Source organism: Equus przewalskii, chromosome 4 (genome assembly GCF_037783145.1).
Source record: "Equus przewalskii isolate Varuska chromosome 4, EquPr2, whole genome shotgun sequence".
In the NCBI taxonomy this organism is placed as follows: Eukaryota; Metazoa; Chordata; class Mammalia; order Perissodactyla; family Equidae; genus Equus; species Equus przewalskii.
Window position 1 is genome coordinate 20356446 of NC_091834.1, and position 266507 is coordinate 20622952.

Consider the following 266507-nt stretch of genomic DNA (forward strand, 5'->3'; position numbering starts at 1 on the left):
AGAGAGCAGCATGGAGAACTCCACAGGAAAAGTCAGCAGGAGCATGGGAACTGGTCTTTCTAGCAGACTGCTGCTGCTTCAAGCCTGGGGCAGGGCAGGTACAAAGAGCAGAGTGGGCATGAGGCTGGTTCGGGGCAGTTATCAAAGGACTGGGCACGAGATAGGGAGCACAGAATGGTGGAGACCAGAGGTATTTGTCACAGGCTAGATGAAGGAAGAGCTCTCTGTGTTCTGCCTGGGGGGCAGGGATAGGCAGGGGGTGGTGGTGGGGACCCAGGATTCACAGTTATCACTGGAACCCGAGACAAGTTGAGTGATGTCAAGGAGACTCTAAATCTCTACATGAGCCATGGGAGGGAAGAAAGGAGAGCAAGGAAGGGCAAACCAGCCCTACTATGGTGCCTTCTAACATGCTCCACACGTGGAGTCTTACATAAGCTGAGACTAAAGAAGCAATTGTCTTAAGATACGGGAATGGCACCATACAGGCAACAGCATTTGTGAAGGCACTGAGGTTAGAAAGACCCTTGCATATTCCAGGTCCTGAAAGAGGGCCAACTCCCAAGGACCATACAAAGCAGGGGGTCTTTCAAGCCATGTTACATAGTTTGTATCCCCTCCAACTAGATTGGAAGGCATCGAAGTGTTTCTAGAAAACAGTGATGTTAGCTTACTTCATTTTATTTAGGATCACTCTGGCTCTCGTATGGAAAATGGATCCAAGAGTGACAAGAGTAAAAGTGTCTCCACTCTCCTGGTTTGGAGGATAGAGCAGAAATGCAAGGAACGTGGAGGGAGTCTGAGAGGGGCTGGCAGAGGGAAGGGAGTCGAGGTGAGGAAGAGTGGTAGGATGCCGGATATGTGCATGTGCATGTGTGCCTGCACGTGTGTGCATGTGTGGGTGTCAGGAGGTTGCCAGGAAGAGAAGGAGTTGAGGAGACAGGATGACTTCACAGACACAAAATCCATGAACCAACAGTGATTGTTGTCACGGACTGAGAAGTCAGGGCGGACCAGATTGGGGTAGGGGGAGAGGAAGGAGACCAAGAATTCAGTTAGGGAATTAAATTTTAGATGTTCATGTGTAACCTGGTGGAGATTTCATGTACTTTTCAATGTGTGAGTTTGGAGGTCAGAAAAGAGGTCAGGACAGGAAATAAGTTGGGTTGAAAATGTTTAGATGATATTTGAAGCAATAGGACTGGATGAAATCATCCAGAGAGAGATCAGAGCATACAATTTTAAAATTTACAAAAAGAAAGAGACCTGGTAACATCATTTTGACCAAGAATTTCTCTCCTGATAGATGAATCTACAAAGGAATTTAAGTGATTAGTGGGAGATTCTTGTTGCCATGGGACCAGTCCGCCATCTTAGTTAGATGACCTCAGGGTACCCACTTTCCTGCTGGAATGTACCTGCCAACAACCCCTGGCTGGCTCTTTTATGCTTCCATGCTAGCAGACTCTTCCTTTGATTGGTACCTTTCTTCAGATGGATGTTTCAGTGTTACCAGTCAGCAGAATGTTCCGTGTTTTAAAGGCATTCTTTCCATCTCAATGCACACATACGCATGGCCCTCTCTAGGATGCATAAGGCATGTTAGTTGTCAGTAAAAAAACTGTGTAAGGAGTGTTTCCAAAACTAATGTATGTTCCTTGAGAAAATATGAAAAAAACTTCTGAACAGCAAAAATCAAAACTTTCATTCGTAATCCTACCTCTAAGAGAGAGCTGCTGTAAGCATTTGTTGTATGGCTTTTACTTTTTCAAATATGTTAACAACCTGGAGATAAAACTGTATATCCTACTTGCAACCTGCTTTTTCTCACTGAATAAGATATCATAACCATATGTCATCACATGAATAGATTTTCCCCAGTTTGTCTGTACTGCCTGTTTCTTGATGTTCAGAGCTTTCCCTCTTGGGGTGAACAATCTATCAATCCCAAGTCTGTGCTTCCGGAGTCTTCGGTGTCAGGTTTGGGAAGTGCTCTTCGGCTCAGAGTATGTACATACTTATCCCTATCTCCTCGTAGTATTTTTATGCTTTTGGATTTTTACTTTTAGATCTTTATTCCACCTGGAATTTATTTGGAACTAAGGCATAGGATAGAGTTCTAATTGCCCCCCAATGCAGTAAGCCAATTCTTCCAACATTACTTTTGTAAAAATGTCCTCCTCTCATATTCCTGTTGCTCCAGCTTGTTGCGCTGGTTCTGCTGAATTGTCGGTTTATTCCTATGCCAGTGCTACAGTATTTAAACTTTACCACTCTATAAAGCATTTGGATACTGGGAAGGGCAAGAGTTCGCTTATCAGGTTTATTTAAATCATCCTTGCTGTTTTCATATATTTCTCTTTCAAGAGGAGCTTTAAATTCATTTGTTCCTACATTCAACAGTTCTATTGATATTCCGTAGGACATGCATTAATGCACAGTTAAGTTGTGAACTGACCACTCAGAAAGCGAGTCGTCCCATCCAGAACACTGTTGTCTAACTCCAATTATGTCCCTGTCTTGGTTTGGGTTCCCTCACAAGCTGATGCTGAGACAAAGATTCAAGTGCAAGTAGTTTATTTTGTTAGTGACCCCAGAAAACCCCAGTAGGGGTGGGGGGAAGTGAGACAGAGAAGGGGAGAAGTCAGCACAGGGCACGTTTTCAAGCCAGTTACCCGTGGGAACTTGGAGCTGAATGTTGCTGCAGGACTTTGGGAGCTGATAAAGAACATCCACCTGGTGGGGGTATTAATTCTCCTGAACACCCCTCACACCGGCAGAGCAAGCTCTGGTGACCAAGGACAGCCCAGGGCAGAGTTCCAGGAATGGCAGCTGTGTGCTCAGGAGTGGTGAATCATGACAGCATTTGCTGCAGAGCCTTAACAAAGCACTGCAACTCAGGTCTGCTTTGGAGGTGTGTTGCTATAAGAACACAAATCCTAGGTACTTTTCACTACACCACGTGAACTCAAGCTGCCCAACAGAACACATTTTCAATTTAATGAAGCCTGGAGTTAAAGCACTCCTTCAGGGTTGTTATTTGTAGACGCCCAGCCCTCACTGGTGGAGGGGGATCTGGGAACCTCCCGTAAGTAGATTCAGGTAAGCAGTCCCTGAGCCATGGGGCTTGGGAGGCCTTTCCCTCTTGGTGACTTCATGTCCATCTTCACTGAGCAATTCCCTGCAGAGTCTCAAAGCCACATCATCTGGTTGGGAGACTCGTGTACAGACTTCAACATCCCTATTTTGTTGAGACTTGAGACTTTTCATCGTCCAAACTGAGGCCCAAGTAAGAAATCCTGAGGAGAGGGTGCACCAGCTCCACCTTCTAAACCTTCTGTGTCCTTGAAGGTCAACGGTACATACATGAGATGAGATCTATGGGGTACCTTAAAAACATAGCATGTTTCCCTGATTTGTTAAACCAAAAACTACATCAAAGAAAGCTGTCCATCGAAGGAAGGGGCAGCTGGCAAGGGAGTGTCAAATGGCCAGCCTGGGTGTGTGTTGGCAGAGTGCACACCTGCTGGGAGGGAAGTGGGTGCCCTGACACTGCAGCGGGAGGGTCTGGTCCAGTGGGCTATGTGGCACTGTTGTCATCAAGAGCTGCCTGCAGCTGGACATCAGCCTCTGAGATCATCCAGCCAAGGCCATAGGCTGGGCCCCTCTCAACAAGAACCTTCCGCTCCTTTAAATTCATGCACAGTATTTGTTCACAGCAACCATGATGCCCCCAAAATTTTAACTCCTGCTTCCAAATGGAACCAAGCATGAATCTCCATTTAAGCAGCTCTGTAAGATTTTTGTGACACACAACTTGCTGCCACTCTAGCACGAGTGGCTTGAGACATGACTGTTGAACTTCAAGCCCAGAAGTGTATGAGCTACAGAGACACTCGTTGGCAGCTTCTGCCTCCTGATGAGGCTGAGCAGAGAACCACACCAGTCCCGGTGGACAGTTTCCTGGGGAGATGTGCTATCTCATCCCTATTATTTGGTCTTTTGAGTTAAGATTGTAATTGCCCAGATCCCAGGTGACCCCTAATGGGAGAAGTCACACTGCTGGGACCAATGCCTGGGATGCCACCTGACTCCCTGAGGGTACCAATTGTTCAGGTTGTAGTGCATTTCAGGTGCTTGCCTCCAAATCTTTCCTTGAATTCTCTCTGAATTGGTATGAAGCGAAGGTGACTTATAAGAAATCAGATATATGGAGGGTTTCCTGAAGCACGTGTAATCCACAAGTCCTCTCCAGGTCTGATGTTGACCTTTGAGGTCGAGTTCAGCCACAGGTCAGACCAGTGCCTGCCTGGGGCAGTGCTGGGACTGTGCTGTGATTGGCCATTGCAGCCCTGAGTCTACCTGGAGGGTAGCTTAAGAGTGGCTTATAAGACTGGTTGTTTCACGATGTCACTGAGGAGGGGACCCACAGTGGCCTCTGTACAAAGTCCCAAGAGGAACATTTCACACGAGTCTCAGAGCTGGGAGGTGCGTTTTTCTGGCATGACTGGCTTGTTTTCCCTGTGACTCTTGTAACCAGTCGGGTTCTGTCCTCGTTTTGGCCATTTGAAGCTCAGGTCATTTTGCAGCCCACAGCTCCAGGCCCGTGGGACAGTATTCTCTTCATTTCTTAGAAGTACTCAGCCCTTGGCTTTATTATTGTCTTACTCTTATTTCTGATTTGCTCCACATCCCTCAATTATATACTTTATTCTTCTATATTACATGTTTTGGTAGCTACCTTGACCTTTTCCTCGAATAAGTGAAGTTTAGAATACTGTTGGGAGGAACACGGCTCTGTTAAGTCAAGATGCAGGGTGAAAATGAAGGGAACCTTTAGCATCCAGATATGCTGGATTAAAGGATATTAAAAACAAAAGGCAGTGAGAACATGAACCACTTTCTAAGGAGTTTGTTGGTGAAGGACAGAGACATGCTCTTAAATGGAACAGCACTAAGAAGGACAGGAGTTTGCTCAGGGAAGGAAAGACAGTTGGCTTGGGTTTGGTGCAGGTCAGGACCTACAGCCCAGCTGGAACAAGGCCAATCACTGGTCCCCTCCAGCTGCATGTCTTTTCACATTTCATGTCTTTCTTACAGGTGTGGGGTTTATGTGGCTTAGAGTGAGGCTTGGGTGTTAGAGGTTTCTCAACCTCAACACTATTGACATTTGGGGCTGGATAACTCTAGATAACTCTTTCCTGCGGGGAGCTGTCCTGTGCACTGTAAGATGTTCAATAGCATCCTGGAATACAGTAGTTCCCAGCTGTGACGCCCAAGAATGTCTCAGACATTGCCACACGTTTCCTGGAAGGCAAAATCGCCCCTGGTTGAACATCACTGATCCAGTGCGACCTTGTTATGCCCCAGAGCAGACGAGGGCAGATGAAGGCAGCCCATACTGCAGCTGATGGTGTCCTGGAAGAGGAAGGACCACTCTACAGTCTCTTCCATAGGAGCAGAAGGGGCTACTTCTCATTATGTTGGAATTGCCTGTAACTGGTCATAGGAGCTTGCGTGTTCCGGGAGAACTGAAAGTGCAGACGTGACTGAGAGGGACATTCAAGTGAGCCCAGTGGGCATGGCTCCTTGGGAGAGGAGGAGATGGGACTCAGTGCTGAGATTATCTGAGCAAGGTGGGGCCCTGGAGATTCTGGTGAAGTCAGGGATGAAAAGCGATGAGCCACACTGTGATGTCCACACTGGCTGAATCCACAGAGGAGAAATGTCAGGGGAATCTAGTCTTCCTGGAGAAGCCACTTTGCTTAAGAGCTGGTGAGAAAATCAATTCCATGCTTTTCGCAGAGCACAAGGTTTTTAATTTTAATGAAGTCCAGTTTATCAATTTTTTCTTTCATGAATCATGCCTTTGGTATTGTAGCTAAAAAGTCATTGCCAAATTCCGTATTTGTTTAGGTTTTCTTCTGTGTTATCTTTTAGGAGTTTCATAGTTTTGTATTTTACATTCAGGTCTACAATCCATTTTGAGTTAATTTTTGTGATGGGTGTAAGGTCTGTGTCTAGATCCATTTTTTGCATGTGGATGTCAAGTTGTTCCCACACCATTTGTTGAGGAGACTATGTTGGTTCCATTGAATTGCCTTTGCTCCTTTGTCAGCGATCAGTTGACTGTATTTATGGGGGTCTACTTCTGGGCTCTCTATTCTGTTCCATTGACCTATTTTTCTATTCCTCTGTCAATACCACACTGTCTTGATTCTTGTAGCTTTCTAATAGGTCTTGAAGTCAGGTGTCAGCCCTCCAACTTGGGTCTTCTCTTCAGTGATTTGCAAATCACTGGCGTCTGCCTCTTTTTGGGTCATGAAATCAGTTTTGGAGGTCTCATGACTAGCATTTTAAAAAATGAAATAGAACAGAAAAGAATAAAGAAAAAAAGAGGGGTATGGAACCTACTAAGGGAAATAATATTTGCTGAAACTTTTGTCTCAATTATGTATGTGTATATGTGCCCTAGGTCACAATATAAAATGCATTTCTTACTGTAGGTTGTAATCAAAGACTTCGAAAGCCACTGTGGATACTCTCTTTCTGAAGAAATAAAGTAGGTCAAGATTTGTAACATCTGGAAGTGAGGATTAAGCAATGATTACAAAAGGATAGAGAAGGCAATTTTTATTTGCCACCAGCTACTCCTATGTTCATTTTTTAATTCAAAAACATGATATTGATATGTTCCTTAGCTACTTGTCATTTTCTTTTGTGAATTTCTTTCTTCCATTTTCTCTCTTATTTCTAGCTCGGGAGTGACAAGCACTCAGCCTGGGAGGGGTACAGGCCTGGTGTGCCAGCCAGTCCTGAGGGCAGCACTGGACTCCTGCATGGGGACCATTCACCCAGCGCTTTCTTCAGCTGACTCTGATACCTGACCAAAGACAAAATGATCTGCTTATCGACTTTTAAATTAATTATAATGAAGCTAATGCATGACAGTGGGATTTCACACGTATTATCTGTTTGGGCCTCCCCCAGGAGATGCACAGAGTTAGTGTGAGTGGCCTCATTTTGTAATGAGGAGAGGAGTGGATAGTGGCAGACAGAGAGGAGGGTGCCCTGCTGGGGTGCTCAGGTTGGCAAGAGGGAGAGGTGGCAGCTCACAGCCTCTGTGGGAAGCCCCTTCTTTGCCCAGTTACCTGGCCGTAGATTCAGCATAATGGAATGAAGGCCACTGCCGGGCTCGGTGCATGACTCGGTGCAGATCCCACTGCAGAGAGTGAACAGAGGGCCTAGAAGGAACCCCAGTCAGAGAGTCAGGAGTTGCGGGTCCAGACCTGGCTGTACCACGACCCGGCTGTATACACTGAACAACCCCAACTGAATGGCTCCCTTCACCCTGGTGAGCAGGGAGGTGTGTCCGGCAGGGGACCCAGCAGGGGCTGCACTGCCTGCCCCCTAGGCATGTCTGTCCACTGCTCCACGGGGACAAACAGAGCCTATCAGTAGGCAGCATGAGGCCAGAGGCTGCTGTGTCCTGTCAGGGCCAGAGCCCCACAGCATTTCCAGTTGTACTGGCCCTCTGCTCACTGGGGTGCCCATGGGCAGCTTCAAGCATTTTTAAACTTAATCCTCAGCCTTTCCCAGCACAGCTTACCAATACCAACCACTACATCTAGATGCTAAAAAGTCCCTGATGGCTTGGATGGGATGAAAATACAGCAGATGCATGGAGCTCATGGCAAACTGGAGGTTATTTTATCCACCTGTGGTGGTCTATGAGCAAACACTTTTATTGCCAAGTCAAAGATTTTGATTCTCTAGGCTTAAGAGGAGCCTGGAGATGTGTAGGTGCAAAGCCCCACAGGTGACTCTGATGGATGGGAGGGTTGAAAGCCATTGCTGTGAGCCAGATGCATCCTTCCACAGATGTGTTAAATGAGTCCCTAAGTCGTGCTGCTAAGCCAAGGCAGAAGGAGGCACGAGCCTGTTTCTCTGGACACCCTCTAAAACTCTCCTTCCCAGTGGGAGCTGCACTCAATCACGTGGTGGCCTGGTACAAAGGCACTTTTCTGTCCCCAACTAACCTACTGAGTCAGAATCTCTGGGGGTAGGTCCAGGATATACCCGGACTGCATCATCGTAAATGTACCCATTCTAGAGAGGAAGTGTCAGAAAGCAGGCTTGGGATAGCCCTTGGAGTCTCCCCTTCCAGCAGCACCCAGCTGTAAGCTCAGCACTGAGGTAGAAAGTCATCCACATGCAGAATGACCCTGGAAAACACCTCAGTCCTCTCAGAAGGCACAGAGCAGGGCAGGCAGATTTTACGGAAAATTGAAATAGTGCAATAACAAAATAGTAATACCATTTCACATTTTGTAAAAAACAAAAAAATAATGCACATCCCCTCCCTCCAATTAAAAAATATGCCGAGAATTTTTCATACTCTTGGAAGGTGTTGGTTGAGTGAAGCCTAAACTGTGCTCTCATCGCAGTGGCCCACCTTATTCGTAAACAGAAACACTGGCACTCTTTGTCAGGGTAGGTTGTGAATTATGTAAAGGTGTCAAGAATGATCCCAGTTTTCAATGTAACTGCTCTGGACATAACTCTCTCTCAATAAGTCCTGTGCGGCCAGTTCTGACTCCTGCAGGGAAAGAGGCCGCTCTTTCTTTAGATGTGCACCAATGAGGTTTCTGCTTTCATTTAGAGTCTTTGGGCAAAAACACACACTTTATATTTACACACTAAAACTACACTCGATCCAGGGAGATGCCCACAGTAATGGGACTAATTTGGGCAATAGAAAATGTACATTTCCTAACTCTGGCTCACGCCAGGAAATCTGCTCATTAAGTAGGGTGATATCAAATCAGGAAGCATTGTTTTTCTCGGGGGATTGTGGAGGGGGGGCGGCTAAGCAGACATAGCTGAGTTTTCTGTTTTGGATTTGTGTTTTTTTGAGGAAGATTGGCCCTGAGCTAACATCTGCTGCCTATCTTCCTTTTTGCTGAGGAAGACTGGCCCTGAGCTAACATCTGTGCCCATCTTCCTCTACTTTATATGTGGGACGCTTACCCCAGCATGGCTTGTCAAATGGTGCCATGTCTGCACCCGGGATCTGAACTGGTGATCCCCGGGCTGCCAAAGCAGAACGAGTGTGCTTAACTGCTGCGCCACGGGGCCGGCCCCCATAGCTGAGTTTTGTAGATGATATATGTATATGACATGAAACCACTGCCATGCAGTTATAATCAGAAAGCCAGGTGGACCCAAGCAGAACGAAGATAGTGGATCTGGTCAGTGTTCAGCAAACACGAGGTTACATCTTCCCTGTGGGTGAGGCAGAGGTGTGTCTTAAGTGGCGAGGCCCTTAACCTTGGATCTGGAGCTGAGCTTTGCCAAATAAGAACATCAACACAGGGAGACTGATTCTCAAGTGCATCCCTTCTCGTTCTAACTGTTCCTTACCGCTTCTGTAATTTAGGCTCTGGTCATCAGTCACCCAGACTAGCCTCTCCAACAAAACTTTCTGCAATGATGGAAATGCTCTCTATCTTACGGTAGCCGCTAGCCTCACGTGGCTACTGAGCACTCAAAATGTGGCTAGGGCAACCCAGGAACTGCAATTTTCATTTTATTTTATTCTTATTAATTAAAACAAATTTAAATAGTCACATGTGCCTAGTTGTATCGCATTAGATAGCACACACCTAGCCAAGGTGACACTCTCTCTCCACCTGTGCTCACACTCACCTTCACATTTGTAAGGGAGGAAGACATTTCGTCTACCCGCTGTGGGTTCTTCTGGCTGGAGAATGAATTAAATTCACATGAGACAGAATAACAGGATAAAATTAAACAAAGCTTTATAACATGTACACATGGGAGAGGCTCAGGCAAGCAAAGCAACTCGCCAAAATGGCTGAAGACACCACCTTAAATATCACCCTCAGCTAAAGACAAAGGAGGACGTTGGGGGTGGAGGGAGTCAGTTACAGGAGGTTACCAGATTATGCAGATTTAAGTCCTTGCCTTCCACACTGATTTATCAAGAATTTCTGGAGATAAGGTCACCCCCCCTCTTCTTCCTGGTACAGAGAGGGAGACATCTTTACAGATGGAGATTTCCTTTACCATGTAAATGTCTCTTAACAAAGGGTAAGTAAATTCCACTTTTTAAAGTCTCTTTCCTGTCTGCAGTTTTCAAAAGTAACCAGCCCAAAATAATCCTCATGCCAAAGAGACATTTCTTGGGGTGGCCAATTCCAGTCCCCCACACATTCATTCTTCACACATGAGTCTCCCAGCTGGACTCCGTGCTTCCTTGAGCATTCTGTGCTACAGCTCTGAGATAGCTCTGCATGTGTGCATGTTTGAGTATATAGTTACAACAGAGGTTTTATTTTCCAAGAGAATTGGTCATGACTTTTATTTCAAATAACAAAACCCCACAATTAGACAAAATGACACTGTATTAATTTTCAATAGAACAACCAAGGGAAAAAACGTTCTATTGCTAATTAGTATGATATCATTTTAAGGGATTTGTCTGGAAGGTATGTGAAAGATACATGTGAACATGGGTGTGACCAAAGGCAGGGAGAGAAATTGGTTAGATTATCAGTCTTAATGGATTATGTTGTCAAGGTCTTGGAATTCATATACACAACTCTTTGTAATAGGGTTTATTTATTAACTTATCCTGCTAGCATCAAACACAACCCCTGTCCTCTTCCTCACACAAACTTCCCATGAATGGCTGGTCCAAGGAAAACTCACCTTCTTCAAAGAACCAGGACTGATCTTCTATGAAGAAACCCCAGGAGGGAATGGTAGGAAAAAGCAAATGGTAATGAGCACTCACTGGGAAAATATTGCCATATAATAGATTAAAACTGCAACCAAACATAATATCATGAACTTAAAAAAAAAATCAAGCAATCACTTCATAAAAGCTCAAAACAGAGATGCAAGAGCTCACGGAATATATGAGAGGAAAGCCGGCATGGCTGTGAAGAGAAATGGAAGAGAAAGACAAAGCCTTCCCAGTAGTGGAGTCCACATTGGAAGCAGTGTCACAGGGGGAATGATCCTACAGAAATACCGTGAGTGACATGGAGGATGGACTGAGACAGCAATACCAAACCAAATTGCAATCACAGTTAGAAGGGTGTGAGAGAGAGCAAAGGTTATAAAAGGCAGATAAGAGGGATCCAACACACACCTAACTGCTGTTTTAAAAAATAGACCTGCAATAACAGAACAAAAAATATATTTAGATGTAATCCAGAAACATTTCAGAAATCAAACGACTGATATGTCTACAGATTGAAAGTGTACACTGTGTCCCAGGGAAGTGGGTGTCAATCACCAATATGCACAGACCCCTACCTATTCTTGCTGTTCCCAGGAAGGGTCATTAGTGTCCCACCAGGTGTGCCATGTATCCTGGAGAGCCCTCTGCTGGCCATGCTGAGATCTGCAGTCATAGTGTCCTCTGTCAGCATTTCCTGCCCCTGCTGGGTCTTCACCAGCCACACAAGGAGCGGCCCCTCTTGTGTACTGTGGGATGGCAGATGAAGCCTAACTCTGCGAAGGATGGATTTTCATGTCTGTTTCGAGTGCTTCTTGTTAATGTATAACTTCCAGGATGAGAAGGGGCAATACTGAGTTTACCATACTAAAACTCAAGGTTGTAGGATATTTTACTTTTTATATTTAACAAGCTAATGTTTTTATCATAAAAAAACCCTACTTATAATTTTAAAAATTGCTCAAAATATGTTTTAAAAACCAATAAGAAGTGTGATCTAAGCAGCGAGATCAAGTTTAAAGTCGTGCTATGAGCGCTTCTTTTAATTCCATCAGTTTGTCTGTGGGACTGCTTGCATCATCTTCTTTGGAGGGACCACCAAGTCTGCATTTGAGAGCCTGGCCCAGTGCTTCCTCCCCCACCCTGGGCTCTGGAAGGATGGGAAGGCAGGCTCGTCCTTGTCACAGTGCCTCTCCACACTGCACTCTCCACCAGTACACACCTTCCCCACAGCCACCTCGCATGGCACTGCACCTGTGCAGCCTGCTGTCCAGTCTTCCACTCTGCACCCCTCCACATGCCCCCCAACACCACACTTGCTCCTCCTCTCCCATGCCCACAGCCCTTGCCACACACCCCCTACACATATTCACACACCAGCCCCACAGTAACCACGCACACTTCTCGTGAGGAGGAGAGCATGCTGAATTCTTATTATTGTTCTTCCTCTAAGGGTGGCCGGCCTTAGAGGGGCAAGCTACCAGAAATCGAGGACTCAGATTCTGAAAACCAGTGACAGGGGAGTTCAAAATGCTACAGATGTGCTTCTGCGGGTGGCCAAGGCTGGCTTGTGACAATATACCCATATTGTCTGCCTGGTCGGGGGCGGGAGATGGTGAGTCGGGCCCAGGTACAGGGAGGTGGTACATCAGGGTCTCCAGCCGGGAGCCTGGGGAAGCAGACACAGGACATCCATTTTCTCAATCGTTCTGCCAATTTGTCTGATTAGAAAACCCAGGTTCTCATCACTTTGATTGTCCTCGTGCGGTAGAATAAATGCCATTGGACTTGTCAAATGTGAAGTTATGAGTTTCTGAAGGTGTTGGCTAAACCAGAGTGGAGACCTGCTACCTTTGAAGCATTCAGAGGTCTGGGATTCTTGCGGTGGAGGCGCGGAGAGATGAGGCCGGCTGCGACTGTGCCGGCACCAACACGGAGCCTGAATGTGAGCACCAGGTTCCTGCACCTGCCCCGCCAGACTGCAGGACTGAAATGAGCCCAGCGTTTCATCAGGGCCAAGCAAGCTTGCACATCACACATCAATTCCTTCTTAATTAGTTTTTAGCCAGTGCAAAAAACCTCACTGTTAATATTCTAAATCATTTCCAAAGGTTTGTAGTGGCTGACCAACCAGAGTATTTTGAAATATAGAAACAGACATTACAAGCAACAGAAAATGAAGAACACTGTATTAATGTTTATTTCTAATTACAAGAAACAGAACATCAGTCCCTTATTTGTACAAAAATACCTGAAAGTTTACAATTAGGTTCACGAGCCAAAGAGTTATGTACAGAAAGGAGCAAAGCACGTGGCATAAAGGTTTTGTCTTTTCAGTTAATACCTTCTGCATTCCCTGAAAATGTCTACACACCAGACCCCTCATGGTCTCTGCAGCTTGCACCGTGACATCACAATCTGCGAGGAGCAAGTCCCGCCCCCGGAAAGGTGCACCCATTGGTCAAACCGTCAGGTAGTAAGTGCAGAAAAGAGAAGACAAAACATCTAGGCCGAGGCACATATTTCTTCAAGGTTTAGCAAACAAAAAAACGTTCTGGAACTGTAACACCTAAGATAACAGAGCTCACTTATTCAACTCTAATACCAGGAGCGTTTGGCGTTTTCCTTTTCAACTTAGTCCGGGTTGCTACACAAAGTTTTTATTTTAGAAAAGAAAACCACAAGCAGAGATAGAAAATCAACAGGCTCCAAAACGACCCTGAGCTGTCCCGTTTACATTCATGTCATTTAAATACAAAAATAAAAGTCAAATGTCCTTCAGCCCTTGGCTGGCTGGGCTGGGCGCCCGTGGCCTCCAGGGACTGGCTGTTTTCAGGTGGAGCTGCCAGCCCCAAATGAGGGCAGTTTACACTCTCCAATGATTCACCGCGGCTGAAGGTGCAAACACTACGTCACACCGGGTACATACACACCTGTCAGTCAAGCTTCTGTTCTCCTCTTAAATAAAATGCGTCTCTATAAATATGAAATCCTGCAGATACGAGCTGTCTATCAGAGAGGGGCGTGAGGGTCTCGTCTCACTGGTGGAGACTGGTCTATGTAAACAGAAACAAGAAATGGTAGAGGTTTTTCGTTTTTGTTCTTTAAGGTTTTCCTTCCAATCGTGAAGGGGAAGAAGGTGTGACAGTGTAGCTAGCATGCTGCCAGGTACGCCCTTGAGGATTACCTAATTGTCGCTGGTTTGAAAGATTAACTGGCTACAAAGGAGAACGCAATCAAGCATTTATAACTAAAAACATGATTTACTAAAATTCTTCACTTGTATAAGTAGATATCTCATGGAAAACAACTTGAGTGTGGCCTATTAACTACCATACAGTGTTTCCTGTGCCCTAGACTGAGAGCGCACATGCGTCACCGAAGCCCGTTGTGTGTGACCTAAACTACGGTGTGTTCCTCGGGAGCACGGCGGCGGGACGGAGTCGAGGCAGTCCAGTGGCCAGCACACATTCAGAGGGGCCGGTCAAGTGTGTACCTGGGATCTTGGAAAAGGAAATCGTTTTCACACAGTAGTCTGTATGCCCGTCAGGGGAGCCCTTTCTGCTTTGCAGAGATCAAAGATAAGGACGCAGCTGCTCTCACACTAGATAGCTCAGCCAAGGGGACAAGGCGGAGGGGAGGAACAACTCGAAACCCGGCCTGACTCAGCTCCCGGAGCGGGAAGCAGTGTCGTGTTGATAACACTCTTCAACGTCCACAACTGCCGTGAGGTACTTCTGACCACAGGCCAGCAGAGGAGCCACAGCTGCTCTGCACTCGCTGGCTTATGGGGGTTTTCAGCAGGACACAGGTCATCAAGCAGACCTTTAAATGCCAGGCTGTGGCTGTGCCCTTTTCAAAGGTTCTGTCTTTATCACCATGGAAACCCACAGCCACCAGAGGAAGCCAAGCAGGTGCCATTTTCTTTATAGATCCTTTAATCCCCTGAGGGAGAACAGCCATGAAAAGACTCACACCACTGCAGAGGGGTAAGGCAGTGATCGTTCTAGAACAGGCTGAAAGCACCCTAGGCGGGCAATGCAGCATGGCAGCCACTGCTGGCAGCTGATGGGCACCGGGTGTGTCTTAGGAAGGCTGGCCTGCATCGGACTAGAGGTGCGGTCACTCAGCCCTGCCATGTTGTGGAACAGTGAGTTTTCCAAAGAAATCAAGTCTCCTGAACTGTGGAGGACGGGCCGCAATAATAACAAGAGTACGGGACATCTGTGCATAGAGAAGTGATTGACAGACCATGGTTGCCTGACTGGGTCCACAAAAACATGCCAAATGCCTGCCACAGGTGACACCTTTTATTTAAAAAAAGCTCTTCAAGTATACTGGGAGGGGCTGGGGTGGTTTGTTATTTGGGAGCTGAATCCACCTATGGTAACCTGCAGAAGGTGGGGACCACCTTCTGGAAACATTTGGGGGCCCATAGTCAGTCTCTGAAGTCTGCCCATTGGAAACTGTCTTTGCGTCTTGTATGCACTGAAAAGCCACATCCCCTCCTACCAGAGGCTGAATATAACATTGAAAACAAAGAAGGAGTGCAAAAAAGTGATCAATACAAAAAAGTAAACATATCAGTTTTAATTGTCAAGATTATTCCAGGGCAAGAGTTCATTTCCAATTACTTCTCTCCGGCTCTTGTTCCTACGTGGCCCAGCCAAGCTGCTCATTCCAGTTTATTCTCAAATTCGCGCTTGCTCTCTCACGCCCTCCCTGATTTGGCCAGCGCAGAGGGAGGTGATCCTGCTGGATCCGCAGCAGCAAATCATCGTTAGGTCCAGCGAACTAGTCCACGTCGGTCGGCTGCAGCGACCTAACCGGTCTCACTCGGAGTCCCAAGGTGCAGGACAGCTGCGTGGTCTTCATGCACAGCCCTCGTCATTCCAGTGTCAGCTTCCTCTAGTCTTCAGCCAAGAGTAAATCTGAGGTCATAAGGCCACTCGGATGCAGTGGTGCTTGAGTTTGCAAGGCAGGACTCCTTTGTTTAGCTGGTAAAAGTCCACAAGCTGGATCAGGTCAGAAAATTTGGTGTTCCCGTCATCAAGGCTGAAGAACATCTGTCCATCATCCTCGCACTAGAGAGACACAAGAACACTTGCCAAGTTAGAGGCCACACCTAAGGGAACAAAACATGGCTCACAGTCAGCATTAGCTCTGCCAGCATGTGGTCTGGTTCCTAAGGGACACACATGGAGTCAGTGAGGTGAGTTAGAAAATGTCAGGGTGAGAAGCCGGGGAGCGAGGTATTTGTGCTGGCTGCTACCAAGTTGCTGAGGTCTACTGGGCACAGCGGTTCCCGTTCCTGAAGTGTTTGTGGGGAAGAGCTCTAAGCTCCTCTAGCTTGCCCCACTTATGAGGCCAGTTAACCTCACAAGTTGACCAGCTAACCTGTGAGTATCCACTCCAGCATGGGCCAGCACATCCCGTGAAAGAGGACAGAGCCCTGGGTCTTCACAGATGGACCTCAGGCAACCTCCTTCAGCCCCGTGATGTTCCCTCTGCTCCATTATGAAGCAAATGTTGGACTACTGTAAGGGATTAATAAGATCGTGTAGGAAAAGCAACTTTCCCAGGTCCTGGAATACTTGGTAGCTATTTTTATTAAAATAGAGGAACTCTACACTATCTCCCAGAAAGAACTATATTCCTAACATCAATTTTAACTCAGTGAATTTTAAGTTCAAAGACTGAATTCTCTCTAGATGGGGAAGTCACTGCACTGTTCACATGGAGGCAGTTAGCTTTAAACCTTTGTCTATTAAACTTAGAGGCACTTCTTAACTCCAGAAACATTGCTGGACTACCAGCACATTCTGTGTTTTCAAGCACAGAGCTGCAATCTTGTTGCAATCTTGTTGCTGTAAGTCTCAACTTACTGTCCCTCTGATACTTCTAGGATTTGGGTTATTTGAGAGAATGGCATTACATAGTCTGCCTGCCATAAAGTATTTTTTCATTTTTTTTGGTGAGGAAGATTGTCCCTGAGCTAACATCTGTGCTAATCTTCCACTATTTTGTATGTGGGACACCACCACAGCATGGATTGTTGAATGGAGTGTAGGTCCACGCCTGGGATCCAAACCCGCGAACCCTGGGCCGCCAAAACAGAGTGCGCAAACTTAATCACTACATCTCCAGGCCAGCCCCATAATTTTTCATTTTACTTTTAGTTTTAAGCTAAGAGAATAATATCTGTGTCCATAATAAAATGCAGGGAAAATGAAAAGGACTGTGGATGAAGCACGTTCCCTCAGATAACACTTCCTAGGTTTACACGTTTTGTGGCCTCTGGGAAGACTGGGCTCAAGTCCAGACTCTGTCCCTCTCTCCTAGCGTGGTCCAGGGCAAGCACTGAGAGCTGTCGGACTCGTGATTTTCTCACTTACAACTGAGGGCATGAGAACACCACAGGAAGTGACCATGCAGCAGAAAGAGCCTAGCAGATTGCTTCTGCTTGGTTCACTAAAGCTAACCAACACTACCCTTGTCCTTCTCCAGTTCAGGCTTCCTGTCACGGCACGATTGTTGAGACAGCTCGTCTAAAGTCCTGGGCTCAAGCAAGCTTGAAAAACGCCAGGTTGAATTACGTGAAATAGGTGCATTCAGTTACGTCAAGCCTTCTCAGAGCTTTGCTTTGTTAATGGACAGACTCTCTGAGAGGAAAATAGCTCATCACCCTCTCTTGGCGGAATACTTCCTGGGTTTGGGGTCCACAGGAAACATTGCATGAAAGTCATGATTACCCGCAATTCACCAAATCCTCAGGTAAAACATTTGATATTAGTTTTGTATATCTTATCCCCAAGTAATGAATTTGCTAAGGTGTGGACAACCATCTCCCACATAATACCCAAATCATGAACTAGAATCTGACCTTCAGCACACCAAAGAGAGAGTTGTTACACTTGACAAATCTGACAATAATTTGCAAAAAAAAAAAAAAAAAAAAAGTGATGCTGACTAACATATTTGATAATGATGTTTTTGGAATTGTTCAGAGGTAGAATCTGTTTTCTGATCCAAGGACTAAGTGGAAGGAGCAATGCAACTTCTCTTTGGGGGACCACCTGACCTTGAGTCAGATTTCTACAGCCTTCTTGAGTCACTCTGGTACCTACTAGCATAAGACAATTCCTTAGCTTCAAGTGGCCAGCGGTCAAACCTGCTGTACAGCGCCTGCCTTCCTGACCGTGGGCGCTCCCAGCACTGAGCTCCCGACTCACAGGGCCGCTCCACACTTAGCCATCCTCTCACCCTGCTCCTCCCATCCAGCACTGTTTCAGCTGTAACTCTGAGCTGTCCAGGCATGTGGGCGGGCCTCAGCACATGCCAAGACTTTCAATATTATTTCTAGGGAAATATTGTTCCCAATTCCAAAGGACAAACCTCTCAAGAAACCTTGAAAGGATCTCACTCGTGAGCTTGGAACTGTCTGACATTTAATGATCTAAAGTTTTGTTTGTTTATAACATGAAAATTGCATTAAGAATGGAACCAGAAAACAAAAACTAAGGACTAATATGACAATATCAATACTTACAGGTAAGATCTGGAAATTTTTAATTTTCTGGTGATGACACAGTGTAAGTACAAATGCCTTTGGATTACTCTGGCTGTCACGGAGCAGAAAAAGCCTGGGAATGGAAGATAATCAGTTGATTATTAATTTGAAAAATCTACACTTAATATATGTACATCTGTGCACATGCACACACACACACCTTTCCCTGCTCATCTGCTAAGACAGGCGTGAAGCCAGGAAGCTTCTGGATGCTTCAGCATCCGAGTGGCCTGACTGGCAACAGCATACTCTGCACCCAGACTGTGGTTTCTGAATTACCTCTCCACTGAACGGAACCAGGGCTTCCTGGGTATATGGCCGACTCTAGGATAAGGTAGGGAAGACACAAGATGAAGATGGAACATTTCGTGCCAGAAAGGAAGGAACTATTCAAAGAACGATGATCCAGGAGGTAGTAAGGCCAAATCTGGGCATCAAAGTAAGTAACAGAAGTAAGGGATTATAGCCCAAAGAATAAAATGGGAATCCATGAGTCTATATGATATTGTAAATAAATGAGCAAACAAAGTAATAGGAGAGAAGAAAAAGCTCTTCCTTAGAGCAGAAGCCCAGCAAGATAAAGAAGGAATGACAGGTTAGAGAACTACCATTTGGCAATTACCACAGATAACCAATGATTAAAGAGAAGAGCTCAGTGAATGCTAAACTTGGCAGATGACAGTTTGATGAGAAACAAAACATTGTTATAGTCTCAAAGCATCTGCCCCCTAATACTTATTTATCACAAAGGAAAAATAGTAAGTTCACAGTAGAGAAACCTGGTTGATACCATCTTCATCGCACATTCCAGTACCACCACCAGGAATGAGATAGTTGGACCTGAGTGCCTCCTGACGGGACGCACTGAAATGACACCACACCACTTCTGGTGCCCCTGCCCCAAATGCATGACCTGACCCAAATCACGAGGAGAGAGATTGGCCCAAACTGAGGCATGCTCTGCAACAACCGGCTTCTGCTCATAACAAGTGTCGATGAAAGACGGAGGAGGACCAAGGGGACACGCTGGCTTGGGAGGCGATTTAGGATCAAGAAGTGTTTTCTTTTTGCTATAAAGGATGTAATTAGGACGACTGGTAAAATGTGAACAGTGTGTACATTAAATAATAGAACTGCATCAATGTTAACCTCCTAATTTTTGCAACAGCACGATGTAAGAGAAGTCCTTGTTTTTAGAAATTTTATACTAAAACAATGAGGATTAAAGGGATATCATGCCACAACTTACTCCTAAGTGGTTCAGACAAAAACACGGGGGGGGGGGGGGGGGGGGGGAGTGGGACTAGGGAGGGAGACAGAGAGGGGAGAGAGAGAGAGAGCGAGGGGATAGAGAGGGAAAGGCAGGGCAAGAGAGGGAATACGCTAAAGCAAACGTGCTACAATGTCGACAACCAGAGGATCTGAGTAAAATGTATACAGGAGCTCACTATACAATTCTGGCAACTTTTCTACAGTTTGAAATTATTTCAAAATACAAAATTAAAAAAAATTAGAATAGCACAAAGAAGCATAAATCTTTGCTTTCCCATGAACAAACCTAGAATGAGCTGGTAAGATAGACAGTTGTGCATTACAAGAGAAGAGAAAAAAGTCTCCACGCCCTAATCCAAGTGACAAAGAAGAAAAGGCCTGAGAGGAAACATTGAAAGGTACCAGAGACCAAACTGCAGGATCAGCTGAATCATCAGTTTCTAGACTGTCACGTGAAGATGGAAAGCACTTAAACGAGACTGGAAAATTCTGTTTTTTAAAAGGGTAAAAAAGTTTTATTTTACTACAGGACTTCTCAGAGCCTTTAAAATGCTAATATTCACAGTGAATGTTACTAAAGGACTTTTCAGACTTTAAAATGAATATTCATCCTGGCTCCCTAAGGAGCTCAAGCAGGACAATTTTCCAATGTTACCTGACTAAAAATCCCTTTATTACAGCCTTCCGCAGGACACAGATTCTTCAGAATCCACTTTGGAGACACCAAGTGGAATGGAATTGCACAGTTTGGCTGGGCTGAACTGGAGGGGACAATGCTAAGAATCTGGACTCTGAGGAATGTGCTCCATGGCACAGAGTGAGAGGGCGAGGTCTAGCTCCTCTCCTGGGCAGAGCTGCACCAGGTTCTTCCACCTCAAAGGTGTGTTTTCTTTTCTCAGCGTCATGATTACCAGCAGAAACCCAGGAGTCTGCAGGTCCCTAGGTCATCCCGGAGGAAAGCTGAGGCTGCCCCTTTCTCATCTGTTACCTTAGTTAGCTCCCTGCGTTTCCTTCTGCAGAGAGGAAGCTGCCGCTGAACCGGGTCTGGGCCCACTCGCCCCTGAGCAGCCGAAGGAGCAGACACAACATGCTGCCCTGTCTGCCTCGCAGTTTAGGGGCACAACCTGGGGAAATCCTGAGGCTACCCCACAGGATGGGTTTTACAGTTGTGCCTAAGGGCTGTGTAACTGAAACGATTCCTAACAGGGAGGACCCTCGCAGGGTGAAAAGGGTATGGCGCAGGAGTCAGCAACACTCCTGGATTCGCCACTTGTTAGCTTCAGGATCCAGGGGAATGTGCCTTCTCAGCCTTAGTGTCATCATCTGTAAAAGGGAGTAACGCCTCTCCTACAGGGTCATCTAGAAGATTGTGGCTGTTGTGCAATATAGCACACAATCCATGGTGGCTTGAGACAACAATGCTAATAACCAGCAAATCGCAGAGATGCACTGATTTCTGAGAGGGACAACTGAAGGCACAAGGCTCAAAGAAGACAAAGCATGCCAAGGGATGCCACTCAGATTAAGAAATCATGAGCGTAACACAGGAAGCAAAGGGTGAGGCCAGGTGAGTCCCCACCTTCATTAAGAACTGGAGGCAGGCACGGGGGAGCCCTCCCGACCATGGTCACCGTGCACTCATGAGAGAACGAAGAGCTGTGTGTGCCAGGGGCTGACAGTGATCAGAGTGCCGCACAGCTCAGATCACCAAGCAAGCCATTGCATACATATTAACCCATTGAGTCCTCACAGCCACCCTGTTTTTGTCCTCATTTCATGGTGAGGGAAGCAGGGCATAGGGAAGTTAAGAAAATTCCCTGAGGTCACACAGCCAGCAGAAGCCCCAGAGGAAGCCTGGGTACAGCAGGACAACAGGACCCCTGGTGAAACCTGAGGAAGTGGGCAGATGATTCCTCCCCAGCTGGGGATTCCTCCCTGTTGTGGCTCTTACAAAGGTGTATGTTAGCCTTGGGTCAGGTCCCCTCTCTCTGCCCTGGGGAAAGGGACAGCTGCAAAGAACTCGAGTCTGACAAAGGAGTTTCTGAAGCCATGGAGTGCAGACAGAGGGACCAGCACTCACAGACAGCACAGAGGTGGAGGCTGGGGACAGCAGAGGGGCTGGTGGCGCTAGACCCCAGTGTGATTCTGGTAGGGGCAGCAGAGGGAGAGATAGAGCCGTAAATGCCACAGGTAAGGAGATGAGCCACTGGGGGGCTTGAGCAGAGGGGACAACAGAACTAGATTTGTCCTTTGAAAAGATCCTTCTCCAGGCTCCGGGATGGGCTGGGGCGGCAAGAGGAGAAGGAAGCAGGCAGTGAGTTCAGTGCTCACAGGAATCCCTGCAGGGCTGCGGGGGTGTGAACGCACACACGCACGTGCACGTGAACACACACACAAATGCACGTGCACACGCATGGTCACCTGCGTGGGGGGCCGCCTGGAGACAGCGGGATTCAAGGACATCTCCCAGGTTATTCCAGGCTGATGTCTCGTTCTGGCCCTTCTCTTTCTATCTCCAGATATAATTTGAGGCTAAAGCCCTAGGAATCCTGTTCTCTAACAGCTGTCATTCTGGCACTGCCTTTCAAAGTTGTTTCCTCTTGTTGGACTCTTGCAATTGGCTTCCCTTCACTACTTCTGCAGGGGTCAGTAAAGGTTAGGAATTGATCATTTAGTTCACTTTCTTTTCCAAACACATTTCCTCCCCAAATGCAGGAATTAATGGGAGAGGTGGTGTCATTGTGATGACACCTGAATCAGTCCGCTGCTCCTCATCCTTGTTTGTGCCAGGGTTCCAGCAGCCTCACGGCAGAATTGAAAATTAGAACCTTAGAGAAGACTAAAACCCAGAGAGACTCCTGCTTATCAACAAGGCAAATGCCGCTAGGAGGGCTTCCCAGGGGAGGAGAGGTGGTAAAGGTGATGCTCATACGCCTCACCAGGTCTGAAATGATGTGAAAGTCGCCAGCTGGGACTCTGCTCTTGGAAAAGTTGAAAGACAAACATGGTTTAAAACCAGAAAGAAGCCGACACACAATCCAGTGGGTGGAGAGTGCTAACCCCTCCACCCGGGGTCCCCTGACCGGAGGGGCAGCCCCTCTTAATGAAAGTGGGCCACAGGGCCTGATCTCAGACTCACGGGGGAAGCTTCTTAAAAACACACACGTCCCCCCACTCCCTCTCTGCGGTTCTGTCAGCGGCGCAGAGATGCAGGTGCCATCGTCACTGCCCTGGCCTTGGCAGCACACCAGTGGCCACAGCACTTCCTGGGGAACCTTCATGCTCCGGCAGTATGATGTCAAGTGAACCCACTCGGCTTCCTCAGAACAGATCCCACGTACGATATGGTTAAAGGTGACACCACTGGAACATTCCAGGCACACTTTTGATGTGGCTCAGGGCTGTAAATGGGTACAGAGCCTGCTCTAGAAGTCCCAGGAACACACACATAGCTAAACGCAAACAGGGGCAGTGACAGAGGAACTTCAGGTGTCACTCTTCTCTCTCCTTACACAGGCCAGAAACTTTATAGGAGAAACATAGTTTTTTTTTTTTTTTTTAATAATTAGGAGGAGTCATTTCTAATGCTTTAAGAGGGACTATTCTGTTATACAGGTGACATCTCAGATAGGCAGTTTTGGAACAATTGTAAGGCACATGAGAAAAAAATAGAATAAGATCCATTCTTTACACAGTACACCAGGATAAATAAATTCCAAATGCATCTGAGATCTAAACCAACAAACAAAAAAGGAAGAAAAGAAGAAAGAAAGGGAAACAGAAAGAAAGAAAGGGAGAAAGAAAAGAAGCAATACAAGTTCTAGCAGATAACAGGGATGGGAAAAACTTATACGACTATGGCTCAAAACTCTAGAAGGATATGAGACGGAAATGACAAATGTGACCATATGAAATTTTAAAAAAAGGTATCATCAAAAAAAACTAAAACAAACCAACCCATAAGCAAAGTCAAAGGGACAAATGACAAACTGGGGAAAAAAAATGTTTGCAGAAAACAGATTTAGAACATTGGGCAAAGATATAAAAGCTCATATTTGTAAAAAAAAAAAAAAAAAAACGCAATTAGCCCTTAAACATATGGACAAGGCTCAGCCTTCTTCATGAGAGATGCAAACTACAACTTCCCTCTCTGCTTGAAGAGGCTGTGGGAAACTGTCATTCTCAGAAATTTCTGGGGGTATCACCATGTGGTGTGCACACACTGCCAGGGGGATCTGGCAACATTTTACCATGTTACATAAGACTTCATGCTTCCCCTCAACACTCCCACTGCTAAGAACTGCCCAACAAAGGGACACCAGCAAAACCACGAAATGATGGAGCGCTGGATATGATAACATAGGTCTGAAAACCATGAACACGAAAGGAGGCCAGCCTCACGCAGCCTTTGGAGCAATCTTCAGGACACAGCTGAGGGCAGGGCACACAGCATTTACAGCAGAGGACCATCGCTTACAGAGGGGCAGACAATGAAAACAGAGATGTTTTGCCTACAGTTAAAAAAAACCACAACAGAGGACAAACAAACACTGATAAAAATGGTGACTGATTTTGGGGGTGGCGGCAGTGTGGCGTCACCAGGGAATGTGCCTCGTTTCCCAGTCTTGACTTTGCAGCCATGGAAATGTTTTAGGTAACTTACAAAGCAGCATTAAACTGAAGAGAAAACGAATCACTTCCACTTGCAAAAATCAGAAAGGATCTGAAACATCTGAACCCGACCATGAGCCAGTTCGGTAGAAGAACCACAGAAAATTGCTCTGGGTTGGTATTTTAACATGACCTGACTGGAATATTCCTTAAGGGTTAAAAGCACTACAAAGGAATGGGAGCTCAGTAGTCTTACTGAAATAATATCAGTATTAATATTTCCAAGATGTTATATGGAATAAAGGAAATAGGATAGAGTGGGGTGAAACAAAGTTAAGTTAATGTCATGAATAAGATTTTCAGGGTAAGAGAAGAGAGAGACAAAAATCTAAGAAGTAAAAACCCTGTACTCCTCAATTTGAATTGGCAATATCAACGTGAACCTATAATTTATTTTTCGGTTTAAACAAGCACGTCCTAACTCTGTCCACGGAAAAGACCTACAGATTATGGTCTCCAGAAACCATTTTCCATTAGGAAGAATCCGAGTTCCTAAGAGGAGCATATCCCACGAGCCTAACACATTTTGTCACACCTGAAATGAGTTAGTGCTGCGTCAAAGAACTCAGGAACCAACTTGAAACAGGTCCCGTTGCCCAAAGAGAGGGGATATTGATCATCAAGAATAACAATGTTGACTGAAATAAATCAAACACATAAGAATCTCATCACGATAGTTTAACAAAACAAAACAAAAACCCCTCATCTCTCATTACTGGAAGATGGTAGAACATCAAGTCATTATTCTGAAAACTGACAAATGAAAGGGAAAAACTCAAGCATTTAGCTACCTTCTCCAGGAAACCAAATATATGACAAGGGTGACAAATAAATGGCAAGTAATAGGATGTACTGGAGTATATGAGGAAGCCATTTGGTGTAAACCTATTTGGCCTGTCTCTGTTTTTCCAAAAGGGGCTGACATGACCGTTGAGCATGCATTGTATATCTGCTTTAAGCATTTGCTATGTCCCAAAGACAAGAACAAATAGCCTTAAGATAAAGGTGCAACTTCCCCGACATTGACATTTCCTTAAGGATAAGCACCTCTCCCTAGACTGGGAAGTGATCGCTGCACTCACCCTGTGACTATCCAGCTTGAGACAGCAGACCTACTACCTGGAGTGTCCATCAATCACTGTGCCAACAGGGCAATCTTGTGACTATTGTAAAAGGGACATTTCAATCATATGTGAAACATGTTCTTTGAGGGTATATAACCACTCTGTACACTCCAGTTCTTTGGTGCCCTTCCTTCCTTGGGGAAGGAGGGTCCTGGGCCATATGGTTCTCACATTTGGCTCAGAATAAACTCACCCCAATTTTCACTTATAAATTGGTTATGGATTATTTGTGTCGACATTTCTTGGTGCAGTCATGGCAGGATTTCAGAGAAACCCACCGGAGACTATCTGGAATCTACACTGAACTGGCATTCGGTACCAGTAGAGGCCCACTGAGTCCCCCCAGATCACTGCATTCTTTCAGGTGACCTTGGTGAGTTCTCCTGAAACCTGGACCTCCTTATTTTAAGTCAATGGTCCAAGAGTTGATATGAGCTGTTGCAAACCTTAAGGCTAGGTGTCTTAAGGTGGTACCAGCACATACCCTAGGTAAGAGGAACCTAACAGGAATTCCTAGGCCAGAGGAGCCTAGGGGAAACTTTGGAGCGAATGGGGCAGGCTGATCTTTTAAATTTTGAATTAAATTGGAAAGAAGTGTGTTTATAAAGTTTGAACAAACAGCTCGATAGAGAAATGAGGGACTGAATGTGTTCAGCTCCAAAGAAAGGGGATACTGATCCTCCTGGCCAGAAAGGTATTCTCAGGTGACTGAGGACCTCAGCAGGAGCGTTGGAGGATCAAATGCCTTGTGACGTGTAGCAGTCTCATAGGGAACTCCACTCCACTCATGTTAATTAATTATGGCTCATCCAGGTGATACTAGCACTGATATTGATTTCCTTACATTAAACCCAGCATATATAGAGTTAAAACCAAAGCACTCATTCCCTGCTTACTCCCTGGCTTCCTGGCTCCAGAATCCACTATTTGCCATGGAGACAAACAGCCAAGGACAGCCAGCTGGATTCGTTATCTCCTCCTCCTCCTTCCTACAAGCAGCCTCCCCAGGCTGGTGGGAAAGCTCTGACCGGCAAGGCCATATGCTCTCCCTCCCCTAGATAAAACTCCAAATAAAAACCCTTACTTTTAGGTTTTTGGGTTGTTTGGGATTTCAGTGTTAGCTGCCCTTTCTCCTTGCTCAGTGCTGTGCAATAATAAAACTCCTACTTTCTTCCACTACACCTAGTGTCAGAGATTGGCTTACTGTGCAGTGGGTGAGTGAAGTCACTTCAGGTTCCATATCATGCGAAGTGCAAAGGGCTGGTCACCTGTGCTCCAAGCCCCCATGGTGGTTTTAGACTGCCAGAGGGAGAAACTGAGGCATGTAAGACACTGTTACAACCTTTCTCCAGGGAGTAACACTCAACCAGCAGTCCATTTTTTGACTCATTACACTGTCCTTAGAAGTTGTTCAGACTTTACAGCAAACAACATTAAAAGAAAAGTGGGAAATCAGTTCCTGAATGGGCAGCCTCCTCTGAACTCCAGTTGGCTTCATGCTGTGACTGCAATTGCTTAACAAAGGGGGATATTTCCAACCCAGATTCTTAAGACCAAAAGAAAGAAAGAAGAAAAACTGGGAAAACAAGTTTTTGCCACCATGGTCTGCTGTGAGAACACCCTAGCCCAGAAATCTAAGGAACATCTTTGTTATATCTGTCTGTTGTTTATGTGTGTGTCTATGTATGTCATAAATGTGTAGTATTTTCCCTCCGGATGGTATGATTTCTAAAGAGCTCTATTCAATTCCCTTAAAGTAAGTGCTTACAAAATTTTTTTTTAAATGCAGCTAACCCAAACATCTTTCAAGTTAACGTGGGATGAAATAATCTTTGGTAAATAAAAGTTTGTTTAAGTTTGTTGGTTTGATTAAAACAGGCATGTCCTTAGAGCTATCAGCATTGGATATGAAACAGACATGTGGCCTTTATTCTATGTTTACTGGTCAAATAAGCTGACGTTGTCTCTTACAAAACTGGTTAACAAAAATAATAACTTAAAATGATGGCTAATTTTGTCTAATGTCTCATCAAGTCATGTAGGCAATCTAAATGATTATTGGGAACAAAAACCTAAATAGATGTGAAAAAGGTAACTGTTGGGTGAACTTTTAACAATAATTATGTGTTATGGTGTATGTACTTAAAATAGCTTCTGAAATCTCTTTGGTAACTTGAAACTTTGAAGTTTTGCTAGTTTAATTTAAATGCTAAAAATTCATTAAATATCTAGATCATCTCTAAATAAGATAAAGTGTTGGACATTAATTATTAATGTAAGTTCACCTACTATTGGCTTCTTATTACAGGAAAAACTAAAAGTTGCTTAAGTGTACTAGTAAACATGTCTTGCATGTTATTAAAAGATTGTACTATAAAGTAACATGTTTCTAAAAATCATGAAAAGTGTTTACAAATTTGCCAAGCCACAAAGTGCTAAAGAAAGTTTATAATTACTTACTCTTAATTTTCACTAAAACTGAAGGTTTCTAAGGGTTAAAGAATTCTAATACATGATTAAAGCTACTAGAAATTAATAAGGAAAACATATTTGTATTCAAGGAAAGGTGTAAGTTTTCAGTAAAGAAGGTAAAAAGAATGGAATTTATTTTTTTTAAGATTGGCACCTGAGCTAACAACTGTGGCCAATCTTTTTTTTTTTTCCCTGCTTTATCTCCCCAAATCTCCCCTGGTACATAGTTGTATATCTTAGTTGCAGGTCCTTCTAGTTGTGGCATGTAGAATCAAAATATTTTTGTTTGTTTGGTTAAGAAAGATAAATTTGTCCTAAAGTACTGGGGGGAAAAAGAAAGACATGAGACAAATTCTGAGAGTAAGGGGAAGTGACAGAAGGTTGGTGAAAGTAAAACCCTGCAGAGTTTTGTAAATGGTCAAGTTGGCTAAGATTAAAATAAATTACGTAGATAAGGTTTAATATAAAAAGTAAGCTTGTTCAAAAATTAGAATTTGGCTTTCTCTCTTAAAAGGATAATTTTCTTAAACTCTTATCTGCTCTTGATAAAGAGGCTATAAAAGGTTTTTCTTTTGAGTAAGTTTACCCAAAGGACAGAAGATCTGTGTTTTGTTGAGATAATTTCCTATGTTCAAAAGGGATGAGGTCTCTTTATCAAGGATTTTGACTGTTTCTGTTGTCACCTTGGTTAAATGTTATCACAAAGCATTGTTTCAGTGACCCTTGTTTCATGATGACAACATCAGCAACCCCTGGATCTTGTTTAAATAAACGTTTTAAAATCTTTTGATATTTTTGACAAGCTCCCCAATAATCCATATCCTAAATGAAGTCTTTATTTGATATTCTTTGAGAATTTTCGGAGGGCCCCTGGGACTTGTCAAAGAAATTTGTGCTCTCTTCCTATAAAAGGGAGATATTAATTAGCTTGTTTGGTATGCTAAATTGCATGGGAAGCATCATCAAGTAAATGATGACAAACCCTCTCAGGTTATATTGTGTAGGTAAATATTATTCACTATTTTAGTCCTGCTACCTTGCTTCCAACATCACAAGTGGAGAAGAGCATGACTGCATTCTATTATGTAATTTGGGTTAGAGATGGGTCTTACTTAAAAGATAAGCAAGGATGTTATCAAGCTGGATATGCTGTCCAGCCTCAAGAATGCCTGCTACTTTCTATTAACTCTGCTAACCCACTAAAAAAATTTCCTTCTATAGGCTCAAGAAACCACCATGGAAGGAAAAAAAAATACATATATATATACATATACACACACATAAAGGTGGCAACAAAAGGGAAAAATAATACTTTTAGAAACTCTCTCCCACAGTGGCTCATATAGCCTATACTTCTTCTGTTATATGCCCAAGGTATAATCCACAGAAACCATTTCATGAGTCATAAGGCCACTTTCCCCTTCCTAAGGGACCCTTTGAGGTATGGCAATTGGACTTTGTCCAAATGCCACCATCCCAAGGATAAATATATCTTGTAATGATTTGTATGTTCTCACATTGTGTTGAGGCTTTTCCTTGCAGAAGAGCAACGGCTTTAGGTAAATTATTATTGAAAAGGATAATTCCTGTTTGCAGAATTCCTACAGAGTTAGATAGTGACTGGGGAACTCATTTCACCACACAAATAATTAAATCTATTTGTAGTATTTAGCCAATAATGCAGCATTTCCACTGTGCTTACCATTCCCAGTCCTCAGGATTGATGGAAAGAACTAATTGCCCAATCAAAACTTAATTGGCAAAGCTTTCAGAAGCATTTACTCCAATGGCCAAAAGCTCTTCTGTTAGTGCTCCTTAATCTTAGATCTACACTTTTGGTAAACATTGGCTGTGTCCTTTTGAAACAATAGGACAGCCTACGCAATTAGATGAGGAAATACGTGAACCAACTTTGCTTAAGGGATATGTTACATTATTGTCAGGGTCTTATTGAGATGCTTAAAAGAAATGAAAGATTGGTAGCTGATTCTTTCACAGAGAACCCCTAGACCTTAAGGATCATGGATGATAACCAGGAGAATTTATTTATCAGAAGAGACATCAAATAAAAGACTCTGCAGCCCTGTTGAAAGGGACCACACCAGGATGAGAAGAAGATGGCATCTATTGAAGACAGCTGTTCAAAGACTCCAGACCAGGCCTGTATTCCCAACGTTGTATCTCCTCCTTTAAACCTTTGTTATGCTTAAACTGTACACCGATTTTATAATTGTTCCACTTAAGGTTTTGGAATACTATCATACTTAAAGAAAGTGATTGACTTGGAACAGGCTGGTTTTGAAGGCTAGGCATTTATTGGATGGCTCTTAATGGAACTCAGTGATTATGTGGAACAAACCTCTGGTCTTGGCTACTACCTGGATGGCTAAAACACTGCACCCTGGGTTTCCTGTGGAAGCAGGGAACGATTCACACTGAGTTAACATCTGTTGCCAATCTCTCTCTCTCTTTAAGGTTCATTCAGTATTCCACTGGTATGGCCACCAAGCGGCTATATTTTCTCCTTCTTTGGGGCTAAAAGATGTCATTATGATATATGGAAGCCCTGAATAAATTTATTCAACAAGCCCTTAGTAATAGTCAAGCAGGAATAGCCTTATTAAATACTGAAATGTCCTTAATGAGAAAGGCTGTCTTCGAAAACAGAATGGCCTGAAATATTCTTACAGCATCCCAAGGTGGTACAAGTGCAATTATTCAGACTGAATGCTGTGTTTTTATACCTGACTAGTCTTCCAACGTGTCATCTTTGCTAAAGTACATGAAGAAACAGGTGAATGACTTAAGTGATCCTACACCCAGTTTGATTTGTTTGGTTGGCTCCCTTCCAGTATTGGTTCCATTTTTCGATCTGGATTGCAATTCCTATTTCTATTACTTCTTGGAATTCTTGTAATAGTCATAATATTCAAACTAATTGCTGTTATCTTACTCTGTTTTGTAAGACCGGCATACAAGGTGGAATAACAGTTGTCCAGTGACTTGATGGTCAATTGATCTTATAACCCTGGACAAATTTCCTTTTCTGAAAAGGAATAGGACTAAGAACTCATTTCAAACTAATGTTTTTAAATATGTTGAATTGTTATTGTTACTGTACTTGTTCTATAATTGTGAACAATGTAAATGTGAAGAGTCATAGAAAAGCACATATACATTTGTGCAACAATCTAAAATTAATTGAAAATTATATAACCTATAAAATGCTTCCTCTGTTAACATACACACCTCTATGCTTGTCCACTATATCTGACTATTTCCCCCTAACATAGAAAACTGGGAAAATAAATGAGACAAAAGCATGGCACTGAGGGACATAATGGATTCAGAGCAGGCAGCAACCACCCTGGCACCGAGGTACAATATTTTGATTATCGATGCTTTATATCAAAAGATTATAGATCAAAAGGGGGGACATGACAAATAAATGGCAAGTAATAGGATGTACTGGAGTATATGAGGAAGCCATTTGGTGTAAACCTACTTTGGCCTGACTTTGTTTTTCCAAAAGGGCCTGACGTGGCTGTTGAGCATGCATTGTATATTTGCTTTAAGCATTTGCTATGTCCCACAGGCAAGAACAAATGGCCTTAAGATAAAGGCACAACTTCCCCCACATTGGCATTTCCTTAAGGATAAGCATCTTTCCCTAGGTTAGGAACTGATTGCTGTACTCACCTGTGACCACCCAGCTCGACACAACAGACCTGCTACCCTGCTGTATCCACTGAGACAGCAGACCTACTACCTGCTGTGTCTATCAACTGCTTTCACTAAGACAGAAGACCTACTACCTGCTGTGTCCACCAATTGCTGTGCCAACAGAGCAGTCTCATGACTATTGGAGAAGGGATGTTTCAACCATAGGCGAAACATGCTCTTTGAGGGCATATAACCACTCTGTACACCCCACTTCTTTGGTGCCCTTCCTTCCTTGGGGAAGGAGCACCGTGGGCTATATGGTCCTCACATTTGCCTCAGAATGAACTCACCCCAATTTTCATTTATAGGTTGCTTATGGATTATTTGTGTTGACAAGGGAAAGAATTTCAGCTAAGGAATGACGAAAGAATAATAGAATTCAAAAATGATGATTTTGTACCCTAGTGAAATTGTGACCATGGTCCAGTATTGGCTGATCAAACCACTTGGTGAGCAGGGAAGGGAACCTGATCAGGCAGGTCATGCTGACGACACCTGAATCCCCAACTCAACCCAAAGATCACCAAGTAGGACAACCGCACCCTACATGTTTCTCAACTTGAGGCGGAAGAAAACACAGCACCCCCCTGAAGCGCTCTCCCAGAAGAAATGAATCTGAGTCTAACGGAGCCCAACTGCCCCTTCACAGGAAATGAGGGAGACAGGGGAACATATTAAAAGAAACCACAAGTATACAACTACCAAATGACCCACTTCTCCAACAAATGAAAGACATGAAAAAAAAAATAGAAGAATGGAGTGGTGGGGGAGACTATTATTATATTTAAGGAGACTTAAGAGACATATCAACCAAATGCTATTTGCGGATCCTGATTTAAACCAACTAAATTTAAAAGACTTTTTTGGGTGACAATTGAGGAAATTTGAACACGGATTGGATTTTAGATAATATTAAGGAATTCTTGTTTATCTTGCTAAGTGTAATAATGATACTGTATTTACATCAAAGGAAAAGGGTGCTTATCTTTTAGAGATATGCACTGAAATATATTTATTGGGAAAACTTAGGATGCCTGGGATTTCCTTTAAAATATTCCAGAAGAAGAAAGAGGAAGGAAAATGTAAAAAGGAAGAAGGAAGATGATGAAGATGAAGACAAAGAGGAGAGGAAGGAAGAATAATGTGGGGAGAGGGGAGACAAAATAAGGTCAGCAAATTGTTGCAGGTGGGCAAGGAGTAAGTGGGGGTTCATCATCCTCTTCTCTCTTAGGTGAATTTGGAAATTTTCATAATAAAACTTTTTCAAGCTGAAGGACAAAAGGATTGTTCTTTGAGTTTAGCAGCTTCTAAGAACCTGTTTTTCCAGCAGACCCTGTGAGGGATAGCTGACAAAGAAACTAATTCTTCTGAGAGAGGGAGACCAGAGAGCCTCTCTTCTTGGGAGCAAGGAGAAGCCTGAGGCTGAGCTCTGCTGTGAGGGACACTGCAGTGACCCCTCATCAATCAGACATCTCTCCCTGCATCCACACCCTGGGGCAGTCCCTTCCCATAGTGATATGAGCTGAGCCAGGCTGCAGGATATGCTTTGGCCCATGGAACGGCAGCAAATGTGATGCAAAGAGAGCCCTGAGGAATGCTTGGGCACTGCGGTTTGATGTCTCCTGTTCCTGGGAACCCTGTGAGGGCCACATATGAACCAGCCCAGGCTAGCCTGCTGGGAACCTGTGCCCAGTCACCCTGTCACCACAGCCAACAGCCAGCACAGGCCTCCAGACCCATGAATGAAGCCACCCCAGCGCCAGTAGAGCTGGCCCAGGTGAGAAGAGCCACTCAACCAACTCTGATTGAGAGAAGTGATAGAGCTTTGTTGTTTTAAGCCACTAAATTGTTTATTGCTTATTCTCATCAAAAGCTAACTGACAGCATGTATAAATCGAAAGGTGGGGGCAAAAATATTTTTTTTCCACTTGCCCAATGCCTTATTAATTAAAAATAACTATCTTGTGTTCTTCATCTGGTTTGAATCTCAACAAAGAGGTGGAGGATGGTTACAGCCGGAGTATGGACGAGGCAGACTGCAATCCCTCTCCTGCCACTTACCAGATGTGCAAGCCCTACACAACACTAACACCTCTGCACACATTTTTGCCTCTTTAAAATGAGGATACAACTACTGCCTATTATGCCTGATGCTCTGAGGAACTGAACAGAATACACGCCTAGCAAAATGAAACCTCAGCAGATGCCAGCTCTTATCAGTGGTGGCTCCTTACCCATCAACCAGCCCTTGCTGCTTAATGATCCTGTGCGACTCCTCCCTGGAGATCCTGCCGTGAAACCAGTGCTGCGTCCTATGAATCACTGCGGGATGGAAGAGAGAAGGAAGGTAGGGTCTCGACCCCTCTGCAGAATGGCTTCCCTGACAGCACCGCTACTTGCGATCAGTGCCGGGCCCCGATCCCGTGGCCACACCTCTCGTGGGGTGCTCTGGACCCAGACAGCTTTGTGAAGCTCGGGGAGGGGTGGGAGCTGTTTTATTTTCTTTACATACAAAAATACCAGGCCAATATGCTGTGTTTACCTGTACTTAGGGTAGAAGGGTGGAGGGGACTTTGGCTACCTAGGATATTCATCCGCGTGCTTCGCTTCTGCAAAAGAAATCCCCATGTTAGCGCTAAGATAGCAGACTGACATAACCAACAAGCCACCCGGTACACACACCTCAGGGCAGGAAGCCTGGCCAGATGACAGGGCCCTGGACTGTGGAGTGAAAGCCACCTGAACCCATATGACCATGGACAACAAAGAGCAATGCGTCACGGTTGTTAAAAACAGAAACAGAAGCCTCCGGGTATATTCCTAATGGTCCCAGTATTGAAGCAGACTCTTGTTTCTTACACAGAGGACATACAGTGAAATTCCTGATACATCTTAGGAGAAAAGCGTGAGCTTCCCCACTGAACTCAGGCAGTTCTGCAAACACTGGTCACAGGATCCCTGTGCTTTGGGGACAGCGTCCTTTTCCAGACACTGTGATGCTAAAGTCTGGGGAAGCCTTTCTGTGCTAGAGCTGCAGGCTCATGATTTATATACTGTCTTTACATTTCAGGAAAATCTGAAAGTTGGGTGACGTTTTTCCATCTAGAGATTAGGAACTTAACCGAAGAGATGTCCAAGGCCAGGAAGCTGACTAGAGGTGAGGCAGAGGCGTGGGCTCCATGCTCCTCACAGATGGCCACTGATGACTCATCAGCAGGAAGAGTTCTGCGTGTGAGCCCATAGGTCAGGGAGGCAGTGGGGGTGGCAGGTGTGGGAACGTGGAGGGGCCCAGAAGTGCCAATTGCTTCCCGCAGCTTAGAACTCAGATGCCACCCTCCCCTCCCCAACATCTCACCCCCTTGCCAGCACCCACAGAACCATTCTCCTGGGATGCCACCCCGAGGGAACCTGTCCTGCTGGGACTGGGCCATGGCCTTACCCTCCAGGCGTGGCCTTCTTCCAGGGCTGCGCTCTGGGCTTCCGCTGGATTCTCGATCACTCTTCCTGTTTGCCCAGAAAAATCCATTGCCACGAGGGAGTTCTCAGAGACACTGCGCTAGAGAGGAAAGGCCACAAGTTCTTAAAATATAGGGAAATGAGCTATAGCAGCACATGGGAATCTTGGCATGAAATAATTGAAAAGACAGCAGGAAAAGGTGATAGGAATGCCCCTCATGCGAGCTCCCAGCTCTCTAAGGTTCAGGTTGAAAATTCAGTGGCCAAAGGCCCTAGAGCTGGAAACGGCTTTGGTTTCTCTTAAGAAGAAAAAGAAATGTTCCAACCCTCTCGCAGCATTCAAAGGCTGCTGTGTGGCCACTGGTGCCAAAAGGATTTGGCCCGTGTGGTCCTTCACAGGCTCCCTGTCCTTCACTAAAGCACATGGGAGAAATGGAAACCTCACAGGTGAGCCCAGTCCTCATCAGCAACCCAGGCCTTCCCTCAGTATGTTAGTTCAGGGAACACACACACTCTTTCCGTGGCATAATCTGACATCTCCAAGACACGCACGTAGAAGGATCTTTAAGATAATATTTTGAGAGGATGAAGTCTTTCTGTACCTTTGGGATGTAAAGTATGTCCTCAGAACACAAAACGACGTTATAATTTCTAAATCCTCACTAGCAAATGACTCAAGCATAATGGTCAACAGCACCATAGAACCCACAGCTGAAAGGAACAAAAGCCACAGGTAGGAAAGGCTCCTCAGTAGAGCTGAATGTTGCTGTTAACAGTTTTTGACCCTTAAACAGAGCCATCTACCTGAACAACCTTGAGAGGAGATGCAGGCATGGGGAGAAGGATGGCAGAGGAATCTGCGCCCAGCAGGGACACTGCTGAGATGACAAAATCCACCCCCCAGGACATGGAATGCTATGGGACATACTGGCTTCTCTGAAACTCAGGCTCATCTGGAGCTTCTCCTGGCAGCCTCATCTGAAATGAGACATCCACAGCACATGCAGACACAGCACCTGAAAAGGAACTTGACTTCTGAAGATCACAGCTGTACTTACCACTGGAGTCGAGAACGGGGAGAGCAAGGCTTTCCTCTGCTGAGGGATTCTGTAGTTCTGGTAAAGGAGCATTCCATACTGAAGGGGAAAGGCCAGAGTTAGTCACTGGGGCTAGATGAGCCCCCAAAGCCCCAGAACATGCAAACCCATGGCAGAGAAGGGCAATGCTCAGTACGGAACAATGAACAATACCCTGCTTACAGCCTCTGTGAACCGAGCACAGACATCCAATACAGCAACCCCTCTCAGTCCCGCCAGGACTGTCACTCCATGGAAAGTACCACTGACTGGTTTGGGGATGATGGGTGGGCAGGGAATAAGCAGGGCAGTAACAGTGTAATAAGGATGAGATCGAGAACAACAATTAACCTTATTGAATGGGGCTATGTGCCAAGTACTGTTTTAAGTGCTTTTTGTTATTATTTTCTTTAGTCCTCTCCATTTTATGAAATATGTACTTTATCCTCATTTTACAAATAACAGAACTGAACACAGAGAAGGGAAGCAAGTTGCTTAAGATCATGGTAAAGTAAGGATTCAGGCTTTGAATGTACACAGCCTTTTCCAAAACAGTGCTCTTCCTAACCAACCAGGCTCACTCCCTAATCAGCTCAGCACTTCATGCTTTATTTACCCTGGAAAGAAGCAGTAAGAGCTCTGCAAAGTCATGCACACTTCCCACATCCCAACCTACACTCCCTAATTAACCATTCAAACCACCGGGAAGAAAAAAGGTCAGGAAGAGAAAACAAGGTTCTCCAGTGGATTGCATCTTCCTCGTCACTCTCCTTCATGGGATGTAAGCTCATCTCTAGCCCTAGGCCTTAGATTATGTACTCATTTCTAAAATAAAAATATTTAGAACACGTTGAAATGGTCTAACATAGGTAAACTGCACTCCCATGAGAGGAGAAGAGTGAAAATGGGTCAGAAGAAATATTTGAAGAGATAATGGGCAAGAATTTTCCAAAACTGATAAAAAGACGTCAAGATACAGAATCCAGAAGCTGGATAAAAAATAGAAGCCCATATCTAGGCACATGATGGAAAGATTGCTGAAAAACAGAGACAAAGAGAAAATGTTAAAGGCAACCAGAGAAAGATGCACGTGCCTTTCACAGAAGTAATGGGAGGACTAACAGCTGACGTCTTCACATAAATGATGAGAGTTAGAGGACAATGGGATGGGTGGAATGCCCAAGAAAATAACTGCTAACCTAGGATTCCCAAATCAGTGAAAATTTCCTTCAATAAGGAAAACAAAATAGGAATATGCCAAACAAAATTTCAGAGAGATATCACTGCCAGCAGGCCCATACTAAAAGAACTCCAAAGTGCAATTCTTCTGGTCCCAGAGAGAAGAATGCAAATTCAGGAAGGATTAAAGTGCAGAGATGTAGGTAATTAAAATAAAAATGAAGCATCTAAAACAACAACATTATCATGTCATAAGTGGCTTAAAATGTAGAGAGAATTAAAATACATGACAAGATACTTCAAAAGTGGGGAGGGGGTAAATGGAATTAAAGGCTCCTTATGTTGGCCTCGGCTTGACCTATGGGGTGTGTGGAAAGTAGCTGTGTCTATGTTGCTGACCCCAATAAAAACCCTAGACAACAAGGAACAGGTAAGCTTCTCCGGTTGGCAACACTCTGTGCTTGTCGCCATACATGGCTGCTGGGAGAAGCCAGCACTGTCCACATGGTTCCACTGGGAGAGGACACCTGGAAGCCCATGCCTGGAGCTCTCTGGGACCATCTCCTAGGTGTCTTGAACTGATGCTGATTTTAACCTGCATCCTTCCACTGTAAGACACTGTAAGCACAAGTCTAAAAGCCTTGAAGAGTTCTGAGTCCTTCTAGTGAACGTGAGGCTGGTCTTGGGGCCCTCCTGAACTACCTGTGTATGGATATATATCTTCCCTTCTCCTTTTCTTTCTTTGGCCTTAATTTGATAATTTTGTTTATAACGTCTTGAAGGGATACAAAGATCATTGATTTTAAGTCTTACGTTTTTCAAATTATATTTAAGACCAAAAATTTGCCTCGTCAACTCCACTTTGATTACAGTTTGTCACATTTTTATAATTATTCAATTAAAAATATTTTTAAAATTTCTTCTGTATATCATTCTTGACCTATGTGTTGTTTAATCAGTTTGTCTTTTAAGTGGGTATACAATTATGCTTTATTTGCATTGTAAGTATTATTTTTACTTTATTAATCTACATTATTATCTGCAGGTCTATGACTATGAATTCATGTTTTTTTCCCAATTACAAATACTAGAACCTTCAGAGTGGTAGGTTTATTTGTATAAGCTCTTTCTAGTGTTTAGATATTAACCTTTTGATTACCAGCTATAGTATAAATTATCTTGTCCTTTATTTTCTTTTTTATTTTTGTGTAGTGGATTTTAAAGAAATGTTTATATAGTCTAAATCAATCTTTTTCCTTTATAATTTCTTCTATTGCTTCAAAAGAAGGAAAATATGACCAGAGAAATATTTTCCTGTTCTTTTGCACTATATGTTTCTCGTTTCTTATTCATATCTAATTGAATGTGACAGTGCCAAACAATAAAGAAAGAAGGTGACAGCTGCTGTCATGCTTCTGTTTGCACAGAGACCGCAGATATGTCTCCATATTAGGTAGACAGGCACTTCCTGTCTGTGCAGAGGGCATCCTCGCCATGTTAAGACATACCCTCCCCACACATTGTGTTAACATAATAAACAACATCAGAAATAACAAAATGCCAATTCCTTTATCTTGGAATTTAATTAAACATTTAATCTTTATACTAAGTGAGATGGAATGTAAGTTTATTTCTTTGTGCAAAGATAGCACAAGGGTTTAGGGTTACGGTCAAAAAATGATTCATATTGTTGGGCTCAGCTCCAGGGATACAAAATGAATTTAAGACCTACTTTCCACCTTCAGGGGCTATAATTTTGTAGTAGACACACAGATCAGAGGCAATATTATCTGGGTATTAATGGAGAGGGAACCCTAACCATCCACATGGTGAGGGGTAAGTCTCCATTTATGAGGCCACGTCTGACCAGGTTCTTGAAGGACAGCACAGCCCCAGAAGACTGAAGGGGACCAAACCTCAGTGTACCATGTTATTCCAGGTTCTGTTACAGCTTACACAGCACAGAGCCTAAATATTTCTGGAAACTTAGAGAAATGCATTTTTAAAAAAATGTTCAATTTCTCCTTCTAGGTTTTTCAGTCAATTTTAAGGTTTTTCTATTTTTGCAAAGAATGTCCATTTCATCTTGATTTTAAAGTACAATAGTAGGTAGATATGCACAGTATGTCCTCACTTTTCCCATTTTTAAAACTACTGGTTTTTTGTGCCTTCCTTCACATCTACTCTCAATATATTTTAACCCCCCCTTGTTTCTATCTGCTAGCACAAAAAGAAAAGGGTCCGTTTCTGTAGTTCCTACAGGGGTGGCTGAGAGGCCTGCTCACACACAAGAGGGCACAGCAGGGTGGGTGGGGGCAGGAGGGCACCAGGCAGGGCTAGGCTTTCAAACTGCTTCCGAGGGGAGAGGCGCTTCGAAGATGCTGCAAGTGGCAGGCTGTGTCTGAACGGACATTTAAACTGTACACGTGTGGAAGTGATTGCACTGTTGGCCACATATTTCTGGCTCTTCACTTCCAGTCAAGTGGCAGGCTTACACTTCCCAGGCCCCTGTGGTTGGGTGGGACTGGGTGACCAGTTTGGACCAACGACTGTGGGTGGAAGTGACATGCGTCATTTAACTGGGAGTGGGAGATCCTCCAGCTCTCTCTTCCCTCCCATCATGCGGGAGACTGCAACGTTCAAGATGGCGCTGCTCCATCCACTGGGTTCGAGCAGGAGCAGGAGCGAGTCTTTATCGTTACAGCTACTGAGACTGGGGATTCGCTGCCACTTAAGAATAATCTGATATACCATATAATCCATTCAGTCTTTTTATCTATTTCACATATTGGGGAATTATTAAAGATTATGCCTGAGGGGGGAAAAGAGTTCTGCTACAAAAAAATACAATTTCAGAACCACTAGACTTGAGAGATCATCTCACAGGGAAGACAGTGAAAGGAAATCAGTGATTTTCATTCTTTTCGATTTCATAAAGCAATCAAATTTTGGGGGGGAAAAATATCTGTGACTGCCTTAAGCCTTGGCAACTCATTTGCCAAACAAGACAATACACATGTAAACCAAAAATTAGCCACGAACCTACCACTTAATCTCAACAACACTTTATAAAATAAAGGCTATTTTGACATTAATGAAGTAGGGAGGACAGTCTCAGATTAAAGGATATGTCCTTTGCCATAAGCACAGTTAGCTTGTGGAAAGCTTACTACACCATCCTTATTGGTTTCACTTTGCCGTGGAATAGACGAAACCTCTCCACAGATTCTCACTTGTCAGAGGATTGGCTTTGGGAAATCAGGGGTCTAAATTTTGGCATCCACCTGGTGCGACCTTGGGAGTGAGCATGCAGACAGGCGGGCTCCACTGGAAGGGCAGCGCTGGAACACACTGCCATTCCCCGAGCCCCTCCTGTGATTCCTAAGGAGCCCAGCTCAGGAACACGGAATCTTGACTGGTCCCGTCTCACGGAGCTCCCTCTCCTCCTGGACTGTATACTGTGCTCTGTGAAGGCCTCCGGTCCCCTCCCCTCCCCAGGGTTCTCATGAGGATTCAACAAGGTGACACATGAAGCTCCCGGAAGGGTGCTTGGGGTCTGGCGAACACGCAAAAAACATCACCAGCGTTGGGATACTTCGCTTCTGGTCTGCACAGCTTCCAGCCCTCCTAGAAGACTTTGTTCCCTGCGTACAGTGCGCTTTGAACCCTCCCTTCGCTCTTCCACACTCACCAGTGTTTGTGTGGAGGGAGGAGGCCCCGTGTTTTTCTTCACGCTGCCATCCTGTAGAGCATCTACTTTAACTGCCTTTTCAGTGTCAGGTCATTTAAAACCAAAGCAACCGCTCGTTATAGAATTCTGCACTGATGAAGCAAGACCTCCCTCTTGGGGAAGAAGTTCAAGAAACTTCTGGAAGATGGGTGGCAGAGGAGGAGATGATAGATAACTGTACCAAAGTTTTAGTATTCCTTGCACAGACCCCAAAGTATCTATGAAATTATTTAGAAAGCAGTGTAAAAGGAAGGAATGAGGGGCAAAAGCAGATATTATCTGTGGACTTTATCCCCTAGAAGTATCTGTAAAGACAAGAACAGTTAGGCTAGGTTTCTCCTACATAGGCTCAAACTATAATTTTTTTTAAAGAAAGTGTACCTGTGTTGATATAAAATAAGGTTTTCCTCTCAAAAAAAGCCCTGGGATTTTAATACAACCCAAATAGCTATTTCAATACTATCTAGTCCTGGATGGAGTCAGGAACACTGGGGAGGCAAAGCTTTATGCTTCAGGGCTCTGGGGTCTCCAGGTTGATGTCAGTTGTAAACCAAGGCATCCTACATGCGTTGTCCACTTCCTCCATGTGAGGACACGGCACATCTGATCCACTTTTAGGGGGCAAGGGAGTCTGAGGGCTGGAGCTGGAAGGGACCCCTCATCACTTACTACTGACAAGATCTTCAAGTCAACCACGAAAAGGCGCAACGCATCATTTCCTTGGACCGTGTTGGTGAGACATCCCCTTGGAGGCCCGAGAATGAGACCCTGCGAGGCGATCCTGCAGATTCTGTGGTCCAAAGGCCCCATCTGCTGACTCTACCAACCCCAGGCAGTCTCACGTTGACTCCAGTGGTGCCCATGACATCAGGCAGGCAAGAGGGAGGAGCAGCTTCAAAAAAGAAAGGTCGAAGCCAGACACAGGAGTTTGGGTCAGTTCCACTTTCCTTCAATTCAGATTTTCTGAGCATCTCCAAAGTTCTGAGCGCTAAGCAGTCACTGTCCTCAAAGAGGATTTTGTGGGGAGCCAGGCAAGATGCCCAGGCACAGAGCAAGCACAGGTAGGGCAGATGGATGGATCCGGAGGGATGGTCAGGTCCTCTACAGCCTGCTGACCCGCCACAGCCCACCTTGGTTCCTGTCTCCCTGTCAAGGAGACAAGACTGATGATGGACACGAGTCAATGCTCACATCCAAGAAGCTTGCGAAACTTGCAGGGCCAAGGAAACAGGAAGCATTTTAGAAGGTCTCCCTACTGCTTCAAACAGCACAAGTCCCTGGCACAAAATACACCCCATTCTGAAGGCAACACGTAGGCACAGGAGAGGGACCATCAGCATAGAACCTGGTGTTCTGATTATGCTTTCCACCTCTCTAAGCAAGACAATTTGAGGCAGGGCAGGGAGGGTGGAGATGATGTAACATGGGGAGAAATTCTCACATCCTTACATCAGATGCTGTTTTGTGAGCCTGCTCAGTGGTGGCAAGAGACCTCAGAGCAGCATACCTAGCTAGGACAGAAAGCCATAACTCAACTTCTGCTTCACTTGAGATGGCTCAAGGGCCTGTCACTGCCACATTGCAGTGGATATTAGGTCCAGGCCTCCATCCTCCTATAGGAACGGCACCTGAGGACGTGGAATCCGTGGCTCACTGGATGCAAAGTGCTACCTGCAAAGTGGCCGGGACGACAGGACCACATTCAGAACTGAATGGATTTTTGACTTCCTGGTGTCTCTCAAGGAGGGAAGTAAAGCGTGGTGGTTAGGAAGGTAACCCAAAATTTTCGGGGTTCTAATGCTGGCTCTGTCACATACCAGCAGCCACAACTGGAGCATGACTGGATGAGCTTCAGGTTTGTCATCTGTACAATGAGGATGATGATAAAACATATGTCACAGAGTTGTTGTGAAGAGTAAACGAGGTCCTATGTGTGAAGTGATGAAGAGTGCTTGGCCTATAGCAAATGCTCAAAAATGTTCATAGTATTACATTAACATATTGTGTAGCGCATTATTGTTAGCACTAATAACAAAGTCAATTACTAAAATCACTATCAGTTCTGCCCACTTCTTTTCCTGTGACTCGTTATGCTATGATGGCTCCAAAGGAGAGACATCTGCTTTTTCTTACTCCTGAAACAGAGGTTAAGAAGTTGCTAACTGGATATATTGTGTATTGCCCCAAGTAATAACATGTATAGCTTCATAGTGTATGATATCACTTTCCTTTTTCACTTACGTTTTTGATTTTTCCAAAACAGATTCTACATTCACTATCAAAAAAAGTCACAGATACCTAAAACTTTAAAGGTTTCCCTCCTACTGCTGCCCCCATTTGCACAGCTGCATCCCCTCTCCCCATAAGTGACCTCTTTATTTTCTCCTGCAGTCTTACAGAAGGCTGACATGGACACCAGCAAACGCACATTGAGATTTCCATTCCCTCTCTAAACGTAGCATACTCTCTATTAGTGCTCTGCACTTCGCTTTTTCATTGTTAACAATATATCGTAGAAATTTTTCCACAATGCAACCCGAAGAGCTAACTTGTTCTTTTGATAGCTGCAGAGTATTCCTCTGCATGGATACCCTGTAACTCATTTAACCAGTCTCCTATTGATGACGCTTAAATTTAAAACTGGCTTGTAAAGGAGGAGTCTATGATACATAGTATCTTATACCAACACTAACATTTCCTCTTCTGTTATGAAATAGCAACATTTTAATTTTAATCCCTTTTTGTTTTATCAGTGGCAAAAATAAAACAAAATTAGGTTCTGGGACAGAGAGATATACGGCATGCCCAGCATCTCCAGGGAGGGTTCGGAGCTGAGCCTCCTCTTCTGCCCGTCTGGTTCTTTGGATGGCTCCACCCAGAGTCTCAGACCAGTGGAAAACGTCAATGATGGCTGGGGGTTTTTGTAAAGACATCTCAGACCATTGCATGTGTTGGCCACAGGTGACAAAACAAACTTCTCCAGACACCCCAACTTTAGCCAAGTTCGTTTAGGTCAACTAACCTGCAACTCGTGTGGACTTTATATACATAGGAAATCCCAGACAAGTGGCATATGTATGTGAGCAAAGAGCATTTCCTGGGAAATCAAAAGTGAGATGTGCTCTACTGTTATAAGCTTAGCTTTTACTCAAGAGCCGTATGAAATCACTTGGCAATTACTATGAAATTCTTGTCAGGGGCATTATCCCATATGAGGTTCTGTGCAATAACTTTCTTTTAGAACTTATTGTCAGGAGGCACTATTTCCTTTGAGATGCTACGGCGAGCTGTACAATTCGTCACGTTTCCGTCATGGCCCTGGCTTTTCAGGAAGCCAGAAGTCTGATGCTCAGCCATGAGAATAATTAACCCTCCTGATGAACTATTTGCTCTCTCCTGCCTCCCTAGTTTTGACCTTTCAATTCTTATTCCTTTAATCCAGTGGTTTCAACCAAGGGCAGTTCCCGGCCCCTCACAGACCAGAGGACAGTTGGTAATGTCTAAAGACATTTTTGGTTGTCTCAGCTGGTTGGGGGTTGGGGGTGCTAATTGGCATCTAGTGGGAGAGACCAGGGATGCTGCTAAGCATCCCACAATGCTCAGGATAGCCCTCTGCCTGCCCCAAAATGTCAACAGTGCCGAGGTTGGAAACCAGCTCTGCCCTTTCGAAGGTTATGCCTCTGTGAGAAGCTCTTGACACCCCAATTGGAAAGGTGTGTGACTGCACTCAATTAACAGAACACTGTGAGAGAACAGAGGAAGAGTGATGGGCATCTTCCAGGAAGAGATGTGTGTGGCCGCATGCTGTGAGGCGCGGGGTACCTTGAGAAGCCTGAAGGCCGTCATCCAGCAGGTCCTGCTCTGCTCATCTTCGGCACACAGCAGCCGTAGCTCTTTAGTTTCATTCCGGACTCTGTTTGGCTAAAGAACGTAAAAGAAGACCCTGTGAGTGTTACACAGCGAATCCGAAACACATGTTCCTCACGTGAAGGAGGGGCTGAATTTACACACCACCTGATCAGCTGGGTGTCATCAGAGAGGGGCACGGGCAGACATCTACAACCCGTGGCATCAGGCATCTTTCCTCTACCCACCACGGACCAGCCTTGGTTGGTTACAATTACTTGTTACTTAGCAGGATGATCAGCCATCTTTGGACAGGGGAGCTCACAGGAGACAAACAAGAAAGCAAACTATTGCAGGATGAGGTGGACAATGCAACAGGGACAGTGAGGGGATGTTTAACTCTTTGAGGGGGATGCTGGGTTCGATGGGAGGAAAGCCTGCTCCTGAGTTCACCCAGAAGACAAGATCTTCACTTTCGCCTACCAGGAAGGGTGCGGAGGCAGCTGGAGGAAGGGCCCCTGCAGGGGTTCACCAGCGAGGGGAAAAGCCCGGAGCAGCTCAGGGATCCTGGAGTGTCTGGGTGGCCCCAAGGACGGGCCCCGAGGAAGACACAGAGAGTGAGGGGTCAATGTTGCCCTGGAGAAGGGGACTGAAGTAGGGCAAGCAGCCTGAGGCAGGTAGGGGTCACCGTCATGGCTCCTGCCGCGGTAGATAGTAGGTGCTCCCAGGGTTCATTTGGTGATGGAGGAACACTGCTGCAGGCATAAGCTTATCTGGGTCTCCATGTGAACCCTCTGACCCAGATACAAGGGACACTGACCCTGTGCTCTGCTTTGGGAATCTGGAGGGTGAAGTGAGGGACAGGAGTGGCCACCCCTGCATGTGGCTGATGTTGCAGGAGAAACAGAGACCTCTGGTCTGTGGAGAGAAAGGGCACAGCTGGTGTGGGCTGGCGGGAAGGCAGAGGCACTGGCCGCCTGGACCCTCACAGCTCCTGCTCCCAGCTCCAGCCCCTCCGGAGGCTGCATTCCCACAGCAGCTTCCTGTGCACCTCGGGCCTTATGCTGGTTTGGAGTAGGGTCCTATTACTTGCAACCAAAGAAGCTTCAGCACATGAAGTATAAGACAGTATTTTAGGATAGAATGTGCCACCTGCTCCCCATCCCCTCCTTGGGATGGGGTCAAGCTCTGGCTTACAGGGTTGCCCAGTGGGTGACTCCAGGCACAGTTACTCAACTGGCTACTAGACATGAGCAATGGGGCTGGTTCAAGTCCCACCCCATGATGGAGGTAAAACCTTTAGCAGAGAATCTTGTGCACAGTGAGTATTCAGTAAATATTATCTACAGTTCCAAGGACCAACATCACCACGTCCTCCACAGGGGAGAAGAGCGGGCCCTGCCCATAGGGGTGTGTGTGTATGTGCAAGCGCGTGTACATGTAGGCATACATGTGCACGTGGTCATGTGCATGTATGTGTGTATATCTTTGTATTCACATAAGTGTGTGTGTGTAAATGTGCAGATATGTGTAGGTGTTTGTATTCACATGGATGTGTACATGTGTGTGCAGGTGTGACAGTATGTGTAAGCCTGTGCCCTCAGACACATGTGCACAGAGGAAGGGCAGTGCTATGGTCAATCCTCTCCTACTATCCCGGTGGAAGCCCACACAGAAGGTGTCTGCTCACTCAGCACCCTGGAGGGCCCCAGGTAACTGCCTGGGGGTCACTAGGCCACTGAGCCCATTGATGGGCATTGTCCATCTTATACTCTGCTTTTCCCTGAGTTTCTGAGCTACTCAAGGACCTACACATCATACGCACACATGAAATATTTTTACATAAATGAATAAATCCAGTGTGAAATTGCGTTTCTGTTTAAAAAAAAAAAGCAATAACCAAGAAAGGAGTTGACAGAATTCTGAAGTTTCCAGTGGCACACTGACACGAGCTGCCTCTGGGCGGCCTGGAGGTGGACTACCTTTATGCAGAAGCCGTAGTCCGTGGGGGCGCTGTACTGCTTCTTGCCGGCAATCAGGGAGAAGACGCTGCTGTCCTCCAGGTCAGCGAGCAGCTGCAGGTGTCTGGGCTCCTGTGAAAGGGTTGGTCAGATTTACGTCGGGAGAGAACTTCTCGAGTACAACAAAGAGCAAGTGTTTTCATCTCCTCATCAACAGAGGGCAGTCTGTGCATGCTTTTAATGCATCTCCCCTCTGACATTCTACAGGTTATAACCATTGTATAAATAAGTGCTAAGTTAAAAACAAATTCACCCAGTTCCTGCGAAAAAACCCCACCTCTCAATTCTCAGACATAAGACTGTTAGAATGCATTTGATACTCTGCCAAACCAAAGCCCCATCACCAAATATTCAATGTGAAAACCAGGAGAAACTCTGAAACCCAAAGGTCAAAGTCAAGAGCACACTCTCAGATGCAGGACTCATACCACCTTGCTGTGCTGCGTGCTGAGTCCACTCGTGCCTGCAATTTTCCCATCGACAGCTTGTCCCATCCCTCTCCTCCTTCACTCCCCAACCCAGTTTTGTGTCCTGCTCCAGGCTACACATGTCCCTGGGTTCTGCATGCATGAGGATGGTGAATGAGCCATAAACTAGAGCTGCGAAGTCGGGGCATTACTGTTCCCACCCTGCATCAGATGTAAGATGCTCCATCAGCAGAGGGAAGGGGCTCAGCTGCCCATGCCCCTTCTCTCCAGCTTACGCCCCTGGCAGCTGCTGACTTCCCAAAGCAGCGCTAAGCCAGCCTGATGCTCAGCACCCTCACCTGGGGTCCCACCAGCTCCCCACGCTTCCTTCCTGGCAGGAACAGAAGAGACCACAGCTCTTACATGGTAAACATGCAGCCATGGTCTGCTGGGCACGCTCCTACTGCAGGGCATACTGGGACATTATAAGAAAAGGGTAGGGAATACTGTGCAAAGACACCAAAGGAGACCCCTGGCAAGGTAAGTCCACAATGCCCCAACCCTCTTTGGAGGCCTGCAGCTGTTTTCCATCTCTCACGTCCTCTTCCCACCAGGGATACATGTAAAACTGCAATTTATTACATAAAACATCTACGACGACATGTGTTAGATTGGCATTATGGTGGCACTATAGTCTATCAAATATCCTGACGGCTAGCGTAGATGCCAACTTCCAAATTACAGAAACTAAGCCAGCATTTTTCAAGGGACTTGGGCAGCCAAGAGGTTCTGCTCCCACCCCACAGAGGGGGCCCGGGCTGGAAAGCCTAGGGGTGCAGGAGGGCTGCAGCCTGGAGGCCCCAAGGTCTGTTAACACCTGCTTTCTGAGGTAGACCAGTAGGCCAGTAACTCTGAGCTTAGCTGTTACACAATTAGCTTAATAAGTTATCATGAGCCTGCAGGAGCCTAAGGTCCATTTTAAAATGCAACCCATGTTCACTCTGCACACTCCCAGCCTGGTGTGACTGGTGACTTTAAAACTCACCTTGGAAACTCCCTTTGTGGAGCAATAAAGGCCTGATCTCCGCAAACACACATACAGCTTTTTCCACGATTTCCTTCCCAGCTCTTTCACGTGCAAAAACCCTTGAATTTCAGGACAACTACTGGAGTTTAAAAAATTCTGTTGAAGAGCAAATTTCAAAAGTCAGACAATGCTGACATAAAATAATTAAAGCAAATATGGTATTAGCATCACTGGCATTTTGATATTTTCTGAATTATTAAAATACTCTTTTTTTGGTCAAACAGAGTTTTCAAGTGATATCTTTCCTTTCAGAAGTCTTAAAAATCCCATTAAATTGGTGTTGTCTAGAACATAATTAGTATTTAAACACACACAAGCAAATGGACCTTTCTAACATTGGCAAAAAATACAAAGTCACATTTCCTTACAAGACAGTAGATTTAAGGATCCTGACCTTTATTCTAGTTTTCCATAAAAGACATAATCTCAGTATTAGAGTTGGGGCCAGAGGAAGTGCCAGTAGCAATGGCTTAGGAGCCCTGTGGACTGAGAGCAGGCATGTCACTGAGGTTTTCACCACCTGCCCCTCCAAATAAAACGCATGTAAACCGTGTCTGTCTGCACCTGATTTCTCCTGGAACACCTCGGGGCCAGCACACTGTCCCAGCTCTTCCCACAGGCAGCATGATTTTCTATGGGAAAGAGAGGCCGAGAGCCAGGTCTGGGAGCAAGGCTGGGAGGATGACATTGGACTAGACAGAGAGGGGACACGGCTCCTCCCACAGGTGGGATGAGCCAGTTGGACAGAGTCCTGATGCACCTGGGCCAGTCCGGCTGGAGTCTCAAGAGATCATCGAGCACCCTCAGTAACACACAAGCTGTCTCAAACCAGGCAACTGAAAAAGCCATCATGCCATCACTGTGCACAGGCCATGGCAACTAAATGTTGACAGTTCCTGCCAGAACAGGCAAGCGGTGTGGTCAAGACGGGTTCAGAAGGGACCACCAGAACAGAACTCGCGCTAAAGCTCTCATCTTTCAGGAGGCACAGACAGACTTGGGGATCAACAAAGCAGAAAGAGGGGCTACGGCAGAACCTTACAGAAACCAAATTTTAGCAGCTGCTCCTATACTTGACACCACCTGGAGAGTGGTGGTTGCCTTAGCGAATGGTTTATTCTTTCACTAAACCCGTTGCAAATAGACACAGTTTTAGGGGCACAGCAGTAATATTCCCTTTTCTGTTCCCGATTTCCCTGGAAGAGCATGAGTCAGCAGTAAGCACAGAGAGACCTCTAGTGGCTCCCTCCACAGGAAGGGGTGTGGGGAAAGGCCAAGTTTTCTTAGAACAGACTTCAGAAAGCAGAGGCACAATTAAGACAGGTGTCCTCATTTTTAACGTGTAGTAAGTTACTTTTAAAAGGATTTTATGGCAACCTGATCACTGTTCACTATGAAGTGGACTCAGTCTTTCTGGAGAGATTTCCAAGAAGCCAGGCAGTGGCCTGTCCTGGGATGTGCACTCCAAGATGGGCGGGAGGCTGCTGGAGAACACGTGGCCTGCAGCTGCTCCATCCTGCCCTTCTGGCCATGCACAACGATCCCGTCGCTGCTACGCAGAGTAAGTTTATCTTGTTTAAAAGTGCTTGTTTCACTCTGAAGGAGCCTGGTTACATACAGATTGCCCAAGTAAACATTTATTTCTGGTTATTCTAAACCCCATTAGGATCCAAGGCTAGTATGTGATTAGGAACGCAGTCACTTTGAGTTTTACAAGGCTGCCCTTACAGCCTGAAAGGACATCCACCCAGAAACTCCAGCAGAAGTCTGTTCTTGGCCAGTACCTGCAAAAGCTGGGTTTGACTGCCGTTGGACTGCTGGCACCAAGTAACCATCTGTTCTGGGAAGAAATTCTAAGGAAATGGAAAAGCAAATACGTTAAAGGTCAGATTAAAAGTGGGGAAAAGCACACTTATAGGTATGCCAGTACTAAAAACATTCCTACAGGTATGATTATGTATATTTGCATTTAAGATGAGGGTCCTTTTAATTTCCTTACCGCACAGTGGAAACACCTACTTCAAAAGGATGTATTATTTCCTTAAACGCTGAATTCAAGTTTGGAGCATCTATTATGTTTAATACGAAATCATGTCTCAAAGTATGCAACAAGGCAGAGGGCCACCACACAGCAGTGACTTAGTGACACAAGTGTGGCATGAGATAAAGAACAGTGGAAACTAAAAGATGAGGCAGAGACATGTGAAAAAGCCTTTTCTTGTGCATTACCCAAGAATAGTTATCAAATTTCTTACTTTAAAATAAAACAAATACAGCAGCTAAACTATCAGAGCCAGAATTTGACACTGGGTCTTCTCCCCATGTCGCTGCGGCTCTGCCTCAGGATTCGGGATAGCCTCACGTGCTACGGCTGGTAAGAGGCTCCCTATCCTGATACGTCATAAGACAAGTGCCTCCCTCCCAAAAAAGGAGAGAAAAATCAAGGAGACTACTCAATACGCCTGGATATTGACTTCTTTTTCTTCCACAAATAATCACAAAATACTATTTGCTATTTACAGAGAATAATGAGTTTTATTCTACTATTTGACCAATTTGTTCCAATTTAACTGAGAACTTTCAAAATAACTTAGAAAGCCTGCCCCTCCTCTCTTGCAACGTAGACACTGACCCCCTTTCCCACTGTTAATATGGGGAGAAGGCTGTGGTTCCAGTTGTCCAGTACAAGGGCATCTACATAAGCATCAGAGATTGAGTTTTGAGCAAGACTGCTTAAATAGCAGCTCAGATTCTCAATCCATCTGCGAACCCCTGCATCTCAGTCAGTTATTTTATAATCTGCTATTATTAAACCCAAGTATAAACTGCAAGATTTCAAGAGTTCCAAACCCCAAACCCAAAGAAATAAGACTCACCATAGGATTTTTAAAAAACTCATATTTTGCATAATTCTTCCTGAATAAAAATTTACTTTCACTTGCCATGGTGCTCTCCACTTGAACCACCAGCTCATGGTCTTCCAAGCACCTTTCTGCAGAAGAAAAGCACGAGATGAAATCATGTGAGAGATGAAGTAGGCAGAACCTTCAAGGCAGCTTTACAACCAACTATAAAATCTGGCTGACTTTCTGTTCTTTAAACATTGTGAGCAAAGATGAGGTCAAGAACTAAACTGAATTTAAATCTCTCTTTAATGCATTTCCAAATGCATCAGAGGTCTTAAGAAACGTAGTCTGAGGAATTCAGGTCAGTCCTTACTTTTATATACGTCTTCTCAATCTGGCATCGACAAAATGTTAAGGAGAGAGTCCATAAAGACTCCAAGCAAATGATTTTACCCTAAATTAAGCAATTTCAACTCTTGTAAAGAACATGGACTACAACAACGGGTAAAACATCCAAAGACAAAGAACTGGGGGGGCAGGGGGCACTGAGCATGGAGGACTGAGTGGGGGGACGGGGGAGGCAGAAGCAGAAAGGAAGAGATGCTTTTGACTTCACAGAACTCAGCCGCCTGAAATGGTGCCAGGAATGAGAAACGGGAAGGGCATGCTAGGATCACACAGCTGTAGGAACAACTCATCTTTAATGCAGAAGTTCCACTACCCACACTCTAGAGTTGTTCTCATCCGCTGGATGTCAGGGTAGGGAAGAAAAGACATATACAGCACTCACTCGTGTGTGCTCACACACACACACACATACACTCCAGCGCATCTGAATTAGCAGCGTTATCTCCCTAAAAAGGCATTTCCCTCACTGTTTGAACACTCTGGTTTCACGTGGAGCACAAAGAACTGCTCTGCTCCGGTGGTGCTGACACCTCTCCCACGGGTCTCCTCAAAGACTGCTCTGACTGGGGGGCCACTGGGAACTACCCATACTAAATAATGGAATAAACAATACCAGCAAATGTATGGCAGCTTCAACATGTGACCTGACGCCAAAATGGTAGAGGAAGAGATACTACAAAATTGGCACAAAAGGGGGAAGTTGGTCCTTCAAAGCCTCTACCTCCTTTCACGCTGCTAGAGCTGCATCCTTAGAAAAGCCTCATCTCAAGGAAGAGGTGAAGTTTAGAGTGAATGCGTTTCTAAGTCAAAGCCATCTCAGAACGTGGAAGAAGATTATCTGTCTGCAGAGGACGACGGTCTCCAGGACGCTCGTCTGAGACGGGCCACGCTGGCATGCAGAAGCACATTCAGCCTTGGTTGTGATACCACAAGGAAAGGATAAAATTGGTAAAAATATATTTAAAGCCCAAATTTGCCAAGGAAAGGAACTTCCTCCCCATGACTGCCAGAAAGGTCATGGTACCACAGGGAGGGCCACTGGCATCACCCTTGAACTACGAACAGGTCCACTCGTCTCTGGCGGCAGAGAGAATTTGCTGGCAACACATGAACCAAAACACTGCCCTACGTTTCCTCATGACAGAAAAGAAGAGCCATGCACAGCTTGAGCATATGATTACAACTGTTACGTGTGCTTTCAAAAAAGAGGTTGGCTTAATGTCATTCATTTAAAATGGATTTTCCAGGTGGAAAACAGATCAGTGACTTCCATTAAGATTTTTATTCAGAGAAAATATTTCTGTAAGTTATAGGGAAAAAAACAAGAATGCATAACCTGCTGATGGTTGGTGTATAGAAATAAAATTTTTTACCAGGTGAAATAAGGAGAAATAAAAAATTGGGGATGAAGCTACGTAAGATAGATGTTGAGCTCCGAAGAAAAAGGCATTTTGTCTCCAAGAGTCCTGAGGAGAGACCCACAGGACCGAGGGGAATCACCAGCTCTAAGGGGGCACAGGGCCAAGGCACACGCAGGCGCCTGTCCTCCCGGACAACCTCTTTCTGCCTCCCTGGGTCCCGCCCTGGCAAGATCCTAGGAAGACCATGCAGCAGCGTAAATAGGCTATGAAGTGTCCTGGGTGGTCAGACCCCAGGGCAGAGGGGGAGCAGGGAATCCATGTGTCTGGAAGGACCCCTACAGGCGAGAACAAGCGCTGCTGCCCCAATTCCCTGTTCTGTACCCACAGCCAGGCAAGGGACAGCAGACAGCAGTGGGGTCAGGAAGACAGATCCCAGAGATTCAAGAGCTGTCTTGTCTCAGTCTGCCACTGAATGTCCAGAGCACCAGTTGTCACAGCTGTCAAAAAGTGACCCTAGAAACATCAGTTCAAAGCCCTTTTTTCCAGTTCTAATTTTCTCTATGATTCTAAATACACGTATTTTCAAATGACCTTAATAATTCTATTAAACGATCACATTGCCATCTATAAACTTCCTATTATTACAACGCCCTGAAGTAAAACTGGAACATTACAATTCGTCAGGATGTTCCAAAAGGACTTTTCTACAAATGAGTCAGACATCCCTCCAAGGATAGTCCTACTTTTCAAATTTCTGAAACAAAGTCCAGCATCTACTCCACCACCCTATGCCACAGGAAAAATATTTAAAAATCAGACAACTCAAAAAAGCAAATCTTACTTCTATGCCTTAAAATGTGCAGTAGACACACGACTCCTAAGCAGAAACCTGAGCCGCCCAGGAGGGCATCAGCGTCCCAGCGCACTGCTCCCCATTTCCACGCCCACACAAAGCCCCGTGCAGTCACCCAGCACAGCCTATCTTTTGCAGAGAACAGAGCTGGCTGTCAATGAGCACTTCACAGCTGCCCAGGGCTTTGCCAGACTGTGAGAAATTGTGAACAGGGTCATCGGCGAGATAACAAGCCCACAGAAAACATGCCTGATGTCTAGATATGCCTGCCTGATAAGCGGCCCTCCTTCTATTTCTATATTTCACTGAGGAAAGGATGTCATTTTGGTGCCTCTCAGACGCAATGACAAGAAGACAGAGACGGAGGAGAACCAGCTGTGAAGGCCCCTCTGAGCACCAAGCACAGACGAGGTGCTGCTGCTGCTCTTTCAACACCCATCTCCACGCCCAGATGTCAGCGTCCGAGGGGTCAAGGCCGAGTCCTCAAAGGGTGACTGTCACACCTTTCTCACCTGACCAGGAACAAACACAAAACTGAAAACAACCCAAGAAAGAGCTTGTGCTTTCTCTTAAGATGTTTCTACCTAATTCACATGACAATGGAACGCTCCAAATCCTCGAAGTTCACAGGACCTGGCTGAGCTCCTCACTTCACTGTGCTCCAGGACCACGCTGCAGACTCTCCTGGCCACCCGTCCCGATGCCTGCGCTCACTCAGGCCTGGGTGTGGGAGCCCCGGGCGCCAGGAGCCCCCATGCTCCACGGATGGAGTTTATCTGTAGTGGCATTTTCAAGTTCATGGGGGTACCAGGAAGCTGTTTTGCGTGCCAAAGTCTGTTTTTCGAAATTCCTTTAAAAAGTGGTTTGTTTACTTGATAGAGCTGCAGGCTGGCTGTGTCACATCCCTCCGTCCTCTACGCGTGACGGGTCCTGGCTGAGGTGAGCCTTGGAGACCTGCAGCTCACTCGCGTGCGTGGGGAAGACAGAATGGCAACAGCTTCCAAAGCCACTGCCCCTCTCCGGCCCCAGGGCTGGACTTGGCGGCTGTGGAGTGGCCTTGGTCAGAGACAGTGTTCCCATGGCTAAAAGCTCTTCACAAATACTAAAACCAAAACATGCCCAACAAGCAGGCCTTGCGGGGCGTGCTGACATAAGAAGAGATTACCAAAGGGACAGATAGCACCCTGGAGGGGGCCCTGGAAATCACAAAACAGAGAATACGCTCACCTACGGTCACTAAGGGCTTTGCCTCCCAAGGCCAGGGATTGGCCCCAACTTTTAAAACTATCTCAAGTGGTAAACGACTTCAAGAGTTGACACTGGGGATGAGGAAGGGTCATTTGCCCTGGCTCTGGCAACAAGCGCGGTTCAGAGAGGGCAGGGAATGTCCCACCAGTCAGAGATGGTGTCCCTCAGAATGCCAGCAGGTTGCCACTGTTCCTGTTCCTCTGTGACTATGATGTTCCTGCCAACGACGGGGCTTGGCACCCTCGTGGGGCTGCTGGAAGCTGTGGAAACTCACACACATGCAGGGTCTCTTAGTGAAAAGGAAACCACCTCGTAATGGCTATCTTGAGACTGTCTCATCTTTTTAAAATCATCACTCATTTCTGCGGGTGGGAAAGGTTTAATGTTGTTAAGGATCTAATATTTTCGCTGCATAGATCAGTATAGTAATTGTGCTCTGAAATCCTCAATTTCTGAGGCTACTCATAGACTAAAAATGCCCTTGGAATTAGCTCACTTATGGCCTCCGTTATTGGGGGCTGGGGTGACCATCTCCCTTAAGAGCTGCCTTATGGATCTGCAAGCAATGCCTACCTTTTGCCAAAGCCACGACCCTTGTGTTTGTGCAGGTGCCCATCATATACCATATGATACTCCAACATATACCATAAGAGAAAATGCCTTCCTAAAAGGGGCTATCAGTGATGGGGACGTGGGGCTAGATGGTTCTGCCCTGAGACCAGGGGGCGCTGACTGTGTGTGCCAGGGGAACAAGGAATAGAGCAGAACATTATCCAGCAAGGAATTCTGCAAAAGGCCAATATACTCACACTCATTCTCAGGGATTGAATGCTGAAACACCAAGGGCTTCTCTGAAAGGCAGCCGCCCCCACAGTGCCCACCTCACAGGTGGTGTGGAACAGGGTCCTGTATCTTCCCTTTTCACACTACTGGGTGTCTGACAACTGGATGCTGGTGAATAGTGGGAAGACTAGGACTTTCACCTAAACAGAAACTTAACCCATTAAAAAAAAATTAACTGATAGGCTTGTATCACAAACAGAAGGACAGGCAGAGAAGATACAGTGACAGGACTGCAAGAGGCTCCTTGAGAGCAGTGGAAGGTTTCAGTGGGCGCTGACCTTACAGGACGGCCTCGCATGGCGGTTGCTAACCTCGTAAGTCCTTTACAGAACCCAGGCATCAGCAAACGTATTCACTTGCTGCTAACGAGAAAGGAGCTGGGGGGAGAAGGGACTCAGGGAGAGTCTTCGACGGGGACTCCATGCATTTGTGATTAACTGCATTAATTCCTCTCTGTCAAACAGGGTCCAAGATTTGATCTAAATGCTTTTTCTTTTTTTTGTCATTTCACTTTCTCCCTTCCTTTTTTCCCCCTCTTTTTACTTGATTTCATAACAAAGTACTATCCCCTTTACAGTATGTTAAGTGCATCTGAGAATAAGAGAAGGAATAAAGAATATAAATATTACATCCCTAAGAACATTGTGTGTACATGTGCATTTCTTTTCCAACTCCCTCAGAATAAACTGTTTCTCATGTGGTCGATCATTTCCAAAGTTTTAACATATATAATTTCTTTATCTACTGTACGATGTTCTAGAAGCAGGCACTACCACAAGAAACACTGGAATTGAAATTTCTCAGTCATTAGATGTTAAATTTTTTCTGTGTATCTGTCCCCATTTTATATTTCTCTCAGTCTGTATAATTATATTCACGTATTATAATATTTGCAGAGGTCCTTTCACAGTTCCTTTCAAATTAAGAGACTATTCAGACCTTTGAAAGGACTTTCCACAATATTCGTGTTCAACTATGCAGACATGTTTTTAAAGTTAATTCTATATATGTGTGTGTGTATGTCTACGTATGTATATATATGTGTGTATACATATAGGTGTACATATGTGCATGTGTGTGTATATATACATACTTGCAGGCTTCCAACTATTGTTTAATTTCCAAGTTACTCATGTGTCAACAGATGCTTTTGGTGGCCCTATCAGACCACCGTAGGATCCATTCATGGATGTCCCAAACTGGAGCTAGACAGTCAGTCTCTGTGGAAGAATAGTGTCACCAGTCGCTATGCTGTGGCACCACTGAACGCACCTGGCAGCAGAAGGCTACTAGTGACAATGGAGAAAGCGTATGGTGACACACAAGCACTCTGGAGATTGACATAGATGAGAAAGAAATCGGAAAGTCTTCTTAATGCTTACTCTAAAACTCACGCCATATGTCTGACGGTACGGGGGAGCTAGCACACAGTGACCAAGTGCTGCCCACCCAGATTTACACTGCGTCACTTAGGCTTATATTGTACAACAGCAGCTGAAAGAATGCTATTTAGTTAAGTGAATATTCCAGACCTAGAGGTTTAAATTTGATTTATTAATCTTTCAAAAAGATTCATGAGAAAAATTTAGAACCATGGGAAAAAGGTTACAATCTGTGTAGTTTTTCTCTCCTTCACAACATGGAAGAGATAGCTGTTGATTTAGAGAAAATTCTTGTTTTAAATATGTACCTAGGATTTTGAAAGCATCATACTTTATTCAAAAGAATTTAAACAAAAGTCTGAAAAGCTTCTTTACCTGAAATAGACCACCTGAGCAAAAATCCAAGAGAAAACAAAACCTCAACAAGTTCTGTAAATAGTACATATTTCAAAATATCCTCTTGTCCTCTACACACAACCCACATGCACGCACACACACGCTTTCTGGGGAAGCATTACAAACCAGCTGAGATACACTGTAAGACTCCAACTTAGATGGAATTGCTTAACAGTGCGCTGTGATTCCCAGTGGGCCTCCCTGTGGCCTCACACAGACCGGCAGCATGGCTCCCCTACTCCTGTCAGGTGGATGAGCTCCTCTCTGCAGAATGATGCCAGAATCATGCAAGGGGCAGGCTCCCCCCACCCCCAACAACAGGTGTGCAGCAAGCCCCACACGCTTCTCGCAGTCAGGTTCTCCAGCTAAATCAATCCCAGGGAGAACGAGAACCTTCTCACTGTGTCTGAGCCCTTGGGAAGGTACTGTTCAACCACCAAAGAGCAAGATTCTGAAAGCACCAGAGTAGACAGGGCTGGAAGGGAGGGAGGTGAAACTTGAGGAGAAAGAGAAGAGGCAGGAGCATGGAGGACAACACAGAGACTGCCTACTATTCTGGCAGGGGACACTGTGGTGACACATTTGGCAGCCGTGGTCTTCATCTGATTGTACACTGAGCACCTCCAGGTGCTGTTCCCTACCTAATCCCAGGTGCGGGTGGTGTTCCACTAGCGTCCAGCTGTTGTCATCCACACAGTGACTTCTGTAAACCAGCAACTGGCACAGGTCCCTGGCTGTCATGTCTGCTAGAATCTCCACCACTTTGCTCGTCCCATCTTCACTAAAGACTTTAACATCCTGTAACACATAAAGGTAACACTTACAGATGAACAACTTTGGGTTTTAAAGAAATAAAAACTGAAACAAAATAAAAGAGCAAAAGTAAAGACAACAGCGCTCCAACACATGGATAACTTTTCTTCCAGCAGCAGGTAACTGCCAGCAGCAGGTATGCAGGACGAGTACTGTCGACTTTCGCTCCGTCTTGCCCTCTCCCACCTCGGATGGGGCTGAGCATGTAGTTACAACATGACGTTCTTAAAATGCCCAGGACACCTCAGGGGACGCAGAGCACAGCCAAATCAGAGTGTACGAGCTGCTTCTCAACAACCTGTCTTAGGAAGCGACAGAATTCATTTAAACTACTGCTGGTGGTCTTGGGTTTGGACATTTTGGTTGAATCAACTGTGAAAACAAAGGAAGCAACAGAAATCCTAACTTTTGGTGACTCCACCTGCTCTCCATTCCTAGGATCCAGGGCGCAGTGGCCAGCACCCACTGCCTCCTCACACCCCACTCATCTCACGTTCATTTAGGCTTAGGAAGAAGCTGAGAGAATTTAATATGAATAGGCTGAAATTTAAAATATTAAAAAGAAGAGCATAGTAAGAACTCAGTCACAAAATTCTTTGGCCCCTTCCCCCGACAAAATCACAAGCAAGCTTCATTTTCCTGGGACTGATCAAAGTCATGACAAATGAATAGCCCCTGGGCAAAGGGACAACCCAGCAGAAATCCAGAAGATCATCAGTGGAGCCTGCCCCTCTGCCTAGCTACAGAACCAAGAGGGATGCTACCTTTGGAAAGAACGCATGATGCTTTAAAAAAAATCTTACCTCCACAGCGTGGAAAAAGCAGTCAGAAGAACAAGATGGCATTTTAAATCAAGATTGTCTCTTGAAAGGGAGTTAGTTCCTGGCCTCTCCCTACCGTCCCTGGTAGGCTGGGCACCCCTCCGGGAGCTGGCCCACCAATGGCTGGCTGTGGGACGGAGGAGCCCTGGCGGGCAGGCTGTCTCCAGGCAGGCAGGGAAGCTGCTCGCAGGCTGCCTTAGGCTCGTCCTCTAGGTAGTGGATCAAGCCATGCTGGGCAGACCAATCAGGTCCCTCCCTGAGCCTGATGCAATCGCTCCCCCTCAGGCTCCACACTTGAGAAGTGTGCGAGCCCTGCGAGGTGGAGGTGATGACAACATGACAACAGCAACACAAACTCAGATCAATACGCCAGAAAAATCTCTGCTAATTTTTTCCCGTGGTGGTGAAATAACAAGCAGGACACCCAGAGCCTGAGCACATGTGTTCTCTGAATTCAGGCCTGTCTGCCAAATCTCTTGAAAATCTCTGTCCCTGCACCTCATGCTGTCAGTTGCAACTTCGGAGCCGGAGCTCCCTGTGGCCTGTGAGTGTCAGCTGGTCATATAAACTGGCTCCAGCTCTCCAGCTCTCTCTCAGTCCCCTTTCTGGTGTTTTTGACCAAGTGCTCACTTTGTCTGAACATCTATTTCCACTGAGAGGAATCTGGCAGGAGAAGGCGAGTTGCCAGCATGAAGTCCCAGAGGGATGGCACCATCCCGTAAGGACCATCCCCAACCCTCCCCCAGCTCCTGGTCAGCAAGGAGTTAAAGCTCACCCAAGCCCTGAGCTCTGAGTTCAGAGGCTTGGCCGACAGCAGCTGGAGGCTACACAGCTCTCCAGGTAGGCGGGGTCACCACCCCTGCCTGCTGCCTCTCAGCCAGCACCCCCCAGAGAAACCATGCAAGGACCAGGACAGGGTTAGGACTTAGGGACCTGCTTTCAACTCACTTCACTTTTAAACAAATCCACCCATCTATTTTCTGAAATTTATGTTTCACTCAGCGAAAGTTATACTCCTACAAAATAAATTAAATATTCAAATAGAGCCAACACGACTGAATCTATAAAACGAAATTTAATCTAAACAAAATATGCCTCTGGTCTATAGGTAAAAACTTTTAAAAAAATGTGTTAACATAAAAGAAAAACAAATTTAGAAAACGCAAGTGAATTCATATAATTCCTTATACATCTGCTAATTATATTATCAACCACGTCTTCTATACATAGAAGCATAGTTGCTTTCAACTACCAAAATCAGCATGTTCCTAATTTTCCTTCTTTCCTAAGTTTTTAAATAAGGTTATCTGTGATTACAATGAACATTATCCTCTCTAGGAAATTTAAATTATGTTGAAGTGTAAATACACTCTTCAAGTGCATTTATCACTTTTCCTGCCCCAAATCAGCTGTGGCACCAGCGTTTAATCTTCTTTCCAGCCCCACTGCATTTTTCTTCATACTCTCTCCTCACCTCTCTGTGGCTCCACAGCCATGCCCCCAAGGGCCTATATATATAGTCTGAGTATTAAAAGCTAAGATTTATGGTCTTTGTCATATGGCCACGTCCACTGCTTTCCGATTACCAGAGACTGCCAGGCTGGCGGGACCTGCTGGCAGCCAAGTGGGCAGGGAAGCTGGGACTCTGCTGCAGGCCGTGGCGGGCACAGACACAAAGGGAAGCATGCTCTAGTGACAGGACCTCGAATCCCACACAGCTGCCCACCTGGCCCCTGACCCACACTCTCCAGCTACCTCCCCAAACTCACTGGGCCTGCTGACCACAGATGAAACAAACCCCCAAGACAGAAAACCAAGAAAGCCACTGCCTAGCACTCTCAAATTGGGTACATGTTTGGAGTTACAGATGAGAGTATTTCTAATGAATATTTAAGGCAAAAGGAAAAGCCTACTGGAACAGCCAGCTAGCTACCTGTCACCATGCTTTTAAAGCCAGAAGTTCTGGAAGGAGCATTTTGCACCACAGCAACTGCCCCTTGAGTCACCACGTGCGCAGAGCTTGGGGCTCATTCTGGAAGCAAAGAACGGTTTCCATCTCAGCCTTCAGCGCAACAGGCCTGAGCCAAGGGTTGCTGGGGAGCAGCCTGCGGCCCCCAGGTAGATGCTTGAGCGTCTTGCACTGGGCGGGACGCAACAGGTCCTCTTGCACAGGCCAAGGCCTCTGTCTCACCGCAACTCACGGTTGGGCAGGAAGATCTCTACTCAGGCTCGTATTTCTCCAGGGTATAACTTATCCAGGGAGCCCACAGATCTGGGTAATGCCAGGATGGGGGAGAACTCAGAAGGCAGACCCTAGTGCCAGCAGGGCTCAGCCACTTCCTGGCTCTGTGACTTCAGGCAGGTTATTAACTATCTGAGACTCACTTTTCCCTTCTGTGCCATGGGTGTTGCTCTGAGAGGGAGTAATGTGAGCACAGAGCTCTGCATGTGGAAGTTAAAGCATCATTTATGACCTCCCTTGCCATAGGGTGGGGGTTCTGCTTAGGTGCTCTAGAATCAGACTGGCCTGCAATCTGGCTTCATCACTAGCTAGCTGTGGGAACGTGGCTGAGTGACCCAGCCTCGCTGTAAGTCAGTTTCCTCCTCTGTAAAACGAGGGTCTGTAAGTAGCACTGCCTCACAGTGTGGGCCTGGCATGAGCTAACGAGAGCCTCTCTTGAAAAACTCTCAGCCCCCTGTGCCTGCCCCCTGGCGTGTGCTCAGATGCAACTTGGAGCTGGGAAGACGGCAGGCTCCTGCTGAAGGCCAGCATACACCAGGGAAGGGGGCGGCCTGGGACCCTGACGGCCACTTACAACTCAGCTTTGCAATTCTGAGAAAGCAAACGTCATGACCAGTAAGATGCAGCGGGAACAGTTCAGTTGGAAAAGCCAATCCTTGAATCCTCAATATCCTTTTCTCCAATGCAAACTAAGTAGCTAACTGCTTTAAAAAATAAAACACTAATATTAAAAAGAGCATAATCATGTCAACAGCACAAGGCTTTTTCTTTTCACAGTTGGTGGGGGAGGAGTGCTTTGCCAAGTTACCCAGCCCCCTAACTGGCAAGGCACCACAGCTGGTTATAAAAGTCCTGATGTGCTAACAGAATGTTCCATCCTCCCAAGGCTCTGCTGTCGCTTCTTATACATTCATTCTACAGAGTGAGAAGCAAGAGCTTAAATCTTTCCAAACCTAAAGGAAGGTCATTAAGAATAATTAGGGTTGAAGTTACATCATCTCCATGACCCCAAACTGCACTCTGGGGAGCCTGGCTTTTTGTCTCGGTGTCCCCAGCAGGTAGACAGTGGGGGTCACATCCTTGCTGTCAGTCTCACTTCTGCTTTGTGCCCTGGACACACTTGCTGGCTCACTTGCAGGCTCAGGGAATCTCATACTGAATTCAGAAGACCTCTTGACTTTGGCCAAGATCATCTTGTAAAAATAGAAAATGAGGCACTCTTCACTCTCTGCCTCCCCAGAGCTGTCAGGAGTGTAGGACGTGCCTGGGTGCACCCGGCCTCCAGGTGCGAGGACTGAGCAGAGCAGAGGAGGCCCCGCAAACCCTTGCACAGAAACCGAGAGAGCTGGGAGGGTCTGAGCCTGGAGCTCTCGGGCCAGCTTTGTCTTAGTTCTTCATCTTCCTCCAACTTACTTGTTAGTTCAAAGCTCTACTAGGTCTGTTGAAATGCATTTTTCAAAATGAGGACGTAAGCTGGAATTTTCAGAAAATCCTGAAGCTTTTTGTAAATACTCGGAGGTAAACACTTAAGAGAAGCCAGGTGGTAATCCAAGGGCCAAAAGGGGGCATCCATCAGTGGAAGGTCAAGATCAAAAGGGAGAAAAGATGGCTGAGGACAGGAGGTGGGACGTGCTGATGGAATCTTGTTCTGGCTGGGGCCATGAGGAAGGAAAGCAGGAAAGTCAGCAGCACTCAGGCAGGCAGAGGGTGCTACCTATGAGAGCCACAGTGGCCACGTCAGGGCCCAATGTTAACTCCCTCTGAGGCAGACGCTGCTGTCCTCTGACCAGATGAGCAATGGAAGTCCCAGGAAGGCAGAATAGCTTGCCAGAATCAAGGAGATGGAGGCTGCTGGGGTCAGGATTTGAATCCAGGGCAGCAGGCTGCTTGCCTTTCTTCTCCGTCAGCAAGATGCTTCTAGGCACTAGAGAAACCTCCCTGCCAGGTGGGGTCCAGGCTTCCCAGGAGCTACATGACAAGGCTTTTGATTCTGGGGTTTAGTTTAGTTTAGTTTAGTTTGAAGCCCTAAACTGGGCAGGCCTAGGAAGTTTGGAGGAAATGAAATTTACTTCAGACCAGGGCGGAAGCAGGGTTAGGCTAGGTCAGTTTTAGTCAAAAAGAATGTAAGTCTACGATTTTTCTCAGTTCTGCTCTAAATTAATAGTGTTACTTGGAGATAATCAGGAATGACAACTGAGACTGCAACACTTAATTATATGGCTCTATTCACCATAATCGGAACATACATCATGATCCTGGTCAATTACACTGACTCAGACTTACTTAAAAAAATCTTCATTATAATCTTTTGATTTCAAAGTTTTCAGTGAGAATTAAAAATATTTTAAGTCATTGCAAATCCTTTCTAAAGGAGTTAAAGTTCCAAAAATAATTTGCGAAATAGTTCTTGAAGGTCAACCATGGTTTTCAGAATTCTGAAAGACTTCGCTCATGGGGCGGTTCTCACAGGCTAACTAGGCAGGCGACGAGGTTCAAAGCAGCATGCCTCTGTTTTATACCAGACAGACAGACTGACTTAGAAGAATTAATTGTAATTTGCTCATCTGCCTTTTTTTAACTTTTCTAGAATGAATATGCATAGCCTGTTATTTTGACAATAGCAACTTTTGCAAAGTGATATCTTTTTATAGAAAATAAAAATAAGCGTCATTTCAAAAAGATTTCCTTTGGTGACTGAAGATGAGCAAAGAGAAGAAATCATGTTATGAAAGGCTGTGGGCAGCCGCTGCCCGCCCAGGTGCCCTGCTCGGGCACTACCCTGAGAAAGGCCTGATGTGGCCTGAAGGTCCTCAGAGTCCCTCCCAAAAACAGTGCAGGGTCTCCTGGGAGTTGCTGTTCTTGGGGGCTCAGATTCCAGAAGGGGCCCAGTTACTCTGCTTTACAGTTAATTAGAAACATTTGTTTTCAGACTTGACTTCTTATTCAGTACATATTTGGGGGGAAACTGATATTCAAAAGGCAGCTTGGCTCTAAATGCTGGAGATCTACAGATGACTCATGTGCAGTTATTTAAATTTCCATTTTAATCATCTGTGGTCACAACAGTGGCAGGTCCAGGCACTGAAGGACGTGCTGGCGGAATGACCATGTCCTCGTGGGTAACCCCTACAGTCGTGACATCCCAGAGGGGGCTTGTGGTATATTCTGTGGCCAATGTGGGACCACGTCAGCTTTTCTGCAAGGCAGAACATTTTAGCACTGCACGGCATGCCTCCTTCCAGAAGGTGTCGAACTTCAAAAGAACATGTAACTCATGACTGCATTCTATGTCGAGTTAGAATTTATGTATTTTCCCGTGAGTCACACATTGCCCCAAAACTGGACCAGAAAGAGAATTTTCATCCTACTTATTCTCAAGTCTACGGGGACAGTCAGCATTCTGTTTTTTTCTCCAGCTTATTCGGTGTCTAGATAATCTAACATTTTCCCTTTTCTTCTGCTGTCTCACTAACTATATCTATGGACACCAAGGAGTATGGGCAGAAGTTTTCCTAAGTCAGAATTAACTTTTGGACTTTTGCTTCCTACTGCCTATTCTTCTATGTATTCCACTGAGCTTAATTATTTTTTTCTGTAGATGGACAGAAAGTATGTGCGTGGTATGGGCAGGGCAGGGCCTCTGGAGTCTTCCATTCTCAGCTTTGCCAGATCCCAACTCTACAGTGCCGAGGGAAGGTGCTCCCAGTTCTCTGGGCATCAGTTTCCTCGTAAGCGACACTGGCATGACACCATCTAGTCTGCAAGGCTACTCACGTGGGCCCCTGACCAGGTCCCTGCCAATCAAGAGGGCCCATCATTGTTGTCATGGGAACGTCTGTTTGCCTTTCTTCCTCTTGGAGCTCCTGGAAAGCAGGGTCACACTTCGTTCATTATTCTTGGTTCTACCCTGCTCACCTGGTCATCTGCTTGGTGAATGAACCCTGGGGACAAGTTGCTTGCACCACTTTTGCTACACTTTTTTGTCCTAGTCAAAAAAAATTTGGCTGCGAGCTCCATTAGAAACCATAGCTGCTTCTACTCTGCAGCAATGTCCTCCTGGTGACTCTGCAGAACTTCCTTCAGCCCTACATCAAGAGCGTGCTGTCTGCAAAGCTCCCCTCTAGTTTTCAGGACCAGGTTTTAGGAGCTGAGGCTGTTGGGAGCATGCAGAGGGTATGCAAGTCTCTGGGCAGAGTGCCTCGAAATGCGACAGACGTCCTGTCTGCCCGTCGCCAGCGTAACAAGGGCATAGTCATGAGAACTGTGAAGGGTGGTTAATTTACAACATGAAAGGAAAAGGACTTTATTCAAGGTGGAGTCAGCTTGGGGGCCATTGCTCTTTTCTGTGTGTAAGGACAATGTCGGCAGCTCCCAGGATGTCCGAAGTTGTGAGCAGGCAGGAGGACCACGTAAAGTGGAAATTCCTGACATACATATATGCACACATATACACAAACAGATACATATACACACATACATATACACATGCATACCTACGCACACAAACACATACAGACACATATATTAGTTTTTTATTATAAAAATAAGTTTTCATTGTAACGTATTTGGAAAATACAATAAGGGACAAGGGAAAAAAACCTGATAGTCACCGACCATTCCCGGATTCACTTTTAAAACTCTAGACTATGCCCTTCCAGTATTCTTTTGCACATCTATTTATAAATAGACATACTGACATAACTGGGATCATACGGCACAGACAGTTTTGCAATCAGGCTTGTGTAGCTTCACGTTACACCACAAACATCTCCCAGGTCATTGTTTCTTTGATGTTTTAATGACTTCAAGGTATTTCTTCACACAGTTGTATCAAACACGATGTATTTCCCAATGCCGTCCATTCCAGTGCATTCTAGTTTTTCATTCTTATCAACAGTGCTGCTTGTCATATCTTTGTACATGAGTCTTACTGTGTGTGTTTAATAATTTTCTTAGGATAATGTCTACATCAAATTTTATTAAAATATGACTCTAATAAGGGGAACATTTCCAACAGAGATGACTGCCTGACCAAGTTTTTGGTAGAATACTATTTCTTAAAATTGAATTTGTTAAGGAACAGAATGGAACTGCTGGCATGTCCATTTAGCATCTCTGAATTCCTTACTTAACATTAATAAAGCACACTCTCTGTGCAGTTCCCATTCCTCTGAATATACAAGCTTCCCCCCCCGTCCACCCCTAAAATTATCTAAAAGCCTCAATTATAGAGAGAATTTCTGATTCAACAGTGAGAGCATGGACTTAGAACCTGCCAGTCCTAGAGTCAAACTCCTGCTAACTGCTTGCAGCGTGAGCCCCCCCCTTCTGACTCCTGACATCCTCAATGCCAAAATGGGGCGACTGTCACATAGGCTTACATTGGGTGTCACATAGGATACGGCACAGAAGTCCCTATTGCAGAGTAAACACTCAATAAGAAATCATTCCAGACAGACTCATTTGACTTGTCTTCTCCTTCTTGGGGGGCATTACGTACCTAACAGGCAAGACTCAACATGAGCTCCAGGATCCAGACCCCCCGCAGTGTCAACTCAGGAAGAGTGTGTGCCTGGGCAGAAAGAGCTCATCCTGAAGTTCTGCTCCATAGACGTCTAAGGGGCTTTAAACTGTCTCAGCTTTAAATACTTGAAAACCCAGCAATTAGGACTTTGTTTTGTATTCAAAGAAGCTAAAGCCTATAGTGAGCAAGGCAGTGATGGTTCCTGAGGAGAGGAAGAGGCTCGCATCGTGCCCCCGTCCATCGTGGCTCTACAGAGCTCTCCGTCTCAGAGCAGAGGTTGACCAGATGACTCCAAAGGCTTCCTAATTCGGGGTCGTTAACAGTTCTGCTGGGGGCAGCTGCCGCTTTTGGTGGCAGGTCCCCCTGCAACATGAATAACGGGGTGAAGCCTGCAGCGCATGCCCAGCTGAGCCTTTCCATTGTGATCAGAGCTACAGTGGGAGCGCACCCCTGCACCCAAGCCCTTCCTGGAGCAGCACGTGTGTCCGTGGAACTCACTGCACTAGAGCTGCAAACGTGCAGCTTGAATGCAAATCCCATTTCAGCAGTGAATTTTTTAAATGATATTAAGGAATTAGGTGTAATATGGCATTATGGTTCTGGTAAAAAAAATCTATGAACTTTTACAGAAGCAGACTAAAATACTTACAAATAAATGATATTGTTACACGGGACTCTTGTCAAAACAATACACACACGGGAAGTCAATGGGTTGTGGCTGGGGTAAGACATGTTGTGGGCTGATGGCTGTGGGGCTGGGTGAGGGGCACCTGGGGTTCATCACTGACTCTGTCTTCATAGAGAAAGACCTAAACATTCCTTGGGTCCCTTTATCCTTGTGTTGCTAGAAGAAATAAAGCATATTATAAGACTTTTCTTGCCTAATCTATTTGAGGAAGTGAACCGACTTTTCTCTTACAGATCATAAAATTCAGTGAAGAAAGCAATACTTTTTCACTGGTTCCCAATGGGGACTTGAGGAAGGTGGATTTTGCCCCCTAAGGGACATCTGACAATGTCTGAGACATTTTTGGTTGTCACAACTGGGGTGTATATAGGGGTAGAGCCCACTACTGGCTTCTTGTGGATAGAGGCCAGAGATGCTGCTAAACATCCTACAGTGCACAGGACAGGCCCTGCAACAAGGGTTTATCTAGTCCCAAGTATCAATAACGCTGACTGCTTGCAGAGGATGGGAAACCTCATGCTAGGAAGCAAGGAAGCATGTTGATGGGGACATGTCCAAGGAAAAAGGAACCAGCCTGAAAGGGGCTTCTACCAGCCCCACTGGGACAATATGAGCATCAAAACAAACAAGGATTGTAGGAACTATAAGGCATGGAATAAAATAATAATTAATGTGTCCTTACTGACAAATAAAAAAACACGTCCATGAACAGCAGAATGCCAATTAATAAGTGCACGATGATGGAGCTAGAAAAACCAGACAGGCATCATCCATACACCACAAAACCAGTCAGTGAAAGACTGATGTAGACAAGCATATTGACACAGTCTCAACTTACCTTTCTTCAAATTACTTCCTAATTACAAAGGGAAAAATAGTCCCTTTACATGAAGAAATTGAGTAGACAACAACATCTTAACCCAGCAAGAAATATCAACATCGGCAATAACTGGACAACCAATGTCATGAGCTTCCTGAAGTGAAGCCCAGAAGACACGGCCTCCCTTCCTGCGATCTTCCCACCACGTCCAACCTGATGGGACCCCGAGGAGACTCCCCACAAACCTAACTGGGTCCTTCAACAAGTGTCTACATCACGAGAGGCGTGGAAAGGCCAAGGAGTGTTCCACATTAAAGGAGATGAGAGAGACCGTGGAACTAGCACAGACGGTGGTCCCGAACCAGTCCATGAACCAGAAAGAGAGAACGCCAGAAAGGACCCCACAAGGACAATGAGGGGATCTGAACAAGGTCTGTCGACTGGATACTTGCACTTTGTTAATGTTAACTATCCTGGTTTCGGTAATTGTACTGTGCTCTGCTCCCTGTTTTTAGGAAATAGACACTGAGGTATTTAGGAGGTAAAGAAAGGACTTGATGTTCACAAATTAGTCTCAGATGGTTCGGAGAAAAGAGCAGCAATATATGTGTGTATCTAAATATATATCTATGTGAATACAAATCTCTCTCTGTACATATATGCAGGGGCAGTGAAAATGATTTAAAATGTGACAAAATGTTAACAATTAGGGAACCAGGGTAAAGGATCTACATGAGTTCTTTGTATTATTACTGCACCTTCTGTACAGGTTTGAAATTATTTGAAAATTAATAGTTTAAAAACTCACTTTGTGTGAAAATAACAGAATGTGGGCCCCTCCTTTCGTTCAGCATTTCACTGTGTCTTATCACACTGTCAAACCTCACCCACAGGACAGAACTCATGAAAATGACAGCGAGAGGGGCTTGTTTGGTTGCCAGCTTTTCCAGGAGCGCCTCTATCCCTTTTCCATTAAACCTCTGCCTTCACTGCCCAAGATATTTAAGATCCAAAATACACAGGTGCTGGGTGCTTCAGTCCCAGCTGGGGCTGAGCAGAATATCCTAAGAGAGAGGGTGGTGCTCTGTTAGGTCAGCCCCTGGAAACAGGCCCTGTACAGGTGTGCTCCTGCACCTGCCCCAGGAGGTCCCACAAAGCTGACCAGCTCAGGGGCCCGCGTCCTGCACCCTTTGCTCGGTGGTTACACGATGAGATTTGGAGATGGGGAAGTGACTTGGCGCCTCCCCTCACTGCCTTCTCCTTCCCTCTTGTATCTGAAGGTCACCCCGTCAAAAGCAGTTCCCCCTAAACAATCTGAACCTCATCGACTAAAATGGGTCTACCTTCATTCAATGTATTGTCTTTCTCAGGACAATTTATACTTCATGTCTTATCTCAAAGTGTGCAATTTATTCATTGTTATCTGGCGAGCAAAAGTAAGCAGCGCAGGTCTTACTGTTATTTTGGGGCAGGGGAGCTTCCAGCAGCCTCTGTAAGGCAAGCTGTGCCCCCAGAGCAGCAGCACTACGTCAGAAGAGCACATCGTCAGCCACTACTCAGACCCCTGGGCCCCCGCCCACCCAGCCTGCAGAGCTGTCCTGTCTGCTGAAGTGCCAACATTACACGGGTGGGATGGGAGATGGGGGCACACAGCTGCAGGGAAAGAACCAAAGAAACCTGGGAAGATAACAGACAGTGGTTGGGGCAGGGAAGAAGCAGAGCCTTCACCCAGGTGAAGGCAGCCTGGCAGGTTTACTACAAGTTTAGAAAAAGAGAAATTTGAGGAGCTGAGAGAAAGTCCTGCACAGCTAGGAGATCAAAAAAAGGACTACTATTTCAGAACTTTCTCTGGGCCTGGGCAACGCAAAAAGTGAGAGCTGTCATCAAAATTGCACAGATGGGGCTGTTGCTTAGGGCTACATTTTTATTCACTTATAATAGTCAAGAATATGTATCTATAGATATAAAGTTCACCCACAAAATCCCAATTCATCTCCAAAATACATCTACTAAGAATATGGTTTTTACTAAGAATCTTGAAACTATCCATAACACCTTATTTTCTGGATTGTCAGCTTACACACCATTAAAGTGAGATGACACAATTACAAACATACAGATAACTGTCAAGAGTTAGTCACAGTAATTATTGCGACTTCTTTAAAAAGCAGAGCGTATTTACTGGCACCACTTTGCCTCCCAGGCTGCTGCTCTTTCAGAATTAAAAATCAGGCAAAAGTCCCTAGCTGAGACGACAGACAGAGGTTCAGCCTGCCCTATGGTTACGCCTGTTGGACAAGCAGGGCTTCTCAGTTCTGCTCACGTTAGACCAGGGATCGGCAGGAAAAGACATGTCAAAATCCCGCAGTCGGCACAACTGCCCTAAAACCAGGAAAACAAAAGCTTCTACTACTAAACACAAGCTCAGAAGGTCCAACACCAAAAAGAGTAAGTACCTGAAAGGGACAGTGCACACCTTACCCCACCCTCCCGTCGCTGGGGTCTCGGACTCAGAGGTTTCCAGGGCGGATGAGCAAGCGAGGCCCTGCAGCAGACCTCTCTTCAGGTCTGTCCTTTTGCTCCCAGACAGCTCAGTAAACATCTTCTAGAGTTTCTTGAAGCTACAGAAACAGCCAATCAAAACGATGGATTGCCTGGGAGTCTGCCTTCATCACTGGGGAAAGTGACTTCACACTGCCACTCAGGGGCCAGCGGTACCAGACACCCATCCCAGATTATTCTGCACCTTAAACAGGAGAAGGGCTAGGCCCTGGTGCCTTTGCGTTTTATTATAAGGGAACCACAGCCCTTTGACAATGGTCATAAAAAAATTTTCATATACATGTACATATAATCATAAACACATAAGTCTTTTGATCCAGCAATTACACTGCTCAGAGTTTATCTGTCTACCTATCACCTATCTGTCTCACTGTCTATCTACCCATCTATACCTACCCACCTTCCCGCCCATTAAATGACCAAAGATCTATGTACAAGAATGTTCGTTTCAGCTCCATTTACAATAAGAACTGCAAACAATGGAACTGTTCATGGAAAGGGGATTTGATGAAATAAATTATGGCTCCTCCGTGCAATGGAACACCGTGAAGCTCTTGGGGGAAATGAGATAATGCACATGAATTCTGAGATGACACAGACAAGACACTGCCCACTGCTCGCCTCTGGAGAATGAGCCAAGAGCTGGGAACAGAGGAGGAAAGGAATTGGACTTTCCGTTGTATAACTTTTTGCACTGCTGAAGTTTCACTTTTTGCTTTTACTACGAGCATTTATTACTTCTATAATTTTTAAAAATTAGAGGATTTTTTTTTTCTTTTTGATTTCCTGGCTGGGCATAGATGATTTGGTAATAAGTCATGACCAACTTAGTCCCAACTCTTAACTCTGCTTTCAGTCTTGAGAGTTTGGCAACTGTTTTGCTTGACTGACGAACTGGCTTCTTCAGAGAGAGAGGGATGAGGGTGCCAGGAAGACAGGTCAACATGCCACCTGAGGGCAAAGATGAGCCTTGAATGCACTCACTTTAGCGAAGGACTTTTTCTCCCAGGGAGGGGACGGCTCTCAGATCAACTAGAATAAAGATTCAAAGGCCAATCCTGGGTCTTGAGCATGGAGAGCTGCCATGGGCACCGTTTCCACCCAGCCAGGCCAGTGGGGAGAGCAGAATGCTGCTCTAGATCCAGGGTCCTCAGCTCCTTCACTTGTCCAGGCCACAAGTCAGCAACCTTGGGCATGTATGAATGGGTCGAAATAAAGTTCCACGAGTTAAAAAGGTGCAGAATGGGTAAAGCGTAAGAAGAAATATGGCTACTAATGTAAAAGAGCCCATTTAGGCATGAAAAGCACAAGGTTCTCTCTCCCGGTACCAGGAGGAATCCCAAGAGCCTGAGCAAAGCAAACAAAAATTCACTGAAGACCTATCAGCTTCTAGACGGAAATCTTGGTTATAGAGATGTGACACAACCCAATCACAACCTTCTGTAGCCTGGAAAGCAGAGGAGTGCTAGAGAATTACACGCAGGATTTCCATGAGTAACGAAAAAAAAAGATTTGTTTGGCAGTAGTGATCAAACTTAATATGAAACATTAAACCTAACAGATAGTCTACAATTTTTAAAAATATTTTAAGGTTTGAATTAGACTGGCTGAAACTTGTCCAGATATTTCAGGTCCACCTGCATTGGGGGGGGGGGGCGGGGATGGTGGTCTTGGATCATTGTCATTCATTCAGCAGATGTTGCCAGGGCACGTTCTCTGTGCCAGGCACCCAGGTGCTGGGCTACAGCTCCTAGAATAAATCCCAATCTCACAACTTCACTAGAGTGGGGGAGACAAACAACAAGCAAAGAAGCACAACCTAGAGAGTCAGACGCTGGAAGGAGAAAGGAACAGCTCATTGGGGGTTGGAAGGGGGTCCTCGCAGGTGGCCGGGGGACTTTAACTTTGACCCTGAAAGATGAAGTCATTGCACAAAGGAGACCAGAGGCTGACAGACCATTTTAAGGGTTGCTCTGGGGCTATGCAGGAACACACACTGTATAGGGGCAGAAGTTGGGAGACCTGCTGAATTACGGGATTTATGTAATAATGCAGAGAAGGAAGAAGGTCAGACCCAGGTCCCAGCAGCGGAGCCACGAGAGGTTGTCCAACTCAGGGCAGAGTTGCCAATGTGGTGTGGAAGTGACAGGAAGAGGGGTGAGGAAGGAATTCGGGATTTGGACTGGGCAGCTGGGGTCTGAGCTGACTGACACTCACTGAGGGACTTGATGGAAGGAACAGGCTCTGAGGGAGGATCAGAAGCTGAGTTTGGACATGTTGAGTTTGAAATACCTTTTAGACCTTCACACGGAAAAGACAAGTCAGTGACTGAAAGCATGAGTCTGGGGCTTGGGGAAGAGGTTGAACGAGAATATAAACCTGGGGTTTTCAGCATATGGATGGGGTGGAGAGCTGAGAGTGGGTGTGACCACCAGGGAGCAACTGCAGAGAAGAGAATATGCAGAGCTTCTCTCAGCAGTGGAGAAGTTCCAGTATTGATGTGAAAGTATGAGTCACGAGCACAGAGATGGCATCTAGTGTCAGGGGTCCAGATGAAGCCACTTACGGAGAGCGCATTGCTAGAAAGTGGAGGAGGCCAAGACAGAGCTGTGGAGTCCTGCAAATGCCAGTGGTCTGGGGGAGAGAGGGGCTAAGAAGCAGAGAGATGAGGAGAGGAAAACGGGGCATGGAAGCTTGGAGAAGCAAGTAGTTCAGGAAGCAAGATTATGCCTAATGCTGCTGAGATATCATGAAGATGCCACCAAAAACTGACCACTGGCTTTGACCAGAGATATGTCACAAGTCTCCTTGATAAGATTCATTTCAGGCAATTAGTGGAACCAAAAGCCCAAGTAGGAAGTGCTGAGGGGAGACCAGGAAGTGAAAAGCAGAGACAGGGATTCAAACAGCTGGCCCGGGGAGTGGGGAGTTCTGCCAGAAAAGCAGCAGACAAATGGAGCAGCAGCTGGAGAGAAATGCAGGCGGGGGAGGTTTCACTAGATGAGATATGTTAAGGTTTATTTGGACATTGATGTGAATGATCTAGGAACGAAGATGAAACTGATAATGGAAGAAAGAAAGGGGGTGACTGCAGGAGCAGTATCCTTGAGAAGCTAAAGGGGCTTGCCATGAAAGGAGGGGGTGGCCTTAGAAAGAAGCAGGGGCACATCTGCTGAATGGCCAAGAAGGTAGGCAGGTGGGTGAAAGAAATAGGTGGAGAGATGAGCTGGTCCTCTTTGTTAACAGCCCCTCTCTAATAAATCCAAGGCCAGGTTACCAGGTGAGAAGTTAGAAGAGGGAATAAAAGGTGTGAAAAGTTGCTTTTTTCTTGGGAGTAGTGAGTGAATTGGGAGTGGAGAAAATCTCTGGAGGAAAAGAGATCAAGGGATAGAGAGAGGTGATTTACCTTTTTATTATTGATTCATAACAACTCTTTATTTAGGATATTGCAAATGTATTACAAATATTCTTTCTCAGCTTGTCAACAGCTTAACATTTAATTTATGACACTGATAGATTTAACTATAAAGAAAATTAATCTTCCACTCTGTGATTTCATCTATTCACTTTAGTAGTTAAGACATCATTCCCCAGCTCAAGGATCAATTAATTATTCCACTGTATATTTTTCTACTTCTCTTAATGTATGATATTGTTATTAACAGCTTAATCCACCTAGAATTTACTTCGGGGTGTGTATATTATTTTGCCAAGGCTGCTATAACAAACTGCCACAAACCAGGTCACTTAAGCAACAGAAATTTATTTTCTTGCAGTTCTGGACACTGGAAGTCCAAGATCTAAGTGTCAGCAGGTTGGTTCCTTCCGAGGGCTGCGAAGAGTCTGTTCTATGCCTCTCTCGTAGTTTCTGGTGGTGTGCTGGCAATCTTCGGCATTTTCTCTGCCTTCATCTTCACATGCTGTTCCTGCTCTGTGTGTCCGTGCCCAGCTTTTCCCCTTCTATAAGGACAGCAGCCATAGTAGATTACCCACCTATTCCAGCATGACCTCATCTTAACTACCGGCATCTGTAATACCTCCACTTCCAAAAAGTGCAATTCTGAGGTTCTGGGGGGTTTAGGATTTCAACATATGAATTGGGGGGGGGGGGGGGGACAATTCAATCCATAACAGCATGCAATAAAGTATAAGATCCTAATTCAACTCTTCATTCAAATAGTTTATAACTGTCACAGCACAATGAATTCAATAATGATGCTATCTTCATAATATTCTAATCTTTGTGCTATTAGGGTCTCTCTCTGGGTAAATATTTCAGAGCACAGAACTATCACTCCATTCTTAACCCAGAACCACAGGCTTTCATGACAGTAGCTTTATAGCATCAAAACCACCTTTTTGAAGACGGTCTGGTCACCACTAAAGACCACGGGTCCTCTCAGGCTGTCTTTCCTCTGACCACTTTATCTCAGCTATCTATGTGCTGTCTCTGCTTGGAAGGGCCCCCACCTATTTTGGAAGTTTTAGGCGGGAGTTTGGATTTCAAATTTTGGAAAATCTAGGTGAACATAATGTGCACTCCTAGGCGCAAATCAGGGTTCTGGCTGAATTGGTGGCTAATACAATATAAAACTAAATTAAAACAAACACTCCATCTATAAAAGTAAGTAAAACAGCATCTATAATAAAGAGAAGACATGAGCTTACCAGTGGCTAGTTCCACAGACACCCTATAAGAACCTGAGACCTGCCCCGCTGGGCAGCAAGTCACTACGTTCCCACCTGGGCCACGGTTACAGCAGGAGAGTGTCCGGTTCTTCTCGTCTCTGTGACACAAAAATAGTCCACCTACTGTAACAAGTTCAAGTTCTCTTTAGAAGCCCCCGCCCTGTTATCAGGGCAATTCCACATTACTCCAAAGTGGATGGATCGGAATAAGAGACAAGGGCCTTCAGGGAATGAGTCACAAACCCAGCTGCTCCACCTACAAGACCACCACCCTGGGGGCGTGAGAGAAAATCAGCCTCACCTGAGCTCCAGAGAAAACCACATTCACACATGTGCGTCTAGAGACCCTACAATCCCACAGCAGGAGGAGGTACATTCTGACACTTCTACTGCTTATTACCAAGCAAACCCACCTAAAATAACTGGAAATCATCATAGCATGACAGCATCAAAACTGACACCAAACAGTCCTTGTTCAGACTCTGCAGATTTGTCTATCAAAATGTTTTTTCTTACCCATCCCCTTCATTTTCTGTGCTTCATACTTTGGCTTCTTGAAGCAGACTCAGTTCATGACTCAGAATTATCAGTACTCAGAGTTCCTCTAGATTCTCAAAGGACCCAGTATTCTTGGGATTCCTCCCTTCAATAGCACAATTTGAAGTTTCATAATTTCACACTTCTAAAGCTATTCACTAGTCATGCTCCTGGTATAGACTAGTCTTAATGGAATAAAGCTAAGATTTTTTTTCCCTCTCATGTAACTGCTTATGAAAGAGTGAAGCAATTGCTAAGCACATATCCTCCCTCAAATTCTGCCCCAGCAGCTCCTGAGAGCTCCTCCCAGGACTTCTCCACAGCGGCATCCTCTAGTCAATGGCAGCGGGCAGGAGCCGCCCTGGATGGGCCCCCCTCCTCTCTGGCCTTCCAGCATTGCCAGCCCTGAGCCCTGGACACCAGTGCGTGTTCCTGGCGGGAGGAGGTACAGGGAGAGGCGGCCAGAGCAGGAACACAGAGCCCACACTGACCTCTGCAAAGGAAGCTCACCTCTGATCCTGCTCCAAGAGCAGTGTGTAAGGGCCAGGGGGACACTGAGGAACCGCCTACAGCCTCCAAATGCAAGTCCCCTTACAACCTGCTTGTTGCAGGAGCCCCCGGCCCCACCGCCTCCCATCAGCTGCAGCTGAGACAGCCAAGAAGCGGTGGAGACTTGGGAGAAATTTCAGATGTGATATTTTCATTTCATAGAAAAAGACACCCACTCCACACAGCTCTGGCCTGCACAGCTGCCCATGTTTCGGGCCACAGGCCCCTCAGTAGGAGGGCAATCCCGGGCTCTCTGAAGTCCATGGGCTCCTCCTCCCAGAAAACCCTGGACCATACAGCTGCCGACCAACCCGGGAAATGACTTAAGTTTAGTCCTACACACTTTACCACTGTTTACAGAGCCCACTTATCAAAACCCCCACGTGAATGTGCTAAAACTCTACCCAAAAAAATCACACAGATGAAAAAGGGGCCTCTAAACGTTAGGTTTAGAGAGGCAAAAATTTAATTACAACAAGATCTTCCTCCTGTGAGTTCTTGAACCATAAGTGGTACAGATTCTAATATAAACCCAGCCAACAGCATAATTATGGGGCTGGCACTGCCTTTGAGAAAATGTGGTATTTGTTTCTTCACATTTTATCTCCTCGGGAACCTTTCATAGTTTGAGGCTCAAAGACTAAAGCCTCAGGAAGTTCTTTCCCTTGGATGAAGTTTATATGCATTGAAACTGAGCACCCAAGAGACAAATCCACTTAGCACATTATGTTATGCCAACATAATTATGGATGTTCCGTTTCTTTTGAAAAGGAAAAAAAAGAGAGGCAGCATGTTCTCAACTTCTCCTCCAAGAAGTGTGGGAATGCGTGGAGGAGTGCATCTTCCTGGGATGGCAGCTGGGGGGAGGGTGCGCCTTTGCCAGCAGCACCAGATCAAGAGTGTGCCCTGTTGCATAGAACCAGAAACCGGTCAGTTGATGGCAACAAATGTACTTCTGCCATCAGGTGGCTGCTGTGAACCCTCAGAGTCTCTGACCAAGGGTCGGCTGGACTAGGGTACGCGTGCAATTCTTCCCCAGAGTTGTGGGTTAAGAGGTGCGTTTCTGGGAATTACGGAGAATTAACATGGCAGGCTCATGTCACGTGTTCTCTAGGATGTTTCTCTACTTGGAGAAAAGCACACTGAAAGATCTGTGCATGTAAGAGGCACATTTTGGGTTTAAAACAGGGCTTTTCTCTTTTCAGCATTTTATATCGAGATAATTTCAGGCTTACAGAAAATCTGTAAAAAATGGTCCGATTTTCCATAGGTTCCCCAAATATTAACTGTTACCCATTTGCTTTATCATATTCTCATTCTCTTTCCTATTTGTCTACGACAGTGAGCTGCACACAGCTGGCCCCTTGACCCCAAGATAGCTCAGTGTATATTTCCTAAAAACAACAACATTCTTACATAACCACAGCACAAGGATTGAAATCAGGAAATTATGTCGACACACTACCATTGGCTGATTTATAGACCTCGTTCAAATTTAGCCAACGTCCAATTATTGTTCTTTTTAGAAAAGGCAAAACAAATTTTGAGGTGTTCAGGATCCAGTCCAGGACCACAAGCTTCAGTTGTCACGTCTCTTCAGTCTCTGTCATCCGCACAGCTCCTCAGGTTTGGTGGTTGTTGTTGCTGTGGCGTGGTTTTGTTTTCTGGGGTCTTCTAAGACCTCAACACCTTTGACAAGTCCCAGCCATTTTGAGGAATGTCTCTCAACCCTGGTTCATGTCTTTGGCACCACAGAAGAGATGCTATGCCTTTCTCAGGGTGTCCCATCGGGAGGCATAGGGAGATGGTCTGGCCCCTTCCTGGTGACGTCAGCTAGGACCACTTGGTTAAGGTGGCACCTGCCAGGTTTCTCCACCTACATAAGTTACCATCTTCCCCTTACTCTTCAAGGGGGCTCCTGTCTCCTTGTGGCATGCCCCCTTCATGCTTTCAGCACTTCCCGGGCGGCTCTGCCTCCTTTTAGTGGAGAATGGAATTTAGAAACCGTGTTCTGAGCACTAGTTTGAATATATTTTTAAAGAAGAAGGAAAAACAGAATCACAAGCTGTCATAGGGACCACAAAAACTATGGGAGAGCAATAAGTCACTAAATGCAGTCAATTTTGCTCAAACTCACCCAGTTCTCTTCCAGTTCAACTCTGCTGAGTCCACATCCTAACTGGCCCCCCGCCACCTCCCGTCCAGCCCATCCTTCCCACTGCAAACCAGAAGGAAGCTGCTCAAAACATATACGCGAGTAAGGCCATGAGATGGACAGAGGACAGCGGTGACTTTATTTCCTTGCTCTGATCTGGGGGAAGTCAGATCTGTGCAGGGGCACAAGGTGGGCAGCACTAAGTGTATGTCCTTGTGCCTGCAGGTGTGGGATGTGGAGAAGTGGTCTCGAGGCCCTACTAGCTGTTGTCACTCAGATGCTCTCTCCTGGGTGATCCTCCCAGACTGGAGAACATGTTGGGGAGGCTGGGCTGCAGAGCTGAAAAAGACGGAGTGCAGAAGACATGCACTCCGATCGGGGCCCTGCCTGGAAAGCCTGAGCAGGGGCAGAGTTGTGAGGTCAGGGTGGGTAACACTTGACCCACTCTCCACGCCTTATTCTTCACCCTCCTCAGGGTACACCACAGAGATGGCTGAGCTCTACGTGGGGGGACCTGACGTCCAAATGGAATCAGAGTCTTTTCCTGCTCCATTCTGTGGCCACTGCAAAGCAACGCAAGCTTAACTTCTTACGCCATCACCATACACCCAGAAACAGCCGGAGTACAGCCAGAAGACGTGCTAAGGCTGATGCACAGTTTTGAAAACCCAAGAGGCTGCATGTCCAACCCCACTAAGACAGGAGAGGAACAAATGAGTCCTCTGTGTCACCATCACAAACCCTGCAAATATCACCTGACCCTCGGGCATGGAGAGCCACCCCAGCTGGGGAGAGGAGCTTTCCAAAGCCACCCTGTGCTGCCATGGGGCCTCTGAGCCATTCTCTCACCAGGGAGAACATGGTGTGGGGCCGGGCTCAGATGCCTGGAAACTCACTCCACCCTGAACGTGGTAATCAAAATAAACAGGCCCTGACAAACCGACATAGCAACATGTCCACATCCAGAGCTATAAAATTCTCACGACCTCTGACTAGGAATCTGGCTTCTGGGATCTACCCAAGGGAAAGAACTAAAAATGTGACAAAAACTATATCACAGTTGCTCAAGGAAGCGTTATCTACAGCACAGACAACTGGAAAACCATGCAAATATCCAGCCAGCACAGTATCCAAGTGTGGCCCAAATAAATACTCATCCATATTGTTATCTGCTAGTAAGAGTAGTCTTCATGAAGACCACGTAAGAAACACAGAAAGCATCTGTGGAATATTAAACAAATGAAAACATATATAAAATTCCATCTACTTTCACTGAAACCAGATAAAATACAGAGAGATGAGAACTGACAAAACCACGGGCAAATGGACATAGTTGGCTTTGTCTGTTAACATTGCTAAAACATCGTTTGTGCGAGGTTCAATGGTCAGAGTCCAAGGTGGGCATCCCAAAATTCCAAGGCTCACTAAAAAAAAACGTGTTGCTGCTTCCTCGAGTATTGGTGCTGTCCCCACCACTGAGGGCAGGACTGTCACTTCCTCCTTTCCCCTCCTGGGCTCCGTGGGGAGCCGGGGCGGCAAGAAAAGAGACACTTTTCACGAACAGCAGCAAAAGAAGGTGGTTCATGTGACACTTCCATCTCTTTCCGTTCAGGGTTTTCCTGATCTAAACGCACCTGAAGGCTCCAGCATTCTATACATGGGATGAGAGACTGCTGCTTTGATTTAAGAGAATCTCTGTTGTGGGATTACAATGGGGAGACTGTTTTTGGGTCAGGTAAAAAATAAATCATGTTAGTCAACAGCTTTTGGTTCTCTACTGGGGACCAAAAATAAATTTACCAGCACAGGGTGTGCACTTAGAACCTTTCTGAAGGGGGTCAACGTCTGTGTCCCTTTCCTAGAAATGCTGAGACTCGGCTTCAGAGCAGCGAGCAGAGTGGATGCGGGGGAGGATGTTTACTGGATTCTCTCTTCCGGAGGCACTCCACATGCCCTCACTTGGTTTCCTCCAGTGACTTACTTTCTTTTTTTTTACATTTTTACTACTCAAATCTCTTTGCCTTTATGCTGGTTAAGAGACTGAGGTGAGAGCCCAAGAAAAGAAGAATAGAAATGATATGGAGGGAAAAAGAAGGTCAGACCCCAGACTCCTGCCCTGCTGGACAGGAAGGTGTGCAACGGGCTGCAATGCTGGGGAGGCCCAGCTGTGAGCGGGTGCAGAGACCGGCCAACAGGAAACAGCCGGCTCAGGCAACGTGCTTTTAAGATTATGGTTAGCGTCCTCCACGACAGTGAAAACACTTGGACCTAGCGCTCGAGAAGCGTGGCAGCAAAGTTTGCCACAGCATGGAACCCCATCAACCAAGAGCCAAACGCCTGACAGACATTTCTCAACCTTGTAATTTCATAAAACACCTTATCTTAAACTGCATGGAAACGACACATTTAGACTGCAGAATGGAACGAGAGTCCCCCATGACTCTACGCTGTTCTCAGGCATAACCAAAGCACAGATGTTCATGTTCCATAGAGGTGACAGCTTCTTCGCCATTGGAGGAATTGTGGTTTGAAACAGCAACACAAAGAAAAACGAGGGGGGCGTTTAATCACGTGCAATTACGACAGAAGCTGACACATAGGGTAACTGGGGAAGAAGTGCACCTTCCAGTTAATTACCTTTTCCTAATGAAATTGCAAGTCAAAGCAACAGCAAGAATTAGCAGACTAGTTTGCCAAGGAAAAGTATTTCCTGTTCTAGCAAACCAGGCAGCCCTCTCTGAAGCCATCTGCAACACAGGCAACTGACAGCTGTTTGCACGGCCCTGGCCTTGGAGTCCACAGCGAGACCCAGGCATATACGTTTGCACACAGGCAAGACACACAGATTTTGGGCAAAAGTGGGGTGATTCTTCCTATGAAAGATGTAGGTAATTTAAGTGCTCACTTTTCCAATGCTCCCGACAGCTACAGATATCAAGAGATACTCAATGCTGTAATAAAAGATCAGTTTGGGGCCTCCTAAATTTAAAGAATTTACATTTAAAAAGCTATTTATAGTCCAGAGAAACACTAGCGGTTGGGATTTCTCATGAGATTCTGGAGATTATTCCCCATCTCATATTTAGCTAAACAAGTGGCCTGCTCCTGTCAGGGCCACCCAGTTCCACCGAGTCCCTGATTCAGATGCAAACACAGCAGCAGGAAGACACAGCCACGTCGGCGCTTTGGAATTATTCCTAGGCTGAGAGCTTCAGAGGGCTCCGAGCCCCCTTGGTTTTAGCAATATTCTCAGAGAAGTCTGAAAAGGGATGGTGGTTATCATTTTAAAAGTTACGTTGGACAGTTCAGCACCCTTTCCCAAAGCAGCTTCTGTGGGAAGTATGTAGGCGCTATGTAGAAAGCGGTTCTGGGGTCAGAACCTCTGGGAAGCTCTAGGCTAACTCCAGTCACAGAGGTTTTCTTCCCTGTAGGATTGTTCAAATTCTCCAAAACTCAGTATGAAATGTGAATTTCCAAGAAGGTGACAGGAGATGCAAATGGCCCCAAACTTCCTGGACCTGTATGTTTTTTCTCACAACAATTCAGGTAACTGGGAATCCAGAAAGCACAGGGCAAGAAACACAGCTGCAGAACGTTCCTGTCAACTCAGCAATGTGCAAGGAAGCCAGTAAAGCTGGCCACTGCTCAGTTACTAACAGCTTGGATGCAGGGGCCCAGCCATGCCGCCCCCAGAAAGGAATACCACCCAGCAACTGTGTTATTCAGACCTAGGCTGATGGGCAAGGATGCAGCCGTGGCAGCCATGGAAACTTGCGTACATGGGACTGCTCACAGGCTCCTCTGGGTTGCTGTTCCTGTACAAATGTCCAAGGCTGAGCTAACCTCTGTGCAATAACGTGTTTGTCAACACATCTCTCCCTACTACACCATGATTCCCCGAGGGCTTCCTGCCTCAGAGCCTGCCCATGCAGCACCTCCCAGGACCAACGTGACGAAGTCAAGTAGAGCATTCCAGGTCACAAGACCTTCTGTGGTAGCAGCACACAACAGCAGAAAGAATGGGCAGCGACGGGATCTACCTTGTTTGTAGGATTTCCTTGCTTGGCTTGGTTGAGTTCACACGTCCCCTCATAAAAAATAGTCTTCAGTAAATGTTCATTTTGGTTTATTGAGATGTTACTTCTGTTGGTTCAGAGCACTGCTGCGGCATATCTGGAAGACGATGGACTTGAAGCTCAGGTGCCGAGTCTAAACCCCACTTTTTGGATGTGACCTGTCACACCTGCTCCATGAGAACCTTAGTAACACCTGCCTTCTGGAAAGGAGGAACCTGAGGGTTTTAGAGAAGCACAGGGAGGAGCTGGGACTGTGGGTGCAGTGCCGAGGGCTCGCCCCACACCTGCCCAGCAGCAGAAAAGAAGAGGCAGAGCTACTTGGCACGGCGTCCAGACATGGCCAAGCAACATCAAAAATTCGTCTTTGTTGGGGGCCGACCCAGTGGCACAGCAGTTAAATTCGCGTGTTCTGCTTCGGCAGCCCAGGGTTTGCTGGTTTGGATCCTGGGTGCACTGCTCAGCAAGCCACGCTGTGGCAGGCATCCCACATATAAAGTAGAGGAAGATGGGCACAGATATTAGCTCAGGGCCAGTCTTCCTCAGCAAAAAGAGGAGGATTGGTAGCAGATGTTAGCTCAGGGCTAATCTTCCTCAAAAAAAAAAAAAAATCGGTCTTTGTTGAACGAACTTCGTCACAGAGATGGTAACTAAACGTTCCGTTTGCACAGTACTGTAATTTTAAAAACCAACAAAGATGGCTTATATTCCTCCTCTAGAAAATGTTGCAGAGAAGCTACATGACTGATGGGCTGTCAGTGGCCAAAGAAAAAAGGCAGGAATTAAGAATGACCCCCCCAGCCTCCAAATTCCAGAAGAGGGGGGACAAAGAGGAGAGGGCAGGGCCGCAGTGGGAAGACAGTGGGTTAGCCTGGATTGTGGAGAGGACAGCAGACAGAAATCTGAGCAGGAGCTGCAGACAGGCATCCTGGCAGAGAGCTGCCTGTGGGGCCACTTGTACATGGACGGTAGCCAGGCGGCGGATGAGTGTCCTCACGGTATGGAAGGCAGCGTGGGGCACAGAGAGATACTGCTGCACAGAGGGCTGGGTGAAGTGGGTGACAAGGGTGACAGAGGAGGCCCCTGGAGGGGCCACAGCAGCAGTGCTTATAGGTGGGCTGAGTCCTGCCCAGGGCTGATGGACTCCAGTTCCATTGGGAGGTGGAGCCCTGGGGGGTGGTGAGGAAGCGGCAGCTGTCCCTTCACCACTCAAGAGAAAGGAGGCAGTGAGAGGAAGGAAAGAAAGATGCCCGTGTGAGGGATGATGAGGAAAGAGGACTTTATCCTCTAAGGCGCTGGGCATGTGCTAATCTGCATCTAGGCAGGCCCTTGCATTGGTAAAGCCATGAGTGACCCTGAGGGAACATCAGCGTTTTCTCTGTCCTGCTGGGAGCACTGCTCTCCCGGCTCCTGTCCTGACATGGCCCAACTGCCTGAGTGTCCACAACGTAGGCAGGGCAGACACAGTTCACCCAGCTCAGTGCCCTTCGGGGTCGCCCAGCACGTGGGTTAAGTGCAATGAGGCTCAGGTTCTAATGTGTTCGATGCCTGAAGGCACCACAAAAGGTGATGTGGGTACATTTTGAAGGAGCTGAGAATGAGAGGGGCTGTGAAGGTGTGCAATACGGCCTTCCAGGTGCAGATTGACGAGAAGACGCCACTGCGGCTCCAGGATGGATGCCTGACGATGCCCCGGGCCACACAGGGTGAAGCAGAAGACGGCATCATCTCCACACAGGCACATGCTGTGAGACGAACGTCACTTGGCGAGCAGGGCTAGTTTTTCTTGCCAAAGATGGTCTAATGTTGAGGCATATTTATCAAATCGTAGTCAAAGTCTCATCAGATCCAATCTTGATCTTTAGTAAATGTATGTGCAAAACCCTATACAAGGGTTTTTAATTTTTAATTAGTTTTTAATTAATTTAATTGCCTATACAAGGCAATCAATCCAGTTCCAGAAAAATCAATATTTAAAAGTAAGCAAAGGGAGAAGAGATGATTGGAAGTACGACAACATTTATGCCCCAAATAATGAAGTTAAAATATGTGATTAATTGTGTTTGAATAACAAATGGAAAAACTTGCTGTAACAAGTCATTATGCAGCTACATGAAAATCTTTATGGACTGAAAGAAAGCCCAGCCTGACAAAGCTGTCCTGAAGTATTCACGGGGCCTGTAAAGCTTATCTTCAATTCATAAATAAACATTTTTCTATTAGTATCACTGTCCTTTTCTTTAACCAGCACTTCTCTGTCACTTTCCTGCTCCCCTGGCCTCCTCTCTCTCTCCCTCCCTCTCTCACCACCCCCCCAGCATCTCTGCACATCTGCTTTCCCAGTCAGCTTTCTCTGTTTATTCATGGTTTCTGCTTCTTCCAAGAGTGCATCTGTTCTTGCCGTCATGTACCATGACCCAACTCACTAGGTCCTGCTGGGTCAGTGCACACCGCACACTACACTCTTTCTACCACTTAACATTTCTGGGCCCCTGGCTCACCAACCAACCAGTATATGGAACCATTGTTTCAGGGTGAGTGCACAAGTCTGGCCTAACCAGCCACAGTTGTGGAGATGGATGCAAGTTCCATGATACGGAAGGAGGTTGCCCTCGGCTGCAGCCTCCTTGCCTCTAGACTTCTCATTATGCAAAAGTGAATTTCCTTACAACTGAAGCCAATGGGCCTTTTGTCTCTTGCAGCCAAAGGCATCCTGATAGAGCCTATGACTCACAAAGCCCAACTACCCTGGGAGATACCCACAAACCTGAAATCTTGGCAACTGGCAGTGCTGTTTCAATGGTGGCAGAGTTGCAAAGTCTGGCCCGCCCTGTCACTTCCCATCACTTTCCTGTCGGTCACTGGGGGCCCTTCTGATGGCCATAGTGCCAGCCCTTCTCCATCTGAGACTGAGTCCCTGGCTGTCCCAGGCACAGTTCAGCACCCCCGGGCTGGTACCCTGGAAGACGAGGGGCAGCTACCCATTGGAGAATCGGGCCTCTTTCTTAGGGAGGCCCATCTCTCTGAGGGCTGTTACTGATGAAGTGGGAGCCAAGAAAGGTTCCTGCTTAAATGGAATAAGAGCTGCCCAACCCCTCTGACCTCCACAGAATGAAGGGCTATCCAGAAGCGTGTACTGAGCTCCTTGCACTTATATAAAAGCAGCTTTTTTAACAGCAAATGCATCTGTGCTGCATTTGGGAGAGGTTCTTCAGCCCATGCAGGAGGCCCCACAGGGTCAGGGTGTCTCCTCAAAGCCCAGTGAGGTACAACGTCAAGGCACTGTGCAGGGTGGGGAACATGTGGGCTCCAACTCATCCAGACCAAGCTCCCTTCCTGCCTCGGCCTCTGGACAAAGCACTGCAGCTGCTGGTCCTCAGCTTCCCCATATGGAAACAGTCTCTTCCCTGCAGTGTGTAGAACCGCTGTAAAAATTACATGCGTAGTAACCACCATGAGATAGATACTAAAAAAACGAGAAATACCAGGATCTTCCTGATGCAATTCCTTAAGACTTGCATGTGACCACAGGTCCAGTATTACCTGATTCACTTGCAGCCTTTTCTTTGTCCATCCTAGAGAATAGAGAAGTTATTCCTTATGCTTTCTGGTGAACCTCCTAGAGACAAATGGGTTAGACCCTCCAAGGATTCTAATCCAGCCATTACCACTCACAGGTTGCCTCCATCATCTACATTCACTCCTCATTAAATTTTCAGTTGTCCATTTACATAAACTCCTTCTTTGAAAGGCTACTCTGCTTCTGCTCTGAGAGTGAGGATGAAAGAGAAGACGGGCATCTGTCCTCGGGAGTAATGGGGGAGCCACATCCAGCAGAGCCCCACAGGGGTGGCTGGGATGCCAGCAGGGACGTCTTGGGCAGCCCACTCTCCAAACCTGCATGGTCTCTGGTCAGCCCCTGGACCCAGGAGATCAGGAGACACCCTTGCCCACAAATGTTGCTGAGGAGTAGCCCTGTGAGCCCCCAACAACCTTCACCCATTCTCCACCATCTTCTTTACCTCTCCCAACATCTGGTGTCTCCACTTGGGATGAGCTCCACATGTTGAGGGTCCTTCTCAGAAGGACAGCAGTGTCTGAGACAGAACAGAATAAAGCAGCTGACTCCTAGAGAATCCACTTCTGTTAGAGCAGAGTGGTCAAATGTGCTTTTCTGGAAAGGTCGCCTCGAACTTTGGACTCAAGCAGGATTTTCATCGACATGGTCCTTCTCTTTCCATGAGCACCAGACAGCCACTGCCCACCCTTTCTGTGACACCTTCCCAGCTGCATGTGCAGAGCGTCATTTTTAAACCCTGTTTAATGTAATATCTTCTAGATTTGGACTGTCATTCTAGCTTGCTGAATGCTTTTTGGGTATCAGTTCCTGTAATTCATCACTGAGTGCCCACTACACCAAGGTGCTGGGAGACTAAGAAAACACATGACATGGCTCGCCACGCACGGGCCCACCGGAGACCGGCTGATGTGCCTGCAGTACGACACCTGTCTGGTTCAGCCTGTGTGGTAGTTTTAGAAAACTGAAACATGTGCAGTATTGGGAGAGTTCAGTTTTTAAAAGCATGAGTCGTGATTTCTCTTGAATCATCCAAAGATTTGGCAACACTCGGCCCAGGTTCCTGTGGCCAGGTGCAGCTGGGCTGGGCGGACGCTGGCCCACCCCTCCCACAGCGGGTGCCTGGGCACTGACACCAGGCCTTCCCGGGCAGTGATGCTTCCTGCCCACTTCTGAGGCGCCTGAGCTGAGTCTCGGCTAAAATGGGAGTTGGCAAGGCTGAGTGCACTAGCCCTAGCAGTACCTTTGGGAAGAGCCTGAATAGGTTAGATGTCCCCAAACATGTGCAGCTTCCCAATTGGAGCAGCGCTGCTCTCACCTGGGACCTCAGGAGGAAAGCAGTGCATGCACCAATCTGCTCTCTCCTACGATGTGAAAGGGGTGCAACAGAGGGAGACAGTGGCTAGGGGTTGAAGCCACGACAGGCAGGGCTGACTTATCTGCCAGGGTTCCCTGAAGAGAGGGTAGGGGACAGGTGTTACCTGAGACGGTGGCCAGGCCCAAAGCTCTCCCCAGGCTCCCCTCCAGCCCCTGTACCCCTCCCCCATGCCCACGTGCTGCACATTCAGGCCAGCTCCAGGCACACTGGATGGTCACATCCTCAATTATGAAGGCCTGGCCAGAAAGACGAGGGGCCTGGCCCAGGCCACAACTCCATCAGGCCAAGAGAACAATGAGCCACTCTCTGGTTCTCGAACTCTGGCTGAAGCTCCAGGGGACACCCCTGGGGCTGCTGCAGGTCAGAGGGAAGGTACTGCATCCCTCTCTTGTAGCCTTGTCACTGGCACTGGGCCAGGCACACAGTAGGTGCTCAGAGTTGCTATCAGATAAATGCATGTCATGCCAAACTCCAGGGAGGCACACAAGAGTCATGAGTCTATAGGTCTGGCACAGACTCAGCAAGACAGGAAGAAGGACCAAGGTCCCTCAGGGCCACTGAGGGCCCAGAGCAAAGGGAACCTTGCCACAGAAGCCCGATGGCATTGACTAGACTGTAGGCGGCGACTGAGGCATGGAGCTCAGTCTCATGGCTCAGAAATCTTTGCTATAGCAATCATCCTTGTCCACGTGACAGGCTGTCTTTACAAATGAGTCACAAAGCAGTGAAAAATGCCTTGTTGATTTTTACCACAAAAATTCACTTTCTTGATACTAATTTAATTTCTCTACCCTCTAGGGGAAAGAATGCTATCAGTCAGAAAGAAGTTCTCAGGCATCTGCATTTCTGGTTAATAAGTGATGAGATGTGATTAAACAACTTAAATCATTAGACAAATTAAATGTTGTTAAATAAATGAGGGAATGCTGTTCCTCACAGAAGCTGTACCTTCAGATAAGACCCACTAATCTGTTTTTAATAACCCAGGAAGAGGCTGCAGTCGCTAGCAGACATGACTTAAAATTGTATTGTCAACTGTGTCTAGACTCGTACGCGCAAAGCGATGTTTCCTCTGTTGTGAACTGTGCACATGTTGTTATTTTGCTGCACCCTTCACGAACGAACAGGTCTGTGTGCACGCTCTTACTTTACTGAGAAGCCATGCAGTACAACCTAAGGAAAAATGCAAATTGATTGGCTCTGGTTTAAAATAGAGCAAACAAACCAAATGTTATTGTTTTAAAATTCATATAATAAAATAAGCAGAAAACCCAAGGAGGCTGAGTCTAAGACAGATGACCTTAAAACTCTCACAAGATTATTGACCACCCACAACTGCAGGAGGACTCATGCAGGAGATGCAGACATCACTGTCACTGGGATTCGCAGGTGTGCTGAGATCATAGGCTCTGGACGCGTGTGACGCGTCCAGTGACTTCCCATAAGGGTCGCATCCACCAAGCCACTGACTCAACGGTGTGTTGGGCAATTTTCCTCGGCGGTTTAAGGTGCCCCTTGCTGGAGAACCAGGAGGCTTATATGAAACTCAGCTACTTGCCATAGTAGCCGGCCCGGCCACCACAGCCTGTACCACAGGCTGGGTGGCTCAGACAGCAGACGTTTACTTCTCATGGTTCTGGAAGCTGGCAGTCTGAGACCAGGGAGCCAGCAGGATCGGGTTCTGGCGAGGACACTTCCTGGCTCCTCCACCACCGCCTTCTCACTGTGTCCTCATGTAGAGAGCAGCTCTGCTCTGCTAGCTCTCGGAAGGGCACTCGTTCCACCATGGGGGCCCACCCTATGACCACATCTAAAGCTAGCCACCTCCTCAAGGTCACACTCCTCACACCATCACAGCAGGGTTAGGGCTGCAACATGGTAATTCTCAGGGCACACCAACATGCAGCCCATATCATCGTCCCCACCACACAGGTGCAGGCAAGGAAGTGGCCCCAGGGAGGCCACAAACCTGGGGTGAGGTTGGTGTGGGGGAACTGCCAGAGCCAGCTCAGTGGTGTCTGTATCTTCTGGATTCGTCATGTGGAGGACATGGAGTGGCTTCTGAAGATTTCCTGATCCTTCTAGAAAGAATAATGACTTCTTTTGCTTTGTCACTGTTACCTCTTTAATGACCAATTACTCCATCTGCCTTCATCTGAGATGGCTTGTTCCTCTCTGTCACTGTCACATTAAGGTCCTTGTGAGCAGGGCCCATGCTCTAGCCAATGTTCAGCTTCAGGGTCTGGCAGAGGGCCTGGCACAGAGTAGACTCCAAGGTGACAGGAGGGAGTGCTGCCAGAGTGGTGGGGCTGAGGGCTCTCCTCCTATGATAGCCCCTTGCCCAATTCTCCCTCTCCCCCTCCAGTTAATCAAGTCCGGGGGCCACCAGCCCTTGCAAGGTGCCCAGCCTGCAGCCTGCAGGTCTACACAGGAGCTGTGTCAGGGCTGGGGCAGAACTAGACTCCTCTGTGAACCCCCCGGCCCTCAGCTGTCTGTCCCAGGCTCCATGCTGTGGTGGTGCAGGTTGGCTTTGGGTCCCACCTGCAGTCACAGGGGCTATCCCTGGCAGGTGATGTCATCCACAGGATTGGCAGTGCCAAGGTGAGCAGGATGGCCTGTGGGGCTGCACCGAGCCCATGTCCCGGCAGTTGCCCTCTGAGAGGGGTCTACGGACACCACACCTGACCACTCCTGCCCCACTGAACAGCCACCAAGGCGTTACTGAACAAGGAAACCCACAGAGAGGTGGCAGAGAGTCTCCTAACTTGTCTGACAGGGGATTTTAGAACACTTTAGCCAGAGTGCCTCGGGCAAGAACCGTTTCTCCTTTAACATGGCTATTCAGATCTCTCTTCACTTCTTCCACCTCTTGTGACTAGTGATCGAAAGAGGTTTCTGATGGCCTCACTGTCCCCAGTGTCCTTCTAAACAGGCATTACACTATCTTCTTTTCCCTCGTTGACCCCGTTCTTCGCAGTGGATGAGATGGTGTTATGTGGGCCTCATACATGGAGCGCCCATCATCTATTTTTATACGTCAGAACTCTTGATGCTGATCCAGTTGTCTCCCTTGGACTTGATATGAAAGGAGAAACAACACCAGATTTCTCTTTCCCTCAGGCAAGTAGCAAAGAAAGGACCCAACCAAACTCCTTTGCCTGTTAGCAGCAGCTCCCATCATGGTCCGAGACTGCGAGACGGGGAAGCCTCTTGAGGCTGCCTGGCGACCCCCACCAGCAGCGCCAACGAAACATGCTTTTCACAAGATCAAAAGTCAGAACCTAGTGCCAACAGAGAAACGTCCCTGTAAGCTAGTTACACACAACCAACACCAACTGTCTACAAGTGGTGCCAAGTGTGAAGCATCCGTCCTGTGCCTGCTGGTCCCCATGGGCTGCAGGAATCTGAGCGACAGAAACGCGACACCAATGCAATGTTCTCATGGGGAACTAATCGGATCCCAAGAAAAACAGCAGGCAAAATTCCTGGGTTTCCTGATTTTGCTTACAGAGGTGGAGAGCCCATGGGGGTGGAGGCCCGTCTTTGTGCCAACCACGGCGAGAGCCAGATAATATTTTCATGGTCTTATTTTAGGATGGGTAACGTTGTAAACAACCTCAGTGACCAATCCACAGACAGCTTGTCTAGACCTTTATTTGTAGCAGAAGGTCACCAGGGAGGCAGACATCCCAGATGTACTTCAGGCATGTGACAAAGTGCCTCAGCCCAGCCAGTGCTGGCTCCCAGACAGGGACACTTACCTCACCTTCTAAGTGTTGATGGTAGGACAACGCAGCCTGCTCTGGAGGCCTGAGGTCAGCATGGGAGAAGTACCTGAGAGCTGGTGAGCGGTAAGTTGGAAGAAATGTGTCCCTGCTAAGAGTGCAGACCCTGTGTAGTGTGGGACGATGGACGTGCAGAGAAAGGGTTTGGTGGCATATCATGCTTTGAGGACAGCGAAGGCGGGAAAGTGCGGAGAGTGTAGGAGAAGAGAGTGATTCTAGCAGAAAAGGCAAAGAAACTTCTGAAATATACTTGTTTAAAAACAAGGAACGTCAAGGTCCCAGGAGCCACTTAGTTTAGTGGCTAAAATCGGAGGCTCCAGATCCCATATCAAATCCCCCTCCAGCTCTACCACTCAGACTGGGTCACTCCCAGGTCTACCACTCACACTGGGTCACTCCCGGCTCCACTGCTCACACTGGGTCACTCCCAGCTCTACTGCTCACACTGGGTCACACCAGGCTCTACCACTCACACTAGGTCACACCAGGCTCCACTGCTCACACTGGGTCACTCCCAGCTCTACCACTCACACTGGGTCACAGCAGGCTCTACAACTCACACTGGGTCACACCAGGCTCCACCACTCACACTGGGTCACACCACGCTCCACTGATCACACTGGGTCACACCCAGTGCCATCACTCACACTGGGTCCCAGTTTCCCAACTGTAGAACAGAGATAACATTCATACCTAATTCAGGTTTGTTCTGAGGAATAAATGAACATATAAATAAACAAATAAATAAACATATAAACCAGTGAGACCACGCCTGGCACTCTGAGATCACTCAGTGAATGCTGGAGGTTGCTGTCATCCTGTTATTATCATTATACTCTTCTCATCACGCCCCACACCACAGCAGCACTGGTCTCCCTCCTGGGCCTGCAACCCACCCTGGTCCAGGCCCTCCCAACCAGGAGGGAGGCAGCAGCCAGTCCATTTCTCTGACAAGTTGATTACCAGTGATTTGACCATGGGCAAGTCACTGAAACTCTCTGTACCTCAGTTTCCTCCTTTGGGGACAGTGGCTGTATAACATACACCTCATGGTCCCACTTCAAGGTAGAAACTACTAGTTTGAACAGGTGACTGTCCCCTTCTAGGTCAAGTGAAAATTCTTCCACCTTGAGCACATCACACTCAAAGTCAGGAATGTAACAGGGAAACTCTTCAATTATGCTGGACTGAAGGTCAGGTGCCTGAGAAAGCTCAGCGTTTAACACCTCTGTTATACAGAATTATTGGGTAATGACGATGATACAGTGATAAAATTTTGTCAGAGAACTAAAACTCATCTTTAAGCATTAAGTTATTATTTTTCCCCCATTTTTATGAGACTCTTTCTTAAACACAGGTACATCCCTGACTTAATAAATGAAATTTGGGGCCAGTAAATTAAAAAGCTTCACAAAACAAGTACAGTAGCAAGAGGAAAAGAACTAAGAGAAAAGATCCCACAATTTCCCTCCCTTCTCCCCAAAGCAACGAGCCAGCTCAATGGTGCCCACCCCACAGCCAAGCAGCCTGGCTTTCAAACCAGGGGAACGCTCACCTGCTTTGCAGTGGCCTGGCTCGGAGGTAAGGAGCCCGGCGTGAGCACAGGGGGGCTCCCTGGGCCGCAGAGCTCGGGGAAAGGGTTGGGGATGGCCGGCAGAGACGAGGTTCTAAACTGCTGGTCCTCCTCCTGTAAGCGCCTGGGAGAGAAGAGACAACCAATCGCTCATTAAAAGCTGTCACCCCCCAACACGATCCATCAATCCCACTGCTAAGATGTACCCAAAAGAACTGGAAGAGGGACTCAAATAGATACCTGTACACCTGTATCGTGTTCACAGAAGGACTATTCATAATAGTCAAAAGGCAGAAGCAAACCAGGATCCATCAATGCATGAATGGATAGACAAAATGTGGTCTATCCATACAGAGGATATTACTCAGCCTTAACAAGGAAGGGAATTTGACACATGCTACAAAAGGGATGAACCTTGAGGACATTATGCTGAGTAAAATAAGCCAGTCACAAAAAGACAGATACTGTATGATTCCATTTCTATGAGGTCCCTAGAGTCCTCAAACTCAGAGATAGAAAGTAGAACAGAGGATGCCAGGGGCGGGAGGAGAGAGGAACAAGGAGTTATTGTTTGATGGGTATAGAGTTTTAGTTTTGCAAGATGAAAGTTCTGGAGACTGCTTGTACAACAATGTGAATATCCATAACACTATGGCAACTATACATTCAAAAATGGTTGAGATGGTAAACTTGATGTTATGTGTACTTTACTACAACTGAATTTTTATTTAAAAGTGCCAGTCTCAGACTCAAAGAGTACAGATTCCCTCACTCATTAAACAGTGGGGGGCGAGAAGCCAGTGGGTGTGCTCACATAGGAAACGATGCTCAGCGCATGACGTGTACTTATTTGCATTTTCTCCAAATACCTTCTCAGTTCAATAAATACCTGATGGGGAAGAGGTTTGTAAGAGCATTTTCACGAGAACAACTATTTTTCAATGACCTTAAAATGAACACTTCTTCAACCACATGAAAATACTAGAAGAGGCTTCGTGTGCCCTCATCTGAATTCTGGAATGAATGCTAATTTACACAAAAGGTTGTTGATCCTGAATTAATTGGAAATCAATACTTCAGGTAGCCATCCTCCCTGGAGCACAAAGCCTGTGCTCAGGTCACCTCATACATGCCCTGCTGCACCCCACTCATGCCACGGGGAGCCACTTCTGCATCTGCACCACATTGTTCTCTGGCATCTCTCCAGGGCTGCCTCCTCCCAAGAATGCAAACCTCACTTGACAGACAATTAAGCAAACACACACAGGATGGCGAATCAGATGCAATTATGAAAACAGCAGAAAAATCAAGTTCAAAGTCAAAGCAAAAACAGTGCAAAGTGCACTAAGTTTCCTTTCCCCAGGGTCCTGCTGGCAGCTTCCTGTCCACATGTTAAGGGCTTTCCTGAGAGCGGAGCCCCCTCCGTCCATCCCAGGGCGATGCTGCCCACCTGCAGGAGAGAAGCAAGCCCCCAGCTGAGCTGCAGTTTGGTCCCTGACTTTGCTCAGCATCCCAGTCCTGCTCCTTGTTACACACACCTCATAAACTCCTCATGTAGGCTGTGTCTTCAAATAATTTTTTAGCTAATTTTACAATTTGACTACATTAAAGATCCATTAGCTTTCTTGGGGGGTTTGCCACTAGAGAAACGGATGCTGTGACCTTTTACTTGTTCTCTTTTTACCAACTTAGCCTGATTCTGAGAGGCTGGTCCAGCCATTACAGGTGGACCAGGAAGTGATTCACTGATTGACATACTCCCATGGCATGAAGGAGCTCAGCACTCCGAATAGGGAAAGCCCTCCTATCGTCGCTTGACAACATGCCAGAAAGTTTATTTTTACTGTTAACATAATAGCTTCTTCCCATAACAGATTCTGCCTTGGCAAAGTGTCCAACTGATACGTCTGTCCCTTGTCCTACAGAGGAAGAGAGGAGATGCAGCCATATCCACTTTCAGTATTTTCCGGCCCACGACCTCTAACCAGTGACCAACCCCAAGAACGAGAGTTTTATTTTGTTTTGACTTAGAGTACAAGCTGCTGATGGTCTGGCATTCCAGTTGTTCACAAAAGCGTCTCTCTTTAGTAGGTTGTTTTGAACATTTTTAAAAGTCTTGTGTTTTTTAGGGCAGTGAAAATCCTCTGTATGATGTTATAATGACGGATTTGTGTCATTATAGATTTGTCCAAACCCACAGAACGTACAACATCAAGAATGAAGTGTAATGGAAACCATGGACTGTGGGTGATTAGGACGTGTTCATGTAGGTTCATCAGTTGTAGCAAATGTGCCTCCTTGGTGGGGGAGGCTGACAGTGGGGGAGGCTATGCATGTGTTGGAAGGGCAGGGGATATGGGAAATCTCTGTGTCTTCCTCTTAATTTTGCTATGAACCTAAAACTGCTCTTAAAAACAAAATCTCTAATAAAAAAAGTTATGCTAAGTGAAAGAGGCCAGACACATAAGGCCACATAACGTACGATTTCATTTATACGAAACGTCCAGAATAGGTAAATTCACAGCTCCGTGATGCAGATTGGTGGCCGCCTGGAGCTGTGTGGGGATGGGGGTGGGGAGACACTGCTTCATGGGTAGGGAGTCTCCTTTGGAGCGATGCTCTGAAACTAGAAAGAGGTAGGGCTGCAGAACACTGGGAGTGCACAAAATGCCCCTGAATGTTGACTTTAAAGCGGTTAATTTTATGTCGTAAGAGTTTCATTTCAATAAATTATTTTTAAAAATTAAAAAAAAAGAGTCCTGTGTTGACTTTATGGGCGTTCATAAATATTACCTAAAGTAAAACTAAGTGACATTACACAAAGCTGAAAAAAATCCCCTTTCAAGAGGCTGACAGCCAAAAGATACATCCCACTGACGTGGAGAGGGGAGCTAAGATGTAGGGATGTTTGAGTCAGGGATGGGGACAAGATGGGCAGGGCCATGCTCCTCCGTCTGTCCAGGTCAGAACAAGCCTACTGCCCTTCTGCTTTACCACAGTCCGCTCCTCCTTCAAGATCTGACAGCTCAACTGTGGCCTTGTCCGAGAAGTTTCTCTACCTTCTCCTCCTCTGCTCTGCACCTGCCTCCATCTGACACTCTCTGGGGAGCCTGCCACGGTGCAGACCCTGACCCGTGGGCCTCATACCCAGCACAGTGCTCACTGCATTTGGAGCCCCTCAGGGCCCCTCAGCCTGGGCTTGCATCCGGGCACCCCATTCGCCAGGTGTAGGCCAAGTCACTTCCTCTGGTGCCTCACTTTCCTCACCTGGGCACTGAGAGTCACCACACCACCCGCCTCGTGGGGATGTAATGACCACTAAACCAGCTAATAAATGAATATTCAACAGAGCCTTACACACAGGAAGTGCTCAGCAGTTGGCTTCACTTACATAATAAACCTTTGGCATCCCACATTGGTCGCCCATTTTTTTCTAAATGCATCTGAAGGTAAGAAACGATACTACTTATGTGAGAGAACATCAGTGAGAAGAGGCTGGGCCTGAGAAACAGTGTCTGCTCTCTGGCAGGGAGAGTGCCTGCTGCCCTAGGGAGCAGGCCTGCTCCATCTATTCCCCGGGACTCAGTACAGGCAGCTGTCAGAGCACAGGACCAAGTTCATCCAGAACTCTATGCTCAAGGGTCCTGGGCAACTAATTGGCAAGGAGCCATGCCTTTTGCAACATCATTCTCCATCTGGGCCCAGCTTTGGGTACTGTCCCTGTGTGGGCTGCAACCCTGTCTTCCCAGGGCCCTCCCCAAGGCCACCACGGATGGGTGACTGACAGACCCTGGACCCAAGGAAGCTCACAGGGGAGATGAGTCTCTCCCTCCAGACCAAACTCATGAGGACCTAAGAATATGGAGCTGACGCTCCAGAGAGCAGAGGGAGACAAACGCTGGGAGGATGGATGTGACCAAAGGCAGGAAGCCCGAGAGGCAGCCGACTATATGGCACCCAAGCCTCTGCACTCCACCTGCAGACAGCTCTGCCTTTACTCTCAGACAAAGAGTCAGAGGGTCAGAGCCAGAGGGTCATCTGCAGAAGAGCCAGCACATCAGACCAGAAAGAGCCTCACAGAAGTTTCCAGAAGCAGAAATGAACCCCTCACCCCCACCTCCCCACCCCATGAAAGGAAACGAGATCCCTGGAAGATGCAGTGCTGAGGAAGGAGAAGCCACCAGAACCCTCAGTCTGACCAAGGCTCAAAACACAGTGCAGCACACACCCTCCCACCAGGAAGCCCCGGGAGGCAGGCAGATCTCAATCCCTTACCCATCCTCATCCCTCCATCCTCACCTGAAAACTCGCCAGAGGCAACACTGACCCGGGAGGGGGCCACCCAGTTTCTCAGCAGCTGCCCTGTTTCTCACCTGGATTTCATGAGCTACACTCAGAAGGTCCACAATGCCCTTAACACCCCACGCCCCTTCACAACAACCGTTCTGCTAACTTCTCTGGCCACCCACCTCCCAGGCACTCAAGACAGAGTTGAGGCTCCCTAACACTGTGTCCCCTTACTTCCCTCCATAATTCAGTGCTGATAAACCCAGTCCCTCCCTCCTTTATCCCGGGTGAGGACACCACCATCTCCAGGCAGTACCTGAAACAGCTTCCAAGTCAGCCGTGCTCCATCCTACTGCCCTCTGACCCCAGGCTGCCAGAATTATGTGCCAAAACCCAAATCCAATCTCCTCACTGCTCCTGTTCAAATCCCCTTCCTGTCTCTCCCCTTGGAACAGCTCACAAAGACCCTCTGGATGTGGCCCCCACCTGTTGGGATTATCTCTTTCTTTAAACCGCTCTGTGGAGGTATGACTGACACATAAAAATCTGTGCATATTTAATCTCTCCAACTGGATGAGTTTAGAGATAAGTATACACGAGACCCATCACCACAGTCTGGCCATAACATATCCACCACCCGCAAACTGAACTCCTACCTTCTTTATTTATTAACATTGTGATGATAGTGATCAGAACACAACATGAGCTCCACCCTCTTAGCAAACGTTTCAGTGTCTAATACAGTATTGTCAAGTGAGGGCTCGAGCTGCACAGCAGGTCCCCAGGACTCATTCACCTCGTGTAAGTGAAACTTCGTACGCTTCGGCCAGTATCTGCCCATCTCCCTCTCCCAGGCCCCCGCAACTACCATTCTACTCTCTACTGTTATGAGTTTGACTGTGACTCCTCAGAGAAGCAGAATCATGTAGTATTTGTCCTCCTGTGACAGGCTTATTTCTTTAGCATACTATCCATGTTGTCCATCAGCAACGAATGGAGAAAGAAAATGTGGTATATACATAGAATGGAATTTTATTCAGCCGTAAAAAGGAAGGAAATCCTGCCACTTGGGACAACAGGGATCGTCTCTGCTGCTCATGAAATCCCTTCCCCCATCCCTCAGCTCCTACTCACCCCACAACACCCAATTCAGAGATCTGCCACTTGCAAGGAACATTCTCTCCTCCCCGGAAGTCCCTTCCTCCAGCCCCAGTATTTCCACAGAGGTTGTGCCTTGTCTGCTTAATCCCCTGGGGAATGTGATCAAGTGTCTGATGTTGCACATTTCTGACAGGCCCTCTGGGACACCGCTGATCCTGATCCCCAGACCCCACCCTGGGCAGCGGGGCTTTGGAGCCCTCAACTGGCTGTGCAGCCATTCTTTCCAGAGGATTCTCCTCTGATGGTTTTCCTGCACATCCCTCCACCTGGCATGACATTGAGCACAGAGCGGCTGCTCAGTAAAAGTTATCTCAACTGAACCAGGTACCAAGTCCAACCCAGTGCTGCCGTGCTAGACAGAAAGGAGTGCATCGGCCGAGCAGAGAGCAGTGTCGCGTCCCCGCAACAGCACCCGCGCACTCTCGGAGGCTCAGCCCCCGCGGCCACGGGTCCCACCTGACAGCGAGGATGTGCACAGGCTGGGAGCGCTGCACCTTCTGCCGTGGGGACACCTGTGGCTGGAGGGACCTTGTTCCTGAGGGTGTTGGCTGGCTGCGGGCGTGCTGGCCGTTCTCAAGGAGGGGTACGGTCTCCGACTGCATGCTACAGGCCGAGTACAAACTCTCCAAGGACGCGTTCATGTCGTTCACCAGGGCTTCCAGGTCCACGTCATCCTCTGGGCATTAAAAGGCAAAAGTGAAAAAGAACCTTTAGCAGCAGCAAGGGGTCACAGCCAAATGTGTATCTTAGGGGGCAGGTTCCAAAATTCACAACTTTTAAAAATATCATTTGAGGGCAGAGGAGCATAACTGAGATAAGCATAAATTTCTGTAAGGAACGAGATGTATTATATTTATTGATATTCCAGAGGTAATTCAATAACTGTAGAACAAATGCATTTCTACCTGCCTGCACAGGGAACATCTTTTGGAGCATCTGCTCAGCTCACAGACCCATCAGGATGGGTGGGCCACAAGTGGCCATGGTCGCATAGCATGACCCACTGCCTCGGCCTCAGCTGGCCGGATCACAGGTGGACATCAAGCCCTAAGGAGGCCAATCAAGACTCTCCCTTCCCTGAAAGTCTAGAAGAGACAAGAACAGAAGAGCACTCAACAAAGACACCAGCCCTGGCCCACTAAGGCCACCAAATGGGCTGGCGAGTGGCCAAAGCCATGGCAGACAGGCTCACTGTGTGGCTGCTGATGAAACATGTACCTGCGAATCTCCAGGTGCCCCTCCTCTGCCCTCCACTGGCCGGAGAGCCAGAGAAGGTCTGTCTTCACAGAAGGCCTGGGGCAGACACAGAGAGAGAAGCAAAGATGGCACTGAGAATGCCAGAGCAAATGCCAGAAAGAGATGCACATGCAGAGATTCTGATGAGTAACTTTATATGTCAAGTTGACTAGGACATTGGTACCCCAATATTTGGTCAAACATGATTCTAAAGGATGCTCTGAAGGTATTTTTCAGATGAGACTAATATTTACATCAGTAGAGTCTGTGTAAAGCCTCTATAATGTGGGTGGGCCTCATCTAATCAGTTGACGGCCTTAAGAGTAAAAGACTGATGTCCCCAAAGGAAGAGGAAATTTTGCCTTCAGACTTGAATTGCAACTCTTCCCTGCTGGCCCATCCTGCAAATTTTGGACTTGCACCTCCACAGTCATGTGGGCCAATTCCTTAAATCAATCTCCCCCATACATATGTATATATAAATGTACACCCCATCTGGAGAACCCTTGCTAACATACAACAAGGGATGTAACCCAGCACACTCAGAAATGTGGGAGGGAGCCTGGGGACACGGGCCGGGCTCTGGGCAGTGTGCACAACTCAGCTTCCATCCTTTCCTTTCCGAGGCCTGGCTGCATTCCTGCCTGGAGCTCTGTAAAGCAGTCCTATATCCCCCTAACAACTGTGCTTAAGCTCGTTGGACTTAGTTTCTCTCATTTGTAACCTAATAATTCTAATAACCCTGACTCCTTTTGTCTGCGCTTTCAGATCTGTCACTTCTTAACAACACGGCAAATACAACTGAGGTGGACTCTAATGCAGCATATTGCAAGTCACATAATCCAGTCTCATTTGTTCCCAAACAGCTCCATGTGACACCCACTGAACAAACAAGGGGCTTAGGCCCAGAGCAGCAAGACCCTCACCCACCAAAGGTGACTAGCCCCTAACTGGCAGGAAGGGAGAGCGGAGCGGGCGGGTGCTGAGAAATGGCTGGCCTGGCCCTGCTCTGAGGGCTTGGTGCCCAGGCCAGGGGCCTGCGTCCTGTTGCTCGGTTTCTCCAACGCCAGCACGGCTTAAGAGGGGCACCCACCCCGCAGGGTGGGGGTGAGGAGTGCGCCAGTTACTATCTGCTCTGTAGCAGAGCCTTGCGCACGGTAAACACTCAGGAAATGTCATTTATTAGCTCTATTTCACTTATTCCTTACAAAACAATAGAAAGTGGTGATGATTAACCTGGCTTAACAGCTGAGGAAATAGGCTGAGAGGAATTAAGCAACTTGCCCCAAATCACGCGAGCGCTAGGTAGTGAACCTTGAATTTGAAAACAAGTTTTGCGGCTACACTCTGACCTCATCAGGTGCATGATCAATAAATGAGCTCACAGATCTTTCCGGAACATTTGGCCCTCCCTGCCTCTCCTCTCCCCACAAAAGTCCCAGATGCCTCTGCTTCAGCTTCCCTGTCTCATCGGGCGAAAGGGCACAAGACAGAACAAAACAGAACGACGACAACAAAACCTGCCTGAAGAAAGCATAGAAGCTGAAGGGAGGGGTTGCAGGGCGGCCCCGTGGTCAGAACCAGGGGAAGATTTAGGCAGAAGCTGAAGGCCACAGACCACCCCCCGCCCCCGGCTTCTGTACCCTCCAGGCAATAGTACCTGGAAGACAGGGTCTGAGGAAGGCCTGGGAGAGAGACACCACATGTGGTAGGCTTTAAACGAATCACGCGCAGAGCCCTGAGGAGGATGGACAGACAGACAGATGTGAGGAGAAAAGACATAGCGGAGATGAGACATGGAGGCCCGCCCAGGGCAGTCACTGCTGGAACCCGGAACAGAGGCCACCGGCAAGAGCTGGCTGAGGTGGCGTGGACAGGAGCTGGGGAATAACCAGGCTAGAGTCAGGGCGGAGCGGGGCATGGAAATGGACCCCAAATCCGGACGGGGGAAGTCAGTGTGAGCAGGGCCCTGCATTTCTAGGGCCTGTGCGGAAGGATGAAAGATGCTGCTATAACTCAGGTTATGAGGAGTCAAATATTAATCCTGTGGGCAGATATTAAAAGGACAAAAGTGCTGAATCAATAATTAATAATTACCATGTAATCAATAATTAATATATCACAAGGAAGAACACCAGAGTCAGCAGGCAGAACTCCTGCTGAGTCTGAGGGGAAGAGTGGGCTGATAGAAAGTCAGGGGCCCTGGGGGATGCAGGGCGGCAGACGCCCACGGACCCTGTCCGACAGGGCACTGTGGTCTTAAACAGTCCTCATCCGTAAACTGAGGACCCACACTCAGCAACCATAAAAACCGGGGGTGATGGCTGCCCAGAAAGAACCAGCACTAAACAAGAGACTTCAGCGGTACATTTATTGAGACCTTGGGGGTTCATCTTATGAGAAGAAGCATAAAGTTATAGAGGAGTTTACAAATCTAGGGCTTCAGGAAAGTTCTAGAATGTATCCATCCTAACTGCCACTCATCGCCTATACTCCTATTTAGCTCATACGTAATAGCGCCTTAATTTAAGCCCTGTAAAACAATTAAGTAGTATATATGCCGACCTAACTCACCCCATTAACCACTCAATATTTCCATCTTAATGGACCATTTAAGAATCAACACAGGGTGAAAACTAAAGTTCCGTGGAATTATCAAATCAGCCTTCGATGATGCACATGTTGGCATGGACGTCACGGCCGGGCGGCTCAGGAGCACTCCACAGGTCCACTGGGTGTCACACAGCTGTGATTCACACTTGTTCATAACAGGAGAAAACCCAGCAGAACACGAAGACCAATGCTTTCACCACTTTCACCCTCCTTCCCAAACGGGAAGAGAGTTCTCGCTCTCTGACAGATTTCTTCCAAGAAAATAAGAAGCCTGGATTCCCTCAGGTGGATCTTCATCTGAGTTATGTTTTCCCTGAGCATTTCTGAAAGCACTTGGCTGGGACGCCATGTAGGGCAGCCCATGGGTTCTCTGTCCTGTTCTTCTGCTCCTTCTCTCTGCCACCCTGGTCATTCCTGGGTCACCCCTCTCTGCAGCCAGGCCACTAAGCTTTGGGGAATGCAAAGTAATTGTGAAATTATTCAAAGTAAATATAAATTGGATGCCAAAATATAAACACAACACAAGCCTCAAAATGCTTTAATTCTCTTCTGAGGTGGGTTATTTACAACTACTTTCTACTTTAATACACTTTATTGTGAGTCTATTAAACAAAGCCAGGTTAATCTGATAACAGTCACTTGGTAGGTCATGATTTTCATGAACCGAGTCCAACCATTATATCAGCATGTTTCAAACTTGCATAGTTTCCATAGCCCTTAGAGCAAAAATCAAACTTTTTAAAGAATCTAAAATATGTTACTCTAGGACAAACATTAAAATTTCCTGTGGGGTCAATTAGCATTTTATCTGTTTAGATAATAGTCACTTATGGTGATCACTTTCCTTAGGACTTTGTCACATTCTAATGAGGACTAATCATTGAATCTTCCAAAAAGCGGTTTTAAGAGATTGATTCTAAAGAAGACACTTCTCCATATCTACACCAAGTTTTTTTAATTACTACACTGAATTACTGAAGTGGCATTCCATCCTTGCAAATATCCCATAGGGCCCACATTCCGTGAGCGAGTCCATCGTGCAGGACTCCCATTCCTGTGCGTGTGGCCGGCCGCGTGAATCCACGTCCTCAGTAACCACCCAAGTGTGAAAGCCTTTCTGAAGGGTCAGTCACATAAAGGGAAGAATCACATAAACAGGGCACTAACAAAGCAGCTCTCCTGGAAACAAATGTAGTGTCTATTCAATGCTAACTTGATGCAAAATATTTTCCATGAGACTGCACGCCCCTCTGGCAGGAATACTGGAAGGGGAAGGGAAAACGATCTTACACATACAATTTCACTTCACACAGATTTATAAGGATGTATTTACTGCACAAAAATAGATCAGACAACGTGGTTGTAAATCAAGTTATTAATAGTTATTCTCCTTCCTTAAATAACCCCAACCCAAAACGGGGCATTGACTTGCGTCCCAAGTATCAGCTCACTCATTTGATCTCCAACTCACATGAGCATCTAGCCTCACTGTCATTAGCAAACTGAGGCTCGTTTACTTCTAAAGTGGATATAAATTCAGTGAAACAAATTTGTGTTTGGATTAATAAACTATTCTGGGTGAATGTCCTCCACAAACCACGCCAGGAGGAGGCGGGACGTGGGCCAGCAGACAGGGGTCAGCAGGAGATTTACAGGGAGGGTTTAACCTGCGGCCCGGCCTGGCCTCCCTCCCTGCACCCTGCTTAGTTTATAGCACCATCTAGTGTCTTCTTTAATTAGATATTAAAGATGACACTGGATCTGCTTTACTAAATTATTTGGCACCTTAAAGAAATGCTATTTGCACTATGTGTTAAAGACACATGGTTACCGTCCTTTCTTCACAGACCCAGGTCAGCACCCATTAACAATTCCTCCCATTTTGATATATAAGGCACACTCTTAAGTAAGGGATGGCTGTGAGACAGGGTGGGGCAGACTTGCATACAATGCTAAAACCCTAGAGGGTGATAAATTAAGTATGAGCAGTATCTCGGTTCCTGAGAAGAAAAAAATAGATGGTACTGGTGAAGTCGTGATAGAATAAGTAATAGGTATTTTGGTCTTCCTCGATGGTTCCTGGCACGCAACTCCTAAGATCCTTGCAATTTCCTAAGTGATAAGAGTGATAGGAGCATCAGTGTTATAATATCTGGTCTTTTTTTGTTCCTGAGATATTGCCAGGACTATTATAAAACTGAAGGGAGCATCTTTTTTAATTCACAACAAGCCCCTTTCAACCACTCCTGAGTTTATGTCAATGAGGTGATTTTTGGAAAGTCCCCCAGATAAGCACAAGATGGGGGCTGGCTACCAGGGGAACCAACAATGTGATTAGAGGGTTGGGACTTTCGGCTGCGCTTCTAGACCCTTGGAGATGGGAAAGGGGCTGGAGGCTGACTTAATCACCAGTAATTTGATCAATTATGTCTACATAATGCAGTGTCTATAAAAAACTCTAACCCACAGGGTTTGGAGATCTTGTGGGTTGGTGAACACAAGGTGCTGGGAGGATGGCATGCCCAGCATGAAGCCCCAAGCTCCTTCCCCACACCTTGCTCTATCATCTCTTCCATCGGGCTGCTCCTCAGTTGCATCCTTTAAAATACACTGGTAATCCAGTTAGTAAACTGTTTTCCTGAGTTCTGTGGGCTGCTCTAGCAAATAATCGAACCAAGTACTGTCAGAATTTAACTGAATTGTAGGACACCCAGCTGGTGTCAGAGAACTGCCAACTGTGGGAAAAACCCCCACACATCTGGAGTACAGAAGTATTCAGTGAGAGTAGAGAAGAAAAAAGGAGCATTCTTTACAGTACCATATCTGAAAAGAACCGAACACACATGCAAAGGCCAAGGTTCTTGCACATTTCTATCTGGATAAGAACTAAAGATCCAACCTGCAAAATGCTTTAAACCTAAACCATGTTCACTTGACAAGCTATTTTTGTTGGCCTCTAAGCAATGAAAATCTTGTGCAGATATAACCTAACACTCTACTGAAATATATTTTTTGCACACCAATTAATCTTCTATTCTCATGGAATTAATTTTTAGTATGTAGAGTTGTTTGGACACAGAATAAAACAATGAGGTATTGTACTGCTGGAGTATCCCTTTCTATTCTTATTCATGATATTTAAAGATATTCCGCAAATATAAAATGAAGTCATTGAACCACAACTCCAAATACAAATGCAACTTCAAATCATGTTATTTAAAAAAATACATAGAATCAATGCCTTATTGCAGCGGTTACTACAGGCAGGCAGGATTTGAGACAGGAAATAAAAACCCTAGAATTATCTACCCAGCATATGCATGTAAATATCTGTAGCATCGGAGCCACATATTCACAACTCCTAACTTTTCAGTGTTTACAAGAGAAACTTATCTTCCCAAACTTGGTCAAAAATGGCAACTTCTCCTCTCCACCCAACTCCCACAGATAATGTAATTTGCCATTTTCAGTGCCTATTAATTGAGAAAATACATATCAATGAACTGGTTAATTTAACAATCCATAAGAATCTGCGGCGGGGGGGGGGGGTTTATTACAACTGTAATACATTTGAAAGAGTCCTCTCTACATTTTGGGGAGGTTGCTGGGCTCCATCAGTGGTCGGTTACGAAGTGGATTCCAGAGACCCTTCCCCGCCCCAGGACCCACAGGCCACGTGGATGGAATCATAATCCAAAGCATGTTCAGGGCCAGCAGGTGACATGAAACTGGAAAAAATACACACACATGCTGGGTACAATACACTTAGACAACGTTAAAACTGCAACGATCCTCTCAGGTTGCTGAGGCCAGGCAGACTGGTTCTTTGCTTTGTTTTTACGGATGATATCTTCATTATTCTTCTTGGAATGCCTGTCCGTTTCCTCATCCACATGCAGGACTGTGCACTTAGGAAGGCTGCATACATATCCAGTCATATTTCCAGATCCTTGATAGCTCTGGCATTTTCTTCTGTTGTCTTGTTACTTCATCTGGACCCCCTTCAAAAGCATCCCATAGCAAGTTATAGATCCAGGATCCTACCAGACAGCTCTGTAAATAATAGGAAATATGTAGACCACTGATTCTCTGCTTTGATGAAATCTGTCACCTGCTCTCCTTAAAGCTATACTTAAATATTCACATTCTGTCTAAATAAAGCGCTACCCTTATGATTAAGTAGCTACAGCAACTACTTAGATTAAGAACAATCAAGAAGCAACTTAGAATCAAATCCTTATCTATGGCCACACAGATGAGAAGCAGGCAGGCACTGTTTATGAGTCAGTGACCGTGCAGGGGGCTGGGGAGAGAACGACGAAGAGATGCAGCCCCTCCTTGAGAAGCCTCAGGCTCCTCTACCCCAGTGACTGCGGGACTTGCAGAGGTCCCTGGGCTCCACCCCTGCCCTGGTCTGACTTTGGACATGTTGCTCCACATATTCAGGCCTCCTTTTGGTCCGATTTGAGAGGAGAAGCTGTCCGAGGATCCCTGGATGCTGACCGACCTGGGGCTGCCCAGATCCCTTCTCTGTTAACAACGGATGGAGAAAATCAATTCTTTCAGGAAAAAAAGGCTAATATCATATCTCCCTTGTGGAAGGAGAGAGGATTTTTACAATTCCAAAACCCTGAAACCAGAAACTACTCAGTTCCTGAATGAACCCCAGGCTTACTAGCCCTTCTCGTCCGTTTGCCCACAGAGCCTGCCACAAAGTATTAAAAAGACAGTCTGGGCAGCAGAAACTATCCAAGTTCACAGGGCTCTTTCAAAACTTGAAAGCAAACATTGGGCATACATTATGCAGGTTCCCATTTGCATTTTTAATGTTCCACAGCACACTGCACCCTTTCCTCCCAAGTACACGAGGGAACTTCCCCACGAAATCATTCTGCACTGGCCCTCCTGCTTTTGTGCTTGGCAGATGGGAGCACAGCCCTGAGGTGAGGGGAGCAAAGGAGTGTCAGCAAAGATGCTCAATGATCTACAAAACCTGCCAGCAGCCTGGGTCACCCAGCAAGAGGGCCATGTAGAAACAACTTCTTCTTCTATACCATAAAAAGATTAAGAACTCAAAGGAGGCTTAGAAATTAAGAGGCGTAAATTTTGCATTTCACAGTTAGGCAAAGCGAGGCCCAAAGAAGTAGTCATTCAACACGCCACAGTGACACGGTGGCCTCACCAAGGGCTTGACATTCAAGGTGTGTGTCCAAATGCAACGTGATCACCACTAGTAGCTACAATTACCACATGCTTATACGTGCCCCTATATTTTACATCATTGATTTAATCCTCAAAATAATGATAGGTATTATTATACCTATTTAGCAGTGAGACAAATAATCTGATGTTCAATGGGGTCAAGGTCCCAAAGCCAAAGACAACAAAGCTGGGATTAGAACTCTGATCTCTTTTCTTTCAAAGAGGTCAAGATGCTTATTGCAACGATGGTGTACTCAGCCACGCCTCCTGCGACAGCAGAGTCATGCTCCTGGAATTCAAATCCACGAAAAGCCACACTGGGATGATGTGAAAGCAGGACTCCAAGCTGAGGGCCTGGAACCTGAGCACAGCTCCTCGGGCCTCCTGGGCCACCCAGCTCTGTACCCTCTGCCCACCCTGCAGGTCTTACCGGAATATCACTTATTCTTAAAATTCAGGATTTTCAGAACATCTATAAACGTGGACTGATATCCTGACAGTGTACTTTATTTGGTATTAATGTGAAAAATGGAAACCCAGTGAGAACAACAGCAAATCAAATTAACCTAGGGGCCTGTAAATTTTATCAGACCAACACAGTTCATGACAGAAGAAGTCCTTCCAGCCCAAAGGCTCACTACCTAAGTGGTGGTTCCCTTTGAAGCCACTGCTATGAAATGACATGTCCAAAAAGGTAGAAACAAAGTAGAATACAGCTTGATTTTTAATCATGTAAAAAACTTCACTGGAAACAGAAACAGCATGAAAATAAAAAGCGAAAGTGGGAACTGTCCCTCTCTTAGAGTGATCCTGAGCCTATGCATGGTCATCGTCTTTTAAATAGTGTTACGACTCCTTTTTACACACTTAACCAAGAACACCAAATATGATACAGTTGTGCATTACTTAACGATGGGGATATGTTCTGAGAAGTGCATCATTAGGTGACTTTGTTATTGTGCAAACATCAGAGAGTGTACTTACACACACCCAGACGGTATAGCCTATACGTGCCCAGGCTATGTGGTACTGATCTTACGGGAGCACTGTGGTATATGCACTCCGTCACTGACCGAAACATCATTACGGGGCATGTGGCTGTGTTTTGTCTCCGACCCCAGCTGAGGGGACATAAATGACTTAAGTCTCACCTAGATTCCAGAGCCTGAGGGAAATGTCAGCAAAGACTTCAGATCTAGTGATCTACCCAAAGAGATACGACATGCACCTAACACATACTGGACACCATGCATAACCAGTATGATTCTCACTAGACACTGGGCAGAGTGGCCAATGGTCCCTGCAAACATCATTCTAAATAGCCAATCAGTTGAGGCATTTCTGGGGTGAGCTGCCACCCCTTCTCAAGAGCCCTTGCATTCTCTGATGCCTTTTAGGCCCCTTCTCCATACTTCAGCCCCAAGTGCAGCCAGTGCTGGAGTTGGGAGGGGCAGGAAGCTCCAGGCTGGGCGGGGGCGGGGTGACTCCAGCTGAAGAAAAGCAGAGCCTCCTTCCAGAGAGTGGCCAAGAGGCTGTTGTGGGGCCATCTGGCACATTCTGGACCCATCATCCAGGGAGCTAGGAGACCCCTCAGCCCAAGACCGACACGCCCAGTGTCTGAAATTTTACCAGCCTGGCATTTCCAAACTTGTAAAATTAAACAAACTCAATGGCATCATTTAAGGCAGCGGATTTTAAACATTTTGGTGTCATGGTCCTCTTTTATAATCTGGTTTTCTCCTTTATCCCAGTTCAAATGCTGCAAATTTTCTACAGTGAATATGCATCACTTTAAATCAGAAAAGGATGTTTACACTTGAAAATATGTCTGAATCTGAGGAAGAGTGGCCAAAAGAACCAGACTTCAGGATAGAAAATGGTTTTTGTTCGTTAGCAGCTGTCATGCAGTTCTGGCCCCATCATAAATCAGCTACACTTCAGTGCTCAACTTAAAGCACTGCAACAGAAACCTTTGGTTTATTATATTCAACTATTAAATCTCTTCAATAATTAGACCAAAGAATTTAAGACTCAATCTGTTTTTTTCTTTCTTTGATCCATTTTTAAAATGTAAAATTAGGTATATACCTCCTCAAAAATTAAAAGCCAGGACTCAGCAAGATATCTGTACACCATGTTTAAAGCAGCATTATTCACAATAGCCAAGGAGTGAAAGCAACTCAAGGGTCTCTCGATGGAGGAAGGGATGAGCAAAATGTGGTGCAGCCATACAATGGAGTATTATTCATTTTTTAAAAAGGAAGGAAATTCTGACACTTGCTACAGCGTGCATGAATTTTGAAGACATTATGCTAAGTGAAATAAGCCAGACACAAAAAGATAAATACTATATCAGTCCACTTACATGAGGTATCTAGAGCAGTCAAATTCATAGAGACAGAAGGTCAAATGGTGGTTGCCAGGGACTAGGGAGACACAGAATGGGAATAATTGTTGAATGGGTTCAGAGTTTCAGTTTTGAAAGTGACAAGAGTTCTGTATATGGATAGTGGTGATGATTGCACAACAATGTGAATGTATTTAATATCACAGAACCGTATACTTAAAAATGGTTAAGATGATAAATTTTGTTAGGTGCCTTTTACCACAATTGAAAATAATAATAATAGTAAAAGTGGTTAAAAGTTAGAATGTTTAATAATCTCAAATATGGTCAATTAAGAACTTTGTCTGGCAACTTTACTTGGGCACTTTTCAGGGACCCTCTACCCTAAACCTGCCTGAACAGAACCAACGCCACACGCTTGGACTTCACAGATGAGGCTTCCTGGGCTGCCCTGCCTAACCACTCCCGCCCTACTTGCTCACTGGCCTCAAGCATCGCCCCTCTGGTGGACAGATGCTCATCACCCCCTCCCTCCCTGATTCTGCATGCCCTCAGTCCTCACCGCCCCCCGGCTCCTCCTCTTCCACTGATCCAGCACACCTGCTCAGATGTGGCTTCCTCCACTACCAGAGCTGAAGAAATGGTGTGGACATCGCTCGTGTTGGCCAGCACAGGGGTGGGCTCCTGGGGGCCAGTGCAGGTATGACCAGAACATGGCCCAGGGTGACCAGTGGGGACAAAGGTTCAGTTGTGGAGAAGAGTCAAGGGTCACATCGAGAAGAAAACTATTAATCTGAGTGAGTGCAAGGACCTAGTGAGGAGGCAAAACAAGATGTGGGAAGACCCCAGGCCGTGGAAGCCGAGGGTGATATGGGGCCTCTGGGGCTGGCTTCTCAGGTGACTTATCAGGTAACACCAGACAGCCTGGCTTGTGAAGCTCCAAGACCAGGTTGCTCATGTCCTAAGTTGCACTAAACATGGATTCCTCTTCCTAAAAACATTAGTTTTCAATACAAACGTGCATGCTTCACCACCAATCCTCTGAACCATGGCAGGTAGGTGTTCAAACCTACCTGTTTTCATCTTATGAACTTCATCCTAGGATAAGGTATTCATTTTATGATGGCTCTTGCAAAGCTCAACCACCAGTGGAGGCTCTATGAACACAAACTATAGAAAAACAGTAAGTCTGTGTCCTCGCACACCCAGCGGTGCCAATGGTGCTTCACCCACTGCCCCAGAGCAGCTAGTGGCCAAGGCTAGAAGTGGTCGAGAATGCTGGCTGCAGCTACTTTTAGGGCAGGAGGCTTGGCACGTTTCCTCGTCCTGCCAAGTCCCTCCTTACTGCCGGGGCTGTGTGACAGCCCAGGAAACTGCAACACTCAGAGGGAAGGAGATGTCACAAAGTCCAGGGCAGATCTCAGGTCTCCAGGGCAGATGCAAATAATCTAGTGGCAAGACAACTTTACCTCTACCACCAAAACAAACAAGCAAAAAAACCGTAAAATAATGATTAATCACTCTGGACTTTGATTCCAGCGAGACTTACTTTTTTAATCTACATTTTGAAGAATTGTAGAATAATTCTATTCAAAAAAAAAAAAAAGAAGAAAGCTTTCACTCGTTTCACTCAGTGATTTCATTCACTGAAATTCAATAACTGGCATCTGAAGTTCAGTGAAGATCACCTAGAAAAGAGTGAAATTGTCCTTCTTAGATTTCATCCTGCCACATTGTTGCAAGGAAGCACCTGGACATGACATAAATCTCTTTCGTGTCTTTTAAGATAGTTGTATTCTGCACTGTGGAGCATACACAACATAGGAAAGGAATTTTCCATTACCAAAAAGTTACAGCCTGTCGGGCAAGGACCAAGGACCCAAGCCACAAACTATATTAAAAAGTACAAATTCAGCTGTGCAGTCTCTATTTGTACTATCAGAAGACAATTCGAGGGGAAAAAAGAACAGAAACAGACTCACAAAATATCACTGAAAGGGGGCAAAAAATGAACTGAATCCTTCTCAAGTCTTCCTTAGCAATTTAGTGTTTCTTCTTAACCTTCTGATTTTGATTCCTAATTCTTCTATTACATCATAAATCAGGCAGAAGTCTGGGTGCAAGAAACTATGTAAATAACTTGTCATTCTGGAAGGTTCTCATTTTCTATCAACTTTAAAAATATGAGTCCAAGAACGCTGGAATTGAAGAGGGAAAATTCAGGCCACAGTCCAAAAGTTTGTCACTCACTAGCACTGTGCTCTCAAAAGGGCAATTTTTTAAAGGTAAATTAGACACCGGGGAGTCTTTATTATCCCATTCAATATTAAGACTCTATGATTCCATGAATTTAACTCCATAAACTTAAAATACATTCATGTGGCCAATATTTTCCGTCATTCAACAAATATTTACTGATCACCAATGTATCTGACAGTGTTCCAGGTTCTGGAAATACAGATGTTAACAAAACAGACAAGAATCTCACCACCTAAATGTAATGAAGGGCTAGGCAACAGCTCTGGAAAAGGATGACCGTGCTAGATACAAAGTAGCAAGGAGGGATATGAAACTTCTTATACTACCTCCGGAAAAGTTACTCCCTCTAGGAAGAAGCTAAAACCTGCTCCAGTTTAGTGGCAACTCCTGGAGGTCAGTGGGTAGAGACAACCTAAAGAAAGAGCGGGCTCCTCAGGAAAGGGGCCACCTCAAGCCATCAGGAGGGACCCCCACACTGGCACCTGGTGAGAGAGGTTAGGGAGAAGCAGGGAGTAAAAGGCAGCACAGAGTCCAGTTTGTGTCCTCAGATGAAAAGGACCTGGGCAGAGTTAATGAAGTACCCAAACCAGCAAGTACGTAGGGGCCAGAAACTCTCTGAGGATAGTTATGCTCATTACTTGGCAGAAGAGAAGAATTTTAAAACGAGGTCTCTGTTTACAGGCAAGACAGTCAAGCAGAGGGCAAGCAGCTCTAAGAAGAGCCCAAGTTCCGAGGCATCAGGATGGGAAAGTCATTCCAGGAGAAGGACCAGGCCATTCCAAGAAATGGCACATCTCCCAGAACTGAAATGCCCAGGAGAGAGGAGCTGGCTTTCCAGGATGTGGATGGGGCAGGCGGGGCAGCATTATCTAGATCTGTCCCCCTCGAACCTGTCTGATGGGCAGGTCACCTGGGAGCCTCTGTTTGTGAAAACAGGTTCCTGGGACTCATTTGGATTCATTCTGAATCCAAATCTTTGGAGTTGGGTCAGGGAACGAGCAGAATTCCTAACTGAGATTATTCTTCTTATGATCATTACTTTTCAGTTCAGAGAAATAACAGCACACGTATACATGGCACCTCCTGAATACTACCCCAGAAAAAGGGATGCTCACAGAACAGTGTCTCTCAGAATCCAGGTCTGGATGGACACAAATTCTGGGGGAGCACACGTCCACAGGCTGGACTCACAAGACGGGGAGGAGGCACATTTTGGTTTTTATTCTCTTTCTATATATAACATCACAATTATTAACGATGATGATAAACAATAACTACCATTTCTTGAGCACCTACTAAGTGCCAGGTCAGGCACATCTCATAGCTCAAGCGGTTTCTAATATTCCTACCAAACCAGCCAACTAGGCATACTGTTACAGACTTCAGATGAAGAAACTGAGGCACCAAGCCACTCAGCTACCAAGATATAGAGTAGGGAGTAAAATCCAGGTCTGTCCACCCCCACGCCTGACAGGTTGCTTCCTTCTTACATTGTAATTTTAACTTTCTCTAGTTTTTTTCTCACTAAACTTGAGTTTCTAGAACTGCATGTTCTTTCACCTTTGCCTCATCACCTAATTTCACGCCTGGCACTCAGGAGATGCTCAGCAAATGTTAGCTGAATATGTGGAAAATGGAGTCACCAGCTACCATCAATCAAGCTGTAGAATTTTCCAGAAAGTCAGACAGCCAGGCAGAGTTCCCAAACTCTCTGGAGGCTGCTGAGTCTCCTATCCTTTAGTTCCCTGGAAAAAGGCCCACCAGGCAGTTTACACACAGGTCACCAGGTGAATAAATGCCAGACTGTCTAATTCCAACAAGGGATGGCACATGTCCAGGAAGGAGGACAGTTCTAGGCACAGGGATCTCTCTCCATGAAGCAGTAACTAGCAGGCTAGACCTCTGCCTGTGTGAGCCCACCTGGCCATGTCAGGCCTATCTGGTTGTCCCTGAGGTTGCAGGAACGATAGAACAATCCAACTCAGTCTCTACCCAGGGAGTGCAGCCGATGCCATGCTCCCCTTGGGCTCTCGCTGCCATGGCAGTCTCTCTCCCTTTGCATGCACTGTCTTCCCTGGCATGGCACAGCCTTGCACTTCTCCACTCAACCACGGATGCAGCTAAATCTCCTGAGAAAAGACAGTGCTTCAGACATCACTACCTTTTCCCTCGCTCCTTCTTCATCGTGACCATGAAATGAAAAATCTGTCCTTCTAGGTAACAGCAGCTTCGCTCGATGTAAGATCAATGCCCCTTTAAACCGGTGCCTTTACCACTGAGTTCCGCCAGTGGAGACCATATTAGAACAGGAGGAGCTGGCACTTGGTGGGATGCTGGGCACTGCAGTGGGAAGGATTCCATTTCCATCGGAAGGAGAGAAGAAGGGTATGTTTCACAAGTCCTGTACTCACTGCTCCTGTCTCCAAGGAGCACAGACACTTAGCACTCGACAAAACCTAATTCAGGACTTCGTTTAACAAGCGTTCCTTGTCTGCTATGTCCAATGCACTGCATGCCTGTCAGGAGTAATTCAGAGAGCGGAAGGGAGAGGGCAGCAGCGCAAGAACATTTACTTTGGCATCTCACAGAATCCTGCACCACACCCAGGAGCTAAATGCTATCACGCCCATTTCACAGACTGGAAAACCAAGGTCAGAGAGCTTAAAATACACACCCAATGTCACACAGCTATTAGTGGAGCTTTGATTCCTGCCCTGGTGTGGCTAAAACTCCAACATTCTTTTAGTTTTCCCCAAGTACTAAAAAGAAAAACATGATCCCTGGTTTCAAGAAACCTATAAATAAATTGGAAAGAGAGACACATACCTGGCATACTATGAAACAAAGCAAAGCATGCTATGTTTGGGGGAGAAGGAAAAAGCCACAGGAGAAGACCCAAGAGGAAGCACCTTATTTAATGGGCAGGGGGCAAGAGAGAGGAGCTTCCAGGAAGCTGGCCATGGCATCTGAGTCAAGACTGAGAGGAGGAGAATGTAAACACACTGAAGCAGTTAAAATACCACTGTTGGGGGTACCCAGAGACAAAGGTAGGGAAGGACAAAATTAAATAGCAGTTTCCATAAAAACAAGTAGATTCTGCAGCTGGTGCCCAGGTGACACGTATGTAGGTGTAATGGGAGAAGACGCTGGAAGGCAGAGTGAGGCCTCACCATGCGGGCCTGGAAGCACACCATGCACTTCATCCTGTACCAACAGAAGGACTCAGAAGTGTCTGAGAAGGAAAGTGGTGTGTCCAGAACTGTGTTTTAAGAAAAAAACTCTGCGACCACAAAGCATGGCGAGAAGGGGCAATTGGTGGGAAAATATAAGGGAACAGATGTCACTGAGAGTTACCCCATTTGCTCCAAGGTAGGTAGAAACCATCCCATATGATGCAGAATTCCAGGGTCTTTGCGTCAGTAGCTGGGGCTTACTACGCCAAACCTCCCCAAACGAAAGCATTCGCCACGCAAAGGTGTTCACAGCTGTTTGACGCACAAGTAGACTAATGGCCCACTGGGATTATTTTTCAATACATCTGAAACATACTCAGAGAGATGGAAAGGTCAACAATCTGTGCCACCATCTCCTCTAGAACCTGCCCGCCCCCCGCCCCCCCAAAATAGTCAGGACTATTATAAAGTCTTTCCTGGTCAGAACTAAATTCAGAGTTGAGCAGGTGTCGGTTACCAGCCCTGGTATGTCCTGAGGGAAAGAGCAGAGGGCGGTGGAAGGACCAGGCGGGCCCCTGGCTCCAATGCTGGGCACTCAGTTATTTAAGTCGACTGAACCGTCTGCTCCTCCGAGGATCGCTGACAGGATAACTGGACGTGCGCACAGTGCCCGCCCACAGGTAAGAAACTAAGATTTCTGAGAACTGACTTGGAGATGGGATTAATCTACCGTAGGCTATAATAATATTAGCTGTGTTAACGAAAGTGATACTAGTAACCTTGTTAAATTACTTCTGAAAGCAGCAGAACATTCTGTCCTGAAGGATGCAGGGTTACTTTTCCTTACAGAAAATCTCTAGCTTCAGATCTTTAGAATTTAAAATTATAGAGTTTAAAACTGGAGTTTAAAATTACATAATAAAAGTAACTTATTCCAAACAATATTTACCTTAAATGGTTAATTGTGGTTTAAAAAATAGGTTAATCTAGATCAAGTGTAATATAATGGAAAAAACATGTCAGATTTTTAGGAGATAGTATATTCTGGTTTTCTACCTAAGGGAAATCTAAAGATATTCTTACATCACTGATCTTAACAGTGAAAGAATTATATGTAAGTTGTACCCTGCCACTTCTGAAAGGAATTTATACTTCCTTGGATGAAAAGGTCCAGATGTTATATGACCAATAAATTAAAAATGACTCACTTCTGTGTCCCCAGTTCTGTTGTGGCCTAGCCAAGCAACAGATATTTGTTGAATGAATGAATGAACACGTGAATGAAAGAAACAGGCAAACTACAGAGCAAGAGGATGAAAAGCCAACACACCAGAAAAACAGGAGCGTGAGGATAAAGCCCTCTATTGAATGGCGAGCATCCTGACAGCTCAAGGAAACATGAAACATTAATGGAGTCCAATTATCTGCTGAAAGGAAACAGACAAGAATGGCGTGAGCTGTCAGAGCATCAGGGAAGCGAAGGCCCAGAAGAGCTGAGACTTGAGAAATCACAAAGGATGACAATGGGTGTCTCAGTTCTGCTCCAAATGAGAACCAGGAAGGGCGAGGTCTGCTGCTCGCCTAACACTGGGACAGACAAAGAGAGAGCGGGGGTCTCAATGCCTGTTTTGTTCCCATCTTCCTCATGGAGACAAATGATCTTCCAAGTGGAAAGGACGGAATGAGCACAGTGGAAAGAAAAGCGTGGTCCGGGACAGAGGAGGCAACTACGGGGATGTGATCTGCTTGGCTGCTTTCAAGGACAAGGAAAATTTGGTCCCTATGGCTGACGTCTCAGTTTGAACAAGTGAAAAATGTGAGGCATCAAAAACAAAAAAGATATGAGTGGCCTCTGAGAAGGGTGGAGGGCTAATCCAGAGGCAGAACAGCACAGTGGCGAGAAGCAAGATGCCATAGCCCACAGTCACAGGTTCCAACTCAGCTCTGTCGCTCATTTGGGGTGTGATCTGGGCAATTTTTCTAACCTTGGTGCCTCAGTTTCCTCCACTATAAATATGGGATAATAACAGCCCTCAACCCATAGGACGCTTAGGTGGGTTCAATTGGTTAAAATATAAAGCACAAGTTCTTAATGGGTTAAGAACCTGTTTTTCTAACAGGAAAGTCACCTAAATACGTAAGAAATAGAGGACAGGGCAGGAAATTCTAACATATCTTTCAACGGACTACATTATTATCATTTAAACTGGTGTTGCAGAATAATCACTAATGACACGGGCAAATGCAATTACTAGGTGCGGCACGAATGTGCTTCGTATTCCATAAAGCAGAAAGAATGTGGGCATTAGTTACTTTGTGGGCAGAGGATTACAGACGACTTTTCTCCTAGCCTTTCTGCATCTCAACCCTAATAAAAGGTGTTTAGGCCTGGGGGCTGAGGGAGATAAAAGAAATCAAAATTATAATCAACTTTGGCATCAATATCCAACCAGAGGCCAATATGTTACCATTCAAAATTTTGCTGAGCATTTCCCAAAAAGAACATCATCTCTGAAAGACAGCATAGTTTCACTATGAGGAAATGAGACTAAGAAAATAGAAGTCACCTTGTGAGTGTGAGTGTGTGTGTGTGTGTGTGTGTGCATACATACAACCACGATGCAAGCTTGGTTCCAAAGCAACAGTCAGTAGGAGCCACACTGTCTTCTTGGTTGACTTTCGTATTCTCTTATTTATCATCCCTTACCCATATCTGACACCTCGTAAATGGTACCATAGGAAGGGAGGGTCTCTGTCAATTGGTCTTCATCTTTGCTTGGCTGGAATTACCAGTACCTCCCACACCGAGGGTAGAGGCAGGAATTAAGGACCTTTCTGGAACCTACAAGTGTATTTATGGCACACGAGTTCAAGAATTCGTTAAACAATTATCTACTAAATACAACTATGGATAAGCAACTATAGCAGAACTTTCAAGATAAATAAGACGCAGTTTCTTACCTTCAAGAAATGAGTGATCGCAGGGGAAAAGAGGAAAACATGACACATGAACTAACTCTTACAGGGTAGCTTATGTGTATAGGCACATGCTAGATGTTTCCCCTAAATTATCTCAAAATGTGAAGTTGGATGGACTTGGCTTTGATTCTCATTTTCCCACTGTGTAACCTCTCTGTGACTTCCAGGTACGTTACTAAACCTCTCTGCCTCACTTTCCCTATCTGTAGCTCTGATGATTAAGTGAAACATGTAAGACATGCAGGAGGTTTTAGCACAGGACTCCAAGTTATCGTCACCATCACTACTACGATTTTTCACAGTAATTATGCAAGATGGGTACATACAAATGGAGACTGTAAACTGTGCAGTGGTTACTAACTTGCCCACTGTCACAGGGCCTCGTGGGAGGAGACAAGAGACAGGAAAACAGCCAGCCCAAAGCCTGGTCACCCCCCATCTCATGACATTCAGAATGGCTCCCTCACGGGGAAGAACCAAAACAGAACACTCTTTCTTGATCTGTTTCATCTTCTCTGTTATCTAACATTGTTTTCTAATTTTGGGCTTTTCCATTTGGTAAACAGACTATCCAATGAGATATTGGGGATTCTGAAATAGTCCCATTCCACATCTTTCTTTCTTCACTTACACTGTTTGTAGAAAGAAACGCATCCCACAAAACATAGTTCTGCACTTTAGAACTGCATGCTAACAACGAAAAATTTGGTTTAAAGAAAATCAAGAGAAGAAACTAAAGCAGGAAAGAGCTGGGACAGGTTTGACAGGACTGTCGAAGGTCAGCGCCTAGAAGCCATCCCTCGATTCAGGGAGCCAAGCGCTGGAGTTGGGTGCCTCCATCTGAGCCAGAGGATCCCTGGATTTACAACTCCAGGGGTCACAGGCACATTCTGAAGACATTTCAGGAGGCTTCCCTGTGATGCGCACACAGCTCTGTCTCCAAATGGAATACAGTCAGGATGAAATACACATACGGACGACTCTAGTGACCTTCACAAGTGGACTTGAAACCTCTCAGCTCCTTGGGACATCTTTGCTAAACTGTGGTCTAGTAAGAGACATGGTGGCACAGCTCAGCTTCAGTGATGACAATAACAACCACCCAAAACAATTTGTTTAAAATGAGAAAAAGCCAAACTCTGAAAAATCACAATTCTCTGAAACTTCAAAATCTCAAAAATATTGTCAAGAAAAAGCTAAACATGGAATTACCATATGATTAAGCAATTCCACTCCTAAGTATATCCCCAAAGGAAGTGAAAGCAGGGACTCAAACAGATGTTTGTACTCTAATGATCATTGCAGCTTTATTCACCATAGCCAAGAGGGGGAAGCAAACCAAGAGTACACTGATGGGTGAATGGATAAACAAAATGTAGTACAAAATCTATGTACAATCAATGATTCAGCCATAAAAGGAACGAAATTCTGATACACGCTGCAACCAGGATGAACCCTGAAAACATCATGCTAAGTGAAATAAAACAGATACAGAAGGACAAATATTGTATGATTCCATTTACATTAGGCAACTACAACAGGCAAATTCATAGAGACAGAGACTAGAACAGAGGTTACCAAGAGCTGGGGGAATTATTGCTTAATGGGTACAGAGTTTCTGTTTGGAGTGATAAAGTTTTTAAAATAGATAGTGGCGATAACTGCACAACACTGTAAAGATAATGAACGCCACTGAATTGTACATTTACAAACGGTTAAATTGTAAATTTTATGTTATGTGTATTTTACCACAATAAAAAAATATTTTTAAAAACTGTCAAGAGTAATTCCAGTTATTACAAAACCACCCTCTTTCCAAGGAAAGTGCATCCCCTTCCTGCAGTGCGCTGCTAGGAAATGTGTGAGGCATTTTTAGCAACTGTCACACAAAAATAAGCTGCTTACATTAGAAACCAGCTAATAAAAACGAGAGCATTAAATCCTCTTTGGCACAGAGAAGGAACAGGTCAAGGAAAGTCACAGCAAATCTTTTCTTCTAACCATCAGGTCCCTTGCAAAGAACCAGCCAACTCTAGATCAAACACGTTATGCGAACCGAAGGCCTACAATCAGAGCATCTGAGGACATCTTGAAAATTAAGGAAGAAGAAAGAACAGCACTATATCTTCGTCAAATTCTGTCATGCGTCCCAAGTCATCTTGTTAGGAAGAACTGAGTGTTGAACTTTGTGTCAGGCACAGAGGCGGCAGGGAAAGCCCAGAGACGCAGGGAGGAGGCACCCACAGGGTGAGCTGCAGGTCCTGCAGGCTGTGCAGACTCTGCCTGGGAGAGTGGCAGGGCCACCCTGGGAGGGCACAGGCCTCTGCACTGCACTGCAAACCCAGAGCCCACTCACTACAGATGCACAGGGCAGTGAGGACGCCAAAAGGGAAGATGGACACGCAGCACTCGGACACACTGGAGAGCGACTGGTGCCTTCTGTTCCATATCACAGACCTCAGAGTGTCAGCTTCCATATTTTTCATGTTGAAATGAGAGTCCAGAATCAGACACAAGCACAGCATACTTTCTTTTTTTGCAAATTGCCTGCTCATGCATTTTGCCGGTTTTTCTATTTGATTGTTTCTCTTATTTATAGGATTTATTTTATTTTTTTATAAACTGAAGACACTAATATTTTGCATGTCATACGCATTGAAGATATTTTTCCCAGGCCGAGGTGTGCCTTTTAGCATTTTTAATGCTGTCTGTTACGTTTGTATAGAAATTTATATTTGCCGTGTACTCAAATTTCCTGTTTCCCTATGGTTGCAGTGAGTCTTATTTAGGAGATTCTTTCTTAGCCTGAGGGCATAAAGATTCTCACTACTCATTACTTCTTGTTATTCAAATAAATAAAACATTCTGTTTTTCACTTTCAGTGACTTCGTTGACCTGAAACTGAGGATTGTGGATAGAACGCAGTAGGGATCTGGCCGTACCCCCACCACATGGGGACAGTCACAGGCGTGTGTCCTCAGTGCTCTGCCGTGACTTCTCTCTGCTCAAGTGAGTTTATCTAGGTCTCTTTACAGGATGTCTACTCTCGTCCTTTGGTCTATTTGTCTGTCCTTGAATCAGTAACACGCTTTCTTAACTGTGACGGCCTCATAAGAAGGCTTGCTCTCTGAACGTGCATATCACCCCTCCATACGCGCTGTTCTTCAAATTTGTCTCGGCTGTTACTGAGTTTCACTCCTCCACATTAAAGCTAGGACCCATGTGTCAAGTCACACCAAAACTCTTAGAAATTTGATTGTACCTGCATTAAATTTAAAAATACATTTGGGAGGATGTGACATCTTCACTAAGTCTTCTGACTCATGATCACAGGACAGCTCTCCGTTTATTTAGGTCTTTTTTATATTCGTTAGCAACATCCTATAACGCTGATAATCTGGTTGAATTTACTCCTAGATACCTCATAATTTTTGTTATTCTTGTGAGTGGGATTTCTGTTCACATTATAATTTCCTGATAATTTTCTATTGTACAATACTACTATTAAATTCTTTATGTTGATCTCATATTAGATTGGCCAGCCGGCTTAAAGAACACATTTACTTAAAAAGTCTTTCTGTATATCTGTGTGGATTTTCTATTTGGATAATCACATCATGTGCCAACAGGCATAGATTTCATTTCTTCCTTTCAGTGTCTGCATTTCTGTTTCTTTGTTTGCTTGTCTTATTACACTGGCAAAGACCTCTTGTGACAGGGGGCATTCTCGTGTGATTTCTGATTTTCATGGACATGACTCTAATGTTTCTCCACTATGTGTGGCGGATGCTATACGTTTTTGACAAAGACACTTAAAACATGTTAGGGAGGTTTCTTTTCAGTACTGGTTTAGTAAGAGTTTTGTTGTTATTGTTTGTTTTGTATCATATGTGTGCTGAATTGCATTAAACATTCTTCTTTTCTCTGGTGAGATGATCACGTCTTTTCCTTTCATCTTTTAATATGTTGGATGTGTTCATAGACTAATGATGGTAAAGCATCCTTGCCTATTATAATAAATCCAACTGGGTCATAACATTTGTTTGTTTTATGTTTTATTTAGGATAAAGTGCTAAATATGATTAATTAATGTTTTTCTCAGACTTTTTAGTTCTATGTTAACATGTGATATTGGCTCATAATTTGGATCTCTTTCAAAGCTACACAAACATTATAAAATTGAGTGGGAGAGTTCTTGTCCTCACCTCTCCAACTGTTTGTATAAAGAGAGAAAGTATTTGTTCCTTGAAGTTTGCATGACACTCATCTGCAAAATTTCCTCAGCAGTTTTGAGGGGGGTGGTACTGACTACTGACTCCATTTCTTCCAGAGTTATTTAAACAAAGATCTTATATTTCTCCAAGGGTGAATTTTGTTTTGTTTTTCTCTTTCAACTATTCTTTTTTATTTCTTCAGAATTCTCTACCTGAAACTTTTGAATGCTGTCTATACTTAGCTCACAGAGCTCTACCCTCCATCATGTCATAATATTTAATTCGCATTGCACAAGAAATATTCTTGGTTTTCTTAGGTAGTCTTTAGGTTATTTCTTCTTTCAGATGGGTCTGTTTTTTTTTTTTTTAAAGACTTTGATTTTTTAGAAGGGAAGGTTTACAACCAAATTGAGAAGGGGGTATGGAGATTTCCCATATACCCCCTGCCTGTACACATGCACAGCCTCTCCCATTATTAACATCACTCACTAGAATGATACATCGACACATCATAATTACCTAAAGTCCAGTTTACCTTAGGGTTCATGGGTGTTGTACATTCTATGGGTTTGGACAAATACATCTATCATTATAGCCATCATTATAATATCGTACACAGTATTTTCACTGCCCTAAAAGGCTCTCTGCTCTGCCTAGTCGTCTTTCTCCACCATCACCCCTGTCAACCACTGACTTTTTTACTGTCTCCATAGTTTTGCCATTTCCAGAATATCACATAGTTGGAACCACACAGTACGTAGCCTTTTCAGATTGCCTTCTTTCACTTAATAATACGCATTTAAGGTTCTTCTATGTCTTTTCATGTCTTGATAGTTCATGTCTTCTTAGCACTGAAGAACAGTCCACTGTCTGGATCTACCACAGTTTATTTGTCCATTCACCTACTAAAGGACATCTTGGTGGCTTCCAAATTTTGGCGATGATGAATAAAGCTACTATAAACATCCACGTGCTGGTTTTTGTGTGAACATAAGTTTTCAACTCCTCTGGGTAAATACCGAGGAGCACGATTGCTGTATTGTATGGTAACAGTATGTTTAGTTTTGCAAGAAGCTGCCAAACTGTTTTCCAAAGTGGCTGCACCATTTTGCATTGCCACCAGCAAAGTATGACAGCAGTTCCTGTTGCTCCAAATCCTCGACAGCATTTGATGTTGAAATTTTTTTCATATTTTTGCAACATATTATCCATTTCCCTCATATTTTCATATTTATTGTCATAAAGTTGTTCACGGTTTTCTTGTTTTCTTTCTTGTAACTCTGTGGTACGCTCTTCCTGGGGATTTCCAGCGCGCCTTTTGTCCTCCTGAGTGTGCTAGAGGTTTGCAGTTACGGTAGCTTTCGCCCAAGACTGGCTCATACTTTATCATGTCAGTAATTTCTGATCTCAACTGTTGTAATTACATCCTTCTACATTGCTGAGAGCTATTCAATTTCGTTCTTCTTATGTCAATTTTTCTTCCCTTTAAATCTCAGAAATTGAGTCTTCAATGCTATTTTAGTAGCATTACACAACTCTCAACCTGCAGTACATTCATTTCTCGTTCAGCTCTAAATAACTGATATTTTCATTGTGATTTCCTCTTTAACGCATGAGCGAAGTAAGGGTGTGTTTTAATGTTTCCACATAACATGTTTACGTGTTTTGTTTTGAGGTTTTTCTGTTGACGTCTGATTTAATCACAATAGGTCAGAGACCGTGGCTTGCAGGAGATAGATTGCTTAAAACTTAGAGCAACTCGCCATATATGGTCAACTTTTTAAAGAGCTACACAGATGTCAGAAGAGAATGCAGAGCCTGTCTGTTACGTGCAGGGTTCTAGGTGTGTCTACTGATTTGAGCCTGTTAAGACTGTTACAGACAGTCTTGGAATTGCTCCTACCATCTTATCTTGTATTTTCTGACATCTTTTTTTTCATATCTTATTTATCTTCCTTTTCTGCTTAATGTTGGTTGTTTTTATTAAATACATATTCCCTAGTATCTTTTTCTGCTAGGTTAGACACTATAGATCCTTATAGGAATTAGAGTCAACATTTAGTTGTGCCCAGTATTTTAAAATACATAACTAAGTATATTTTCTTCTAATGTAGCTTCAAGCTATTTTACATTTTACTTCTCCTAACTGGGGTCTTAGTATGCTTTAACCATTCACTGAACAACCCTCACTCAGATACATACACGTTCCCAACGTCTTATTATCAGAAGTTTGAGTTTACCCTTATTTTAACAATCCATAAGGAACTAAATTTACGACACTGTATCCCTTTCTGCATGTTATTGCTTCTTACACTCCATGCTTTTGTCCACATTCACAGCTCTTCCTGAAGGACAATATTTAGTTAATAATTCTTTTAGTGAGGATTGCCAGGAACATATTTTCTCAATCTTTGTCTGATAAAGCTTTATTTTACTTTCACTAAATGTTGGTACAAAGTTCTAGATGGACCGTTCCTTTTCCCTCAGCACTCTGGAAACAACCCACATCACCTTCTGGCATTTACTGTGCCCGAGTCGGCTGTCAGTCCAATGGCCATGCCTGTGCTGGGAAATCTGTTTTTTCCCTTCAGGTTTTCTCTTTGTCTTCCATTTTCTGGAATAGTGCTAACTCCTTTTAGAGGTTGATTAATCTTCATTTTTCCTTTTAATCTTTGAGGACAGTTTGGGGACTGGCTCTCTCTTCAATTCTGGCCAATTCTCAGGTAGCATCTCTTCAAATTTTGCCCTCCACCATTCCCTCCATCTCCTCTCCTCAAGACTGAACACCCAATGGCCGTTCATGTTTTTCCATGTCTCTCTGTGCTGCGGCAAGAAGACTCCAGCTCATTAATTCTCTTTAGATCGAATCCAGCATTTTCTAAAATGCCAGTAACTACATATTTCATTTCCAAGATTTCTAGGGCACTCTTTCTCGCACCCACCTGCTCTTGCTTCATTTCTTCCCGTTGTATTTCATAGTTTCTTGTCCTCTTTTCTGGGTATTGTTCTTTCTTTCATCTCCCTCAGCATTACAAACTCACTTATTTCAAAGCCTTTGTCAGACTTACAGCTACTGCGTATGTAAACTGGGGATCAGATGACTCTCTTAGCTGTACTTAGTAGGAGATTGCTTCATGTGCTTGGACCGTGGATGTGCGGACTCATTTGAGGTGGGTTGTGCTCTGTTCTTCTGTTCTGCCATCCTTCCTGCCTACCCCTCCCCGTGTGGCGGTGGAGGGCTGCTCAGGGAAGGATGCGGGTCGCTGCACCCATGAGGCTATATGGGTCGGCCCTGGCTGCACTGCTGTGCCTGCTGGCTGGCCATGGGTTCAGGGTCTTTCAGGAGCAGAAGAGCCCCACTCCAGCTCCTGGCTAGATGCGCTGAGCCTGGCCCTTACCGTGGCCTGGGACCTGACCTCCACCGTTGGTGCTGCTTTTAGACTTGTAACCACAGGCACCAGCATTGGCACTGCTCACTGCTCTGTGGAAATGTCTATCCTGTTTCTGAGCCAGGCTGAGTCCTTCTGGTTTTCCTGTTTTATATGCTATGTGTGTAGAATTATTGAAGGTTGCAAGGAAGGGTGGCCAGCATCTTGGCTGTGCTTACAAGTACGAACTCTCTGGGTCACTGAGCAGAAGTTGACTTCAACACAGACATGTTCATTCATTCCTTGAAGCCCTGCTTCAGGCACGGGGACAGTCAGACGCCCAGCTTCACTGCCTGCTGTGTGACTCCTGCCCAGGAAAGAGATTAGCTCTCTTCCACACGAAGCCCTGTCTACCTTCTGTGTCACAAATTTACCTTCACGGCGCCAGCTGACTCCCCTCACGGTGCCACCACCTGTGATATCTATGGGATATTTGAACGTACAACTTAAAGGTGCAGGATAAGAGATAAGCTTTAAAAAGTCCTTTCAGTGTAATATTTTTCTAATTTTCTGATTAAAATATTAACATAAATTTTTATATGAACCTTACCAAGACTTGGATTATTTCAGTTTAAATGAGACCATTTGTAAGCAATGAAATGCATTTAAATTTTCCTGTTTCAGAGCCAAATTATCAACAAATTGCACTCTTTTCCTTGCATCATTTCATTTGAAAGTTTTCTAAAAGATGAACCTGAAATTATGCTTGACACAGAAAATCCTGTTTTTACAAATCTCCTAATATTTGAAAAAAAGTTCTTTGACTTCATGGTCAACTCCTAGCTTTTATTTTTGCCAAATTTCATCCTCTTTCTCATTACGCAATTTAAAAAATCTGATTATTCTAATTCCTTCCAGCTCTAAGTTCTTCCATTTCTTATACTTAAACTCCTGAATAATCCAGAAGGCCAGCCACGCACATTCTTCCTGTTCCCTCTCACCATCAGACTGGCTCCCTTTCTAGGCTCCCATCCTGTACTCAAGCTTGCATTTATTAGACCTAATTTGCTAACTCTTGCATCCTTTTAGAATCCTTCCTTTCGTTCCTACTATGACCCTATCAGAAATTAACTAGAAGAAATAGAAGGAATCATAGAAAGGCAGAGAAATACCAAGAATACATACATGTAAAATGCTCTTAAGTGTAAATATTAAAATGCCAGAATCAAGAGGATTTCACCGTGGAGAAGCCCTCAATATGCAACATCAAAGTGCCTTTAAGCTGACTCCCAGGATAACTCACATGAATTGATTTTGACATTTTGCTCACTGAAGTCGGTTCATGGAAAGGAAATAGGTGAAGATATTAAACCAAGTATTTTTCTCTTTTTTAGAAATTATTTTCCTTAAAGGGGAGAAGAACGAAGGTCAGAACATTCTTACATTAGTACCAAGAACAGTGTCTTGGAATTCAAAGCCTCAGCATTGACACAAAGCTGTCGCTGCGAGCAATGGCCTCTGTGTTTTTGTCACTCCTTACCTTGGTGATTTGCGAGCCGGTCAGACTGTGTGGGGAAGCCAGGTCCCGCCAGCTCTCGAGGACTGTGAGGAGGGGTCTGCTCCGCCTGCTCCTGGAGAAGACAGGAGCAGAAAGGCTCTGTCAGAGAAGCACGCCACCTGGTTGACATCCACCATCCCCAGCAGTTCCTTTCTTCCCTCATTTCTTACTTCTTTTCCATTTATTTCCTTTTTTTTTTGTTTTAAATGACAGTTGTTTAAAATATGCTGTAAAAGGGAAGTTAACCATGAAGAGGTGTAACCTGCCTGGCAAGGGAGTAAGAAGAAAAGTTAACTCCTGTTTTTGGCTTAAACCGCTTTCCCTGAACAGCAATTCAAAAAGAATTACTGTCAACTGCTGGGTTTAAGCAAGGAATATAAATAACTAGCATTCCATGGAGCACATGCATTTTCTGTAACAATTACTGGTAATCAAGCCCTAGGCGGTCTGTCACCTGGTACAGAAACATCCAGAGACTGTTTCATAATTGGCCCCTCCACAAAGCATAAGGAGTTCAGTGGCAGTTTTTAGACATCAGGATGAGGAAAAAGATTTTAGGCAAAAATTAAAACAGCAACATTATGACCAAGCCCACACTTCTAGAAAGACATTTCATGGGATATAATCAAGCCAATGAAAGATATATTAAAATGTGGGATAGGAAAATGGACCCTTTAATATTTACAAGCTTATAACAAAATATTAGCAGTTACTTGGGGTAGAAAGATGTCAAACTTCTCTTACAGATTCAAGAAATCTTTGAAACTTTTAGAATGCACATGTATTACCTCTGTAAATAGAAAAGTTTTAGAACAGTGCCAAAAGTATATGATCTGCAAGGAAAACCTGCTATTAATAACAATAATACATTGGCCCAAATACCACAGTTACCTTCAGTCACCTTATCTCTAGCTCAGCATAGGAACCTCCTGGTGCTGCACACGGCCACAGGTGGAATATTCCATGTGTGCAGGCACTAGCCAACATGCGCACAGAGCTGACTCTGCCAGCTGGACTCCCATTTCACAGATGAGGACACAGGCACAGGAAGGTTATGTCCCCACCACTATCACCCAGTCAGTAAGAGGCAGCCCTGGGAGGGGAACCCAGGCAGCTGGGCTCAAGAGCCCACGTACCTTCCCATCCATGCTGCCCAAGAAACTCAAACCTGCACGTTTATTTTGACAAGGTGCTTTATCACCTGAATCTTCCCCATCAAGCGGTTTCTCTGTGCAGAGCCTTCACCTGCTCAAGTGTAGAAAGAGAAGGGTGACAACTCTACTGTGTGACGCCAACCCACCTGCAGGTGGGGGTCTGTCACTGCTGTGCTGAGGGCCCTCACAGGAGTAGGGGAAGAGAGCGGGAGTGCTGGGGAAAGTCCACAGGCTCACCTACACCGACCACTTAGAAGAAGGAAGATGCTCGCTACCTGGGAAGGCCCGGCCACATTCACACCTTCCTCCAGAGCATCTGGGGAAAACAAGAAAGCCCTAAGGTACAGGAGGTATTTTCACTTGCTTCTCTCTCTCTGTTCTCTCCCTTCAAGAAAAATAGCTTTCTTTTTCTTTTTTAATCATAGATGCAATACTTGCTAATTATGAATACCTAGGTGCTAAAGAAAAGAAAATTAAAATGAATCTCCCACCCAGGGATGTTATCCTCTCAGTTTTTGGTCTGTTCTTTCAGAGAAAAAACAATGCATACACAGTGTGCATATGTATGCAATGTTTGAATTATTTATGGAGAGCATGATGGTATATTTGAATCACATGGGGGCTACAAATAATCCCGATAAAAAATGGAATCATAATCATTTGACTTATTTACTTTAACATATCTTTCTGAAATTCCCTATGGCAACAAATCACCTCCATCAGCACCTTCACAGCTCCAGCAGACTCCATCCACTAAGTGGACATGTGACATGATTTCTTTAATCAGTACCCTACCGGTGAACACAGAGTTTGTTAAGAATGTAAGGTTTTGGGTCAGCCCTGTGGCGTAGAGGTTAAGTTCACGTGTTTCACTTTGGTGGCCCAGAGTTCACCGGTTCAGATCCTGGGCGCAGACCTACACTCCACTCATCCAGCCATGCTGTGGCAGCATCCCACATAGAAGAACCAGAAGGACTTGCAACTAGAATATACAACAATGTCCTGGGGCTTTGGGGAGGGAAAAAAAAAGGAAGAAAAAAGGAAGATTGGGAACAGATGTTCGCTCAGGGCCAATCTCCTTCACGAGGAAAAAAACAAAAAAAGTAAGGTTTTGATTAGGAAAGTGGAGAGGGATTGGTTTGGAGGACACGGTATCTGGGAGGCAAGAGGAATGCTACCAAGAACCCCAGTGAGGTGCTGAAGATGGAGCAGGGCTATCAAGGTTAGCATACAAGGTGGCACTTCCCAGTCCCCCAAACTCAGCAGAGTCTCCCCATCTGGGGTCACCCTATCTAGTTTCTGCAATTCCACTGGAGCCAATGTTTCTCCATCCCATCAGCTTTTCACCATTTGAGAGAAGCATTTTTTCCTTCTTTTCCAAATTTTAAAACTACTTACATAAATTTTTGGAAATATAGAGCAAATATAAAATAAAAACTAGCCTCAATCCTATGGCAGTAGGGTAACTTAGCATGCTTGTGGACTTTGCACCTTTCTTATGCACAGCTAGAAACTGCTGGAATCACGTGGTGTAAACAATTTTGTGTTTTGCTTTTTCCCCCTTAATTAACAGTACAAGATGTTTTTTTTTAAACCTTGGTAAATATCATTTTTTCAGATTCTAAACAACTCTAGTAGACATTTTCAGTTGTTTGCAAATTTCAGATAGCATAAACAACAATCAAATAAACACCTTTGTGCCTAAAACCCTGTCCCCGTCTCTGATGATTCGCTTAGGATCCCTAGAAGCACAACTCGGTCAAACGTCTCATGCGTTTTTTCTTTGAGTCCAGGTCCTGTCAATTTGCTGTTCACAGTTTATCCTTCCCCCAGAAACAGACAGAACAGCCGTCTTCATAATGTCCAAAGCGGCCAGCACTGTGAGTGCTGACTTTCTGGAATTCTTGTCTTGTCAATCCCAGAGATACGCAGTGGCCTTTGCCTGTGGTTTTCACGCACGTTTTAAACACTGAGGCTGAAGTTCCTTCATGTGCTCCTGAGCCCTTCTCTTTCTTCTTTGGACCATCCTTTAACAGGCCAGCCCGACTGGCGCCTGAGAGCTCGTGGGCACTCTAATCAAACACATCTGCGCATGACCCACAGCAGCCCCGACTCAGGAGCTGAAGGCTTGGGGCCAGTTATCTGGACCCACTGAGTCAATTGGCTCATCTGTAAAATGGGCTAAATGACTCCGTGGAGACTGCTGGGAAGGTTTATTTACAACGTGAAGCACAAGTCCAGGGCCTAAGTGGGTGCTGGGTGAGCACCCCGGCATGGCAGCCTGCTGACATCCTTGGCCCACTGGAAACTGCTTTGTTTCTTAATTCTTCCAGGATGAGCTCTTCATGTGGTAAGAAATGAAGTTGGGTTATATTTGTAGATAATACTTTTCCCACCTTATCTGTCTTCAGATTTAATTATATTTTCAATTCTCAGAAGTTAAATTCAATATAGTCAAGTTTACTGAATTTTTCTTTGTGGTTATTTTAAACTTCATAATTGCCTTCACCCTCTATCAAGAAAACTGTAAAACATCCATTTATGTTTTATTCTGATTTCTTTTCCTACTTGATGCATACATTTTCATCTATCTGACATTTATTTTGGTGGACAGTCAGAGGTGAGACTATAAATTGACCTTACCCGAACGGTGGATCAGTTCACCCAAGACAACTGATCACCCGGTCTTCCCTTTGGCCTGATCTGGAATGATTTTACCACACATTATAATCCTGCTCAGACATGTCTGCTTCTCAGCTATCTGATCATTGGCTCCGCAGATCTGCCCACTCCCAGGCCAGCGCCCCACAGTTTCCATTCTCACAGCTTGCCCACATGCTTATCATCAGCGGATATGTTCTTGCCTCTTTTACATGAATTCCTCAGTCATTTTCTTCCAATCAAACTTCAGAATACTTCCTACGTTTGTTTAAATTATTAAAACTACTCATCTGGAATATTTACTTATATATAAATGAGTAATAACTACCCATTACTAATACGACTATTGGTAGTAGATTATCTGATGGGAATCAGACGACACAAACATTGAGGGCATAAGCCGAGAAGCTGCTCCCCCACCTATTTCAAGGGTGAGGGGACCAGCCTCCTGGACGCCTACCTGGCACAGCCCTTCTCTCTGGGGGTGGGGGTGGCCCCGCAGATAAACAAGCTCCCTGGGTGTTTCACGTGCACACTGGAGTCCAAGACCCAGTCATCCACTCCACACACGCTTTCCTGAGAACTCCTGTCAGTGACAAGCAAGCCAGACCCCACTGAGACACCTATTTAGAAGACAAGTAACTTTCAAATCTAATTTAAAGCAACCTTGTCTAAACAGCGTCACCACATATAGCAAATAAAAACACAGGATGTCCAGTGAAACTTGAGTTTCAGATAAACAACTAATAATTTTTTTTGGTGTAAGTACGCCCCAAATATTGCACGAGACTTCTCCTAAAAGAAATGTTGTGGTTTATCAGAATTTAACTGGGCCTCCTCTACTTTATCTGGCCACTCTATACCTAAAGAACTGTTGAAAATCTGACAGGTTTGGATGACAAAGTATAGCAGTAGGAACAAAACCTGGGTAAGCGGCTTATTTGAAACCTTCGAGGTCAAAAAGGAAATGTACTTTTAAAAATTCAACAGATAGAAGCTTCAGACAGGACTTCTGTTATCTCGAGAAGCAAAGAAAGATGTAACAGTATGAAAAATGTTGGGGTTTGTAAAATAAAGCCAAAACACAAAGGCAGCAGGGAGAAATTAACCACCATGGCATACGAAAAAAACCTTCTGACAGGGCTAGAAGGTCCAGTGCAAACCCCATCCACTTTTTTTTTTGGTGAGGAAGATTGGCCCTAAGTTAAGATCTGTTGCCAACCTTCCTCTTTTGCTTGAGGAAGATCATCCCTGAGCTAACATCTGTGCCAATCTTCCTCTATTTTATGTGGGATGCCACCACAGCATGGCTTGACGAGCAGTGCTAGGTCTGTGCTGGGGATCCAAACCCACAAACCCCAGGCCTCCAAGGCAGAGCACAAACTTAACCATTGTGCCACTGGGCCAGCCCCTCTATCCACTCTTCAAGGGAAAACAGTGGCACTTTGCCAGGTGCAGGGACAAGAGTAAAAGGCTCGCCACTATGCTGGCTTGGTCTCCTCTTAGAGCTAGGTTTTGTTCGTCTGGTGGGTTTCCTGTTCCAGGCTAGTAAGCCTCCTGGTTAGGGTCAGGATGCAGGGTGGCCTCACTGTGGTCTGGGGCCAGTACTACAAAGCCTCATCCTCTGCAGGGGAAGTCGAGGATTCTTCTCTGAAGGCGGCTCTAAGCAGCTAAAGCTTCTTTAACCCAGAGCCCTTAATCACTAAGCCGTCTACCTCTAGGGAAGGTGGAAGCCTGGGAGAGTGGGCACTGAGCCCCTTAACTAAAGCTGTGCAGCTCACTTCACTAGTTAGTGCTGGACCCCCAAATCCACATGGCTTTAGAAATACTCCCAAAATGGCGGGCGTCCAGTGGAGTGGGGCAGAAACATCGCCTCCATAAAGATGACGAAGAAGAGCCACCCCCTACAGGGGTGACCTTGTGCTACGAGATCTCACTCAGCTCACACAAAGCCCTCCGAGCTGGTGGGGGCTGAACCTGCAGGGTGGCCTCAGCCAGCACCCTGGTCCTCAGGCTCCCACAGGGCTCAGCAATGAGGCACAGACAAGAGAGGGCGAGATAAGGGAGTAATTTCCCAACCAGGCAGTGCTTTTCCTGTAGCAAGTTCCTTCATGAGCTACACTCCAGGGGTTGCAGGAATGGCACTGGCCTTGCTCCTTCAGACCTCTTGCTGGCCCCAGGATAGGGCACCGAGCTGCTTGGTTCTCCAGACCCCTCCAGCCCTGGGAGCAGCTGTTACACAATGCTGAGACCTCTGCTGATGGAGGCAGGTGGCATAAGTTCCCTCGCTCTGCTGACGAAGAACCCAAGGTAGTAAAGATGACATATACAGAGTGACTCAAGCCGAGGTCTGGGTGGGCCCGGCCATAGGGCCCGAGCGCCTGCCTGTCCGCTCAGTAGGTGTCAGCATGAGCTCAGCTTCTGGAGCCTCATCTGCGAGAAATGCAGACTCCCAGGCCCGTCAGCCCTGCTCAGTACCAACTATGGGGAGTGCTGCTGAGTCTGAGCTCCTCACATTAGCTGATCCACTTACATGGAATATTCCAGGGGCCGCCTTCCTGGCCCGATTTTCCTCTACACCAAATGGACAGGTCACAGCCTGTGTGCCTCCCCATCCTGCTCTGCCTGTGGATCCCTCATTATCTGAACTGTTCTTTACCCTGCCCCCACACATAGCATCCACTGGTCCTCAAGGCCTAGCCCAAGCCGCTTCCTTCTGGAGCTTTCTTGGACAGCCAAGATGAAAATCGTCTCTTACTCCCTCATCTGCTGCTTTAATTCAAAGTAGGAAGAAGGGCAAGTAGACCAGTGGGCACCCCTTCTCCTCTGGACAACCGGTCCACGCTGACTGTCCTCATGACCCCAGGCCGGAGCCCAGCCTCACCCCCAATGGGGCAGGGATGCCTCTGCTTCTTGGTGAGGCGGTGAGGGTGAAGGCCCTGTGATGGAGTGAATGCTGTCACGGGGCACACCCCCAACCTGCCAGAGCCCACAGCAAGACAAGCTGTGTTTCACTGAAAAGCATCACAGTGCAACCTGGGCGCAAACAAGACAAGAGGCAGATTTCCACCCATCGCCAGCTGGCACTCACCTTCTGTGCAAGGAGAGCATCTAATCCTTGCCTAAGCGGGCTGCCGAACAGTACAAGATGCCCAAGAGGAACACCTCTCAGGAGACCAGAGATTGTCCACTGGGCAGTTTCCTTATCTGAAAAATGGACCAACGCTCACCTCAGAGAGCATTTGGTGGAATCCAATGAGACAGAAGTGTAACAGTCAGCACAGCATCTGCCAGGCAACAAACGGGAGCATAAAGCTAAAGGCCATACTCTGGGGTCGAATGCCAGTTTCCTCCCTGCTAGTTGGTCGCGTGACTTTAGGGAACTTCCTACAGCTCTGTGCTTCCTTGGGATAGAATGGCGGCTTCATAAGTTGCTTATGAGGATTAAATTAAAATGATGTAAATGAGGGCTTGCCCAGGGACTAAAGCTGCCAGGTGTTCAGTGAACAGCAGGTATTGACGGTGCTAAACAACAGGGACAAGAAGTCTGTAAGACAGTCTCTCTCCAGTGGGTGTCACAGGGCTGTGTCCTTGGCCCTGCCCTGTGCGCATCTTTTCAGGGACCTGAAAAGGCACAGAAGGCGCCCTTCAGACCTCTGCTAAGATAAACAAAGAGCAACAGACAAAAACAGAACGAGGGGATCCGAAATATCTTCGACCAGCAAGAATGCTCCATCTAAACCCACAAGCTAAAAGCTCACTGTGGATAGACTTGAAATACTACAGGGACACAAAACCACCCAACCAACAACGCGTGAGAATGGTGGGGGAAACAGGCAGTCCAGGATGCCTGCCTGAGGGGGTGGCCATGAGAAAGCTAGAGGGGCTCTCTCAGCACCAGCCCCCTTTCCTGGCACATCCCACTGTCACAGCAGAGAAAGACATACTGACATGGGATCCCGCCCTCCAGGTCCTGGCAGCTCCGGGCCTTCCTCCAGGCCTCTTCACACCGGGTAGCCCCTTCCTGCCCACCGGAGCCTGCTGCCCAGTGAAACTGTGTACTACAAGCTAATGCTTCTGAAGGTCAACACGTGAAACACAATTTGCCTCAGTTTTGTTGTTTCACCCAAGATGCAGTTTAAGTTGTAAAATGAATCAAAATGAAAATCCATTAATCTATGAGATTGTAGCCCAAATGAATAAGTGATGATACTTTCTGCTGTTCTGTATTATTTGCAGTTCTACAAAGGGGATGCATCACCCTACAATCTGCTATAAACTCCCTTCCCTGTCCAATGCCCACTGCTGTCAACTGTATGTATGTCTTACTCTAGAACTTTGAAACACACACACTCAGGTGTGACAGAGATTTCATTTACCCTCCCCCCAGTTACTAACTTTTATTAAAAATGAATGTAAATGCAGCAGGGCTTCTATTGCAAATCCTGGGGCTTAGGCAGGTGCCAGACCCTTAGTGCATTCTCATTTAAATTCCCTCTTGAATAGGTACTGTTATTACCCCATTCTTACAGAGGAGGAGACAGGGCGGGAGGGGACTGGCCCAGGCACCACAGCTAATAACCCTGGGTGGGAAGCACGTGTGGGAAGCACATGCGGGCTGACTGGGAAGAGTTCTCACCTGTGCCAAGATATGGGCGGCTGCCCAATCTGTCACTGGGCTAGCCATTGTGCCAATTCCTAAAACATCAGAGAACTGGGGGACAGCTGCAGTGTCAGTACTCCCCATTTTGCCAGCTACAAGGTCTGCAAAATTAGCGCCCCTCCATGGAAATAACACTCGTAATAAATGACCTGCACCCATTTTTTGCCCAACATGACACTGCCTGTTTAGATACAAGTCTTTATGTCTATGCAAGAGCACAAGGTACAAGAGATTTACATCCAACTGACCCTAAAACCAAATCACAAACTTGGCTTCACCTGTTTCCAAAAGCCTGCAATGAGAGAAAGAAAACTCACCACACCAGCCTTCCGTATCGAGGAGCAAGGGCAAGGCTTTCCAGTTCTATCATAATAACGTAGGCTGCTGACTCTGACATGAAAATACCTGGACGGCCTCTCATCAGAATACAGAACACTTTTCTCCAAAATAGTAAGATGCCAAGTGTGGCAGGGTTAGTGCACTCTGCAATGTAGGACACAGAAACATCCATTTCAGTTATCCAAGTGGGAGGGGAAGCCCACCAATCTTTTATTTTTTTAAATAGCTATATCAAGATACAAATTACATAACATAAATTTCATCTGTTTTAAGGGTGCAATCCAACGAATGTTAGATAATTACAGATTTGCACAACCATCACCACAATCTAAATTTAGAACATTTCCATCACCCTACAAAGAAACCTCGTGCCCAGAGCCTATCAATTTTGACAAATGGTTTTCCCAAAATAAAATGCCTTTGCCAAGTCGATATTGCTCCCGTCTTTTGATTTGGCATTCCCACGTCAAGGAGGCAGCTCAGCCTAACGGGGAAGAGCACCAGCTCTAGAACTTCTATAAAGGAGTAGCTGAGTAACCTCGGGCAAGACACTAAACCACCCTGCGTGCGGGTCACCTCAGAGGACAGTTTGGAAGAGTTAGTGTGATCAACCCTGTACAGCATTGCTCAGGAAATGTGAGCTGCTGTTCGCACTACTACCACTACTAATCCTGCTGTTGCCACCACCTCTGCCATCACCTCCACCATCTCCTCCCACCCACTGTACCTCCTCCCACCACCTCAGCACCTCCCCCACATCCACCTCCCCCACCTCATGTACCATCTTGACCTCTTCCACCATCTGTACCTCCTCCTTCACATCTACCTCCTCCACCACATCGACCATCACCTCCACCTCATGCACCACCTCTACCTCCTTCAACACATCCTCCTCCTCCACTTCCTCCCTCACCTCCACCACCTCCACCTCCTGCACCATCACCTCTAACGCCACCACCTCCAAGATCTCCATCTCCACCTCCTCCATCACCAATTTTAACATGAGGATCAGGAAAAGGGCCACTTGTGAATAGCTGATGGTACAGCAAACCAAATACATATATGATCATATAATGGAAATTCAGTCAACATCTCTTCTGATTTCCTTTCAGTTTTCCTTTTCCTGAAGTGAGTTCAATCACAAGTAGAAGCGGACAGAACAGGTTCTGATACTGGCCCCTAGGGGCAGGCATTGCAAATACAGGAAGGAGCATGGCCCCAAAAGGAGGCTGGATGCCCAGTTTCACACCTAAAGGAGTCCCGAGATGTGGACTCACCCATTAGATGTTTATGAAGAAAATAGTAGCTAACTGAAAAATGAACCCCACAAAGCGCAACTTCAAAAGGATAAAGTGGCCTTCTCAACCCTGCCCCCACTTATTGCCAGAGTGGCAACACTCAGTGGACACACACCCACAAGGCCTTCACCCTCTCCTAGAACCCGGAGAGGTGCTCATGTCGGAATTTTCAAATCTACCTCAGAGCAAACACAGAAATTGAAGTTCACAAATTCCCAAAGCCCGAACAAGAGGCCGCACGTCTTTGCTACAGTGCTGCGAGTCACAACTGGCCATCCTTCAGGAGCCCAGAGACTCACAGGCAAGGAGGTGGAGGTGGCAAGAGAAGGCAGGTTTGCTCTCAGGCTCCCTGCTTCGCCTGAGCACCGCATCTGCCACCAGGCGGTCCTGCCGTGAATGCAGCCCCACGACTGCTAAGGGCTGGCCCTCCAATCGACCCCTTATTCCACATCACTCAGTGTTCTGCTTCCCTGACTCAACCCTGATCCAGAACCCTGCCATCTCCTCTCCAGTCCCCGAAGGAAAAGTCGACTCTTCCAGTATTTAAGGTCTTCTGACTACATCCAGGTCTTTAATTATGTATATAACTTGTTGGGAGGGGTACCACACCGACTAAAATTCAGAACTAGGTAGAAATGACTAATAACAAAGACCAGGGTCTGCTGCCAAGAAGGGGCAGCCATCACTCGGAGAGGTGGGCCTGGAAGTCAGAGGGTAGGAAACACCAACAATTTCACAATTTTACAATTTTACAATTGGTCTGTGTCTTAGGAACTCTAGTGAGAAGTGGGGAATTCCTGCCGATATAATTATTGTGGCTCAGAAAAGGAGCTATTTCAAGTCAGTGAAATTCTAACTAATAAGAAATGTGATGTCACAAACACTCCATTTAGTAAATGACAGCACAATGTTTCTTGCACCAATAACTCTACTGTCCATTCTTGCTTTCACATACGGTTGAAGTTTTTCCAAAGTTCTGAACTTACTGATTTTAAACCCAACTGGTGGTTTCTGTCAAAAATTAAAAGTTGTAATAAATTTGGTAAGGGGCATTTTGTTGTCTCATGGGATCTACTTAACTCTCCAGAGACTGGTCAAGATGCAGGAGGCAAAGGCCCCTGGGATTTTCTCAGGCCCTCTCGGAAGAGCACCCTCCAGCTGGGCACCCTCCACTTGTTCTTGCCCGTCACGGCCATTTGCCCAGGTCGGGGGAGTCAGAGTGCCAGGGACTCCCTCCCTCTTCCTTTCCCAGGAGGAACCCAATGAGTCAGGGTCAGTGAGCACCTTCCGAATGACCCGGTCACTGAGCTCTGCCCAACTGCCCAAACACACACTATTCAGCAAAACAGAACAGCAAATACAGTTGTATAGGTGACGTGACATAGGAAGTACGAAGGCCTCCCGTTTGTTCAGCACATCTGCTCCAGACACAGGATGTGGCCTTTCGCTCTCCATCATTGGTCACTCCCCACCCCCTCACAGGGAGATGTTACTATGATGGCCCACTTACAAGAGGACGATGGGAGTAGCCTGACAAGTGTGTAGGCAACAGTAGGACAAAGCAGGACATCAGATCTTTGGATGTGAAGTCCCACGTTTTCCACCACCCATGCCATTTATTTTCTAGAACACCCTTCCCTTGTGAAAAGGAAAATGAATAGAGACCAAAACACCTACACGTATTAATATAATGTTAACTTGTTAGAACAGTAGGTAAGTAGCTCCTTTACGGACCATCAGTTCTACAGTGACTTAGTCTGGAAATGAGACAACACAGAACCTCTAACTGCTCGGTTAACAATGCTGGCAATCACAACCTTTAAAGTGCTGTGAGAGGATCAGTTAAAATGTGATGCAGGGTATGAGAAGAATCTGATAAACAAACAACAAACTTCCAAATGAAATAAAATGCGTTCTGATTTTGGCCAAACACGACTCCAAGTTCTGGAAAAATGGAAGCGACCCCAGGCTTCCCTCTCTGTCCCCACCCCTACCCGTCACAGAAGATGACTGCATGCACCGAGGCCAAAATGCCACCCACAGGCTGAACCCCTCCTGAGAGGCAAAAGGAATCAGGTCGCCCAGCTACACAGACCTCAAACAAAAAGGACCAAATTTAAAAGCGATCATTAACAAAAGGCAGCGGCATGCCCCTCAGAGCACAGCTTTGAAGCTGGGAGAACTGGTTCAAACCCTGGTATACCAGCCGGGTGATGACAATCCCTCGTCTAAAATGGGGATCACAATCCTGAGACCTCCCTAGTGGAGTGCACAGAGCCACTGCAGTCAAGCGAATCTGACAGCTTCAGCTCGAGCCTTCTCACTTTCTCTCTTAGCACAACCACCCCCTGAAATGTCTACATCCAAACTCAGGCACCAAACCACATGCCGGGCTGTTACAAGGATTAACTGAGACAGGGCTGTCTTTCTAGCAGAGTAGCCAGCACCCCCACACTCTGTTTCCCCAATTAGAAGAATTACCAATTAATGAGGAGAGGGACCTCTTCCTTGAACTTTTTCAACAATCATTTCAGAATTCGGAAAGGGTTCTCACTGTCCTGGTTGAGCAGGAAAAGGCCCCCGGGTTTAATATGATGTAATCCTCAGTGGTGGCTCTTCCTCATTTCGATGTGCCCTCTGGCTAGCAGAGGGCCCAGGGCGAATGGCAGCCTGCGGCCAAGAGTCCGGAGGCAGAATGAGGTAAGCTGGGTCTGGCCCACAGTGCCAGCCTGGGTCCCCACTGCATCCCGCCTGGGTTCCCACACTGCACCTGGACCAGGTATGATAGCTCTTCACAGGTTAGGTGTGTGATGGAGCAGGGAAGAGCAGAGAGAAGCTTGCTGAAGGACACGGCTGACAAGTCAAGGCGGTGCTCCTTTGGGGTACCTTCCATAGAGCTTTGTGCAAGGCAAGTGGCCAAGACAAAAGTGAACAAGCAGCACAGATCCCCGAGCACTAGAAACTCAGTCCTCTTGCCCAAGAGCTGCTTGTCCCTACAAGACAACACCTGGTCAGCCCTGGCAGCAGGGAGGCATGCTGGGTCCTGACCTTGGCGTGGGTCACAAGAAGCTGTTCATCGCATCTTCGTGTATGAAAAAGCTTGTGGTGTCATGAGCCAAATGCTTATCAATTGCTGGTGTGACAAACTCCATGACTGAGCAAAGAACTTCATTCTCTTTGCGTGTTTCCTCATCTGTATAGTGAGGTCTTTGGACCACATGATCTCTGTATTTCTTTTCAGCTCCAAAGCTGATTCTGTATACTACATAAAAATGTTGTGAGGATAATCTATTCCTAGAACCATGGTTAAAATAGTATTATGAGGGATTTCTGTGCTTCCAGTTAAGATGGGATATCAAGGACTAGATGTACCCCTCCCCTTAAATAAAAACTTGAAATACTTTTCATACGTTTGCCAGCAGGCAGCACAGGACAGTACTCCTGAGAGAGAGGAAGCAAATGCAGGGAGCTCTCCCAGTGGCCCACTCGCTGCCTGCACAGTCTCTAATCTGCAGCACAAGGAAAGGGATCTCACACACAGTCTGGCGGTCCTTCTAAGGAGACAGAATTCAGAGTCCAGGGAGGCCGGGGCACAGAGGAGAGTGCTGGAGACCTGCAGAGGGTGCCCTGCAAATTGTTAGCTGAATATTGATTAACGCATGCATGTAAAGAAACTCCACAGGCCAGGGAACGAAGCACGGGCAAGAAGCAGGGAGAACAATCTCCAGAGCTCACAGTGCAGGGCAAAGTCTGTGCTCCCTCCAGCCAGAAAGGAAAGCTCCATGGGACACTGAATCAAGTCCTTAGAAGGGTCTTGCCTCAAGTGAGGGCAAATTAGGTCTAGATTAAAAGCAATTCCAGGCCCAGCTAACAAAGTTTAAAAGCAAGCTTCAAGAGGATCAAAGTGTTTCCAAGAAGACTAATTGTTCCCATAATAAATCCCCCAAATATTTAAAGGGATACCAAAAAGAAATCCAGCACTCAACCATGTAAAACTCACAACGTCTTACATTCAATCAAAAACTATCGGGCTTGAGAAGAAAATAAGATCCATAATGACAAGATAAATCAACCAAGAGAAACAGACCTAGGAATGTCAAAGATGATAGAAGACAAGTATGTTAAAACAACTAGGATAAATACACTCCATGTGTTCAAGAAGGTAAAAGAAAGTATGATCCTGATAAGGCAAGGAATGGAAGACAGAAAATGACCAAATCCAACCTCTAGATATGAAAACACAATACATGAGATGAAAAATACACTGGATGGGATTAACAGCAGATCAGACACTACACCTCTTCTCTACTCTCCTGCCATCCTCATGACAGATCTCAGGACACACCCTGGACTTTCCACTGAGGGCTGGAGAAGCCTGGGGTAGGAGAGCCCCCATGAAGACAGAGCAGTAGAAACTCTCCAGAATGACCAACACAGACAAAATAAAAGATGGGAATATTATGATCAACTCCCCGAAATTATGCCCAAAGTGGGGAGAAGGGGAGGGACTCAGGTTGGGACGAGAGAGAGCTGAGGGTGAACCTAGCACCTTACACATTCTGGCTCTTTGACCTGAGCTAGGTAAGTCAACAGAAGTCTCTGAGCCTCAGAGTCAACAGAGGTAAATTTGGATAATAGTACCCATTTCACAGAGTTTGCTGGGAAGACTGAGTGACAAGTATAAAAAGTCCCAACAGGGACTGTTCAGGCAGCCTAGTAGTCAAGTTCGCCTGCTCTGCTTTGGTGGCCCCGGGTTTGCTGGTTCAGATCCTAGGTGTGGACCCAACACCATTCATCAAGCCATGCTGTGGCGGCGTCCCACATAGAAAAACCAGAAGGACTTCCAACTAGGATATAGAACTATGTAGTGGGGCTTTGGGGAGGAAAAAAAAAGTCCCGACACAAAATAAAGGCCAGTTCCTTTCTCAATCCCCAAAGAGATGACATCCCACTTTGTTACAGCCTTGTATAGGTGGGAGAAAGGGGAGGGTCAAGGGAAGACACATGGAGGGTCTTCACAGTTCTTTCAGAGTTGTACACACTCGAAAAGCAGTTGTAAATGACAAATGCCTAATGAGCGACAGGGTTCCTCCACCTTCAACAAACAGCAAGGGCATCACGGACAGCTGGCCTCCACCGCAGAAGGTCCAGGTGCCAGACTGTGTGCTCCCAGTCATGCCACCAAAAGGAGTTATGCTCCTCAGAAAGGATGGAAGCATGCGTGTGTGTAATGCGTATATCATTTGTACCACGTGTGGAACACAAGCACTACAAATCTAACACATACTGGGCACCGATAATCTACAGACACTGCACCAGCCCTTCCTGTTTCCACCACCGAGGATACAAAATGTTTCTTTATCCAAGAACCCTCCCCTGAGTTATGAACCTTGTTCCTCGGCAGCAGGTCTGAAGAGACCATCTTCCTGGTCCGTGCACCTCCCCCAGGCATTTGAGGAGACTGCTCATTCACATCTCTACCTAAGGTCTCCTCTCTTTCTCTAAAAAGACGTTCCTGGGCTAACAGATCCCTGGATCCATTTAAAATACGACTGTCAGATACAGCTATCTGTTAACCCTTCCCCCAGCACCAGTCTCTAGGAGGAGCTGTGAGGAACAATAACAAGGTCATGTGACTCTACACCAAAACTGCTCAAAATGGACTTGCTGAGAACAAAGCAGACCCAGCCTTGATCACCCCAGCGCATTGACTCCTCTCACTCCAGGGAAGCCTGGAGTCTCTAAAGAGTCCAGCGAAACGCTGACGCTCAGCCTGCACAAATGTTACAGCTCGGCAGACTAAGTGTCAGGCCACCACACGGGATAGGGCTTCCCAAGCCAGGAACCAGAGGCCCGTGCAACAGTGTTCACCAGGTGCACAGAAAAAGATATGACTGATGTAGGGATAAGAGAAAAGGACAATCCATCCCTACTCAAAGACTGGACGCTTGGATGATCAAGAAGATGGCGAACTGACACCGGGTTTGGGGGAGAAGAGAGGCTAGTTTGGGTAACAGGAAGATCAATTAGATTTGAAATTTATGTATTCTGAAGTGCTGGCATTACAATAGTCCCCAGAAATACTTTAGTGAACACTAGTCAGCAATCCTTCAGTTAGGTACCCAAACCAGAAAGAAGAGTCAGCCTCAAACTCGTCCTTATCCACATTCTAACTGGTTACCGAGTCCTGCTGACTGCGACCCATGCTTTTTTCATGGCCACTGCAGCATCCTGAGCACAGGCAACCTCACATCTCGCCTTGAACCACCAACTCTGAGAGTAGCTGAGAAGTGACTGTCATGTCTCAATCGTACCCCACACACGGGAGACAGGATCATGCCCAGGGTCCCGTGAATCTGCATCCTAAACCCTCACTCTACACCTAATAGTTCAGTCTCTGAAGACCACTGACCTAAATTTACTCAAACCAATTTGTTCACTAAGAAGCAGGTTTCATAACACATTAACACCCAGTTCATTGGGAGCCTGAAATACACCACACCCAAGCTGAAAATCCAGCCTGGAAATCCTGAAAGCAGAAATTGCTTTTCACAGTTCTCGGTACAAGAAAGCTTTATGAACCAACGAAAGGAAGTCTGCAATTTCTGATCAAAGTCTGAGCTCAAGGAGGACTATACAATCCTCGCCAGGGCGATGCAGTTCCAGCGTAACCGATCAGAGCTGAGAGACTCAGATATCGAACTCTAGGTCACCTAAGGAACAGAGAAGTAGACCCGATCTTCAAAGACACTCACCCACCCATTCAACGAATATCGACTAAGCACCTAATATAAGGCCAGCACATTCGTGCTTAAAGCAAAGATCCTACCCTCTTTGCTTTACATTTTATTTGGAGAAAACAGATAGTAAGCAATAAACATACCACACAATTTACTTATTTATAATTTAAGGGGGTGGTGCCATGGAATAATAAAAGAAAAGCATACAGCAGTGTCAATAGGGGAGGAGGTTGCAATTCAAATAGAACTCGATGGAAGGCCTGATCGAAAAGGGACCCCCAGCGAAGACCGGGGAGCAGAAGGGACAAGGCGCACAGGTTTCGAAGGGCAATGCCAGCGTGTGAGGACCTCAGTCGAGCCCGAGATGGCAGCCCATGCAAAGCAACCTCAATATCTCCATCCCAATTGTGACTATCCTGAACAATCAGAGTCGATGCCAGTTTCCCTGTGAAATAACCGTCAGAACTAGCTTCTTACATTTCTGTCACACTTTCCAATTTTCAACCAATAATGAAAAGTCTTGTTCTTCCTATGAGTTTATGCTCCTTTTACGGTTTATTTTTTACTTTTTTGAGCTCCACTATCGAGTGATCAAATCCCAGTCCCTCTGTCGTAAGCAGGCTCTGGGGCACCAGAAACAGCAGTGGAGACACCCCGCCCTCCCCCGCCCGGCGGCGGATGCCCTTCCCAGAAAGAACCTTAGCTCCTCTCAGCAAGCCCAGGAGGAGCCCACACCGAGCTGCAGGCAGACATGGGAAATCCACCTACAGAAAAAGAAATGTCGGATTTCCTATCACTTTTCCAGAAAAGTTAAGCAACACAAGCAAAGTGACAGAAAATTCAGTAAGTGGAAATGCTAAAACATCAGCTAAATATTTACTTTCTCCTTAAAAGATCAATTATGGAAAAATAAAGTTAATAACAATGCTAACCTCCAATAATAGCAATTTCAAAAGCTTTTTTAGGCGAGGGTTTCTTCCTAGCTAATACAAAATAATAATAATTTTTAAAAGGTGCCAGTAGACACGTTCTCAGGGTCTCCCTCAAACATGCATAAATATTTAACATGTTCTAGGGGAAGTGCCGAGGTAAGTGTTCACTGTATGATAAAGCTATGACCAGGATGCATTAGTGGCCCCTGTTTGCTGGGGTTAATAACTGGTGCTGGTGAGAACAGGTGAGCAGGGTCCGTCCGCCACCAGGTGCCAAATGAGGCAAAGAGAGCAGAGGACACTGCCCAAAGAAGAAAAAATAACCAGTAACAATAAAAGGATCCACGCATGCCACTGTGAAATTGAGCATGAGCTAGATACGGCACAGGAATACAAGAATATAATTTAGGGGCCCGCCGGTGGCGCAGCGGGTAAATTCGCACATTCCGCTTTGGCAGCCCAGGGTTCACCCGCCGGATTCCGGGTGCAGACGTGGCACCACTTGGCAAGCCATGCTGTGGAAGGCGTCCCACATATAAAGTAGAGGAAGATGGGCATGGATGTTAGCTCAGGGCCAGTCTTCCTCAGCAAAAAGAGGAGGATTGGCAGCAATTTGCTCAGGGCTAATCGTCCTCAAAAAAAAAGAACATAATTTAAACCTAGTTACTACTTTAAAGACCAAAGAAGAAATTAAATAGAGGAAAAAGCTCATGTTTAAATTATTCCATACGCTTTAATAAAAGGAATAATTTCAAGGTTCCCCTCTCTCCCAAAATGCACCATTTTTTTAAAAAAGTTAAAATAGCCTAAAAATTTTTGTCAATCAAAACATTCACTACTTGTTTACAACACATCCTTGTCCTCAGGCTGGCTGTCTGAAGCCCATGCAGGAAGCAGCCACAGCGTGTCCCTCCGCAGCTGAGCACACAAGTTCCACTCGCCCAAATCCGCCGGCCGAAGTGCCATAATAATGCCCTCCACACCTCGGCGACAGGAAGGAAAGAAATGCCTGCTTCATTGAAGTTTAATAAATCGTTAATACCAATACCACAGACTCTCTGCCATATTCAAATATTCTAACATGGTACCAGATCCCCAGCTGTGAACCTGTCCTCAACTTTGTCAGAGAACACAGAAATGGCTCCAGGGCCTCGGGGTGCCCAGGAGCCTCACCCCTCCACAAGGTTGCCATCCACCGCGCTGGCCCACAGGAGGCAGGGACAAGCGTTGCCTTTGTGCTCCAGAGCCCTGAGAAGGACAGCCTTACACCAGAGAAACGGAGTTCTCCACACAGCAGCCAGAGCCTGCTTCCAAAATCCAACCCAATCGTGTCGCCAGGCCCCCTCCACCTCAGCTTCCAACAGTGCAGTACCCACTCCAGGAAACAGGCTGAGATCCTTAACTCTGGCCCAGGAGCAGGGTGACACATAACTCATGGCTATGACCAGGGTGTACGCAAGAGCGAGAGGAGACACTGTTCATAATTACAGAACAGCAAGCAGAATGTGAGTCTGCGATGTGCAAACCACGACGGATGTCAACCTCCCTTAGAAGGTCCAGTTACCTTCTCTGCAAACATGACCCTGAGCCCAGGGGGGAGGTCTGCAGAAAGCACACACTCTTACAGAAGGCAGGGCGAGCGTGGACCCGTGCAAGACGTGACAACCAGCAGCCAGAGTGTAGTGAGAAGATGAGGGGGCCAAGAGGAGGCCAGAGGGGTGGGCAGTGGCCAGACAACACAGGACTTCCTAAGCCAAAGGGACAACATGGATGACGGTCAGTAATTCAGCTGACACCAGAAAACACACACCCAGAACAAGCAAGTACAGGTACACTTATCCTCCAAGCCCCCCACGAGGCAAGTCCTGTCACATTACCAGCAACAAATGTGTGTTTGGGGACGGGGTTGATGAGTGACTGTCTGATATCCAAAGCTAGGCCACCCCCACACTGAGCAGCCCACAAGGCATCCAGGGCCCCGATTCACAATTTCACAAATGAAACCCCCCACCACGGCAACTTTCTAATTCTGCTGGCCCCAAGCCTCCCACCTTTCCAGCCCTTCTGTCTGGCTATGAAATCTTACTCTGGCCTCTCAATCAATCAATTTGGTCTGCAAGCTGGCATCACACACCTGCCCAGCCAAGCACACAATGCCAAGGAGAAGCAGAATGGCAGGGTGGAGAAGGACATGTGTCCCATAGGCCCCGTCCCTGATCTGCAACGTACAAGCCCTGTGACCCTGGGAGCTACCAGCCTCTTCAAGCTGTGGTCCCCTTGAAAGAAAAAATAGACAAAATAACACTTGCACAGCGCTTGCCACAGTATCAGATACAAAATAAAAATAATACACAGAAGGTATTCAATAAATAAAGCTATGAGTGTTATTCAGAAGAAATCTGAGACTTCGAGCCTACACTTAAAAGGATGACACTATTTAAGAAGATGAGCTTTAGGCAATAAAAACAAAAGCATTCTGAATAGAACATGTCTGTCTCTCTAATAAAAAAATACATACTTTTTAAATATTTATTTAAATTTATTCATTTATTTATAGTATTTCATTAAGACATTCTCCCATTTTAACATTTTTGAAATTCAAACATCTTCCAACTGATCCACATTTAAGGATTATACATGATCATCTTTCTCTTTATTTTGACTAAAAAGCTGCCATTAAAATTCACCCTTAATCTTACGGTATTTTGGGATCAAATAAATTCAGTAAGAGCAAAATCACAGGATACAAACTCAATGTTTCATTATGGAAGCTCTGAGGAGAATTAAGTCCATGACAGCTGGACAATAACTTCTCCTCCTCCTCAGTCTCACCATTATTAACACACTCACTCCCCTTCAAAGATATAAACCATTCCTCAGTAGGGGAAATGTCCCTCTGTCTTGACATTCTCATCTGTAAGGGGAGATCAGGAAGGCCCCCACCTCACAGGCTGGTGGGAGGATTAAATGGGAAAATCCAAGTAAAGTTTCTTGGTATGACGACCAGCACATAGTAAGAGCCTCAGTTTTTCATCTGTACAATGGGTATCATGAAGGTCTCATCTCACAGGGTTGCTAGATGGTTAAATGGGAGAATCCAAGAGGAGTACACAGAAGTGCTGAATCTTTTCCCCTCTACCCACCTCCACTGAGTCATGAGCTCTGGGCTATAGAATGTCCACGTTTGACGGTTTTGTCAGGAAACAACGTTAGGTCCCTATTGGTCCCCACAAAGCACACTGTTGACACTGATCCAGTTAGTTTTGCACCTGGTGTCTATCAGGCCAGCGCTAGGAGTCTCTGAAGGGAAGGTGGGCATGTCATTAATCTGGTGTCCCAACATCGAACCACGGTCTGTCCATCATTTATAACACAGCAAGTGAATGAGCAATTAGCCACGTTATTCCAAACATTTAAGGAAAAGAGTGTTACACTGATTCCATAAGTTACAGAAAGTATAAAAACACATGCTATTTCCTAACACGTCATTAACTATCTAGGATTTCAATAATGAAGCCAATTAACTGCAATTTGCCAGATCAGTGAGAAAATGTTTTCCCAAACCAAATGCCATATATTTTTCAGTGAATATTTTACAGTGATTTCAAAGACTTGAAAAGACTGTAATCTCAAACTTACATAGGTATCACAAAAATCACTTAAAAATTGTACTTCTAAAAAAAGAATTCTATGCTCAATCAGAGAGCAGCTCATGTAATGTCAAAATAATAGCTCTCATTTACTGAGGGTCTTTTATGTGCCAAGCACAATGCCCAGCGCTTTGTAAGTGACCTCTGATTCTTACAGTGACATTGTAAAAAGAAAAAATGTACAGAGAATTTAAACAAAGTGTATGGTCATGCAGCTGAATAGTAGTATATTGTCAATGCATTTATAAATTGCCTGCTTTACCTCACAAAACATCTCTATTAAATAGTGGTTGTTACTAAATTAAGAATTATAATCTTAAATGATCTGCAAAACCATTTTCGGTAAATGTCCTATCAGTTGGAACAGTCTCATAAAATAAAAATATGGGATGTTTCAAATGATCTTTGCATTCTCCCACCTCAAGTATAAGAGCTATGACATGGGAAGTTACTGTCCACAAATTTCTTGAAGAAAATGTATTCCAACGAAAATGTCCCTTTGCCAAATTACAGGTGTATAAGGTTAAAAATGCAAGAGCTACAGAATCACTCTCTGACTTAAAAAAAGAACAGTGACAGAGACTTGGGAATGATATTCATTTCCAGAGACTGATCCCAATTGACTATAAGGAATGATGTCATCCTCCAGCTCCTCTGCCAAAAGATGGATGAATCCAGATGTCAGGGCAACCAACAGAAAATCCATAGCTGTATGTGATCGGCAAGCGAAGTCTTACTCAAGGGCTATTGGTCTTGACCCTGTTGCCCCAACAATGAGCACGAGACAAGCGGACATAAGGAGGCCACTGTGGCCTCTGTCCACCCAGAAGACTCATTCGAGCTTTGCTGATGTGGCCTGAAAGCTGCCACGGGCGAGATGTAAACAAAAGAGTGTGGCTGTGTTCCAATAAAACTTTATTTACAAAAGTGGACAGCCAGCCGGATTTGGCCCACGGGCTGCAGTTGGCCAACTCCTGCACTAGAAGGCAGGTTGCCAGCCTGAAGGCTCAGAGATACATAACTAAAATGGAGCCAAAAGATGCAACTTGTGGAAAGCTGGGGCTGGGACAGAATGTATGAAATTTCTCTACAAACGGAGGGTGGGAAATGAGGACCCATTCTGCAGGAATGCTGTTGTCCTAATCCACCGGCAAGCTGAGTCTCTGGAGGGCAGGGGCACAAGGACAGTTTCTACAATGCTTTCCTTCTAACACAAGCCCATGTGCTTTCAATCCACAAATCAGGAAAAAAATCACAACAGTAAAAATAAATATTTGGAATAAATATTTGGAAATTCAGTAGCAATATTAGCAACCTCCATCAAATTTATAGGCAACCGTTTCATTCTTAAAGCACAGCTTAATATTTTGTTCAGATGTTTGTACCCGAATTCATTTTACTTTCTATTTTTGCATGTTTCTGAAGGATAATAAATGTTTTTCTTTACCGTAGTTCTTGTAATAGGCACGCATAATCCCTTCTTCAAAACCCTGGAGGCTGGATGCGGTTGGGAATTAAGAATTGTCTGGACTTGAGAAAGATAATGCAGGGTCCAGGGCGGCCTAGTAATCTGGCCCATCTAGGGCAGAGTAACGGACAAAGCTGGATCCTGCCGTGACATGAGAAATGAAAACCCTTCTCCATTTGGAGCTTTTTGGATTTTAAAACTGCAGACAAGGGGCTGTAAGCCTCTATTTATAACGCCCCCCCCCCCACCGAGATTTCTCATTTCTAGTTGACTAAAATATAAACTCCTCCCTCAGCTCATCAGGCCGGGCATTTCCTCGGCCTGCCCTCTGCCCAGACTGCCCTGCCCAGTCCTGCCTGGGCGCCACCCACAGCTCCGGGCACTTCCTCAGGGAGGCCTTCTTGACCTTCCGGCCTCTCTCTCCCACTGTGCTATTTCATCTGCTTAAGAATTATTACCATTATTCCCAATTACCTTATTTGCCAGTCACCTCACATCTACCTCCCCGAGGAGGACACATAAGCCCTAGGGTTTGTCTGCCTGGCGCAAAGCTGCCTCCCTAGCACCCACACTGTGTCTGGAACCTGGATGTACTTGATCAATAACCAAGGAATTAAAAGTAACAAACCTGAACTGGGTGCCTAAGATGTGGCTGGCCGCATGCTGGGTAATCTCTATGCATTTCCTCCCATCCCCATACAACTCTAACACCATTAAGCCTTTTTGACCAACAGAAAAACTAAGGGACGGGAAAGTTATGTGATTCCCCCAAGGCCACATAACTATGACAACACCACATCTTAAAAGTGCAGCAGTCCATCCGCTGCTCCACCAGCCCCCGCCCCCCACACCCCAATCTGCTGCCTCCGTCTCTAAGCAGAAAGCAGGATAATTAAATGCACACACTAATTTTGGTGCTTCTGTGTACATAAGAAAGTCTACGTATCAGCAACTCATTGCCTGACTGTATCTGATCCAGGCCATGGCTATCAGTGAACAGCTAGAATTAGAAAATTATTTGTATGTTGAAGATCTTAAGAAGAAATTCTTCCCTATAAAAACTTGGAGAAGTATCCAATTGCTGTAATTGGAGATTGCTCAAGAATGGAACTCACTATAAATCATCCCGTTTTCTGAGAAATTCTGGAACTGTCATCTAATTTTCCAGGAACAGAGGATAAATGCTGCCAAGTCTGGTTGCTGGATTTTTACAAGAGTGAGACAGTGCCTTCAAAAGCCACTAAACGCACGACTGAGCACCTCCTCAAAGGGTGACAGAGCATCACTGAGGGGGCCCACCATTTGTCCAATGCTTCCTGGCTCCTGAACAGCAGCCTCGGGCAACTGGGGCAGCATTGACAAACAGTGAACACGTCATAAAGTAAGGCATTGGCTTCAGTTAGCGCTTCTGCCATCTCTGTATGGACCAGCAGAAATCCAAGATGCCAGTGGGTGTGAAGGAGAACTAAGAGGGCCTTCACTCTTCCCTACGTCACATCTGGCCCTGAAGGTCTGCTCTGTACCCAAGTGAAGATGACACTATTCAACTAATTTAACATGGACCGCCCAGGAAGGTTTCCTTGTAGTTCACTGATCCCGTTGTCCTGGGAGTCACGGTGCGAAGTGCAAGGCAGCAGGCTGGGGTGAGAGGTGCACTCTGGGCCCAGACGACCGGCCAAAGCTAAGTGGTCACACGAGAATTGGCCCCATGACCTGTGATGCAGCAGAGAGCTTTAATCAACGGGGGGAGGCAACCAGGGCCTCTTTAAGAAAAAGAAGATAATCCTGCAGAAGGCAGAGGGCGATAGCTGGTGTACAGCTCACCCACTAACCAGGCCAGCAGGTCACCACAAAACTTCACAGTTCTGCAAGGTTTCAGCCCTCTTCAATTTTGGCTTTGTCTCAAATTCAATGATTACAGTGAATGGTATTCCTAATCTTCAGCCTTTCTTCGAAGGTTTCTTTTAGATTGATACCAAAAAAATTAAAAAGATGTCCCTCTGCAGCTGGGATGCTATAGGCAAATTTTCATCACTGTAGCTAAAAGGAGACTTCACAGATTAGGGAGAAATAAACAAGTTTAGAGAAGTGCAAAAATCAGATCAAGGGTGGAGCATACGGAAGGATTTCAAAACCTGGGACTCCTGCTGGATAGACAGAGACCAAAAGAGAGTCGGTACAAGTACTTAAATGATAAAGGACTGACAAGGATAAAGCAAGATTCGCTTGCCAAATCCAAAGAACCAAGGACCACTCCTTCAAACGCATCCCACCACACCGTAAAGCAAATGAAAATCTGTTTCAGTAGATGAAGGAAACTTGTCTAGCAGCCCACAAAGAAGAACTAGAAATTGTAGGAACAGAGATGAACTTGTTCCCCAACAAAACCCCACCTGATGCCATGAGGGTGGGGGAAAAAGGAGTCAATCTGGGGAAAGGCCTGCGTGAATGAAAGGCCAGTTATAGCTAGGCTAAGAAGCCACCCACTAAGAAACGTTTTCCTTCCCGTAAGCACTTCCTTGCCCTGTAAGCTCACGTCTCCACTTGAACATCCCAATATTCGCTATCATTCCAACTTGCCATCTGGAGTTTTAGGGCTGAGCAGGTGACAACACAGTCTCTGCTTCATTGCAGGCAAGTTTGAACCACCATGAAAAAGGATGCCATGGTCAAAGAGGACACAACGATGAGATCTTCCAAAGCAAGGCAAGGAAGACTGTGCAGAACATGCCTGGTCTTTTGCACCGTAGTAGGTGTGAACAGCCCCAGTTCAGGCATTCCTTCTCCACCTGCTAGTAATGGAATGGTTCAAGGTTAGGAACTACATTTGTGCTGCGGCCCTTGGCCAACATCATTTGCCAGAGTCAGACATCCATGCTCACCCATACCTGGTAGTACGGATGGTGCAAAAAGGAATCTGGGCAGCCAGCTAAAGCCATTGGTTCCTTCTTGCCTTCTTCAAATTACATTTACTGCGCTGCAGCACCTGGAATAGAGACAGACTGTGAGAAGCCAAGCCAGAGAAAAAATTCACTACTTACAACTTGTTCAAGAGCGACATGTCTAAATGGGTCATCCTTCGACACCACTTGTAGGTTTAGTTAGGATGTCTACCCAAGGAGTACTAGGTTTTCTTCTAACACGAGGAGATTGTCGCCAACGACAAAACCTTGAGAAGCCATCTGTGTGGTTACAGGGTCTGTGGGATACAGGGGCACTCAGAGGGGTGAGGGTGACATTGACCCACGGAATTTAACTCACATTCTCAGCAGTTCCCATGAATCGCTTGAAATCCCATGACGACTTTACCATACCCTGGGAAATATGAATATAGACTAATTCCACAGAAGTGCTGACGGGGTATGTGTGTGTCACTGGGGTCCTCTGAGTACCACTTGCGTAAATTCTGGCTCTACTGGCCATAGCCAAGAACAAACCACAGTTCTCAGTGGGCACCAAACCACCACATATTGATTCAACACTCTTCTCGCAGGCCACGGTTTTGTAACTACAGTAGCCCTCCCTTGTCCTCAGTTTCCCTCTCTTCCGTTTCAGTTATCCATGGCCAACAGCAGTCCGAAAATATTAAATGGAAAATTCCAGAAATAAACAATTCGTAAGTTTTTAAATTGCGTGCCATTCTGAGTAGCGTGATGAAATCTCTCACTGTCCCACTTGATCCTGCCCAGGAAATGACTCATTTCTTTGTCCAGCGGACCCACACTCTATTCGCCACCCGCCCATCAGTCACTTGTAGCCATCTCGGTTATCAGATCGACTATCGGTATCGCAGTGCTTGTGTTCAAGTAACCCTTACTCAGTGACGGCCCCAAAGCACAACAGCAGTGATGCTGGCAATTTGGATATGCCAAAGAGAAGCCGTAAAGTGCTTCCTTTAAGTGAAAAGGTGAAAATTCTCGACTTAATAAGGAAGGAAAAAAATCTGTATGTTGAGGTTGCTAAGATCTACAGTAACTTTTATTACGGCGCCTAACTTATAAATTAAACTATCACAGGTATGAACACATAGGAAAAAACATAGTATATATAAGGGTTTGGTACTATCTGTGGTTTCAGCCATCCACCGGGGGTCATGGAACGTACCCCCGAGGATAAAGGGGGACCCCTTTACAATCTTCGAGAACATTCTCATGACACTTTCCTGACTTCTACGTGAGCTACAAGTAACATTAGCTACATTAAAATACATGTTTGGCTCCTATAACAAGCCCCTAAAAAGCAGGAAACAGATATCTTGTCTTTTTCTTTTTTTTTAATCTGCCGTGGCATAAACTGCACACCTAATGCACACGAAGCAGCCGTGGCAGCCCTGGCACTGCCTCTGACGAAGTCCCCTCCCTTTGTCACCTGCATCAGGGATCAGGGGGATCGGGAGCCTGGCCTCTGGAGGATCAGCCCTCTGCCTTCAAACACAAAAAGCTGCTACTCACAAACAAGAGACTCCCTATGAAGCGAACTTCTCTAAGATATGTCTTTCCTTCTAAATCTTAGCAGAAATTAAGAGTTTCATCCCCATGAGGACAGAAGACTCTATTACAAGTCACACTTTGGAACGCAGTGGCTGGATTACAGAAAGAGAGGGGAACCAGTGTCAGAAATCATCAGCGATGAAAACATTTTCAGGAACAGCAACATTCTCTAACATTCTCTGTCCCAATCAATCTCAGAGGTGCCAGGGACCCTTTGGCTCCTCTCCAGCCCAGAGAACAATTCACAATTCTTGGCAACATGAGGCTTTCTTGGGCCCCTTCACTTGTAGGTGTTGTTCCAGCTATGTCATCAGCTAACTCTTACTGCCCTTTAGTTATGAGCTCACAGATCACCTCCTCCAGGAAGCCCCCTCAGACTGCCCCTCACCAGTCACCACCCAAGATGGCTCAGTTAGTGTCTACTCTGGGCTCGTGGGCCACACCCCAGGCTTACATCCATCCTTGTATCTGCCACACTGAATTGTAAATGCTCCTTCTTGGTCTCACTCCCCTCAAATAAACTGTACACTCACTGGGAGCAGAGGCTCTCTGTGTTCCAGCCCCCAAGCCTGACCTTCAGTAAGTTCCAACAGAGAGAGACTGCCTGATTCTGTGAGGCTTCACTGGACTATCTGCATCCGGATCCAAGCAGGACGAGTTTCACAAAGGGCGCTCTAGTAGTCATCAGCATCGCCCAGAGCAGGGAGAAAAAACAACTCCAAGAAGGCCACACCCCCACATCCAGGGGCCACATAGGCGGGACCACCCGTCTCTCCTACATCCCCCCGCTGTGGAGGCCCAGGGACAGGCAGGCACCCGGTGCTCCAGAGCACAGCTCATCTCTGAGGCTGCATTTCAGAGGAGCAACAACAGGGAACAGTGACAGGAACCTCCACAATGAGGCAACAGCGGAAAGGAACCTAGAGGCTATTTCCCCCTGTTATGCACAGGGGCCTGGAAGGGCTTATTTCCCTGAAGTAGTTTTACTATGAGGAAAATAAGAAAAATGCAGAAAGTGATTCACTTCTCTCAATGAAAGAAAGGCAAACCAGGAAGAAAGGAAAATGGAAGAAATAATACAGGCAAGAAACTGTCCAGGACCAAGTACACGGGACACTGGGAGCTGTCATCACATCAGAATTGATACTGCAGAAAGCACAATCCATGGGCGAGAAATTCCAGAAACATGAAAATAGCCCATGAAGAGAATGAACCAAATCTAATGATAAAACAGTGACCAAGAAAAGAGAACTGAGGATGCAGAGAACAAAGGCCAGTTATGAGGGAAGACCAGGCTTCCAACCTGAAAAGGACCAGAAATTGGCAAGGGACAGGGGTCCTCACATTTCAGACATCTGCAGCAAAGTCGAGATCCCAATCTAGTCACAGTCTGACTTTTTTAGAATTCAGACATAAAAGACTCATGGAAGTTTCCCAGAGGAAAACTGAAAGACTCAGGTAGCACATTAGGACATAAAATTAAGGATACTAATTCCACTAACCAAAACAGCAAAAAAAAACAAGACAAGACCTGGTATGAGCTGAACTGTGCCCCTCCCCAAATTCAATTACTGTAGCCCTAACACGCAGCATCTCAGCATGTGGGTGTATTTGGAGGGAGCATCTTTAAAGAGATCATGAAGTTAAAATGGGGTTAGCGTGGGCCCTAATCCAATATAAGAGGTTGGGACACAGATACACACAGAGGGAAGACCGTGGGAAGACACAGGGAAGAGACGGCCATCCATAAGCCAAGCAGACAGCCCTCGGGAGAAACCACCACTGCTGACATCTTGATCTCAGACTTCTGGCCTCCAAACTGTGAGAAAATAAATTTCTGTTGTTTAAGCTGCCCAATCTTTGGTACTTTGTTATGGTGATCCTAGAAAAGTAATGCAGACCTAGAAGATAAAACACTACTAAATTGCCATTATAGCTCAAAGGAGCAGAAGTGTTCTAACTCTGTAACATTTGCTACCAAGCAATTATGTTCTCTGCAAGTGTCTCTCTAAGACCCTTTACAACACCAGTACAGAAACAGAACAAAAACCCATACTAGGCCGCTGGGCAGAAAAGAGCAGGTGATGAGCAAGAGGAGTGCTACCAAGATGGTGGGGAGTACTCCATGCTTCAACTTACCAGTCCCTATAGAGGGCCAGGTTGCAGCTGGTAACCTCTCTCCAGCCTCTAGCAGGACCAGCATCCCCCAGGCCTTCAAACTCCTCTAGCCCATAAGTCAACCTTGCCCTTGTGGTAGCTAGTCTCATGTGTCAATCTGTCCAGGCCCTAGTACTCAGCCATTTAAACAAACACCAAATCTGGGGGTTGCTGTGAAGGCATTCTGCAGGGGTGGTTAGCATCTGCAATCACTGGACCTTAAGTAAAGCTGGTTACCCTCCCTAATAAGGGTGGGCCTCATCCAATCGACTGAAGGCCCAAAGAGCAAAGATGGAGGTTTCTCAGAGAAGAAAGAGTTTGGCCTCAAGACTACAGCAAACTCCTGCCTGAGTTTCCAGGCTGCTGGCCTGCCCCACAGATTTCAGACTTGCCAGCCCCCAAAAGTATATGAGCCAATTCCTTAAAATAAATCTCTTTATATAAACACACACATGTTCTGTTTCACTGGAGAACCCTGACTTATACACCCCAACCAAGTGCTGCAAGATCCCAGGACAACACTACGATGCCTCCTGTAGGCCTACCCACACCCACAAACACACCGCCAGATGGGTGTGATGGCTCTGCACAGACCACCTCCCAGCCCCTTCTCCAAACAGTCCTTCCACCTTCTACCCTACCTACAGCCTTGCCTTACTGGGGAGGCTCTTTTTCTCCCCTTCACCCACATCTCCAAGTGCCTGGGGGAAGGGTTGGTGTCCTCTGGGCTCTTTACTGCTGCAGAGAACAGCTCCTCCTGGTCCCTTAAGAACCGTCTCTGCGCTCCTACCATCAGACTGTCCCATGCCCCATGCCTCCTTCTGCTGTCACTCCCGTTTCCCCCGTCTCACTCCATGCATGCTGCTTGCCCTACCTAACTTGTAAGCCCTCGGGAACTCTTGGAGGTATGGAGTTCCATATGTTGAATACATATGTAAATATACTATGTTGCCCCTGAAGTTTCAAACTTAATAGGTGTTAAGAGTGCTGACAATATCATTTAAATATGCCAGTTTCATTACCTAAATATCACCTTTGAAAGTTATTACCAAATGAGATTGCTTCTCACTTAGAAAAATATACATCCCATAAGCCCCGTTGAGTAGGTTCCTTTGGGACAAGAAAACTATAGTTAGAAACAGTAAGAGGATTGGATTAACTCTAGTCTCTAATAAAATGTATCAAACCCAAAGCTGACATCATATTCAACGGTGAAAGATAGAAAGCTTTTCTCCTAAGACCAGAAACAAGGCAAGGATGCTTCTTTTCACCCCTTCTACTCAACACAGTATTGGAAGTTCTAGCCACAGCAATCAGGCAAGAAAAAGAAATAAAAGTAACCAAATTGGAAAGGAAGAACTAAAATTATCTCTGGTCACAGATGACATGGTCCTCTCTGTAGAAAACCCTAAAAATTACACACACACACACACACACACACACACAACTACATTAGAGCTAATATATTCAGCAAAGTTACAGGATACAAAACCAACATGCAAAAATCAGTTGTGTTTTTATATACTTAATGAAAAATTTGAAAAGGCAATTAAGAAAACTCCATTTAAAATAATAGCATAAAAAATAATAATTAGGAATAAACTTAATCTAAGAGGCAAAATACTTGTACACTAAAAATTACAAAATATTGCTATAAGAATATAAATAAGGAAAACATCCTGGGTTCATGGGTTGGAATATTTAACATTGTTATGATGATAATACTACCCAAAGCAAACTACAGATTCAACGCAATCCCTACCAAAATTCCTCCAGTGTTTTTGCAGAAATAGATAAAATCTTTCTAAAATTCACGTGGATTCTCATGAGACCCCAAATAACCAAGAAAATCTTGAAAAAGTTGGACCCAAATTTCCTGATTTCAAAACTTATTACAAAGCTATGGTGATCAACACAGTGTGGTATTGGCATAAGGACAGACATACAGACCAGTGAAACAGAATAGAAAGCCCAGAAATAAATGCTTGCATTTATGGTGGATTGATTTTCAACAAAGGTGCCAAGACCGTTCAATGGAAAAAGGATACTCTTTTGGATATATGGTTCTGGGAAAGTTGACAACCACACACAACAGAACAAAGCTTACCTTACACTATAAACAAAAATTAATTTTAAAAGATCTAAATGGAAGGTCTTAAAACTATGACACCCTTTGAAGAAAACATAGGGTAAAATTTTCATGACACTGAATTTGACAATGATTTCCAGGATATGACACCAAAGTCACATGCAACAAAAGAAAACACAGAAAAAAATTGGACTTTATCAAAATTAAAACCTTATGTGCATCAAAGGACACTATCAAGAGAGTGAAAAACCCACAGAAAGGGACAAAATATTTGCAAATCATAGACAAGCATACCTCATTTTATTGCACTTTGTAGATAATGCGGTTTTTTCCACCAGCAAAAAGATTGTGACTCTCTCTGAAGGCTCAAATGATGGTTAGCAGTTTTTAATGATACACTATTTTTAATTAAGGTATGTACATTTTTAGACATAATGCTATTTCACTCTTAAAAGAACACAGAATAGTGTAAACATAACTTTTTTTGGTGTTTTTTTTTTTTTTGCAGGGTAAGATTCACCCTGAGCTAACATGTTTCCAATCTACCACCTTTCCCCCACCAAAGCCCCAGCCCCAGTGCATGGTTGTATACCCTAGCTGTAAGTCGTTCTAGTTCTTCTATGTGAGCCACCACCATAGCATGACGAATGACAGATGTGTGGCGTGGTTCCATGACCAGGGAGTGAATCTGGGCTACCAAAGCAGTGAACACTGAACTTTAACCACTAGGCCATCATGGCTGGCTCAACATAAGTTTTGTTTTCTCTGTTTTGTCTTGTTTGCTGAGGAATATCTGCCCTGAGCTAACATCTGTTGCCAATCTTCCTCTTTTTGCTGGAGAAAGATTCACCCTGAGCTAACATCTGTGCCAATCTTCCTCTATATTTTGTATGTGGGTCGCTGCCTCAGCATGGTTGCTGACGAGCGGTGTAGGTCCACACCTAGGAACTGAACCCAGGCCACCAGCCACGAAGCAGAGTGCACCGAACTTAACCTCTAGGCCATGGGGCCGGCCCTCAACACAACTTTTATATGCACTGGGAAACCAAAAACTTTGAGAGACTTGCTTTGCAATATTTGCTTTATTTCAGTGGTCTGGGACAGAACCCGCAACATCTCCAAGGTATGCCTGTATCTGAAGGGATTAATATCCAGAACAAACACAGAAGCCCTACAACTCAACAACAAAAAACAAATAACCACATTTTAAAATGGGCAAATAACTTGACCAGACATTTCTCCAAAGAAGACATACAAATGACCAGTGCATGAAAAGATGCTTAACATCAATAGTCATTAGGGAAATGCACATCAAACCACAATGAGATACCAGGGAAAATAACAAGCAACAGTGAGGATGTGTAGAAATTGGAACCTCTCTGCATTGCTGGTGAGAACGTAAAACAGTACAGCCTCTGTGGAAAATGGTATCACAATTCCTCAAAAAATTAAACATAGAATTAACATATGTTTCCGCAATTCTATTTCTAGGCATATACCCAAAAGAATTGAAAGCAGGGATTCAAATAGTTGAATACTCATGTTCACAGCAGCATTATTTACAATAACCAAAAGGTGGAAACAACCCAAGTTTCCATGGACAGATAAATGGATAAGCAAAATGTAATACATATATACAATGGAATACTATTCAGCCTTAAAAAGGAATGGCATTCTGACACAAGCCACAACATGGATGAACCTTAAAGACATTATGCTAAGTGAAATAAGTCAGTCACCAAAAGACAAATATTGTATGATCTCATTCATTTGAGGTACCTAATATAGAGACAAAAAGTAGAACAGAGGTTAGCAGGGGCTGGGGGAGTGGGGTGTTTAATGGGTACAGAATTTCTGTTTCAGATGATTAAAAAGTTCCGGAAATAGTGGTCATGGCTACACAATACTGTGAATGTACTTAATTCCACTGAATTGCACACTTAAAAATGGTAAAAAGGTAAATTTTATGTTTTGTATATTTTATCCCCACTTAAAAAAAACTATCAAAAACTTGGCTATTCAATGAGCTTCCTTTAATAAAATTAACAACTTCTGCTAAATTTAATAGACCCATGAGATTCGGCAGAATTTTTTAGGATGCTAAAGCTTGGAGATATATAAAGCAGTGGTTCCAAGTATCGCTCTTGCATAGTCATGCTATTTTGTTTTTTAAATAATACTATCATTTTTCTGGTCACAATTGTTCCATCACTTGACACCTGTTTACAGCTTTTCCATTTTGATTTATCTTGACCAGCAGCACCCTTTCTCAGTTCTGTAACTCAGCTCTCTGAGGGGGTGACATGGAACCCACACAGCAAGCCCCCTATAAAAATTATCTTGCCCCCCTTACCTGACAAAGACTAAAAAGCACTGTCGTTATCCATACTTTCACGGAGACTGAAAAAGCCACACCACTCTGAACACACCACACTTCTCAATGTCCTGCAGAAGTACAGATCTGATGATATACTGTGCTACTTTAAAGAGTTTCATTTTTAAATCATCAGCTGATTTATCAAAAATGACGTGCTCACTATGGATACTGAGGAACAGTTTCATAAGCAGATAGATATGGCATCTTTATAATGATAAAAGGCATTCTCATTAACAGTTGTAGAATGACAAAGAAATTATACCAATAACTGTTGTCTGTCTTCTTCCTTTGATTAAAGGGACTTATTGACAAGTTCAGCTTGCTGTGCTGGTTTCACGTGTCCTTTTAATTTTGAAGGTTAACCACCCCTTTGCAAGAATGCCACTATAAATAATGTATTGGAGTCTGTCCATTTTAACTGAGTTTTGAACTTGCGATACAAATTTAAATAATCTTCACCATAAAGTTTCCACTTTGTTCCTTACTATAGTTCAGAAAAATAGTTCTAGCAAAGTCAAAAGTTTGCCGATTCTAGAGTCAATATCTTTCTTAACAATGTCAATATTTATACTTCAGGATCCAGCAGCTGAACTGGAACGTGCCTTTGTTCTTTTCATGTTTATTTTTTTTCCATTTTAAGGGTAATTTATACCAAATTAAAGTGATACAATTATCATAAACCTGAAAAATGTTGCACCCAACAAGACTTTCTCTGAAAAGTACATTGGGCATTCCCAACGGAAACTCTGAAGACTGACAGACAGCAGATGACGTTCTTACGCCTTTCACATCACAACCGCCTGCACATTATACATATCGTGGATTTAAGCGGCATAGCGTTCCCCCTCCCATCAGGACAACTTTGTACACTGGATAAATCAACCCATCTCATGACACATCAGGCTCACCACAAGCGGCAACGTGCTCAAAGCGTGCTTGGGATCTGTGCAGCCCACTCTGATACTTTCTCATCTGCTCTATTTTCCTTACGAAAACACACTTTTTGTGACCTACTAACTTCACATCAAGGCATGACAATGGGTTGCAACCCATAATTTGAACAAGGTCAGGTCTGGGTTTGTGTTGCTGTCTCGTCTCCAAGCTCACCACTGTCCTGCGCACCCACATACCTGCCAGCTCACAGAGGCTGTTGTCCACTGGCCCGGCCACTCCTATCCCCACGTCACGGCCCGCCCACACTTCTCTCCTTCCTGGCTCAGGTTTAGCAGTCCACTCCAGATGTCCCCTGGCAAACACCTGAGCTCTGGTGCCCACCTCCTCTTCTGACCTACGAACTAGAAAAACACAACTCCTCTGCTGAATGCAATCAGCCACTTCCAGGCCCCCTGAAGTCACAGACTGTGCTAAATGGACTCTTTCTATTTTTACTTAACCACAAATCCAAAATGTACATTTAATACTGCTGGGAAAGTCTACTGCATTTCCTTAGGAAACTTACTTTGTATTCCCCAGAATGTCTGTTTCATACTTTCTCCTCTCTCCCTCCAAATAGTGACCCCCACTCGCAGGACACTCACGTGACAGCCAGCACGCCGGCCACTTCCGACCCCTTCAGCACATGCAGTGCCAGCTCGTCGCCCTGTCCTCTCCGCGTCATGGCCACAGGCAGGACCTGAACGTCAATCTTCCTTCACTTTTTAGATAGTTACTAAATCCCTTCTTGTTCAAGAACTCGGTCTCGCTCCCTGCTACCCCCAGAACAGCACATGGTAGAGACCCAAGAAGATCTGCAAACCACTCAGGCTAAAGAGCATAATCGCTGAGGGACAGGCTAAGTAACAAAATTTAAGTTAAAACTAAAGACCAAAAGGAGAAGTTTCAAGTCTTAAATCATTGCAGGAGTTTTAAAAAAGAAAGCTGTACCTTTCAGAAAAACCAGGAGATCCTGCTCTGTATTAGGAAAAATATAACTGAGCAATGTTCATGATATATTAAGACAAGCACTTGAAGAAATGAAAACAGAATATTGGCATTCTAAATCATATTAAAAGGATAAAAAGAAACTAATAAGACTTTAAACATCAAAGGGAAAATAAAAAACAGACGAAGCAGCATTCAAAACAGAAACATTTATTCAGAAGATGGATGACGTATACGTGTCAGCTGTCCAGTTCCCTTATTTCAAAATAATATTCAAAAATATTCCAGTGTAAAAAAGAAATACTCAAGGCCAAGTGAAATAGAAAAGCTTTAAAAAGAGTTTACATTAAAAACAAACAAAACCTCTAAGACCTCCAAGGAGAAACTGAGAGAAACCATTTGCTGTTGGGGACTTCCGCTCGTCAATTAGGGCAAAGGAAGGACTCCAAGTAGGATAAAAAGAAGGCAGAATACTATGCATGATGAGATAAGATCCATGGATGTTCATGAAAAGTTGGTATTTGCAAATATTCACAAACATTCGTGAAACATTTCAAAAAAATACTAAGTTACAAAGAATATCAGGGCATTTTGCTAAAACATAAAGATCTCTGGAGCTAAATAAACACCTGTGCCAGCCTCCTCCTGCAAGCCAGCTGAAGACACAGACCAGACCCGGCACATCCCAGGGCTGACAGGGGCATGGGGACAGATGGCCACCGTAGCAATGGACCCCATGAGAAAGCCAAACACAACACCCCTAGAAATTAGCAACGTGTGCATAAAAAACAACTACTCTGCTACCTGAAAATCAAAAACAAGCTCTGGCCTACATAACTGGCCCAAGGAGGAAATGAATACAATAGTCTCTGGACAATTAGGACAATGAACACTCTCACGTGTCAAGACAGATAGAATGAACCAAGATTAGTAACAGGAGGAAAACAAATGCCACACCCCTTGCACCTTCTCCAAAAGAGAAAAGAAATTAAATGAACAACATGAATCCATCTTTAAACCAGAAAAAAGAAAATCCAGTCAAAAGAAATCAGAAAACATAACAAAATTTGTGAAAATTCAAGAAAGATGGTAAAAGACAAATCTCTTACAAATAATAATAAAAAACTCTCCAATATAAAAAATTTTAACCAAAGGAATATAATGATTTTTAATCATATGGTAATTTTATGGACATTTAAAAAGAAAGAAATTTGAAAACTTCAATGAAATTATAATTTTAATTAAAAATATACAAAATCAGAATAAACTAAAAAAAAATCTCAAAATAGAAAACACTGGAGATAAAATTGAGTGAGACTCACCCTCCTTCCACTCCCCTAACATAAAGAAAGCCATGGACTGGCTCCTGCTATCAATTATTTCACGGAAAATAAATGATTCCTAAATATTTGTTTAGACCAGGCACTGGGCTAAGTGACTATATATATGTGTGTCTATGCAAACATACACACACACACTGTACACTAGCATCATTCCCATTGTTGACGAGAGGAAAATGAAGTGCAGTGGTCAAGGTCCTGGGGCGAGTGATGGGAAGGCCTGAAGGAGGAGACGGAGCCCAGTCCAGAGGTCCACACTCTTAACCAGAACCCTACAGTCTGTGGTTTTCAAATTATGGTCTCTGGACAGACAGCGCAGGCAACAGCAGGGAACTTGTTAAAGTGCAAATTCTGCAGCCCAGACCCTGACCTACTAAATCAGAAACTCTAGGGGTGGGGCCCCAAAATGTGTGTTTTACAAGCCCTCAGGTGGTTGTACTGCACACTAAAGTGTGAGAACCATGCCGACCTAGCCCCAACCCTGGGCTGCACCTCAAACTCACCGTGGGAGTTCTTAAAACTCCGCGTGCCGAGCTGTACCCGAGATCAGTGAAAATAAAGCCGGGATGGGGGGGCATTGTTTTAGGCTCCTCAGTTCCTTCGGTATTTCCAAAGTTGAGAACCACTGCTCTCATCTCTTTTATTTACAATTATTATTCTTTTATGATGTTTGCAAGTAGAAAAAACATTAGGAGAAAATTGCAGGAAAGCTTTGAAGAATCATGTCTCCCTTCCTGGGGGCTGGGGAGGAGGTGCCTACCACCACTAAGCCGTTTGAAGTGAAAAATATAATCAGTTACTCAAAATGCATCACTGAATCCTAAGGGCTCAGTTCCCAACTGGAAGCTGCACCTGGTATGTTTTCTGCCTTTTAAAAATGTATTATTTTTTTCCTATGCAAATATAAAGAATCCCTTTTAGAACACCAGTTTTCCCCTTCCTCCACAAGGCATTGGTGGGAGGGGGAGAAGACACAGGAGAAAAGGCTATTTTAACTACCCGCAGCAAAGAACGACCTCATCATTCCAAACTGCACGTTTTTAGGCCCGACGGTCCAAATTTGACCACACGTGTGAGAATGACCTTTGATTTTATATTCTTGGTATCTTGTAAGAGACTTCTTTGGAACATTCTATTCAAGTATCCAAAGTACCTTACACCTAAGGTGATTTGGTCAGCCTCCTGACAGAAAAGGAGTGAGACTTTCAATGAACACATGATTTTTCAATCTGCTCGGATGGTCTGAAATGCAAGTGGAAGTGAGAGCGCGCAGCTCCACTAAACAGAGTCCCACTCGAAGATGGCCACACTCCTGGTCTACTGAGTCCTCTCAACAATCCCCTCTGGAGACACTTATTGCCCCCACTCAACAGGCCAGGAGGCTGAGAGTGAAGGGAGCTTGCCTGTGGTCACGCACGCCGACTAGCTGTGTAGTTAGTCCTTGGGCTCTGCCCTGCCCAAATCCAGAGCCCAGGCCCTGAGCTAAGATGCAGACTCCCCAGGAACAAGATTCCTGTGACCCAGGAGAGGCCAGTGCTAGACATTCATCTTCATTTTCTAGCTACCCTCACCATCTGGGCATTGGGGTCTGTGAGATGGGGTCTCCACTTCTGCAGTGGCTAATACAAAGGCATAGAGGTCATGATTGCTAATCCAAGTCCCAGAGGCTCCCATAAGGAATGCCCCACTGACTTGAGGTACTCATCATTAGATGAAGTCAACAAACAACTGAGCAAGGATGCCCACAGAGAACAGCCCAGGCAACACACAGGCAGAGCGGCCTCACATCCTCCCTCATAAATGCATTACCAAGGAAAACAACACTGGCCCTCTGGTCCTGAAAACAGAGGCGTGGGGGGTCAACACAAACCCCACATACAATCCTTTCCATGTCGCATTCACAGAAGTAATAAGCATACCCCTCCATGATGGCTAAGCGTATGCAGACAACAAGGACAAGACAAAACTCACATTTGTGCCATGAACCCTAGACATCTCTGAAACCTGTAAGGGTGACTGTCCCAATTCCACAGATGAGGACACAGACTCTGAGATGCTGGATGACCTGCCCAGGGTCACACAGAGAACACAGGACCTCATGGACAAAGAAACCACATGGAATCCACAGGAGGCCAGCAGACCTGAGAGTCAGAGAAAACGAGGGATCAGGTGCTCTCCAGATGAGGGCAGCCTACCTGGGCGTAACCAAGGGACACAAAGTGGGGAGGATGGAGGAAGAAGAAAAACCATTATAATTTTAAATTTCAAATGTGCATTACTTACATATAGATCTAAAATTCAGGTCCTTTTAAAATAATTTATTTTTGCTGATATATTTTTTTAATACATTAAAAAATTTTTTCCACTATTGGTATCATTACTTACGATAATCCTTGATACTTGAGTTTAATGAATTATTACAAATTACTTTATGCCTTTGTTTGCCTTCAAAGGGACAGATCTTTGCATGTCCAAACTATAAAAACAGAAACAAAAATTAACAGACCAAATTAAGTCAAAAAGGGGAAAATTACCATGATGACACCCACACTGCCAACTGCACCCCCAACGCCCTAGGAGCACTGTCTTCTCGAGGGAACGAGTGAGACAGATACCAACGAAAAACATACCACTCGGCTTTGTCTTTGCTGCCTATAAATCTGTAATTTGTAACCTGTATTCTGCAATTGTTGGGAAAATGGTTCAAACTTTATGACAAAAATTAAGGGTGCTCTATCAAATAGCCCTTGGATTTAAACACTTTACAAAATATACACACTCCAAAGTCCTTCTAATCAACAACTAATAGTAAAGCTCTTGCCCCTATAATAAAACCCAGGTCACTGATGGGGGACTTCCTTTCGTCTAAAACTTGAAAAAAGTCCCAAGAAATTATATCTAAATCACATTTTCCAGACTCTGGACTACGATCTCTGGGTAAACTATAAAATACTGAAGGTGGCGGCCTCAGATCTCCTTAAGCTCACTCTCTCGGCCGATCTCATAAAAGGCCTGCAGTCCGTCTTCCTGGTCAGTCCCCAGGGGCAGCACTGGAGCTGTAAAAACTTCGGGTCTTTGGTGCTTCGGAAAATGGGACATGGGAGCCAGCACCCACCGCCCCACAGGAGCGACACAGCAGCAGTAACGGCCCTGAATTGCACCCGGCTGCTTCACTGCAGAGCTGCTCACGGCAGCAAAGCACTGGAAACAATCAGACAGCCTGAAAACAGGGGACCGCTTGGATTACAAGACTGACGTAGCAACAAAGGAGGAGGTGGCTGCACATGCAGGTGCCCCGAAGCGTACGGGGGTGAGGGGGAGCCGGGAGCAAAGAAAAGAAACGGGGCAGCGCCCTCCATGGGGAAGGAGACACCCTCTCAGGAGGGCACCAGCAACCAGCAGCAGGACTGCCTTGGGGGGGCCAGGAGACTCGGGGAATGGGGACTCACTTTTCACTGAAGACCCTTTGGACCTGTTAAAGCACATGAATTCTCCATCCAAAAACAACTGAACGCGATCGCTCTATTTTAATTCTTAAAAGAAGTGATGCTGCCCTACCTTCTGAAACTTTGCCATGATCGTTGGTGAATTTAGCAAAGTTCATCCTTTTTTTTGGCTCTCATAGCATCAGACTCCTATCAACTACAGGTCAGAAGAGCAAGCCTCGCTTCTGCCACCTCGGCAAAGCAGTGAAAAGCAAGATCAGAATCTGAAGTGCATGTCAGAGGGGGCTGGGAATGCAGTCATGGAATATAGTGCCACCCTCACAATACTGGGAAAGCGGACCATAAATGTGCTAATGAGCAGTGTGTCCTGTGTTTAGGTATTTCCAACAGTTCTAACGAGCATAAATGTCAGTCAGGCTTCTTCCTAAATTTCACAGCCCTTTCAATACATCAGGCTACACAAAGTGTGTAATTCTATGATCCACCCCCACCCCCGCCCCTCCCGTGTTCCCTCCCTCCTCCTCCACCACCTTGATTATTTTGGGGCAAATAAACACTGATTTTTTAAGTCTATGAATTCAGTGTTTCACAGATTCACACTCAGCCCAAAGCCCTGACACGTGAGGCCCCTCGAAGCTCTCGCTGGGGAGACATCATCTTGGCCTAGAAATGTTCCAGGTGTTCAGTCACACCTCAGCTCTGGAGAAAGCGAAGTGATCCTAAAATGAACCATCTGTCTCTAAGCTACATTATCACCCAGAGTGCCCCCACACACCAATCCACCGAACCCAGGCTGAGTGACTCAGGAAAGGCAGTCCCACATAACTAAGGCACTCTCCTGGATGGAATGATTCGGTATCTGCTCTTGTTCACGGCAGGAGATGTACTCAGGTTTACCTAACACTTACTGTCAGACACGGGGGCTGGCAAGGGAGGGATGTTCCACAAGACCGCTGTGCGTCCCTCCACCAGGGACCGGAGCCTGGTCAGCAGACTTGAAAAAGCACTGAGCTAATGGTCAACTTTCATCCACAGTGTCAATGATGAATACACAGTCAGTGCTGCAAAGTCTCACATTATTCTTGACTAGGATACAAGGTTAAAGGCTACCAGGTTACAAGACTAAACAATTGAGCACTGATCACGGTCTAGTTAACTTAATGTCACAACGCTAGGAGACCCTACAACTCCAGGGCTCTTACTGCCTCCTGCTTGATTTCCTAGCGGCAGCCTTGAATTTTAAGCCTCATCAAGACATGTCCATTGTCCTGTTGTTGTTGCTTTAAGAGTCCCAGAGTAGGAGATAAGACTGGATCTATTAGATGAGGTTTTGCTGATGTTTCAAAATAACCTGAATAAATTCACTTTAAATATATCAATTTTAACTGAAAAATAAAGTCTTTCCTGGTAATCACAACATTTTATCCTTGGTATATCTTGAGTAACTCACAAGTTCCCTCTGAAGAGGCAATAAGCTATATAGTGAAGCGATTTATTTTCTTATGTTCCAAGGATCAGGACCCCACTGAAATAAAAGAGGAGTCCACTCTGTCAGGTCACGAGAACACCACTGCCACGCCACTGAACTATGCTGACACTCGATGGCCTGTGCCACATAAATGAGGACAGTGGTAGCCACCAAAACACGACCTTCAGAGACCTCCCTGTGGTTCTGCAAATCTTACCATTTCCCCACAACAATGATTCCCCCTCTTTTGCTATTACCCGGACCCTCGCCCCATACTCATCCAGGCAACCGGGCACTTCCATGCTGCAGCAGCCACAGGTCAGGTCTCAGTCCTCAGGAACTGGTCACCTCATCTTCAGCTCACCCCTGCCTCCCGGGACCTCCAGGAGGCCACCGTAACTGCTATCCTCCTCCCTCACTGGGCCCCTTTCTCAGTCTCCTCTGCGGATGACTCTCCAACTCCAAGACCTCTAAATACTGGGGGATTCCAGCACCCGCTTCTCAGACTTCTTCCTGCCCTCCCGCCCTTCCTCCCCAGTGAGCTCATTCATCTTCATCACCGTAGACATCACCGAAAGCTAGAGGCTCCCTCGTTCATGTCTTTACAGACCTCGCCCCTGAAGTCTATGAGCACATACCCAACTCTCCCTGCCCATTGCCACTTCGCTGTTCCCTGGCCTCTCAACTCGAAGTCCTGGTCATCTTCCCCACACTGCTCCTGCATCTCAGCACATGGAAACGCCCTCCGTCCACTTGCTCACACCAAAGATTTTGATGTTGTCCATGTTTCCACTCTCTCTTCCATACACCCATCCAGTTTCCCACTTCTCCCCTGACTGCGTCCAGTCTAAGTGCACGATTCTGCAACCTGGTCTCTCGGCTTCTCTTCCTGCCCATCTGCAGCTTTCTCAACAGAGAAGCCAGAGTGATCTTTTTATGACCCATGCGCTCTGCCCCTGGCCACACACTTAGGGTGACCCCACCTCTCAGAATTAAATCAATGCCCTCACAACAGGTCCTCCACCCCCAAGGCCTCTGAAGGGTGGAGAGGGAGGGAGGAGGAGAGAGAGGGCAGAAAGGAGGCAGAGGACACAGGGGGAGGACGGGAGGGAGGAGGGAGGTGGAGGAAGGAAAACCGAGGGCCTTGAGAAGGTGCAGCCAAGTTTGAAAAGTGTTCCACCCCACTTCTGCTGAGAGAGCCACAGTGCTAGATTAAAGGCTCAAAAAAGTACGCGAGGAAAATAAAACCATTTGGCTCCATATAAAGCCCAAACTTATTCTACTATGACGTTCTTTCTGTTTCCACAGACTTGAAAGGAATGTCGGAAGGGCACCAGCCTTCTGCTCCATGTCCTTGTTTCCTCCTCAAGAGCCAGAGCAAGGGAGCAGCAGAGCCGAGGCCAGGTTGGAAGTCCACGCCCACCGCAGCAGGACCAGAAGATTCCAGGTCCCTGTGATGCCACCTGCCAGGTGACCATGAGAGTGAGATGAGACAGAGTCAGTCAAGGATAGGGCCCCCCTGATGGGGTTGAGGGCGTGGCCGTCACCCCCACTGTGTGTTCTCACCTCCTTCACATTTTCCCCTCAGGATTTCTCTCTAAACGCTTCAAATCTGCTTGAAAGACTGCCTTCCTATATAACTTCCAGTATTTTAAAACAAAGCCTATATTGACCCCAGTTAAAATCCCTCCAGTCTAGATACAATCTAATCCTGAATGTTATAGGATAACTTATCTTTCTAAGGGTTCAGTCTATAAGAGATAAGCTAAATGCAGGCACACAACTTACAGAAAAGAGGACAGGAGGAATGGGATGTCTTATCTCTGCAGGCTGATGAGAACAACACTGTACCCTCAGGGCGGGGAGGGAGCAGATCTGCTTTAACAAGGGAGTTTATCACCCTTCCCATCCTTAGTGGGGCCTGGATCCAGATTAATTACCAAAACCCTGGGTCAAGATGTTCCTCCACTCTGCCTCCCCTCTGGAGCAGACCTCTCAGCCCATGACAGGCAGGTGGGGGGCTGCCCTAGAGTGGCACAGAGTCTGGGTGGAGCAGCACAAACCAGGAGGAGGTGCCTGATCAATCCAGGAAGCCTGCTCAGACCCCTGCCCAGGCAGGGCCTTTGGGGAAGTTGGGACACACCTAATCCCGGGCCAGGTGGGAGGGAGGCCCAGACATCACGTGCGTGCCTCACAGCACCTGAGCCCATGGCCCATGGGCACCACGGGGCAGCAGTGCTGGTAGTGGATGCAGAAGTGACATTAGACAGTAGCAGACACTTAACCGTAAATTATCTCATGTGGGTCAAGTGTTATGCAGACGGACATTAAGTAGGGCAGCTGTTGTCAGGGAAAGCTCCGTGGTGGGTGTGGGGGTTGAGCTTGGAAAAGTGGTAGAAATTAGGGAGAGGTGGAGAAAGCAGGTGGGGGCAGAGCAACAAAACGATAGAGATGAGGGAACATGGGATACTTCGGCAACACAGGATGAAGCCCCAACGCCAAGGCTGGGGGAACTAGGAGAAAACACCCAGGGTACCAAAGCCAGGGAAAAGAGCCCCTTGTTGGACATTTACAACGGACCAGGTTCCAAGCTGTGCATCAAACACAGACCTTTCTCCTTCTCCTTCTTAACAGCACCTAACATGAGGAACCCGTGGTCCAGGCTCTCAGCAACACTGGCATTTAACACGGTGGCCGGGACTGGGGCCTTGGGGCCAGAGCCCACAGGGAACAGAGGCTGGTCAGGGTGAAACACGATGATATCCATTCTGGCCTCACAGACTATAAGATAAAACAATTCTGGTTTCAGGGACAGGGTGAGACCCACCCCAAAAAGGGGAAAAGCTTCTAGGGAATTTCCTTCAAAAACATCATGGGAAGATGTGCTAAATATTGGAAAAACACCTCGTTTTCTTACCCAAAATAGGCTGAAGGGTCTACACTCTACAATCTAGATGATGCTAAAGATTCCTCAAACTCCGAAGTTCCAGATGTTTACAAACATACTAACCTATTTTGTATGAAATTTGAATTTTTATTACGAAATTCTTTATTGTATAGTCATAAAATGAAATTTTAAATTGTTTTGTTTCAAAAAAGTAGACATATGTCTACTCTAGCCACAGTAGTCCTACATTATCAGAGTCATTATAAATAATCACCAGGAGTTTTTCTTCTGAAGTTTGCATAATTTGCAGGATCTGTCATTTTCAAAGCAACGTTTTTTTTCCCCATTGGCTCTAAAATCTGCAGTAACTAAGAAAGTACTCATCTCCCGATGAAGTCATCCACATCCATCACACACCCTCTGGACCCTCAGACATCAACTCGTTTGTCTATGAAGTAATTCATCAAGAGAACCCCTGACAGCACAAAGAAAAGAGCACCTCTGAAATGTTACCCTCTTCTCTCCTCCACCCTCTTTTCAGGCCTACAGCTCTGTTATTTCTGAAAGCATGAAATGCTCTAAATGGCGCTATTCAATCAGAGCTTGTACTCCTTATCATAAATCTCATTGCATGTTATTACATTCCTCCATCTTCCCTTAATTGAGACTGTAACTTAAAAAAATTAATCCTCCTTTCAACTTAGAATGGATTGTAACAGCCTGTTGATTCTGCTGCTCCCTCAGTAATATTGCTGCCAGGCTGCCCCCCTTTCAGAAAGAGCAAAGGAAAATCTATTTCTTGAAGACAGTTGGAATGTCTGGCCTACAAGTCACATACAGCAACACAGAGCAGCCCTCAGGCAGCTCTCAGTAGAGAAGCACATAAAAAGCTCCCTCTGCTATCTCAGGAGCTATATTCCCTTGGGAAGTACCAAGGCAGAAAGTCCTTTGCAAAATATCAAGGATGGCCACACGCAACATTTTGGTAGATGTTGCTCTGAACATTCACATATAAAACTTAGTTGAAAAGTTGAACGAGCTACCAACATTGGTTATGGACCAAAGACCAATAAAAAACATTTTTAAAAAAGAGGTTCCCTTCCTGCATCTTGCATTCTACCTAAGCAGGTGCACACACACAAGTTTCCTTTGCCATTCTTCTTCCATGCCTCTATTTCAGGGCAGTCCTGTTCCACAGAAGCTTCCATGACTACAAACACGTTGAGCCTGGTAAGAGTTGCTCTTGGGGTAAAACATCCAGAAGTGCTAGAGTATGCTATCCACAATTCTAAACAACCGACAGCAGATACAAACACGTATAATCAGCATGCTTAGGTTCCCCACCCCTACTCTTCAATATTTGTGAAATCAAGCCATTCCCATTGTCAATGCCAGAAGAGCTACATTTTTACATCACAAAGATACCCAAGTTCCCAGTCTAATGACGCTGGCCACTTTCACAGGAGGACAAAGACAGTGGACATCTTAGATAATGAATCACCCAGGCCCTAGATTCAGCCTGCAATGACCCCCAAGGTCCTGAGGTAACTCACTAATGACCAGCATGGGCCCTCCGAGATCATAGTCCAGGCTACCCGAGAAGAAAGGTAAGTCCGCTGTGCTCCCAGGAGTTACCTTTAACCATCTAAAACGTGAGTAAAATCAATAAAATAAGGGTAGACTCAGAGGATCCACAATGGTTTGGTTCCTGACACCACACATCAGACTCAACAAGAACTAACCAGGTGTTGATCCCCAGGCACCTAGAGCTTTGCCCTGTAAGACAGACCTCTAGCTCTTGATGCTTTGTCCACTGCCTCGGCTGGCCTGGGACATTGTCTTCCTGACCAGTCCTACCCCTGCTCTCCCAGACCAGAATGCAGATGACAGGCAGACCCACAGCCATGCCCCAAACCAGATGTCCAGGACACCAGCAGGAGGAGACTGAATCCAGAAAGGAGGACAGAAGGAAGGACACGGCATTCCTACAAGCCTAGAAAGAGGCAGTAAAGAAAGCAATCTACCGCAGCTGTATTCAAACAGCAAAAACCTGGAAACAACCCAAATGTCCATCAATAGGTGGATGGATGAACCAGTTGTGATGGGTCTACGCAAAGGAATACTACTCAGCAATAAAAAGGAGCAAGCTGTTGCTACATGCTTCCACTTCAGCACAGCTCCATCTCAAAATAATTATGCAGAGTAAAAGAGGACAATCAAAATACATCAGTTCCCTTTAGTTCCCTTTATGTAATACTCTAGAAAATGCAAATTAATCTGTAATGAGAGAAAACAGATGGGTGGAAGGGTGGGAGAGAAGGACTGCCAAGTGGCAGGAGGAAACTTTTGGGGGTGATGGATTTATCTTCATTATTTTGATTAAGGTGATGGTTTCATGGGTGTGTACATATATCAAAATTCATCAAATTGTACCTTTTAAATATGTGCAGTTTGTTATACTTCAAATTGTTTTTTTTAAACAAGAAAACAATTTGAGGGAGAAGAGGATATCAAGGGATTTGGTGTGACTAGAACAAGAAGGGTCGATTCTCACTATCTGCAGTAGCTATGTTCTGAATTAGTGAATACTGAATTAGCGAATATTGAACCTCTGGCCCTAGGGGAAATACAGTTAGGTTTCTATGAGCTTCTGGTCGCAACATTTTCATCAATCAATTAATATTTCATGTGTTTTTGTTTTTTTGTGTGTTTCTGTTTAAAAACAACTTAATATCTATACACAATTGATTCGTTAACATTGAAGTTTGGCCAACGGCACTATAAGCCATGCCTGAACAAAGCTGACCTAACACATATATGTTTTCTGTCAGGCGTATTACAACCTTCTTATGCCTAGGAACAACTCAACACTATGCTTTTGACAGCAAAATCACCAAGAAAAAGCACAAAAATGTGAATGATGTAGCACCAAATAGACTGCAAAAGGACACATGTTTACAGTTGGAGAGCTGAGGTAAGAAGGAGAGCATCAGCGTCTTGCCCAATCTCATGTGGGAACGTGCAAGTCAGGCAACTCAACCTCTCTGCCACTCTGTGCATGTCTACAAGTGACTGCAAAAGTTCCACGAGTATGGATTTTGGAGGTGCAGATACATTTTAGCGAGTAGGCAACTTCACAGATATGGGGTTGGTGAATGACGCGAATGAACGGGACTTCTTTGTGCCTTGGTGCTCTCATCTGTAAAATGGGGCAAGGGTGTATCTACTTCACAGGGCTATTGTGAAGATCACAAGAGTTCACGCGCAGACTCACTCACAACAGCACTGGCACTATGAGTACAACACACGTCAGTTATTGCTGTCATTGTCATTTGTACGGCCATCGGCTCATCTCTGCACCTCCTCTTTCCACAGAGCGAGTACTCTGTACTGCTGTCTACTTCCCCACAGCAGTGCCCAGCATCTGTGGACAGGGGAGGATGGGCCAGGCATCACTCCACCAAGTTCTGTGACATTGGGGGCATCACAGAGGGGTTGTACCTGAGCTGAGGCTGCTTGGTTTGGACCCCTACGACTTATCTTAAATAGCATGCTAACTGCTTTTTGCCTGCAGAACACTTTCTCCGAATTCAACTTTAACATTGTCACTACTTAAAAACACTCAGCTTCAAGAAATACTGCCCATTATCTTATCCCCAAAGTTGTCAGCAACTTATCAATACTTATGAATATTTTAAGATGATTTCAGTTCTCTTGAGAAACTCTCATTTTAAGGATACATTGGTAGTCACCAAAATCAAGGCACCAACATGTTCTGAGTAGCAATCAGCTCTTCTCCCAATTCTAATGGACAGAAATAATGGCAACAAATAGCTGGTTTTGGTTTTGAACAGGAGAAGTATGGCAAAGAGATGAACTGGCAACATGAAAAGAAATAAGAGACTGATTAGTTATCAGTCTTTGAAAGATTACTGAGTCCTAAGTCTTCCAATTTAGTTAAGAGCTGAAGACTTAAAAATTGTCCGCTTCACTTTAAAAACACTTAGACTTCTAACAGGCATTGACAGAATTCTGACAATTATTTTCATCTTTTGGCTGAACCTCATAAGGAACCAAATAATCATTCTCTACAGCTCCTTCTAAAACTCAACCACCACGAGCCAGCCCGGTGGGGAGTGGCTGGGTCCGGTGCACCCTGCTTCAGCAGCCCGGCTTCGCAGGTTTGGATCCCGGGTGCAGAAACTACACCACTCATCAGCCATGCTGAAGCGGTGACTCACATACAAAAGAGAGGAGGCACTGATGTTAGCTCAGCAACAATCTTCCTCACTAGAAACAAACAAATAAACAAATAAACTCGACTATCTTGTTCCCAGCAAAAGATTTTGAGCAGGAAACCTTAAAAGCCAAGTAAAGATTTCCAGTTCTAGCCAAGATGGAGTAGCCATGATGGACCTCAAATAACAAGAAGCAGAGGAAGACTCGGAGAGGTAGAAAGAAGGAGGCAGCTGCCTGGGGACATTGGGACTTGAGGAAGAACGTGGCAGTGAGTTCCTGGGTTTCCTTATCATCTCCCACAGACCTCAGACAGGGCACTACAGAAGTCTCCAACCAGGAACCACCAACAGGCTGGGACAGGAAAAGTTCCAAGACAGCACGTTCCCACCACCAAAGGACCAGGAAAAGGGTGGCCAAACAAAACTAAAAATCTTTTGGACAATACTCACCCTACTCCAGCCAAACACCATTGGAAAAACTGCTCACACCCACCACGGTTTCAGCAGGCCAAGTGGAAACTAATTTTCCACCCCTCTCCTAGCCCCCGACTTGGCAGAAGCAGGTGGCCACACTGGGATCCCTCCTGGGTGGGGGGTGGGGGTCTGCTGGCCAAGCAGGAGCTGATCTTCTCCTACTCGGTGGACGCGGACACTCAATTCTTCTCCACTGGGGAGCTTTGCTTCCACTCCTCCTGGCATCATGAAGGGCACCATGGGGTGAGAGGTGGGGTTAACTGGCATTTCTTCCCCGTCCTCCATCTCCCATGCCAGCAGAGCCCAGTGAGGGGAGCTCAGTCTCCCCTCCAACTTGGCCGCAGGAGGTGTTGCTCTGGGAAGGTATAAGTGGGGCCAAGAAGGAGCTGAACTTCCACCCAAACTGACTGTGACAAGGTGTTTTGTGTCAGCCCTCCAGGTGGTGTCTGCAGGGCCCAACAGGCAACTGACATCTACCCCTACACAGACCTATGGCTAGGCCTCAACAGGAAAACTGCCTGCTAAGAAGGTTAAACAGGATCCAAAATCTCTCAACATAAAACCAAGATGTCCAAAATAAAATGAAAAGCACCTGTTGTACCAAGAACAAAGACAGCCGCAACTAGAATGCGAAAGAGAGTCAACCGATGCCAGCACTGAGATGACTGGGGTTGGAATCGTCTGACAAGCATTTCAGAGCAGCCATCAAAAAAATGCTTCCAAGAGAATCACAAACACTCTCGAAATAAATCAGAGCAGAAAAGCTACATCTTTAAGTGACTCACAAGTAGGGTGGTAACAGTATTTTTCTCCCTTCAATCTTAGACTACTGATTTTTAGATTCTCTGCAGCAGGGAGTAACCGTTCTAAGACCTCATTGTATTTGGACCCAACGATTGTATTTGGACTCACTGTATTTGAATCATTCCATCAGATATTTATTGAGATCCTGCCATGTGCGAGGTATCATGCTGGCTGATCAGGAATACAGAGATATGCCCCATGATCATTGCTTTCTGGTACTTTCCAGTGAGGGGAAGAGGCATATGCAACATCACTGTATCAGGGCATGAGAGGTCAAGTGCCCAAAATGAGGTATGGGCACTCCAGAGAAGAATACAAAATGTCTGCCAAAAGAGGAAAGTGCATTGTTATAGAAACCTACAGACGAGAGAATGCCAAGAAAAGATGGAAGATACGACACCAAAGTGTATAAGAGCTTCTTAAAGATCTGTTCATGGCTAGCTGACCTTGAGCATCAAAGTCGCTGTGTGGCCCAACTATGATTTTCTGCCCTCAGAAAGAGGAAGGCAGAAGTCATTCCATCTTTAGTTAGAGTCTGAGAATGCTTTGGTTTAAACTTACTGTAAATGAGAAAGAACAAATGATCAGTGCAACTGGGCAGAGAAATGGTTTCTACCCTCAACCAAACTCTGTCATGTTAAATAAGTTAAAGTAGCTGCAGCCACAATAACTAGCCCTCCTCTGACTGCCATCTCAAAGGTAAGTGGTCAATGAGAGAGGCACCCTCCTATTGTCCATAAGAGTCCAGTGAGAGCCTGGCCACTGGGGGCACACCTGCCTCTGCTGGCCACGGGCAGGAGAGCACCCCATCAGAGGCTGAGCCCTGGGAGTGAGGCTGCTGCAGTGGATACTCAGCTTAGGGTTGTGATGCTGAGACCCAAGTCAATCCCTAAAAATTCCCCAAAGAGAACAAAACAAGCAACCATAAAACACAGCCAAAGGATGGCTAAGCCACGGTCCGAGAGAGGCCCCAGGCCTGAGGGAAACACTCAGAGACCTCTCCAAGATCACTAGTGGGAGAACAGAAATTGGACGATTAAGATCATTGGTACCTTTCTCTCTCTCCCCACTATGACCCCAAAACAACCAGAGCTCTTGAGATGCGATGAACCTGAGGGAGAACAGTGGGAGGACTGCCCTGATGCCCACTGCCCTCTCCCTACTTTACCATCCACGGCCCCATCACTCTAGGATCTGTGATTCCCATGGCAGGTCCGCACATAGCCAGGCACTGGGGGCCCTGGTCTGAGCCACCGTGCAAACTGAAGCCTGCTGTGACAATAACCATTTCCCTAATTAGCCACTAACTGGTCCCTCTCAGACCCTCTCATTTTGTGTGGCAGTATCTTTCGGAAATACCAAGGGACTGGGCTCCAACTCTTAGAGCAAACAAAACAGGAGATCTTACTGGAATATCTTGCTACTAAAAATACCTTCCGTGCCTGCAGGGGCTGTGGGCAGCCTACAGACCATGGTACCCTCAGCACCTAGGAGGGGACCTGGTATCAAATGGGTGATTGCGAGGAACTTATGGTATGAGTAGAAAAAAGCAAAGTGAGAACTAATCTATGAGCAGTTTCAATCAATACATTATACAACACATACAAGTTAGCAGAGTCTAACCTTGGGTTAGATTTGTTCTCTTTAACACAGTGGCTCGAGGATGCCAAGGAGCCCCACCCGGCACTTGATGAGGTCGGCCCTGTCCTGGAGAGGATGCATATTCCAGACTGCCCGTTGGAATGGCCTAAGTGTGGAGCTCACAGACCCACACACCCTGTGCTACCTCCACATCCCATGAGAGTGCATTTTAGCAATTGTCTGGCCAGGACTAAGGGTGCAGTGGGTAGCCATGGAATAACGTAAACTGGCTTTTAAAAAGTCTAAGACTTCCTGCCTCGGACTCATCCCTGGAGAAGTCCCTCATGAAAGTGTCATGATAATCACAGGGAGGAAACAAAAGGCACCCTGCCCACTGTCCTATTGCCCCCCAGACCCAGGGAGCTCCATGCCCCCTGGCTCAGCCACCATGTCCCACACTCACGTGCTGGATGAGAGGCATCTGTGTAAGAGATCAAGAAAGGGCTCTGTGGCTAAAAGAGTTTTTGGAATTTCCCACCCCAGAGCAATCTTTTGCGGCCCACCCCTTATTCACTACACTGACTGATCCCTCTGGGGACTCAGAGTCAAGAAGCCGGGGATGGCCGGGTGGCCACAAACCCCACTCTTGGAGGGTAGATGAGGCATGACCCACACTGTTGCTTCCACGGCAGTGGACCCCACTGCTTAAGCTGCCGTTGATAATTAGATTTTAAGCCCAAAACAGGAGGATTAACTGTGAAATGAGGTTTCATTTCAACGTTGTGTCCATGCCAAGAGGTCCCTGATCAGGCTCTTGGAATTCAGAGGCTCATGGCTTTGAAAGAGAGCTGTGTTTGAACGATACAAGCAGAAAGAAAAAAGACAGAAGGCATAGGCTGGTCTGGTGATCCAAGAAGTGGGGGCAGGGGTGGTCTTGCCCTTTTCAGATGTCTCTTCAACACTGTAAAGGCTTGCCAGAAACAAAAACAGTCCCAAACCTGAAGGAATCTCAGCACCACTCATGATGACTCCCGTGTCATGGATGAAGGACAAAGCCAGCACAAAGAAGCAGAGGGACCAAGGAGGATGACCCCTTCCCCATGAGAGCATCAACCCAACCCAATCGCCAGGCACCGCCTTCCGCACCATGTCGTCAAGGACAAAGCACCTGGCCATGCGGAACCTGTGCCCTGGATCTCAGACACTGAACAGTTGGGGCTACAATGAGCCACAAAACGATTATTTTCACTCTAATTCATCCTCCTATGAGACTTTCATTTCTACAGCTTCTGAGAAAAGTCAGAGATAGAGCGCTTCTGTCACCTTCGTTCATCTCGCTGTGAGAAGGAGGATCAAGGGCCTCTGTTTTACAAAAAACAGTCCATCTCGATGGCACAGCCTGTTCCTCCAGGAAGGCGGTGAAAGTCTGAGGCGGTCACGGTTCATCAGAAGTGAGCGCCGCTCGGCAGGACTAGGGCAGGAGCAGAAGCTACAGCTACTCCTAACTCCGTGCAGGACGCTGTCCCTACAAAGGACCACTGACTCACAAGGAAAAAACCATGCTCTAGAAAAGAGCAACTTTCACATGAGCTCTCTAGAGGGAAACACGAAAACTCCCACGTGTACTTTTTGAATTTGGAACCAAGTATGTAAAATGCTACTGACATCTACCATGAGGCTGACATTTGGCAAGCATCTGCTGAATGAACCAAATTAGTACAATGGCTAAGAACCCTTTCTTCTGCATTGTGGACAGTGAAGGAAAACCCAAAGGGAATAAAAGGTCATGGAAGGAGGTCACAAAAAGGAGGGGGAAGAGAAATGAGAGGGGGAAGGGAGAGAAGGGAGGAAAGATGAAGGGAGTGCCCAGATCTTTGTACCAAGGACAGTGGACTCCCATCCCTCAGCCTCCCTTCAGCCCCTTGGGCTGGGGGTCCCTTCTGTTAGAGGCTACACTTAAACATTCCCATGCTGAAGCCCTAACCCCCAGGACTTTAGAATGTGCTCTATTTGGAAACAGGATCTTTAAAGATGCAATTAAGGTAAAATGAGGCCTTTAGGATGGGCCCTAACCCAGTGTGAACAGTGTCCTTATACGAAGAGGAGATGAGGACACAGACACGCACGGTGGGGAGACCACACGAGGACACAGGGAGAGAACAGTTGTCTACAATGCAAGGAGAGAGGCCTCAGGAGAAACCAGTCCTGCTGACACTGTGATCTCAGACTTCTAGCCTCCAAGACTGTGAGGAAATACCTTTCTGTTGTTTAAGCCACTGCAGGATTGGTTATGGCAGGCAGTCTGAGCTGACTGATGCACTCTCTAACAGCCGCCCCCAACCCCGATCTTCCATCCTCCCTGGGGGCAAAGGCTCCGGCAGGCACATTTGCTAGAAGACCGTTCTGACCCCCTCAGTCCTCCAACTAATATCTCAGACCCACTGACAGCACAGTAAGAACCCCAGCCCCTGGCTGACCAGGATGAAAGGGAAGGTCCTTTCCCAGAAAGGGCTGTCTCAGCGAAGCCCTGAGGAGAGGAGGCGCCAACACTTGCCCCGGACCTTCATTTCTCACCTGTATCCCCAGCTCAGTGCTACAGGTGGGGCAGACCGGCACTCATGTTGGAAAACAAAGCCTGAGTCCAGACCCGCCTCACCATTCTGTTCTGGCCCATCTCCAAAAACAACAGCTGCCAACTTCTGAGGGCTTACTATGCTATTCTCAGAATAACCCGGGAGGCAGATTATGACCCCCACTTTAGGGAAAGCAAAGGGGGACTAGAGAGGGTGAGCAGGCAGTTGGCATGGAGGGTGGTCTGCAAGGCCCAGGTCAAGCCCAGCCCAGCATGGTCTCTCCAACCCCTCCCACCTCAGCTCAATGAGTGAAGACAGGGAGGGAGCTAAAGCGAGGATGGGGGGGCGGGGGGAGATGATGGGGACACGAGACAACTCCCTGTAGAAACAGTGGAATAAAGGGTCTATTGTTATGCTTCTGCCTATAATGACATGCATTTATTGATCTCACCTTAATCAATATTTAACAGACGATTCTTCTGTAAAGAAAGAAACAATCTACCAGTGAAAATCAAACAGACTTTACCTGTCCAGGGCTTGCTCGGGCTCCGTCTGTTTGGCGGCTGCCTGGCTTGACTGGGAGGACCCAGGTGAGAACCAGCTGCTGGTCACGGGGCCGCCGCTCCCCACAGCTCCCTCCTCGGGCTCAGCATGCTGCTCAACTCCAAAGCTGAAAAGTCAAAGAGGCCATCACTGAACACGCTGAACTTGTAGAAATGTGAATTTTATGCTCTGCACCCAGGACTAAAAGGTTTAAAACAGACATACTGAATATTTTCTCTTCAAGGAGATAATTTAAAAGACTCTTTGAAGAACAGAACAAAAAGGAAGTCCACAAGAAGTAGGTTTCTAGTTGCCATGTCAACTGACAGCAGGGAGAAATGCTAGGGCCCAGAAGAGCAATGGGAAGTCCCCTTGGGCTCCTAGGTCACTGCCTGCAAGTCTTCCCCCTCCTGAAGAACAAGGACCCCCAAGGTAGGTGGGGTATGGAATGCGCAGACCTTTGCCCCCACGCAAGGTCAAGTTTACCTATAATTTATGCTTCAAGCCCAGATCAAAGCCCATGTCCTTCAAAGGGTCCTCCCAGGCTACAGACCTCACCCCATGCCACAGGGACCTTCTTCCACCTGGGACCAGGTACCAGCCCCACAGAGTCCACACTGTTCTCAGAAGGCTCTGCTGAGCACAAAAAGATGTTCTTCACGCAGTACACGCATGTTCCACAGGACAGGGGTAGAAGCAGGCTGACCTGCAGTTAGAATCCTGGCTTTTTTCTCTGATTCATTTATCCAACTCATATTTACTGAGGGCCCAAGCTACTGTTCTAGGCTTGGAGGAGAGGGTGGGAACTGAGACAAACCCTTGTCCTGCTGGAGGTGACTTGGTGGTTAGCTGGACAACTCTCTGGTATCTCCAGACCCAGGCTCCTAGGCAAGGCAGTGGGGAGAAAGCCCACCTCCCTGAGGATTATAATAGATTTCACTGGGATGACACTGAATCTTCACATGTCTAAAGGAAACACATACAATGACTTAAGAGGGAGATCAGCATGGAGCAAGGGCTATTCGAGAAGAGTCATCACTGTTGTTATCTTTGTATGTTTGAGCTGGTCCACTGCCTGACGTGGGTGTCCTTGGGTGGAGAACAGATCACTCAATAAAGTGATCATAAACTAACCCTGCCTGATGATTTAACAGTGGAAATAAAACCTGCCCTGCCTCTGACCTGACATGGAATAAGTCATGGGCCTATAACTTTGAAAACCAATGTATAGGATCCCACTAGGCACGCTGGCTAAGAATCAGGCATGGGAGCCAGACAGCCGTGGCCGTCTCCTGACACTATCCCATTCTTAGCAGGTGACGTCTGGGTGAATTGCTGAACTCAGTGAACCTCAGTGACCCCCAACTCCAAAATCGACGTGAAAATAGTATCTCCCTGAAGGGCTTTTATGAGGATGAAACGAGCTAGTGCATGTAAAGACTTAGGATTCACCATACAGTAACTGCTAAACATAGTTACCATTAACTATGACACATCAGATACTAAACACATTAGCCACCTGCAAGCTGTAAAGCCTGATGTCTAGATGGATGCTAATCTTTTTAGAATCAAAAGGGGAGATACATGTTACTGATTATTTGACTCCTCAAAGCTGAGCATCACATGTATATGCAAAGGTATTTGATTAAGGGTACCTGCTTTCACCCTCTCAAACAATTTGTAAGTCTGAAAAGTACTATAATGATTATGTAGAGTGGAACATCTCTAAATTCTATGAATATTCAAACAAGTATGAGGGTCTCTGCAATGACAATGGGCATTGTCATTGTTAGGAATGTTGGGAATGCTGTTGGGGTCACCTAAGGACAGCATGTACCTGTGGATCACTTCTATTCCTCATATCTTTTCCAGAGAATCTATTCTTTTCCAGGATTCTGATCCAAATGCCCCAGGACTACTTCCAAATGCATCTTTCATTCATATGCCTTCAAATTTGCAACACGTGCTTGGGAGGTTTGCTTTTTATAATGGGCAAAATTAATTAAGAAATTAGACATATTATATATTATAATTAAAGAAAAATGACATATAGTTGTCAGTCCAGCTGGTCGCCACTTCAACCATTTTTGTCTATTTTTAAGAAAGTGGATATTGAACTAAATTTATAGTAGACAAAACAAAGACAATATGATTTTTGAACTTGAACTGAAAAGAGTTACTGAGATACAGTACCGCCTCAATAAGAGCAGGACCAATCAACAGACACGAGAGAGCGTACTGCAAACACACCTGCAGGCATCGTTTACGACAGCTCCAGCCAGCACCCACAGCGGGCACCACCAACCCCTGAGTGCGGACCAGTATGCCTCCTGCACTGAGCTGGCCACTGCCCTGCACCTCAGAGTGAATGGAACGCTCTCGCTGCTGTCGGCCCTTCAGTCAGGATGGGCTTCTCAAGCAGTTTTATAGCCAGGCACAACATTAACCTGAGATCTTAAAGAATGTATGAACTTGAGTGAAAAATAAATGTCTTAACTTACTTCCAAAATATTTCAGAAACAAAGGACCTCTTGATTTCTGTGTAATATCTTTGATATCTTCCAAAAACTCCTGGGTTAATATAAAGTTTTCCTTCTGTCTAGCTTTCTCACAATAAATATTTAGAGTAATAACAGTGGATATTTAGACACTCAACAAATCCCAATTTTCATGACGAGGATACTCAGCCTGTTCAGCCAGACAGCTCTGGAATGAAGTCTAGGCCTTCTCAAAAGGGGACAGAATACCCTTAATTTAAAAAAATTAAATTCAATATCGTATTGATATCAGAGACCACTGTTTTCAGAGTAAGAAGGTGCTTATGAAGACAAATTAAGAAATATGTGAATGAAATGGAATCAAAAAAAAGGCAAAGCTTTAACAAGGAATTATAAAATTTCAGAATGCTATTGCCAGAACCTCTAGACAACTTAAAGGACAAGTAACCATTCAAGCTGCAACGCCACACCTCACACCCCCTTCATCAGGCCCGAAGACAGATCTGCCCTTCCGGCAATGCCACAGCTACCTTCCTGGTAAAGATGACAGAACATGGAGACAAAGGAAGCTAGCAGCAGAAGGAAATTAAAACATAGGAACGTGCCCACCCAAATGCCAACACCATACCTTCAAACCATTAAACACACAGGAAACATTCAGCAGGGACATTTTGGCCCAAGCCCAGGAGGGCCCCTTCTTTGATGGCCCATCCATCAGAAGACACTCGGGGGCTCCACAGAGATGGCGAGCATGGCCTGGGACAGAGTGCTCACATCCCAGAAAGAATTTCCCAACTGGCCACCATCACGAAAACCAACAAAACTTAACTAAAACGTATGAATGGGCCCAGACCCCACCTGGTTCTCAATTCTAGGGTCAAGCAGAACCAACCATCCTACCAGTCCTCACAATGGGGCTTCCAGGAGCCACCAAGCAAACCCACAGATGGATTACCCAAACAAAACCTGTCCAAGGCCATACAGACGAGAAATGCAAAGAGAATAAGGGACCGCCTACCCAAATGAGGCAGACTACTTCTCTCTAAAGCTAGTCCAAAGTCAGCAGAGCAGAGAGGGATAGGACAAACGCATGCACAGACACAGTAACTGACCAGAAGGCAGATGGAAATTTCCCCACTCTCCATAGCTGATACACATACATGCATAGTTTAGTTCAGTCCTCAGAACAGGCCTATATAAACAAAAGAATTTCACCACACTTCCCTGAGAGACATAAAAGACCTGGACAAAGGGAAACACACTAAGTTCCTGAATGGGAAAATTAAACATCAAAACCATTTCGATTCTCCTAAAAGCAATTAATTTAAAAATTAAGATTAATTTTGTAAATGAAATGCTCTATCAACCTAAATTCATTGAAAATGATAAAATAAATAAATAGTAAGACTATCAATAGTAGAGCATTAAGGGAGAATTACTCTCATCACATAGTAAAATATTATAAAGCAAAAGTAGTTAAAATAGTGTGGTAGCAGCACAGAAACACAAGCTGGAGTCCATCAGGAAGAGCGAGGTTTACCAATATCAGTGTGAGTATTTTCACAGCAGCACCGCGCTATGTCAACTATCCTGATGTAAGAGTGTGTCCAAATCATGTTTCCACAACCTGGCACACAGGACCCATCAGACTGGAATCCCAGGGCTTCCCAAGCCTTTCCTGACTCTCACAATGATGCCACCCAAGATGAAGGTGACAACCGTGACGACCACAGAGATGGCAGTGATAGCCACCCTTGACTGACAGCCTATTATATGTCAGACCTCTCACCGAATGCTCCACATGTAAGAGGTTCTTGAAGATCAAGCTAAAAGGAGCAAACGCACATGAGACATAATAAAACAGGCAAAGATTAGTGGTTCTTAATTAAAAACAATTCAATATTGTCAATGCTTTGAGGCAGAAGTATTACCCCATTTTATGGATGAAGAAACTAAGACTGGGAGGCAATAAGTACCCGCCAAGGTGACAGAGCTAGTAAATGGAAGAGTCAAGATTCAAATCAAGGGATGTTTGAACCCAGAGTATCTACTTTATTATTTTGTTAAGAAAATATCTTTGTATGATAAGAAAAGAGACTAGGAAACTTGTACTTATTTGTAAGGTTTCTCTTCATTTTTGTTCTTTCGACTACACTGTTTGGAGCATATTTTATTTTCATTTAGAGAAAAAAATAGCCAAAAGTAAGAGCCTGAAATTCAAAGCGTAGAGGGTAATGAGGGAAAAAAATCCTCTGCTCGCCAGTAATTATGATGTTAGTGATGAGGTACAAAACAAGGAACCCTCTTAATCTAACAAAGGCATCTACCAGAAACTTCTGGCAGGCAGGTAGCCTACATAACGTAGAAGCACCAACAACCTTCCCGTTAAAATCAGGGCCAGGAAGCCCATGATTATAGTTTTAGCCACCAATGTTCTAGAGGTCTCAGACAACACAGTGAGATAAGAAACAGAAGTGAGGTGTAAATGTCGACTAAGAAAAGATAAAAAGTCTGCGTTACTCACAGACGAAATGCAGGACCATCAGCTAAAAAATGGTTACAGCGAATGTGAGCATTTAGCAAGGTCGCTATCCCAGGGCCACCCACACATCCTCGGTCCTTCTGTACACCAGCACCAAGACAGAAAGTCTAATGGTAAAATGGTTTTATTCACAGATGCAACAAATACAACCTACTTAAAAAATATACACAAGATCCTTTGAAGAAAACAAAAGACTTTTGGTGAGGAATCTGAAAGAAGACACGAAGGTAGAAACATCACTTTCTGGGAAGGGGAGTGCCACACCCACAACGACACTCCTCTGCAGTTAAGGGATGGATGTCATACAACCCCAGTGAACACCCCAGTGTGCCAGGGACTCAGCTGGCTGATTGACAGGCATAGGAACAGACACAGAAGGCTAAAGAGCACAATAAAAAAATCTGGATGGAGGTGAATGAATGACAATATAGAATGAAAAATAAGATCCAGGATCATTGCCCATTGGTGCACAGTAAGACACGGTCAGATCCTCACCTCCCACCATTCCTGATAGATTGAAGGTATAAACATTACAAAACATACTAAGAGAAAGCATGGAAGAATAATGTTACAAAATCTGGGTGAGAAAGATCTTCCTAAGCAACATTCTTAACCTGAAGTCATGAAGGAAAAACCAACTCCTTTACAGCAAAAGGCCCTCTATACAAAATCAAAAGACGAGCAAAAAGCCTTGGGAGAAAATATTAGTAGCACTATGCAGCAATCTGCATTTAGTAAATCTCTTGTTTATTAAAATAAGAGATAGGGTAAGCAGCCCAGTGTAAAAATGGGGAGAGGACGGAAGCAAACAGCTTGCAAAATACACATGTGAAACATGCTCAACTTCACTAGTAACCATGGAAATACAAATTATAATAGCAAAAATGAGCTATAGTTTTTGACCCATCAGATTGCTGAAAATGAAAAGGGCTGGGACAACCACTGAGAGTGGGGAACAGCCTAGGACACAACAGGCCTCCACAGGCTTGGGGCAGCCAACTGGGCAGCATCTCCCAAACTTCAGCCTTAGGCACAGGAATCCTACTTCTCATAACTTATCCTCACAGGCACACACTCATACACACCTGTACACACACACACAGGTCCTTCACTGCCACACTCTAACATGGAAAAACTGGAAGCAACTGGAAGCCCCTGCCCAAATCTCCCGTCCCTCGCTGCAGGTCACCGCACGGCACCCACCAACTGCACGTGGCGAGCCCAGGAGTCCTCCTCTAGCCTTCCTCTCTCACACCTCCCTCCCGTGTAATCCACCAGCCCAGTCAACGTTGGCTGTGGAAGCACCTGAAATCCATCCATTGCCTTCCATCTCTGCTACCAACGGGGCCACCAACCTCACCTGACCTGGAACAAGCTCTCAGCAACTGCTGCATCCTTGCTCGCTCCCAGACTGGGCTTCTCAGTGGGCTTCAGATGCACCCCAAAGCCCAGCGACAGCCGCCAAGCTGACCCATGGGCCCTGCCTCCCCCACTAGGTTCCTGGGGAGCCACCCGCCTGTGATTCACTTCACCCACCAGCCTCCTCTAGGTCCTCAGACACTCCTCTTCCTCATGCCCTTTGCATGTTCTTTGACCTCTACCTGAATGCTTCCTTCATTCCAGCTCCTCTCTCTGTGGCTCCTCGGGGCAGGCAGGCCTCTGCACACCCTGTCCAGGCCCGTCTAGCCCCTGGTCCACCACCCCGGGACTCCTCAGGTGTGTACAGCTGATCTTCCCACTGCTGACTTGGTGTGTGTCTCTCTCTCTACCAAGAAGCCACTCTGCAGGCAGAAACCATATTTGTCCTGGACATTGCTGTATCCCCAGCTCTCGGCAAGGGACTAAGCAGCTCAATCTTTGCTGAACACATGAAAAAATGCCCCAACAGGAGCCTGGTAACCATATAGGAGTGCAGCGATTCTCCAGGCTGGTAGGCAGCTGACAGAAAGAGCCCCCATGGAACTGGGTGTCTGGTCTGTGAGAGGCAGCGTGGAAGTGACAGCCTGGCTCAGCCCAGGGAGCAGCCTGCCTCCTGTGCCTCAATCTCCTCAACAGAAATGAAATAAAATAGTCCCAACCTCATGCAAGTATTAAATGATGCAATTCCCATAAAGTGCTTCTCAAAGAGCTGGCAGAAGGTAGCGCTTGACAGATGTCAGCAACTAAGATAAAAGAGAAAAAGAACTAAGAAATAGGCGATGTTTGTGTAAAAGGGGAATGTGACAAATGTGCATGTGCACATCCACGAATTTCAAGCATAAAAAGCCCAAGAAGAATTCCGAACACTGACCTGGAGGGAGCTCACCACAATGAAACAGAGAGCACGAGAGTGGGGATTTCACTCCTTTCTCTACAGCCTTCTGGGTTTGAATGTTTAGAAGAAGGAACATGAATCACTCACGTGATTTTTAGAATTAATCTACCTAGCAAGAAGTGCTTTAGTCAAGTTTCAGATCAATGGTCCTGTTTGTTCTCCTCCCTTCTCACCCTCACCCAAAACCTGCACGCTGAGTCCCTTGAGATGCTCAAGCGCTGTCTCCCTCCCTCTGCTCGAGTGGCTGGCTCTCCCCTCTTTCTAGGAATTCCAGAAAAACCACCGCTCTATACCTAAAACAATGAGGCCATTAAGTGCTCCAGGCAAGTCACATGAACGGAACAGTGCACGCAGACGCTGTTCTGTACAGGCTGATTCTAGAAACGCGGAGGGACTTGTCTATTTTATTTTATTTTCCTTCCTTTCTTTATTTTGCATCTCCTTTCTTCCCTTAGGAGGTTAAAAAAAGTAAGATAAAGAGGAAAGTAAGTGAAGACAACATTGCTTGTGGACAAAGTACATCATTTAACTGAATTTTCAGCGGCAACAGTTTTGAGTGAGGAAGGCAGGGCCAACAGCTGGTTGAGATTCTGCCCTTCTGCAGTGAGTAAATCTACAGGAAATGGAGTCAATCCTGTTTGGATACTTTATCGCCACTCTGAAAACAGCCCATTATGAAGATCAGCCAAGCCACGGACACACCACAAAGTCTAATATCCCCCCACCTTCAGGACTTTATATTTTAAAGATAATCACATCTTTTCTTTCTCTGTACCATTCAATATATGCAATAGGTAACTACTGTGGGGTCTAGGTTTTCAAGAAAAAGTATCAAAGCATACATATTTCTGGTCCCTCTGCTCCAGAAATCAAGATTTTTAGCAAGGACAAGGGAGATGTACAGTCTAGTCAATGCAGGAATGGCCAGAAATCGACGATGAGCGGCTCTGAAACGATTATTGAACAGTAGGCAGGTCTGACAAGACTGAAAATGGACCAGCGTAAGGCATATTAAAAACTACTAAATTTAACAATTTAATCTACTTTTATGACTTTTATAAAATCTAGCAGTATGAATCTTTAATGACCTCTAATTATCTCCGTGTATTTAGTCCTCTTCATCTGCTGCTCAGCCCTTTCAGCAGCTTCCTAAGTCCCTGTTGGCTGGGCCAGTTCAGACCCTGTGGGGCCCGAGAACAGCACCACCCCGTCGGTGCAGGAGCAACAGGCTGCCCAGCCCGGCTCCTGATCCTCCAGTTCCAAAAGCAACACCTGAATCCTGAAAGTACAGGATGGAAGGGTACAGCAGACCTGAAAGGTTGTTATGGACTGCAGGTTTGTGCCCCCCAAAATTCATATGTTGAAGCCTAAACTCCCAATATCGTAGGATTAGGAGGTGGGGCCTTTGGGAGGTAGCTGGGTTATTAGATGGAGTCAAGATGGTGGGGGTCCCCATAATGGGATTAGTGTCCTTATAAGAAGAGACCAGAGAGCTAGTACTCTTTCTGCCATGTGAGGACACAGCGAGAAGGCAGCCATCTGCAAACAAGGGAAAGACTTACCAGGCTCTGAATCTGCTGACATATTGATCTTAGACTTCCCAGCCCCTAGAACTATAAGAAGTAAATGCCTGTTGCCTAAGCCCCAGTCTGCGGTATTGCGTTATAGCAGCCTGGAGCAGACTAAAACAAGGGTAGACATACTGACCACCCTGACGCCAGCACTAAACTGCTCAAGGAAGGAAAGAAGAATTCATTTGTTGTTTCCTAACCTCAAAATGTAAATGACCCCACCCTGGCAGAGACTCCCTTAGTCTCCCCCTCCTCCATGAAGAGGCTCTCCCCTGGCCACATGGTCACTTGCTCGGGACACATGAGCATCAGGGACTCTCCCCAGAAAGCAAAATGTCCTGCTCAGGCATGCAGAGCCAGTACAGTCTTCTGGGTCTCATGTCCACCAGTCCCACTGAAGAGTCACAGTGTGGCAGCTCCCAGGAGCAGTTCCCTCATGCTGCCTCCAAAGCCCTTGGCCAAGCTACAGGTACAGCTTAGCGCCAAAAGTGTCCCTTGGGGCATGAACAGTTCTTACATGCTCCTATCAAGGTGCACCTCTTAGATGCCACATATCAATGAGCCCACCATGACAGGACCTGACAGGACCAGTCATCTCCTTGTTCAGGGACATGAGCCACGGCAGGGGTGAAGACCTGACAGAGAGACCAGCACAGAGCAGACCCTCCTGCCACTGGCTGCATCTTTCCATCCTTCCCCGTCCACTGTTTTGTTCCCTTGTCATGTACCAGGAGCCCGCGTGTGCCTCCCAAAGACCCAGTGCTGTCTGCCTGGGACCTGGGAGACCAAACTGAGTGAACAGCAGAAACCGTGTGATGCTCTCCAACCCTCTGGTTCCTTATCTGAGCAAGAAGGGCCTCAGGCACTCACCTGCTTCTTAGATTAGGGTTCGGAATGAGAATTTATTTGGATGGAAACGTGCTCTACTTTCCAAAAACAGAGACTCGACAGCCAGATTACAAACGCTCTCAAGCTTGCCACCCTCTCATCACCCAGTACTGGCTCCTATCCGACTTACGGGGTGGCTGTGCAATGACAACGCTAAACACAGAGTAATTCTTTGGCTATTTTCCTTCAAGCTAAATGAAGTAGACAACCTGCAGTGTTACAAACAATTTGGAAAAGACAACATGGGAAGCTGGAAATACTAGCTTATGCAGTCATTCTGCTTTTACCTGGCTCTAGTAATTTGTGCAGAAAAGGTAAAGACTCACATTGCCACCTCCTTCAATCCCCAAATGACTCTCAATTTAGAATTAATTACCCTGACGGAAGAGAAGAGTCTTTCCATGCCAGTCGAAAGGCGTCTGCTGTTGAAGATAGAACACCACTTCGAAGGCTCTCATAAACCCAGGAGCTCACGCAGACAGCTGAATGCTTTGCTACCCTCCTTAACAACCACCTTTTACATGTTTACCTTAGTCCTGAAATTCATTATTTTTTCATTAATTCACTCCACAAACATTTATTGAGTGGCTCACTATGTTCTCAATCTCAGTACTGTCAGTTACAGAGCCATCTAGAATTGGTCCCTAACCTAAACTTTTAGGGCAATTGATCTAAGACACAGGAGTGTGTCCAAATCTTGGTCAGGATCCCATACTGAGAATATGAGAAGAGAATCAGCTTGCGGTATGCATGACCTATCACTGCTTTCATCCATTCTGCAAAAACTTCACGCAATGTTGAAACACATTCTAAATGAACTTGTTCTCAGGTGCCTAGCAGGGGACCCTCAGCTGTTGACAATCCCTATGGGGAACAACCCTCAACAACTGCTGACTTGTTTAGGAATCCTAGCTGTTCACACATCATTCACCAAAGAACACGTCCCCCTCCTGCCTGGGAAAGCTTGCCCCTTGGACTGACCAGAGGCAAAGCAAAGGGAAGAAACAGGGCTCCACTCACCAGTCAGAAGAGAAGAAAGCTACTCTAGGGGCCACTGGGGTGGCTGCTGTCCCAAGCAAATCACTCGGAAGTTCACCTCTGAGCTCAGGCGAGTGCTCCTTAAAACATTCACTGATCCTCTCTCGAATGGAGCCTCAGCGAGGAGCCCGGGTCTGCCCCTGCAATGCTAATTCTACTTAACTCCACCAGTGAAATACATACTTGGCATTTCACTACTCAATTCTCCTCCTCATGGCGACTGAGCTACTAAAAGCAGTCACAAAAGACTGACTTCAAAGGGTCTCCTATAAAGATTAAGTTTATCTAAATCTTTTTAGAATTCTATTCTCTTCCACAGTTGTGATGTCAAATGTTCAGGACAGGCCATCACACCACACACGAGGTCGGGCTCCACAGGAAGAAAGCTAACGTTGAGACTCAAGGTGGAATCTCTCATTTTAACCAAAAGCACCTGTCTTAGCTACTGAAACAGCTTCTCTTGGCAAATACAGGTCATGTATTCCTCACGTCACTCACCCTTCCCTCCTCTTCACACTTCTCAAATTGACTGGTCCTCAACACCTCAGCATGTCCCCTGGCTGTGCTCTACCGCTCCCATGCGTCACCTGTGGGGTATAGTTAAAAAAAAAAATATCTGGTCTTTGTTTCAGGTTTGTGCTACACAGCTCCTAAGACTCTCAGAATTTCCAGAGCAACAAGCGTCTTTTGTATGCTAATATCTTTTGTATGATGTATGCTAATAGATGTGAACTCCAGTCTCCAGGGAGGGGAGGGGGGCTGAAAGCCCACCCTTTAATCATGCCTCGGTCTTTCTGGTGACCAGCACCCATCCTAAAGCCATCTTGGGGCCCCCAGCCAACCTCTGGAGAGAGGAGAGGGGCCAGAAATTGAGTTAATCACCAATGGCCAATGAGTTAATCAATCATGCCTACCTAACGGAAACTCCATCCAAACCCCTAAAGGACAGGGTTCAGAGAGATTCCAGGTTGGTGAACACTGGGGTGGTGGGAGGGTGGCATATGTGGAGAGGGCATGGAAGCTCCACATCTGCCCTCTCCACCAAACCTTGTTCTATGCATCCCTTCTGATTGGTTGTTCCTGAGTTGTATCCTTTATAATAAACCAAGGTAGGCAAAGTGTCTTCCTGAATTCTGTGAAACAGTGTATGAAATTACCAAACCAGAAAACGGGGTTGCAGAAACCCCAATATACAGTCATTTTGTCAGAAGTACAGGTGGCCCAGGACTGGTAGCTGGCATCTGAACAGGGGCAGTCTTATGGCTGTCTTGAGCCCTTTAACTTGTGGGATCTGACGCTAACTCCAGGTAGATAGTGTCAGAACTGAGTTGAATTGTAGGACAGCCAGTTGGTGTCCAGAGCACTGGAGAACTGGTGTCAGAAGGAAAACCCCACATATTTGGTGTCAGAAGTGTTGTGAGTAAAAACAGCTTAACCTGGACACAGAAAAACAGGGCCCATGGCCAACACCGCCTTGCCCTCCACTGCTAGTCTGTCCTTCCTCACGGTCAGCTCCCAGCCAGCCTCGCCCACCTGGCATTCCGTGGGCTCTGTGGTCTGAGCACCACACTAAGGCCCTTCATGCCCACAGGAGGTGGCGGAGTCCCTGGGCATTCTGATGGGGCAGCACGACCAGATGCACCAGCATGAAGAGGGGCAGGGAGGAAATGCGACCACTGCTTCTTCATCTGCAGCACCCTTCTCTCCCTTCTCAGCTCACCTTTTATGCGTGACATAAAAAGTGCCACCTCTTTTGCCTTCGTGGTCTCTGTGGATTAACTCTCCTTTGTTCCAAAGTGCTTGCGGGAGGCACTTTGAGTGACGCTTGTGTCAGTTCCCTTACAGACCCTTTAGTTCCCCCATGGGTAACAGGGACCTGAGGACAGAAATTCTGCTGTAGAGGTCTAGGCAGCCAACACTGGGCAGGTGCACAGCACAGGCTCAGCAAAACTGCCCCACACATCGCAGACCCAGACTCAGGGTGTACAGAGCCTCCCATCCTCCCTCCCCACGCTGCTGCCCTGGTCCCACTCCCCCCAACTCACAGCTGACCAAAGCCAGTCACCTCAACTAAACCACATCAAGGTGGCACGTAGCTTCCAGCATTATCATTTCCATGCCACATCCACATTTTAAAGCAAAAAAGAACATGAGTACACCAGAGACAGAAGACCTAGCTTCCCCCCTTATTTGGTGCTTAATAACTATGGACCAGTGTCTTCAGGGCCTCTCTGAGCTACAGCTGACACGACAGAAACAAGACATCAACCACAGGGACTGATGGTGCCCCTGCACAGCACTTCTCCATCCTCACAAGCAAGGGGTGCTGCAGGGCCAGGCTCAGGGAGACCCTGCCACCCAGCACCCCTGCTCTGCCCACGCCTGTGCCTTGCCTGTGGGAGCCTCTCACTTGGAGTCCCAGCTTTGACTGACTTCACGTGCCAAGGGCGACACCCTCCATCAGTGAGGTCAAAATCACCTTCAGACACCAAGGTGTGACTTGTCCTTTCCCCCTCATTCTCTCGTGAGTATGCACTGGAGTTTTGAATGCAGAAAGCAGATATGGGAACCCAGCTGCCTTCCATTAAGCCAGATGTTAAAGGGGATTTACAAAATGCAGTATGACATCACTCTTCTCATTAAAATTTTTTATTTGAAAAATGGTTTTTTTTTTCTTAAAAGATGTTACTTACGTTTACATATAATGGGTTTATTCTTTTTAGGGAGAAATAAATATTTTTTAAATTTCTGTCGCTTTTAAAATGGCAAATAGCAATATATGTCCACCTAAACACATGTTGTTTAGGCTCTTCAGTTGTTTTTAAGAGTGTCAAGGGATCCTGGGAGCAAAGTGTGAGAACTGTAGCCTCTACAGCCCGACCCAGTCCTGGGCAGCCCCCTGGGGAACCAGGACTGTGCTCAGCACCCAGGACTTGGATGTGCACCCTGGACAGTCCACCCACCACCCGGGACGCTAAAGCAGCTGCCTGTGCAGCTCTGCAGAGTGAGCCCTGGCTCTTACAGAACCAGATCCCTGCAGAGACTCCTCCATTCAGAAAAGATTTTCTTAAAAACGATACTAAGTTTCAGAACTTTTCACCTGAGACGTGGCCATGTAAATAAATGTCACTGGCCAGAACCAACAAGGACGGCTTTCCATTCTGGAGGGCAGCTCTGAGCAGGGGATTCCAGGGGGTCGTTACCTCTGAAGAGTGACTCAGCTGTGCTCCCCAAAGGCTTGTCCTGCATGCTGATTCTGGCAAGATGCACAGCTCTAAGTCATTTAGAACATTCTTCCCCTGCCTTCTGAATAAGCCACACAAATAGAGAGAATCAGAGGGAAAATGTCATGTGTCCAGTATTTCCAGTTTTCTAGCAGAATTCTCTCTTCGGCACTGGGTGAAGAACAGCCTGCAGGACAGATGACCTCCTTGGGGCTCCTGACATACACAGACACCAGAGCATCACCATCTGCCCCTGCCCCGCTGTGAAACTAGGGGCCCAAACTCAACGGTGCACACCAGAGCACAGGGTTAGAGCACCTCTGATACAGAAAATGCAGCCATTCCCAATTAATGCTCATCTCGGCTGTGTGTTTCCTTCTATTTAAACTTTGCCGTGGAAGACCAGAGCCCACGGCCCATGCAGAATGCACTGTGGGGTACAGAGGGGAACTGTCTCCCCAGCCTTCTCAGAGCTTCCCAACAACGTCCGGCTCTCTCCCGCTGCAGGATTACCACTCCCGGGACTGAGCACACGCTTAAGGAGGAGAAAGAGGATCTATTTTTGACCTGAGAACGTGAGATTCACTCCTCTAAATGGGGCAAGGACTTTTACAATACCTCTTATTTCTATCCATAAGGAGTCAGTACCCCACAGTGGGAGAAGAAAGACACTAGTGCACTGAGCTTGCAGTCTTCACCTTTGGGAAACCAAAATGGACCCCGAGAGGTGGTTAAAAAGTCAAAGGAACTCAAATGGCATATGTGTGCCCCAAAACCTGGTACTGAAGTAACAGAGGCTAAGCAAGGGTGTGATGGGGATGCAGACCAAGTCAGGTGACCTCTTTCACTGCCATTACCACCCCCAACAAGCTCAAACATTTTGGAAACAAAGAAGGGGTGAAGTTGTGAGAGTCATGGTACAAGATCAGTTCCCTGCCCCCAAAAGGCCACTCAAAACCCAAAGCCTTTGCTGCAACACTCAAAACTACAAAATGGCCACTCAGTCTGGAAACAAAGGTAAACTGATATTACACAATACAAAATAATACCACCTACATTTCCAAACTCCATAGCTTCTAGACCATTTGAAGCCAAGAGTCCCAGGACTGTCAAGAACACAGAATGTTTCCTGAAAAACTCCCCAGGGAAAGGGAATTAAATGTTTGTTGAAGACCTACTGTTTGCCACACACTATGAAATGAATTTACTTACACTTTCCTTTAATATTCACAAACCCTGAGAGTGAAGAACCAACATCCTCAGATGGGTCCTTCCTCTTATCACACATGTCCCCATTTACTCGAGTGGGTGGGCTCGTGGTGGAAACATGTGGCCTCTCCCTTCTTCCTTCTATTGTGGTACTCAGGGCCATAAAGAGTGTGGGACTTGGGATCCAAAGACCTGGAAGAGTTCTAACTCTTCCACTAATGCCCACTTGACCTTGAATAAGGCATTTGACTGTGAGGAACTCCCATTTCCTCAGATACAGAAAGAAGACTCTCTCGCCCTCCCTTGTAGGGTTGTCCTAAGAATCAAATGCAATCCTGGTAAACTCAGTGCTTGGCAGAGTAAGGAATTCACCACCACCCACTCAAGTTCTTGTTCTTCTCTTTCCCCAACAGCAGCACAATATCTTGTCCAAGCAGTTCTGGAGTTATTTGGGAAAAAGCAGACACCTCTCCCTTATTCCACCACAGCAACAGCAAGAGTTTGACAGCAAGATCCCCATACCAATTCAAGTTTCAGTGTTCTGTAGAAGATTCTTCTAAATATGATTTACTCTGTAAATGTTCATATCTAAGCAGGCTTCCTTAAAGCATAAGGATAGTTATACAAAGAAAGCATTCTAGAGGAATAAAGGACAAAAAAGCTATCAGATACACATACACAAAAAAACAGCAAAATGGCAGAAGTCCTCCCTTATCAGTAATTAAACGTAAATAAATTAAACCCTCCAATCAAAAGCAGACATTGGCAGAATGGAAAAAAACCCCACAAAACCCAACTATAAGCTGTCTACAGAAGACTCATTTTAGATCAAAAGACACAATGGGATTGCAAGTGAAAACATGGAAAAAGATATTTCATGTTAATAGTAACAAAAAGAGAGCTGGGGTGGCTATATCAACATGACCTAAAATAAACTTTAAGTCAAAACTGTTACAAAGACAAAGAAAGATAATAGAGAGAGAGAGAGAGAGAGAGAGAGAAAAGGGTCAATTCACCAAGAAGCTATAACAATTATAAACATATATGCACCAAAAATCAGAGCCCCAAAATGTATGAGGCAAACACTGAGAGAATTAAAGACCGAAATAGTTCTATAATAAGAGTTGGAGACTTTCATAATGGAGAGAACAACCAGACTGAAGATCAATAAGGAAACAGAGGACTTGATCACTATAAACCAACTGGACCTAACAGGCATAAGCAGAACACTCTACCCATTGACAGCAGAATCACATTTTTCCTAAGGGGACATGGAACATCCTCAAGGATAGACCATATGTTAGTACACAAAAGAAGTCTTATCAAATTTAAAAAGATTGAAGTCATAAAAAGTATCTTTTCCAATCACAATTAAACAAAACTAGAAATCCACAGAAGTAAAACTGGAAAATACAAAAATACGTGGAAATTAACACACTCTTTAAAAACTAATGGACCAAGGAAGAAATCACAAGAGAAATTTTAAAATATCTTGAGACAAATGAAAACAAAAACAGACATATCAAAACTTATAGGATACTGCAAAAACAGTGCTAGGAAGGAAATTTATAACTGTAATGCTTACATTAAAAAAAAAAGATCTCAGGGGCTGGCCCCGTGGCCGAGTGGTTAAGTTCACGCGCTCCGCTGCAGGCGGCCCAGTGTTTCGTTGGTTCGAATCCTGGGCGCGGACATGGCACTGCTCGTCAGACCATGCTGAGGCAGCGTCCCACATGCCACAACTAGAAGAACCCACAACAAAGAATACATAACTATGTACCGGGGGGCTTTGGGGAGAAAAAGGAAAAAATAAAATCTTAAAAAAAAAAAAAAGATCTCAGGGGCTGGCCCCGTGGCCGAGTGGTTAAGTTCACGCGCTCCGCTGCAGCGGCCCAGTGTTTCGTTGGTTTGAATCTTGGGCGCGGACATGGCACTGCTCACCAAACCACGCTGAGGCAGCGTCCCACATGCCACAACTAGAAGGACCCACAACAAAGAATATACAACTATGTACGGGGGGGCTTTGGGGAGAAAAAGGAAAAAAATAAAATCTTAAACCTTTACGTAGGTTGAGAAGGAGAAAAGACTCAAATTGCTAAAATTAGAAATGAAAGTGGGGACACTACTACAGAATCCAGATTTTACAGAAATAAAAAGGATTACGAGAGAAGACAACAAACAATTTTAGGCCAACAAATTAGATAACCAAGATGAAACAAATTCCTAAAACATATCATCTACCAAAACGAATCATAAAGAAATAGAAAATCTGAACAAATCTGTAACTATTAAGGAGATTAAATCAATAATCAAAAACCTCCTGGGGCCAGCCCGGTGGCATAGTGGTTAATTTGCATGCTCCACTTTGGTGGCCGAAGGTCCACGGGTTCAGAGCCCAGGCACGGACCTACACACAACTTATCAGGCCATGCTGAGGGGGCATCCCACATACAAAAAATAGAAGAAGATTGACAGAGATGTTAGCTCAGGGCCGATAGTCCTCACCAAAAAACAAAAACCTCCCAATGAAGAAAAGCCCTGAACCAGATGGCTTCGCTGAAGAATCCTACCAAATATCTAAATTATTCAAATCAACCCTTCTCAAACTCCTCCAAAATCCTGAAGGATGGACTCATTCTACGAAGCCAGCATTACCCTGACACCAAAGTCAAAGACACTACAAGAAAACTATAGATAATATCCCTGGTGATTACTGATGCAAAAATCCTCAATAAAATACCAGCAAAGCAAATTCAGCAGCATATTAAAAGGATTATACACCTGACCAAGTGGAATTTATTCATGGAATGCAAGGACAGTTTAACACACAAAAATCAATCAGTGTGATACAACACATTAATAGAACAAAGGAAAAAACCATATGATCATCTTAATTGACAGAGAAAAAGCATTTGACAAAATTCAACACCCTTTCATGATAAAAACCCTCAATAAACTAGGAATAGAAGGTGTTTTGGTCCATTCTGGCTGCTATAACAAAATACCACAGATTAGATAATTTATAAACAACAGATACGTACTTCTCATGGTTCTGGAGGCTAAAAGTCCAAGATCAGGGTAGTAGCATGGTGGGTGAGGGCCATCTTCCAGGTCACAGACTTCTCACTGTATTCTCACATGACAGAAAGAGCTACAGAGTTGTATGGGATCTCTTTTATAGGAGTACTAATCTCATTCATGGGGGCTGCACCCTCATGATCTAATCACCTCCCAAAGGCTCCATCTGCTAGGATTTCAACCTATGAATTTTGGGGGATACAAACATTCAGACCCTAGAAGAAGGAAACTTCCTTACCAGGACAAAGTTTGCCATATATGAAAAACTCTCAGCTAACATCATATTCAAAGGTGAAAGAGTGAAAGCCTTTCCTCTAAGATCAGAAACAAATCAAGGAGCCTGCTTTCACCACTTCTATTCAACACAGTATTGGAAGCTCTAGCCAGAGAAATCAGACAAGAAAAAGAAAAGGTACCCAAACTATACAGGAAAAACTAAAATTATTTCTGTTCTCAGATGACATAATTTTGTAGAAAACCAAAGATCCCACAAACACACAAAACTTTAAAGTTAAATAAATTCATCAAAGTTACAGGATACAAAATCAACATACAAAAATCAGTTGCATTTCCAAACAATGACAATGAACAATCCACAGATGAAATTATGACAACAATTCCATTTACAATAGCATCAAGAATAATAAAATAATTAGGAATAAATTTAACCAAGCAAAAGATTTGTACATCGAAAACTAAAAAACGTTGCTCTAAGAATATAAAGAAGACCCAAGTAAGAAAAGATATCTCATGTTCATGGATTGGAAGACTTAATATTGTTAAGTCAAAACAATCTACAGACTCAATGCAGTCCCTATCGAAATCCCACCAGCACTTTTTGCAGAAATAAAAAAGCCATCTGAAATTCACATGGATTTTCAAGGTACCCTCAATAGCCAAAATAATATTGAAAAAGAAGATCGAAGTTGGAGGACTCACACTTCCTGATTTCAAAACTTACTACAAAGCTACAATAATTGAAACAGTGTGATATTGGCATAAGGACAAAGAGACTAACAGAATAGAACAGAGGGTCCAGAAATAAACCCTCACATATGTGGTGGATTGATTTTCAACAAGGGTACCAAGACCATTCAATGGGGAAGGAAAGTCTTTCCAACAAATGATTCTGGGAAAACTAGATATGCACATGAAAAAAAATGAAATGAACCCTTACCTTACACCACAAACAAAATTAACTCAAAATGGATCAAACACCTAAACAAAGAGGCTAAAACTTAAAACTATGAAACTCTTAGAAGAAAATAAAGGAGAAAATCTTCTTGGAGATTTTACCAAAAGAAAACTTAGGAGAAAATGACTGCCTGGATATGACACCAAAAGTAAAGGACACAAAGTAATAAAACAGATAAATTGAACTTCATCAAAACTAAAAACTTTTGTGCATCACAGACAAGAGACCGAAAAGATAACCCACAGAAAGGGACAAAATAGTTGCAAATCATATATTTGATAAGGATTACCATCCAGAATATATAAAGAATGTCTACCACTCAACAACAAAATGTACATCAAAACCACAATGAGATACCACTTCACGCCTACTGCAACAGATATTATAAAAAAAAAAAGAATCAGAAATGATCAAGTATTAGTGAGGATGTGGAGAAAGTAAAACAATTGTGCACTGCTGATGGGAATGCAAAATGGTGCAGCCACTGCGGAAAACAGTTTGGCAGTTCCTCAAAAAGCTAAACACAGAATTACCATACGGTGGAGCAGTTCTACTTCTGGGTATATACCCAAAATCTGAAAACTGAGACTCAAACAGATACCGTACAGCAATGTTCGTAAAAGCATTATTCACAACAGTCAAAGGTGGAAACAACCCAAATATCCACTAACTGTTGAATGGATAAACAAGTGTGGTATAAACATAACAGAATACCATCCAGCCATAAAAAGGAATGAAGTACCAATAAATTCTACAGCATGGATGAACCTTGAAAACCTTACATTAAATGAAAGAAGCCAGATAGAAAAACCACACATTATATGATCTCATTCATAAGCACATCTCAAATAGTGAAATCTAAAGGCAGAAAGTAGATTAGTCGTTGCTTAGGGTTGGGTGGGGGTGATGGAGACAGAGGGATAACTAATGAGTGGAGGGTCTCTTTTTGACATCAGGAGTTGTCCAAACTGTGGTGGTAATTGTACACATCTGTGAATATACTAACCGGACATTATACATACTATAACTATCTATCTACATACACATGCTAACTGCACATATCTGTGAATATACTAACTGTAATTGAGTTGTACACTTTAAATTTAATTGGATAAACATATGGTATGTGAAGTATATCTTAATAAAGCTGTTTTAAAAAAAGAAAGAGGACTCAAAGCCTATCTGCTACTAAGATATATTCAGCACAAAAGGGGTATCACGCCCCCTAAATTTGGAACCACCATAATCTATCTTCCTCTTGGCATGTCACACTAAATTTTCTGAAAGTTCTGCCATAAGAAATAAACTTTATCTATCCCAGCACTTCCAAGCATACTTGGCCACAAATATTAGCCCTTGTGGCATCTATCAACCTTCAGGAAGCACTAAGATGTCCAACATCACCACATGCCTAGGGAGATGCTTGGTAAAGGATGACAAAGGAACAAGGTTCAAAGCCCCATGGGGTCCACCATACATGTGTTAAGCTACTAGGTTAGGCAAGAATACAAAAACTCAACGGGTCCGTTATCCAAGGAAGGATTTTGGTGGCAGAATTTTTCAAAAGGTGGAAGGAAGAAGAGGTGATGCTCAGGGTGGACCCTGACACACACAACAGACTCACAGACATAAGACAAAAGCTGCTGTCATGCCACCTCCCCTAACGGGGAAAGACCACCCAGCCCTACCTTTTCAGGTATGGCCCATCTAGACAGCCTCCTGGGGACCTGGGTGGTGTCTCTCTCCACTGCTTGGGGCCCTTGGAGGTCACTCGGGGTTCTCATCTGATGCTGAGACGTGAAGGTATGAAGCAGGACCTCAAGAGAAGTGAGGTGCTGTAGTTTACAAGCTCACTGGGGACACAAATCCCACATTCCTAAAATGAAGGCAAGTAGCGCTTCCAGACGACTCAAGATTCAAAAGGTTTCAAACCTTTGTAAGTTCTCCCTCCTCATAAACAAAAGACAAGCCACTGAATAAAACCCATGGGACCCAAGTAAATATCAAAGCAGGACTCCGCAAATACTTATAAATGGAATAAAGGATGGACACATTTAAGAATGCCACTTACAACAATATAGGGTTCACCACTGAAAAATTTTGGCAGAATTCGTGACTTAAGTAATAGCATTAGTAATAATAGCTGTTACAGGGTAAAGTATCCTTTTCAGAGAATTTCTAGAGAAGAAACCGAAGATAAAATGGGAGGAAACATATTAGGACCATAGTATACAGTATGACTCTCTGACCAGCACCACGCACATAGCCTGGGAGTTGGAGAGAAATGCAGATTCTCAGGCCCCACTCCAAACTTACTGCATTAGAATCTGCATTTTAACGATCCCTAGAAGACTCACATGCATATTAAGGGTTAAGAAGTACTGTTTAGACACTGTTAATATTTAACATGTGTCATTACTGAAGTTTGCCAGCTCTCTCCAGGAAAATAAGTGAAAAACACATTTATATCACCTCTTTATTGTTCAATCAACCCACGCCATCCCTCTGCTCACCGTCCCTTCTCCAGACGTCATTATTTTCAATCTAAGTGGGGCAGGAACAGACTAAGACGACAGACTGGATCCTCAAACATCTGTTGAATGAATGACTGAACAGGTCCTTGTCGAAAGCCATCCAGGGCACTGCTCGAAACTCTTATCCCATCTAAGCACTAAAAACTGCTGAAAGCTACACCGTCATCAGTGGCAAAGGCGAATAACCAGACCTGAGCCACCAACACTGCTTTGACAGCACTCAGAAGCTGGCTCCCAGACACAGTGAAAGAAGGAGAGAAAAATTATTTGTAAGAGATGTAATGATGTATTTACATATTTAGCATTTTCTTCCCCAGCTAATATCAGATTTGAACTGCGGCCATCTTGAATTCAGCTGCAACCCTTCCAGATGCCTGCAGTAACTCCCCCACAGACCAGGAGAGTTCCTGGAGAGGATAGTCCTGGACCCCCTGCCCAAGGAGACAGAGAAGAGAAGGGAAGGAAGGAGCAAATGGATTCAGTAAATACCTCATGGCCCCCAACCCAAGTCGCTGCTCAGCATTTTCCTGCCCCTTTAACTGAACCTCTACCAGTCCTGGGAGCTGGGAAGCCACTCCACATGGGAGGACGGAAAGGGAAGATGTTTCCTAAATAAATCCGTAAGCTTCGTGGAAAAGGTTCAGATATTTGTAGGGTTTGCGATGGGTTAGGTCTTTTTGGGCCATTTCCAATAAGTGAATTCTACAAAATATGAGTAAATACAGTACATCTCACCAATTTGGATTTGATGTGTGGCCAGCCAAGTGCCAGGCATGCTTCTTCGGTGTCCTGCACCGCATGGGGCTGGGTGAGCCCCGGGGACTGGGCCAACCTCTTTTTTAAGCCTGACAAAAAACACAGAAACAAGAAGGCTCACACAATGGTCTCTTGTCACACATTCTCCTAGACCTGCCAGGGTCCACAGGGCTCAGACTGCCCTAATGCACCCCTCATTCGGCGCATGACCTTTCCCTTAGGCAATGATTCTGGCAGGTGGGAGCTGCTAAGTTTCTGACCCAAGTGCCAAAAGCCCAAGTGTTTACAAGGCCCGCAGCCCCTGAGCTCGGGTGACTTCTGAACAAAGATCACTTCTCAAGCCTGTGCCCATAAGGATCACCTGGCCATTTCACCATGACATGGGATTCCAGGCCATAACGCCTGAGAGTCAGTTTCATAGATCAGAGCAAGGTCTGAGGATATGCACTGAGAGGGAGGGGGTTCTGAAACAGGTGTTTCAGAGGTCACACCTTGAAAATGCCTGGTCTTTCCTATACATTCCTCCACCTGGGCATTATCAGAGCACAACCTCCCCCATCTGAAAGGAAGGTGCACCTGATCGGTCCATGTGCGATTCCTAAAACACTCTCACTAAACCACAAGTCCGCACCCCAAGCAACTACACAGCTTTTGTGGGACCACAAGGGCAGAGTGTCAGTGAGTTTAGACAATAGCAGAAATGTCACCAAACTCCAAAATTCAAAAGATGCAGTGTTCTCTGAAAGTTCAGAAACCCAGCTGTGGGGTGGTAATTAAATGATGGCTCAAGGATCAAGCAGAGTTGGAAATCCTTAGAAAATGCTAAAAATAACTCATTTTTATTCTACCATTCTTGAATTCCTCCAAACCCACCGAACCAATAGTGAAATTACCATTAATTCTGTCTACTGCATTCTTTGGCAGTTAGCATGCATCCTCCTCTCTCCTACCTGGCAGAACCCACCATCCCTGTCTCACAGGTACAGACGCAAGGGGCACAACAGAGATTCACCCCTAAGTCTGCCCCGTGTACAAACACCCTACCCCGCAACGAAACCATGCTTTGGCATACGGCTGTCTAGCACCCCAAAAGTTAAATAGGTTCTCCCATCGGTCTTTATCACCTTTATACCCTGGAGTGTCAGAGGAGTGGAAAATCTCAATGAGAACCCTCTCCCCTCCCCACTCCCTCACCTCCCCATGCCCATCCTCTCACTGCCCCATGCCCTGAGCTTGTGGGTCCCAGGCTAAAGGGGGCTGTGAGACCTGCTCCCACCACAGGCAGAGACACCCCAGCACCCCACACTGAAAGCAAAGGAGCAGAGACCTGCACTAGACTAAAGGCCGTGCCTGGTCCCACGGCCACTTCTAACCAGACTCTGGGGCTCGGAACTTTGAGGCACCAACACCCCAAAATCCCTGCTGTCACTCAGGCCTTTCATACTTACATAGACAACACAGAAAGGCACCCCCTCTTCCTGCTGGCCTAGGAATGAAACCGTTTGGCAATGCAGACAGGAGCCTCCCCAGACAATAGCTACCTGTGTGTGGTACCCCCAACAAGAGCTCTATCAACACCCTGACAGAGACTCCTGCCATCAACCGACAAACGGCAGTAACCAAATGGACAACAGACATGTGAAACAGGTGACCTGACTGTTTTTCTGAGGAGCGAGGGCAAGAAAGTCGCACCTGTGTTTGGAGCAATTAGTTGACCTCCATCAAGGGTGCAGATCTCCCCAACATCCACCACCTCGCCTTAACCGCCCCATGGCTTCCTGGAGGGAGGAGGAGGGCTTTTGGAGAAAGATACAATGTGACAGGACGTGGTTATCCAAGCCTTTTGAACCAGACTATACAGGTTTAAAAGAAGTGCACGCAGGCCTTGAAATTCCATTTTTAGCAGAGAAAAAGGCCCAGTTTCCCAGGAAGCCGCTATATAGTCCTTTTCACCAGCTGGCTCCCACACCCTCCGCCTACCACTAGGCTAAGTAAGAGGCAGTGGACGGGTTTGTCTGGGTGCAGTTATTCCCTGTTACATATTAAACAATTTAGATTAGACATGGTTACATAACACCGTGGAGAGCTAACATCCACAGAGGTTGCAGAACCCTAGACTCCGAAGGGCTGGCCAGAGACTGGGCCAGGGAGTGGCACTGCGGAGAGTGCACGGACACTCGGAGTCCCTGGGCACCAAATGCCACGGCGAGAACAAACGGCACACTGCTGACCACTCGGGGTCTTTCCAGATGCCCCACAGCTGGCCCTTCCCGCCCCGCGCGTGAAGGAAGTATGACGGAGCCACACTGCAGGATGGACCCTGGCATATCCATGTCCATGCTGGGCACCAACTGTGCCATTCCCACCACACCCGGTTGCTGTGCACATCGCAGCCAGGGCCTGAGCCCCTGCACAGTACGCAGTGCACCAGCATGGGATACCAGACTGGGGGTCCGCACAGCTCCACCCTGACAAGGGACCTTCAGTGCAGAACATCAGATCCCGGGGTCCTGAGCACCCCCAGACACAGTCTGACATGTTCTTACATGAAAAAACCAGGAAGCCATCCTGGCAAGGGTAGGATACCACCTTGTCTCCCAAATATGCCTGATAGGACCCACTTCTATCATCCCCCATGTGCCCAGAGGACCCTATGGCAGAGCCCCAGCCACCCTGCCCTCAGACCACACTCCATAGCTTCAAGAGGATGGCACTTCTGAGGAAGCTGGGGAGAACACAGCCTGGTCCACAGGAATCCTAGGACCAAACTCCATGAGATGCAATCATGCCCCAAAGCCCCAGAGGGACCCTTTGTGGCCCCATCTCCCTCCACCCAAATCCTTGGTTCTCATGGCAATCTAAAAGAATCCCCTGCTCCCTCTATTGCCTCTCACAGGTCTTCACAGGCCACCTCTACCCTGCTGGGCAAGGAACCCCAAAAGCCCTCCTTATCCACCCATGAAACCATGCAGAGCACTGGGCTGGGGGAAAACTCCAGCTCACAAGCCAGACATGTGAGCAGCGCCTCCACTCTCTCCACCAGCTAGGGGGCCTGTGTAACTGCCCGACCAGCCACTTCTGGTTGTCCAGGATCACTACTGTCTCATACCCGTCCCCCCAATGTGAGAGCAAGAACACCAAGGAAGGGAGACACATTTCTTGAAGCCCCAGGCATAAAGCTACTAGACATGATAAAGTAGAGTTCCATTTAAAATGATAGTTAGCAAGGAAAATAATAGATACATTTCGAGTATCTGCTAGTCACTTTATATAGATATATATAAATATACACACACATATACACACATAAACACAACCCTGCAGCAAATGAAAGGAAAAAAGGCCTGCAGATGTTAAGTGACTTGCACAAGGCGACAGAGGTAGTAAGCAGATGTCATACTTCTCTCTATCAGAGAAGATGGCAGGGATTTTGGGAATGCAAAAGACCAGGTTTTTTTCCTGAAGCAGTGACAGGTCTCTAGGCCTTTGGTACCACACTGAGCACAGGTGGGCCACTGCAGCTGACACAGGACCAACGATGTCCCCAGGGCTCACAGCAGCCTTGTCAGGGACTTAAAGAGGCTTCTTCAGACAGTGTGGCCAGTCGAGGAAACAATACCTAAGATACGGCACAAGGGGCTCCCCACACAATGAGGCAACCAGCGACACCCTCAGGCCCACAGTTGGCTCCTCAGTGGTATCTTTGAAAGTGGGCCAGAGAAGGGCCCAGACTCTAAGCAAAGCTTTGAACCTCAAAGACGGAGGGAGACCAAGCAGAGTGGGTCACACACCATCAGCCTCACCTGTATCGGCCTCTGTCCGGCCACTGCTGGAGCGACCACCTGAGTGTGGGCCCAGTAAGCCCCATGGACAAGCAAGCCCTGCCCACGTGGCCTGCGCCCAGCACCCAGCACTCTCAGGCTCACACCCAAGGGCCTGGCTGGTGGGGATGGGCAGTGACTGGAAGATAAATTCCTCTCCTCTCCACCCCAGCCCCAGGACTGTAGAGAATCACGATATGGAGCCATCTCTCAGCTTCTCTCAGTCACACGTGGTGGCTGCCTGGGGACCAGCCTCATGGCTCTCCTTCCTTCCTGCCTCCCTCTCTCTCCTCACCCCTCCTTCCCCAGGTCTGCATACCTGAATAAAACACGCACCTAAGCTCTTGCCTGCTATAGGCTTTGCTTTCTGGGTAAGCCAGACACAAATACAAAAAAAAATTAAAAATAAATAACGTAAAAACTGGAGAGAAGAAACTATGCAAAAAAAAGAAAAAACAAAAATGGAAACTAATAGCCCCAAAAAGAGATTTTAAAAAACAGTGCATCTATGAAACAAGAATATTATGCCATTAAAATAAGAATAATTGATCTGGGTGGTGATGTCATGTCAATGCGGCTTCATCAATTGTAACAAATGTCCCACTCTGGTGGGGGACGTTGAGAGTGAGGGGGCTGTGCATGTGTCGGGGGAGGGGGCACATGGGAAATCTCTGTATTTTCTGCTCAATTTTGCAGTGAATCTAAAACTGCTATAAATAATAAAGTCTATTAAAAATAATCAAAAAAGAAAAGAGAGGCCCTTGGAAATTAAACATGAAAATAGAAATTTAAAATCCAATAGAAAGGTTAAAAAGTCAAGTTGATATACTCCAAAACCTAGAACACCACAAGAGATCTGGACAGAAGATAAGATAATTAGATAACCAGTACAGGCAGCTAACAACCAAATAAAAGCCATTCTAGAGAGAGAGAAAAGGAAAAATGGAAGAAAAGAAATTAAAGAATTAATTCAAAAAGTGTCCCAGCCCCGAAGGACCTGAGTTTTCAGCCTGAAGGGGCCTTTGAGGTACCCCACGTGACAGACGAAGACCCGCCAACAAGGCATATCTTCAAGGGATTTCCAAAGACACAAAGAGAATATCCTATAAGCTTCCAGACATGAAAAAAAGAAAAAAACATGGAGAAGATTTCATCCAAAGAATCAAGAATCAGATTAGCTTCCTTCTCAACTCTACTCTGCCGAAAGAGAGTGGCAGCCTTCAAATTTCTGAGCAAAAACTATCTCCAATTTAGAAGTCTATGCTCGGACAAACTATTGGCTGTGAGGTAGAGTGAGGACATTTTCAAACACACAAGGTCTCAAGAAATTTGCACGCACCTCTTTTTTGGAAGCTATGATGGAATATTCTCCATCAAATTTTGGGAAGAAACCAGGAAAGTAGAGTCATGAGGCCCAAGAGAAAGGCAAAGGGCATGCCCAGAATGATGGAAAAGGAAGATTCCAGGAAGACAGCTGAGCAGGGATCCTCAAGGGCAGCCAGGTCAGAGTGGGCCAAAAGGCACATGAGAGATTGCTTCCAAAGGATAAAAGCGGCCAAATACCCAGGGAGTCTGAAAGGAGATTTGCACACTGTCAGTCTGGAGTGGGGGTAGGGAGTAATAAGTAAATAAACTACTAAGCAAATGCAAATACAACTCCAGGAGAAAACAAACTGTCCTATGAGACAGAACATATTATCACAGTATACTACATGGCTCAGCCACGGGCAGCATTCAGGGGCTGTCACCACAGCAGCAGCAGTGTATGCTGGTCCAGCCAATCTCACCAGAAGAGATGACTGGGAGGCAGAAAGTGCAAGTGCAGAACGGGAATGGGACAGAAGGGCCAACTCCTCACCTTCCAAGGAGGGCAGTCAACGAATGTTATGCGAAACTAGGGTCTTGGGGGGCGGGGCAAGTGTCAAGGAAGTACAAAACTGCAATATATTATGTAGACAACTGCTTAGAAATACTGAGAAAAAAACAACAACAAAAAAATTGGCTGATAAGCCTGGGTACTTCTGGGGAATTGATTCTTTAAACTATGTGCATGTATCACTCTCATTAAAAAATCAAACTAAATTTAAAAACAGCCTGCCCTGGATGTTGAGGGATTAGAAAGCCAAGTGGCCCTTCAAATGCACAGAACTTGTGTGCTGAGACCAGGTCAGGCCAGCAGGAGACAGGCCCTGGGCAATGGAGAAGGGCCAGGCTAGGCCTGCAGATAACGGATGATCCAACGAGGGGACAAGCAGCCTGTCCTACCTTACGGGTCCTGCAAGGCTCCATCACACCACTAGGGAGATGCCGCCGAGGTCTCAAGTTCTCATTTCTCTAGAAACATCCTGAAGGGGTTTCCACGAGAGCCACACAATTCCTCAGAAGAGACTGAACAACATTCTAGAAAAAGCAACCTGGAGGCTCTTGGGTAACAGCCACAGGCTGTGCTGGCCCACACAAAACACTGAAAGGGCACTGGACATCACCCAGCTTAACCTCCCTCCCCACGGGAAGATTTTCAAGCAGGGTCCCAGATTTAGTGCAAGGCATTGTCCTTAAGCCAAAGGGGACCTTTTATAAGCTTGAGGCCACTGTACAAACTTCTGAACTTAAAAGTTACTCGGTTCATAGTAGCTTTTTGGTTACTAAGAGTTTCTTGGAGCAGGGAATCTTAAAATTACTACTATTAGATATGTGATATGATAAAACTTTTTATATTAAAGGGAGTTCTCAACTCATAAAACTTTGGAAGAAGACTCTCCTAGGGATGAGGGTTAAAAAAAACAAATACGTAGGGGCCGGCTTGGTGGCGTAGTGGTTAAGTTCATGAGCTCTGCTTCAGGGCCCCGGGGTTCGCAGTTTCAGACCCCCGGGGTTTGCAGTTTCAGACCCCGGGCACAGACCTAGCACTGCTTGTCAAGCCACACTGTGGCGGCATCCCACATAAAATAATGCAAGATGGCACAGACGTTAGCTCAATGTGAATCTTCCTCAAGCAAAAAGAGGAAGATTGGCAACACACGTTACCTCAGGGCCAATCTTCCTCACAAAAAAATAAATAAATAAGTAAACCAAAAGCCCAACCCATCAGCGAAGTGAGTACTTGTAGGGTCTCTCGACTCCGAGAAGCATCTCCAGTGGGATCCAGGCAGCTTATGTTCAGTGGCCCTGGAAATTCCTCACTGTTGTCCCCTGTGTGACAAGATGAGAGACAAGGGGTCTTCAGGTACCCCTCATGGTTTTCTCTTTTTCAGAGGCCCCCACGGAACTCCCAAGTGACTTGCCTCACAGCTCACAGATAGGGCTAGACAGAGGATCCAGCCCCCAACCTTGCTTCCAGCTGCGGTGACAGTAATGATGCGATGATAAAGGCCAATACACGGCAAGCTCTTTCCATGCCAAGTACTTTATGAGCCCACAATCCTGCACAAGATTGCAGCTGCTGGTACCCAGGCCCATTGACCTGGCTCAAAAACCCAGCCAGGACCTCAGGGAGTGGCAAGGCTGCCCACTAGCACAGCCCTCAGACACGTGCAGAGCCACTCCCCAAGGGCGTGGTGAGTCCATCAGGACCAGCAGTCCATGCTCATTTCAGCCTCAGCTGGAACAATATCTCTGTAGACTCAACACCAACCAAGCTCAGGGGCCTGAAGACATATGCCACCCAGCTCGACGTGCCCAAGACCGGAGGTCTTTCTGCACACCCAGGGCTGCAGCCCATCTAAGCCTGCACATCTCAGGGGTCTTCGCATTTCTTGCTCCTGGTCGCAGGGCACCAATTTTTGATGCCTATCATTATCATCATATATCAGTATGTCATCATATATCAGTGTTCATTATCATCTGGTTCAAACGGTTTGCAGCCAGCTGAAGTCTACGTTCCACCACCCATCTTTGCTCTTAAAATCCTGCCTGTGAGGTGTTCAAACTGTCCTGCTGCACGCAGGCAATAAAAGGATTCTTACAGTGACTGATGCTCAAAGCAGGTTATGGTCAGTTCAACAAGGTTTTGTACAGCTAACATGCTCAAAGCACTGGGAGACAAAAATACGAAAAGCAGACTGTCCTTTCCAGCAGACCATGCAGGTTAACAGAAAGCAGGATAACCCAGTACACAAGGTGCTCCTAAGACAAGGCTGACTGTGCACAGAGGCAGTGTCTCTGAGCCCTCACTAAAAGCCACACACTTAGCACACAAGGTTCGCACAACCCCCACGGCATCCTACCTTCCAAGAGCCTTTCAAGGTAAACACCCTTACGACTCCCACTTCACCAAGGGGTGCAGCCAACTTGTTGAGGCTCGCCGAGCGGGTCAATGGCAGAACCAACAGTCACACTGAGGCAGCATGCCTCATGCACTCATCAGTACTGGCCGCAGCCCCCAGCAGAACAAAAAGGGAGTGAACAGAGGGAAGAAGACTCCTCTCCAGCACCCACAGTAGATGATAAAACCCACAGTCCACTCTGGCTGCTCCAGCCTAGATAAGGAAAGCCTCAAATAAGGACTGAATAATTGAGGAAAATCTCCCCCCAATCCATGTGGAAATTCCATGGCTGAAAAACAGGAATAATCCTCTCATTCTCCCAGTGGCATCCAGTCATGACGAACCCACTTCATCCTCGGTGTTCCAGGCAGGAATCCTAAAGCAAGACTATGACTTAAAGGGGCAGACAATCTACCTCCCCCACGACACCCCCTTCTTTCATGAATGGGCTAAAGAGCACCTAGGCAAGAGAGGCTTCCCTCATTCTCAAACCAGTCTCTCTCCCACACCGGCTAAAAGGGAGAGCTCCTCAGAGTCGGCGTATCCCAAAAGCAGAAAGCCAGAACCACACATTTCCAACGGAGATGATTTTGTATAACCCCAGGACATGCGTTTTTTGTTGCCATCTGAAAGGACAGCCACGCCATTTTTCCTTCCACTATTAAAGAAAAGCCATCAGCCTTTCCACAAGCTTGCGGTTTTAAGCTTTGCCTGCTTTCATCTCCTTACAGTTAACAGGTCCCGTGATCACCAGGAGCACAGACAAAAGCCCGTTCCTCAGAGATCAGCTCAGAAGCCCCTTGAAGCCAGAGAGGGCAGTCGGAGGCAAAGGTATGCCGGCTGGAGGGAGGAGATGGGGCAACAGAGACAGCTCCCCAGAAGTGTGCAGCTAAAATACTAAGGCAAGTTCAATGCCAGCCAGTGCTTGAACGGATCAGATCAGTTAATACACCCATTAGAGCACAGACCTTGTCCAAGGTTCCCAGATCCCCAAAGCGCCCAAGCCTCACCCACCAAGTAGCCTGACTGTCTAAATTTCTTCCATAACCTCCCACACTTCTACAGGTAAGCAAAAAAATTAAGTAAGACAGGTTGTAAAAAATCTCCAATAGTAGAAAAGTTTTATTTAAATTTTGAACACAACTGGACATTTAAATAAAACACAAGGCAAATATTTTCTCCTCATGAGCCTATGCAACTTCACATTGGTTTAAGACAGAGAAACAGGCAAGGGGATTATGCGTATGCAAACCGCAAATGCACAAGCTCCTTCCCATGAACCAGGACAGAAGTCCCCTGCAGTTAGCTCCAAGTTCTGACAGGCAGGCCAGCTAGACCGAGACACCAGCTCAAACACATCCAACCATTGTGCAGGTTTTCCTTCCCCTGCAGTTAGGAGCTGGACAGAATTCCAAAGAAATAAGTTCTTTAAATTATGCCACCTTCAAAACATTAGGTTTTACCAGATATACCAATGCAGAACTTCTACACCTCTAAGATGTGGCTGAAGGCACAACAGATGTCTTTGTTAAGCAGGAGTTCAGTTTCTATATATTGTAAAGTCTCAGACCAGCCACATCATCAAATTCAAAAGTTCTGTGCTGGCTCTTATAGATTCTGCCTTCGCTCTTCTCTCCCATTGGTGGCTGACTGGCCACAGAGACGGTCACTGTTACTGGGCCAGGGCTGCCCTGGGTTCCGGTCCTGGTGGCTACCGCCATACAAAGCCCTGGACAAATAGCTAGAATGAACCTGCCCAGCTCTAGGGAAAACAGAAGACATTTTTCCCCACCCAATGCTGCCCCAAAAGTGGGAGAGACCGCGGCAATGCGCAAGAGTTGACAGTAGGGGTAGACAGCTTTTATTAAAACATTGTTTCGATTACAATAAACATAACTACCATATCAAACTCATGACTTTGTGGATATCAAAGTTTCCTCCCAAAATGTGTATTTAAGTACAAAAAGTGAGAGGACAAAAGAAAATATTGATAACGGCCTGGTGAGATGGCAGAAATCTGGAAGGCCGGGAGCCACGGGAATGGTAACAGAGCCTCCTACCTCTCTGGGAGTGCGACTGGCAGAGGGACCTCCTCCTCCACGCCATTTCTCTCCCAGAGGCAGATGTTCAGGAGCAGAAAACACAGAGGACTAAAAAGATCCAAAGCTTAGGCTCTGGTGACAGCTCTGTCATGTGCCGGCCATGTGACCCTGGGCATGCCAATTAACTTCCTGAGTCTCGGTTTCCATACCTGTAAAATGGGGATCACGGGGCTGTAGAGGATTAAAAGCAACAAGGCTTTGAATGTGTCTGGGAAACTGTGAAACGCTGCAGAAGTATCAGCCACTGCGCTTCTCAGTTACACAAGCACGCTTGCTGGGTGTGTAACTCTCTGTCCTCAAATTCCCTCCCTCCCTATAATCTGGGGATTGGCCTGTGTGGCCCTTCTCTCTCAAGTGTTCCCAGTAAAACTCAAATATTATGTGCAGTAATCCTAGGGTTCTGATTTTTAACAGAAAAACCGAGTCATCTAGAATCATTCCTGGAAACACATTTGATTTCAGGGTTTTTACTGAATAAAATACTCCCCTAAAAGACACTTCGCCACGGCCATAAGCCAGAATTTCTTCTGCTATAGAAACCTGGATTCTACCTATTTTTCCTCCTGGAAAGAAAGAGGGGGACCCTAGGTCGACTCTTGCGAACAATTACCAGCTCTGTGCTGTAAACCCTAGTCAACGCCTGTTGCTGCGCTAACATGTGTTCTTAGTAAAACCGAGCGAAACGTTAAATAGAGCACCATTTATGAAACTCGGGGGCTCCAAACGGCTGAATCAGCATTTTCAGAAACAAAGTGTTCTGGGCCTGGCCTTGTAAACAGCAGCAAAGAGAAAGTTGTGCAATAACGCCTATTTACTCACGAGCGCTACTTGTTTTGGTCTTTTCTTTGCATCTCTTGAATGACACCGGGTACAACGTTTGCGAGAAAGCGTTCTTTCATACGCAGCGTAAAGATCCAGGACCGTGTAAAAGTCACCTGTGGCTCCCCTGCATTACCCAACGTCTCGGTCAAAGCAAACGACCAAAAGTTGGAGTTTCTTCCAGTCTCAAAACAAGTCGAACACAATAAAAAGTAGAGAATACTCTAATTTCCATAACGCACATGCTCGTGGGCCGTCGCCAGGCAGGCGTTTGGAGAGGCAATCAGCAAAGGCGGAGAGTTGCATCAGAAATTTCCTTCTGCGAACGGTACGGCTCTTATCACATTTCCACGGCTGGCGGGCGGCTAATCCGCGAGCCCTCAACTCGGTGTTAGGCCCCAGCGGCGGGTAACGGGGTTACTAACAGCACCAAAAAAAAAAAAGATCCCGAGACTGGGCCGCGCTCCGGCTTGGGAGTGTCCGGCCCCACTGCCCCGGCCGCCGGGACGCGGGCGCACCGGGGGCAGCAGGGCGCCTGGCGCCCACCCTGCGGGCGGCCCGGGAGCGCGGCCTTCGCCCAGACGGCCGGCGGCGCAGCCCCCACCCCGGCCCAGCCCGCGAGCGGCTGGCGTCGGACAGGATGGCTCAAGACGGCGCCGCCCGGCTCCCCAGCTCCCGGAGTCGGGGACGCAGCGCGCAGAGCCCGCTCCGCTCCGCCGCGCCAGCAGCCCATCCCTCCTCGCGCGCCGCCGGCCTCGGGCCCCGGGCGCCGCAGCCCCCGGCCCCGAGGCGACGCCCTTCCGCCCGCCGCGCCCCCGCGGCGCTCGGCGTCCCCGGCCCGGGCGGCCAGCGCGCAGACAATGACGGCGGGGACCGCCCGCCGCCCGCGGGGCCCGGCCGCGCCGACCACAAAGTAACTTGCAGCCGCGCTCCCCGCCCCACTCCGTACCTGCCGCGGCGCCGCTCCCGGCCGCCTCCGCGTGGCCGCCGGGACCCTCGGCGGCCGGGGCGGGCGCGGGTCCCGCGGGGCGAGCGCGGCGCGCAGGGCGGTCCCGGCCCCCGCGCGCCGCCGCCGAGGGCTGCGCGGAAACTTTGGGCTCCGCGCGGGTCTCCGCGGCCTCCGAGCGCCCAGCCCGCCGCCGGCACGCCGCTCCCGTCGTTCTCGCCTCCTCCCGGCTTCCCCACCCCCTCGATGAGCTTTAAACTCGCCGGCCCCGCCCGCCGCCGCCCGCCTCCTCCTCCGCCGCCTCCGCCTCCTCCCCCGGCCGCTTTTCCTGCTCCTCCTCCCGCCGCCGCCGCCGCCGGGACCGCTCGGCGGCCGCCAGCGCGGGCGGAGCCGCCGCCTGGACACAGGGCGCGGCGCGGGGCCTGACCCTCAGGGCGACCGCAGCCCGGGCCGGCGCGGGGGGCGAGCAGCCGGGCGTGGGCGCCCGGACTCTCGCCCTGCCACCCGGGAACCCCGGACACGCGACCCCGACAGCCCAGGCTCCGGCGCCCGCGAAAGACACATCGGACCTATTCCGAAAGGCAATTTGTAAGCGAATTCCTTGAAACTCAAAGTATTAGCTCTGCGGTCCAAATCCTTTATCCTGGGCGTAACAGAAGGACGGATGGATGAGTTGTGGCTGCCCAGTCTCTGTCGTGCGCAGGTGGTCCCCGCCCGGAAAGGGGGAACCTGCAGTGTCCGCTCACAGCCAGCCAGGTCTGGGGCCTCACCTCTTTGAGCCTCGGTTTCCCTATCTGCATGTGAGCACTGGAGTATGGGTGGAGTGGGGAGGCCCTATTTTCTTAATACTGCCAAGCCTCGATGTCCGTATCTTTGAAATGGGCTTATAAACCCACTTGAAAGTGATGTCCTGGGGGTTAAATGAGATAGTACCTGTAACATAAAGTGACTGGCGCGAAGAAACTCCATTGTCATTAATATTATTATTGTCTCTACCGAATCAAAATTATAATACAAATAAGATAATAACAATAATTATGTCTTTTCCTGGGTCTTGCTGTTATAAAAACAGCTACAATAATAACTAACCTTTACTGAGCACACATTTTGTGCCAAACATTCATTAATCCTCTTATGTAACCCCCACTCTGGCCTCTGAGGTTGTTACTGGGGCATGCCCACTGTACAGACTGGGCAACCGAATCTCCCAGAGGTTAACTAACTTGCTGAAGGTCAAGTAGCTGGTAAGTGCAGAGTAAGGATTGTGCCAAAGCCCTTTATGGCACTTTTTATAGCTCCTGCCTTTTCCACCTTTGGACGAATGTATTGATGAAAGGTCATCCTTTCGTATAACTGAAATAGGCCTCCCTCTGAAAATGTCTACCCATTGGTCCAAGCTCAAAAAACCAAAGGATGAAAATCTAGAGAGAATGATGGGAAGGAGCTTAGATTCCTGGGAGAACAGAACACGAGGACTCCAGTTATAGACAAAGGATCAAGAGAAAATCAAAGAAGACAAAACTCAATTTTGGCCATCTTCACACAAGTGTATAAGCTTTGAACCTTACAGCTTTGCTGAAGGCTCAGATCAGCAAAGAATGCCTGCACCAGCCAGAAAACCTGACAGGCACGGGGCTTTTATAGATGTTTGAAAAGTATCTATATACATAGACGTATTTTTCTAAATCATTTGTAGGCAAGTTCCATGCTCTGTAACCCCTTACCCCTATATACTTTGATATGTCTTACATAACCACAGTACAGTTACCAAATTCATAAATTTATATTGTATCTAATCTAGGTTCATCTTCCAATTTTGCCAGTTGATCTGATAATGTCCTTTATAGTATTGCTTTCCCCTCCATCACAAGATCCAGGCCAGGGTTGAGTATTGCATTTAGCTGTCTCAAAAAGTATGGGTTTTCAAACATTACTGTTCACTGAAAAGGGACCAAAATAAACATCTTAAAGTGTTTCCATGCTGACATCGATGCCTGGAATTCCCAGGATGGGCCCTCATTCTCCACATTTCCCGGCGCTGCGTAGACATCCATGCATGCCTCTCCCTTCTGGGCAGGGCCCATTCAGTACCACTTTATGATACAAGTTCATGAACTTGTCACTCCTGTTGTGGCTGTAAAGCTGCAGCTGTCCTCAGTGCAGTTATCCTGGCTGAGCCAATCCTGTGGGTAGATTGTACCTTAGTGCCTTCCCCTGCTACAAATTCCAAATGCCCACTGGCCACATGCTCCCTCTCAGAAGGATGGAAGCCAGGGTGGAATACCGCCATGCAGTGTATAAATTACCCTGGAGAACTCAGCCTACAGGGGCAAGGCCATGTGGCTTTGTGTTCAAGAGCTTCACAAAGGAATGTACCGCCGTAATTAGGTGTCAGGACAGGAAACAGTATTTCATGTTACTGAGGAGTTCAATTATCCAAGCGTGTGCTGGAAGATTCCTTCAGCTGAAAGTAGAGAATCTGATAGACTCTCATTATACTTAGTAACAAACTGATTAATATCTGCGTCCTCTGTTGACTCTAAGCATGGGACAAGGATAATCGCGTGTCGTTCCCTAGTGTTATCCCAGCAGGGGGAGCGCGTGGCACTGAGCAGGCACTCAGTGAAATAAGGCATCAGTGGGAAAGAGTATCATGCAAATGAATTTATCAGTTGAGCAAATGAATGGAGTAAATGAATGATGCGCCCTGGGACCCAGGCACCATCTCAGACATTGCCAGCAGCCTTGGCAAAGAAAAAGAGAACGAGAAACAGCACCCTGGAAGTGAAATGCTCCGACCAGAAGTGGCCCTCAGGTCTGCTCCCTTGGGACGAGGCCCCCTGGAGGCAGGTGGTGCACATGCACCTGGCAGAGCTGGAAACCAGTGGTCAATGGCACTGAGGACTGCCTGCCCACACCCTCACCGTGGGCCAGGGATTGATCTGCAATCATAATGCAATCTTAATGTCTGCCTCAGAACCCCTGGACCCACCCCCACCTCCACCCAACAGAGTTTACCCCTCAGGGTCAGTCTGCATTTTTAACAGACTTCCCCAGGATCCACATGTGCACCAGTATTCCAAACATGGGGATTCTTTGAATCTTCTAAGCAAGAAAAATACAGGCCCTCCCACACCCCAGTAGAGAGGTGGGGAGCCTGGCAGCATTCAAGGAAGTCTTCCCAGTGGTGGCAATGCCCCAGTGGAGTCCTGGAGCATCCAAGATGGTAAGTTCTGCAAATAGGATCTAAAACAAAAGGACTTCCAGGTCTGGGGGGGGGGCCTCACCAAATCCAAGAAAGAATTTTCAAGTAGTTATATTTCGTCATAGGATGCTGGGCCTGGGGCTGGAGGACATGAGGCATCAGGGGACTTGACAGGAGATCAGTCTGGAAAGGTAAGAAGGGACTTACTTGTCATGGGCAGGCGATTCTAATTTATCCCAATGGTGATGGAAGGTATGAGATCTGCTCTTCATGGGGCCTACCAACACAGTTTGCCCCAAAGTAGAACTATCCATAGTCCCCCAGCAATCCCGCCTTTCCTTGGTCTCTACATAGTACTTGATTGCCTGGGAGATGACACTTGGCCAGAAGATTCCCATTCTGTAGGTTTGCCAGTGGGCAGAAGGATGGCAGTCAGATGCCTGCACCTGGGATTCTGAACCAGAGGTGCTGGAGGGGTCTGGACAGTGGAAACCAGCTCTGCAGCTGAGCTGAGCTCGGTATGTGAAGGGAGGTATCAAAAGCAGTCCCCAAATAGCTGCCCTCTGTCTCCTGTCTCCCCTGGCCTGGGCTACTGCAACTCTCATTTTAGATTTCCATGGAAATCTATTTTGCTTATGATGTCTTAATATAAACTCTCCTCTTCCTGAGGTAGCTTGAATCAAAATGACTTTACAACAAAAACAGGCGCTCACTGAAGGGTGTTTCTTAAGTCTGGTTTGTTGAGATTTAATTTGCCTTCAAGGAAAATCACACTTTGGGGAGTTTTGGAAAGGTATATAGCTGTGTAACCACAGGGCCAGTTCATCACCCCAAAAGGTTCTCTGGGCCCCTTGCAATGTCACCCTCTCCACTCCCTGCAGCCACTGATCTGCTTTCTGTCCTCATAGATTAGCCTTTTCAAGACTGTCATATGAATGGAATCACACAGTATGTAGTCTTTTGTGTCTGGCTTTTGTCACTTTGCATAATGCTTTTGAGATTCATCCATGTTGCTCCATGAATCAGTAGCTTATTCCTTTTTAATGCTGATTGCTATTCCACGTATGGATGTACCTCAATTTGTTTGTCCCTTCACTGGCTGGTGGAACTTTGGGCTAGTCCCAGTTTGGGGCAATTCTGAATAAAACTGCTACACACGTTGTTCTGGGAACGTAAGTTTTCATCTCTCCTGGGTAAATAGGAGCAAGATTGCAGGGTCATATGAAATGGGTTTAGCTGTATAAAAAACTGCCAAACTATTTTCAAAGTGACCATACCATTTGCAGCCACACCGAAAACATGTGTTCCATTTGTTCTGCATCTTCACCAACACTCAGTATTACCAGTCTTTTTAATTTTGGCCATCCCAATTGGTGTGTAATGGTATCTCATTCTGATTTTAATTTGCATTTTCCTCATAGAACATAATGTTCAGCACTTTTTCACGGGTTTACTTGCAATGCATATGCATTCTTTTCTAAAGTATAAATCTGTGACTTGTTTTTATTGCAGTGTTTGTTTTGTTAACATTGAAGTTCTGAGAGCTCTTTATGTATTCTGGATACCAGTACGTTAGCAGATATATGTTTTGCAGATGTTTTCTCCCAGTCTTTTTTCATTTTTTTAACAGTGTCAAAGAGCAGAAGTTTTTAATTTTGTAGGTTAAAAATTATCACTTTATCCTTCTGCGATTTGCTTTTTGTATCCCATCTAAGAAGTTCTCGCCTAACCCCAGGCTGCACCCCTTTTCTTCTATGTTTCCTTCTAGAAGTGTTATAGTTTTAAGTTCCTGCATTTAGATGTATAATCCAATGTGAGTTCATTTTTACAGATGACCTGAGGTAAGGGTCAAGGTTTTGTTTTGGCTTATTTTGCATACAATGATCACCTGTCCCCCTAGGTGATGTACCCTCTGCCATTAGAGCATCCCAGTCGTGTTATCAAAAGCTCAGTCTGGCTTCAGTGTGGACCCAGGAGAACAGCTAGAGACTTTTGCCAGTGGGGACGATGGTGGGTTGTGACGGAGGAGAGAAAAGGTTCTAAACATTGGAGGTGGGCAGTGCGGCTCATGGGTGGGACTGGAGATTCTTGGCAGAGCTGGAGAAGTGCTGGGGGATGGAGAGGAGAGGCTCCTGTGGAAACACAGGGAGGTCTCAAACAGGCAGCCTGTGCACTTGAGTTGATTGTGGCCAACCTATTTTCTGTTAGTGTTTTTGGGAAGGTGGGGAGGTAATAGGGGGATATTCTATACTGTCCTTAAAATTTTTAGGAAAGGGTTAAAAGTCTGAATCTTTCCCATAAAATCACAATCTTAGCTTCCCTTGAAAAATCAGTGCATCTGGCAACATGGGCCCTATTCCCGGTGGCAGCAGTCCTCTGGGGCCGAGCAGCTGAGGAGGCCTCTCCGTGGTGCACACAGCTTAACACCCGGCTGCTTCATGCAAAGGCAGCCCCTGTCAGCTCGAGATCACACCCTGCCTCAGGATGTGTGGCAGGGGAGGGTGAGAGAGCCTCAGGGTCAGCTGCGCTGCCCTGGAGTCTTGCTTCAGTGTCTTACGGCTGAGAAAGCCACTAATGCACTCCTGAAAGTGACACATTTCTCCAAGGCTCAGTTTCTCCTGTGACCCCTCTGGTGGCTCTGGACTTAGATGAAACAATGGAGACCATGGGCAATGGCGAGCTTGGTGCCTGACACATAGGGAGGGAGAATTTGGGCAGAGCTTGTGGCCACTCTGCTCCTCCTTCCACGTGGCCTGTGGCCAGAGCAGGGAAATCCCTATCACGGAGCAGCCTGCCTCCTGGCGCCCTTTCTGAGACGTCTCCGTCTTAATTGAAAGAATGCTGTGCCTCCCGGGATGCCGTGGGCTGCAGGAACAGAGCAGAGCTCACCAGCATCATCCAGGACCCAGGCATTTTCCACTCCCTCAGTCACCCTCTGACCCTTACAGCAATGGAAAGCTGAGACCCCTCCTGCTTTAGAAGTAGCTTCCTAATAAAATACAGCCTGGGAATTAGGGTCTGAGGGGTGACGTGCAATTCTGAATCCTGAGATATTTAAACCTAGTTATGCCTCTAAAACATGAGCTCCTTTTCAGCAACTTAAAAAAAGTGGATTCAGCCCTTTAATTCAGTTAGAAGTTAATTAACGCTAATCTCATACAAATTTTACTTAATGAAATATATTCCCAGCCCAATATACTTGATGGATTTAGTAACCAAAGTTCCAGACCTAATAGGAGAATCCAAAATAAGAACAAAACTATTTAATTGGTAAAATTTATTTAGAGTTTTTGAAGATTTAGCATTAGCCTAACTTCCATGGTGTGTGAGAAGGTTAGGGGTTGTAAGTTTTTAAGGTAACATCTTAGAGTTGAAGTTTAAGTTGTTAAAACCAGAAACTAATTCAGATAGTCAGCACACAGTCTTTAAGAGGATTAACCTGCCTGCAAGTGATGTGAGACTACACAGAAAATAGAACAGCTAATCCTGGAGAGGGGCTTGACCAAGGATCCCGCACCCGGTGCATGGTGACAAGAAGCCCTGTCCAGGTGGAGGGTGATCGGGTGCATCCATCCTGGGACCAGTGCTTCTGTCTGACAAGTGTGAATGTTACAATTGCATGGTGGAAAATTCTGATGTAATGTACAGCCTTTCTTGTTTATTCCGATGTAAGTCATTATTATTTACAGGGTCATTATTATTTAGAACTCAAGCAGTTTAAAGATGGAGTGTCTGTATATGACAGATTTTTCTGGGAGAAACTCAATATTTTCTCTTCTTCTTCTTCCCCTTACTCTTTATTTCATCTCCCCCTCTTTTTTCTTTTTCTCCTTCATCCCCAAAACAAGCAGCATTTCTTAATATTTGCCTCACCATAGGCAGGTGATGGATATATGATGCATCCTTCCTACTGTACACCATACCAGGCACTTTATACATATTTCAGTTAATCCTAGCAATAAATTTTGAGTTAAACATTATTGTTTCAATCTTACAGTCGAGGAAGCTGACTCAGGGAAGCTATGTGACTTTCTCAAGGTCACTTAACCAGTAAACAACAGGGCTGAGATTTGAAGCCATTTGTCTGACCCAAGTCTCACCTTCTTCCACTATCCTAGCTGTCTCCACTGTCATTTGCTGTCATTTTATTACTTTCCATGTAACCAGTTATATAAATGTGTGACCTAATGCGATTTCTTTTGTGCCAAATTCTGCAATCAGGTTTCAATGTCGTAAACTTATCTCTCTTCAGGCAAGGGGCTCTTATTTATTTTGGGATCATCAGATGTGATCTCATTTCTGTTTAAGCATGTGTCCCTGAATCCAGTTAGAAGAAGATATTAGATCCTTTATTTATTCAAGTTGGGGATTTTAACCTGTGTCCCCTTGCCCCTACCACTTCCTGCTAGCTTTTAGGGCGTTTGAGGACGTGACGGGATGCTGGCTTGGGAATTCTGACCATGTGAGACCAGAGACACCCACAGGATGGGCAGACCCAGAAACAGGCAGTGAGAGGAGCCAGCGCTAGAGAGGAGGAACCAGTCAGAGCAAACACAACCAGGCAATACATCCAAAAAGTCCACAGACGTAGAGTCTTGCAGGTGGGTGACCCTCCTGGTGATGAGACGCCACCTGATGTTCAAACATCTATCATAGAGCAAGTGGATGGAGGCAGGTGCAAGGTGCAGTCATGGACTGAAGTCCAGGGAAGGTACTTGGTGCCTGGGCAAGGATGAGACAAGGCTTCTGTCCAGCAGGAAGTGGGTCAGGAGGTCAAGACTTGCATACAGTAAAAGGTGGACACCCCAGACCAGAACTGGGATGCTAGCCTATGTAGGACCTGTGTCCTGAGCACCTCTGTGAGGCCCCTTCAGGTTTCTCTCAGGATAAGACCAGTGAGGGCCAGCTTCTGCAGGGGATCTTTGAGGGAGGGGAGGAGGAATAAGGTCAGGAAGTGAAACAGCTCTGAAAGCTTGTGCTAAGAGCTTCAGCCAGCCAGTGGCATTGGAGTATGTTTTAAGTTTTCAAACATGACATTCACTTAACAAACACCAATTAAATACTGACTGTCCGCAAGCGCCTTGAGGAATGAAGAGCTGCAAAGGCAGTTGAGATGATGGCATTGCGATCTTACAAAGGCTTCCTTAATAGGACCCTGGGCAATTGGAACGGACTCCTTGAAGGAGCTGTGTGATGCCCAGAGCAGAGGCACCCCAACAGCACCCTCACAGGGAGGGCTGCACAGACATGAGCCACCAAACCGCCAAGGGGCCCTGAGAGTCCGGGGTGACCCCAGGGCTCCTGAGAGCGGTCAGCAAGGCAGCAGTTAGGAGCTGCTCCCCAAGAGCACCCATCTCTGCATGTCTCGTAGACTGCTGCAGACTCCTCCTGCAGGGGCCATCACCCTGGGAGGCAGCTATCACAGTGCCCTAGGGGGCACAGCAGATGGAGAATTGGCTTGGGCCTCCATATACTGTTCTGCTCAAAAACTTGTGCTTTGGAGTCACACAGACCTGGTTCCTACTCTAATTTTGCTTCTTGTGTGATTTTGGACAAATTACACAGCCTCTCTAAACTCAATTTCCTCAGCTATAAAGTCAGGGTAACAATCCTTACCTTGTATGGTGGCTTGGTGGATTTTTAAATTTACTTAATTTTGTCCATAGTGTTTCAATATTCTATTGCAGCATAGCAAACCACCCCAAACTTATGTTAACATAAAGCAAACATCATCTTATTATCTTTGCAGACCTTCGGCTCAGTCATTCAGACACAGCACAGCAGGGATGGCCGCCCACCTCTTCTCTGCCATGTCTGGTAATCAGAGCAATCCCAGGCCCTGTCTGAGGGATGCTGTGGTCGCTTTAGGAGTAGGCATGAGGACCAATTCAGACCAAAGACCAGAGAGTGGAAGGAAGTTCACTGGGGGCTCTAGAAAAGGAGCGTCCTTTCTCTTGTGGGACCCAGGCTATGAACAAGAAATCATGGAGTGCCTGTTGCGCTGGCAGACTTCCTAACTCCAGGGTGATTGGCTGAGGAGGAAGCTGGCCCTGTGGACCTCAAGTTGGAACAGCAGAGCAAAGGAATGCACACCTGTGAAGTCATCTCAGATCAGCCAACCCTGGGCTTCAAGTCCCAAGAGCTAATACATGTCCTCACTATTTCGGTTTTTTCCCTATTATTGTTTTTCCTTGCAGCTTAAAACACCATGACTAACATAGTTGTTCACTATGGCATATGGCATATACCCGCTAAAGAGGAGCAGTGTCATGGAGTCACCTTTCTGTACAGAAGTCTCTGGGCCTTTCTGTCTTTGTAGCACAAGTCACTGCAAGTATTCGTGAATAAGGTAGAACTTCGTCATCACATGCTCTACTCTTTTCCAAGGAGTAAGCTTCCCACTCTGGGCAGATGCAGTAGGAAGCCTGTGACTTTGAACCATCACCTCATCCTCCAGTTCCCACTGAAAACTCTGGCCTGCAGCAGAGCCTGGGTGTTTCTGGAAGATGCATTTGGCATTCTGCTATGCTCTATTTGTATTATCTTTTAAAAAGATATGTATGTGCACAATAACACTTTGCTTTTTGGAACTTTTTGGGGAATAAGGTCATCCACAGCCGTTCCTGGCATCTTAATCAAATGTCTCAGAGAATCTCTCCAACATTTGATGCCAAAATGCCCTCACTAACTGCAAAAGACATCTACACAGGGCCCCCACTCAACCCAAGAGTTGGGACTGTCACCCAACACCCATTTAGAGAAGATATGTCCATTCCAGCAACGTGGAGGACAGTTATTCTTCCAGAAAAGCCACTGAGAACGCCTATCATGGTTCAATCTGGCACACTCCTCACTTGCCGTGGGGCATTGGGCAAGTCGTCCAACCACACTGAGCCTCAGTGTCCTCGGGTATAATACAGGGATCACCTACAATGGGTTGAAGTTGATTACATAACACATCTAAAGTGCCCAGTGAGGTGCCATGCCAGGGCATGTACTGTGTCAGTGGCCCAAATGGCCCGCAGGGCTGCCTGGAAGGTGAGCTTCGAGCTGGGTCCTCTAGTCTCCTCTTCTGAGGGGCTCATGCAGCCCTGGTGACACCATCCAGCACAGAAGTAGGCGAAGAGGGAGGGACCTGACTTTGGTGGATATATACCAAGAAAGAAAAGGAGAAAGCAGTGCTGCGTGGCACTGAGCATCCCTTTTTATAGCCGCCCCCAAAGAACAGCTTCCATTTAATTTAAATTTCCCTTATATTCATAAGTTTACAGGAGTTAAAAATACTTAAAAGTCAACTGTTTATATAACCTTTTGCTTTTTCCCAATAATTATGATGTGCGTGTTTTCATCTGCATGTGCTGGGAGGGAGGCTCTCCTTGTGCTTTTGTTGTGACTGTTTGCAGGCACCCTTCCTTACGAATCATGCTCCACAGGCTCCACAGGCTCGTCTTCTTGGGCATTGAAGGAGTCCTTTCCAATTTTTTTGCTGCTATGAATAGCACCACAATAAATACCCTTGAGCAAACTGCTTTTTGTTAATTCCTTTGCATATCTCATTAGAACTTTGGTGTCTGCCTCCCTTTCTTTTGTTAGTGTCCAGGAAGAAAAGACTTCCACCAGTCACCCCAGACAAAGAGCTGTCATTGGGGAGACTGTCTGGTAGCAGGAGGCGGAGGCAGAGGCAGCTCCGGGCAGTTGGCTGTTCCCAGAAGGCCACACGCTGCTCTTGACTTGGCTTCTTCCAGCCCTATTGCCTGCTGGCTGGCACCTGCCCCCTTGTGTTGTCTGCCCCTCATCACTGGCATTCTTCAAGGTATCGTGGCTCCTTCAGCACTGACCAACTAGCTACCCTAAAGTTGCCATTGCCTTTGCCGGCAGGCTCAGTCTTAGATTCCATAGTTCATATTTCTAAGAGAGGCTATCTCATTAGTCCAACTCAAATTTCTCAAAGGCCAAGGTCATAGGTAAAACCTGTGATGGGGCAGGCCAACTATATTCGTGAAGGGAACCAATTTTAGTTTCAATTTATTTCCAAATGGAATGTCACAGATCACTCCCAAAAGTGACAGACTAGCAGCCACTATCTTACTGGCCCACAATTTTCTGGACCAGTGAGTTAGACTGGGCCTAGGAGAGAAGCTCTCATGCTGGCCTTGTGTGGGCTCGCTGCTGCAGCTACAGTCCGAAGGCAGGTTAACTGGGCAGGTGGAAGAGACAAGTCCCAGTATGCAAAGGCTTTTCAATGTCCTGTTGGCAAGCCATTCACTTGCCCGGCCCAGCGTCAATTTGGGAAAGTGATACCCAAGGGCATGGAACGTGATTTGGTGTGGAATCCCATACATCACCTGGAAAATTTGTTTTTTTTTTTTTTTTTTGGAGGAAGATTAGCCCTCAGCTAACTACTGCCAGTCCTCCTCTTTTTGCTGAGGAAGCCTGGCTCTGAGCTAACATCCGTGCCCATCTTCCTCTAGTTTATACGTGGGACGCCTACCACAGCATGGCTGCCAAGCAGTGCCGTGTCCGCACCCGGGATCCGAACCAGCGAACCCCGGGCCGCCGAGAAGCGGAACGTGCGAACTTAACCGCTGCGCCACCGGGCCGGCCCCATCACCTGGAAAATTTGAAAGGAGATTCCTACTACTTTAAAAGTACATCTCATTTCTGGATCTACTTGCCGTGAATTAATATCTTTTTATTAAACCTTATATTATCTCATGAAAAGTGTGATCATATTGTATTTTTTGCTACTTTCGTTAAAGGTATTAATGTAGACACTGAAAATACACCACAGATTTTGTAATCCTGCTTTAGTGCTTATTTTTTCATTTTTATATGCCAGGAAGTGGTCCCCCAGCCTCAAGTCCTTGGTCTGGTTTTAGGGTCAGCCTGTGAGTGGGCTGCTCTGGGTGGCTCAGAGGTGGACATCAGTTCACAGGAAAAATTGGAGGGTGTCCTTGGGAACACCTGTGAAAAGGGAGGGGTGAAGCAAGAGTGGGTGGGGGGTCTCAGTGGCTCCATGGGAGCTTGGAGCTGGGGTGGCCCAAATGACCAACTTACTCCACCCATCAGCCATCAGGTGCAGCTGCCCCAGCAAGGGGGCCTGAGCTTGGGCAAGGGCGCCCTGATCAGCCTCGGCAGGTCTTGGAGAGGGAGTCCAGTGGGAGCTGTGGAGCTGCTGGAAGGAGCCCCTCAGTCAAGGAAGGAGGACTGGGCTGGGTTCCCTAATTCTGCATGCCACCTGATCAAATCAGCGGGGGCTCAGCATGCAGGAAGGGTGGGACCAGGAGGGACCCACACAACCATACACAAGCTGGCCACCCAGCACCGGGTCTGTACCCGGCACTTTCCCCTAGAGGGAGTGTAGCCCTGCCAGGCACGCCCACCTGGGCTTCTCCAATCCGGCACGCTAACGTTGGTGAGGATTGGTCCAGAGATGTGTGCAGCCCCGCCTCGCTTACTGATTTACTGAGGTTATGTGCAGCAGGCATTTGGGAGCATAAATGCTGCTCCTTGCTCAGCTGCTTCTCAGCAATGGGCAGCCCCTCCTTGCAACTGATCTTAGGGGAGGCCCACCTGCTTTCCTGATTCATGAACCACCCTGCCTCGTCCAGGACCTCTTGTCATTGGTCTCTCATGAGCCAGTGACAAAAAGCCTCCAGGTTTGTGCTAAGTGGTGAAGCTCACATAAGTACCACCAATGAATGTGGTCTACATGACACCATCCAGAGTCTCCCACAGCCCACTGTCCCCCACAGCCCACTGTCTCCCACAGCCCACTGTCTCCCCACAGCCCACTGTCTCCCCTACAGTCCACTGTCCCCCACAGCCCACTGTCCCCCACAGCCCACTGTCTCCCACAGCCCACTGTCTCCCACAGCCCACTGTCTCCCACAGCCCACTGTCTCCCCACAGCCCACTGTCTCCCCTACAGCCACTGTCCCCCACAGCCCACTGTCTCCCCCACAGCCACTGTCCCTCCACAGCCCACTGTCCCCCACAGCCCACTGTCTCCCCCACAGCCACTGTCCCCCACAGCCACTGTCCCCCACAGCCCACTGTCCCCCACAGCCCACTGTCTCCCCCACAGCCACTGTCCCTCCACAGCCCACTGCCCCCCACAGCCCACTGTCTCCCCCCAGCCCACTGTCCCTCCACAGCCCACTGTCCCCCCCAGCCCACTGTCTCCGCCACAGCCCACTGTCCCCCCACAGCCCACTGTCACCCCCCAGCCCACTGTCCCTCCACAGCCCACTGTCCCCCACAGCCCACTGTCACCCCCCAGCCCACTGTCTCCCCCATACTGTCCCCCAACAGCCCACTGTTTCCCACAGCCCGCTGTCTCCCCCCTCCCCACTGCTTCCATGTATGTTTTCTTACAGTGGAAGTTTCCAGTCCTGGCCACAAAACACCTTTTTCGTTTCCTTAGCTACTTTTCAAAATTTCCCAGGCTTAAATATAAGGAGTGATTTTGGAGTGCTAAGATTTGTTTGCTTTCCCCTCCACCTAAACAAGGATATGGTCCAGTGTGTGCTGTCCTTCAAATGCCCACCTTGATCAAAGGCCTTTGGACCATCTTCTTGATTGATGACCTCAGAGATCTTCAGCCATGTCAATAGCCCCTCATCCCTCTGTGGGATACGACTCTCCTTTGTGGCCTGCATCCTCTCTCCTGCCATCTCCTCCTTCATCTAGGTTCTAGCACTCCCCACCCCTTAGGGTTTGCACTGCCCTGGAACTAAGGCTGAGGACCTCTAGAGAGGGTGCCGGGGCTGGCCCGACATACAGATCATCTGGGAGGGATGCCTGCAGGGCTAGACAAGGCCATGAGCTCAGGGGAGCTTTTAAAGAGAACTTGAGAAACTAGCCCACAACATCCAACATCCTACATGGAGTGGGGGCTCCATGCTTTTGCTGAAATGAACTGCTGTCGTGGTATTGACTCAAACGGTAAACCTAGTGGCAGAGATGTGCCAATGTATGCAAAAAATGGGACCATTTTCTGGGCCCCTCATTTATTGGGCTCTGCAACTGCCCGTGAGGGAAGGAGACGCACAGGCACACATGTAGGAGCCTTTTCAGAAGAGCCTCTCCCTGTAGCACTGCCATCTCCTGAATGCTCCATGCGTGTTTCCTGGTACAGATTCTGTTGATTAAGATTGCCTTTGATGCTTACTTAAACCACATTTAAATGCATTTAAAAATGTTAAGTGCTCTGTGCAGTTCGTCACTGCCCTAAGGAAGTGGCTCTGTGTGGCAGCATCACTGACAGCCCTGGATGGCATCTGTGACATTGGTCCCTCGCTCTCCCTCTGTGAGCTTTCACCATGCCCAGCTCTGCAGAAACAGCACAAGGCCCAGCGGCAAGCTGAAAATCACTTAGGGGACATATGTGTGAATTAGCTATAACTGGATATGCTTGAAATCTCTCAACCTTTTTCTTATTTCAACATAATGCTAATTCATTTAATTGACAAACATTGCACACTGACTCGGGCTCTGATTTATGTAATGAGACCACAGCCGTAGTTGGCTGGACTAAGGGCAGTCACCTGACCCACAGTAGCCAACCAGAGGCTAGTGGGTGACCGATAACATAGCCCGGCATGGCACAGCGCCCCATCCCTCTAGTCTTGCCTTAGAGCATCTGGGAACTATGGAGAGACTGACCTAGTTTGCAGTGAGGGTGGCAGGCAAAGCAATGTCAAAGGATGGAATATGAGTAAGGAGTGGAAACCAAATAATGGAGAGACAAAAGTGGGGATTTGCTGCGAGGCGGAGGTACCACATGAGAGGATCGCACGGTGAGAGCAGGAGAGGGAGGGAAGCACTGCCCCGGGCCTCTTTGCTCTCTGGCGGCTTCCCTGCGCGGGTCCACAGGTTTCCTCCTTTCCCAAAGGTGCCCTTGAGTGAGGCTCTGCAACTAAAGGAAGTTGGGCTACCCCAGGATCTGGTACTTACTAATATCCCAAGTATTTTTTGAATATCAGGTATTTTACTGTCGTCTGTAGGAAGGACAACACTGCTGCCTGGGTTCAAATTACTTCTTCTTCCCAGCTGGTGAGTCTTGGGCAAGTTATTTAACTTCTCTGAACCGGTGCTTACGGTGCCTGGAGCAGAGATGTGCTCAGTGAATGTCAGCTACTCTCAGTCCTTGCTCTTTCCGCTGCACCCAGCATGCCGGATGTTAGTCACAGGACTTCCGAAATCCAACCATTTTTAACTTAACAATTCTTTAGTTGCCTGGGTTCAATGTGATATAAACTGTGAAGTCGTGCCTAAATTAGTTGTTTTTGAAGTGAGATTCCCGGTCTGGCATGATCAGCATTACTTGGGAACTCAGGCCCTACCCAGATCTGCTGCCCGAGGACTGGGCAGGCAGCAGCCCTCCAGGGTGGGGGTTCTTCCTGGATTTTAAAAGGAGCTATAGGTTTTGTTTTGTGGGAATCAAGTTTTCTACATCGCATTTCGCCAATTTGCTTGATAGTAAAAATGACCTGGGGAAATTGCTAAAAATAGATTCTTGATCCCCACCCCAAACTGTGGAATTGGGCTCCCAAGGGAGAGGCAAGGGTGTCATGACCATCAGCCTGAGAAGGTAACAACATGAATAAAAATCCAACCGCAAAGAGCCCACTTGCAGCAAGCTACCAGGGCCAAATTGCGTGTCCATGCCTGGAGGAGGATGCAGGAATGCAAACCCCAAGATCGGGGCCCCCACGGTCAGGAAACTTACAACCTTATGCCCTGAGCCCACACCCTCAGCAGACCGGGGCCACTTGTCCTTCCCCCAAGATGGGAAAGGCATCAGTACCCTTGGAGCACAGAGCTGCCCTCTGTCTTGTGCTGTGGAAGAAAACAGGGAAGCTCAAATACCCCCTGCAGCCTTGCAGCACCTCACTGCCAAGTTCCAGACCCTTTGGGGATGAACTCGTGTTCTGGTCGCTCCTGTTCTGCTCCGCTCCATGAAAGGGAAGCCTTGCCCTGGTCTCCTGCTTGGGAGTCCTCACTTCCCCAAGGTTAGCACTCCCTGCTATGGAGGAAAGATATATTCCTATGAATTTACAGAGAGTTGCTGTCCACAGGTTTACAATAAGATGGGCATGAAAATGTCCACCAAACAGCTTTTGACACCCACGCCGCCAAGCACCCCACAAAGCCCTGGCTGTCGTTTCAGCGCTCCATGCCTGGGAGCTGGAAGGTCATAGGCGGGCCAGGGGGCAAGCCCTGCTGGATGCCCCTCAGGCTGAGCGCCGCCAGCCCTTTTCTCTGCTCTAGTGTGGTTCATGCACCAGGCACTTTTCTCTCACCTACAAGACCTGTTAGCAAAGTCTACAAATTGCTCTGACGTCATCAGCTAATCTTGAAATCACACTGGCCATTACGACAGAAGACATGCCCAAGGAACCGAGTTCTGACAGCAAGAATATTTTACAGTGAAACAGTCTGTTCAGGTTGTAAAGTGCTCGCTTCTATGCTGTATCAGTTGGGCCTTAACCACATTGATTCCCGGTCTTCACTGTGTTTGAGTTGCATCAGAAGCTTGTTGAAACAAAACTTCTGATCCAGTAGGTTTGCAGTAGGGCCTGAGATTCTGAATTTCTAAAGTGCTTGTGGACCACAGGTTGAGTAGCAATGCCACAAAATTGCTATCCCCAATTTATCAGAGAAAAAAACTGAGTCAGAAACGTCATTCCATATGGAACAGCAGAAGGCTGTTTCCTCTGTGCTTTTCAGGTTGTTCTTTTTCTGGCCTTGGTTCATTTCCTATACACGTGTGTGTTCTGACCAGTGTTCAGAGAACTCAGGGAAGCCCTCTGTGGATCTTCAGAGCTGCCCCTCCCTGGAGCCCTCTCCTCTCTGGTCTTGCCTTCTGTGTGCTCTGACCACCGTGGCGTCCCAGACCCTCAGCTCTGCTCCTCCACTCAGGGAGACTGTCGGGCTTGGCTTGAGTTTCCACCTCTGTGCTGCGAGGCCTGGAATCTCTCCAGGCCGCGTCCAGTGGTGCCTCTGGACCTCGCCTCATTTGTCCCCCCTCTCAGAGATTCCTGTCCTTTGCTCCCTGATGTCCAAAGTTAAAAAACGGTTGTTTCATCATCTTGTCCAGTTTCTTAGCTGTTTCAGGTGGGACCGTAAATCCAGTCCCTGTCACTCCACCTTGGGCAAGAGCTGAAATCCTTTTCTCAATTTTGAATTCCTGTCAGCAGTGACTTTTTTACGTGACCCCATGCTCCTGCCAGCCTACATTTCTCACTTGGGTATGCAGGAACTTTTGCTTTGCTTGTGTGCACCACATAAGCCATAGGTAGCCTGGAGAAAGGCCATGAACTCGCCTGACCTTCTGCTGTTGTGGTTGTGGTGGCCACGGGCAGGGCTTCCTCCAAAGATGCGCAGCCTTCCCTGGACATCCCCCCCAACGGGTACATTCACTCAAGCATGCCCAAAGCACCAATGTTTCCGGGTTCAAGCATGCCTCTTTGGACAATCGTAATACCTGCCTTGTCCCCACTGAGGTTCAGTCTAGAGAGAGCTCAGGAAAGGAGCCCCGGTGTCTGGTCGAAGCCAGATAACTCTAACTCCTTCCACCAGGCCACACAAAAAGGGTTTCTGACGTGCCCGTTTCCCTCCTCAGGCGATAAGTCATCACAGGCAGAGGGTGGTCTTCCCCACCAGAAGGAACTCTGTGATCAGAGCTGTCCCATCGTGGTTCTTGTTCTGTTAAAAACATTTAGAAAATGCTCCTCCGTACTTCTCCTCCTCCTTCTGTTATACTAATTTATACAATTTTATTAATTTCAGCTTGTCATTTTAAAACAAACCCAGATTTACAATAAAGTTGCCAAAATCATATAAAGAATTCTCATATACTTTTCACTCAGCTTCCCTAAATCTTGTGTAACCACAGACCATTGATAAAAATGACAAAATTAACATTGACGCAATATGACTAACTAATCCATAGCCTTATTTAAATTTCAAAACATAGCCCATGAATATCTTTTTTCTGGTCCACGATACAATCCAGGATCACACCTTACATTTATTTGTCATTTTTTCTCAGGGCCTGAGTCTTTCTCTGCATCTCATGACCTTGATCCTTTTGCAGAGTTTTGGTCAGTGATTTCCTAGAATGCCCCTCATTTTGGGTTGTCTGATGTTTCCTTCGGATTAAGTTTAGGTCATGCGTCTTTGGCAGGAATACCACTGCAATGATGTTTCTTCTTCTCAGTGCGTCCTGTCAGGAGGCACGTGATGTCACATGTCTCATTACTAGTGATGTTTACTTTGATCACTTGATTAAGATGATTTCAACCGTGTTTCTCCACTGTTAGGTTGTCATGTTTCCCTCTGTGATCAGTAAGAGCCTTGTGGGAGATTCTTGGAGGATATATAAATATTCCTTTTCACACTGTAATGTTTTCCCTTTCTTGCTTGCTCCTGCTTACACTTCCACTCCGGCTCTTGTGTTTTCTTTGTTTCAACAGAGCCTGGCTTCCAAGTGATAATCTATTTGCAAAAATAGGTTATACACTTAGGCATACAAAGGGGTGGGCTTCCTCACACTTCAGTTCCACCCTGGTCCTGGTGCAGGTTCTTTCCCATCACATGCCGACCTCTCTGATGCCAAGGCTCCTGTGCTGTTTGCATCCTTGGCTGCTCAAGGGGGGAGGTCTTCTCGGGAGGTTGTTGGGATGGGGCTGGACATGTGGAAAGGCACAGGCAGGCATCCTTCCCTGGAATGCCTGGGAGTGTCACTGAGGAGGACTCAGTGGAGAGTCAGGCCCACAGCCCTGCAGCAGCATGGACGAGACGGGAGGTTCCCTCTTGACCTGCAGTGAGTGGCCTGTCCACCTTGCTGTCCCATATGGTCCCCCAAGGGCCTGTTAATGTTTGGCAGTTTCCTTTTGATGATCTAAGTCCCCTCTCTGTGATCCCCCTGGATCAGTCACTCTCTTTCCCTGCCCCCAACTTCCTCAAAGTCCATGCTCACCCTCCTCCTTGTCACATTTTCCTGGAAGCAGAGGCCTGATTCTAAGTAGGGGAGGATGTCTTTTTCCTTCTCCATTCTATTTCCTCTTTTTTTATTTTAGTGTGGTGGACGTTAGCCTTGTGTGCAGCCACCTGAACACCTGTCCTGTATGTTGATAACTTCCCACATTATGAGTCCTGCCCCCAGGACAGAAGCCAGAACTCGCTGTCCCAGGCCTCCTTACAGCTCAGGTATAGACCCATAGGTTGAGGCATACCTAGCCCCTGCCAATCATATTCGCTTGCGGGAGACTAATTTGAAGGCGAACAAGAAAAGGTGGCAAATAGACCCCATGATCTAGGTGCTTGTAGGAGCAGTGAGAGGTCCTGTCATTTGGGGCTGGTGTCAGTGTGGCCGCAGGGGTCCTTGCCCACAGAGGAGCAAGAATGGCTGCTATTCCTGTGGCCAATGAGCTTCCAGACCTGGCTCTCCTGCCTCCCAGAGAATCCTTGCGCTACCTAATACGCTGCAAGGTGCCCAAGCTGGCTGGAGTGCACTCTGTGGGTCATTTGTGCCCTCCACTTTATTCCTCTTAAACCTTCTCTTTGAGTCTCAAATCCTTGTTAACAAAGTAAACACACACACACAGAGATAAATAAATATTAGATTTCTCTTTCTCTTTTTCCTTCTCTCCCTCTGCTCCCTCCTTTCCTTCTTTTTCATCTGCTCTGAAACAATTCTATTCCTCCTTGAAGCACTGTAGATGTTCCCAACCTAGTAGGGAGAGGTCACTTATAAGGAGGTGGGAAAAAGAAAAGCACAGAGATTATTAGTTCAAGGTATTATCATGCTCTACTATTGATGGAAATTGTTGTGATTTTTACACTATCACAAAACAAACGTATAGTGGCTAACATGTTATGATTCCTGTTCTTTCACAGTTCCAGTGTGCTTCCACAATACTGTCGTTCTCTTTTAGATGGTGGAGGATTCAGTCTCCACTATAGTCTACTCCCAGCCATTGGACAGACGCCATCGGACAGATGCTGAAGTTTGTATGAAGCAGATAATTCACAGCATGAGTGTGTAAGGCTTAGAGAAGGCAATGGATACCAAAGCATTTGAAAATCAGAAAAACCAGTGAAATAGAAGATATTATTTTGCACTTACATTTGATTTAGGTGTGTCTAATGTCCTTAGGTTATACTTTAGAACATACAAATAAAACTCTGGATTAGAATTAGGAGGAGCTAGAGATGCCTAGAGTTTCTGCCCACAGATTCACACCCAGTTCAGGGCTTGGCACACCCCTCCCCTTACACAATACTCGTCTTTAAACAGCTCATTCTCAACCAGATGCCATAAACCACCTCAAACCATCCCAGTCTCAGACCTCTAGACTTCCTTTCCCCTTGAGGGAAAGGAAGCAAGAAAACCTTACGTACAAATCAGGGGACAAAACCTAGTGCACTTAGAGGAGAATATGGCCCCTAAGTGTGGATTGTGTGATCTGCACTGTCCTTAAAGAAATGCCGCTGAAGTCATCAGGCAGAGCTTGCACTCTTAAACAGCAGGCAGCTCAGCCGTTTCCTTGCCTAATACGCATTTACCCGCTGACTTCTGAAGATGTATGACCCAGGCCGTCTAAGCAGAGGCTACTTTACTGAGGGATTCCCCAAAGGAAGAGGTCGACTCAGAGGGAGTCTGTTTGCTTTTGTAGTTAGCCAGAGGGATGAAGGACTCCTGTTTCCATTTTTCTTCAAGGACTGTGGTTTTCATGTTCCCACTTAGTTAGCAGTGTGGGGCAAAGGGCTCCCGTCAGCTGGTACGCATGGTCATAAAGAGATCTCTCTGATTGGAGTGCCCTCTAGCTGCCCTGGCTGGTCTACACCTGCTCATCTTCCCGAATTTACTAGTCATTCTTCTCCCACTCTGCCACCCTGGATTAGGTCTCTCCCCCAGGGCTCCCACCACTCCTTTGAGCACCACTCATTTAGGTCTTTTGATTTTTTATGTCCTTACTTTATCTTTCATGGATGGAGAGAAATGAATTAAGTCACATTCTGGGTGTTCCTCTGTTTGTTCTCATAACAGCTCCTGTGGTAATTGCTTTATGAATTTTGATGCTGTGTTATTTGGTGCATGCATATTCATCATAGCTAGCTCTCATTGTGTATTGTACCCTTTATCATTGAAAAGTGGCCTTCTTTGGCCTAATCTTTCCTTGCAACTTTTCTGTATGTTTAAAAACTTACAGTAACAATAATTGTTGAACCTAGTTGAAGAGTATTCAGGTGTTCATTGTTCTATTCTTCCAACTTTTCTGTAGGCCTAAAATTTTCAGATTGAAAAGCCAGGATGTGGGTGGATAGCAATGTAAAGCCACTTAGAGTGCATATTCAACACATGTGAATCCTTGTGGTTTTGGGGGTGTGGTGGAAGGTGTACAGCTTCAGTCTCAGAAAACCTGGATTTGAATCCTAGGTCTATTACTCACATAGACAACTTCATTTCCATGAGCCCCAGGTCCTACCTTGAAATGAGAGCAAGCATACTCAGAGGGATTGTGGCAGTCATTGAGATAACATATGTGAAAATAGCAGGTCTATAGTGATTGCTCAACAAAAGTAGCTTTCGAATTTTATGAGGGGCAATGTTATAATAAAAGCACAATCAGAGTTTTTAGACTCAAAAGATCTGAATTCAAATCCCAGGTCTTGCCACTTGCCCTGTTACCTGACCCAAACCACCTGACTTCTTTTGGGTCTGATTCTTCATCTGTAAAATAGCACATGCCTTGGAGAAATGTTGTGAGGACTAAATGTGACGATGTGCATGAAGTGGCTGGCTGAGAGTAGGTGTTTAATAAACAAAAGTCATTATTGTTACAAGATACCATCATATTTATTTATAAAACACTTAATATAGCACTTACTATGTGCCAGACACTATGCTAAGCACTTTTCAAATATTAACTCAATTAAGTCTCATCACAATCCTACGCATAGTATGACAATGATCTCAGTTTTACCTCTGAGGAAACAGGCACAAAGAGATAATTACTTTGCCCAAAGTCACACATCTGATAAGTGGGAGAGACCGGATCCTAATCCACACGTTCTGGCTCCAGAATCCTTGCTTTTATCTGCTACTGCCTCTCCACGTAAATATTAGGAGAGAAATATGCTATTATCTAAGGAGTGTCTTGTTATGTTGAATGATTGACTAGCTATTTGGGATCATTTTGACATAGCCTATATTTATATTTTGGATGTTACAGAGTATTCCATCAATAATCTAATTTCTCTAGCAATTCTGGCATAGCAGATTTATTTATTTATTTAAAAACCCCACAGTAACAACAAGATCATCCTAATGGATGAGCATCTCAACTTAGGCCAGCCAAAATATATTTTTCCTAAAATTATCATGAGGTGGAAAATCTACAGTGGTAAGGGGGGAAGCTACTGACCAATAAAGTCAATCTTTTCTACAGATTCATCCATCAACACATTAGAACGGCTCTCTCCAAGGCTGGAAAGGACAAAGTGGTGGGGCCATTAGGAGACTAGACTGAAGACTCTTCTCTGTGAAGCAACAATAGAGTTTTTTCTCTTCTACTCAAAATCCAATACTTTATTTTCAAATAAAGTTTGGAAACATTTATCTTTTTCAATTAGAATTAACAGTCCTGCTGCACTAGATTGAGAGGTTTTTAGTTGTACGTTTGCTCTGGAACTTGAAGACCAGTGAGAGATTGTCTTCCAAATCCGGATGATTAACATGAAAGACGGAAGAGAGAATGCCGTTTCAATGTCCGATATTTCCAGAAGGGAACAGCCATTCTTCAAAGTCCAGGCTAACTAAACAAACCAAAACAACACAAAAACCACACACAACAAAAATGGTAACCATGTGAGGTGGTTGAGGAGATGGATTAACATCCATCAGGATATTAATTAACTTTATCATGGTAATCATTTCATGATATATACATATATCAAATCATCACATTTCAATATATATATCTATCTCAAATTATCACATTGTTCACCTTAAACTTACACAACGTTTTATGTCAATTGTATCTCAATAAACTGGGGGGGAAATCAAAGAAATGAAGGAAAAAAATCTCTGAATCAGGCTCCTGTGGGCGTCATAAAATCCAGGGATTGCATGGCTCATGGGCACCCACACGTCGGTACTCTGTGAAAGAGGAGGCAAGACACAGCGTGCACACTTACGAACTGTGCTATGTTCCACCCAAAGTACACGGAGGGAATTGCCTGAAGCCTTGTCGTAGGGAAAGGTCCTCTCACGCTGTGGAAGATGAGTCTTCTGGGACATGACCACCATGCCACTTCCAGTTAGAGGAGAAAAACTCTCTGGGGATGCTCCCAGGGCACACTGTAGTTTTAAATGGTGGCAGACTACTTCACCAACACACACCAAAAAAGGATTTTGAGCTTATGGGAGGTTAGTAGGAGATGACACACTGTTGAATGCCACAGGGAAGCTAGGACAATGCCTCAGTGATGGGCATAATGTGTCACCATCACTTGAGGCAGGCTTGTCCTTCAGTCCACTCGGGCAGCTGTCTAATGTTAGCATTTGGGATCAGCTCTACAAAAACTCGGACTGAGGAGAAGATTCATTGGTCAAAACTATTGAAAAGAAGACAAAAAGATCCAGAGTCTGTAATTTCCACCCACATTAAGTTATTTGGATAAAACTCTGCTGTCATTACCAGACTGAATGCACTAAAAATAAAGTGGCCCTGAGAATATGCCACAGGTTTGACCGCAGGTTTGCTGTGAAGAAAAGCAGGAGTGTTTGGAGGCCTCTGCAGAGCACAGCCCAGGATCAGAAACTGTTGGCTTTTGTTGAAATTTATTGTAGGAGATTTATTGACTAGTGAGATAAATATTGACCAAGTCAAAGTCAAGGTTATTACTTATCTTCAGGAATAATAAATCTTGGGATTCTCAGTGACACAAAGTCAATATGTGCTTTGCTGCATAAATTCCAAACGAAGAGTTTCACTGGAACACCTGTAAATCTCTCCATCATGACCACGAGAGTAGCTTTTTAAAAATTACTATTGAAGAAAGACGGATGTCCAGGTCCGGGAGGAGCACCTCCTGTTCACTGCGGTGGAACTCACCAGGCAGCCCAATTTCCATTGTGATGGAATCCCTGATTCATTCAGTGGAAACATAGTCCCGAGGACTCGTAGTTGGCCTCTATTGTCACTGATTCTGATAAGAAGAATCAAGATTTTCTCATCCTGAACAAGAGGCAGAATGAGCCATGTATTCCTGACAACTGCTTCATTTCAGGACAAAAGATAGTTACTTTTTAATATATGTAATACATGAATTCTAGCAAAACTGAAGGAAAAAAAGAAAGAAGAAGAACACGGGGCCTTGGAGGCATATGGCAGAGGAGTAGCAAGGGATATGCTTCTTAGGAGTTCATCCTTTTCCATCTTTTCTGTTTCAATCCATCAGCAAGCTTTCATCAGTCATTAACTAGTGTACGCACAAGTAATAGAGTCTGCACCAGAGCATGCGCTCAACCCTCTGTAAAAAATTGGTGCAGATGCAGCAAAATGGAAAACCATGGTATCTGCTTTCGAGAAATTCTTCTCCAGGGAGCCCTGGGAGTAGGTGGACTGCAGGGATCTCGGCTGTGTCAGGGCCAGCAGCTGTGAGCTCCTTGTTAATCTGGGCCCTAGAATTTTTGGTCCCTGTGGACTTAGGTGGACAAATCTGTAAGGCTGTTTGATTGCGGTTGCCTGGCAGCCAGTACCAAATCTTGGGCCAGCTTCCCAGCAGTGACCGCTGTTCCATCTTACCTGCAATATGACATTTACCCCCCTAAATGGCCTTTTTGGTCCATTCTCAACACAGCAACCACAGAACGTTTTATAGTTTAAGGCAGATCGCGCCATTCTTCTGTTTTCAGACCCCTCTGATGGCTCCTGTCTGTAGTAGTTTCTTAGAGCTTCAGAACTAAGTACCACAAACTGGGCAGCTTAAAACAACAGAAATTTACTCTCTCAGTTTCAGAGCTGGAAGTGGGAAATCCAGGGCCGTGCTCGCTCTGAAGCCTCTAGGGGAGGATTGCTGCTTGCCTCTTCCAGCTTCTGGTGGATGCCAGCAATCCTTGGTGTTCCTTGGCTTGTTACTTCCCACACTCCAATCTCTGTGTCTGTCGTTGCAAGACTTTCTTCCTGTGTGTATCTAGTGTATCCTCTCCTCTTTTTGTAAGGACCCCAGTCATTGGATTTTAGGGCCCACCCTTTCTCAGTCTGATTACTTCTTAATTACATCTGGAAAGACGACATCTTCAAACAATGCCACATTCACAGACACTGGCGTTAGAACTTGGGCATATATTTCGGGGGGAAGTAACCCAACACACCACACCATCTTACTCAGAATGGAATCCGACCTCCTTGCTCTTACCTTCAAGACCCCATTTCTTATGATTCCTCCTTCCCACACTCTCCGGCATCTTCTCAGGCAGACTCCTCTTGGTGACTGTTTAAGGCATCCTTTGTGTCTTGAGTAGGCGAGACTCATCCCCACCCTAATCCTATCTCTTGCTTTGCTCTCTGCCGGAATGATCACCCCTGGTCTTTACACGGCTGACTCTTCCTCCAGGGCTCTGCTCAAAGCCTTTCTGGTCCACTCTCCGTGAGGGCACCTGCCCCTTCCTGTCTACCATGTTACTCTGTTGGCTACCTGCGCTTACCACTACCTAAAATGATTTCTTTAAACCTGTTTTCTTACTTATTGCCTCTCTCCTCCACTAGGATGTAGTTTCAGAAGAGCAGGGACCTTCCTGCTTTACTGCAGCTGCTATAACAGAGAGGATCTCCACCTAATGTTTGTTGAATGAATGAACAGTAAGTTTCCTGGGCAGCAGCCCTGAGGAGGGGCCATTGCAAATCCGTATGGACACCTCAATAGCAGGAGTCTTGACTTTAATTGTTGGCAACATTTTCCTGGCCTTTCCATCCTTCATTCATGAATTGCCCATGTCTTGGCTTTGTGTCTCCCACATGGAGTAAGTTCAGTCCTTCTGGAGCATTATGAATGGCAGGTTTAAGGAAATTTTGGCAGTTCATACACATGGATTTTTGGCATTAAATTTTTGTTTTAAATATATTAGTGAGAAAATTTATTGATATTTTTTAGTTGCCTTTATTTCACTTAACACATCTGTGAATTTAGTGCCTTTCTGCAGTTGTATTTTTCCAATTGTATCACGAAATGACCCAGGATGTACCCATGAAATGACTTTCTTGAATCTCATTTCTTGGGATACCTCATATTTACTCACTGGGCTTTGCAGAACTGTCTGGATTTGAATGATGTACCCACCACTTGCTGGTTCCATTGCTTTGGGCACATGAAGAAGAATGGAAGTAATACATGCTCACTGCAGAATAATCCTTAGCACAGAAGAGAGCAATGCCAAAGCAAAGCACTTTCACCTACTACCTCTCTCAGCCAATTCTCCCTTCAGAGAGTTTATACCCCATCTGCTGTGACTGACACCAAAGCACAATTCTCATAGTTCCCCTGGCACCATCATTTTGCTTATAGAGTCAAATCATACGTTAAATGCACTGGAGAAGAATGTTTCTAGTAATTATCCTTGATTTATGCTTTATGCAAATAAATATGTAGTCTATCAGATTTGTTTAAAATGAGGAAGATTTTTTTAATGAAGTTTTGCTCTAATTTGTATCAATATGCCCCTTTAATAACCTGAAAAAAAATAATACTAACTAATGATTGTAAAGATATGGTGGAACAGGTACATTCATATATTACAGATAACAGAGTGAAAGGTTATATAAATCCACATCCATAAAATTATGGATGTTTTGATCCAGTTATCTCACTTAGGGAAATAACCCAAGGAACGAATGCAAAGACAGACAAATCCATAAACATAAAAATGCTTATTGCAGTGGGATTATTTAATAGAGAAAGAGGGGGAACAATCCAAATGTTTCACAAAAGGATCTTGTTGAAAAAAATAGTAAAACTTTAACTCTTTGAAATATTATCTGATTTTTAAAAATATAAAGACACTCAAGCAAGATAAAAAATGATTATCATGGAGGCCGCATTAGTCAGGACAGTTTGTTATTATGCAGTAACAAAAAATCACTAATCTTGACGGCTTAACACAATGAAAGTTAATTTCTTGCTCATGCCACACGCCTAACATGGCAGGGGACTTTTCTGATCATAGACATTCAGGGACCCAGGCTGGCCTCGGCTTCATCTCAAAACATACTTCCAGTCCCTACAGCTGTGAAAATGGGCATGACAATCATATGCTAGCCTTTAAACCTTCCAGAATAAAGTGGTACATGCCTCTTCTGCTCACATTTCACTCACCAAAGCAAGTCATATGGGCACCTCTAACTTAGGGGCAGAGAGGGACAGTCCTAGCATAGCCTTGGAAGTGACAGACACTGGAAATAAGTGATGAACAGCATTGACGACAACGACAGGAGATGAAATAAAACCTACAAAGAAACCATAACAGAATACATGTTTGGTACAAGAACCTTACAATAGCACACTTTCATTTCTCTCTTCCTGGCCTCTGTGCTATTCTTTTTTTGAAATGTTTTATTGAGATATATTTCACATACCATAAAATCCACCATTTTAGAGTATACAATTCAGTGGTCTTTTAGTATCTTCACAAAATTGTGCAATCCTCACCATGGTCTAGTTCCATAGCATTTTCAACACCCTAAAAAGAAACCTCATACCCCTTGGCAGTCACTCCCGATTTCCCTTTCCTCCCAGTTCATGGAAACTACTTATCTACTTTCTATCTCTATGGTTTCACCTGTTTGGGACATTTCATATAAGTGGAATCATACAATAAGTGGTCTTTTATGTCTGGCTTCTTTCATTTAGCATGTTCTCAAGGTTTATCTATGCTGCACGATGTCAATACTTCATTCCTTTTGTGGCCAAATAATATTCTATTGTATAAACATACCGCAATTTGTTTATCCACTCATCAGTCAATGAACATTTGGCTTTTCCATTTTTTGGCTATTATGAATCATGCTGCTATGAACATTTGTGTGCAAACTTGTATGTGGATATAAGTTTTCATTTCTCTTGGCTTTACACCTAGGAGTGGAATTGCTGAGTCATTTGGAACCTCTATGTTTAACTTTTTGAGCTGTTTTCTAAAGCAGCTGCACCATTTTATATTCCCACAAGCAATGTATAAGGGTTCTAATTGCTCTACATCCTTGCCAAAACTGGTTATTTTCCATTTTTTGGATAATGGGTATAAAGTAGTCTCTCATTGTGGTTTCGATTTGCATTTGCCTAATGAATAATGATGTTGAACATCTTTTCATGTCGTTTTTGGTCATTTGCGTATCTTTTTTGGAGAAATGTCCATTCAAGTCCCTTTCTCATTTTTTAATCAGCTTTTTGTCTTTGTTGATGAGTTTTTCTTTATATATTCTGAAGTATCTGTCTTCAGTTTTGGTATCAGGATAATACTTTTCTCATGGAATGGCTTGGAAAGTATTCATTCCTCTTGTATTTTTTTGTAGGAGCTTGTGAAATATTAGCGTTAATTCTTCAAATGTTTGGTAGAACTCACCAGTGAATCCATCTGATCCTCACTTTTCTTTGTGGGAGGTTTTCTGAATACTAATTCAATCTGTTTACTTGTTATTGGTCTGTTGGGTTTTCTATTTCTTCTTCAGTCAGTTTTGGTAGTTTGTCTTTCTAGGAATTTGTCCATTTAAGCTAGGATGTCTAATTTGTTGGCATATAATTGTCCATAATATTTCCTTATGATCATTTTTATTTCTGCACGGTCAGTAGTAATGTTCCCTCTTTCGTTCCTGATTATAGAAATTTGTCTTCTCTCTTTTTTCTCTTGATCGTTCTAGCTAGAAGTTTGTCAATTTTGTGATCTTTTCAAAGAAAAACTTTTGGTTTTGTTGATTTGTCTATTGCTTTCTATCACCTGTTTCATTTATTTCTGCTCCAATTTTAATTATTTCTTTCCTTCCACTTTCTTTGGGTTTAAGTGGCTCCTCATTTTTCCATGTCTTAAAGTGAAAGGTTTGGTTATTGATTTGAGAGCTTTCTGTCTTTTTTAATATGCAGTAGTCCCTGCTTATCCACAGAGAATACATTCCAAGACCCCCAGTGGATGCCTGAAACCACAGATAGTACCAAACTCTCCATGTTTTTTCCTATAAATGCCTATGATAAAGTTTAATTTATAAATTAGGCACAGTAAGAGATTAACAACAATGACTAATAATAGTAGAACAGTTATAATGATATACTGTAATAAAAGTTGTGTGAATGTAGTCTCTCTCTCTCTCTCAACATATCTTATTGTACTCTACTCACCCTTCTTCTTGTGATGATGCATGATGATTACAATGCCTACATGGTGACGAGATGAAGAGAGGTAAATGATATAGGAATTGTGACATAGTGTCCTGGGCAAGACGGAGCAGGACGGTGAGAGATTTTATCATGCTGCTCAGAATGGCATGCATTTAAAACTTATAAATTGTTTATTTCTGGAATTTTCCATTTAATATTTTCAGCCCATGGTTGACAGCAGGCAACTGAAACTGCAGAAAGCAAAACTGAGGATGGTGGGGGACTACCGTAAGTGTTTACAACTATAAATTTCCCTCTAAGTGCTTCCTTTGCAGCATTGCATAATTTTGATATGTTGTGTTTTTATTTTCTTTGCTCTCAAAGTATTTTCTAATCTCTGTTGTGACTTTTTTTTTGACCCATTAATTATTTAGGGATGTGTTGTTTATTTTCCACATATTTGTGAATTTCCCAAATTTATTCATTTCTAATTGCATTCTATTTTGATCAGAGAACATACTTTGTATGAATTCATTTTTTAATCTTTTTTTTAATAGAGATTGGCACCTGCACTAACATCTGTTGCCAATCTTCTTTTTTTTTTCCTTCTTCTCCCCAAGGCCCCCGGTACATAGTTGTATATTCTAGTTGTGAGTGTCTCTGGTTGTGCTATACGGGATGCTGCTTCAACATGACCTGATGAACAGTGCCAGGTCCATGCCCAGGATCTGAACTGGCAAAACCCTGGGCTCTGAAGCAGAGCACACAAACTTAACCACTCAGCCACAGGGCTGGCCCCTAATTCATTTTTTAAATTTTATTTAGATTTATTTTATGGTATAATGTATAGTTTACCCTGGAGAATGTTCCATGGGCACTTGAGAAGAATGCATATGGTGCCATTGTTGGGTGGCGTGTTCAGAGATGTCTATTAGGTCTGGTTGCTTTAGAAAGTAGCTTAAGTCTTCTATTTTCTTGTTGATCTTCTGTCAGGTTGTTTAATACATTATTGAAAGTGAGGTATTGAAGTCTCCAACTGTTATTGCTGAACTGTCTATTTCTCCTTTCAATTCTTTCAGTCTTTGCTTCATGTATTATGGGGTTTTTTTTGTTAGGTTTATATGTGTGTATGTTTGTTACATCTTCTTGACAGATTGATCCTTTTGTCATTATAAAATATCCTTTTTCTCTCTAGTAACAATTCTTATCTTAAATTCTATTTTTCTGAAATTACTATTATTGCTATTAGCTCTCCACGCTATTCTTGTCATACACTTCATTTCAATGTATGTTATAAACTCCACATTATTTTAGCTTAAGTAGTCAATTATCTTTTAGAGACATATAAAAATTAATGAGAGTCTTTTTTTTTTTTTTTAGAGATTGGCACCTGGGCTAACAACTGTTGCCGATCTTTTTTTTTTTCTTTTTCTGCTTTATCTACCCAAACCCCCCCTATACACAGTTGTATATCTTTTTTGCAGGTCCTTCTAGTTGTGGGATGTGGGACGCCACCTCAATGTGGCCTGACGAGCAGTGCCATGTCCACGCTCAGGATCCAAACCCTGGGCCGCTGCAGCAGAGCGCAGGAACTTAACCACTCGGCCTCGGAGCCGGCCCCAAAGAGAGTCATTTTTTATTTACCCTCATATTTATTATTTCTGGTGATGTTCACTATTATGTGTAGATATATATTTCCATCTGGTATCTTTTTTTTTTTTTTGTGAGTCTTTATAACCGAAAATTCTTTATTTTGTTTTCTTTTCAGCAATTATCTTTGTTGAGTATAGAATTCTAGATTGACAGGGATTTTTTTCATACTTTAAAAATGTTACTCTTCTGTCTATTTAGTTACATTTTTCTGACAAGAATTCTGTTGTCGTCCTTATCTTCATTCCTCTTTATGTGATGTTGTTTTTCCTCCTTACTCCTTTTACGATTTTTTTAAATATCATTGATTTTGAGCAATTTGAGTATGATGTACCTTGGCTTAGTTATTTTTCATGCTTCTTTTGCTTTAAGTTTTTGAGCTTCTTAGATCTGTGGCTTTATAGATACATTGAATCTGGAAAACTTTCAACCACTCTCTCCTTTCTCTTTTGAAGACTTCAAGGACACCTATATTAGGCTGCTTAGAATTGTCTCACAGTACACTGATGCTCCATTCATCTTTTTTTGTTGTTATTTTTTTCTTTATGTGTTTTAAGTTGAAAAATTTCTATTTCTGCATCAAGTTTATGAATATTTTCTTCTACAATGCCTAGTATGCTATTAATTCCATCCAGTGTGTCATTTGTCTCAGATATTATAGTGTTTATCACTAAGAGTTCAATTTTGGACTTTAAAAATTATCTGTCTTGTCTCTATTTAACTTTTTTAACATATGGAAAACAATTATAACAACTTTTAATGTCTTTACTAATTCTTACACGTGTATTGTTCCAGATCAGTTCTCATTGGTTAGGTTTTCTCCTCATGAATCGTATTTTCTGTCATCTTTGAAAGCCTGGAAATCTTGTTTAGAATACAGACATTGTGAATTTTACCTTGTTGATGACTGGATATTTTTGTATTCTCATAAATATTCTTCAACTTTTTTCTGGGAAGAAGTTAAACTATTTTCAAAACTAAAATTATTAAAAACATTGGTTCTTTTGGTTCTTGTTCTTAAGATACTTTTTTAGATAGGACCAGGACAGCCTTAAACCAGGGCTAATTTTTTCCTATTACTGAGGAAAGATCCTTCTGAGTACTCTACCCAATGCTGCATAAACTTTAAGGTTTCTCATCTGGCTGGTGGGAGCAAGCACTGGGCTTGTCCTTCTGTGAGGGCAAGGCAGTGCTCCCTGTGATTGTTTAAAGGGTACTTACCCAGGCCTCAGGTAGTCTTTTCATATGCATTCAGTGATCAGTACTTGTGAACACTCCAAGGTGAACCCCTGCAGATATCTGGAGCGCTCTCTTTTCCTCTCTCTCTCTCTGTCCTCCCCTCTTCCCTCCTGCACTCTGTCCTGTGAACCCTGGCTGCCTTGGTCTCTCTGGCTTCTCAGCTCTGTCTCCTCAAATTATGGAGTCTTCTGCACCTGGGTCAGTCCCTGTGTATTGCAATTTTAGGGCTCATCATGTTTGTTTCCTGTCTCTCAGGGAAATTTATCTTTTCTTAAGTGGTGTCCAGTATCTTGCAAAGTGTTATTTCTTAAATTTTTTTATTGCTTTTTTTCAGTCAAAAAGATAAATATGGTATCTGTTACTCCATGTTGGCCAGAAGTAGAATCCTCAGCATTGCTTTTATATATTTTATGTATTATGCTTTTATGTAAGATTTTGTTTGAATAGTGTGTTCTGGAAAACAAAGTCTGAGCACTTTTTTAGATCAGTGATCACAGGAAAGGAATGGGAAAGGAGAGAAGAGATCTAGATTTTATTGTATAGATTCCATGCCAGAAAACTCCTGCATCTTATCTGCCTCTAAAATTCCAATTCATCCTCAACATTTTCTCTTTTAGAAACACTTCCTACATGGGGTCTTCCTGCAACTGCTTGCCCTGCCCTCAAACGAATCATTCCATCTTTGTGAGATCATTTCATCCTATTTTAATATCTTCCACATTTTTATTATCGCCTGCATTATAATTCTTTAAAAACCTTATGTCTCTCTGCTTGTCTGCAAGCTCTGAGAGGCTAGGAGGATGAGTTATGTCTTTGGTCTACAGACTTATAATGTCTGGCTCATATTTGATACACTAAACTAATTTTGTACATCTCTTTTAATTCACAAGTCAAGTTCGTTATGTAAGGAAGCTGGGTTTTTTTTCTCTCTTTTAGTAGAGAGGGGGAAAGAAGCTCAAAAAGATCAAATGTTTTGCCTAAGGTGAATGGTCAGGAAATTAGAGAGCTGGAATTGGAACCCAGTCTCATGTCTTTCTACTTCATCATTTGCTTCTCTTGAGCAGTACTATACAAAAGAACTTTCTGCAGTGATGGAAATGTTCTACACCTGGGCTCTCCAATATGGCAGCCATTAGTCGCATGTGGCTAATGAGCATTTGACTAGTGTGACTAAGAAATTTAATATTTAATTTTAACTAAGTAAAACTTAAATAGCCACGTGTGACCATTGGCTACCATATTGAACAGCACAGTTCTGGGCCACTGCAGACAGAATCCTTTTCTCTTTCAACTCAAATTATTCATTCTCAGTAGACAAGAAGTTCTGAAGCTTGGGTTTTAGTTGATTTCTGAACAAAGAAGGAATTCCACAAAAAGTTCCAACAAACAGTTTTGCCAAAAAAGAAAGACATATGTCTAAAATAAAAACCAAGACTGAGCCTAAGAGGAAAATGGATAAACAGCAAAAACAATCAAATGAAAAAGTATTCCCTGAAAACAAAGAGCTTTCTTTGACTTTACAGTTCTCTATTCCTACATGACTTCTCTGATAAATCTATGTATATTATCAATCTACAACTATATAATATACGATTGTATGATATGTAATATATTAAGATAGATTATGATATATAATATAATAATCAAGACATCTATCTGTGTTAGTTTGCCTGACCTGCTATAACAAAATACCATAGACTGGGTGGCATAAATGAAAAACATTTATTTCTTTATCACAGTTCCGGAGCCTGGGAAGTTCAAGATTAAGGTGCCAGCAAATTCGATGTTCAAGCCCTGCTTCCTGGTTCAGAGATGGCACCTTCTTGCTGTGCACTCACGTGGCAGAGGGATCGAGCCAGCTCTCTGGGGTCTCTTTTATAAGGGCACTAATCCCATCATGAGGGCTCCACTCTCATGATCTAATTGCCTCCCAAAGGCCCCATCTCCAAATACCTTCACATCAGAGGTTAGGATTTCAATATATGAATTTTAGGGAGACACACACATTCAGTCTATAGCTACTCAAGGACCATTCATGTTAAAGGTAAGTAACAGCCTCACTGATATTGGTCAAGTCATTCTCTTCACCTTTTATGTTAACCTTTGCCCTGCCTCGCTTGCCTGGCTCTTTCTTGTTGAAGGGCAATGTGTTTGTTTCCTAGGCTGCCATAACAAAGTACCACAGACTGAGCAGTTTAAACAATAGAAATCTGTTGTCTCACAGTTCTCAAGGCCGGAAGTCTGGAATTGAGGAGTTGACAGGTCTGTTAACTTCCAGAGCTGTGTGGGAGAATCTGTCCCAGGCCTCTCCCCTAACTTCTCGTGGATTGCTGGCAATCTTTGATGTTCTTGGCTGATGTCTGCTTTCGTCTTCACCTCGTGTTCTTTCTGCACATGTTGCTTTAAGTCCACGTTTCCCTTTGTCGTGACACCAGTCATATTGGATTAAGTCCCAGCCTAGTGACCTCACCTTAACTTGACTACGTCTGTAAAGACTTTACTTCTAAATGAGATACTGGAGGTTAGGACTCCAGCATCTTTTGGGGGGACACAATTGACCCCATACCAGACAGCCATAGCTGATATGGAGAACAGGTGGGAGTAGATATTGTTTTCTTGTATTGACCCTGCCCATTATTTGCAAGATTCGAGAAAAGGAGAGGTTGAGAGAGCATAGCTGTCACTGTTTGGGGTGTCTGTGTAGTCCACATCCTTTTCCCCTGCAGGGGTAGTCTCTGTGTATATCACACGCACCTATCTCCTGGGCCAAAGTTGATTCCTGGGCTGATTATACTTATGCTGAGAAATCAGACATAGGATAGAGAAAATCTGGTCAGTCTCTGAATAGAGTTCTGTGAACTTATGACCTCAGAGTTGGTCCTATTTAGCTGAAGAGGATGTTGCGGAGAGAAAGGCTGCTTGAATTTCATTTCCTGCTCTCTTTCTTAGTTCCACTTCCAGCTGAAGTCTGCCTATATGTCCTTTCTTTGGGTTTGCTGAGATAACCAAATATCCTACCAAACATCCATTTTTCTTGCCAAAATAATGTAAGGGGAATTTATTTTTTGCGACTGAAAGTGTTGACTGAGATTCAGAGGGAGAAAGGGTGGGAGCTAAGGAACATTGGTGGGTGAGGTGTCCTGGGCAGTGAGCCCCTGCTCAGAGGCAGGGGGTCTATTTCAGTGGACAGAATTACTCCTTCTCCCTCCCACACCCCAAACAAGCACTAGATGCCTTTCCAGAGAACAAGCATTGCTCCATGGTTTCCACAGATCAGCTCCAGTGAATGAGATGAAGCTTTGTTTACCATCCCCACCCAAGCCATGCTCAAATAAGCAGTGAAAACCTCTAGGCCTGAGTCATCAGTCGAGGCAAATTATAAACTTCTAAGTGTGTGGCTTCTCAGAGATACCACATTTCCCTCGTATAATGAGCCTGCAGTTTGCGGCAAAGGATGTCTTAAGAACAAGTGAACTCACGGTCTAAAAGCAGAACTGTTATCGCTATCACTTGCTCTCTGACTGACAGGGCTGTTATTTCTTTTGGTAAGAGAAAGAGCTAACGTACAGAAAGAGAACCTAGAAATAAACAGAACCTGCATCACAGCAAGGCTTTGTGCTGCCCAAGTCACAAGAGCAAGCTCCTGGATAAGGAACCCCATTCATGCCTGCCCTTCTTCCAGTGATTTTCTTATCATCTGAGTCAGTCAAAGGACAGCCACTGCACTATCATGGCAGGAGCTGGGATGGGCTGGGCTGGGAGCCCCATGCATGAAATACTGTCTGTGCAGCAGAAGAGCTCAGAGTTAATGGGGAGATCCTGGTAACAAAGCAATAGGATTCCCTATGATGAGTCCTTCCCTAGAGGCAGGCGTATACTACTTCATGCACACAAAGAGAGGACTAATTGATTCTCTTGAGAGAGTCACAGAAGAAGTGACGTTTGAGGTAGATGTTGCAGGATGCGCGGGAATTGCCAAACAGAAGGAGAGAAAACATGGCCTGTCAGAGACAACATGGAGAAGGGGAGAGGCATGGTGAGTACGATTAGTAACCAGTGACTCAGCCTGGCTAGAATGAGTGTATGGGGCAATGGGCTGGAAGGACAGCATGGAGCTGGGTCACAGAGCATTCTGGCTGGCAATGGCAGGGAGAGAAAACACCGTACAAGGCTTTTAAGTTGTGCTTGATAACCAAGCCTAGGATTTAGAAAATAATTCTGGCAGCAACGTTGAAGATGTATTTAGAGGACACGGGATGCTAAGAGATCTGGAAGCAGGCTGTTGCAGGAATCCAGGCGAGGTATAGAACATGACTTTGAGGGATGGTCTATACATCTTTCTGGTTTCATAAGCCTAGGAGGAAGTTCAGCAAGTTTCCATTTTTAAATGTTTGCCCTACTGTTAATTTCATATTGTTACTAGTAAAATTCTTAGAGACAGAAGCAGAAGGCATGTTGCAGATGGCAGAGATATTTTTCACAGCTTTTCGGGTGGATAACAATATACTTGACATTTTTCTCATTAAATGTGAGCTTTGCTGTATGATTAGATATGCTAGGCATCTGTGATCTAAAATTACAAATGTGAAAAGCAACAGCTCAAATGTTTCAGTCAATAAATATACAAGAGACAGTCAACATGAAACAACTCCTTCATATGCTCTCTTCAAGGAAGAGCTGAGTTGACATCGACCACATTTTTGGCAATGGCTTTGCCTTCATACTAAGGAGAGCAAGGGAACTACAGTACCAGACTGTTAATTACCCCCGGGATTCCAGTAGAAGTGAGCAGTTTCCATTAGGAAATTTCAAGGCCAAAAGGGCCAGCAGAGCTGAGGAGGGATGGAAGTTTTTATTGTGGCAATTAGAGAATTTCCAGAGGGAGCCCAAGAGGGGTAGAATTTCACTCAGCAATCCAGACATAATGGAGACATATAAGGTCAGTAGACAAGTCCAGAGACCAGCAGGCAGTAAATTGCTTGTCTTCTTGCTAGAGGCAAGGCTCGTCAGTGTGTGTGTGTGTGTGCATACATGTATGTGTAAGTCCAACCTGCACTCCCTGCTGAAGGAGAAGAAGAAGATTCACGAGGACAACTTTCTTCTCACAGATTGACCATAGAGGATGGAGAACTCTTCCCTTTTCTTAACTGCTCTGATCCATTGGCAGTGGCTGCCTAGAGATGTATTGAGAACAGTTTTCATGTCTAAATCAGCTTAATGGCTAAGGTGACAGATCATTCAGTGATGTCTTCCATGGGTACAGAATATAGGAGTACCATTACTGCTGCTTAAATGCCATTTTGGCTGTACGTTCACAAACAGATAAAGTGGAAGAGCAGATGCTGAGAGATTGAAGAGGACCCAAACGTGAGTGACAGGAGCGGAAGATAAGTTCCAGGTAAAGAGATTCTGCTGAAATCATGGAATAAGGATGAGGTTTTTTATTGTGCTGGGTAGATTTGCATGTTCTAGAGAAGATATGCAATGGCATGCTTAATATACAATGATGCGGGGACTGAGGGGCACCAGACTGGAATCATGGTGATGAAAGAGAGGAATGTGACATGGTGGTGGAGAAGAGAAGCAATTCTGGACTGATGGAATTTAATAATAGATATTGAGGCCACAGGACCAACACTGTAGCAAGGATATTCACAACCCCATTCATAAACACAACCCTATTTCTGAGTCATGTTGATAGGAGATTTCATCTCTTTTTGGTCAGTAGCACCACAATACTGCTTTGATACCCAAATTACCCAGTGTCATCATCAAGGCGGTTGTGTTAATTTGGTAGGGCTGCCAAACAAAGTACCACAGACAGGGCGGCATGAACAACAGATATTCCTCGTCTCACAGCTCTAGAGGCTACAAGTCTGACATCAAGGCATCAGCAGGATTGTTTCCTTCTGAGGCCTCTCCCCGTGGCTGTAATGGCTGTCCTCTCAGGGTCTTTTGTCTGTGCATGTCTGTGCCCTAATTTCCTCTTCTTATAAGCACACCAGTCATACTGGATTAGGGTCCACTCTACTGAACTTGTGTTAACTTAATTACCTCTTTAAAAATTCTACTTTTAAAATCAGTCACACTTTGAGTTATTAGGGGTAAGCACTTCAATATACGAATTTCAGGGGCCACAATTTAGCCCCTAGCAGTGACCTCAAGACCCTCATAGGTGGCCTGATGTTGCATCTCCCAGAGCTTATTCAGAATGCCCAAGTCATCAAGATCTCTAGTCATTCTCCCTTTCTGGGAGTTCAGACCCTACACCTGAGATCTCTGACAAAGTCTCTCTGTTGCTGGAGGAATGCAAGTGCTTGTCATCAGCCTTCAGGACCTCTGGGAATCAGCCAGCAGGTGGGGTGCATGTTGTCTTGACCTGCAGTTGATGCTGCCTGGAGGAGACGATGGGACACATTCGCATGAAAATTTGAGTATCTCAAATTGAAGAGATGGGGTCTCCCAGTTAGGGTGGGAGTTAAAGGCAACCCAGGCATGTCCCTCCAACCTGACCTCACTTATTTCCCTCATTCAGTCGCACCTGGCCACAAGTAATCCAGCAAAAGAAAAGTCTAGCTCCTACTCCTTGCCTTTGCCCACATCTCCTAAGTAGGGGAAGAATAATGGTAAGATCCTGACAGCCTTTAGAGCATATTTTTAACGGCTTAAAGTTTATGCTTGTGAGTGGTTCCACCTTTACTCCTGTGGTTAGAATCCTGAGGTAGGGCTTAATTTAGCGTGTGACCAAACAGGTAATCTTGAGTTCGTCAGCTGCTGAAGTCTCAACAGAAGACTGGATTGTGAAACCTCATTGTGTCCTTTAATCTGCTTCTCAAGGGAGCCCCATACTTTTCATAATCAAGTTAATAATTTGCTATGCTTTCTCTCAGATCAGTGAGACCCCACGGGGGAAGGGTTGGAATTCGTACACCAAAGTCCACCCTGAATATTTAACCATTCTGTATTTTGTAGGCTGTTTGATGATTACATTAAATAGCATGCGTCAAGGGCCTAGACCTTGCCTAAGCTGGCAAAAGATAGATGTTCAACTGTTAGTTCCTTCCCTCTATCTCGTCCAAGGAAACCTCTCTTTGGTGCTCTTTGGACTCTGCTGACAGCTTTGTTTAGGGAGAGCATCAGGTGGTTCAAGCTCCTCGAAGAAAAGGGATGTGGCCTTGAAATCCCAGATGTGACTGACGAGAGAGACCACCTGGTGTTGGAATCCCAGCATGGGTGCCACCCCCAAGACATGTGTCACAGAAAACATGGAGGAACGGCCAACAGATTAAGTGGGAACAAATGCTCTCCCATTTCCACACTTGGTCATCTTTGGTCTGTTCTCTACACAGCATCCAGAGTGGTCCTGTTAAAATGTGAGTTACAACATATCTCTCCTCCACTAAAGCTCTCTGATGGCATCCATTCCTACTGTGTTGGAGCCATAGTCTTCACTATGGCCCGTAAGTCTCTTTCTGATCTCACAGCCTCTTGGCATCTCTGACCTCGTCTCCTGCACTCTCTCCATTGCTGTGCCTTGAGTGTGCCAGGCAAGCTCCACCTCTACTCTTGCTCCTTCCTCATCTTCTCATTTTCCCCCATAATGATGGTGCACTTACTCCCTTACGGCCTCTAGGTCTTTACTTAGATGTCACCTTTTCAGTAGCCTTCCCTGTCCCCATGAAAGGCAAGGTCAAGAGAAAGAGAAGACAAGCTACAGACTGGAGAAAATATTTGTAAAAGACACATCTGATAAAGGACTGTTATCCAAAATATAGACAGAACTCTTAAAACTCAACAATGAGAAAACAAACAATCCAATTAATAAATGTGCCAAAGACCTTAACAGACTCCTCACCAAAGAAGGTGTACAGCTGGCAATTGAGCAAATGAAAAGATGCTCCTTATCATATGTCATCAGGGAAATGCAAATTAAAACAAGGAGATACCACTACACACCTATTAAAATGGCCCAGATCCCAAATATTGACAACACCAATGCTGGTGAGGATGTGGAGCAACAGGAACTCTCCTTCATTACTGGTTGGGATGTGGAACGGTACAGTCACTTTGGAAGACAGTTTGGCCATTTCCTACAAAACTAAACATACACTTACTGTATGATCCAGTAGTCATACTCCTTGGTGTTTACTCATAGTGGTTGAAACTTATGTCCACACAAAAACCTACACACAGAGGTTTATAGCAGTTTTATTCATAATTGCCAAGATTTGGAAGCAACCAAGATGTCCTTCAGTAAATGAATGGATAAATAAACTGTAGTGTGCACAGAAAATGAAATATTATTCAGAGCTAAAAAGAAATAAGCTATCAATGCACAAAAAGACATAAAGGAACTTAACTGCATGTTGCTAAGTGGAATAAGCCAATATGAAAAGGCTACATACTGTATGATTCCAACGATATGACATTCTGGAAAAGGCAAACCTATGGAGACATAAAAAGATTAGAGCTTACCAGAGGTTGGGTGGTTGGAAAAGAAATGAATGAGTGGAGAACAGAGGACTTTTTTAGGGCAGCAAAAATTCTCTGTATGATACCATAATGCTGGAGACACGTCGTTATACATTTGTCCAAACCCAAAGAATGTACGACACCAAGAGTGAACCCTAGTGTAGACTATGGACTTTGCTCAATAAGGCGTCCATTCTTATTGTGCTCTTTGAAGAAGGTAAAGGAGAGGTATGTAATATGAATCCTCCATGTCCTCCTTACAAGCAGGACAGGAGAGAAAGAAAATGGGGTGTGTCTTGCCAGGTGGAAGTTGGGAGGGGGTCAGGGCTTGACTTCTTCCAGAACCAAGAAGAGGGTATGGACTTCCTTTCAAAAGCATTGGGCACTAAAGAAATGAGCCAAGACTGAGTCTATCATAGGAGCCAAAATCAAAATATGGAGAGTAGGACCAGGTTAATGCTAAATTGAAAGGGGTCAGACACACATGTTAAGGTCTATGTGACGGAGCTCAGAGTTCAAGTAGAGATAGAAACAAAGAAAATCCAGTTTAGGAACAGAAAGGAGGTGGATGGATGGAGCTATTACGAGGTTTTACGTGGAAGATCATCTCCCAGTGGTTCCTTACTGGCTTGTGCACGAGTCAGAATCGCTTAACACCATGTATGAGCCTTATATGAGGTATCTAAAATAGTTCAACTCATAGACTCAGAGAGCAGAACGGTGGTGGCAGGGGTTGGGGGAGGGAGAAATGGGGAGATGCTGTTCACTGAGTGTGAATTTTCTGCTGTGCAAGGTGAATACGTTCTAGAGATCTGCTGTACAACATTGTGCCTGTATGAACAGTACTGTATTGTGCACTTAAAAATGGGTTAAGAGGATAGATCTTATGTTAAGGGTTTTTAGCACAATAATAAAAAAAGAATCACTTAAAAGGTCAGAAACAGGGCTCACAACTGAAGAAAACAGCAAGGCAGCCCAAGGAACTCGAGTGAGCTCAGATTTAAATAGCACATGAATAAAAGATAGAAAAATGGCATCATGTTCCACAGGGAATATGAGAGAAGCATGAGTTTATAAGAATAGCGTCAGGGAGACTAGGGCCTAATGTGTCTGAGGGTTACAGAAATTCCTAAAGGCAACAAAGGAGCTCAGATAGGATAATGAGGAGGAAGTGGCCTGTGCGCTGTGATGATGGATGGCAAAGATAGGCAGACAAACAAAAACCACACAGTGACGGCCACAACAAGAACCATAACACAACTCTTTGGCCCTATGTGAGGTAGAAGGATTTCACACTAGCCCCAGTACGCGGGAAGCTGGCAGGGAGTGTGAGAGGGTCGGGAGTACCTGGCGCCCAGCTAGCTGTGGTCAGATCAGATGTTCCATTGATAGGTTTCCTTTGACCGGCATGGACTCTCCAATTAAAGGGGGAACTGAAAATTTAAAAATCCACGTATTTCCCCTTAAAATACCTTGCAATTCTGGTGTCTCTTGCAATACTAGAAAATTTGGTAACAGTGGACCCTTAATCCTGGATGACAAATTCTGAGCAGACTGCCAACTTCAGATGGGCCTCTCCGTTGCTCAGTCTCCCTCCCGCCACCCCTGCCTGTCTCCTGCAGACATTTGAATCCGAGACTCTTGACAGAACTGGTCTAGGTCAGTTCACATCTCCTCATGGGGATCCAGTAAATGACAACAATGGACTTCTGTGGGGAATCTCAAAGAATTGAAGAACACCTCACTGGTGATATGAGACTGAAAAGGAGCAGTATTATTACAATGCTGATTTAAATAAAGAGAGAGAGAGAAATTCTATGGATAAGCTAGATAGATGCACCTGGCAGTAATATAAGCAGCATACTTTTAACTAGCTTCAAAGGATAATTCTGGAGGGTGGTTCTAGGACTACTGTAAAACCTCTATCCTCAAACCTGACCTTCTTCTCGCCTTGATTCCTAATGATTTGGATGAAGATAAATATGTTAAAATTATCAAACAATGCATCTAACACAAAGCTGGGAAGGAGAGTCAAGCCATTCAAAGTGAAGTCCTGTTGGTGGGCTGAAGTCCCAACCCCACTGCCCTTGTGTAGGCTGGGGCAGGCGAAGTTATGCGTCGGCACAGGGGAAATGAGCCGAAGGGAGGGTTTAGAGCAGAGCAGTCAGGGAGATGCAATCGTGTGGCTGCCAAAAATGCACATCTTCAGCTACTTGATTAAAATTGGAATCTAGAATGAAGAAATAAGTCCCAGCCCACTGGGGACACACTCCAATCACAGCACAGACATTCCTTTCAAATGATTTTAATTCTGTTTTTTATCTCAACTTTTTATCATGAGTAATTTCAAACATACAGAAAAGTTGGAAGTGCACTGTAATGAACACTTATATATTGGCTGCCCAGAATTAACAATTTTTAACAGTTTGCCGCATTTGCTTTTTCCATTCATATATGTGTGTGAGAATACATATATATGTATATGCATGTATATATGTATATATATGTGTGCACGTTTTTTTCTGAACCGTTTGAAAGTAGGTTTTGCAGACATCAAGGCACTTCATCCCTAAATACTTCAGCCTACGTCTTCTAAGAATGAGGACAATCTCTCATATAACCACTATTTGCCAACATACACAAGAAAATTGACAATAATTTCTAAACACAATCTAACATCTGGTCCACAGGAAAATTTCCCCAGTTGTCTCTAAAATGTCATTTATAGCTCTTTTGATCAATTCTTCAATAAACGAACTAAATCTGCTTTCTGCTTTTTTTTTTTCTCACTACCCATTCTGGCAGTGAATTGGGTAGACCGCAGTGCAATTCCCTGAGAACGGCGGTGTAGGAGGAAGAGGAGAGGGCTGGGCTAAAGATACATATTTGACAGCTCTCAAACTACAGGTAGCAGCTAAAATGTGGGGGATGCATGAGACCATCTAAGGATATTGTCATCATCATCTTCATCATCATTTACTGAGACACCACAGTCTACTTAGCATTGTACTAAGCACTTTTATCATTAGTTCATTTTCTTACCGCAATCTTATGCGATAGGTAGTATTATTTTCACTTTTCGGAGAAGGACACCATCTCAGACTTGTTCAGTAACTTGCTGTGACCACTACTAGGACGTTTGGAAGCTGGGATTTGAGCCTGGCTTTGTTTGATTCTAAAGTGCCTGTGCACAACCTCTGTGCTGACTGCTCCCTGCACAGAGGTGGGAAAGGAGGCCATGGACAGAAGCTTTAACACAGACTGGAGGACTGCTAAAGGAGCCTGAGAAGAAATGAACACAGGAAATCCCAATGGGAATAATATTAGGAAACCAAGGGAGGAGAAATTCCAAGAAAGAGGCCATGGCGCATACACACTTATTCCTGTGTTCATTCAACAGATATTTTAGGACCTACGTTTTTGAGACACTGTGAGTGGTCCCCCAATAGGATGGTGGATAAGATGGACATCCTGTGCTGTAGCGAGGAGGGTGGAGCAAACTGTTGATAAAAACCCTGTGTGAAGATTGGAGTAGGAGGAGTCCTGAGCTGTGGTGGGTGGGGAGTGTGGAGACCCGAGGACTCCTGACAGAGCAGTTCGAGAGCTGCAGGGGGACCTTGAGCCAGTGGGCAGTGGGCTTTGGAACAGTGGGATGTGAAAATGTTCCAAGATCCGGATCCTTCTGGGTGCTGAGTGGGAAGAGAAGAGATATAGGGCAAGTGACAGACGGGGAAATTGGAGCCAAAGGATTGTTTCGTTTGTTGTTTAAAGAATGGGGGAGACTTCAGATGTTTCTAGTCAGAAAAAGAGAAGACAGTAAGCAGGAAGAAGGAAAGTACAAAGATTGAAAAAAAGAAAGGAAAAGGGAAGTGAGAGAGAAAGAGTCCCTGGGAAGGCAGGGGTGGTGGGTCCATTAAACAGGGGGAAGCAAACCTGTTTTTCTGAAAGGATAAAGAGGAGAGGAGAGGGAGCAGGCTCAGGTTTGTCTGTGGGAGCAGGAGCCAAGGGTTGGCCTGTGCTGGCCTATATTGTCTTGTTAAGTAGGAGGGAAAGTCCTCAACTGGGAATGAGGAAGGTAGAGGTATGGTAGGTTTGAAGAATATGGCAAAGTCCTGTAGTTGCAGCTGTGGAAAACATGAGAGGGAGCTGACCCTCAACAGGTAGAAGGACTGGGACCCTGCCTATGACTGTAGGTCCACCCCAGGGAGGGGCCAAGAACCCACAAGAGTATAGTCTGTGAGATGTGCTCACGTCACACTTGGCTGCCTGGGAATGGGAGTGGACACAGACAAAGGCGCGAATGGTACCACGCCCAGTTGTGGACACTCACCAGAAGGTGTAGGGCTTGGGTGCGGGTTTGAGGGAGTTCAGGATTCTGGAGAGAGAACAGGTCAAGACACCAACAAATGGGAAACAGACAAGACAGGGAGAAGCAAAGCCAGAGGGGACTGAGAATATGGGGGAAAGGAATGGATTTAAAGGACCAGAAGATTCTCAGAGGTGAGACAAGGAGCATAGTAAGAGGAAGATATTAAAGGAATTGGGAGAAGCTGCAGTTGTACCATCTGTGGAAATGTGATGGGCTCAGGTTTCGAAGGTGGGGCAGTTGAGGCCAGGCAAGATCCAAGGGGTGTGATGGGTGCGGGTTATTAAGTGGGCTGGAGATGCAGCTCTGTGAGTGGACAAGGTCAAGCTCAGGGCAGGCCAATTCCTCCCTCTTTCCCTACAGGCTGTGATAAATGAGAGAGAGACTCATTATTTCACTTTTAAAAATTAAACACTATTTTTAAATTTGAGAGAAAGACAAGAAATTGACCATGAAATGATACCACAATCTTGATTTATTTTTTTGTGTATTTACTCTCAAGTTGTTGCTTTTTTAAAATCTAAGCTTCATCGTCTTCAACTTAATTTTGTGTTACTTAAGAAGGATGTACTCAATTTCCCCATCCAGTTTATGAATATTTTACGTGTTTTTGGTTACAGAGAAATCCCAGCAATGCATCCCTGGATGGTGTCGCTATCTGCTTCTCCATCCCATCCATTTCCTTTCCTGGGTGTATGTCACCATCTGGCTGTCAACAAGCATCAAAATGATGGACAGGACACACAGCTCCTGCATTCTGATAACGGCAGGTGGCATGGAGTCCACGCTGCACCCAAGTTCAAATACAGTCACTGCATTGCATCTGTTACTTCCACCTGGAAGTCACCAAAGCAGAGAAGAAAGTGAATTGGAATTACCTGTCCCCTGCTTCGCTCCCAGCAGCACCCTGTTTCACTCTCTCAGTGCCCTCACCACAGTAGACTGTGTCTAGTTATTTATTTCCTTTACTATTCTGTGAACTCCTTGAAGACAAAGGTGGTACCATATTCATTTTTGTGAGTCTCAAGCAGTTACTATTGTGTTCTCAAGACAGGTTTGCTGGATGTTGGGAAAGATTTGGAAGCCCTTGCTGTTTGGTAAAAATGAGAGTCTCGAGATTTGGAGGAGGAAAGGAGGCTGTGGACAACAATGCCCTCCCCTCCCTCACCCAGAGTGACTCTTCCCTTATCTTAGGAGAACTTATACAAGACCTACATGCCGACACAGACAGCCTCTTGGGTGCTGCGTCCATCTCCTGTCCTGTCACTCAGCAGCAGTCCCACCTTTCCCAGCTGCTTCAGTCTGGCACTTTTAAGACTCTGTATCCTGCCTCTGAACTCCAGTTCACCAGGGATCAAGACAACTTCGCGGAAAAGAGGATGTTTGAATCGGGCCCTGAAGGGTTTTTCTAAGAACATGTGGGCACCAGGGAGGGCATTCCAGCTGTCAGGGGTGACAGGAGAATGCTCAGAAGCTGAGGAAGCCAATGGGACTGGAGAGAGTGGTGAGTCAGTTTGATAGACGGGAGATGAGCAGCCTGCAATAACCTTGAATTTCAATAAAGGGGTGTATGTTTCATTCTTAAGGTGTGGGGTCACTGAACGTTTTGCGGAACCTGAGAAACAGGATGAGCCCTTGAGAGCTGATCTCTCTATGCTGTGGTGTCAGGGAGGATGTGAAAATGGGGAGGGAAATGAGTTGTTAGTGCTTGTTGGAAGGAGGACCAAGCTCCCTGTTGGTCTGTCTGCTGCTCAGCAGAAAACTCCAGAAGTCTATCTCCTCTGCCCATACAGAGTCCTGCTTCTCACAGCATCCCCACCCCAGTGTGGGAGACAGGCAACAATCATCCCACTGCTGGAGTTTCCCTAGGCTCCTTCCCCAGAACCTGCAGTGGCCTGCGCCAGGAGACACCATAGATGCGAGAGGACAGCATTGCCTCCTCTGCCCCTACCCTCTCTCAGCTTCCCTAGGACATCGATCTTCATGTTTATTTACCTTCAGAATGAATTCCAAGAAACTATATATCTCCTTTGCGCATTTTTATTTTATTTATTTATTTATTTATTTTTGGCTGAGGAAGATTTGCCCTGAGCTAACATCTGTGCCAATCCTCCTCTATTTTGTATGTGGATTGGTGCCACAGCATGGCCACCACCAAGTGGTGTACGTCCACACCAGGGAACTGAACCCGAGCCACTGAAGCAGAGTGCGCAGAATTTAACCACTAGGCCACGGGGCCGGCCCCTCCCTCATGCATTTTTAAACTGACATCTAAAATTTTTCGCGAAAGTTTAAACAGTTGCAAAGGATGTAATTTATTTTGATGTGCAAATGTTGACATTTTAAATTGAAATCGTTTCGTCACTCTTTAAAATGTAACAAGGGGATATAAATACCCAAATGATTCGATACCCACCACTATCTATTCCAAAGAAAACAAACAAATATTGCAATCTCTTCACATTCAGGGTGTTTATAACTAAAATTTAATTTTAAAAAATTTTGATAACTGTAAGTGCTGAAAAAAATTTTCTGGATTGAGCTGTCCTTACAGTTATTATTAGTACACAGTTGATCAAGTCAACATATATTTCAAATATTGATCAATAGGTATTAAATATAAAGATAAACTGTTATGGCAAAGATAACCCTCATTTAGGTGGATTTGGAGATTTTTCTGTCCTGATCAAAGCAGGATTTCTTCCATCAGATTTCTGAATTGCCCCTTAGATGGTGATCTGGAGGATTTGGCACCTGGGGGCCACTTACTTCTCCTTTTTAAGGTGGGAGAATGGCTCTTTGAGTGAGGAGAGAGGGAAAGGATTTGGGAAAAAGGTGTTGACTCCAGGGCCATTCTCAGGAAGAACAGTGGTAAGAAAGAGTTCAGATGGGCCTTCAGGATTTGGAAATTGACTCTGTTCATTTGATTGTCCAAGGACCCTTGGAAAGTCTTCATGTAGCTCCAAGGGCACAATTAGCCAGAGAGGGAAAGATGGATTGTGGGTGAGAGTAGCAATGATGAATATTAGGAAGTTAATAACAAACTGAGCTATTTGGACTCAATGTTTCATGATATTAGACCTAAAAAAATGGTGATTTAATAGAGTTCAATCTAAAACCTCAACAAATAGTTATGGTAGTCTTGTTACGGGCCAAATAACAACCTAAGAACTTTGCAACGTATCTCATTTAAGAGCTCCTCTTAACACCAATGCCAAGAA

The 266507-nt window shown here is 45.6% G+C and overlaps 1 protein-coding gene and 1 long non-coding RNA gene across 8 annotated transcripts; both read right to left on the reverse strand.

The window, feature by feature from the left end:
* Nucleotides 1–12945: 12945 nt before the first annotated feature.
* GRB10 (growth factor receptor bound protein 10) lies at nt 12946–218118 on the reverse strand. 7 transcript variants are annotated; one of them, XM_070615609.1, is made up of 19 exons: nt 217979–218025; nt 194525–194613; nt 183159–183302; nt 153716–153813; nt 127905–127995; nt 99430–99649; nt 93508–93649; nt 58381–58537; nt 51279–51394; nt 50187–50255; nt 48361–48498; nt 46870–46980; nt 44864–44962; nt 36115–36192; nt 35040–35156; nt 34143–34209; nt 33835–33922; nt 18318–18411; nt 12946–15852 (listed from the first exon to the last, which is right to left on the reverse strand). In XM_070615609.1, exons 4-19 carry the CDS (start codon nt 153764–153766, stop codon nt 15706–15708), a joined length of 1785 nt encoding a protein of 594 aa, XP_070471710.1. In that variant the 5' UTR covers nt 153767–153813; nt 183159–183302; nt 194525–194613; nt 217979–218025; the 3' UTR covers nt 12946–15705. The 7 variants fall into 7 exon arrangements, with proteins under 7 accessions (XP_070471710.1, XP_070471709.1, XP_070471711.1 ...); XM_070615608.1 differs by lacking the exon at nt 194525–194613 and having other exon boundaries at nt 217979–218118; XM_070615610.1 differs by lacking the exons at nt 194525–194613; nt 217979–218025 and adding an exon at nt 217030–217217.
* On the reverse strand, nt 74957–76001 carry LOC139082778 (uncharacterized). The gene is made up of 2 exons (XR_011539004.1): nt 75878–76001; nt 74957–75169 (listed from the first exon to the last, which is right to left on the reverse strand). It is a non-coding gene; the product is annotated as an uncharacterized lncRNA (long non-coding RNA).
* Nucleotides 218119–266507: the final 48389 nt, after the last annotated feature.

What these genes read in the sequence shown, in the direction of transcription:
- GRB10 (XM_070615608.1), bottom strand. Translation starts at nt 153,766, where the DNA reads ATGGCTTTAGCTGGCTGCCCAGATTCCTTTTTGCACCATCCGTACTAC. An exon ending in CCGGCTCGCAAATCACCAAG is followed by an intron (nt 99,650 to 127,904) that starts GTAAGGAGTGAC and finishes TTTAATGCCCAG; the next exon opens with AGGATGACGTGGACCTGGAA. An exon ending in GTGCACATCCTCGCTGTCAG is followed by an intron (nt 93,650 to 99,429) that starts GTGGGACCCGTG and finishes CTTCTCTCCCAG; the next exon opens with GCGCTTACAGGAGGAGGACC.